The 248,410-nt window shown below is 34.6% G+C and overlaps 4 protein-coding genes and 1 long non-coding RNA gene across 6 annotated transcripts; 2 read left to right on the forward strand and 3 right to left on the reverse strand.

Annotated features, from left to right (window-relative positions):
• Positions 1-35,504: 35,504 nt before the first annotated feature.
• On the forward strand, positions 35,505-157,891 carry LOC119085909. 2 transcript variants are annotated; one of them, XM_037196459.1, is made up of 6 exons: positions 35,505-36,029; positions 120,478-121,031; positions 153,196-153,287; positions 153,353-153,463; positions 156,760-157,056; positions 157,311-157,891. In XM_037196459.1, the coding sequence occupies exons 2-6, from the start codon at positions 120,965-120,967 to the stop codon at positions 157,674-157,676; spliced, it is 933 nt and encodes a 310-aa protein (XP_037052354.1). In that variant the 5' UTR covers positions 35,505-36,029; positions 120,478-120,964; the 3' UTR covers positions 157,677-157,891. The 2 variants fall into 2 exon arrangements, with proteins under 2 accessions (XP_037052354.1, XP_037052362.1); XM_037196467.1 differs by lacking the exon at positions 35,505-36,029 and adding an exon at positions 97,431-97,644.
• LOC119086066 lies at positions 50,309-51,554 on the reverse strand. The gene is made up of 3 exons (XR_005089393.1): positions 51,492-51,554; positions 50,952-51,019; positions 50,309-50,426 (listed from the first exon to the last, which is right to left on the reverse strand). It is a non-coding gene; the product is annotated as an uncharacterized LOC119086066 (long non-coding RNA).
• Positions 157,892-181,377: 23,486 nt separating the features above from the next.
• Positions 181,378-183,045, reverse strand: LOC119080399 (putative gustatory receptor 2a). The gene is made up of 4 exons (XM_037188767.1): positions 182,038-183,045; positions 181,925-181,993; positions 181,611-181,700; positions 181,378-181,548 (listed from the first exon to the last, which is right to left on the reverse strand). Exons 1-4 carry the CDS (start codon positions 183,043-183,045, stop codon positions 181,378-181,380), a joined length of 1,338 nt encoding a protein of 445 aa, XP_037044662.1.
• An 18,873-nt stretch (positions 183,046-201,918) lies between these two features.
• Positions 201,919-202,946, forward strand: LOC119086013. Its single transcript, XM_037196591.1, has 2 exons — positions 201,919-202,247; positions 202,337-202,946. Exons 1-2 carry the CDS (start codon positions 202,233-202,235, stop codon positions 202,721-202,723), a joined length of 402 nt encoding a protein of 133 aa, XP_037052486.1. The 5' UTR covers positions 201,919-202,232; the 3' UTR covers positions 202,724-202,946.
• Positions 202,947-235,416: 32,470 nt separating this feature from the next.
• On the reverse strand, positions 235,417-239,278 carry LOC119085838 (3-hydroxyisobutyryl-CoA hydrolase, mitochondrial-like). The gene is made up of 2 exons (XM_037196345.1): positions 239,106-239,278; positions 235,417-238,829 (listed from the first exon to the last, which is right to left on the reverse strand). Exons 1-2 carry the CDS (start codon positions 239,204-239,206, stop codon positions 237,872-237,874), a joined length of 1,059 nt encoding a protein of 352 aa, XP_037052240.1. The 5' UTR covers positions 239,207-239,278; the 3' UTR covers positions 235,417-237,871.
• Positions 239,279-248,410: the final 9,132 nt, after the last annotated feature.

Here is a 248,410-nt window from a genome sequence, read left to right on the forward strand (position 1 = left end):
GTTGAACTTCTTGTTTATAATGCGACAGATAGTATGATAGTAAACGTAAATAATTAAAAGCGACGATAATGCAATATGATACGTAAACTTAAACAATGTTTTCGTAAAAATCACATGCTCCTAATTTTATATAATTAATCCTGAAGATCCGAATGGCTTGAATATTGCATCACTACCAGCATAGCACTCTAGTTCCAATGAAGCATGTAAGATGCCAACGGAGACTATGTAAAACATGCGAAAAAAATTGCATGTGGTATGTGTGTAAAGCCGTATTAAGACGTATGACCAGTTTTGTTTGTATAAGTCGTCAATATGTAAAACAGCTGTAGCAAATACATGTCTAAATTATACTGACGTTTACTGTAATTGCTCAAAATCCCAGAATTCCGCAGGAGGCAAAGGTTATTGGGGAAAACTTTTACTCGTTTGACCTCAGAAATGGAGCCACCTCAATAATCCCACAAATTCCGAAGTGAATCAAAAAAATATGAAAAATCACTAACTGTTCTAGAACTGGAAAGCTGGCGAACAATCGAATTAATAGAATCGTAGGATCCAGCCTATTACACCTCAATAATCCCGAAATTGTAGAAGAGTGTCCAAGAAACAGTCAACCGTCCTCAAAGTTCTAGAATCATACATGTGTGTCAGTGATTTCAATGTTTGAAATGCCAATGACTTTTGTCGCTTACATTCCCACTTGTAGGTCTTCAGGGTGATGACCAAGGAGCGTTTGTCAATTTTGTTCCATTCGATGAAGGAAGAAATCTATAATCGCTCCTATCCGACCAATGCTGAACAAACCATACGTGGGAATTGATCATGGTGAGAAGAATTTGAGCCTTTACTCCCTTATATCTTTGATTTTGAACAAAAATAAAATGTGCCTGACAACTGAAATAAACAAGGAAGAGAAGTTTTCACACGAGTGATATTTTCAAAAGACGAGTGGCAATGAAACCACCACAGCTAAAAAATTCATGTAACTTTCTGTCTGCTCATGATGTAGTATAAGTGGTCGTGGGAAATGATACAGCTTGTGTAATTGTAGAGCAGATCTGAAATCTCTAGATAAAAATAATTCAATCGTTTCTCTTATCTCATTTGGCAAATAATCATTTAAGCTAGCTGGTAGCCACCTCGCTCCTGAGCGTTGCTTGTATAGTATGTACCAGTTAGTCTCTAACAATGAATTAGTTGTGATCACAATCCTCTACATTTGCGTCTCACGTACTACACAATTTTAACATTATAATCATAGCCAAACTTCCTACATACAACAGCGAATAATCCGAATAAATCGCAAGCATCGAAAAGCCATAAATCTGAAGCCATATTAGTGTCACATTTTTACACACCTCATAAAGCATTATTTGGCTCTATAAATAACAAATGAACTTTTAAACGTAAGTAAATAAATACACAAACTGTGAATACCTACAGTATATTGTGAGTATAACAATTTTTTATATGAACGTAAAAAAGCGAAAGTGAAAAAAAAACGAAAGAATAGGTTACATTGGATGCTGCGGAAGCAATTCATAATGAATTTCATTCCATAAGGTAACAATTGTGTGATAAAAGCTTCGACAACTGTCCTTTCGACAAGTCTATAGTTGTCAAAACAAGTTGCTCAAACACACACTTAGTGAAGAAGAAGAATATTTATTGAAACAATAAATGTGCTGCCCACTTAAGGTAGGTTGCTTACATACACAGCATATCGATCGGTCATAAAGATATTAGAATTGCTAACAATAAGTCGAATTTAGATTTTTGGTTCTTTAAATTAATTATAAATGTGTTTATGGATTATATGAATCGTATTACTTAAAATTTCTTCGGTTATTGACTTTAATTTTGACTTGTTAAGTTTGAAATGGTCGAAAAATTGTAAAACACTCTTTCCAAACGTTCCTCTGCTACCGAACCATAATCCTTTCACGGTCCAGTCGTCATAATCATAATTGTCTTTGTATTTTTCCTTATAAAACGGAACACACTTTTCGTAAATCACACGCTTCTCTTCAACAATTTTTGAATCTTGATCTAGATCATTGATTTCGTATCGGATTGTTGGGTCGATGATATATGCTTTTCTCACAAAGATGTTTCCGAAGTAATAAAGTACGTAGCAGCGTCTAATGTATTTAATACTAGAAAATGAAAATAATGAACGCAAAAATGGATCACATGGAATGGATCATTTTCACAGCGGGCAAATTGCTATGTACTGGTCAACTTTCGCATGGGGCAGGTAGTAAAAATGTAAGAGCAGATAACATCGATACAAATATTTTTTGTTTACCGACGTCAGTGAAATTTAGGCAAAAATTTGTTTCAGCTGTTTTTCAACTGGCCCACTGATACACATGACGTAAATAGGTAGACACGTATGAGTCGTTTTGTTTGCATGAATGGACCGGTTGAAGGAAATTCTTTCCTAAATTTCACTGACTTTTGTTGTAGCTACTTGTTTGAAAATCATGTAGATGCTGCGAGCGAAAAAATGATAAGTTGGTACGTCTGTAACTGCGAGAGAAAAAAACTTACGAAAATTTTTGAAGTTTCAATATTTATTTATTTGTCAAATAAATCTTTAGTTGAATTTTAAAAAGTTCTACACTCACGGCATTTTGAGAACCGACACATTTTTTGTTTCTTTGTCTACTGGTTTCTTGTGAATTTTGCATTTGTTTTTATAAGGAGAAATCAGAAAATTAAGTAAAACGGAGAAATCAGAAACTCAAGTAAAACACAGAATTCCGTGTGTGTACCTTCAGTTTACTTTTTTTTCAAAATTAAAATTCCCAAAGCTGAGTACTGATACAATCGATCAATTTCAATAAATCCTAAACATTTGAGATCCTAGCACGAACATCGACTGTTCAAAATGGAAATTATATTCGACCATTATTTTGTTATAAATTAATAAATAATCGTTTTTTAATCACGCGAGACGTCAACTTGGGACACTTGGTATTTTTATATGAAAAATCTAACTTTACAAAACATACAAAATTTTTGTCAAGTTTGTTGGTTTGTTTGTCTTGTAAAAAACGAATTGTCTCAAAAAATTACAATTCTATGTAGACTTACACCCCATAAAATACTTTAAAAAATTCCTAAAATTCCTTAAAAAACCGGACGAACCGGAACGATGATTTTCTACGTTTCTATTATACGTTCTCAAGATCAATGCAACTGAACGCACACACATAAATTCATTCACAAATTGTACGATGCATGTAAGTTCTTTGATTCGATTCAACTCTGTATCCCTTCCCAGTGTGAAGTCCACACGCTGATAGTGCATACATTAGATTTATTGGTTTTTCACTCTAATAGCTTACACATCCAAACACACACTACTACAAAAAAAAAACTTTAGCTTTATTCTGAAAAATTTTCTGTGGTTTAATCCAAGGCTTAGAGAGAGTATGAAATATGAGAAAATGTACAAGACATATTTTGAGGCTGCAAAAAAAAAATTATACACAATCTGACATACATATGTCATGAGGGGTTAAAATATTTGCCAAGTTTGCAGTTAATGTTATGTTGTTGTCAGTTAAAAAATATATCCAACGGTTGGGTTATGTGGGAGAACTTAACTAGATTATTTAACGTTGTTATGTGTGGAACATTCTGTTTTTATTTTATTTTAACAGAATATTTCGTATGAACATTGTTCATAGTTGATGAGAAACTGTATCATTAAATGTAACTTTAACTGGCATTATATAGTTGGGTATATACACCCAGTTATTGTAACAGTCATACCTTGTTTTGAGGTCTTTGAATTAAATGAAAATGGGGGAATTAATATGTGTACAAGCAAAGCCACAATATATATGATATTCCCTCGTCACCAAGGCTATGCGGTATACGCTCACATGTTTTTCCTTACTTCTAGTTCGTCTTATTGATTCTTACTTGAATTTTATTAATCTATTCTACATAAATGTAAGTTAGAAAGCTTAAAATGACAGAACAACCTCCAAAATATTTTCGCTTCATTTGTTAAACGAAAATGTGGAAACAATTAAAAATTGCTACAACTCGCTGATCAGAAAATTTGTTCAATTTCTCTTTTACGGCACTTACGGCAAAGAAAGGCAACGCATTGGCTTAGTGGGATTCTGTCTTCAATGTATAGCATTAAAGTAACGTTCTAAAACGTACCCAAGCTTACCCAAGTTCTTGGTAGTTGGTGTGACCTAGTGCCCTCAATGAGTACACAGAAGAATGAAATGAATGTGTCTAACTTTAGGCGGATATGTAATTAGCATCAGATAAAAATCCTAAAGGATTGCTAACCAATGGACATGGGTCGGAATTCATGTTAAGAGGAATCTACACATGGCTAAATTGTTGCCTACATTTGGGGGTAAGATTATTATTATTTTCATAATAATTTTGGGCTACGAAAAAAATACGACCATCATTTGGTGTTAAAATTTGTTAGTTTTCAGCAAAAGTTTAAATTTTAGCCTAACTTCGTGAAATAATAGTTTTCTTGTACTGAGGTTACATCACCAGAAACATTTAAATCTTTACTGAAAGCTAACACTTTCACACCAAACAATTGTCGTACTTTTTTCCAAGAAGAATGCGAGTCCAAAGTTATCATCAAAATATTAATAATTTTCCCCCTAAATAGAGGCAACAATTTAGCCATGTGTAGATTCCTCTTAACATGAATTGGTGTAGATTTTCACTGTGCTATTTTTAATATATTTTGTAAGCACTGGTAGTGACGATATACGTTTAAATTGACTATATAGAACGATTGTTCATTTCATCGAAAACTTTCATTTAAAATTACTTTCTAATCTACTGCTGCAAAAAGAAATCACTTCACAAAACAGTACACATAATTACGTAAAGTTTTCCCAGCAAAATATAGTTATTTCAATATCCGATATTAATATATCAGGTAAAATTAAACGAGCTTATGTTCATTTATGCAGCAGTACATGCGATGCTCAAAAGTTCGATGCCAAAGTAAGTTATAAACTTTTCAAATTACTTGGTTATTGATGAGCAAAATAATTTATACTCTTATCTATTCCCCGTAAAAGGATTATTTCGTTGTAAATATATCGGAAAGTTTTGACTTTGTAACATCGCTGATACACTTGATGAATATTGAGGGATTCTTTTGAAAAACGACCTGCCGAATTCGGCCGCATTTTCCAGTGGACTTTTTTTTATATGTGCCGAGATAGGTATTGGTCCCTAGAAGCCCCACACAAGACTATTTATATGCAATTACCTCTCTAATGACACCTCACACGACCTTGTACGTTTCGTGTATTCAGAAAAATTCCATATACGAAAAGTGCATGTTTTCGATCACCTCTCGCGAGCCACACAATCATCGACGAACTTCTTTGAAGTCCACTGGAAAATGCGACCGATTTTAGCAGGTCGTTTTTCAAAAGAATCCCTCCATACCAGTTGGTATGTGGTAGTTCAAAGTGTATGTGACATATAAATGTAATCGTATATAAAATTAGTTATTGAAGGATAAATATGCAAATCAATTTAGTTGATAGGTGTTGCTACATCCAGTAAGTTTTTTTTGGGTGAACCAAGCCCAACCAAGATTGAGGAATTAATTCACAAAGTTCCCAAATATTCCCTAATAATTCCCAAAATTCCTAAAAATTCCCAAATTGATTCCCCAATCTTAGGGCCTCAGTTGAGTCCACAAAATTTGCCAGAAATTCATTGAATCTATTTCACCCTTTTCTATCTTAACGCAATTGCAAAACTATCTGACTTTCTACTCTCCATTTTCTCTCAATAAAAAATAATATGAAACTCTGGTAACACTCGAGAAACTTTCAACAATGATATCAATAACATACATTTATCGATAACTTCCGAAATATTCGACTAATTTTGTTTACCACCAACAAAATCAAATTCACCTATTACCGATATTTCGAGCAGGTCATGGCGAACATTAATACGTGAAAACAACAAGGTTTAATATTAATATTAATCGGCATTCCTCACCTCCTATTTCAATGCAATTGAATATCCTGAATAGTATACCACATTGGGAAGGTAGTTCATTAAGGGATCATTTGAAATGAGCTGAACTCGAGTGTGTTTTTGAATAACAAGCCCTCGACACGGGTATCACAGTTTCCAAAACAAGTGAAAAACGACGAGGAAATCTTATCCCACACAACTCCATTGGCGTCTATTGGCTTACTATTTTCTTCTATTGACGCACTATTTCTTCCATTGGCTTACTATTTCATTCTATAGCAAATACCACCTGTCCAGTATTTGCACGCGTAGTTCCCCCCCCCCCCCCAAAAAAAAAAAACCACAAATGTGTTCGGTTCGCTATCGCAAAATGTTCCGATTTAGTAATGAATTACTTCCTAGCATCCAGTGTTGTTGACTGTATTGCTTATTCGCTATTATTTATTGTGGAGCAGATGTACATGTACATGACAACGTTTTAGATGGGACAGCGAATAAAATGACTTTAGCCACTGCATCCGTAGGAAATAATAGTATTGTTACTGGGTCGAACGTTAATACTGAGGAAACCGAACTTTATTGTGAATGCGAAAGCAGAGCGAAAAGTGAACGCAACGACTGTTTAATGTCCGATACCATGAAAAAAAACATTAACGTTTTTAAAGCACGTACACTTTTATAAACGTTTATCAACAGTTACATATTTTCCTGACGCATGATAAAATGTTTTTAGCCCCGTACGAAGTACAAAGGGGCTTATAGGATTACGATGCCGTGTGTAATTGATGGAATTCGAAGCAGACGGTAAGGGCAAAGTGTTTGCCTATGTTCATAGATGACGAATCTGCAATAAAAATTTTGTCTGTCCGTCTGTCTGTCCGTCACGTCGATATCTTGAGTAAATCAAATCCGATTTCAAATTTTTTTTTTCCCTGAAAGATAGTCGAAATAGTGAGGCTAAGTTCGAAGATGGGCATATTCGGGTCGGCCCTTCGTGAGTTAGGGCCACCTAAGTGATTTAAGGTCTTTTGGTGATATTTATGGCAAAATAAACGATGGAAATGTAAATGACACGGCAAATGACAGGTATTGTCCGTGGACCGTGAGTTAGGGCCTTAGAAGTGAAATGCTACTAGGGCCCTATGTGTATTTTACATAGAACTCGAGTAAGTTTCATTCGTTTTTCGTAATTTTTGTTTGATTTGGAAGGTAATCGAAGGCCGAATAGAATGTTGTTGAAAAAAAATTAAATTTGGGTCCTTGGCCTAAGGCCGCTACTAGGGCCCTATGTGTATTTCACATATAACTCGAGTAAATTTCATCAGTTTTTCGTAATTTTTGTTTCATTTGGAAGGTAATCAAAGGCCGAATAGAATGTTGTTGAAAAAAATTAAATTTGGGTCCCTGGACTAAGGCCACTACTAGGGCCCTATGTGTATTTTACATATAACTCGAGCAAATTTCATCCGTTTTTCGTAATTTTTGTTTCATTTGGAAGGTAATCAAAGGCCGAATAGAATGTAGTTGAAAAAAATTTTAAATTTGGGTCCTCGGACTGAGGCCGATACTAGACCCTTCAAAAAAATAAAATTTTTAGGGCGATTTGAAATTTTTGTTTCATTTGAAAGTAACGTCGTACGGGGCTTCGTAATTGCGCTATGCGCAATTTATAAGATGTACACATTACATAATAATTTTACTTTAACTACATTAACCGGCGCAATAGGCTTACGGTCAAAGTAGGGTGATAGACGCACTAGGGTCACGTACGCAATAGATATACGGGTTTGTACGGGGCTCAGTCGCAGCAAACGCTCCGACTGTTCTGATGGCTCGTTTTTTAGTGAATCTAATTCGCTAAAAAAGCCATTTAGCATAAGTTAGTAACAACTTTTTTCTTCAACGATGCGGGAAATAAGCGACGAACTCGCGATATTTTAACACATAAAGGACCCAATCGACAAAATATGTTGAAACAATGTCATCACCTATTCCCATCGATGTAGGAGTGCAACAAGGTTCGAAACTAGCATTGGACTTATTCCTGATCTACTTACACGATATTAAAAGATGCCTTAACCACTGCCAAATCAAACTATTTGCGGACGACACACTTTTGTTCGTAGCCGAGAAGGACATCGAATCTGCAAAAATCAATCAGGACCTCGCAAATGTAAACAACTGGCTGTGTGCAAATAATCTGAAACTCAACATTGCATGGTGATCAGCAACTACTGCAACAACACCAACATGGAAGTAAGGATTGGGAACGATAACATCGAAATCGTCAAATCAATCAAATATCTTGGAGAGCAACGTCGATTACCTAAGTAAAAAAGCGGCCAAGCAGATTGGCTTTCTCGCCAGGATCAGCAAAAATATGAATTTCGAGAACAAAATCACGATCTTCAAAACAATAAAATCACACTACGACTCAACAAAAGAACAAAAATAATCGATATGCTAGCGGTACTCAACTGGATGAGCATAAAGCAAAGAATCTGGTACCAAATCCTTTTTTCATCTTTAAACTCAAACACGAAATGTTGACTAAGTACCTCGAGAAATATATGACGTTCACATCAGATCGACATCATTACCAGCTTCGAAACATGAACGATTTCAACATTGGACGAACGAAAAAAAACTCAACTCAACAATCGATTTTCTACAAAGGATTTATGCAGTTGAACTCGCTCCCGGACGAAATTAAAAATGAAGGAAGGACGAAAGTTAGCAGTTCACATTAAAAATAATTTCTAAACTCAATGTGCAAACAAGTAAATAAAAGGAAAGTAAACTGATAAAGAAAAAGAAAGAAACAAAAAACAAAAACAAAAAACAAGTGATCCGAAAACTGAACTGATTAATGTTAATAACAGAGAGTGTTTAAAAGATGAGAAATATAAAATTAGAGATAATAACCAAATTATTTGTAACGGTGATGTATATATCATATTTATGATCGTAAATAAATTAAACCTAAACCTACTAGTTAGGAAAATAGCTATTTACTAACTAGTGTTGAAAAAATTTAGGGAAAACGTTGTTTCCAACTTATGCTAAAATGTTTTTTTAAGGAATTTGATTCCAGCACTCGCGTCCGGCTCGAGCTGGAAACCTCTCAATCGCTAAAAAAATGCATTTTAGCATGCGTTAGGAAAACAACTGTTTCAAGGTTTTAAAAATACAACACTAAAACGAAAGTTTAAAACTTGAACCGAATTATAAACAAACCAATTCATTTATGTATATTGTAACTTACTCAGGAATTAAGAGGAATGACAAATAAACATTGATATTATAAAAAAAAACAATGGTTTGTAGACTGTTATTTTGATTTGTGTGGTTGCATCTCTCCTAGTGGCGACGCACTTCCATTAAATTTATATATTTTTTTAGTTTTATCGAAATATTGAGGACCACCCACCTAAAGAATTGGTAAACTAATTACGAAAATTAGTTGTGCACGATCCCCAGGGCGTTTCAGTACTCGTGAGATAAAGAAAAAGTTTTTTTTTTTTTTTTGTTAAAATGGTATTAAATTTATTTAATCCATTAAATCCAAAAGTGCGTCATCCCCAGCATCACTCGCTTTCGGCTCATAGTACACAATGAAATGCTTATCGAGTGTTTTTATTAAAAAAGATATTAAGTTAAAAGATTGGCAGAAATAAATTTTAAAATTCAAATCAATAAAGCTATGGTAATTCATGTTTAAGTCAATATCAAATTGTTCGTATCTTTCCGTCCCCATTCTCAAAATATAATTCTTTGATGTTATCAACACACTCCCCTGTAATACAAACGATATAATCAAATTAATTTTATCTAAATTTTCCATCTTAGTGCCGTTAACGCTGATGCATGTGTATTTATTTAGCAAAGACGATATACCCACACACAGTTTCAATTCCCATCTTCGATATTTCAATCTAGGTTTCGGTTGTTTGAATGTTGTTTTTTTTTCGTACTCATTGCTCCGCATATAAACTTTAAAAGCTTTCGAATACCATTTGCGCTATACTTCAAGATAATTTATTCAATATACTGTCAATAAATTTAAACTACAATTTCTGGGTTATAAAGCGTCGAAATGTATGTCCCGTATACAATTGGGATAAGATTTTGGGGCGGTGTATCGTATCATAGATTTATATTCATATGCACAAAACTCGGTTATATTCTTTTCAAAAGGAAAAAAAAAGACAACGAAACGAAAAGAAAATGTTTTGTTATATATCCTAATTCAATTTGCTGTGGCTTATCCGATTTGTGCCAAAACAATCGACAAATGCTTAAAATAAAATACAAAAAGGAAATATTAGATTTGATATGGCGGCGTGCGCCAAAAATATATATTTCAGATAAAATGAAAATTTCTGAAACACAAATCTTATTATTTGACATTTTTTTAGCTGGAATTGTATCTTTTGTACAGTAAATTTTGCGATTTGATCAGGTAATCTAGATCAGAGGCCAGGCAAACCGAAGATCCCACATATTTCCGAAACAATATCCTCCGAAACCTGCTAAAATGCAGGTCCGAGTTACATTTGACTAGTTTTACGTAAAACACAAATTAACGTTGCACTAATACGAAAAGTAGGAGGAATCGTACAGTTACTCCAACCCCACTCATACAACCTCACTCTCTTACGTGTTTATATGGTTTTACCGCTTAAACGCATGCATATGACTATGAAACTCGTAACACATATTAATCAGCGAAGTTTTATGAGTGGACCATCTGAAGTAAGTTGCATTTTGATTGGGGTTCTCATTGCAGCTTAAGAGGGCTCACCCCTTGGCAAAATTCTAGCCTACATTTGTGCGCAAAAATATTCGTTTTTTAATGATTTCTCTTGACGAAAATATTTGTGTTACTTTTAAAGCAAAAATTGGTTTGTAAGTCATAGCTTTACCCACTTGGAGAAACCCTTGCAAAATGTGTACACGGAAAACTCATATATGCACCCCAGACGAAGAAATCGGGAACAGCTTCACGATTATAGAACATTAGTTGTGTGCTGCATATTGATCTGAGGATCATACAATGCCCGCCTAATGAATATTGTTGTTGTGTGCTGGATATTATTTTTCAGCGTGCAGGTCTTAGCTGTATGCCTGTTTTATAATATAAAATGACGCCATTTTTTTCAATTCAATAAACAACCTAATTTATCGTTTAATAGAAGAAATTGATTTAATTAACTTAATCAATTTTATTTGCGTTAGCAAAAAAAAAAAACAAAAAAACTTTTTCAAATTTTTTATTTTTTTTATTTTCAATTTTATTATTATTATTTGTTATTAGCCGTAGATTTATATTTAAATTCATCATATTAAATTGCTAACAGAATTTTTTTTTTGTTTACGTTTTTTCCGGTCACCCACCCAAGTACGGACCGCGACCATCGATGCTTAACCTCAGTTTCTGACTGCCAACGACTTTACCACTGCTGCTATACTGCTTGCATATAGTGGCAGTCTTATTTCGAACCGTTGTTACTTTGCTTTATGCAGCACACAGGCATATTTATACCTGCATGCTGAATATTGACTAAATGAATAAAGTCGTCCGTATTTAGAATGGGTTATGCAACAACATTTAATTGAATTTATTTTCTATTCTAAATGTAGTACTTCTCCCCACTAAGCAATGTCATCGGATATTATTATTTTAATTCTGAGCCTGGTTCTGAATTAGAGGTTTTTTCAATCGTTCTACAAAAAAACTGTTCACATTAATAGTGAGCATCTATTACGCGAATTAATAAATTAAGATTGGCTCACCTAGTTTGTGTATATTACGTAGGTGGAAGCACGGGGTTTCAGGGGGTTTCGAACATTTAGTTTTTTCATGTTGCAGATATTGCAGTGTCAAATTCTGACCAAGATGTGACACATTTGCAGAATAATATTGTTGCCGGAACTATATTTTGAAAATATTCATATTACATGTTTATTGTAATACAACACACGGGAACATTATTCAGTCTGCAGCAAATATATGCAGCACACAACAAATGTCGAATTTGCCGAATTTTCCGTGTATCAAGTACTTCAGTGGATGCAACAAATAAAATGATAAATTCGACGAATTATGGTGAGTCTAGACTCTAGAGACATTGCTCTGGCCTGAACTTAACCACCGAAAATTCTAGTTTGGCTAACTCAATGTCAAACATTATAAATTCATTTTTACGACACCATGAAAGCGTACTCTGCATAGTGGTTAGAGTATTTTTAGATTTACCACCCCCAACACTTTCCACTTACAAAAACCCTATTCCGTTCACCCAAACCACGACTATTTTTTGTTGTTTACAAATAAAACGGAGTAGTTTTTTCATAAATAAAAATCTAGGCTTAATCCTTCTTCTGTTCTGGAATATTCCAGTTTTCAGCAGGAAGTCGAAAAACGTAGAGTACTCGTCACGCTGTGACGGGGCTAATAACGATTAAAATAATGCGAATTTGTCATATTATATAAAACTTGGGCAGCTGCTTTAAGCTGCTTTGAATTCCGTGCGTTAACACGGCTGTACCCAATACTTCGAGCAGCGCTAAAAATGTACATCAAATCATTTCAAATGCACAGTTTTCCACAAAAATGTGCCAGTCCTAAAATCGAATCAGAAACCTTGCTGAAATATGTGTACGTATATATGCCATTTAATAATGGAAGATATATCAACATAATGCACTGGTTTCGAAATGTTATTTCAAAATTAAATTTTCCTGTGGTTTTTTCCAACTTATTGTTCGGCTATACGGGCTGTAATATACGATGCAATATCTAGATCTACAGTTATGTACACGGAGCCAAAACAATCAAGAAAATGCATTTTAGACATGGAATACATAGTGCGATTTTATTTTGCTCGAATGAGTAACCATAAATATTGTAATCATATTACTGCAATGTAATAATGTAATATTGCAATGCAAAGATGTATATTTGCATAAATTGTTTAGCTATCGAAAGGAGGAATTTGGTTGATATTTGGATAATCTGAATTTCATTCAAAACGCATTTCATCTCATCTTCTGAGGGCTTTCTCTTCTAAATACATCGAATTTTCATTAATGTGCATAAGAATTCACCTTTACTGAAATTGTAGAACAGCTTGAGGAATGTTAGTAGCTTCAATAATAGCATAGCACTCTAGATCCAAGCATGAACGCCTCAAATGTGAAACATTAAATTTGAAGTCCATTTTGGTACGCACTCCAAGAACAAAGAACAGATTTTATTAGTTGTCATTTGGCCTCTTATTTTGTATGAAACGTCCGTAACTGAATTTATATAAGAATTTGGCACCACTGCGTCTTGGAGGCCTCTTATTTAAATTCTGCTCTTTTGCCTGTTCTTGGGGTGCGGAGATACATGGAAGCTTTAGTACTATGCAAGTAGTCAAAGCAACGCTCGCGTGTGCAAATAATGTTTTCTTCCCGGTATCCGAATCCGATTTCCCGATTTTTAACGGTATCCACTAAAATTCAACCAAATTTCCCGGTAATAATATTGGTATTTCCCGGTAAAATGCTAGGACTTCCCGGTAAATAATATTTATCTTCAATCTTACGGAAGCAACGTACCTATTTAGATAATTTTTAAGGCTCCTTTAAGGACACATATGACATTTTCATCATAATTTTTCGATAATACTGACAATGTTTTTCATCAGAAACACGGGAGTGGAGCGTACGAAAGATTTTGTGAATAAATTCTTTCGAATGAATGGAAACGTACTTACAAAAAAATAGCACGAGCGGATCGAGCGAATTTTTTTTACTAATCAATGTCCAGACGTTTGAGTTCTGTTCCTTTGAAATGACGCGAGTACAGAGGAAAACGTATATTGACTGAAGCAACATTTTCGAAATGAAGAAAACCAATTGAAACTGAAATTTCGAGCGAAGCGAGCGACGATCACTATTACAGTTCATTGAAAAGGTTTTTCTTCCTACAAAGGATCTATATTAGTTTCTTCTTGTAAGCTCACCTGCTATCTTCTAATCATTTTAACTCATAATTCCTGTTCGTTTCCCACTTATTTCGCTATTTTTACGATTTTCAAGTGTTTCAATCAATTCTCGTTCTCTATTGCAAGGACCCTGTTTTTGGTCAATTTTCGATTTCTGGCCATTTCTCGATTTCTGGTCATTTCCATATTTCTAGTCAATTCGATATTCCTAGTCATTTCCCGATTTCTGTTCATTTTCCGATTTCTAGTAATTTCCCTATTTCTGGTCATTTCCCGATATCTGGTAATTTCCCGATATCTGGTAATTTTCCGATATCTTGTCATGTCCCTCTTTGTAGTCATTTTATCGATTCTTTTGTCCTTGTCATTATTTCTTACCGCTGGGCCAGGTAGATTTCCCGGTATCCAGTTTTTCGGCAAAAAAAATTCCCGGTATCCCGGATACCAAGGATACACATTATTTGCACACGCGGCAACGCCTACGATGACTTATTGACATACCATCTTTCACAATTTTTTTTCGAGAACTTTCACAGTTTTGAAGAACTTTGGGAATTTTCAGATATTTCAGAAAGTTCAAGAATTTCAATAACCATAACTAAGAATTATCAAGAACTTCGAGAATTTCAAGAATCAATCTCACAAAAAAGGCTCTGCTTCAACAACGTAGCGATCACCAAGCCGCTGCGAACGAGAATTAAAGCTCCATATCAATGAAATAATTTGCAATTTGCCGTGTGTGCAATGCGTAATTTTTTTTTTAACAGAAATGTCTCAACAAGTTGTTGAAGTGTAAATCTCTAGGCTCTAGACAATTGTTGTTTATCGAAGTGGTTTCTCAAAAATTGACTTCAGGTTTAAAACGGGTTATAGGTGCGTCACCTAACACAGCCTCCAAATTGTCGCTGTGACTTAATATTGTAGATGGTGTTATTGCATGCACAACCTCTATTTATAGGAGAATGGAGTTTAGAAACTAAGGATAAAATCTAATACTTTTCTTCATAAAAAACTGCTGTCACTGAATTATTTTTTCTTGAACAAACTTCACTGCTGTGACATTTCATGGGTATGAATCAATGTGAAGTTGTTACACAAAAAATATTCCAGTGAGATTGAAGTACCATAAAAAAATGTGACGCCTCTACAGGCCAACCGACTCGGCGAATAAGTAGTACTGACATAGCTACAGTCCTCAAAATTCTAAGTATCACCAACAATTTCAAAACTGGATATCAAAACGATTAGATTGATTTTCGCCGTTTAGGTCCTTTTATTCGGAAAACCCAATTAAGTTTGATCATCTATACGAAAATCGTATACCTGAATATTAAATTAAATTTCGCTCTACGCCTTTAAGCACATACACATAAAACACATTTCTCGTCTGCAGAAGTCTAAACTATGGATATAAGCTTTCCTATATAGTTGATATACAATTATACATACATCAGGGAGTTCGTATAGACAATAATATGTGAAACGAGTGGTGTACATAAAATATTTTACACTTGACTTTGGGGCTTTGTTTCCAACATGAACACATCGTCCATATACGTAGTAATATCCAGCAGAAAGCAAGAATTCAACAAATAACAACCAGCATCAGCACTAGCAAAAGGATAGAGATTTTTGTTTTGAAAACTTGTTGTTGTGGAAATTATATTGATGTTTGCGCTGAATATTTGAATGAACTCTCTAAGCTCGTTGTTATTTATAGCTAAGATAAATATTTGATGAAAGTCCATCTATAATATCGTATCGGTTTAATGCTTATACGATGTTAGATACATTCATAGATTAATCGGGTTTAAAGGTTATAGAAAATCGGTTTATCTTCATTTGCACATCCTAACATCGGAATATGTTATACTACAAATATGTTCGTTCAACTTTCTCCTGACTAATCGAAAATCCAATTTACATCGTCAGAGTACATTTTGGAAATAATAATAAAAAAAAAGAAAATTCAATTTCCGATGTATAACCATATTCTAGACTTTATACGATTTTTTTTTATATTGGAATAACCATGTCCAGGAATCACATCCTTTCATCTACAAAGGGTTCAGGCTTTTTTTTTCTTCTGTTGAAACCGCAATGATTATGACATCGAATGATAACATCGCTCGAATAAGAAATGTATACGAGCTGGATTGTGATATCCAGAAATCTGGCCGGTTAGTTTATGCATACGAGTTTGTACAGTTTCTATGATTTGAATACATATGTTCACAGACAGAGAGTAAATTTTAAAATAATAATCTAATTTGATTGATGGCTTTTCCCATTATTTTTTACCTTCAAATAAACCTTTTAGTTGATAGCACAATGATGAGAAAAGTATTGGAATTCGTTGTATTAGAATGTCACAATTCTGTTTCGTAGAAATGGGGCTATTGTAGATTACCTGAAGACAAAGTTACCTGTCCCAGGTACGTTTATTAAATTTTTTGTTTTACTTTTTTTGAACCTTTTTTGATTTCACTGAGCAGTTGTCAACTTTATAACGAAGATATTTGGCTTCGGCGATAGTCAAAAATTAATTCTATATCGATGCAGAGGTGGAATGCGGCTTGTATATTAGGAACTTTTGGAAAAAGAGTTGATGATTTTTATTTACTCAAGTTTTAATTTTTAATTTTTGTTTTTTCGTAGACATACTAATGTTTTCTTTTTTTCTTTTCATGTTTTTCATTAACTCGAGCACAAGATATGAAAATTTAATGAAGAAATTTTATTCAATTCTTGTTTCTTTAGTTTTTAGTTTTTTTTTTGTTTATTTTAATTATTTTAATGAAATGAATTGTAATGAAACTTAATTGTAATATTTAAACATATTTTTTATCGGAGTTTTAGTGCGGGAGAGGACGCTTTCTCCGACAATAAATAAATGTTCAGCAAAAAAAAAAAAAAGTTGTTGGTGTTTCAGATTGCTTACACAAAAAATTCGTTTATTGGTAAGTTAGAAATGTTTCTACTCTGTGACAAATTCAAAAAGTACGACCCACGTTTACTCGTGCTTGTTACACTTCTAGGTACTAAATGACAAGGCCGTATACAGCCTTGCTGAAGGGAAATTTGGCATAGAAAACAGAAATCTAATACTTTGTGACCAAAAAATTTTATTGTGTGGATTATGTTTGTGGGTTGTGGAAATAGAAAGAAGAATTGAATAAATGTCTTTAAACTGTTGAATGAAATAGGGTGTACCGATACAAACCCCTTAACAGAAGCAGCGCAACGTGAAGTGGCTACATTTTTCACTATTTATCAAACTAGTACAAATTGTACAAGTACGAATTGGAAATAGTTTAGTGGATTCAAGGGGCTAGCTTGCTGGGCCAGACCATACTGGGCGATAGATCGAAGAACAGACCTGTTTTTGGTACCTAAAATTATTGATTTAGGCACCACCATTGATAGAAATAATTAATTTCGGTGCCCCGGCGAGGCGCGGTCAATGCTAGAACCGAAAGTTTCGTCTGTATTGAACAGTACGTCTGTTCCATCGTTCTGTAAAAACGATTTTTGACAAGCCAAAAACGAAGGAGAGCATCTACATTATCCCTACTCACGTTTAAAATTTTTTGGTTCAGATCCATAGGAGGAATGTCGATTTCGTTTCATTATCGGACACTAAACAATAGACATGTTGCATGATCGCGAAATCACATTGAAACATTTTTAAATTAAATTTGATATTAAAATGAACAACATTTACCACCATACCTTATCAAAATATTATTTAGGATTTTTTGAAATGAATGAATGCGTTTATATGTAATACATACACTAACACACCGACAAAGCAGCTCTGACGTCATTAGTTGTAAACAGCTACTCGTGAATGAGAATGGTGACGTAGACGAATTGAGAAAATTTAGATCGCGGATTTAAATTACTAATTGACTGAAGAGATGCGTAGAATTAATTTAGGGGTTTTAGGACAATAATAAAATATTTCCACCATAACGTGTAACATGTCTATTCTCTAGAACATCATAATTGGCAAAGAGTTGTTTCTGAGTCGCGCAACGCAATCGAAAATGCATACGTTTCTATGCGTTACCATGCGTTTCTATGCGTTTTCATGTAAACTTTAAATGTTTTTACAACAACGCTTTTGCGAACATTTCGTCAACAACAATTGTTAAACGAGAGAAACCAGGAAAAATGAGAATAATAGTTAGAACAGCTTAGATACGAAAGTGGCAGTATTTACGTGTGCAAGCAATGCGCTCGAGCATGAGTGGTACTCTAAAGAAAGCTTGAAGTGCGTTGGTGCACGCCGTAAGTGTGCCTAAAATTCGAATTTCAAGTGAACAAGTCGATGAAAATGTGAATCGAAATACATTTCATTTAGAAAGCCTTGCGTGAGAAAAATTTTGAATGTCGACCGCACTTACGGCGTGATCATGTTCATTTTTCATTATATTATGATTCTTATGCTCATAAAAAGGTAAATCAATAACGACTTATTCTGGCACCTAAATTTTAAAAGACATTTTATTCAGCATGACGTTGTGTTGCTGAGGGTAAAAGATAATTACGCGAGTAATCGTTTAATCATGATTGTTTGAAAACAGTCAATCTTCATAAGCCACATCCTCGATACGCTCTGAATTTATACCAATCGAAATTTTCTGTTCCCAATACGCACAACTTTCGGCGATTATTTGCAATAATCTACCCCTTTTCAATGTTGGCTAATTAAAAACTCTAATTCATGTCATCATTACGAAACAAACATTTGAACAATTTCAAAGTTCTATAATTACTTCACCATGGCTGTATTTTAATAACAACTCTTTCATGCGAGAATTTTGCGAACTTGAAAAGTCATTCCAATTAGTGCATATCAAATTTAATGTCAGAACATTTTAATTTTGCAGATTTTAAAATTAGCAAAGAGTTTAATTCATCATTCCTGATGAGGCTGCAATTATGGTGGTAGAGTGGTATAAACACAGAGACTCGAGGTAAAATAAATTAATTTTTATGGATCATGCTGACTATTGACTGTTAAAAGAATTTGTACTTCGTCGAAACACAAATACGGCTAACGAAATGGATTAATGAAATTCGATTGTTTCGTTTAAAATTCCGAAAAGTCAGATGTGACCTATTGCTTCGACAATACGACCATCCATTACAATTTTCGTATATAAATGGTGATGGTTAGAGAGTCTGTGGTGCCCTCGGTCGCATAAAACCTACAACACAACCATCGAACGCACTCATCCAATCATCAAATTAATTCCAATCACCAGCTGCGCCAGATGATTAACTGAATTGTCATTACGTTGTCAAACTCAATTTTGTTTTTGTTGTTAAAACAACTAAATTACGTTTTCTAGTTCAAACCAAACCGTGTATAAAATAGCTGGAATTAGTAAATAAATTATTCATTCTCCATTTGGATTCAATCCTAACCACAAGTCTTTCACTTGTAAAGTAGCAGGATCCCATATTGGTGACCCCAAAAACGAACACAAGTTCCTTCGGGTATTTAGTATAAGCAACGAGCTTTCGTACTACAACACAGAAATTCAGTCGACCATCGTCAACTTTACAATTTCTGCTCTCTTAATCACTACTAATTATGGCAAACGAAGACGAACTTCCTTTCCAAAACGCTCAAGATAACGTTCAGCAAAACGGTGAGGCTCAGCAAGATGCTCAGCAAAATGCCCAGCAAAATGTTCAGCCCAACGCTCAGCAAAACAACGCAGTCAATCGCATCCAGGTTAGAGTTCCTCCCTTCTGGAAGCAAAACCCCCAGCTGTGGTTCCGCCAGTTGGAAGCGCAATTTGCGAACTCTAATATAGTCAGTGATCTGACCAAATTTAATACGATTGTCGGCGTTGTTGAGAGCGACATTCTCACCTCGGTTAGCGATATAGTCCTCAACCCACCTGTTGGAAATCTCTACGAAACAATAAAACAGCGGTTGATAAAGGAATTCGAAGACACCGAAAATAAAAAGCTGAAAAATCTTTTCAGTGAAATTGCCATCGGTGAGATGAAACCGTCCAGCTTACTTCGTCGAATGAGGGAACTGTCTTGCGGAAAAGTGGGTGATGACCTATTGAAAACCCTCTGGTTACAAAGATTACCCGTCAATATACAAACAGTTCTTGCCACCAGTAGCGATAATCTAACGCAGTTGTCCGTAACTGCTGACATTATGTTTGATATAACTGAGGCAGCTTCCATTCAGGCCGTCAGTAATAATCAAGTTAATCAAATCAGCGATTTAGTAAACGTCGTTGATCGGCTAGAAGGTAAGATCGAAAGTCTGAAAGAAGAATTTCTCAAACCTGGTAAAAACAATCAACGATCAGCACGAAATCGCCAAACAACGCCCGTTCGGGCACCTTCTGAAGCGAACAAAGACTTTTGTTTCTACCACAAATCTTTCGGTAACAAAGCAAGGAAGTGCAAAGAACCTTGCTCGTATAACGATTCGAAAACAAACCAAGAATATAGGCCAAATTGCTCAGTGATTAGCCAGGCACCAAACATAAGTCGTTTGTTCGTTTCAGATAGGAACTCTGGGAGAGATTTCCTTATTGACACTGGGGCAGATTTAAGCGTCCTCCCTCCCACTTCTCGTGAAAAAGGTAACGTCCCTTGTCTCTTCAAGTTATATGCCGCAAACGGCTCGCTTATTAAGACATACGGAAGCAAAACAGTCACGTTGAACCTCGGCTTACGCCGCCCCATTCGTTGGGTTTTCATTATCGCAGACGTGCGATCGCCCATCATCGGTTCTGACTTGTTAAAAAAATACGACCTTTTAATCGACGTCAAAAACAACAAATTGGTTGATAACCTGACTAGCATCTCAATCCACGGAAAAATTCCTCAAAACAACTCTGGCACACAGATCAAATCTCTGTCAGGGGAAACTCAGTATCATCAGTTGATTCAGGAATTTCCCGATTTGTTAGATCAATCGGCTATTAAAAAAGTGTCGAAAAAACACAACGTCCAACACAGAATTATAACTAATTGCCAACCAATTTTCTCTAAACCAAGGCGTCTTAACGCCGAAAAACTTAAGCTAGCTAAAGCTGAGTTTGACAAAATGCTCGAACTGGGCATCTGTCGACCATCTGATAGTCCATGGGCTTCTCCTTTACACATAGCACCTAAGCCAAAGGGCGGCTGGAGACCCTGTGGCGACTACAGACGTCTAAACGCTAACACCTTACCAGACCGTTACCCGGTTTCTCACATTCAAGATTTTAACCATTTTTTGGAAGGTCAATCCATCTTCAGCGTGATCGACTTGGTAAGGGCGTATAATCAAATTCCAGTAGCGGAAGAGGACATTCAGAAAACGGCCATCATCACACCCTTCGGTTTATTCGAATTCCCTTCTATGACTTTTGGTTTATGCAACGCTGCACAATCATTCCAGCGTTTTGTTAACTCGATTATCCAGGGACTGGAGTTTTGTTTCGCCTACCTGGATGACATTTTGATAGCATCTAAAAACAAAGAGGAGCATATTGAACACCTTCGCATCCTATTGCAACGCTTGAACGACTACGGCGTCGTAATACAACCAAATAAATGCTCTTTTGGTAAGTCTCAAGTTGAATTTTTAGGCTATCAAATTTCGAAGGATGGCACGAAACCATTGGAATCCAAAGTCATTGCTATTAAGGAATTTAAAGTTCCCGAGACAGTTGACCAGTTAAAACGATTTTTGGGAATGATTAATTACTATCGTCGCTTCATGCCCCATGCAATCGAAACTCAAATTCCTTTGCTAGACTGTACTAAAGGCAACAAGAAGAAAGACAAGTCTCCAATAGATTGGACTCCAGAGAGACTTGATGCCTTTAACAAATGCAAAGAGGCACTGGCCAACGCAACTCTCTTGTCTCATCCATCAGACAACGCCAAAATCTGTCTCATGGTTGATGCGTCAGACACTGCAATAGGCGGAGTAGTTAATCAACTTAAAGATAACGCTTGGCAACCCTTAGCTTTCTTTTCAAAAAGATTATCTTCCGCCGAAAGCAAGTATTCGACATACGACAGGGAACTCTTGTCAATTTACGCTTCAATTAAACACTTCCGTCCGATGCTCGAAGCCAGAGATTTTACCATCTTTACGGATCACAAGCCTCTCGTTTTTGCTTTCAACCAAAAGAACGAAAAAGCTTCTCCTAGGCAACTCCGACATCTCGATTTTATAAGTCAATTTACCACAGATATTCAGCATATCTCTGGCATTGACAATGTAGTCGCTGATACACTATCTAGAATAAATAGTATTTCGCTCTCTAGCTCAGTTGACTATAATCTTATCGCTCAGTCTCAAAAGACGGATAAGGAACTTAAACAACTAAAAAAACAGCGAACAGGACTCAAACTAGTCGAAATAATGTTTCACGAAGTCCTAATAACGTGCGATGTCTCCACTGAAACACCACGACCATTCATTCCTTCGGAATTAAGGAAGACAATCTTTGAACAAGTTCACAATCTCGCTCATGCCGGAACAAAAGCTACGTCCAAACTCATTAAAAAGTCATTCGTTTGGCCCAGCATCGACAAAGACGTTCAGATATTTTGTAAAAGTTGCGTGCCATGCCAAAAAGCTAAAGTCTTCCGGCATAATAAATCCGCTTTCGAACAAATTAAGGCACCTAGTACGCGATTCGAACATGTTCACATAGATTTAGTTGGACCACTCCCAACCTCTGAAGGTTACACTTACTGCCTGACATGCATTGATAGGTTTACTCGCTGGCCTGAAGCCATTCCGATAACCGACATTAAAGCCGAAACAGTGGCAAAGGCATTCTTTCTTAACTGGATCGCTCGTTTTGGTCCAGCTATTCACCTGACGACCGACCAAGGTGTGCAATTCGAATCGGAACTCTTTACCGAACTAAACAAATTAATGGGAACCCGTAGGCTACGTACCACACCTTATCACCCTCAGGCAAATGGCATGATTGAACGTTGGCATCGAACTTTTAAAAATGCCATCAAAGCGCATGCCAACAACCGTTGGACAGAAACTCTTCCGTTAATTCTCCTCGGTTTAAGATCCATAATCTCGGACAACCTCAATGCTTCACCAGCAGAAATGGTGTACGGTACAAACCTACGTTTACCTTATCATTTCTTCAATGAATCTAAACCTAAGCGTAACCAAACCAATCCATCATCCTTCGTTGAACGATTAAAAGAAAACATGAACAAACTACTGCCAATCCCTGCATCTAACCATCACAAACAACAAATTTTCATTCATAAAGGATTAAATTCCTGTACACATGCTTTCGTGCGAACAGATGCCGTAAAAAAATCGCTTCAAAACCCATACGAAGGCCCGTTTGAAATCATTTCTAAACATAAAAAATACTTCACACTGAAAATAAAAGGAAAATTCAAGCAAATCTCAATCGACCGTTTGAAACCAATGTTTACAACCGTAAACGCTGGCAACACCGACGCTGCAATCAGCAAAACGAAAAAACAACTTCGTTTCGCTGAGCAAAAAAATCATTAAACTCATCCGACATGCTTCGTTCTCCATTTTGTTGAAACACCAAAATTCCCGGAATTTTTGCCTATTTAAGGAGAACTAAATGTCAACATCTTTCTTTCTAATCAACGAGTTCAAGCGTAAGCAAGCTCAACAAGAGTTTTTACATTTTCAATCAACCATTTTCTTATAAAAACAAAATGGCACCAAGATCTACGTTTCCAGTACAACCACCGGCATGGTTAGTTGAACTACTGCAGCAAGTGAACCGGATGCTTTCCGACTTAAACCAACAAGACGCAGCAATCCGGGAGCTACGCTCAATTTCACTGGAAACCCAGCATTTACTACGTTCACGATTGAATTCAACGGTAAACTGTTCGGCCGAATCGACAAACAATGTTTCGATCAGGCGTACGCAACACGCCGCATCAATGCCTACCGCACCAATTGCAACTCGACCGGCCAATACTATGCCAACGGCAACATTCACAACCTGTCCGGATAGAATTAATCAACCGCGTGCGCAAAATGGATTTAAAATCAATCGTATGTACAAATTGGCGTTAAACCAGGCTGTTCGAAATGCAGCAGTCCCGTTACCCAGACCAACATCATCAACCATCAATCGAATCTGTTGGTATCACCGCCAATTTGGCGTGACTTCGGCTAATTGCATCGCACCGTGTTCATTCTCTCCGCCACCGATTCTACAATCCACATCGTCTAATCACACGGTCAACATCAACGGCTCGGCAAACCCGGCAGCACGACGACAAAGAACTCCCGTTAGCCAATCTTCAAACAACCAACCGCTTGCAACAAACAGCTTGGCGGTATACCAAACAACTTCGGTTCCGGAATTGCTCAATCAACAAAACATCACACCGCAACGGGACATTGCTTCCAACCCTAAACCAATGGTCGAAGACTGGTCAGCAGAAGACGAACTGGACGTTCAATATCCGCAACTGTCAGATTCATCATCATCTTCTGGTTCGGACTCCGAAGACGAAAATCCAAACTGTAACACTTCATCAAAGGGGGAGTAATGTGGTGCCCTCGGTCGCATAAAACCTACAACACAACCATCGAACGCACTCATCCAATCATCAAATTAATTCCAATCACCAGCTGCGCCAGATGATTAACTGAATTGTCATTACGTTGTCAAACTCAATTTTGTTTTTGTTGTTAAAACAACTAAATTACGTTTTCTAGTTCAAACCAAACCGTGTATAAAATAGCTGGAATTAGTAAATAAATTATTCATTCTCCATTTGGATTCAATCCTAACCACAAGTCTTTCACTTGTAAAGTAGCAGGATCCCATAAGTCCAAGTATAATTAAATTGTGTACCATTGCTTTTCTAATTATGCAATCAAATTGTCGAATTTTTCATAGAAGTAGATCCCAACTTTCGGTATAACATTTTATTGTTTGGCATTCAATTTGAATATTTTAATTTGTTTATTTTTTCTCTCCGTATCTTAATTTGAAAGCCATTCGTGTGGAACGTGCCATAGGAGTTTTATTGCATAATAATTAACTGAAAAGTAATTTTACTGCCTTAAACCGAATGCCATCCAGTCCCAAACGAATCCAGATTGTGTAAATATTCATTTGCTAGAAAAGAAAACTCCAAAGAAAGGCAGGCAGGAGTAATAGATACATTCAAGGAAGGGGCATAAGTTTGGGAAAAGTATAATTTGTAAAAAGCATCACGAAACCAAAATTTAAGTCACTTCCGATTTGAATGACCAATGGCTCGATTGGATCGTTAGACTGTCATGATGAACTTGTGAAGCAACTTTTTCTGTTGTTTCTTTTATCATCGGCTTAGTCGTGGAAGTAAGTATACCATCCGAGTGAACATGCTATGAAATCAATAAACAGTTGATTCATTGGGAAACTTGATAGGTTGTGTTGGTTGCAATATATACTCGAAAAGTTCGAAGGATGTTCTGAACCAGAGCCTATTTTCAGGCGCTTTTCAGGAATAATGTGAATTTTAAATAATTTCGGGTACAGTCGTGAACGTTCGAAATTTGTTTGATTTCAGCATATTTAGCTTATCCTTCTGTCACATCTTTTGACAGCATTTACCGTTGTTTAGGAAAAATGTTGTTCCTAACTTATGCTGAAATGCTTTTTTACCGAATTCGATTCCAGCACTCGCCTCCGGCTCGAGCTGGAAACCTATCATTCGCTAAAAAAGCATTTTAGCATGCGTTAGGAAAATAACTATTATTTTAGCTTGTAGAGAGAGATTGTATGTCTATCTACAATAAAACACAAGATGTTGTCTCGACCGAAGCCGGAATATAATTGACTTTATTCACTGAACATACACAGTATATATATAGGGATTGTCAGAGGCAACTCGATGCGATCCAATTCATTGGCATACTGCGATCACCACAAGCTCAACTCTTAATAGAAGTTGAAAAAAAAACGTTTATTTTAGCTCGTTTGTAGAAAGAGTCGGTTCAGGATCTTCAGTAAATAAAATAAGGCAAATGAGCGTTGTGTTGTACTGTCTCGTCTGTGCTTTCCCTAATAAATTAATGAAAAAGAGCTTCTGTTTTGGTTCTTGAATAACTTTGTTGAAAGAGGTGTATTTTGTTTGTAGTTGTGTCAGTCCTATTAATTGATATTTGCCTATTAATAGACCTTTACATGGTCCTGTTAACTAAATTTAAGTGGGCGAATCAGGGCCTATTATTCGGGAACTTATTCCCAAATATTCACAAATATTCCCTAAAATTGAACTGAATTGAAGGACCTTCAATGAAGGTGTCGTCTATAGGCATGCTACTGCTACTGCCGTTTGAATAATTGAACGATCATCTGTGGATATTATTCTTATAGACGCTTCGCTCCTAAGGATAAATGCGTTTACATTGCCTAATTACGTCCGAGGTTCCAAATTTTTTACTTTGACTTCAAAAACCTTGTCATGTAAGTCCCTAAATTGATTTTTCATAATTTAATCTGGTTTTAGTCGGCGCTGATTCTAGAAAAGAGATGATCCAGTAGAATTGAGTTCTTAATCCACACTGGAGCGGTAGTACGGCAATCAATTTCCGTCATCTTCTCTTATTTGGTAGTATTTGGTAATTTTGGGAATATTTGGGAATTTTTGGGAAGTGGAAGATTGGAGAATTGTAGACGATATGCTATGTTTGACGGAAGAAGAGCTAAATTAAATTTACCTTAACAAAACGGAGTTATGTTGTCTCACTGACAGATTTTTCGTTTCTTTTCTTAAATAGTGAACAATCATGGAACCTACTGAACACGTTGAAAACGTTGTATATTTACATCACAAACAAAATTTAAAAAAAAATCCACCACGAGCAATTTGGAATTCGGTCCTGTTAGTAATTATTTATTTGGTTCTCCCAATGAAGATTTCGATGTTCCACTTTTTCGATCCATAGTATGAGCAAGTTCAATAATGTCTGATATGGGTCATGTGTTTAAGTTTTAATAGACATATATCCAGATGTAATATTCCAATATGTCAGTTTCAATGAGACTAACGCTCGAGTAGTTAGTAAACTAATAGATTGCCGATGGCGTTTTTCATCGTCACAGTGCAAATTTAAATGTTTAAAGTTCAATAGTTTCGCAATGTACGCTGTCATTTTTGCTTTTGACAGCTTATTTCCGTTTGAAAAGGACCCTTCCCATTTGCATTACTCCATCAGTGTACACTAGGGTGGGTCGTATTTTCATTTTGTTTTTATTTTAAAAGGCCTGACCCCAGGCTGTACTTAGAATTGACTAAGGAATTCGAAACAGCAAAAAAATAATTTTTCCCTTGCCTCTAGGCTGATTTTGATTTTCGGGGTAGTAGCATTCATTTGACTTTTTCATTCTATCAAAAAATTGACAAATTTGGGTTTCAAAAACAGAGCTCCTGTGAGTTTTTTCAAACCGTTTTCAACAAACTGCTCTGCAATGGATTCTCTATGAGATTACCTGTTCAGACTTACCTCACACGACGTATTATGTCATGATTTGTCGATTTTATTTGCAAATAAAGTTGAAATTTTTTGTCGAAAAGCCTTAGTCGGGAACACTGACAGAGTTACTCTGCTCGAGTGAAGGCGAAGGTCAACAACGTTCTTATGGTATTTCATAGCTGGGCTCCTCAGCTATTAACTACAGTTAGCAGTAATGCCTTCTGTTCACAAATGCCCAAGATATCAGTCAACAATGTGTGCAATTTCATGCTACTGCCCCGAAAATCAAAATCAGCCTAGAGGCAAGGGAAAAATTAATTTTTGAAATTTTTTTTTGCTGTTTCGAATTCCTTGGTCAATTCTAAGTACAGCCTGGGGTCAGGCCTTTTAAAATAAAAACAAAATGAAAATACGACCCACCCTAGTGTACAATGTCTGTGTGTCTACATTATGCATGTTACATAAAAGATTTTTTTTGCAGCCAATATTGGTTCACTCTCTAAACTAAACACGGTATAACTACTGTAGAGCTAGCTCAATTGTCAGTACTGCTCTTTTTTCATTAATCATACGCTTTTAAAGACTAAATGTAAAATCGATTCTGGATGTGTGTCGTAGTGTTCCCTGGTACCTAGAAAAGGGATTCATTGTGGATGAAAGGAAAATTGCACACACAAAAAAAGCCTTAACAGAAGCACGATTGTCAGAATTTTATTATTCTAAACATATACGATGTGCTCGTAGGTCAGCTATTATTTTGCGAACATTATTTTACAGTTTTATGCGATGAAAGCACTATTGAAATGTGGACTACAATCCAAAGAGGAGAATTAACGTGTCATGAACAAATTTTCTGTATATAAATAATTAAAAATCCATTTCTCCGTATTGGCACGGGGTACACAAACACAATAATATTGGTCTTAGAAGAATTTACTTTTAACTATGTCACTGATATAATAGGGAGCGTCAGATTTTTCGACGATAAATGTCCAATAATAACGCTAAATCGGTCTCATTAGATGAGAAATCCATCATACCCAACTACCCAAATCATTAAACTTGAGTGAACTTTAGAATCAATGCGACATACTCGCCAGAAAAATTTAATGTGAAAGGCCAGTACGTAACCACTGAGCCATACCGGCCGTTATTCTGAACTGTTTTCGAAGGAAATAATGACAAATGATTTTCACAAGTTCGATCGTCACAGTATCTTTCCCCTAAATATTGCTGAAAAGATTAGCTACCTGCTCATGACGTAAAAATTCCACCACGTTTCTTGTGAATTACAACCATATCTGTCACCAATTCCCCACTCTAGCAACCAAACTAGGAAAATTAAGGCGGTAAAACTGTACAGTGTATTCTGTCATAGAAAAGTTTACACTTTTAAAAATAAATTAAATGAAGTATGAGCAGCGATTTCATTTTTTCTGTTGAAAATATTACGTCTTGATTAACCATTTCGGTATTCGAAATGAATAATTTGTGATTGTGACGTGTTTTTTTGTGTATGTTGCTTCGTTATATTGGTGTGCAAAACTGAAATAAAGTTTAAAATTTGTCTTTTTCGTGTGACGTCAATATTGCTTTAAAAAAGAGCGCGGCACGGCAACTCTATTTCAAGAAGAAAAGTCAGTGTCACATTTGTCAAAATAAGGTGGTATTTTGACTGCGTCAAAACGAAGTTTGGTTGCTAGAGAGGTTATTGCTGTCACACATACATACCTATCTATCTATCTATCTATCTATCTAGTAAGTTCCAAGTCTGTTTTGAATGAATACGTCGCCGCTCCTCTCGTTCTACGAGCCAATAAAGGACGGACTAATCGATTTTTTTCGCGATTTTTTGTCAAATATCAGTAGAAATACGAAAAGTAAAAAACTCGCACATCGGACATTTCCAAAATATTGCCAAATTGGAAAGATTTTACAAAAAAAATCTATGAAATTGCATTTCCCTTCCCACTCAATTTCACACCCAAATCACATCCACCATGAACTTAGTCAAATATGGTTTAACGAAGAAAATCGCCGTTTATCGCGTTAATCGTAACATCAGTAGTTAAAATATTCGTCAAAAGCACCAAACTGACGAAAGATTTATTATGACCAATCATGTAAACAATAGTAGATTACATCCATAGTAGATTCCATTAAGCGCAATTACGGGCTTCGCTGCGCTCCGACCGCAAACTTTTGCGCTTAATGTAATCGGCCATTTACATGGTCTATGCTGTATTCTGCTTTAACGTGTACCACTCGGTTGTTGAAAACACCAAAACAACTGTTTAACATCAATTTTCTTTATGCATTCCAAAACTGAATGAATTTTCACTGTACAAATAGATCAAATTAAATTTCATCCACATCAGTAGGCCCTTTCTGGAATGAACTATCGTCGATATGTTGTTTTGAGAATTTCGACAACCATTGTGTGTTATTGCGAGTACGCAAATTGTTTTTTCTTAATTAAAAGTTTGTTTACTTGAGTGGATGATGTTATCAAATCAAAAGTGCTACTCTAGTGGTGATTATTGAATGTTTTATTTATGAAAAACAACTAAATTTCAGTGTGTGAAAACGATTTAATTTTCGAATAAGTTCCATTCAAAATCAACTGGCCGGTAATGATTACGGGCTAAAGTCCGTAATGTATGATCTGTCATTGATTATTTACATAGCGATGAATCAGTGATGTAAATTCAACGTACCGAGTGGTACACGTTAAACAACAATAATGGCGCTTGGTGTGATGTGAGTTGCAGAATAGACCCAGTAGAAACAAAATGACGACGACAATCGGAAAAATTACGTTTTAGCGGAAACGCTTTAGTTTAAATTAGTGCGAAATCTATCACTTTTGGTGAACTTTGCGATAACACCTTTAATTAGTAGTGGGTCGCATCCCTCATTGCAACAAATTCGCAGATGGCAAGTACAATCAACAAATTAATCAACTCCATTACTTTTTTGGTTCTAAGATTGACAAAAAATCTGTTACTTCATTAGTATTGTATTAACATTAATTATGATATATAAAACTACATCAGTCAATGCTCATCGCAATATTTGGCATTACCAAAGTTATGCTGTACAACGTATATAAACGTGCTCTAATGCTATTATTTCCCATATTTTCTTAAAATTTTCCTAGATTTTGCTTAATTTTGAAAATTTGGAAAAATAGGAAAATTCGGAAAACTGGTATAATTAAGGAAAATGTTGTCTATACGTATTCGCTACTTTTAACACATTTAAACTCAAAGTATCAAAACTGATGGTAATGCAAACCAGGGTTTTACATTATATGAGGAGGTTACGCCGATCGCCATTATCACACTGGGACCGTATCGAAAAAAAGCTACCACTAACTCTAACAGCATTTCAGTACAAAATTTCAAGTGAACTGAAGTGAAATTGTGTGAAAATTACAGCAAAGTTTAGTGGGTTTTTGTGATCAGCCCCAGTGATCGGCGTAACCTCATCACAACTTGCCTTCACCGGATCACGAAAAGGGAACTCAACTTTCTGGTGAATTTGGGTGCATCGTAATATTTTGATTGGTGTTGTGCTATCGATTGAAATAGAGTTGATGCAATGTGGTAGCATAAATGTTGAGAAAGTTTTCAACACTACGAAAATTCTTTTGAAATCAATGGTCATGCAATGTCTTTTGTGCCACCGAGAATTGAAATACGACGGATTTCAATATCGATAACTAGATTGAAATGTCCAAAATTACAACACCCGTTTTCATGGCTTATTACAACACTCAAACCAGTGTTGAAATGAAATTCGTATGAGTTATTACAGCCTTCGTTTAAAAAAAATGAAAAGCAACGTGATCGATCAAATTCGAAGAGTGATTGTTTGCAATGAAAATTCTGAATTTTTGTGCATTTGTCTATTTCAATTCTCGGTTGGCACAAAGCACGATGTGTTACACGTATTGTAATGAGATTTTTTCAGCACACGACCCAATTTTCCTTACTCGCTCCGCTCGTAAGGAAAACTTGGGTCTAGTGCTGAAAAACTCAACATTACAATACTTGTAACACAACATACTATTTTCGCATCATATCGAGATGTTTTGACGGCTATCTACAGTTTAGAGTGCGTATAGTAATGTCCAGTGAAGTTCACTGTGAAAATTTTGACAGGTATACACATACAAATTATATGGGTAGAGCTGTCAAAATTCGCCGGTTAAACTTAACGAAGAACTACTGCACTACTGCCCTTAAGAACTCGTTCAGGAACTAAAAATTCGATACCCAAAGTGAAGATTTTGACATATTTTATATGAAAGAAGTGTCAAAATCATCACCAGTGAAACTTAACGAAGAGTTTCTGAACGAGCTCTAATATGGGCCGCATAATTTGCAACACTTTTTGACAGTAATGCTGAAAACAAACGAAGCATTGGGAATCTGATTCGATCAAACTTTTCTTTGTTCTAATGTCACTTTTGACGCTTGACGAAACCAAAATAATGAAAAAATTGATCAAAACATATTTTCAGTGCTTATCGTCTGTTTTAAGCATAAGAGTTTTTCAACCAATCCATTCATTTATTCCATCCAAGTATACTTAATATTTGGAATTTTGATTCATCTATGTTAGCATAAAACTTTGTAATCATTTTGTAACGTTTCGTCAAATTGAAAGCCATATTGAGTGCTCATTAAATTCGACTATTTTGTATTCCATCATCATACGCAAACATAAGTGAATATTTAACGAAAAATTTAATTAAAAATGCGAACGGATGAGTTCATAACCCTATATGCGAGTAAAACTCTTGAGGGATAAGTGTATGTAGAGTTATCCATTAAATAAATTATATTTCCAAGCAAGTACGAACATAACTTTTAATAGCAATCTTAAATTGATTCATACTAATTAGGTCATAAGCAATATCATACACTTTGTACATGATATTACTAAATTGTAAATGACTGTGAACACAAAGTTTCATAATTTATATTAGACGAAGAAGAAGAAGAAGTAACGGCTGGAGAAAGCGTTATGTGTAATTTTCACATTTTAAATATATTGAACTCCGTCACATGTATCATTTTCAACTTTGACATCACTTATGTAACTTGTATAAAGCAGGATTATGACTTCGTTAAATTTTACCATGCCCATGGCATTGGAAGTTAATCCGATAAAACTTTTTTTTTAATAGAAATTCTCTGAATAAATGAAACGGTAGAGATCACAAAGAAAATTTAATGGATGGCTGTGATTAATAAACGCAATTACCATTATATTGTGTCTTGTGCGTTTCGGTAAGAAAAATAGTTATTTCTGTAACTGCGTTGCGAAAACTGATCTTTTTCATGCGTGATTTAGGAGGCGATCGAAGGGTCTTCTTTTCTCTGGTTTTCTATGTTTTACTTTTCATCACTAGTGGTGAAATGGATTTACTTTTAATCACTCCTTCTGAACATCTGATCCATTAACCGTAAATAAATATTCTGCACTGACCAAATTTCGAACCACCGACACCAAAACCCAATGCTTATCGAGCAACACCTCTAACCATTCGGCTATTGAGATATATAATCGCAGTGAATTAATTTTTGAAGCGTACGTAAATGCAGTCTACTTGATCGTCTTCATCGTTCATACAGTAGAATGTATGTTAAGAGCGTACTATGGTTTAGCTTCGGACAAAAACCAAATACTAGAGGGTCATCTCTTTTAAATTGAAATGAAACTCGTATTGTGTCTTCAATAACAATAGAAAATCGAACATCGAAGACACCCATCATAGAAATATAGTGAAAACAAAATGGCCGCCGTGATAGAAACAAAATTTTGATTAATTTCTTCAAAATAAAAACTTATTTCAAAAAATTGAAAACACAATTTCGTGGTTCGTGACATAAGAAACGGTTTTGATACAGCAACTTATGTGATTATTCTCGATGTACTGCCGAAAAAATGTACCTAAAGTGGACAAAAATTTTGCCTTGCAGACGTGTTTTAATTGTGAAAAATATTCGTGAAAATGAAACAATATTATAAATGTGAAAACACATTTTTGTTAAGTAAGGTTCAAATTAACCATTCGTGCATTTTTTGTTGTATTCCATCTCTTGCATCTTGAGAATTATATTCCTAAAGATGCCCTATTTTTCGCGCAATTTTGGTTCTTGTCCGAAGCTAAACCCTTGTACGCTCTTAAAGATAGAGTTATGCATTTCAAAAGTTCATTTCTCGCAGCTGGTTGTAGAAAACGTTGTATGCAACACGTTGCGAAAGTGATAGTTTTTTTTTTCACACGATGTGGTTATCAAATTCACTTTGCTCGTTTGATAACATCACAACTAGTTGCATAAATTACTATTTCCTATCTAGTGTTAAAATATCGCGACTTCGTAGTTGTTCCTAACTTAGGCTTTCTTACCGAATTCGGTTCCCTCTCTCGTTTTAGCATGCGTTAGCAAAATAACTATTACTCAACCAAGTGACATTTTTAGGCACTAGTTGTGTAATTGCAGTCAACATCTCATTTTACACATTAAGATCTGAGTTGGGGCATAGTTATTTGTGCAGCAAGTGTCGCAGGAAAATGATTGTAATAATTTAAAAGATAGGCTTGAAAATTGACTCGCGCTACAAACACTTGGTGACACCAATGCTTTTAAATTAGAATCAATTTGAAGCCCTATGAGGAATTGACATGCTCACAGGCTCTCGGTCTCCAAGAAGCAGATTTGACAGATACACTACTAGTAGAGGGGCGACTAAATTTGAAAATCATTTGTTTTAACCAAAAAAAATCCATTAAAATTTTCTGAGAAATAGAAAGTTCTTTAAAAAAATCCAAGAAAAGGAAATCCTCAAAAATCAATGGATATTAGGGTGCTAAATTTGACGATTTTGTAAAAATTTCTCAATCCCAACAAAAATATCTTCGAGAAACGTGTGACGCAGACTTTGAAGTACAATTTCTAAAATGAATGATATCGTTAGAGTTGACGCTTTCTGCTTCGTTACGCAAAAATTAAATTGTATTTTGTACACCCAATTAGTTCAAACAAGCTGGCTTAGTTTTTCTCATCATCTGCCAAATAATTTTTACAAAAAAAAAATTGACTCGAAACAACCAAAATTTTACCAAAAAAATCTGCGTCGCATGTGCCAGATAAATTTTCTTGCTGGTCTGTTACGTAACATCTGCCACTTTCAACGATATCATTCATTTTAGAAATTGTACTTCAAAGACTGCGTCACACTTTTCTCGAAGAGATTTTTGTTGGGATATCAGTCGTTTTAGAAGTGTAGTCAACACTGCTGACGGAATTTGAAAATTTGATGAAATTTGAAAATTTGACGAAATTTGCAATTCTCAATAAATATTTTCGCTTTAAAAAATCCAGCAAAATCGGTAAAGAAAATCTCAGAAAATCATTGAAAACCAAACATAAACATCCAATGCAAATAAGTTGTCTTATACTATAATGACGAGCTATTTTATGTTCCATTTGTACTGCCCACAAGCATAGTTGGACGAATTGCCATTGCGTGTCTCTTTGCACAGATAAATAACACGATGTACAATACACATTCGTATATAGCCAAACGCTTTCGAAGATTCATTGAATTCATTGACACACATTATATTCTCCGATTCATTCAACACTACAAAATCAGCTGGTTAAAAACCTAACACAATCATGTATTTATGCTTATTGCTACCATCCAAGTTACCAGTTATTCAAAAGCTTTTTCTCCTCAAACGCAAAAGCTCTTCTTTCAAGTTCCTGCGCACAAGGAAAAACCATGGAAATCCTCAATATTATTTACAATGCACCCTCGCTGCTATACCGCACGAATATGAAGTTAAACGTTTTGTATACGAAAATGCATTGAGTGAAACGAAAATTGGCAAAAACACATACATATTCCGGGAATGAAGTGGAGAACACTCTTGGTGTGTATGGGTATGTGTGCGGTATTTGGTTTCTATATGCGAAAAGCATCATTTCAGTGGTAGATCAGATGATAAGCGGAGAAAGTTTTTTAGTATCAATGTGGCGGTTGATATTGCCGAATGGGTTGTTGGTTGTGCAATTCAGTATTATAATCGTTGAATAGAATCAAAATTCAAATTTAAATCACAAAAAATTGGTTGGCTTTGATGATCAATTTTTGCTTGGAATATTGTCATTGGTAAAATTGGAAAATTTTGATTGGATTAAGTGATTGATTGGAGTGTAAATTTGCAGTTTATTTTTTTGAAGGCAATGACGTTGTAAGATTTTTAAATTACTTCAATTGATTGCAATATTTATGATGACCGTAACGGTATGTGAAATACAATCCGGACGAATTGGTGTAATTCATTGAATTGAAAAACTGTAAGTAGTGCAGAGTTTTCGGACTAAATATTTTATGCAAAAAATTCATAGCAGTGACTCAAAACCAATATTGAAACTGTATTATATCAAAAGGATCAAAGGGATTATTTCGAAACGCAAAATTAATTGAAAACGATCTCCCAGTACGCCCAAATGGTAAGAATACTTTTACACAAATATTTCATTTTACATTCAATGTTGAACCATTCACCCTTTTACATCTGAAAAGTTTACCCTTCAAACTTTATCACTATAAATAATTAATGAATTCCATTAAAATTTTGATTATACACGGAAATTGCTATGCGAATTCCGAATCAGACGAAAATTCATCATCTATTATTACGGCCACCCTGTAGTTCATTATGCAAAAACCGAATGCTTTTAACGTTTTCGTTTTAATTATTTATCTGTGTATCCTTCGCAAATTGATAAGTGCTCAATTTAATTGATTCAACATTTTTGGGCAATACGGAAAAAGTGTATAACCGTTAAAGCGACTTCAACATTGACCTGCTGATTAGTGAAAACGGAAATTGTTGGAATTGATTATACGCTTTTTGTGGAAGATAAATGAATGGTTTCATTGTTCAAAAAATCACGTTCAAAAACAACAAATTATAAAACTTCGTGGAGATTTGCCATGAGAGAGCTTAGAGACAGTAAAGGGAAATGACAGCAACTTTATGTATGTTAAGCAAGACTTTCGGTTCCATAGCAGGTAGTGCAATCGGAGGATCAATGGCACCTATAACTCCTATATGTCCCAGCGTCAACTGTGTTTGTTAGGGCCGCCCGAGACAGGTCAAATTCAGGGAATGCAAAATTATCTCAATTTCCTTCATTTCATTTATTTAATTCATCGTCAAGGTAGTACATACGAAAAATCTGCGTTGCTCAAAAATGCAAGTTACAATTCGAAAGAGCTACTTTAGTGTGATTTATAGTCAATCGCACTATAGCTTTCAGACGTATTTAACATTCAGGTAATCCTCAAATGCAACCTGTTTGGAGATTAAACTTTCAATGCACTTACTACTGCTGTGAACTCGAAATGTTCATCGGAAAACTAATGCGGCTGACTACCAACTATAGTATTGTCACTGTTATTGTGAGGCGATTGAATTAATTTTGCATGACCTGATTTGACCGATCAATAGCGTTTAAACGATTTTTCTAATCGTCTGATGGACTCAGCCACGGCAGAGTAAAAGTTAACCAGGCAGGAGCGCTGATTTGACTAGGGACCCGAATAATCTAGTAGCCTTATATTTTTTGCAAATTAAATTTTTCAACTTATGTCAGTGTTCATTTGAGTTCATTTTGATACAGTGTATTAGGTCCCTCATTTGACGTTTCAATAATGAACCGCTCCTGCCAGGTTTACTTTTACTCTGCCGTGACTCAGCACGTCAAATACACAATTTACAATTATTGCTACATTCAGGTAGATCACACGTTCGTCTCATTTAACGAATAAACTTTAGTCTACTATAACCGAAAGACTTCAAGAGAATTCACACCTTCCATCGCACTGTCTCTATATTGCCAATACGAGCCGCAGATTAGTTTAACAACACGTGTGCGTATAACACGTTTGACCTGACTCCTAAACTATTATTTCGGGTCTCGTACCTTCTCGTTCTCGGTCCTGAACCTGAAATGAAAAAGCCTGATAAGAGAAGTTGATCGGAGTCTTATTTCGATGCAAGCATAGCATCTGAACCAAGCAGTAGAACAGATTTTCCAAAAGGGGCCTGCGTATGCAACCCTACCATGTTGTCATTATAAACATTTTATCTGTCTAGAACGATAGTCTCGAGCTTATCCCTCTAGTGAGTTTTTGTTTATCTCGATATATCTGTTCTCGACTGATAAAATATGATATGCACCTATTGCCAGACTGTTATTTTGACGAGTAGGCATTATGGCCCACGCCTTCGGCTAGGGCAATAATGTCCTACACGTCAAAATACCAATCTTGGCAACAGGTGCATAATATATAATAATCAGAGTTGCCGGTGTGCTATATTTTGGACACACATGCTCTAGTTGTTGACAGTATTTTGGTTTCGATAAATAAATGTTTCATCTGATGGTTTATTGACCTATTTTCATTAAAGAACAATATTTGACAATTATTTGTGCGAATTTCTATAAATCTGTTTGAAATGACCTACTTAAACCGGTTTTAAAGTGAACTAAAAATTTTAGATTTGTCCCACTTTGGAGGCTCTCATTAAATTTATACTTGTGGCGGTTCAAAAAATGTTGTTTATTTTTGTTTACCGAACGTTTTGAAGATTTTTAGGGATCTTTAATCAGAATGAAATTATTTATGAGAGGTAAAGACCGTTCTAGTACCTCTTTCTACTAGGCCCCACCTTATGGGTGAGTCAGGTCCCTTGACTGACTGAATAAATATTCGTAACTTGACGGTTGCGTGTATAAAATCCTACAAGAACTGTCAAGTTACTAATTCTTTAAAGTTACGAAAATACGACAATCTGCACTCTGGGCGCCGATTCTCGTGAATTTAAGAATTCCAGTTGTCACCTTAATGCGAATGTCCATACGATTCGTAACTTTTAAGATGACAACTGTCAAGTTACACAGAGAGAAATCCTGGATTAGATTTAAATCTTTTTCGGATTACATATAGGACCAAATTTATTGGATTGAAATCTAATTTTTCGAAAGATTACTTGCATTTAATCTTTCGAAAATAATCTGTCAATGGATTAGATCGAAATCTTCTAAGAGATTACAATTTTTTTTTTATTTTGAAATTAAAAATTTGTTTTCAACATTTATTTGAATATTGAATCAGATTTACTTGTTTTATTTATTCTGAAATTGGGAATTTTATTTGTTTAGTTGAAATTAAATGTTTTTTTTTTACTTACTTTGATCAGGATTTGAACTCTTTCACCTCGGTACCTCCGTATCTCCAGTCCTGTACTTTACCATTGAGCTATTGGGTTCTTAATCTTAGCAAGATTAATTTCGAACCGTTGTTACGGAGATTTTAATCTTTCAAAGATTAAAAAATAATCTTCTGAACGAAACCTTTGTACCAACTGAGGTAGCCATCATAGTAAACGAGTTCAAATCCTAATCGAAGGCAACATTTTTTTTTCTTCATTTTTTTAATTATTCAATAAATGATTATTATATTTCATAAATCTGGATAATCAACGATAAGGAAGTTGAGCCTGGCAAAAGTATTGAAAAGTAGGAAAACATTATAATAAAACGATATTTTGCGCCCCATATTTAATTGTACAATTGATTAAGAAGTATAACGGACCAATTTGCATGGAAGAATTTATTTAATTTTTCAACGATTCAACTCAAAAATCAATATTCCTAAAGAAAAGCAAAAAAAAAGTCTCAAACATTTCTGTGCTGTGGTTTTTAGTTTTACTTTGAATCGCTAACATATGACAAAAAATTACACATCTACCATCTACTAGCTTCTAATCACAAACTCTAGATACCATAACAACGTTCTTTGAAAAAAAAAAAATTCGTGGCAAAAATTTCTATATTTAACTTCACTTCTCACTGCTACTATCAATTTTAGCCATTTTAATCCAAAACGTAATCTATTGAAAGATTTAATTTTTGTAATCTTTGAAAAAAGATTGAAATGAAATCTTTAGAGAAATTTAAAATGTTCGTAATCTTTCCAAAGATTAAATATTTAATCCAGCTTTTTTCTCTGTGTACGAAATCTTAAATTCACGAGAATCTGCGCGCTTCTTATTTTCTTATAAATTGCGCATTCGCTTTATTATATTCCTAATTTTTTTTTTTCAGAAAGTCACATTGTCTGCTATAAACGGTGGTGAAAAGATTTCTTGATTATGTATTGAACAAAAATGAAACTCGTGTGGATTACGGCCCTCGCTTCGCTCTGGCCGCAAAGTTCACACTCGTTGATTTTTTTTCTAGCATAGACAACAATAAATGACACATAAAAGTCTTTTCGGAATAAATAACAGATTATTAATTCAGTATTTTCCATTAACGAACTTAACCCGAGTTATTTCAGTACTTATCAAACAAAATTTTCTTGGAAAGTCGAAAATTACTCCGTATGATAAGAAGACTATTATTGAGATAGATAATCTGTTTTTTTTTTTTGGAAATCCGTTGAGGATTACTTAAGTTATCGTGTTATCAAGCGACAAGACAAAAATTCTTTTGGGAATATCTCAGAGATTACCCGTCCGTTATAACCCATCTTCGAACTTAACCTCAGGAATTTAATTACCCGTCAAATAAAAAAAAAGTTTTTGGAAATCCATTGAAAATTACTCGACCTATCGTGTTATCAAGGAATGAACAAAGTGTGACAAACATTTTCTATATTTAAGGTTTTTGGTCATACATTCATGTATTTTCAATCATAGTAGTGAACATTGTGTGACAAACATTTTAGAGTATTTATCATCCGTAAGACCCATGACTTTCAGTCAAGGGAGTAAAATAGTTTTTCTCGTCATCAAAATTACATTTGATAAGAATCAATCAATATATCATCCATCACCAATACAAAAACTATTGATAAGTTCAGATAGTCAAGGGATCCTACCTAGTTAATTGTTGGCCTCTATACAGTAATTTCAATCAAATTCTCATTTATAGTCTAATACTGTCGACATGAAATCGAAATATAGCTTCCAGTTATTATGAATTAAATTGCAGCATACGAATTCTGTATAACCCGTTCGGGAATAAAATTTCCTACAAATTTCTGTTCAAAATGCAACAAAGAGCTGGCTCCAGATTAAATAATGGAACTGCAACCAATCAAAGTCATTTAAACTATTCAGTCAATAGTAACTGTGCATTTGATTTTTGAATTAAATTAATATTGCTGCACGCTGTACGGCTCATATTATAATTTGCATTATTGATATTGTGGAATTTAATACAGATCTTAATTTGATATTCAGTAATTAGCAAGCAAATATAGAAGATATTTCGGATTTGGCAGCTAATGAATGATGGTATGTCGCTTTATCGTGTCGCTCGTGTCATACAGTCAACCAAGTTAGATTATTTGAAACGCTTTACTGTTCATTTAACCTACAAAGTACTAGATTTGGATGAATATTGTCGTCTGCTGTCTTGTGAAGGAACCGGTGGAACGACTGAAGATGTACAGTTCTATAATGACCTATGTCCCACCGAGTTCTGAAACCGAAAAAGATCGCTGTCCGATAGCCTAGTTTTCAAAGTTCACTCTACGTGATAATAGAGACTGTAGACTGTAGACTGTGTAGACTGGAAGAGTTTTTGACTCTGCTTTTCTAGAAAGTCTTATCTATGTTTAGTTTACATTTGTGAGGCATTTCAGGTACAGAAGAAGAAAGAAGAGAAACGTTCTTTAGAGCGATTAAACCCTCAACATTCTTCTTATGAGAATGTTAAGTGAATTCAAAATGTTTGGATAAATGTGCACTGCACATTCTGTTTAAATTAGAAATCTGGTACTTCAAAGTTCTTTCTAATAATTCGTCTAATAAATGATAAGTAGGTGTGACAGTTGAGAGATGGATACTACCAATACTCTCTCTAGCATCCAAACTCTCTCAAAAAATCGCTTTAGGGGGGAAAATAAGTTTGAGAAACGCTGATTTTTAATATGGCTTCAAAACAACAACAACAACACGAGCAAACAAAGTAGCAGTGATTCATAAACGTATTTACCACCTTAATAATTGTAGTTTGGTTGCTAGGGAGGGTATTGATACTACATATTGTTTTACATCAAAATCAGCTGTTTTTCTGTGGCGCCGCTGGCATACCAATCTATTTTGGATAGTGGTTGAACTTGTCGAAATATATATAAAATTCGCAATTTATCTGGGTGAACCCTTTCGCATTATCCTCGGCATCGTTCTTAACATATGTATTCGCATCTCTTTCTATCCCATGTGCAACCACATCTTCCATCTCTTTTGCAGCATACTGTGTGAACGATCCCTTAGGTCATGCTACGCTCTATGGCGTTCAATTTCGACGATTGAAGGGTCAACGTTATTGCAATTGTCGGTTTCCCTTCAGCATACTATATTTAACACTAGCACTGTTTCCCGGCCTTCGGCCGGGTCGTACTGTTCCCAGGGTTATTTATCAAAATAAAGTTTCCTTACTTGGTTATCAACCCTACATGTCGTATTTTAAAATTATCATTACAATTCTGGCTTCGCGTTCCGAAATTTAATTCTACGCTTATCGTGTTTCGATATTTAACTCTACACTTCCAGCTTTCCGGGATTCAACTCAAAGTTCTTGCATTCAGAAATTCAACTCTACGCTTCCAGTTTTCCAAACTTCGAATTTGAATTATACATTTTTAATGTAATCATAATCTCAATCCTTAATTTCATTTCTCTTTCAAAATCATAATTTTCATTAATTATCACTCTCTTACTTTCTTTTTTGCTCTTTTTAATCACACAAACGAAAATTATCAACAATCGTTTCTTTAAGTAAATTCTAGACTAAACAAAGTTTCATCGATTGCATTTGCCATAAAATGAAATAAAACTTTTTCCCTCACATCGGCTTTCCTTTTCACCTCTTATATCTGACAATTATCCGCATTACATCCTCTAGTTTCCCGGCCTTCGGCCGCGTCGTACTCCACTGTTTTCTCGCTTGGGATATGCACTGTTTCAACCGTATTTATTTTGATATAACTGAACTGGTATTTAAAATAGTACTAATACTTTAGGTAGCGTTAACATTCCGATTCCTATAATTACCAGTAATCGTTCTGTTATTCGTAATTTTACTGATACCAAAATCATCAATCAATGTCTACATGAAATTGTTCAAAAAATTGTACACTTTTTCTGAAAACTGATTTAGTTTACTTTTTCGTTTTTAAGTTATTTTTTCTTATGTAATAATTTGCAGAGATTGTTGGTTTTCTGCATAGAATGTTGCCTCAATAAAAGTTTTAAACAAAGATTTTTTAAGACGGGACGTGTATCTTTGAAGGTATCTTTGACATGATTTAAATCCTTCAATCGGGCGCTACAAATAAGCGCCATAATTTCATTTAAATATTCATACCTAAATGTGTCAAAGCTTAACCGAAAACAACGTTCAATTCAAGACAATCATTACATAAGGGGCCTTTACAGTTTGCGCACTATTTGAATGACCCCTTAAAATGCTTAAATATTTTTATTACTTATAGTAATATCTGACGTTGGACAAACATTTAGCAATAATTTCAGATTTTGTTTTGACGCGTGCGAGAATTACGTATGCTGTTTTTCGAACTTTACGTACCGAGGCGAAGCATATAAATCTGTTATAAAACTCATCGTAAGTTATTTTTTGATTTTTGACTTCGACTAATCCTCGGGTCAAGAAATTTTTCACGAAAAGACGACGTCCTTCATCTTACTTCTCCTCACTCTTTCAGACAAAATTTCCGAAAATTCTGTAATAAATTAATACTCAAGGGTAACACGGTGGGGCTGAACAACTTTATTTTGCGAAGGTCGTGAACATGGTATATTTTTATTGAAGATGATAGAGGGATATGCTACGAGTAATTAGCAAGCGAAATTGAAATCCTTTTGCAGGGATAGCATATAAAATTTCCAAGTATTAACTCTCTCATGGGACACATGGGATACAGAAACTAATCTAATGGATTTTTAAGAATCCAATTGGTGGTATTTGAATGAAAGAAGCTCCATTCATTCATTTGAGACCCAATACACAACCATTTGGTCAAACGAAATTCAATTTGAGAAGATTCGATATCACCTCGAGGCACTTTACATTTGTTCTTCAAAAATTCTAATTTTTCGTTCAAAAACATAAGAAAAACTTTTACGTCAAGGTTTAATTAATTCGTCAAACAAATTTGCAGAAAATATAATAAATCTTACGGTTTTTACAATGATCAGGCTATGGAGTCTATCCATCACGAGTTCAAATCGTACTGGAAAAACTGTCAGGTGGACCCTCCACACAAAGAATATTGAGACTGTTTATTAAAAGCTGTTTTTGATATAAATTCTTTTGATTCTTAAGAAAACTCAAATGATGAGCTGATCTCGGTTTATTATTTTTTTATTTAAAGAGAAAAATTATGGAAAAAACGTTAAATAAATGTAAATATTGCGGTTTTTTGGTTAATACTGAAATTGCTGCAAAAAAAGGAGGAAATTAAGTTCCAAACAAATTTTTTTTTTATTTTTCTTCGATGCAGAACATTATTATAAGATACTTTGCTTCGTATTATATGCCAAAAAAATGTTTAATTTTTTTTATAGAACACTTTGAACACGCAAAAAATCATGAAAATTCGAATCGGAATACACTCCGGAGTGTATTTCGTTTCGTCAATTCGTTTTTTTCGTTATTTTTTGGGTTTTCAAAATGGTTTATAAAAAAAAGTAAACATTTTTTGGCATATAATACGAAGCAAAGTATCTTATAATAATGTTCTGCATCGAAGAAAAATAAAAAAAAATTTGTTTGGAACTTAATTAGAATTTTAGAAGAACAAAACTAAAGTTTAGATCGATCGCTTCGAGGTGATATCGAATAATAATTATAATATAATAATATAATAATATAATAGTGATATCGAATCTTCTCAAATTGAATTTTGTTTGACCAAATGGTTGTGTATTGGGTCGTAAATGAATGAATGGAGCTTCTTTCATTCAAATACCACCAATTAAGTTCCAAACAAATTTTTTTTTTTTTTTTCTTCGATGCAGAACATTATTATAAGATACTTTGCTTCGTATTATATGCCAAAAAAATGTTTAATTTTTTTTTATAGAACACTTTGAACACGCAAAAAATCATGAAAATTCGAATCGGAATACACTCCGGAGTGTATTTCGTTTCGTCAATTCGTTTTTTTCGTTATTTTTTGGGTTTTCAAAATGGTTTATAAAAAAAAGTAAACATTTTTTTGGCATATAATACGAAGCAAAGTATCTTATAATAATGTTCTGCATCGAAGAAAAATAAAAAAAAATTTGTTTGGAACTTAATTGGATTCTTAAAAATCCATTAGATTAGTTTCTGTATCCCATGTGTCCTATGAAAGAGTTAATAGTTGGACAATTTATATGCTATCCCTGCAAAAGGATTTCAATTTTGCTTGCTACTTACTCGTAGCATATCCCTCTATCATTTTTAATAAAAATATCCCATGTTCACGACCTTCGCAAAATAAAGTTGTTCAGCCCCACCGTGGTAAGAGATGCACACAATGATTCACAGCTTAAGAATTTGATTTTTAAGGTTCGTTTTATTCAGTTACTTTGAATTGAATTTTAATGTTTGATAGAGTTTTAGTAATTTATCACTGTATGAAGAACACTTTGGAGAAAAGAAATTTATGTCCTGAAAACTTTTTGAAAAACGCATTCTGAGGTCTTGCCAGCTAATTTATTTGAGGTCAATTTTGACAAACCGAATGAGGTCCAGATGAGGTTCGAAAAATGGCATTGGAGAGCGTTTTTCAAAATCGTCCTCGACGGCGTCACAAGGTGTGCCCTCGGAGACCGTTTTTAAAAAACGGCTTCGGAGGGCTGACCGGTTGAATTCTCTGATTTTGGAAAACGGTCTCGGAGGGTTGATCGGTGATACATCGGAAGTCGATTTAAAAAAAACGGCCTTGGAAGGCTGACCGGCTGATCCGTCGGACGTCTATTTTGAAAAACGACCTCGTAGGGCTGTCCGGCTGGTCCGTCAGATGTCGATTTTAAAAAACGGCCTCGGAAGGCTGACCGGCTGATCCGTTGGACGTCTATTTTGAAAAAAGACCTCGTAGGGCTGACCGGCTGATCTGTCGGAGGTCGATTTTGAAAAACGACCTCGGAGGGCTGACCGGCCGACCCCTCAGAGGTCGATTTCAAAAAATGGCCTCGCAGGACTGACCGGCTGACTTCTCGGAGGCTGGGTGCCCCCAGGTGCTCCGAGGTGCTCCGAGGTGCGCCAAGGGGCGTCGTGGTGCGCCGATGTTCAGATTTATATGTATAGATAAAACAGGCCACAGCAGGAAAATTTCCAAATCTAATGCAACGTAAATAATTATGTGTGCTATACGTTACAACAGATAGATAAAACAAAAACTGTGTGTGAAATTATTATATTTCTGTTAGTGTTCGGTTGTCTGGCTGTTCGGTTGTAAAATATAATAATTTTAACAAATACCCGAAACCCATAAATAAACAAGAGGAAACATTTTTGACGCAAATGACTTCGAAATTTTGTTGGCTGCAAAAACATTTCGCAGAGACCGTGATAGAATGCGAAAATGTATGTATGTGAAAATGCACAACAAACCACACTATATGTGTTTGATATAACGGCAACATCAGTATAGTGGGTAACGTTTTTTTTTTGGAAAATAATGCAATTTTATGCAAACATTCTCGTTTGCCAGAAAATTTAAAATAATAAATTTTGATGTGAATCGTAATAGGTATGTGGATGTAGATTTGGTAGAATTATAAAAAATAAAAGGTGGAATGGTTTTATAACATTTTTTGTAATGTTTTTCGGCGAATGTTTTTTTTTTCTCTAGCATTATGGGAAGTTAATAAAAATTGAAAAATTTGTGCGTTCGACCATGTGCAACAAAAAAGAACCCATTAATGAATACGTTTTTATCTGATGTGTTTGTAATACAATTTTAATAACTAATAATTATTATGGCAGAGAATGGAGACAGAGATTTGGTCGAATGATGGGCACATTAAAATAGGGTATGTCTCTCATTTTTGTTCATATCGCCCCATAAGATACCATTTTCTTCTCAAAACTTTACGCTATTTTGTCAGTGACTATTTTCGGGAAAACATTCTCTCATGTTTTCTTGAATTATCCCTAATTTTCCTTAAAAAAAAAAAATCTGAAAAATGGTAGAAATATAGAAAGTTTTGGGTAAATTTTCCCAAAAAGAGTCCTATACTGTTGTATATACAATAGTACACACCAATAGTGGAAATTTATTTTAGTCTGAGTTTTGTTGATGCGAAAAAATCCAAAAAGTTAGTGAAATTTCAGGGTCAAATCAACCGATTTTCGTGATTCCTTTTTTTTGTAAGGAGGTGGGAGTATAAGGTAGAGGTACTAGAGGACCGTTTATGAATTTTATCGTGTTTATTATCAACGATATTTTCAAAAATATAGTATCGATGGGAATAGTAAAACTCCTAGCCGAGACTCCTAGCATTGACACTGAATTAACAAGCGTCAAATTTGGAGATTTTAGTGAAAATAGGTACCGCGAAGGAGTATTTGTACCCAAAGAGTGTTGCATTTATAATTCAAACACAGACACACCTTCAGGGTGGCAACTGTCAAAATCCAGGACAAAACGAACGTACGACTGTGTGGTAGTGCAAATCGTCAATAGGTTTGTTTTATTCAAGGTAAATATAGTGAGGAGGTAATGCCATTCAGACGCGCGGCCTAGCACATAAGTTCGATGCTAATGACATCTTTTTTTAAAATGGTTGACTACGATTTACTAGTATTTCACAAAAATATTTTCACTATCTCACAACAGATGGCCCGCCTTTCTATTCCATTTTTTGCTTTCAACTAAGGGATGAGTTGGCGTTTGTATCGAACTTTCGTGCCACCGCACATCTGATTCGGTTATATATGGCATAACCTCCTCACTATATTTACCTTGGTTTTATTCTGAATTTTGACAGTTGTCAACCCAAGAAGGTTTGTGTGTGTTTATGTCCGAATACAACGAAAACAAGCCATCGATCTTTGCAAGAGAAACATGAAGCATACTGTCATGTTACCTGCCTCCCAAATATTTTCTATGTTAACGGTAGGAGAAGTGAGCATGGGGTAAATATGAAAATGGTGCGTCTTGTGTGAAAGTTGCTGATTTGAGCCGATTTTTACTTCAACGGGTCATACTCACACCAAGAACTAGTCTCCTGTTTCAAAGAAAGGAATCCAGAGCCTCTTTTGATTGCATCAGCCTCCAAATATTTACTATCGCTTGTACGATAAAGTATTGACAATTGACATTTAAATGTCAATAATGTATATTAAGCCACACCTTTTGGGTGGGTCATGTCCCTTGACCGACTGATTTTCTGAATAGATTTTTGTAATTGTAACAAACTAATAAAATGGTCTTGCTCAAAGCAGCTCTTTATCTTGCTTTGTCATAAATTGTTCATTATTCAAAACTAATTTTTTACGTCTCTTAAAAGACGTTGGAAAGAGGTCGTATTTCTTGCTAACATCTTGAATAAAAATGAAACTCGCTTCGCTCCGCAAAGCCTTTTTGAAATTTTCTACATTGTAAGACTTTTTTCTAAGTTCAAACTTAACCTCAGCAATTCAATTCCTCGGGTTGATAGGAATATTGTGCCGTCGTGTCATTCACAATAATCAACATTTTGACACATTTTGTATAAGAAAGATGTCACTTTGTGCATGATTGTGAATGACGCAGCGCGAGATTCCTTAACACCGCGGAAAGTACTCTATTTTACATAAAAATGTTTTTACAGTGTGTTACAGTTATGTGGCACACTCTCAAGTCAAGTTTCAGTACCCCATAGACAAACATTTTAAATTGATTATCATACGTAAGACCCATGGTTTTCAGTAAAGATAATTATCCATATCTATACTCTTTGAGCAGTTGTGAAGGACAGGTGTGCACGAATATTTGATGTTAACGAACAATACCTGTGTCTATTGTGATTTCTGATAGAGATTTCTCGAACATTGAAACATGATTCTCCGGACCAGAATCACTTACCCCCTCAGGATAACTTTCATAGTTATAATTTAGAAATTTCGTTTCAATAGGTTACCGCCTGAACTAACTCAAATTTCAGCAAAAAAAACAATCATGAGGTTCACAAAATCATTTCAAGTTGGTTCAAATTAATCGTAAATCCCAAAGATTTGATGCACCACATTCAGTGGAAGATTTGAAAACTCCCAACGTGTGTATATGTATATGTACAAGAACAATTTCGAATTATAACTTCAAAGCTAAGCAAATGTGATATAACATCGAGCTATTCAATTTCATGGTGAAATTTGTGCGGAAATTTAACGGAAATTTGTGTGGTTCCATTTTAATAAGATGGATAATTGTGGGCTGCTCATGTTCGGTATGTAAGCATGAGGGAAAAACGTCTTTAAAGAGACACGTGCGTCTTCATTATTACTAAATGACTAAGTGGATTCACAGCAGTCAATGGGAACGTATTTACGATAAACGAGTTATTGAGTGCTGGATCGAATAGACTGGATGTTGTACGTGTTAAAATTTCAATTTATATTGAGTTGTTAAGCATTCTTTCGTCATTACAAGTTTATAATTAAACGTGGAATTGAGTGAAATTCAATACCGAGTGAGTGGGAAAAGAATTTCTTTTTGTTTTAAATTACTGGGAAACGATTATTATGTGGAACATTAGATTGCTTTTTATACATAGCAATTAACACCTCCAACAATAATATGGACTGGTAAATTGGATATAGTAAGAGTAGGCGACAAAGAAAGATTTTCTTTGCTTTTCCAAAGGTCTCTTGCTGAACTGGTTAAGTAAACTTTTGAATCGATATCGACGACAAAATCTTCAAAGGAAACTGTAGTATCGTTGTTCTCTTTCATCTCGTATGCCTCGCTGCCAACAAAGGCGACGATTCTAAATCTACATTAGCGATGCCGACTGAAAGCAATATAAAAATAGGAAGAAAATAAAATTACTGTCGCACACTGTGTGTGTATATTCCGTGGGTTTTTTTTTCCTTGCCGTATATATTTTCTCGCTAAGTCGAAAAACAAAGGGTGACAAATATGATTTATTCCAGAAAATGGAGAGTCTAACCACATATATAGTCAAAAGGCACAACACAAAAAAATAACATCAAACATAAAAAAATATATTTTATATTCATAACAAATGTAATAAATAAAATAAAATCGTTCACAACATCTTATACATGCAAAAGGTGATATGTTTGTCAGATTTTTTTTTCTTCTTTTTACTTCTTTCTGTTCGTAATAAAAATATTTCTTCCAGTTGTTCGACAATTTTTTTTTATTCATTTTTCGTTTAGATGGATTTATGGTTTTGACTTGTCTTTTCGATTTCGTTTCACTGTAATTGCAAGAGAAAATGTAATATGCCAGAAATTTGTTGTGGGTTTTTGGGAGACGTTCTCATTTATTCGAATCATCATAATGATTGAATGAATCTGGGGGATGGGCTAACGATTCAGAAAACTTATCTCAATTAGATTAATTACGATAGGAATACATATGAAGCAATTCATGACCTGTCCCATGGACTAACGAAACTTCAAACCTAAATCATCACTAATAACCTTTTTCGGCCAATAACTAGTTCTAATGTGACTGGAAGATCAACTTCTATATTTTATGAGCTGATCTAATTAATATTCAGGTTGTCGGATTAGCTCAAATAAAGACAATTTTTTAATGTATTGCCAATATAATTCGTTTTCCAATTGAAAACATAATTAGTGCTGTAAAAAAAATATTCATTGATAATAACACAAATTACAACATTCGAGAGAGAACAGTGTTACCACAGTGGGGCTGAACAACTTTTTTTCGACAAGTCAATGTACATGAAATTTTATTCATGATTATGAAAGGACGTCACCTCACGATTACTTTAAGCCCAAATTTAAAATATTTTATCGGGAGAGTTTCCAGAAAAATTTGTTTTCTTCCATAGCTGTATCTGTATCTGTACTTCGATGAGCTCTGGTGGGCGTCTATCTTCTCGTTCCAGCCTAGGTTCATTATTTCGTCATAGGCTGATCTGTAACCATTCAAAATATACCAAATTTGTCCCACCAGAGCTCATCGAAGTACAGATACAGATACAGCTATGGAAGAAAACAAATTTTTCTCGAAACTCTCCCGATAAAATATTTTAAATTTGGGCTTAAACTAATCGTGAGGTGACGTCCTTTCATAATCATGAATAAAATTTCATGTACATTGACTTGTCGAAAAAAAGTTGTTCAGCCCCACTGTGTTACCTATATATCTCTACATTCACATCAACATTCAAAAATAGCTCTCAACAAAAGGTTTGTGTACGTTCCACCTGTACGAACATTAAGAGGAATCTACACATGGCTGAATTGTTGCCTACATTTGGGGGCAAAATTATTATTATTTAGATGATAATTTTGGACTCGCATCCTTATTGGAAAAAGTACGACCATCGTTTGGTGTTAAAATGTGCTAGTTTTCAGCAAAAATTTAAATGTTTGTGGTGATGCAACCTTGCTCCGAGAAAACTCAAAATATGTGTCAATTTTCGTGAAATATTGAGTTTTCTCGAACTGAGGTTACATTGCCACAAACATTTAAATTTTTGCTGAAAACTAACACATTTTAACACTAAACGATGGTCGTACTTTTTCCAAAACGGATGCGAGTCCAAAATTATCATCGAAATAATAATAATTTTGCCCCCAAATGTAGGCAACAATTTAGCCATGTGTAGATTCCTCTTAAAATTAATCATAAAAAAATGTGACTAGAATTACGTTATAATCACAAAATCAACTTACAAAAACATACACTTCGTCAAAAATCAATCAGAATTTTTTTTTCTAAAACGTCTCTCACAACTGCAATCTATTTGAATACAAAAAGAACAACTTCCTAGAAAAAGCACTGACATCCGTTACATAATAAGCACGGCTAAACTAACTTCATTGGTCTACACATAGCGCGACAATTCGAATGATGTTAACGTAGCTCCTTAGAATTGTATATACACTGGAGCTACGCGGATCATTTGTAATCGATATATCTTTACGGAAAATAAATGAATTGAAATGTTATTGTACGCTGTTGATTGGAAAATTGATTCTTTTTGCTTGTTGATGCAATTCAGGTTCTTCCTGATATGTACCACCGTTTCTTCTTATTGTATTCGAAATCGAGGATTTCTACATCGTCCCACTTTGGTTCATGATTTAGTGTAACAGCATGTTCAGTAATAGCGCTATGATCGACGTTCTTGATCTTCGCGTTGTATTTATGCTGGTACATGGTACATACACTTTTTCAGTTTCTGTTTCGTTTGGCCAATATATATATATATATCACCACAAGAGCAAGTGACCTTGTAAATGACATTAGACTGTTCCATTTTAACGGTCTTGTCCTTCAGTCTACTAAAACGAAATTTCTTGATGTTGTTGTCTCCTTTTCCAACGACAGAGTACCGTTCTTTGCAAATAGACTTCACACTTTCGAACAAACCTCTGGTATATTGAGTAGCTACAGTTGGATTATCGTGTTGTAGTCCATGAACAGGAAGTTGATTATTACTTGATCGGCTGTCTTTTTCAGCAACTTTCAATTTCGTTTTCCTTATAATGTCTTCTGCCAACGTGCTAGGATATCCATTCGACTGCAACGTGTTCCTTAACAACTGGAAATTTTGCTCGTGAAATTCTGGATCGGATAACACTAAAATCTTTTCAGTCAATAGCGCTATTGTATTTTTCTTAAAGGTGTGATTCCAAATTCATGTATCTGCCAGACCATGACGGTGTATGATACCAGTCCAATTTCATACTGCAAGCGTCCCCTATGATGACCAATTCCAAAAAAGAAATTTTTTGATTGGATTCTGTTTCAATGGTGAATTGTACGTGTGGGTTGTAGTTATTGAACGCCTGCAATATCTGATTGGAAGAGTTTGCAAATCCTTGCGCAAGTCATACGAGTCATTCAGATTGTATGGTTGCAGTCATCAAACACACTACAGTTATACCCAAATTATGAAGCATGAGTGTACTTTAGGACTTTACTTACAAGCACGGAATTTTAGAAACCGACACATTTTCTGTTTTGTGGTTTACTGACTTTTTATGAATTTTCAATGTATTTTTACATGGAGAAATCAAAAACTGAAGTAAAACACAGAAACAGAAACTGTGTCGGTTTTCGAAATTCCGTGAGTGTATTTACTTAAGCGGACATTACAATACGAAATTTCGTTCAAAACGGGACGGGATTTTGAGTTCACAATGACTTTCTTTCGTTATATGAATTGAATCTGTCGCTTGTCAGACCAGTGAGTGTTAATGCTTGGAACTGCTATAACTACAGATATTAACATCACATGGAGCGAATGCACGAAATTCCTGAATCGAGAGAATTACTCTCCTTCGGTTCGAGCAAACACATTAATCCGTCAGTAAAACTCACACTGGGAAAATTTTACAAGTGTCATGATACGATAGACACGAAACAAAAAAAAAACAGCTTTGACATTGTAAGGACACACAGGCTCTCCGCATACAGATATAATTTCTATTTCGCTTCTCGACCGGAAATATTTAACTTTCTCCTCGATTGACTATTTCTGCAATAATTTTAAGCCACAGAGCTTTAATGGTACATCTTCTGAAATGATATTGCTCGTAACATTCTAATCAGAATAACGGAAATATTCAAGAAAGTTGAGAAGTTGTAATTATTCGAAAATATCAATCAACTGAATGTAATATTTCCTATCTCAAAAAGCCACTGTTCCCTCATTGATATATAGGTTTTAAGGAGTAATTACTGTTCCGCCAATAATTTGTCTACTGAATCTGGCCAATTACAAAGAAGAAATCCAAATTAAATTAGAATTTTACTATTCATGATAAAACAACCGCAGACTGTAACAAAATCCGACATTATTAAGTTCCAGTTCCAGCTCAACCACTTCAACTGCAACGAAGCCAGCAAAACACGAACATATACAGAAATATTAAACTCACAGAGTTGTCACTTTATATATTTCGTATAATAATAATAAGCTCCTAGAAAATTGCATACTATTATAAAATGTGATAATGTTTCTATGTCAATTAACTGTGCTTCGCATTCATAATAATAATAAAGTTGAGAAAATTTATTATGCATAGCATAAAGCACACTGGTTGACGCTAAATGTAGATACTCGTCTGATACTCCATTTGCTGTGGTAATGTGGAACTCCTATATATGTATCTATACGTACAACGCTCATTATAGTCATCCAGTAGTGTGTGCAGCCCCCGAGACAGTTTATATGTGTATGGTTACATCCTACTGAAATATATTTCTTTCCAGGATTTTCATTTTATATTATTAATATTATTATATATAAAATGAAGGCTATTTTGCATATAGATGACGTGAGTCGCTTTTTTTTGTTCTCTTATTTATGCAGAAACATGAGAGATTCAACCAAACAATATCACACAAAATTTTCTTTTCATTTTTTTTAACAGTGCCAGTATATTCGGTGCGCTAAATAAAAGAAGAATGATATGATAAGTGAATACAAAGCCGTAGTATTATGGCACAGGGTCGGGGAACGCTAATAATATTATGGCAGAAGGACTGTAATCGCTTAATTACAATCGAAGTGAATAAGTACATCATTCGTCAAGAATAACCCTTTGCTTTGTAGCTAACATTTAGGCGGAAAATATTCGTTTTTGATGATTTCTTTGAACCAAAATCTTTTTTTGAAATAGTACAACCATTAAAGTACTCAAAATTTTGTTATTTTCAAAGGAAACATTCCCTCTAAATATAGACTACAATTTTGCAAAGGGTACATTGCTCCCAAGGCCAGGTTAAGGCGGTTTGCAAAATGTTTACAGGCAATGTAAGGCGCCTGAACCCCTGACCTTAAGGTGAAACGCAGTCTCTTCGAAAATAGATTTCTGCTGCAAGGAAGTGGTAATACGTAAGAAGGTTGCACTGACCCTATGTCAACCGTCATCATTGATCCAATACCATCTATGTTTTGTATTCTTTTGTCATTCAACATCGATATTCTAGCTATTGGAACAGTACAACATCAGCCGCTATCCTTTCTCTAAGGCACAAAAATGATTAATTTGACGGTTTAAGATTATCTACAAAATTTTACTTTTGCGATCTCCGCAACACAATTCATGATTAAAAGTGAACATGGTCACTCAATTTATACTGCGGCGCTGTAAACAAGTTCGGAATTAAATTTCGTGGATTATCCAAAGTATATAAAACAAAAACACTGAAAATAATGCAAATCCGCAAATGACAAGTGTCGCGTGAGAGCAGCACAAGTGCGCACTTCTTCGTAGTACACTTACGATTGCAACAGATCTGATGTGATGAAGTACTTTTCCAACATTAATGTTATCATATTCACCGCATTCCATTAATTCCCTTGACTGAAAGTCAAGGGTCTTACGCCGGAAAATAGCCGAAAAATGTCCGAAAAATGTCTACACTATGATGATGATGATGTGAAAATGGAACTGTATGAAAAATGTTAGAAAAAACGTTTAAATATCTGTAAAATTTTCTGCTTGCGAGCAAGATAACTCGAGTAAAAATCAATCGATTTGGATGAAACTTTTTTTAAAATGTGTGGAATGAAAATCTTGAGGTCAAGTTCGAAGATGAGCTATATCTGACCAAGGATTCGGAAGTTATCCCAGAAAATGTATGAAAAAACGTTAAATGTCTGAAATTTTTTTTCTTGCGAGCAAGATAACTTGAGTAAAAATCAATCGATTTGGATGAAACTTTTTTTAAAATGTGTGGAATGAAAATCTTGAGGTCAAGTTCGAAGATGAGCTATATCTGACCAAGGATTCGGAAGTTATCCCAGAAAATGAGAGTGTTTGAAATGTTATGGTGATATTTGTTAATTGATGATAATTGATAATTGATAATTGAAATACAAAATACACTTCGTTCGGATCTAAAAATATTCATCAAAATGATCCCCACAATTTACTTTAAATTATATAGAAAAGTATTTTTAATCTTATAAAAAATCAAATTTCCTTCTTTCAATGGATTTTCATAATCGTGAAAATAAAAAAATGAAACTATAACGAATGATCAATACATGCGACAAAGTCGCAGCAATCGCAGTAATCACGTCCACTGGCATAAATCGAGACATAATCGCAGCAAGTCATGACGTAAGCATAACTACCATGACTGTTCATTCTTATAGTTACTACCGAAGATCTCGTATCTCTGTGCGACACAAATAAGTCTGTTGCCAGTCTGTGACATAATTCTAATTTTGAAAGTTGTGATTATATTCTGGGACATAAATATAATAATATAATAATAATAATAATCCTGGGATTATATTCTGTGAATTTTATTAAATTCGGATTTATATTCATTGTGCTAAAAATGCAATTAAGTGATTTTAAAGTAATTTCGTCGTTGGGTGAAGGGGGTTATGGGAAAGTTTATTTAGGAGTTAATGTGAAAGGACGTAATGGATTTAAAGAAAATGAATCCGTTGCGCTAAAGGCCATTCCGCGGAAGCATACCAAGAGCATTTCCCGGGAATTGAAGGTAAGTTTTCATGTGTTTCAGTGATTTGGTGTCCATATTTGAATATTTTTTTGATATTTGACCAGATGAAATATCAAGTTGATATTTGACGAAATCAAATATCAAGTTGATATTTGACGAAATCAAATATCAAATTGATATTTGACGAGATGAAATATCAAATTGATATTTGACGAGATGAAATATCAAGTTGATATTTGCCAGATGAAATGTCAAATATGGATCATTCCATGCACGTTGAGTTTTACAAATAAGGGTGAATGGTAATGACGTATGAGCGAATGAATAATTAATCTTTAATGTGTGGATTGCATTCTCGAGTCAGAATTAAACATTTAGAACCTAGTACTTCGCACTCGATATTGTATTGTTGATTTTCTCGAACTAATAATTGCTTATTCCCTTGACTGAAAGTCAAGGGTCTTATGCCAGAAAATACCCTAAAATGTTAGTAACCATACAGTGTATGAAAAATTATCAAAACTTTAAATGTTTGAAATATTTTTTTTTTGTCACGACGATAACTTGAGTAATTCTTAACCGATTTTGATGATTTTTTTTTAAATCGACGAGGAATGAAATTCCTGAGGTTAAGTTCGAAGATGAGCCATGTCGGGATAAGGTTCTGGAAACTATTCCAGAAAAACATGATTTTATTGATAATTTTAATTGTTGATAATTGTAATTGATAATACAGTGCTGATAATTGATATTTTGATAATTTAATGTGTTGTGGTGATATTATTATATAAAATGTAACTGTAATAACTGATAATTGGTAATAATAATATTGTTCCCTTGGCTGAAAGTCAAGGGTCTTACGCCAGAAAATGTTTGTAACCTAACAATGTATGAAATGTGAAGGAAAACGTAATTGTTTGTAGCCTAATTTTTTTTGTAATCACGATAACTTGATTAATTCATAACCGATTTTTATGATTTTTTTTAATCGACGAGGAATGGGATTCCTGAGGTTAATTTCAAAGATGGGCCATGTCGGGATAAGGTTCTGGAAACTATTCCAGAAAAACAGGATTTTACTCTGTTGATAATTGATAATACATGTTAATTGAAAATTAATATTGATAATTTAATGTGTTGTGACATTTTATGAAATGTTATGAGAAACGTAATTGTTTGTAATCTATTTGTCACGACTTGAGATGGCTTGAGTCATTCTTAACCGATTTTAATAAAATTTGTTTTAATCGACGAGGAATGGAATTCTAAGATGGGCCATGTCGGGCCTAAGGATCTGAAAGCTATTCCAGAAAAATTCATTTTACGCTGCTTATAATTGATAATTGATAATTATTGGTAATTGATAATTCCCTTCACTGAAATGTTTGTAACCACACAAAGATAGTTGGAAGATAGGTCATGTGGGCCTAAGTATCTGGAAACTATTCCAGAAAAACAGGATTTTACTCTGTTGACAATTGATAATTTAATGTCTTATTCCCTTGACTGGCAGAAAATAGTGAAAAATTTTGGTTCCTAAAATTATATATCTGACATTTGGAAGGTTAAGTTCGACGATAAGTTATGTGTGAACAACGCTTCGGAAGTTACCCCAAAAAATAGAAATGCAATGTAATAAATGAACAATATCATTGATATTGGATTATTGGTATTTGATAATTGATAGTTGATTTTTATATTTGATACAGTCGAAGAAATTTAGTTTTCGGGTTTTCCAAAGGTATTAATCTTATTTAACCCACACTTTATCCCACAACATTGGAATCCACAAATTTAAATTTAGTTAACTCAGCGGTCGCAATGACGGCGCTACAGTCACGATTTCAAAATGTGATATAGGGTGGATAAACTAAATTTTGGTTTTGGTTACATTTTCTCTTGGTTTTTAATTATTACATCCGGCTTCTAAATTAAGAGTACCTTTATGCAATATAAACCGTTTGAGTTTGAAAAAAGATGTTTTGTATCAGTGAACGATATAGGAAAGCGTTCAGTACGTCTCAACATACAAAAGAACGTAAAATATAATTGTACATTTAGCCACCCTACGTCCATCATCGCTTCTATTGTCTTCAAAAACATATTGTGTGCTTGTCATGATATGTATCAGACGTTTGTTTATTTATGTGTCTCATCTAAAATGCTGGCCAGCAAAATTTTGATCATTAAATTCAACGGCAAAATTGATCTAAATGTTAAAATAATTGTGAATAATAGTGAAGTTAATGTGGTTTTGGTTTCTCTTCATAAAGGAATTTGCATCAGTTCGATGTAAAGTGCGGAGCACCATTAGAAAAAAAAACTTGTCGCTGAAGAATGATCAAAAAGTTGCTGGACGCAGTAGCTACAATTAATGCTTTGCAGGATATAGAATAAAAATTAGAGAAACACCAAGAGCCATCCATTTGAAATCTTCACAATCATCATTTCAACTAAAGGCTTTTTTTTTAAACGAAACGCAGATTCGGAACATTCTTTTTCGCCAAATTACAATTTGGCATAGGAAATAAATTCAACTCTTTGTATAAGTGAAGCTCATGATTGAGCTCAATCATGAAAACAGAATCTGGTCAGGAATAAGATAAGAATATGAATATATGACGAACTTCAAAGTTCCTGATTTATAATCCTGAGATGCCTGCTCATGCAATTATGCGATTTACGATTTCCAAAGAATTTTAATATCAACTTTTAGACAAAATAACAATTTCCAAGTCTGTTTTCTATTTGATTTATTTGATGTATTTCCGACCTCGTTCTAGGGTAATAAAATTTTCTGTGGATTATTTGTAACTTCATGAAAATATTAAGATGGAAAACCTCAGAAACATTCACATAAAAATTATGCTTTCCTAACTAATGTTGAAATAGCCTTTTTGCACTCATTAGGAACTTAGGAAAATAACTACTGGGCAGTCGAGACAGTTTACTTGTAGTCCGAAATTATATTTTGGCTTCGTAGAACACTGATAAACACAAGAGAGAGGAATTATATGATAAGCAGTGCATACTGTCCCGTACAATCTTTTTCTAAATAAAAGTTATAGTCAAATCGACAATATTGTATTTGTCATATTTTGGAGTTTCTTCACACTTTGGCGATTTTTCTTGACAATTCATCATATTTAGTTGATTTGTTAAATCATCAAGAAAAGTCTCAGAAGTGTGAAGAAACGCCATAAAGACAAATTTTCAATTCTCTATGATCCTTGGAGTTTCTTTACTCTTTGGCGATATTTCTTGGTTTTTCTTCACATTATGGCGATTTTTCTTGTTGATTTAACAAATCAACCATAATGATGAATTGCCAAGAAAAATCGATAGAGTGTGAAGAGAAGAAGAGAAAAATCGCCAGAGTGTGAGGAAACGCCAAAGTGTAAAAATACGTTTTTGAAATGTCTCTACATTATCTTTCGTAAAATGATAGTGTCCTCGGGATCTTTCGTTAAAGTATGAATTCCCTAGGATCGAACAAGATGCCGTTACCTGACGTAAAATAAGAGTTTCCTTAGGATCAAACCAGGCAGCATTTCGTAACTTTTATAAAAGGATAGATTCACTAGCTTCGAACAAATAACGCCTTTTAGATAAATTTCGTAAAAGGATAAATTTCCAAGGATTTGTTTAATCACCACGAAGAATCGCCAAAGTGTGAAGAAACGCAACAAAGACAAATTTATCATTCTTTGTTTTTGCCGGCGTTTCTTCATCCCTTGCCAATTTTTTATTTTTGGCGATTCTTCATGGGAATCATGATTAATGACGGCTACGAGCTTTAGCGAAAACGAATGAGATGTTCCGATCCGAATCTGCGAGCGAACTTCTGTTTCGTTAAAAAAAAACCTTTAGTTGAAATGATGATTGTGAAGATTTCAAATGGACGGCTCTTGGTGTTTCTCTAATTTTGATTCTATATCCTGCAAAGCATTAGTTGAAGCTATTGCGTCCAGCAACTTTTTGATCATTCTTCAGCGACAAGTTTTTTTTCTAATGGTGCTCCGCACTTTACATCGAACTGATGCAAATTCCTTTATGAAGAGAAAACAAAACCACATTAACTTCACTATTATTCACAATTATTTTAACATTTAGATCAATTTTGCCGTTGAATTTAATGATCAAAATTTTGCTGGCCAGCATTTTAGATGAGACACATAAATAAACAAACGTCTGATACATATCATGACAAGCACACAATATGTTTTTGAAGACAATAGAAGCGATGACGGACGTAGGGTGGCTAAATGTACAATTATATTTTACGTTCTTTTGTATGTTGAGACGTACTGAACGCTTTCCTATATCGTTCACTGATACAAAACATCTTTTTTCAAACTCAAACGGTTTATATTGCATAAATTTACTCTTAATTTAGAAGCCTAATATAATAATTAAAAACCAAGAGAAAATGTAGCTAAAACCAAAATTTAATTAGCCACCCTATATCACATTTTGAAATCGTGACTGCAGCGCCGTCATTGTGACCGTTGTGTTAACTAAATTTAAATTTGTGGATTCCATTGTTGTGGGATAAAGTGTGGGTTAAATAAGATTAATACCTTTGGAAAACCCGAAATCTAAATTTCCTCGACTGTAACTAACAAGCAGCATATATCTATACAGTGAGTATATAGTATTACAAAAGTCAAGCAATTCTAACATTAGGCAACTTCGACGAGTGTGAAGCTTACGGCCCGAGCGAAGCGAGGGTCGTAATTCACACGAGTTGCGGTATCATATTGCAATATTAGACAGCTCGGCCTTGCGAGAAGTTTGCGATTAGACCAAACCTAATATTAGACAACTGACGAGTGTGAAGTTTGCGGCCCGAGCGAAGCGAGGGTCGTAATTCACACGAGTTTTGGTATCGTATTGCAATATTAGACAGCTCGGACAAGCGAGAAGTTTTCGATTAGACCAAACCTAATATTAGACAACTCTGACGAGTGTGAAGTTTGCGGCCCGAGCGAAGCGAGGGTCGTAATTCACACGAGTTGCGGTATCGTATTGCAATATTAGACAGCTCGGACGAGCGAGCAGTTTGCGGCAAAGTATCAAGCAGAGTAATAGAAAAAAATAAAGCAGTTAATTTTGGCGGTGTCAAATGTCATTTTGATTTGGTAAGATTTTTACACTCGTAAAATTGCGATGAGAGCCAACGTATATTTGAAAAATATGCACGAACGTTCTTTCAATGAAAATGTGATCACTGAAAAAGGCTTTAAAACACAATAGAATTTCATTGTGTCTTTATCGGATGCGCTTCTTTGTCACGTTGTAGACGATTAATCTGATATGAGATGAAAAAATCAGTTAAAATAAATTAAGATATTTATAATAGTGTAATATAATTGGTAAATTATTTTGGAAAAATTATCAGTCAAGGGACCCGACCCGCCCAACAGGTGGGACCTAGTTATTTAGAAACGATAAACTTAAATTCACCCTAAAATTGCGTATTGTTTATACAATGATCTGCTGAAGATTTATATTACCTCCATTTCCTTCAGTGTTTAACTAAGTACATATATACACCTCCTGCGTGAAGCGTAGTTTTCAACCAAATTTTTGGATCTAGTACGTTGAAGCAAAAAAAAATGACAGCAAATTTTCTGTCATTTCTTCGCTTTGCTGCAAGGTATACAGACTGTTTAAGTACGGGAAATATACTAGAAGACCTGCTGTTTGGAAACAAAATCTTAAAAGTAGTAGATTTTCTTATACCTCAAGGTCTCTATTTCATTTTGCCATAAATTTACTAATGCCACCGCTCAATTTTTTTGTGAACCATCTTCACATTTCTTGGATATTTTATCAGATTATATCAACTGAAAACAGAGCGCAAAGAATGAAGTACTCAAAAGTACTCAACAGAGGTTTCCTGTTTCCTGTGATACGTTTCCTAATCATAAACAGTCTGTACTAAGCCTTTATACTTTGATTGTAGTCAACTGTACAATACTTCAGTATATTCGAGTCTACCCTAATAGTACACCAAACACGAAAGTCGTCTACAATCCTAAGATTACTGTCCTAGTTCCAGTGGATTTTTAAGTGACAAATTATAGGTTCCAGTGAAGCAAATACAATTTTTCATTTGAATACATTGAATTATTCCAAAAATTTTGCGTGGCTTTGTTCCATTGTTGAATGATATACTGAAAGTACCATTGTTCTAGTGAAATTCAAAAGAACCTACCTAACCATCTGATACAATTCCCATTTCGGAACGCCCAATGAATTTGTCACCATTCACAATTATTACTTCTAGTGGCATTCATCAGTAACACAAAAAAAGAAATCTATTACAATCGTAACTTCGGTCGGCACACTCTCACCATGGTATTATAACACTATATAATATACATCTATCATTTTGCCGCATAATCGTATGTGAAATTGTGAGCTGTGAAACTGTGATCAAAATGTAGGAAGAGATTTTCATAATAAAATATTATTGTAGAAGAGGCACCATTCAACCTTCATATATCATATATCCTAACCATTTCGAATTTTCATTATTTATCATCATTCCTTCTTAACTCAATATTATGTATTCCGTACGAAAAAAAATGTATATTTATGCATACCATAATACCTTCTGAAAGCATTCGCAACTTAACTTCCACTCAACTTCTTGCTGCGGAAAATGTTCCCAACATTGAATGCTGTGTGTGTGTGTATGCTGAAGATTATTTGGCCCAAAGGCATTTTCGTATAACTGATGATTGATTCATTTTCGGGAATTTGAATATTATCAAATATTATTATATGTATAAGGGGATTTGCCGGCCAGTTTCCATGCAATTTACCCAAGAATTTAATAATAAAAAAACCTTATTTATACTCACATATCTATAGACAACTGTACGTATATATTCAGATCCATTTTGTGATGGCAAAAAAATTTCTAATAACGATATAAGAATATAATTCAGGGCTTTTCATGTAACTGCGTTCCGGGTATAAGGAAGAAACGAAGAAAAACAAACTTTTTATCCGATAAAAAGTGGAATAATGTTTTACGCTATGTTAAACATTTAGGGTAATGCATAAAATCTTTTTATTTCGTTTTAATTGCTTAAATGGTCATATCGATGTTAAATCTTTGTAACATAACATCAGCATCAACCAAAACGTACCATGTTCCTGTTATATTGGAATTTAATTCTTGAATAACAATCTTCAAACATCAGTTATCTGACATACCAAATGATCTTTTATAGAAAATCCGGGTTTTATCTCTATCTCTCTTCTTTTGGAATGGATCTTAATAACGGTAATGGCAACCAGTAGTGGATGTTTCAAATAATATCTTCTGACAACGGACTTCAAGTCCTACTAACCTCTAAATCGAGTACTGAAACTGGACAGTGTATCAAACAAATTTTGACAGTGTAAAAAAATTTGGAAAAAGTGTTTATACAAAATAGTACTCTATTTGGCAGCTGTCGCTCAAAAAATGATTTTGACTGATTCTTTAGAAAATCTGAACGATCGATTTTCCTCAGGAGTATTTTATATATAGGTCTTGATCTCGGTCTTGATTCGAAGGTTCTTCACAACATCTTAAGCCGCCGCGCCAGTGGCGTACTTTTAAAGGTTGAAAATGTCGATTCTTCTTACAAATTCTTACAACAAATTCTTACGACGCTGGTGGGAAGTGATATGGGTGACTACTAGTCACCGACTATCTCCTGTAAATTTGATACCATCAAATGGCTTCTTCAATTCAAGCACCATTTTTAACGTTGCAATTTGGCAACGGAGTAAATAGACTTATATGAAAGACCGAAATTTACAACATTAACAAAGGTTCACTCCTCTTCCCTTACCCCATCATTCACGTGAATTGACTTTGGTGAAATAAGTTATCGAAGCAATATAGGACTGTTCATCATTAGTCGTTGCTACCGGTCCTTTCACGAGACAGTCATGATTTTGTAACATTGAACTTGTAATTGACAAAATCACATATAAGAGCAGATGGAAAGCGGTCTAGTCATTAGTGCTAAGAAATTCCCGAACGTGCAGCACAACGAAACAGCAAACTCAAAAACTTTCAAAAATTAAATTAAAGAAAATTATAAAAGGAAACCAATCCTAACTTCCAGACGGATTCTAAACAACTTAGCCTATAAGTCCACTAACCTCTCAGCAAAGCGCACCACACTTGGCAAAGGTGACGCTAAGCGCTCGAATCGCAAACGGAAAATCGACAAACCGGGACGTTTCTGGACAACCGTACTAAGACGCGTGCAACGATCCTGTCGTAAGCAAAAAATTCTTTATCCTTGTAACTTTCTCCTGTTCAACCAGATAACCAAAAAGGAAGAAATTACTGGAACGAACCAGAACCACTTTTTGGTTAACAACCGACGTCTACAAGACAAAACGAAAATCCTTTTTGAAAACCGTTCATGAAAGAAAAACAAAGGCCACTGGATCATTGAAATCAATCATATTTTCCACTCAAAACTCCAATTAAAACTCAACCAGAAAACCGGAAAAATTTCCAAATCACCAGTATCGGAATGCCTCACAACATGTAAAATATTAATAAACATTAGGAGTTCGTCAACCGTAGAAGCGATGTTACATTTAAGCGAATTCATCTAGCATTTACAACGGGGAAGCAAACCTCAACACAGACCATTGAATCTTTAAAAACTTCTGCGGAAAATGTTTTTACGATAGATGTTGTTTGCTTACAAAACGACTATCGATATCCCACGACAATGTTACATTCGAACCAATTAACCGTCACTTCTGTATTACGAACACTCTAATTTATAATAATAATAATAATAATAATAAGCGTATGGTCCCGGCTCCTTGGAAGATCCACACCCACTAAAGAAGTAGAATACCGAGAACTCCCAACAATGTCTTGACCGACAAGCCGTGTGACAGCTCTACACACAACTACCACAGTTTTGAACCGATTCAGCCAGCTGTCTATTTGAGTTCACTACACATCTAACAACCGATTTTTTCTGCTACACGGTTGAATTTCGAATCCTTAGACTGGCAACTTAATCGAATATTGGAAAGCAAACTGGGTCCCTATTTTCAATCATGGGAGAATCTCTCTGGAATATGACGTCATTTTTTGTACAAAAGTGACGTTCTTCCAGGGAGATTCATCACCCATAATTGAAAATAGGGACCCTGTGGTTCCCAACGATCTTCTCAACCTCAACTTTCCAATGAAGTCAATATAATCACGCCACTGATGATCAAGACATATCTATGTATTTGTAAAACACTGAACCACTGGAAGGTGGTGCGAAATTTTAAAACACCTTGAAATTGTATATTCCATGTTATAAGTCGACTTGCTCTTGCCGAATGCTCAACTTACGAAAGTATACGTTGTGATCATTACTTTCAATTCAAAAAAGTTCCACTTTGACTCCGCACCATATACTCCCATAGAGTTATATATTATATACGTAGAGAGTCTATTGTACCATCAAAATAACATATAGGAACGGACCAACACCTCAATAAAGATAATGATAGATAATAGGAGATAATGTGTCTTATTTGCCCACAAATCAACCTTTTTCTCTTACAACACAATGAAAAATATCTCTTAAATCCGGGGTAGGTTTAGCACCTAGCAGACATCCTCTTCGAGCTATATAAATGAAATTTTAACATTCACAATTCATTTTTTTTACTCTCTTATGTATGCCTAGGCTACACTTACCTACCGTCAATCTATTTTCTTTTTGTTACATAAATAATTTTGGCATCATTTTTCAATATATTTGAAAGTTTTCTGTTTTTTTATTTTATTTTTCCATTGAAATTTATTTATCGCCTTTCATGAGCTCGTTCTGTGTGTTATGAATGAATGTTTATGTACACAATAAAAGGCCCAAAGGCATTCTTATGCCTGTGATGATTGATTCATTTTCAGCCGGGAGGAGAATATTTATTTATTTTACTTCTTCGTTTTTGTATGAAGTGAATAATACTTTGCTTCCTCATCCTCGGTTACCAATTTCACACATAATTATATATAGACTTTCCTTTTCGTCAACCACTAAGTAAAACGATGATTGAACTCTTTTTGTAACGATGGTGGTGGCTTGTTATATGTATTAACGACCTTATTATACGATATTAAAGTACAGTCTTTTATGCAACGTGAATCGTTGGATGATGTTTCAAAAAATTACTTTTTTTAAATAGAAGAGACGGGAAGGGTATTGGGTTTATACCGTTTATACTTAGTAGTTATGTTTGCGATACGAGCAAGTAAACGATTTTCACAAAATGTTTTGAATAATGTATTGGGCAATGTCCTTTTTAAAGTAACAACAGGCACTGTGAAGCAGAAGCTTTAGAGTGGGTGTAGTCCCACCCACTTCTAATTCAATGTATCGTAAATTGGAAAAAGAGATGTAGCAATTTCTTTTTGATTTGCTCGTTTTGACGTTGGAGTGTGATTTTTGAAGCCTGTTAAAATAGGGAAAAGCCGTTCGGAAACTACAGCTTAGATAGCAAGACATTCGTGTTTCGATCTGAGAGTAAGCTTAAATACGTCTTTCGACGTTTCGCATTAACATTCAAAAGTACCATTTCTCATCGGGCCAAGACGACAGTGGTACTCGATTCAGTGCACTATCGAACACCTTACCGATTTGCTCACGAAAAAGTCTAGCGAATCGTAGTTGAAATGTAATTTCAACTCATCACCAAACTTCCCAACTCGTGGCTGGTACTATGGTAAAGCGAACAAAGCAAGGTTTGCACATACGGATATGTGGACAGCTTAAATGCAATAAATGTACTAATGTCAACGCTCTATATTTTTGTGAATCAACATCATTGCTATACCATTTCATGAATATTTACCCACGGCTGTGTACGTTGGTTATGTAGAGCCTCTACAGTCTAACGGAGGCTATAAAGTACAGTTAATCATTTCAAAATTAAATCTAGTACAACGGTACTGTAGATCAACATATTTTCATAACGAAGGCGAGAAATAGGCATAACTCACAATTAGAATTCAGCGCTTCTCCATCCCGAACGACGTTCATCCGTTGATCGGCTACGGACTGAATAACGCAATGCTCTCCTCTGTCTTTTTCCTTTTTAATTATGATGTTGGTTTTCCAATTTTCTTCTTCTTCTTCTTTTCAAAATCTATAACTTTGACGACGACATTAAATGTTTATTCGTAGCAATTCATTCAATGTGAAAATTAATAAAATTTCTATAAAAATAACATAACGATAAAAGCCTGTCTGGCATCGTTCGTTGGCAATAATATTCATAAATAAATATTAATGTTAAATTGACATTATGATTAAAACGTTTCGTGTTTCGAAGCGTAAATAAAATATTGTTTCTAGAGCTGAAATATCACGCCTGCCGAATTAGATCAATCTAGTCGAATAATAAAACGGATAGAGTGCTTGGCGAGTGTTTTTCGTACGGGAGTTTATCTAATTTATTGGATTAAATAATTTTCGAACCTGTACAGCCGGGAGCTGTGCGTGAGTTAATGCTGATCAATTTGATTGAATGTGTTTATATTTTAGTTTATTAATAGTATGCTGAATTTTGAAATGCATCTAGTGCAAGTTGCCTCAACCGGGAGCGGTTTGTTGATGATGTTATCATCACCCAACCCCGGTCAAAATTTTGCATTTTGTTATGGTTCGTTTCGTTCGCTAATATGCTCGCAATCGAAAATAGAATTTAACGGCACTGCGAAAAGTTAACTTTTTCATGCGTTATTTCTGCCGTAATCGGTTTAAACCGTTGGTGTTACTTTTTGTAACTAGTGTCAAAAAATAACTGAGGTTAAACATTGATGGGTTGGCCCTAATCATAAAGCAACAACATAGAAAATATTTGGAAGCTGATGAAATTTTAATAGGCGCTGCGTTTCTCTCGTTACGACAAGATTGAAGCATTCTTGTTGGTGTGAGCTGAAACATGTTATTGTACACGGATATGTACACGCACATAAATATCAACAAAAAAATGAAAAAATTGAAGACTTGTTGACGTTTGACGTTACGAATGTTGATGCTAGGATCAGTGCTATGTTCTAATATTTAAATAGATCAATAAAATCAGGATTGTTTTGATAAACAAGTTTTTATTTTGGGAGTGAATGTGAACATTAATTTTATTTAAATTGTCGCATAAATAATTGAATTAATTAAATCAATTCGTGGTTGAAAAACCACAGCAATAGAATGAAATTTTGAATTGATATGAAAATGATATGAAGCAACGCACTTCAAGCAAAAGTGGTACTCTAAATAGGGTACTGAAACTTAACAGTGCTCCATACAAAATTTTACACTGTAAAAAGAGTGGGGATAAAATTTTATACAAAATAGTACTCTATTTGGCAGCTGTCATTAATAGCACTTTTGCTTTAAGTGCGTTGTATGAATTGATAAACGAATTATTTTTCTTTCTATTCAAATGAATTTTATGTTTAGCTGAAATCCGCGATTTATTTACAAAACCGACGCAAAGCTAAATTTTTCGATGTACACCGTGTGACGGTGAATGATTACTTAAAATGTTGGGATTGAAACAATTGAAAAAACTACAGGTGGAAATCTCATTTTCTAAATAGTGTTGAAATATCGCGACTTCGTCGTTTATTTCCCACATCGTTTAGGAAAAACGTTTTTCCTAACTTATGCTAAAAGGCTTTTTTTAGCGAATTAGATTCCAGCAATCGCCTCCGACTCTAGCGGTAAACCTCTCATTCGCTAAAAAACGCTTTTTAGCATGCGTTAGAAAGTAGTAATTTATGGCATCGAGTGCGAAGTACTTTATTAGGCTCTAGATGTGTAATTATGACACGATTATGACATCGTGAGCCTAATCAAGTACTTCGCACTCGAGTTTCATACAACGTTTTATGCAGCAGAGCGATCTAAAGTTCGTAATTTTCGAACATTATGATCTCGAGTTGCATAAATAACTTTTTCAGAGTAGCGCCTCATGTGACAATATCACATCTAACCACAACTTGACGTATTTGTACACTGATGATCACTTTGACATCAAAATGAACATTTTTTACGCACTAGTGCGTCAAAGTGATTTTGTCAAAATACTGCATTGGAAGTTCAAAAACCTTTGTCCCATCATTTCCGTTTGAAACTTGAATTCATGCATGCTGATTGCCAGTACCGGACTGGCTCAAAAAAGCCCTTCGGGCGTTGTATGGAGAAATTTTTCAAAAAGCCCTTCGTTGTCATTTATCCATACAAAAATCAAAAGGCCCTTCGGGAATCGCCCGAACGCCCATAGGGCCAGTCCGGCACTGCTGATTGCCCAGACCATCGCATCACCACGCCGTGGAAGCTCTTTTCTGTATATGTATATGTTCAATCAACACATTAATACTGTACAAAGTGGTCTGCTGGTTTGTGTATGCATTATGCATTGAAACTTTATTTTTTTGCCGGAGCCTCGTTGGTTTGTAGTAAAATTTTCAAGCGGATTGCAAACATTTTTTGACCGAACAGTTTTAATTACTATAATCAAGTGCATTGGAAATTGAAGTTTTTCTTTTCAAAGAAACTTTCGTAATACTTAGTAAGCAGTGAGCAGTGCTTATTCAATCAAATTTACCTCAAATTGTTTAGTTTCTTCAGAGTAAAGTTTTGATGGGTTTGTTCAATTGCTTTATGCTTCGTCTAAAAATCAAAAACTTCTGATATTCTTTCCAAGATGGTTATGGATGAAGTAACTTATAATTATTCAAACTTATTGCAAGAGAAACATGAAACTAAACTAAACTTATGTTCTGGTGTGTGCTTTTCGGAAACAATGCACTTTCTGCATATCAAATACAAAAAAAAAAGAGATTTGAGCTGATCTAACTGTTTTAACTGTAAATACATAATAAAATTACAGACACAACTGTTGTATAAGCATCTACTGCTTACAGCTATCCTATACTCATTTCGACACGTTTGCATAAATATTTTACAAAGAAAAATTTGCATTTTTTTTTTGGGGAAAAGTTGTTAGTTTGAAATTCGGAATTCTCGAGAAACTAGTTGTATGTGTGTGTGAATGTATGAAGGATCATATCTCAGCAATATGTGTGTAAATTATAACTTACATTCTTTCACAAAGATTTGTTTGTCAAGATAATGGAACTCTACGGAAAATTCGATAGCATTATAGCATTATAGCAGCGTCGAGAAGCAGAATATAATACGTACGTGATGGCGTATATGCAAATTTTTGGTTAATTATATGATGGTAACATTTTATAAATGGGGAAATTCTTGGTCTGAAAGTTTTCGACAAAACATCCTGCTGTGTATTGAATTTGGTATTAAATAAGGTGTATTATGCGAGAAAAGGCTTATGTTTTCTCTGTTCAACAAGATGTTAGAATTTATAATGAGAAGAAAGTTTACTTATTAATGATCGGGATTTGCGGTAGGTGCTCATAGTTAATGAATTTTACATCATATCGATTAAATGGAACAATGGAAAGGGACTGATACAGACGGCAGAGGAGTAGATGGTTGGATGTCGGTGTCAGTCGTTAAAGCAAAAATTTTGTTATTATATTCGTGGTACATGCCATCGCTGAAATAATAATCAAATGTTTCTCTACGAAATAGAAAGCTTTACTATCGGATCCCTTGCGATAATATCATTTGAACTGAAGTATAAAATAGTGATTTTAAATCTTTTACTTTAAAATTTTTAAACATTTTTTTTTTGCTATGCAAGACCGCATTCGTTCATTCATAAATTTGTTATCAATAACAGATGATAGCCGTCTGTAACAGAAAAAAAAACATTATCAACAACCTCCTTTCGTTGTATATTGCATAGCTGAACGGTGTTTCACGACAATGCAATGGTGCAATCCACACGTGTCTTGTGTCACGAAAATATTAAACTTTCTCACAAATGTTTATCTTAAACCAAGGCATTTAAATCAGTGATTGCATCACACAGCTTACAATTAGTCAACACTAAAAAACTAAACATTTTTCCCGGAAATGCACACACATTCAAATAAACGCAATTCCGTCGAAAAAACACATTTCCAAATTAACGATCGTAATTTGTTACGAATTTCATATGACTTGTAAGAACAACGAACTCCAAACAAGCACAAGACAGATTTTTATAAACCGTTATTATTGGCCTCTTATTTTGTATGAAATATCTGTAACGCAGTGTTCTATATAAAAAATGTATTTAAATTCTGTTCTTGGAGTGCGTTGCTTGTAATTAAGATTACTTCTAGTTGGCAACACTTAACGATTTTCAATGTTTGACGTTTGACGTTTGATAGACGATAATGAACGTCAACACAAGGTATGGTCGAATGTCAAACTTTGGAATCCCTGTATATGTACCGGTTTGTATGAATAGACCATACCTGGTTTATACTTTCATCGCGATAATCTTCTATGAAATCGTCAATTTAAAAGACAATGGGTTGTTGCAAACTTAATACTGTAACTAGGCCTCACCTTATGGGTGAGTCAGGTCCCTTGACTGACTGACTGATATTTTCTCAATAATTTCTGTAATTGTTACAAAAATATCATAATTGATCTTGATCAAAGTAGCTCTTTGTCTTGTTTTGTCATAAATTGTTCGCTCCTTTTATTTTATTGAAAATCAAATTTCAGAATAAACAATTTTCAAGGTTCTCTTAACCTTGCTTATTTCTACATTTTCAAATAAAATATGCTTCGATATTACTGTGTCGCTGTAGACGCTGTAATGAGGACGTATTTCTTGCTAAACTCTTGAATAAATTTAAACTCGTGTGAATACGGCCGCAAAGTTCACACTCGTTAAAATTTTCTAGATTATAAGACTTTTTTAGCAAATAATTCTAAGGGAATATTTTTGTTCGACAAAGTTGTCAATCGAATCAGCGTAGCTGAATGTTTCAAATGAAACGTCAAATGTTTTCGATGCTCTGCTGAAAATTGGCCCTATTTGCTTATGAATAAGGTATGCAACTCGTGTGATTACGGCCCTCGTTTCGCTCTGGCCGAAAAGTTCACACTCGTTCTTTTTTCTAGCATAGACAGCAAGTTTTTTTGGAATAAATCGCATGTTATTACTCCAGTATTTCGTTTAACGAACTTAGCCCGAGTAATTTCCGTACAAACGTTTTTGGAAAGCTGTCGAAAATTACTCCGTATGATAAGTTGACTATATATAGACAGATGATCTGGTTTCCCTCACGAATTTCATTCTTAGTCGAATAATATTTTTTTAAATCGGTTGAGGTTTTTAAATCAAGCCATCGTGCTATCAAGCGACGCTACAAAAATTCTTTTGGGAATATCTCTAAGATCAATCGTTCGTTATAGCCCATCCTCAAAATTAACCTGAGGAATATAATTCCCCTGCGAATAAAAAGAAGTTTTTGGAAATCCGTTAATAATTACTCGAGTATTCGTGTTATCAAGCGATAAATCAAAAATTCTTTTAAAAATATCTCTAAGATCACCCGTGTGTTATAGCCCATCTTCGAACTTAACTTCAGAAATTTGATTCCTCGTCGAACATTTTTTTTTTTTTGAAATCTGTCGAAACTACTTGAGTTATCGTGGAATCAAGCGACAAAACAAAAATTCTTTTGAGAATATCTCTAAGATCACCCGTCTCTGATAGTTCATCTTCGAACTTAGCCTGAGGGATTAAATTCCTCGTCGATTAAAAAAACTTTTTGGAAATCCATCGAAAACTACTCGAGTTATCATGGCATCAAGAGACGAGACAAAAATTCTTTTGGGAATATCTTTAAGATCATCGGTCCTTCATAGCCCATCTTCGAACTTGATCTGAGGAATTTAATTCCTCGTCGATTAAAAAACGTTTTAGGAAATCCGGTTAGAATTACTCAAGTTATCGTGGCATCAAGGAATAAACAAAGTGGGACAAACATTTTCTGTATTTAAGGTTTTTGGTTATACATTCCATGTATTTTCAATCATAGTAGTGAACATTGTGTGGCAAACATTTTAGAGTGTTTATCATTCGTAAGACACATGACTTTTAGTCAAGGGAATAATGTGGAATTGTGTGGAAAAAGAGCGGAAATCACATTTTTGGGTAATTTTTAGAATACTTTTCGATTTTAGATTTTTTCTCCAAACCAATTAATATGCATCTCTTTATTTTCTGTTATTATAACCACTTTATGCAAGAAAATTGAAGAAAAAATTTATTTAGGCACTACTGTACAAGGCGCTCGCTCCAAACCGAATTCGATGGCAACAATTTGTAGACTCTCTATGCTCCTTCGAGGAGTAAGAAGTCAGATGATGATGATGATGTATAAGAAGCACGCATGCTTTGCTGAAAAACATACATTTGGGCTTTTTTGAATACTGTAATTGAGATTATTTTGGATGATAGCTTTTCACCGGAAAACTTTTTGAAAAATGTTCTACCGCAATAACCACTACGAATGTGTTAGCTTTCAACAGAAATTAGATTTGGTTGCACCAGTTTAGCCAGCTCTGAGAAACCTGGTTTATAAAAATTTCGGTAAACTTTTGACTTTGTTCACAGTTGCGATCAAAAAGGATTCTGCTGAAAAGATTTAATCAAAAATAGGATATAATAGGAAACAAACAAATGTGGGCTCTAATTTTACCATGCATTGTATATAGATGTGCAGATATATTTACTATTTGTCAATATCATGTCGATGTTGTACCGGTAAATAACGCGGTCCTACCGAAAAACACTTTACCGTTTTTTCCGGTAAACATTTCATTCCGAATGTATCAAATAAACAAGATAATTAGCAAGTGTGCTGGCATTTAAACAAACAATTGTCCAAAGAAAACCGCATTATTTACTCCGAAAAGTGTTCATTTCTAACTAGCCATGCAATTGACTCAGTTTAAAGTTTTGTTTCAAAAAGAAAAAGTCTCATTTTTTATCATGTGTATAACTTCATTAACACTTTTATTTATATCGAACTAGAAAAGTTTTGTATAATTTCTGTAATTAATCTGGATTTCTGAGAAGAAAAAAAAGTTTCTCAAAACTTTTCCGCATCGCTTTTGGTCGCTTTCATTAACAATTTTATAGTTTTCACCCGTCTCAGTATATTTTCTCGGTTCTTTTTATATTTCTTTGCCTCGTAGATTTATCACAGAAGTTCGTTATATTTTAAAGAGTTTTTCTTTCTTTCTTTTTCTTCCTCTCTCACTCTTCTAAAGGATGAGGGATATACGGTTGAGAACGATTTTCTTAAAACTGCATTTCTACTTAATATTTTTCTTTAGTAACAATGGATGAAAAGTTTAATAATCCTATAGCTCTGTGTAACACAAGGGAAAAAGTTATACAGTTACAAGAAGATATCTCGCTTCCAAAGTAAGACCTACAAAGATTATATGAGAAAATTTTGCTTGAAAAGTGCTGGAATTTTCATATTAATCGTTTTTGGATTAACATTTATTAAAAATGTTTTCGTAAAAATATAATTTCAAGAAAATTTATATTCTTTGACGGCATTGCAGTCACGAATTATTTATACGACGCTCAATGTATACGACGTCGGTCATGGCTCGTTTTTCGTAACATCTGTACCAATCTGTACCAAAGATGAAATGTGTTTGATTGAGATTGAGTATTTGTGTAATTATATAAGATGTTTTACTGTGACTACGGAGGAAAAGCTCGTAGTGGCTTCAAACAATTATGTAATGGCTTTACTATTCAAACTATTACTTCGTTTGATCGAACATTTTTAGAGATTGATTTCAGAAATCTTTTACTTCATTTGTTTTGAACATGCTTTTTGCTATATAATACTGCATTAGTCAGAGCTTGTTATTCGTGCTGTCGTTGTGGATAACAGATGACAGCCGTCTGTAACAGGTTAAGTGACGTCAACACTGTTTCGACCTCAGTAGTACCGTAGTACTTCCGTAGTACCACATCATTTGACAATTTAGTAGTATTTGCTCAGTCTAACATGTAGTGAACAGCACGCAAGTTTGTGGTTTATGTGTGAGCATTGTAACATGAGAATGCGTATTTGGATCGAGGTTATTACAACTGGCTCCCCCGATTCTTGTTAACGTTCGTATATAAAAAGAGAAGTTGCTTAGTTCACTAAGTCTACTACATATGGTCGATTTGTGTCATACACATCACGGGGCTACATAAGTTTATTTCCGTAGGGTAACAATGTTCGCACTTTTCACCCCTAGTGATGAAATATTTTCTCTTCATTTTATGTACTTGATACCTAAGATACCTTAGAGTGAGTATACGTATAGTGGAAATTTCGAACAAAATTACTTAAGGCCAGTTCATGGTCGCATATATCGCAAAAATGTATGCGAGTATGAACTGGCCTTAATATAATGTGGTCCCAACATGAAATATGAAATGTTTGGTAGTATGTGTTTGCCCTCCTAGTTAAGTGGGCAAATTGAACTATCAAAAGCGTCAATGCGTACATGTATTGGTGTAAAATCGCACAAAATGTGTCTCTGATAGAAACTGATGTTGGGGACACATTTTATCGTACGATAAACCTGTCTAGGCATACTTAGTCTAAGCTTGAGGCGTAGCCGAGGTCAATAAACACGAGAAAGCGAGACTTTTCATTTTATTGAGTAGTGGATTTTACATGCTGAGGGAGTCGAAAGTAGTGCTTGAAATATGAAAAGTTTGGTTTTCGACTCATGTAATAGTGATTACTGTGCTGACGCCCTCACTAGTAAAGTAAATGTATTTGTTTTTCACAGGGAAATTATTTGATTTTCACGCAAATCATTTTCCGTTTTCAATTCAATCGATCGATAGATAGCAAAATCCTTAGAACACGAAATAATGAAGTCAATTAAACCCCGATTGACTAAAAACCACAAACGCCAAACTGGAGCGCAATGGTGTAATCTGTAATCATTTTATACCGATGTTGATTTACTGTATATCTGTTCAGTTCAATCAGTTTCAGCTAAAAGTTTTCCATTTCCTTCAACAAAAGAATAAAACATTTGTCGGGATGAAGCCACTTAATCAACTGTAAGCTCCTGGGTGGTCGGTAATTTAAAGAAAAACATAGATTTCTTAAACATTATACGTCTTTTTCTCTATTTCCAAACAACTTCAACAAGCATACACACAGAAGGACTGCTTGAAAATACGAAAACTTGGTAGTCATATCTGTATACACATAGATATTCTATCGCTTTCCATCGAATGAATGAGGCCAATCGGGGTGGCAAACCCAAAGAGAATATTTTTCTTTCTAAGCTTCGTATTTTTCATTGTAACATGCTCAATTTTTCAAATTTCCTTATTGACGTTCTATTTTTCTTATATATATAACATTACTTCGCTTGTCTTCTGTCCCTACGGCTTATTAAAGTGGAAAAGTTTTGTCTTTTATGTTTAATTTTCACTGGATTTGCCTTTCCTTTATTGATAAATTTATTATTTTTTTCTCTCATTTTTTTTTATTTGTCATGTCTGAACGAAGTTATAAAGATAATAATAATAATAATTTGTCTTTGTTGACGAATAAGACATCTTGATTATATCCAACAAAGTACAAAGTAAAGAGAAGAAAAAAAAACAAACAATAATTTGGAAACGAAGGTAAAAAAGGATACAAAAATTATGACTGTAACACCTTCTTATCACAACGCAGCTATTTAAAAAAATGAAACATTTTGCTTCTTCTTAAAATAATAAAAGACCTGTGAAAAAATGTAAAATATGCCAGCAGTAAATAAAGTGTACATGTACCCTTAGATTACCATTTATACACTGGAAATTATTTAAATTGAACAAAGCCAACAAAGAGTGTACTAATAATAAAAAACGATGGGTGGTAACGATTCCCATGAGCACTATTCGTATTTTCATTTCTGGCAAAACAATTTTCACATTTAATATTTCACTAATACGCGATTTTTTCGGAGTACTCTCTATGTAATAGTACGATGTGGGGATATACATGAAAATTGATAGAGTTTTATTGAAAGCATTCAAAATAGATGTTGAATTGAAAAACAAAATTGCAAAAAATTGGTGTAACCTTTTTAGTTGACCTGGATCGGTTTAAGCGTACGGTTTTTTCTACGTTTTTTTTAGGATGGGAAAAACAGTGAACAGTTGGATTTAAATGCTGTAATTTGAGTAGATAAATGAGATATTTGATTGCAATACTTTTTGTGCATTAAACACTTTGTCTGAAATGCATCCTGATTAAATTTGCAAATTGTAATCTTTGAATTTTAGCCAACGATAATCTGCATCTGGTCTTAAGGGAATTGAATTATCAAAAATTCTGAATTTTTCCATCACCTTCTGGTATATTTCTGGTAAAGAGACGATTAGGGAAGGGACTTCGGTAAAAACGGTTTCGATTACATTGGGATGATATTTCTTGGGGTTTCACCTATTTCACAGGAATTTCTGGATTTTAATTCCCTAAAACACATCTTGTATGGCCTTCATCATTTAATTGTCGGTAGAAATATCAGTAGCACAAAATATTTATTTTTGAACCGCTGCCTGGACTCCAGGCCCTGGAGGAATCCAGTTTGGCCTCACATAGTAAACCTCGTTTACATTGTCCATCATTTCTCTCGTTGATACGTAATATATTATTATCGCACATACACACGTGTGTGTGTTTGTTTTGGCATACGATTTGAATGTAGAAGAGAATAAGAGAGAATAGAAAATGTGAGAAAAAGCTCCAGGCTTTCGCTAATGATGAATTTAAAATATGAACAAAAGAGGAATTTTTAAAGTTTCGTCGTTTTCCACATACGATACCAGTGTTTTCAAACATCATTTCCCTTCTCCGAAACGAGCCAGTTGTTACTGACATGAAAATATTTTTACAAGCTAAATGGCGAAGCCATGCAAGAAAAGCCAAATATTATGCAAAATCAACAACTCCTAAAATGTGCAATGTATTTCTATAATTAAAAATGAAATGTTCGTTCGTTATATGAGCACGATAATATCACACATCTCGCATTAAACATTGCTAAATTTAAAAAAAAATGAAATTATCAAGCACAAATTTCCTAAAAATGGAATGTAAAATATACGAGCCAATGGTAGCTATGTACATTAAAGGGTAAACAATGGAAGGAAGGTCTACGAAAAGTACGTAAAAGAAATAATTTTCATTTGTTCTCCGTATATTATTCCATTCAAAATTAACCAGCTCCCATTGTTTATTATGAGGTGTATGATTGCAGCCACGAAAATCCCATATTTTTAATGATTTATTCATTTTGTTTTAGGAATTTTTGGTTCAAAATTTTATCAAAATTTATGGTTATCGCTGGTACGAGTGACCCAAATATTTTGGGGGTAAACATTTTTTTTTTATTAAAGTTTTCTTTACGACAAGTCCTGCTATCCGTGTTTCAACCTTTCAGATAAGTTGAAACAATGTGCTAAATTTAATTTGATCGCTAACTTTGCCGGGGAATAATTTCTTCGAAATGTGTATAATGTGACAGGTGTTTTCTTCGTGTTCTTATTTTTCTGGTTGATATTTTGGAAATTGAAATAAGAAAGCGACTGTGTTCGTTGAAACAGTCGTGTAGGTAATTAGAAAAGTTGGTTATTTACCAGAACTTCTTTTTTAAGTCTGACGTAACATCTTCGAAAAATACAATTTTCTGACAATGCCATTGTTCTCTTGCAAAATTATTCATTCCGTAAATAGATATGTATGTACAGTAAGAGCAAACTTGTAACGAAAATCATAACTCGAAGAAACACCAAAAGAGTTTATGGCGGAATTTTTCATTAATTACCTACATAACGTACCACTAGAAGTTTTTAGTCAAAATGTCACGGATGCGGCCTTTAAATGCCAGTTTACGTAACGCGCAACATATAATAGTTCGTTGGCATCTTTGAGAAAAAGGTTGTATGCAACTCGGTGATAGTAGTTATTTATGTATGTAACATATTGCGAAGTGGTGTCGTTTTTTGGCACTAGTTGCTCGCTTCGCTCTTTACCAAGACAAAAAACTTGTCTTCGAATTTTTCACATTCGCTCAAAATGTACAATTATTACCTGAGGCCCGTGTGTCATAATACACATCGTGAACATAGTAAAGTACTTTGCACTCGAACATCGAGTCTCGATGTCATAAATAACCTTTGTGCCACCGAGAATTGAAATACGACGGATTTCAATATCGAAAACTAGATTGAAATGTCCAAAATTACAACACCCGTTTTCATGGCTTATTACAACACTCAAACCAGTGTTGAAATGAAATTCGTATGAGTTATTACAGCATTCGTTTTAAAAAAATGCAAAGCAACGTGATCGATCAAATTCGAAGAGTGATTGTTTACAATGAAAATTCTGAATTTTTGTGCATTTGTCTATTTCAATTCTCGGTTGGCACAAAGCATGATGTGTTACACGTATTGTAATGAGATTTTTTCAGCACACGACCCAATTTTCCTTACTCGCTCCGCTCGTAAGGAAAACTTGGGTCTAGTGCTGAAAAAATCAACATTACAATACTTGTAACACAACATACTAGTATCACTCAGTAAACCAATGGTAAAAAGACTCTTCGTACCTAACCAAAATGATGTTCTGTTTTCGCATCGACGTTGCATTATCAATTTCTTGCGACTGACAACTTCAATATGGTAGATTGTGATGTCGATAAGTGACAACACCATTTTTTGACATTTTTTTAAATCGAAATGGTGATATACTTTTCCGCACTTGTATCGAAATGAATGCACATCATGATGCTGTTTGTTTGGAGCTAGTTCTTAATAGGGAATTAAATGAGAAATGCATATCGTACGCTCGTAGCATTAGGTCAAACAAAAATCGACAAATCACTCCGATTCATTAACATCAAAAGATCGACCTCACATTTCAGCTTTGAGTCAAAGGCAAAGGGTGAAGTAAATTGTATCCAATGAATTATTAAACAAAATACTTCGTTACATTTCATCGAACTCGCTGGAATAGAAAACAAAACCCGAAATAAATAAAACGGTGTACACAACACAACTCTCATATTATTAACTTGAAAATCCGACCAAACACCCTAAACTGTGTGTCTAACAAAACTTATTGTCTATCGACAAAGTACACTTTATTGGAAATTGTTCTTCTGTTCGTATGAGCGATAAAATGAAGCGTTTGTGTTCGCTGAAAAGCATAGAACGCCCCATCCTATAAATATAATATTGAACAATTTTCTTCGAGAAAAACCCTCACTCCAAAAGTAAACATTTTGTTCGTCGAAACCCATGGGTGATGCTAGCCTAAATGGTATGTTGTCCAGACGTACCCTTAACATCTACACACATGGTGAATGTGTAAACTTAGATCAAGCAGAATGTATAGTGTGTATGTATATAACAGCATCGAAACCATGAAAACTTTGTCCGATAACTCGATTGATTTTGGGACCAACAACAAAGGTTCATTTTATGCATGTTTAAAGACATTGTTGTGAACCTAATAAGAGCAAAATAAACTTACAGATTGCATATAACATATATTTTGGATAATGTGGTACATGATGTGGTTCAGATTGAATGAAAATTGCCAGAGTAAGCAAGAAATAAGCAAAAACACACTAAATTTGTGGAAGGAAGATATCTGTTTTTATTGCATAATTTTGTTAAACCTTCGTACACCACATAATATTCCTAATATCAAAGATACCTAAGACATTCTACTTTGAACCCATATATCCATGTATGGATAGAGAGAGAGAGCATTACATCCTAAGACGAAGAAAGTCATAAATTTTATTTTACGATTTTAGAGATAAACCATGTCACATGTTATGCTATATATGGATGTTAACGATCATTGTTAACAACAAGGGTGTAAGTTACGACTTTGCTTTTGTGTAAATTGAGAAATAAGCTGTGAATTGGAATATTAAGGCAGCCAGTTTATAGTTCGACATTTCTATCAACATTAAAACGGTTAATTGTAACACTAAACAACGGCAACACTGACAATAACTCAATTTAAATCAAATTCGTGACCAGATTAGATAAAGTTTCCGTTGACCATTTTTTTTTTCGATATGAGACACGGACTGTCTACAAAAGTTAACATGTCAGTAACTTTCCGAGTGGTTTTGGTTTTGAAATTGGATGGCTGTGATTACGATTGCGAGAATGAACCAGTGTGTCAAGGTCAGATTTTTTGGTTTTTTTATTGTTTGAATGAAGATCTTGCTTTGCTTGATTTTCCGCCGGGATTTTGATTCCGCACATGGTTGCGATTTTTTTTGCTGTATGTTCGGGTCCTTGAGTGTACTTTGGGAATTTTATGTAGAAGTAAACTAATGAGCTTTGATATCCACGGGATGAAACGGTGTCAGGTGTCTCTAAGGTGCTCTAGGGAAAGATGTGACTGGACAAATTTTCTTTTTATTTTTCTTACTATTTCGCACTCGAAAAACACTTTCGAAAGTTGTTCTAAGTTCTTCTTAGTGTGTCTGATTTTTATCATTTGCCATTAGCATACTAAATTAGTGAAATCAGATAGACGGAGGGGAACAGCTTGGATATGAAGATCGGAATTTTTACGTGGGCAAAGCAGTATCGATGACGCCTTAACACTAAACTAAGACGAAGGATCTAGTACTTCCTGTTGTTTTCCTATAATGTTCTGTTTGTGGACTGTGAAGTTATTGTAACTTTCAAACAGTCTCGAGCCGTGTGTGCATGGGACCGCACGAATATATTATCAATTCGTGGACGACAATTTTAAGCATTTGCCCATTACTTCTGACCTGTTGTTTCATACAATCGTTGACATTCTGCAACGTCAAAAATCGTTAGTAAATTTGACCTTTTATGGATAAATTTGGGACCGAGGTAACATAGATTATATACTGCAGCTGCATTCCTTGTATAAAAAGAAAATGCTTAAACGATTTTCCGGCATATTCTCTTAATTTCAGGAAGTTCCTTAGATTTAAAAAAAAATCTGTTTTTCCACGATTTTCTTAGAATTTAATGTTTTTTTAAAGGATGATTTTCAGCGAATTAAATTTTCTTAGTAAAGAATTTTCTATGTGCATCTGCCCCTCGGGGCAGCTATTGTGCAGACAAAGCTACCTGTTCAACTCTTTTTTTGTTCTGATGGCGGGATGTCATTTGTGTACGGTCCCTTTGATCAACCAATCTATCTGACTCTCTCTTTATCTCTCTCTCTCTCTCTCTCTCTGACGTAAGGCAAGTGGCATTTTGTTGATTGGCTTGATTTTTCTCGTTTACTCCTCCGCACTTTCCTTATAGTAACTTGAAAGATACATTTATATTTTGTAGTTGAAATACTGGTAATGCTACACTTGAGTTTAAATTGCTGTCTCAATTGATCGCATCTTATCGTTTCCAAAAAAAAAAAAAACTAAATATCTGGATCATCAAAGTGGATATAATAGCAGCCAGGTGTATTATTATCCGAGTCTGTAAGACGAATAAATTTCGAGGAGGATTAAATTGCTACCTCGTCTATTTGAAGTGGAATATACTAGATATTCTAGAATTTCATTGAATAACTTTAGCCCGATTACAAATTTATTAAATATTATTATCAATAATGATAGTTGAACATTGCAATGCAATACTTGAAAAAATAACAGACACTCCAGATACGTAATCAATAATCAGCTCAAACTATATGTACAGTAAAGCTAATTAAGTATCTCCTCACATTCTGTTCAATCCGACCGAATATTATGGTAACATTTGCATATTAAGTTAATATTATTAACTCCATCATAAAGTCCCTACCCACAACAAGGGAGCTAACTCAAATCGGACTTATAATATAATATAGCGAAAGTTGTTGCAATATTTTCTCTATCAACTTTGTGTATACACATCATCCACTCCTTATGCTTCAACGAAAAACTCTATTTTATTAGCAATAAATCATAAAAGCTTGTTTAATTGAAGTGGAACACATAAACTTTTTGAAAAGGTTATGCAAAGAGATTAAAAGCCATTACGCTCACAGGCTAGAGAAAAGGAGCAATAAACTTCTTGCATAATTTCATTGAACGTAATCGTAAAATTATCTGCTGTTTAGAATATGCTATGAACGGGAGCTGTATATGTGGGAAACGATGTAGATGGGAAAGTATAATGTTAATTTTCTTTCCGCATGCAATATTTTGAAGGGTGGATTTTAAAATGTTGCGGTACACGTTATGTGGAGGTTTATTTTAGTGCTTATTAGATTAATTAAATAAAATCATGAGTCAGTTTATGGTGGGTGTATTAAGGGAAATTTTTTTATCCGGGAGGATAGGCTCTGTTGGGTTCAAGATTTCACTTAATTAAAAGCGAAAAGTTTAGTACAGTCGCTGCGTATATACGTTGAACATATACATATTGTATATTTATAATGCAATGGATAACGGGAGTATACAATACATTCAATTTTCGGTGTAATTTTTCTTTCCACGAAATGGTGTTTTGTGATTTTCGTTTTACGTGGTCGTTTTGACATTCGAAAATGGGAAATTCTTGCAATGGAATGGCTCGTAAACGTATAAAAATGATAAACTATCCTGTGTGCTGTTACACATTGTATAGTCGTTTGGTTTTCGTTCATTGCTTTTTACAGCATTAAAAGTAACTATTGGAATTCTGTGGATCGAAACTGGAAATTTGTAGACATAAATAACCCATTCGGCATCGCATAAACCATTACGGAGTTGTTTGCTATGCAATTTACTCAGATAAAGTGACTATTTGCACCAGCCGGTGTGAATTATTTCGGATGCTCTTCGCACCGTATTTTTGTCAGTTAGCAGGGCTTAGTTGTCCTTCTGCACATAGCTAGGATAGCATAACCTTCATGGAATAATTTGCTAAACAACAATGATAATAATAAGCAATGAACGCTGGTTCTTGTGGCCTTATATTGCAAAATGCTCAAAAAATGAAGTAATAGATTTTTTAACAAATACTTTGAACAAAACAGCGGTGGATTTAACGACTATACTGTGAAATATAAACTAGCAGGAGCGGAATGAGTTATCGTTAATACAAAGCCTTCTCTTCTTCTATTCTACCGTCGCTTCGCTACTTCAAACAAGACGTATTTGCAATAGATCTATTCCAAGGTCGATTAAAAATGCCATTCGTCATTGTAAGGAAAATGGTTAAAAAAATGTACTGAAAGAATTTAATCTGAAGAAAACCAAATCATCTGCCACTTGTGACGCAAATTTCTTTTTGTAAAATTTTCTTTCACAAATTTTTTGGGTCAATTTTTTGGTGATAAAACTTTTGAGTACGGCGCACAATGCGTCACCCTCAGCGATATCAGTTATTTTGTAAGTAAGATAAAGGACTTGCGTCACATTTACCCTTTAAGGGTTTTTTGACTGATAGACCTATAACCCGGTGTCGGGTCCATAATCCATTTCGTCAAAATAAACATTAGGACATAGGTTCACATAATTTGTTGTGTTTCGACGCAAAGATAAACTCAAACTCCCTCTCCGAGCTGATGCATAATGTTAGTCATACCCCACAGACCCACAGAGGCATATGCAAATAATTAAATTTTTACTCGACGGATTTTGTGGAATATAATGTCATCGCATAGCTCATGCTGTGAGGAACAGTAATTAATATTTCATTACTCAGCTGTTGTATTTGTTTGATACAACCAATGTTGGAAAAATTTTCACCGTAAAAATGAAACGTGTTTCCGTTTACATTTTAAATGAAACGTTTTACCGTTTATGTTAACAATAGACGAATACAAGGACAAACAATGCTGATTTCCATGTATCATGTAATCATAAGTACCCAATTTTTTGGGGTTTTTATTTTTTATTTTTACAAGTTGGCACACATTCATTGGTACATTATATCCTTTAAAAATCCTTGCTAACACCTACGTAATAAACACAAACTCAGCGAGCTAACCTAAATCTATTACGGCAAGCTTTATCTATTCTTTACTCTATCAAAAATATTGGTTTGTGTACGAGTTACCAGTACGAGTTCAGAAGTAAAAACATAAACTGATTACCGTTTCTCGCTATGTTTTCGTTGTCTAATGAGACAAAACCGGAAACTAAGCATTAAACAATCAACCAACAAAAATGTGTACCGAAAACGAAGCAATTTGCGAAATTTGCACCATGAAGCATTAACTTTGCTAAAGTAAGCTTTTTAACATATCCACACCCACCCTGAAGTTCCCGAAAGTGATTTGTTCGAATGACTTCCATCGGTATCATCATAATATGTCGAAAAGTTTTGCGTTATCTTAAGAAGAAGAAGAAGATGAAGAAAAAAAAGTGATAGAAAACTTTATCACAAGGGATTATGTAAATCCACTCTTCTACTTAACCTCTTAACATAATTTCGTGAAATTTAAAAACAATTTCATTTCATTGTCTTAAAATAAACAAAACTTTCAGATCATAAACCTTTTTCGTAGGGGATAGCACGAAATTGTTAACATTCCGACTATATGATGCCCGATAGAAAATGTTTTTCAGTTGTTTGAAGTACAGCGGAATGGTAAACACACAAAAGCTCTATCACAAATATTGTGTGCACAAATTTTTACTAATAAAATATTTTATGTCTTGCATAAAAGAGAGTTTATGTACTTTCAAGAAGAATATGGCTGGTTGGTTAAAACTTTCTTGCCTTTGTTCATTGATGGAAATATTTTTTTTGTTAATTTAAGACAATTTAGTTAGAAGAATACTTCAATATAGTTCGAACACGTTCTCGAAGTCTTGTTAGGGGCGGTACTTATCTCACTGTAAAATTATTTTTTTTAAGTACAACAGAGTGCGAAGATCGCAGGAATTTCGTTCCACCCACTTCTAATATGCCACTAAACTACAACTTTTCGAGGAATTCGTTTGGGAATGACAAACCCTTTCACTGAGTTTCGTCGCTGTCAAGCTCAGAACCAACAGCGCGAAGGTGACCTTTCATAAATTTCAACAAAATTTCATTTTCTCAAGTGCGTGTTGCCCTCGCTACGCCCTGGCCACAAACGTTTTGCTGTGAAATATAAATTGAAAATGTTTTTATTTTGCTCTGAAATATGTCAACTGCAGATAACGGTCGCTATAAATAATCATAAAACATAAAACGAATCGTCAAATGTTCACTAAGTGTTGCTGAACGATTAAGTAAAGAACGAACAGTCTCTGCTTATCAATAAGAGTAGATAAGTAGATAAAAATTACGCTGAAAACAGACAAGCATCTTAGCGTTGATGAGATCAAATGTGCTTCCACATCACACGTTCAATCCCGACATTTGTTTTAGGGGTATGAAATTGTTGTGGGAAAATAGTTTCTATAGAACCATAACACCCCCTAGACACTTCGACAAAATATATGTGAATAGCGTTAACACCCCTGAACCAACAGCTCTTTGCCCGCGTTTTCCATTGCAATCAGATATTTGCCACAAGCTAAACAATTAAAAATGCAGCTGAACTGTCAATCTCAGTAAAGTAAAATTGCTCGTGTGTGTTCGGCTTTAAGAGTTAGAAAAAAGAGATGTAATTCCGCATCAGTGCGTAGTGAAATTAAAGTTTCAAATAATTGTGTGTAGAAACTGTCTATGCAGCGAACATATACTGACTATTTGACTGCTCCGGAACACGAAACAAATGCACTTAAGAATTTATATTTTCCAGCACTTCTATTCAATTCCATTGACTGTAAAAAAAAGAATGATGCGTGTGAAGAAAAAAAAAACATTAAAACTTTTCACATAAGTCTTTCCATACACTCCAACGTTCCAGAGACAAGAAGAAAGAAAGAAAAAAAAATCGGAAATAAATCCGTAAATTTCACTTTACACACAGAGGAAAAAAAAACTTTCTTCATATTCTTAATATACGAAACACCAAATTTCAAGTATATATTTTCTTGAGTAAAAAGTTTTATTTTTTCAATGTTTTATCCACCTTCACTTTGTATTGTTACCCACGGCTAGAAAATCACCCATTCCACCGAAAATGAAATTTATAGACACTAAGCAGCAACCAACCAAAAATAAAAGAGCATTACACCAAGAATACAATTTTTTTTCCTCTTCTTCTTTTAGTTTCTTAAATATAAATTTTGCAGAGTTCTTTCGTCCACAATATGTGTGTAACAAAAACTAAGTCAGTGCTGTACGGTTAGATAGAAAAGTGTCATTAAGTACACCTGTGAAGCGTTTATAAAAATACATTATCCCAAGCAGTTCACCTTTCCAGTGTTATATACCGATTTTGTTGGGTATATGGATAGGTATATGAGATTCGGCTGGAATTGCATGACAAACCACCTAACCAACAAAAAAACCTAATTCTTTTTTTTTTGTCGTATTATTCTTGCTACGTGATGGAATTCAATTTTCTCACTTGCGATAATTTTTAAATAAAGGTGACAAAAGGTCGGCTTCACGTAGAACTGACACGTTGTTGGTATAATGTTGGGGTTTGTTACGCTCATACATTTTGCGTTGTCCTTTTTGGATACGGTAGGAAAAATCACTTTTCAATCGAAAATTATTACACCCATTGATGGAAGGATGATAGATTGTAAAGTCGAAAAAAGGGTTTATCATCACCATTTTTTCCGTGAGGAATACGAAAAAGCTGAAGAGTCTTCAGACATATATTGCACACCTACGGGGTACATTGCCCAAACGTTAAAAATATACAGAGAAATAAGTCAAGTGGTAGCTGGTACCAGAGCTTTTAAACTGTATATTACCTGTAGCCGGGTGATTTATGAGCAAATTGTACACTTTATCGTGAACGATTCCCTGGTACACATAGCATATCGCCATTAAAATTTATGTTGAGACGTTATTAGGATGAACGACCGCAATAAATGTGTTTATAGTTAAATGTTTATGTTAAAAATTAATGTTCTATCTGGCTATTTATGTGTTTACTGGTGTAGTACCCGCAGGAAGTAAAAGTAAAATTTTCCCCAAAAACAATTTTTGAGCGTCAAAAGTAAAATATTTTCACGCGTCAAAAATATTTGCGCTTCAAAAAATTCCACGACCTAAAAATGGTCACGCGTCAAAAATATGCACATGTCAAAAATGTTCACGCGTCAAAAATGTTCACAAGTCAAAAAATTCCACGAGCTAAAAATTGTCACGTGTCAAAAATATGCACACGTCAAAAATGTTCACGCGTCAAAAATGTTCACGAGTCAAAAATGTTCACGCGTCAAAAATGTTCACTATGAATTTTCGTCTGTCCTCATATAGATGCAAACAATCCAACAAACATTAAAATTTATATTATTGATATGCTTTGGGCTGAAATATCTTAATTACCCTGGTTGCCTGCGCGCTGCGTAATGTGAGCATTCAAATTTATTTGCAATAAACAAAATTTTCCCATCTATTTTAATAACAGCATAACACACACCAACTGTAACCTATGTGCGTAAATAATTTTTATTGGTCGTCTGTAATTTACTTCTATTTAGATGTTGTTTACTTCATCTAATATTTAATTGGGTACATGTGGTCAATGGTACGGAAAATGACAGAAAAATCGAATTAACATCAGGTAAATCAATAAACCATCATGGGGATTTGTAAATATTGAGGGAACGAATATTTGTATCGAGGATAAAACCATATAGGATAAAAGTTAGAAAATGTTTTTCAGTTGGGTCCATTCAGTTATATCCAATGCGACAGTAAACAGATTGATTGAGGGGTGTAAAAGTTCTGCTGTGAAATCAATCGTTTCTCGATGTAATTGTCAATGTTTTTTGTGTGTTTGATATCAAATTTAATGGTACAAGATCTAACAGAAAGCTTTGTCAGTTTGTTGAGGTGGACAGGTGCCACTAACAAGTAAGTAAATAAAGCATCGTAATGGTATTGGAAAGTACAGGTGTATTCAGGGTATGAGATAATAACTGCCTGGAATTCAATCAAGTCATAATCAAGTCTTCGACTGTGGTGCCTGTAATAAATCGAAGACTGATACTTCTAAAGTTTGATAGCCATCGAGGAGTTACTCTAGAAGGTTCAATACACACCACTCGTGGATCTATGCAAAAGTCACTTGGACAGTCTACCGAGGAATTTGTTATTGCGGTAATGGTTAGGGTTACTATCAAAGCACCTAGTTTGGTAATAGTATATTACTTCCGAGGTTCCAAGTTGTGTATTTGATAAGTGGGGTGTTGCAGCCCTACCCGAAGGAGAGGGCTGTATTTCCCACTTGTCAAATAACAACTTGGAACCTCGGAAGTACGCTTCACGTGATTAGGCAATGAAAATGCAACTTGCCGTAACACGTAAAAGAATATTAATTTGTTGTGTCAAAATACTACTCTATTTGATAAGCATCATTCAAGGTACTGTTGTGCTAATGGTTTGAAAGAGTAGTATTTTGATACACCGAATATTCTGCTAAGAGCGTTGTGCTTTGTTACTATGGAAATTTTTGTATTCCGTTTCACAGAAAACCCCAGGTTTTCTTGATATCTAAATATAAAACTCTTTCAACCAGAAATCATAAGACGATGTTCGAATCATGGTGGAAAGAACGCCTAGACACTCGAATGAATTCTGGTCATCTTGGATTTAAAATGGGTCCAATTTCATAGATATCTTAGGCTAGCTGACAACGTTCAATGTAGCTATATATTCGGGTCTGTCGTCAAAGAATTATGTTTCCGAATCGACTTCCGTTCATTTCGAACAACCATAATTTACCGGAAAAACAATAAAACCGAAAATCTCAGCGATTTCGCTACACATTCAATTAACTTTTTCCACGGGAAAAGCCATTAAAAGTTTAAATGAAAAGCAACAAAACGAAAGCCGGGGAAAAAGCGAAACATTTCAGTTTTCCCTACACATCACCGGCTAAGATTATATTCCGTTTATATGCATCTCAAAACGTGAAATTCGACAATATCGTATTACATCGACACCACACACACATATACACACCGGAAGTAAAAAAATCTATTACAATAAAAGTGTCCTCAAATCAATCATTGGATTGAGTGGCTTTTTCTCATTTTCAATCCAGGATTTGTAGGTCAATAAACCAGGCAATAAAAACATCTTAAAAACAGATAAGAAAAAGCTATTAACATTTAGATAAAAAAAAATAGCGCTGAAGAAGACAAATATGTGATTTGATTAAATTACTACAACCCATATAAGGATGAATAAAGAATAAACCAACCCACGCCACCCACACTGGCCATGAGACACTTGGTATCATTCAAATGTATCGAATTGTGTTTTATGTATTTATGCGATGAGTAAAGTGATGTAAGAGGATGAATGTTACATAGACCTGATTACATTCAAATATATGTAGAGAGAATATACGAGAGTGAGAGAGATAGAGAAACAAAATATTTTCTTTGTGCATGTGAACTATAGAAGCTTTAGTTTTCAAATATTGATTGCATTTTCGTTTAACTTATATATCTAGTTTTACTGTTTCTGATGTATTGCTGAGTTTATTACAGAATTAAGTGGAAACAAAATGTATTTATGTGAAAGAGCCTCGGAAAGAGCTTACGTTTGTCGTAGACGATATAGAATATGTAGAAAAGATAATTTTGTTCTTACAGTATTATGTTCCTAACATGCAGATCGTATAAAAATATGAAATATAAATAAAGCAGAAAAAAAAACGAACGAACTTCTTTACGATTTTATTTTATTATAGAAAGCAAAATTGCTTTATCTCATCTGGATCGGTTGTTTGTAAAAGAAGTTCCCTTTTATTTTATTTATATTTTTTTTATTTTACTTTTTATTTTATATTGATTCGCCATCATATATAGTCGGGGTGGTATAGAAAGAAAGAAAGGGAAAAAAACTATAACTTAAACCAAATCATACGTTTTCGTATTCGAACAAGGAGTCATAAGTAAAGTTACAAAATTTCGATAAAATGAATAACATTATATAAAAGAGGGAACACAGAATTTTATTACACAGTAAATACCCTGGAGCATATAGAAAATTTTGTTGGCTTTATTAGGAAACCATATTTTTTAAAAAGACAAATAACATGACAGAATAAATATATATATACGGAATACAACACTCTCTCTATATATATACATATATAAATATACAGTACATTTGATTATGGGCGCCCGCTTTTCTATTTGTCTTATAACGTCGTTGGAATGGTGGGTTATAACTTTTATAATGTCGACTAGAGATTTAGGACAGAGTTTGTCATTTGAGAAAGAATAAAAAAAAAATGAAAACTGTCTCTGTTTCGCTGTAGATCCATGTTCTAAGGTAGAATTTTTCGTGTGGAATATTGTGTCACATTTCGTTTAAGATTAAACACATTTCACGTAATTTGAGTGCATTCAATATGGGTCGTTCAGAGGAAACAAATTTTGACAGGTGTCCTTTAAGGTAATTCTTTACAGGGAGAAAGTTTTCTTAAAAGATTTTGTCCCTAATATCGCAACATAAACGCCTCCGAGCCTTTTTCCCGTTAAAATCTAAGGCATAACATTTCATAACGAAGGTTGTATGTTGTATGGATGATGAATTTAAAAATGAGGTAATGTGTTCGCAACGGCAAAACGACGGTAGGGACTGTTGTGCTACGCCAAAACATCGAATCGCATTGGTGTCTTTGATTTTCGAGAGCTTTGAGAATCTTTTGAGTTCCACAGAAAAATTCCATCCACCACGGCAGAGTAAAATAAATCAAGCACTAGCGCTTGATTCGACAATACATCTGAATTATCTAGATGGCAAGACAATCAACAATTTAACTATCAAATTATTGTGCCACTAGTGATGCAATAGTCAAACTATTACTTCTGCTGGTTGAAGAAATTTCAATAGATGCATTCAAATCTTTTACTTCATTAGTTTAAGTTAAACTGTAAGTTAACTCTTAGGATAAATGAAATTTTTACAAAAATACAGGTACAGGTACATTTCTATCTTTTTTGTCTCCTCTTTGGACAGGTAAAGTCAACCAAATTTTTATGGAAATTTTCTTTCGCCCTTTACCACCTGGTCTACTCATACAAACAAACTGTCTTTGTGGATTTGGACGGTTTTGCCACTACCAAGCGTGTAGTAATTTCCGTATAAGCATAAAGCAGGAGCTGGTACCAGCTTTCGATGTAAATATGACTCTGATGATGACACAAATAAACTAAAATTCTTTTACACCAATTACCAACTGATGTGTACTGTGCATACATGTCTTCACCAATCAACCATTTTCCACTTTATATCGATCTGTGACCCTTTTCGAATAAAAATCAAGTCATTGACCCCTCCACACCGAAGACAGGTTGTAACATACAAAAGCATGACTCTAACTTCAACTAACAGCAATCCGACACATTGCCTGGTCACTGGTCACAACCTCGAAAACCAATTCGCAAATAGTTTTTATTAGACACAAATATTGCAATGGAATGGAAACGCTAAATGGCTTTATTTGCTGGGAGAAATGTTAGTTGTAGAGAGACTGAACGTAACGATCGTTTTTATTATATTTTTGTTTTTACATCCCATCCTTTGTGTGTGTGTTGTTTTCTGTTATTCCTCCGTGCTGTGTATTGTATGTTAAGTGCCGCAATAAAAGCATGGAATGTTTGTGTAAAAGGTAAAAACTAATAGATGTTCTACGGTTTTTTTTTTCTAGTCGAAAGAGGTTAAAAAACAACAATCAAATGCTGTAATCAAAAACGTAAACACATTCTGTCTACCGCCATTTAAATTAGTTTTGGTTTCTGAAGCAAAATTGCGGTTTACACGTTTATTAAACAGAATACGGAGATATGAGTCTCAAAATGATTGCGGCAAATATTCAAATATTGCTTTTCTAATTTTATTGCGGTAAACAGAGTGTACTCAGGATGATGTTGAATTAACTTATATTATGATTGTTTACAATCCAAACCATTTGCTTCGTTACGTTGAAGTAGGAGATTGTGGTATATTTTATGCATTCAAGGATGGCAGAGCAAAGCCACACTAAATTTAGTTTCGAATTTGAATTATGTATTTGAGAATGCAATGACTTTATATTTAAAACGGTGACTAACAACTCGGGGTGATTCGTTTTTTTTTTTCGTTAACAGTTGAGTGGTTGAGACAGAGCCTATGTTCAAGCAGTTCGATCAAGATTTTACAAGTTTCTCGAAAAAAGAAATATTTCAAGAAATTCGAGAAACTAATTACTCCAAATAAGTAGCAAGCACAGGTATCAGCTCTGACGTCGTACCGAATTTATGTCTTTGCTTTTGAAGAGCTTTCGAGAGCTATGAGAAACTTTTGTAGTCCACTGAAAAATTCCATCTTTTTATTTGAATCCAAAAGAAGCTCAGAAGACAGAAATAGATTAAATGTTGTAACAAATATGCATATTGGATGGGACGATAGTAAGTGAAGTCATAGTTATAGCCCCGGTCCCAATACTCATTTCATCAAAAAAAAAACTGTTTTCAAGCGACCTCTTTAGGGCCTTACGGCAATAAAAAGTTACAAAATGAACGATATGGGACGCTGAATATATACAAAAATCAGTTATTTTGGACGATACACTTCACACGTTTACAATTGGTTTACCTCTTAATGCATGTTGGTTTCATTATTAAATACTTCTCCTTACAAATCAACATTGTCGAAATGAACATTTCATTCGGTTTATATACTTCGACCTCATACACAATTTTTAAGATATAATATACCTCTACCTACAATCAATACGACACACTTGACAGACAAATCTATTCAACGGGCAACACAGTGAACATGAGCAATATATGGGAGTTTTTTTTCGCTCCACATAACTTAGTTAACACGTATACACAATACAATCTGATGGAAAAGCTGTAACATCAGACGTTTCTAGTTGCAGAGGCATCAGATTGAAAGCAATCAGTTTTATTAAAACATGTGTTGCCAACAGACTGAAAAAGAGTTTGTCATTATATAACAGTAGGATGATGGGTGTATTGATGAGTCTATCGAAACGAATTCGCGCAAGTTCATGTAAGGAAATTTTTAATCCCTTGACTGTAGGTAATGGGTCTTACAACAGAAAATACACGATAACTAAAGTAAATCTCAACCAATCAGTCTCGGCCTCGCCTCGGATCAACAAAACTTACACAAAAAGTCTACATCTTTTTGTCCCTTGTTATGGAAAAGACTATTGCAGACTATTGATGAAGCAAGTAAATGGTAAATGTGACTTTTAATTTTAATACGGAGCTGTGTACGACTACTGAACAAAATGTACATTTCGTACCAAGACAGGAAATGACGATTTTTTCAGAACCAGTATTAATCAGTATTATTTGATCAATCGTATAGTCATGGAAAAATTCACTTCGTCGTACTTTTTCTCCGTCCAATATGAAAAATACTATTCGTACCACGGACTAAAAGTCTTTTTTAGCGTATTCGATTCCAGACCTCGCCTTCGGCTCTGCCTGGAAACTTCTCACATGCTAAAAAAGACTTTTAGTCCTAGGTACGGAATGTACTACTTCCCGCACGATACATCGTTCGGGAAAACCTTACATTCCATAACAAAAAAATATGGCAGAATATGTCGTATTTCAATTCTCGGTGGCACAAATACTATTTCCTAATTAGTGTCAAAATATCGTGACGAACGTCGTTTAGGATAAACGTTTTTGCTTACTTATGTTCACCACTGGCTCGTATTGGAAACCTCTCATTTCGTTAGGAAAATAGCTATTACAACATCTGGTGTTGTAAAATATATAGGAAAGGTAATTACACCACTGAAGACACTCTAAGATACTAACTACATTTATTTTTCAATGAGTTTTGTGAATTTAATCATGGGCGTGCGTGAGCAGAGCGCATGTGACGCAAGTCATATTACTAGAAGAAGAAAAATTGTCATAGACAGCAAATATTGAAGTTCCCCAATTCCAAATGACTCCAAATTAGCTTTCTGAGCGTCTGTACGAGTTCAAAGAACTATCACACGTTATGGTGTTTTAAGATTTGGCCACGTATTACATCTTCCAAGAAGCTAGATTTCCATACAAAACTTTGCGTCACAAGTGGTAGCTGTTGAGGACTGTTAAAATAGGGAAAATAGAGGACCTGAAAGAATGTTTAAACGAAAAAAGCCGAATCATCTGCCACTTTATGACGCAAAATGTTTTTGGTTCAATTTTTTTCTAGAATTTTTTCGGTCACATTTTTGCGTACACCTACAGCGATATCAGTTGTTTCGGAAGTATGCACAGAGACTTGCGTCACTTTTACTCTTTTCAGTGTTTTGACTGGTTATATTTGCAGTCTTATTCAGAAAATAGAAGGAAAAACACACTCAGAAAATTGGAATAAAGTGATGCAGCAGGAAGAGATGCCCGTGTGAAATACAAAAAGGAAATTGATTAAAAATCACAGAAAAAGACTTGCTGAGAACATTAGATTGGTTTCTTCAATTATTGTGAATTGCGTATTTTTACAAGACACACAGCATCTACCTTGCTGGAAGTAGTCTTTTTGCTATAATGTTATTATACACGTTGGCGACAGAAGAATTGTTACAGAAATACTATGGCTTCAGTCTGGGACACAATCAAAATGTTTCGTTTTCATTTTTCTTTTTTATTTCTATACACTCTGGTCGGTGCACAATTTACAATCTGTTATATTATTGAGTTTCGAATGTTTGATAATATTATTTTCCATCGTCAAACATCATACACACACACCACACTTTTTCAGTTGGAACGCAAAATAAAGCAAAATAATTCAATCAAAACCATAGAAACTGCGACGTGGACAAATTTTATAAATTCGAGAAAAAGGAAAAATCATCAGAAAATAGCGTTACGTGAGAGTATAACGACAGAACGAAAAAAAACGCTCTCGACCAAATTGAATATTGTTTCAGAAAATGAAAAGCTAAGCGTATACTTTTGTCACCTAAGTTTCGCCACAAAGCAAATGGAATACTTTTTTTATGAACTGAAAATGTGAAAAAAAGCACAGGAACGACGGGACCGACAATTGTAAATGTAAAACTTTTTCGTTAACAATACCCTATATTACATTTCCGTTTGGTCGTCGTATATGAATTCGTCGAGTGTATGCAATGCAATATACGTATTACATCCAGTGTGTTTAATGGGAAACAAAAATAAATGTTGAAAGTCAACAAGCTAAGTAAGCATACGAATAATAGTCTATGCACTGGTTAATGTGTAAGCGAAACGTTTTGCATCCGTTTGTTAAATTCGTCAAAAGATTTCTTTTTAACCAGGCACTGGTTTAGTGGAACATTTGATTGTTCGGTCATCGGTCCCATATCATCCAACTCCCATAACGTTTGCAATTTTCTGTCATTTCATTTTCCATACTTTTCGCAACTATGCAAAAACTGTTGTCAGCATAAACATCAAGGCATTCTCTATGTTTTGTTGTGGTTTTACGCAAAAGCAAACAAGAGATTGTGGTTTTAATTACCATGTAGAAAAGTGGTTTCCTTTTTCTGCACAAATACTCGGAATCTGAAACATTTTTATTTGCGAGTTTTGTTTATGGAATAGGTTAGGTAATGGTCGTTCACATACTGTACGGGAATAATTAGCAACATGCTGGGGTCGGTTAGTGTCAGATTGTGAATTTTTGAAAATTATTTTATGCCTAACACGGTCATAGTTCAATACAAACTCTATGCTCAAGTGGTTTTTGTTAACGAATTTTTATTATATAATTTGGAGAGAACTTTTCATCAATTTTTTAACCAAGCACTATTCTGCAATGTACTGATGATGGCATAATACATTGAATACATTGCTGAGATAAAAACTGAAATAGCAGAGTGTTTAATGAGAATTTGATATCCCGGAATTTTTACAAAAATTTTCATGGAAAAAGTGATTGTACATCGAACCACATACCTTTTCTGAACATAGCTAAAAACATTTCTCAGTTACTGTTCTACTTTGCAAACTTCGTTAATTAATCGCCAGCTAAAACTCGCACGATCGCTGACACCGAATTTCACGATTTTTATATAGTCGGAGAAATTTTGATACGCAGACGCTCTGGAACAGACGGCTAAATTTAATCGGTGCGGTGGTAGGACCGGATTACAGTCGATTTAAAGTATTAACGGGTGGAACAACTCATCAATAGTGACACATGAACCATGATCGTGAAAGGTTAAGTGAAAAGAATTTTTATTGCAAATTACATTTAATTGTACGGGTCCTCAGGGATATGTCCATGAAAGGAAGAGGTTAAGTGAAAGTTGTGTGAGAATTTCGTGAAAGGAAAATGTAATTTGAAGATCAGTTCCTACATCAGTTTAAGGTTAGTGTTTTATGCATTCTAGGTAGAGTAGTGAATCGTTCATTTTATTGACGGCGGCTGATTGTTATTGTTAACAGCCATAACCCAGGGAGAATTTCTGGAGAAACATTTTTCCCATATTTTCTTGATCTTCTAAAATTTTCCTGGATCTTATCCAAAAAAATATTAACTTGGAAGAAGATACAGTCAAAGGCAGTCAATTTTCAGCATAAATTAGCTTAGCGTTTTTCAGCTGATCCATACAAACAATCACAACCGTTTTTCGTCTTTATACGGTTTTACCACTATCATGCGCGTGCGTGTAGCAGCTTCAACCGTATGAACAAGGAAAACCAGTTTTGATTGTATGTGTGGATCAGCTGAAAAACAGCTGAAGCAAATTGACGCCTTTGACTGTATAGACAAATTTAGGAACGTGTTGACAATTATTAAACGTAAAGCTTGTACAGAATCAGCAACAGCTGAACTTCACCAGCTGGTCAACAAACATACTCTACTTGTATAATATACAATCAAAACATTTTAAACAATGACCAGCTGGAGATGTTCAGCTGTTGCTGATTCTGCACAAGCTTTACGTTTAATAATTGTAGTTCCAGCTCCCATATTTTCTTCAATATTACAACATTTTCCCATATTTACCTTATAATTCCCTTGACTGTAAGTCAGGGTCTTATGCCGGAAAATACCCTATAATGTTTGTCCCAAAGGTCCCAATATTTTTCTTGAAAACGCGATAACTTGAGAAATTATTAACCAGTTACTAACTCTTTTTTTAATCGACGCATAATTGAATTCCTTAAGTTCGAAGATGGGCTATGTGGGATTAAGGATCTGGAAGTTATTCCAGAAAAACAGTATTTTCCACTGTTGGAAATTCAATCAATCGAAAAAGATTACTTTGATGGAATTTGATTTTTTCGGTTAGTTATATCCATCTATCACTCATGATAGTCAACTATAACGCATGATAGTTTTCTATAACAATGATAGTCAGCTATCACGGGTAAAAGTAGCAGATTTCACACCATGACATAAAATATTTATAAGATTTTATGAAAAACCATTTTCTGAACCGTTATTCAAATGTATGGAATGATACTAAAAAAGCAATCAAACAGAAAACTTTAAACTCCCTCGAGTGTGAAGTTTGCGGCCAGAGCGAAGTGATGGCCGTAATTCGCACTAGTCGTGCTATTTTATTCATGATTAAAGATTTTGTGAATGTAGTAAGTACCGGGGGCTTCCTTTTTGTACATACGTGTAAGGGAAGAACGTCTGCCGTACTATTTTACATTGTACCAAAATGACAGAGTCCTCTAATCGTTCCACATTCGCAACTTTTACTTTTGATTAGCGTTAGCAATAAGACTATGAAACTGAATAATTGACAACTTACACGAGTGGGCAGAGCGGAGCGAGTGTCGTAATTAACACGAGTCCTTGTCTATTGACCTATTGTTGATTAAAAATCTAGCTGCAAATTTACAAGAAAATAGAGAACAGAAAAAGTACTTTTCCAAAGAATTTTTACTCAAGCGAAGGTTATCACATATCATATCAGTTATTTGTGAAATTTCGGAAGTTTAACAACGGAAAATAAAATGAAATTGATTAAAAATATATTGAAAAAATTGTCAGTCAAGGGACCTGACCCGCCCAAAAGGTGGGGCCTAGTTTAATAAAATTCAAGAAAACTAGGAAAAAATTTTACAATTCGGTAATATTCTTGTAACATATAATTTGCGAAAGGAATTTACTCGACGTTTTAAAGTCGAAATTGCCATATAGAAATGTCATTCTTTACGAGTAACTTTCAAAAGCAAATGATATGAAGATTACAAATCAGTTCGTTTCACTCATTATACACAACAGAATTCAGTCATATTTAGAGTAATGCATACAAAGCAATCAAAACTGTCGAGCATGCATCAAAACTTAAAGTTGAAAAATCTGCTTTCATTCAATTAAACAAACTTAAATTGGGGGAACAACCTTTCTGACATCAGCTTAAATATCGTAGATCCAATGTTAACTTTGCCACAATCAAATTTCTGAAAATTTCCAAATGTATCATGTTGTGTGTATTAGAATACACTTTGCGAACATGAAATTTCATCGGCCGAAAAACGTGTAAACTGAACGTATATATTCAGTCGAATTCATTGTATACTCGAAATAATTTTCGCATGTATTGCCGACGGAAACCCGGTTCTGTACGCGATACTTACAAAATATATTGTAGGTAATAGAAAATGAGTGAAGAGGAAAACATTTGCGAGCAAATACAAAAACCAACTCCAAGCACAAAGTGTGTGTTTGATGGGGGTGAAAATGAATTGGCAACGGAAATGGAATTGAATGGAAAATTAAATGGAATGGATGGGTTGGAATGAGTTTCTCATTGTTGCAATTATGGTGGACAATATATCTGTATTGTGTTGTGGATTGCCTTTCATTTAATGATTGTTTTTCTTTGTCAGCCTCGATGTTGTTGGGCTCACTTTGCTTGCTTTATTGTAGGATGTCTGTCGATAGATAGCGTATAAGTGTTTGCTAAGACTCTGTTGTGAAAGTAACTGGAATAATATGTTTTTGTTCAAGTATGAGCAAGTAGCTGTAAATGTTTGTTGGACAGCATTAACAGTTACAGTTGTAACGGAGATATTTCATCCTGAAAATCAATATAACGATCGCTTTCGCCAGTAAGATTTGATCACAAATTAATTCACTCTGAACTCATTTTGACTGAATATCAGATGTATGATGGTCAGACCCATTAAGTAGCTTTGTGAGTAATAGTCGAAGTTTGAGAATTTCGCACAGATGATATAACCATTCACTTAGGGTCTTCTATACTGTGCTTTAATGTGTATGTGTAGATTCACCACACGGTTTGTTGTAGAAACAAATATATAAAAACTAGCACACCAATAATCACATCGCTTGCCAAAAATTGCCAAAAAGTAGAAATGAGAGTAGTTCGCAGCATGTAACTGAATTGCATACGTACTGTCCAATTTCGATCAAGTGTAACGACGAGGCTTAGCATTTACATTTTCGTCAATATCACAGCAATGCTTTGTTAACATGGCGATAAAAAAACAATGTAAATCATCATGCTACACATTGATAGTTATTTGTTCACCGAGGGAAGAAAAATTGGAAATTTCATTTCGATGGTGTTGTTAGCGGAATGGAATCTCCCCTTTTGTCCTGAGGTCAACACAACGTTTTTCACAACAAAGGCACCAGAAGTTTCAGCTGAGATTTTGTGAAAAATGATTACGTACTTGTTCGGACATTGTTATTATGACTAGTGGGACTATATAGCTAGCCCTTGCCTTCGACGTGGATTACAAAACTTTCCACTCGTCAAAACAAAAATGTGCAAACAAGGGCTAGTACTTTTATTCACGTGAATACGCTAAACTATGGAAGATATGAGTTGACTCAATACTAAATTAGTAGACATCCGCATTAGCAGCACATCCATTTATTTAGGAACAAGTCTACTGTCTCTTAAGTTGTTATTTTCAACCTTTACTGTTTATTATTTATCTAAAACTCCATATCGGCCTCACATATTGCATTTTCATACACACCATACGGTAATGGGGTATGTGTAAAATGTACAATTGAAGTGAATGAAATCGTTTATTGCCATAGAATTTCGTATGCATGCAATAAATTACATTCATTTATAGATATAATAATGAGTTATGATACTTACAACTGGTGCCTTTATTTATTTGCGTACTCCAGTGTGATAATTTAAACAACATTGCTATGCTTAATGGTGCTGGAGAAAATGTACAATCATTTGTATGGTGAAAATGGAATTGACTTTATTTAATAATGTGCTATACTGCACTATAACTATAGATATTTTGGTCATTGTCTCGTGATAGTGTTTACACCAAGGAAGATTTCTAGACGCACAATACCACAATAGGTTGCTCTGTTGCAATATGGGAAATCGTGAGTTTCTAATTAGAAATGTTTTTCATGCTTGTTATGGGAACCGAAAGTAAAAATGTCAATTTCAAGTAAAATTTCGCCCCTCAAAATTGACATTTTTTCACTTTCGGTTCCGATAACAAGCATGAAAAACTTCATACGTCACGCGAAAGTAAACGGTCCTTGTGACGTAAATAACTAATTAGTTAACTCAGACTATACATGGTATCGGGTAATCTGGCACATGAAGCAAAAATATGACATTCTTAAAGTCCGTTTTTCACAACCTCGCTGATAAAAATTTAATGCTATAAATGTTTGTTAGCTCTGTTATCAACTTAATGGGACGTTGGACTTTTGATAATTTATGTATTTAGATTAAGAATGTTGCCGAATGTTCAAGTTTTATACTTTTAATTTATATTGCAATTACGACTCAAATTCAACCAAAAAGAAAAACATTTTTGTGATAGAATTAAGAAAAAATGACATGAGAAGAAAAGAGAGGCATATAGAGACGTACAGTCTGTTTTATGTTTGACTGATCTTTGAAAATTAGAAAACAATTAATTAAAAATGTAAATGTTTATAATAAATCTCCACCGATTTTCAAAAACTTTTTTTTTCATCGACGAAGTATTGAAATCCTCAGGTCAAGTTCGAAAATAGGCGGTACGGTTCAACCATCTGGGAGTAGTTCTCGAAAGAAGCTTTTTCTGCTTTTTGTTAACACGACAACTGGAGCAATTCTCAACCGATTTAAAAAAAAAATGTTTGGTGGAGAATGGAGGTTAGGTTCTAAGATAGATTATGTTGGTCTAACGAACAAGCTGATGTTGCTAACAGAATTTTTGTATCTCAGTAGTATTTTTCTTGTTATGTGGCTTTGTCTTGTAAACAAAACCGAATAAATAGAACAAAATTTACGAGTATGAAGTTTGCGGCCAGAGCGAAGCGAGGGCCGCAATTCACACGAGTTTAAATTTTATAAATTAAGATTGGCTCACCTAGTTTGTGTATATTACGTAGGTGGAAGCACGGGGTTTCAGGGGGTTTCGAACATTTAGTTTTTTCATGTTGCAGATATTGCAGTGTCAAATTCTGTCCAAGATGTGACATATTTGCAAGGTATTGGCCTTTTTCACAAAGTATAATCAGCGTAACCTTCGTAAAAAGAGTCTTGAATCTGACAAGAGCACGTGTGCCAACGTGTAAAAAACAAATGTTCAAAACCCCCTGCTGAACCGTGGCGATCCTCTTGTCAAACGGACAGTACATAAACAAATTCCATCATTTATTGAAAACATACGTCATTTTTTACCGGGACATTTTATATACAAAGTTTCAATATATAAAAGATTTTCAGTGAAACTAAACAGAATTAAATCATCAATAAGAGATTTATTCGACTGTTCTAGTAGTTCTTCTTCTAAATGCGTTTTTGTGGCCATCAGCTTACAAAATTACATTTCATTGAAATAAATCAATAAATCATTGCCAATAAAAATACTATTGAGAAGCTCAGACAAACAGTCAAGGGATCTGACCCACCCAACAGGTGGGACCTAGTTTTTTGCTTAAAATTATGTTGTCTATCGAAATTATTGAAACTTCAGTCCCCCATTATCCCTTGTACGAAATTTTAGTGAAGTAAAATTATGAGCGAGTTCACTTTTTACGCAGCTGAAAATTGCGTTTTTTTTTGCACCGTGTTTTAAATTACCCCACGCCCGTGTTAAATTTCAATGAAAATTAGATTAGCAGTTTGACGAGCTCTGAGAAAAGTCAGCAGTTTATGCAATTTCAGGCAAATTCTTGATCTATTTTTTATTAAGAAACGCTCAAATGTAGGCTATTTGTTCATTGGTTGCTGTTAATCCAATGAATGCTGCTCAGTCGAGACGATTTATATTCAACGCATTCATTATTTATCTCAAAGAAATATGAAAATGAGTGAGCTTGAGTCCACTTTCAAAATCTTTGTGTCCTCCTTGGTGACATTGGACTATAACTACTCCTAAAGTTAGACTCAGATATTCAAAGTGTCATTGTGAAAGTGAATGGATAGCGTCATTCTGTCTACGGTTCTTTGAGGCGCTAAATACCCCAACTACACAAGATTAAGAAGCTTGGATAAGCTTTGGAAAACTAATTTTATGCTACACATTGAAGAAAAATTCTGTACAGAGTTTTCCCTCACCATGATCGAGTCCAAGTTGTCTCGGAGCTTTCACGTAACCAACCACTGAGCCGACCCGTTCCTCATTAATAAATATTAATTGTAAATTCCACCAAAATCCAATTGAAAATAATAAAAACAAGGCATCAGAACAGTCGGAGCGTTTGCTTCGACTTAGCCCCGTACGACCCGTAATCCTATTTCGTCCGTAACCATAATACGTCCGTAGCCGTAATACGCCCGGAACCCTAATACGTCTACAACCCTCTAATGCGTCTGTTACCAAAATGCAAGTCAAGTTGGGCATGGTCAAATTTACTGAAAGTGTTCATTTTTAAAATTGCGCATAGCGCAATTACGAAAGCCCGTACGAAGTACCTCTCAAATAAAACCAACAATTTACGATATTATTTTAGAAACCCAAAATTGTTTGCCAACTTTCTATTGGGTATTCAATTATCTCTCAAATGAATCAAAAACTAGCAAAATCGGATGAGATTTACTCGATTTATGTGCAAAAAACACTTAGGGCCGAGTGGCGGCCTTAGTCCAAAGGCCCAAATTTGAAACTTTTTTGCCACGTTATTTTCGGTATTCAATTACCTTCCACAAAAAACTAAATCTAGCAAAATCGGATCAGATTTACTCGATTTATGTGCAAAAAACACTTAGAGCCGAGTAGCGGCCTTAGTCCAAGGGCCCAAATTTGAAACTTTTTTCGACACGTTCTTTTCGGTATTCAATTATCTCTCAAATGAAACAAAATCTAGCAAAATCGGATGAGATTTACTCGATTTATGTGCAAAAAACACTTAGGGCCGAGTAGCGGCCTTAGTCCAAGGGCCCAAATTTGAAACTTTTTTCGACACGTTCTTTTCGGTATTCAGTTACCTTCCATAAAAAACTAAATCTAGCAAAATCGGATGAGATTTACTCGATTTATGTGCAAAAAACACTTAGGGCCGAGTAACGACCTTTGAGCCCTCCCAACAAGCTCGCGTTGCATCTTACCCAAAAACAATGTTCAGCAACTTTGTTCTACTCGTCAATACCTTTCATTTGATATATCACAAGCAGCTATTGCGTGCGTATTTCGGTAGATATCGTCGAAAGACTGAAAAACACCTATAGGGCCCTAGCTCTGGAGGGGCCGACCCTACCATGCCCATTTTCGAACTTGACCTTACTTTTGTCGATACCAATCGGGGAAAAAAAGAATTTTGAAAAAAAGTTGTGATTTACTCTAGCTAGAGGGGTCACGGACGGACGGACGGACGGACGGACGGACGGACGGACGGACGGACGGACGGACGGACGGACGGACGGACGGACGGACGGACGGACGGACGGACATTTTTTTTATTGCGGATTCGTCATCTATGAACACAACCAAATGCTTTGCCCTTACTGTCTGCTTCCAATTCGACGTGTTACAAACGGCATATTAATCTTATAAGCCCCCAGTACTTCGTACGGGGCTAAAAACCACAGCTGTTTATCATGTCGGTCTTATGCAAAACACTGAATGTGGTGTACACATCATATGCCATTCGTATTATACCAATCGATGATTGGTATTGAACACACATGTTTGTGTCATCCGAGCGTCGTGTACCTAGTTATTGTAATTATAGCATGTAATTTTAATTTAAATTTGCATCGATTTTAACATTTAATTTTCGATGTTCTCTGTGAATTTTGCAAGTTCATACTGTTGAGGTAGATTTTGCAAAACCAAATGTGCAGCGGCTTTGGTCGCTATAGCAATAAAATTAATGTGACTATTATAAGGTATTATCCGCTTCGAGCATCGACACCTTGTTACATCGCATCATTTTAAAGCATATCGGCAGCAAAACAAAAATTGAGTTGGAATTTTTATATTTTCATTCACCACCTTTGTTACCTGTGTGAGAACGTATATTTTTAATATTTTCGTCCTGCCCAAAAATAATCGGCTATTTTACGAGGGTCAAACGCACTTCAAAAACTTTGTGACTTGATTCAAATTCATAGATATTTTGTCGATTCCAGAATGTTTCCGGGATTGAATGGATAGGGTAGGATTTCCAATGATTTTTGAGACTACCGATGATTCAGAGCTGCGCGGGTAGCCCGAAAAGTTAATATCGTTGGACTTTTTATATGCCGGATTTAAAAAACTAAAGTTGGGCTTCAGTGGTTATTGATGAAAAATTCTTGGGCATTCCGAAAAATAAAATTTACTTTCGCCTTATACAGTGTTCAAAGAGCGTAAAAGAGAGAAAAATTAACTGGTTCCGTTGGGTGATACGTCAAAATTTGTATGTAAAAGTCCAGTTAACTAGGAAAAAACCAGTTAATTTAACTGAGCTCGATGGGTGAACACTCTTTTTGACATTATCTTTGAACACTATATATCGAAACTACGACTTTTAATTGAATCGAGCAGATCGAACACTGGAAAGCGCCGTGTATACAGTGTTTAGAGAGCGATTTTTGACCACTTTGTTTAAACTGGTCTCGGGGTCACACGTCAAAATGAGAGAAATCACATACAAATTGAAACTGGGCTCAACTCTCAATTTCTTTTTTCATTGATGAATATTTCACAGCTGACCCCGAGACAAATTAAATTTAACTGGTTTTCGCTCTCCTTAAGAGGGCAGACTAGGTGTGAAGTAGGCTGGTAATCGTACAAAATCCGGAGAGTTAAAATCCGGAATTACAAAATCCAGACAAAAAAATCCGGAAACCTCAAAATCCGGAAGCCTCATAATCTGGAAACTTCAAAATCAGGAAGCTTCAAAATCCTGATCGATGTTAAACTTTACGGATTTCGTCCGGATTTTTTCCGGATAACTTTGACGAAGATGTTAGCTTGGCGAAGATGTTGGAACTTTGTAAAATTCTGAAAACTGCTATTAGTGATAGTATTGAAACTGCAGTTTCACATAATTGGCACAGTGGCAGTGTAAATTCAAAAGTCGTCGGAGGCAAATAATACACACTTTCCATAGGTTTGTTCCATCCTATAGTATAGTAAAAAAAAGAGTTTTAAAAAGACGAAAACGAACGAGAGTCAAACGTAAATGCGAGGTTGTGTTGTTTCTCTGTGGATGACGATTGACATTTTCAACGACCTTGTTCCTATTGTTGCAATTATTGCAATTTTTAAGAATCACATTTGTCAATGTACATAGGGATTTAATTCGGTGTATACTATAGACTTACGGATACCATTCAACAATCTTTTACAGAACTTTCACTCTTCCATCTTCACGAGAGAAAATTTTGATAGTATAACTGTTGAGCAAAGAGAGAGCTATTTCGACATCGGAAATTTTGCGAAAAAGTTCTAAAAAATGGCGTCCAAAACTGTAGATCCTCATCCACCTGAGTAGGACCCGTCATTTCTAGATATTTGTTTGATAAAAATTATAGATTGTTTTTGCTGAGATATGGTTTTCGCTGCAGGAAAAGAAAACGTAATGAAACGTGAAATGCTGTCAAAAGTTGACAGAAGGGATAAGCAAAATAAATACAGAAAAGACATAAAATATGGACGCTACCAACTGTAATTGACACAGTTGCATTGACAATTAAATATTGTAATTTCAAGTGTGAAAATATAAAAGGTTGCTTCTGGTTATTCTTGAAATATATTCTTTAATTGCTAGGTTTGGTTTAGTAGTTAATGGATGAAATCAGCGCCGCAGGCCCTGAAATAAATGGAAAAATAAAAAAGCGGGGTCGAGGGGCGGCAGCCCCCGCTGAGGGGGGTCAAGGGAGAAGAGTAATACGGGAGTTTTCATTTTTATCTGTCAAACTTTTATTACTTACATGATTTATTACTTTATTACTTTGATTAAAGGGTTGCCGCCTTTTATTGCTCATTAATTAATTTATTACTTTATATAAGCGGTAAATTTCCTTTATATCACCGCTTTATATTATAGGGTTGCCGCTTTTTATTGTCCCCTTAATTACTTTATATTACCGCTTTATATAAGTGGTAAAATTCCTTTATATCACCGCTTTATATACGCGGTCGATTTCCTTTATATACGGGAATACCGCGTCATATACGCGGTACATATACTTTTGTGTTATTTTCATTTATTCTAGGCGGCATAGTCAAAATACCTTTTACTATAGGCGGTGTATATCCTTTGCAAATACTATACACCGCACTATACGTACATATTCTTCATGCATAAGCGGTACGGTGTTTCTTCTATGTCCTTTGTATTCAACAGTCCGAGAGAATATCGTTTTTTTTTTCTTTTAAAGTCGGTGTATATTCTCAGATGTGTTCCTAGAAGGAAAAATTGGCTGTGGAATAGTTTCGTGTGAACATTGCTTTTTTCTCACATTTTTGGTGATATTTTCTGTATAAAAAGGACTCGGTGCAGAACGAACAGCACAGTCTATTTCTGGAGAGAGCTGCAATAGGTTGTACTTGTGTTTTGGTTTTTTTGGTTGTTATTATTATTTTTTGAATATTTTGCGAAGATAAAAAAGTAGTTGGTTTTGTCTTGCTGTCATCAAATTGTTTTTGTCTATATTTGAGTGACACCTTGTGTTGAGAGTTTCTGGTAGTTGAAAAAAGGTTTACGAAAATATAAAATCTAATTCGTTGAGAGAAAAAATCGGGTTAGAAAAACTAATTAGAAGACTAATTAGGGTGAGCAAAACAAAAATCCATCCAAGAAAAATTTTGGTGGAAAAAATCTCACAAAACGATTCTAACAAGAAAAGAAAAAATCGCATCAGAAAACTATTTAAACTAATTTGTGTTGAAACATCTGACTGTGTAAAAAATGGATGCACGGAACGATCATCCTATTTGTGAAGAGGTCGATGCGCCCACTGAGAGAGAAGACTGGTTCAATGAGTACTGATTCTTGGAGGTTGACTTGACTGAATGTTCGTCTATATCAGAATCTGACATGAGGGCCTATTATGAAGAAATGGGTCGTGTCATGAATGAACTTATCCTGTGGACGAAAATGGTGCTGTGCAGTGTATTGATGCTGAAAGTTGTACTGTAGGGGGTACTACCGCGTGTACTGGTATACAATAGATTCGAGTGGTGCGCGGTTGAGTAACCTTTACGATTGTGCACCTACTACTGGCCTATATATACCTGACAAGGAGTATTGAATATGCCTCATGAGAGAATGTCGGTTTTTTCTCTAAAAGTCGGTGCATATTCTCAGATGTGTCTTAGAAGGAAAAATTGCCTGTAGAATAGGTTCATGTGAGTGTTTGTTCTTTCTCATAGTCTTTGTGATATTTTCTGTATAAAAAAGACTCGGTGTGGTATGAAGAGTCTATTCAAAGCACCTAGCAGTGTAATAGAGGATTTTACACGTCAAATAGAGTAGTTTTTTGATACCAATAATACCATTAGCAGCCTTAATGGTAATTTTGCAATGACATTATGAAAAAAAGGTATGGAAATATTCGCATACTTCGATTAAAGTACTACTTTATTTTTTTCTATTACCCTGCTATGGGCTTTGGCCTATTTCTAGATGTGTTCTGTGAAGGAAAATTTGGTTTATGAATAGTTCCATGGGAACGATGGTCCCTTCTCACAGTTTTAATTATATTTTGTCTTAATAAGGCCTCTATGTTGAAGGATCAGCACAGTCTTTTTCAGTTGCGGCAATTTGTACTTGCCTTTTCGTTTGAGTTCATAAATGTTGTTGTATTGCTATGTTTTTTGTGACAAGTGGAGAGCCAATAAAAATTAGCTGACAAAGCTTGCGGAGAAGTGACATTTAGTTGGAAAAATTTTGTAGGATCAGTTTCTATTGTATTTTCCTACATCATTGTGACTCGTATGCAGCGCCGATATCGTCCATAGAACCATGGTTCTTTTTCTCAAACTGTGAGAAACTGTCTTTAAAATAAAAATGTTTGAATATAAAACGACTCTGTGTAGTGAGATCGGTACAGTTTTGTTCTGGGGCTCGTAGAGTCAGGCTGTTTGCATTTTCACCAAACTAAAAAAAAATCAGTGGTGAGAATAAGGCGTACGATTCTGACAATTTGGAAGGTAAGGACAAATTTTCTGATTGCAAAGACTATATAACTGCACTACTATACAGACGATCAGTGAAGATCCTGTTTTGCATAGCTGTGTTTCTTCAATATCTTTTGTATTGAATATAACTCTTGAGAGAATTTCAGTTTTTTTAATTCGGTATATATTCTCAGATAAAGAAAAAAATGCCTGTGAATGTTGGTTCTTTCTTAGATTTTTTGTGATATTTTCTGTATAAAAAGGAGACGGTCCAGTATGAACAGCACAGCCTATTTCTGTGTTCTGTGAAGCAAAATTGAGTTTATGAATACATTCATGGGAACGATGGTTCTTTCTCACAGTTTCGACAATATTTTGGCATAAAACGGACTCTATGTAGAAGGACAAGCACAGTCTCTGTTGTGGCATGCTGTCCTTGCCTTCTCGTTTGATTGTAGAATTGCTGTTGTCTTGTTATGATTTTGTGACAAGTGGCAGTGGAGGGTCAATAAAAATAGGTTGACAAGGTTTGCGAAGTGACATTTAGTTGCAAAATTTTTGTAGGATCAGTTTCTTTCGTAACTTTCCTACATCGTGACTCGTACACATCGCCGATATCGTCCATAGTTCCAAGTAAATAATGGTTCTTTTTTTTTGAACTGTGAGAAACTGTCTTTTAAATAGACATATTTGAATATGAAACGACTCTGTGTAGTGAGGTCAGTACAGTTTTGTTCTGGGGTTCGTAGAGTCAGGTTGTTTGCATTTTTACGAAACTAAAAATATCAGTGGTGAAAACAAGGTGACGATTTGGAAGGTAAGGAGAAATTTTCTGTTGTAAAACCTTATGAAGAACGGTAAAAAGGCGGTACTGATGAATGAACATCTTTCTAGACCTACACTTTGACCGTACTACAGCTGAGTCAACCACTGTAATCGCTTTGTTGAAATTGGTCAAAGATACAATGAATACCATTGTGCTGCAGCATTTCTTGGAAATCAATAATTCAGCAAAAAATCGGAAATTTAAAGTCTGCACAATGGACAAATTGGAGAATGTTATACTGTCGGAAAAGGATGAGTACGGCTTCATAATCAACCTTTCGTCATCGTATTCACCCGGTACTCACTGGGTAGGACTTTATGTGGATAAAAATCGTAAAGGTTCATTTTGCGACAGCTTTGGATTTCCCCCATACATCTATGACATGACAGATTTTTTTATTAGAAATTGTTCAACTTTTGAATCAAACGAGCAACAGCTCCATCAACTTGAATCAAAAGTTTGTGGTATGTATGCTGCGTGTTTTGTCCTACATATGTCAAACGGTGGTTCAATGAAATCATTTATCGATAAGTTTTCTTTAGATTTACATCTTAATGACATTTTCATTAATAAAAATTTCAATTATTATATACAAAACTGTGTTGTCAGAAACTTTTTGGCACAAAAAAAACGGATCAAGCAATTAAGAAAAAAAAACTTAAGGAAAAAGATGATGAAGTTTTGTCGTAAGCCAAAATATACCTTTTTAAGTTTTAAGTAGTAAAAAAATTTGATTCAAGAAATTTGATTGGTAAAACTGTGTCAATAAAAAATCGGATATTGATTTGCTGGTAAAATTGTACTTTATTAAAATGAAAACAAAGAAATTAATTGAAGAGCTTAACTGTTACATAATCACTGACAAGTAAATTATTTAAAAAAATCATTGTTGTAGTTGTTGGTGTTGTTCCAGATAAAATCTTAGTACTGCTACAACTTCGTCGTACGTGTATGTACCATCTTCATCGGCTGAGTCGGTAGCTTGACTCTCGATAGATTCTGGTTCTCCTGAGTTATTGTCTCCTTTGTCTTCTTCTTCTGCATCATCATCATCTTGATCACTTTCAGTACCAACATTGTCGCTTTCTTGATCATTATCGCATTCTTCAACGTCTTCGTCACTATCGTTTTGGATATATTCTGAATGTTTTCTACAAATATGCCTTTTTAAGTTGTAAGTGGTGGCAAGAGTGCTTGAGCAATGCGGACAGGTTACAGCCATTCTTTATCTTTACTCGTCACCGTTTGGAGTAGAACTGAGGTAGTATTATTCTGGAACTCCTTATTTATTAAAATGATGCTTATGAAACCGAAGAATTGCTTGAAGCTCTTTATATGTATAACTTTGGAGGTCTCTAAGAGTCCTATCGCGTAACATCCCGTTTCCAGTTGTCAAGTCTGTTTCGAACTGTTTTGTTTCATTTACTTTCAAAGTGTTATTCGCTGGATATACAATCAAAGGTGGTCTGCCCAGACGTCTAACATTGCGGGATGCTCGAGGTCTAGGATCGATCCATACGTTTTCAGGAGTACCGTACAAATATTGTACTTCAGGTTTGGTTACGTTTACGTGTTTCTCGTAGTGGTGAGAATATAAGTAGAAATGACTTATAAACACTTCACCGCATATTGGACACTTCATTTTTCTTCGTGGAGCGTTGTGCCAGGTACAAAACCCAAAGTCCTATAATCTTTACAATTATGTAAAGATTTTTATTTATATTAATATCCGTTCTCGCTACTGTGCCAACTGTACCATACCTTCTCATTGACTGAATCATATCTAGACGTAACATTTATAGTCAAATCTCCGCGATACTTGGTTTTTGCAGCCCTATTTAGTGTTACTCTGAGATTTCACTAGTTTAGGGTAAAATATTTTAGCACAGACTAGTTCAGTTAAATGTTTCAACCCCATGCCTATCACTCCGACGGCTGAATGCCAATTTTTGTTTCTTATCCAATCAATGAGAAACGCTAAGATGGCCTTTTTGTCGGCATTGTGTACGTCATCACTAGTACAGGCAGTTTTGTAAGCTAAATCGTGTTCTTTCGCAATTAAGTCGTCACTATCAACCGGAGCACCATTATTCAATTCATTGCCTGGACCAAGATATTTGTGCCCCGGAAACAAGAATATGTTACCAAATGTCATTCTCATCAGTCTTTAGTAGTTGAAGCTTTCATTATCTTTAACACTTTTTGGGTTAGAAAATTATTTTTCGAAACTTTTTTGTTAGAATTTTTTTTTTTCAACATTTTTTTTGACAGAAAATTATTTTGTCAATATTTTTTTTGTCAGAATTTTTTTTTTCAACAATTTTTTTGTCAGATTTTCTTTTTTCAATATTTTTGTGTTTATTTTTCAACTCTTTTATGTCAAGTGAGAAGATTGCACCGCAATGAATAAACTACGTGTGTGTTGAACACACACCGACGAATCACTCAGTAATGAGCTGCTAAATGATTGTAGCTCTTTATAAAATGAAACTTGTCCCCTTCCATCGTTGAAGAGGACAAAGACCAACCCCGTCCCCCGGCCACATGCCTGAAGTGTGTATATATTATTGGTCGGGGACGGGGTTGGTCTTTGTCCTCTTCAACGATGGAAGGGGACAAGTTTCATTTTATAAAGAGCTACAATCATTTAGCAGCTCATTACTGAGTGATTCGTCGGTGTGTGTACAACACACACGTAGTTTATTCATTGCGGTGCAATCTTCTCACTTGACATAAAAGAGTTGAAAAATAAACACAAAAATATTGAAAAAAGAAAATCTGACAAAAAAATTGTTGAAAAAAAAATTCTGACAAAAAAAATATTGACAAAATAATTTTCTGTCAAAAAAAATGTTGAAAAAAAAAATTCTAACAAAAAAGTTTCGAAAAATAATTTTCTAACCCAAAAAGTGTTAAAGATAATGAAAGCTTCAACTACTAAAGACTGATGAGAATGACATTTGGTAACATATTCTTGTTTCCGGGGCACAAATATCTTGGTCCAGGCAATGAATTGAATAATTGTGCTCCGGTTGATAGTGACGACTTAATTGCGAAAGAACACGATTTAGCTTACAAAACTGCCTGTACTAGTGATGACGTACACAATGCCGACAAAAAGGCCATCTTAGCGTTTCTCATTGATTGGATAAGAAACAAAAATTGGCATTCAGCCGTCGGAGTGATAGGCCTGGGGTTGAAACATTTAACTGAACTAGTCTGTGCTAAAATATTTTACCCTAAACTAGTGAAATCTCAGAGTAACACTAAATAGGGCTGCAAAAACCAAGTATCGCGGAGGTTTGACTATAAATGTTACGTCTAGATATGATTCAGTCAATGAGAAGGTATGGTACAGTTGGCACAGTAGCGAGAACGGATATTAATATAAATAAAAATCTTTACATAATTGTAAAGATTATAGGACTTTGGGTTTTGTACCTGGCACAACGCTCCACGAAGAAAAATGAAGTGTCCAATATGCGGTGAAGTGTTTATAAGTCATTTCTACTTATATTCTCACCACTACGAGAAACACGTAAACGTAACCAAACCTGAAGTACAATATTTGTACGGTACTCCTGAAAACGTATGGATCGATCCTAGACCTCGAGCATCCCGCAATGTTAGACGTCTGGGCAGACCACCTTTGATTGTATATCCAGCGAATAACACTTTGAAAGTAAATGAAACAAAACAGTTCGAAACAGACTTGACAACTGGAAACGGGATGTTACGCGATGGAACTCTTAGAGACCTCCAAAGTTATACATATAAAGAGCTTCGAGCAATTCTTCGGTTTCATAAGCATCATTGTAATAAATAAGGAGTTCCAGAATAATACTACCTCAGTTTTACTCCAAACGGTGACGAGTAAAGATAAATAATGGCTGTAACCTGTCCGCATTGCTCGAGCACTCTTGCCACCACTTACAACTTAAAAAGGCATATTTCTAGAAAACATTCAGAATATATCCAAAACGATAGTGAAGAAGAAGTTGAAGAATGCGATAGTGATCAAGAAAGCGACAATGTTGGTACTGATAGTGATCAAGATGATGAGGATGCAGAAGAAGAAGACAAAGGAGACAATAACTCAGGAGGACCAGAATCTACCGAAAGTCAAGCTACCGACTCAGCCGATGAAGATGGTACATACACATACGACGAAGTTGTAGCAGTACTAAGATTTTATCTGGAACAACACCAACAACTACAACAATGATTTTTTTAAATAATTTACTTGTCAGTGATTATGTAACAGTTAAGCTCTTCAATTAATTTCTTTGTTTTCATTTTAATAAAGTACAATTTTACCAGTAAATCAATATCCGATTTTTTATTGACACAGTTTTACCAATCAAATTTCTTGAATCAAATTTTTTTACTACTTAAAACTTAAAAAGGTATATTTTGGCTTACGACAAAACTTCATCATCTTTTTCCTTAAGTTTTTTTTTCTTAATTGCTTGATCCGTTTTTTTTGTGCCAAAAAGTTTCTGACAACACAGTTTTGTATATAATAATTGAAATTTTTATTAATGAAAATGTCATTAAGATGTAAATCTAAAGAAAACTTATCGATAAATGATTTCATTGAACCACCGTTTGACATATGTAGGACAAAACACGCAGCATACATACCACAAACTTTTGATTCAAGTTGATGGAGCTGTTGCTCGTTTGATTCAAAAGTTGAACAATTTCTAATAAAAAAATCTGTCATGTCATAGATGTATGGGGGAAATCCAAAGCTGTCGCAAAATGAACCTTTACGATTTTTATCCACATAAAGTCCTACCCAGTGAGTACCGGGTGAATACGATGACGAAAGGTTGATTATGAAGCCGTACTCATCCTTTTCCGACAGTATAACATTCTCCAATTTGTCCATTGTGCAGACTTTAAATTTCCGATTTTTTGCTGAATTATTGATTTCCAAGAAATGCTGCAGCACAATGGTATTCATTGTATCTTTGACCAATTTCAACAAAGCGATTACAGTGGTTGACTCAGCTGTAGTACGGTCAAAGTGTAGGTCTAGAAAGATGTTCATTCATCAGTACCGCCTTTTTACCGTTCTTCATAAGGTTTTACAACAGAAAATTTCTCCTTACCTTCCAAATCGTCACCTTGTTTTCACCACTGATATTTTTAGTTTCGTAAAAATGCAAACAACCTGACTCTACGAACCCCAGAACAAAACTGTACTGACCTCACTACACAGAGTCGTTTCATATTCAAATATGTCTATTTAAAAGACAGTTTCTCACAGTTCAAAAAAAAAGAACCATTATTTACTTGGAACTATGGACGATATCGGCGATGTGTACGAGTCACGATGTAGGAAAGTTACGAAAGAAACTGATCCTACAAAAATTTTGCAACTAAATGTCACTTCGCAAACCTTGTCAACCTATTTTTATTGACCCTCCACTGCCACTTGTCACAAAATCATAACAAGACAACAGCAATTCTACAATCAAACGAGAAGGCAAGGACAGCATGCCACAACAGAGACTGTGCTTGTCCTTCTACATAGAGTCCGTTTTATGCCAAAATATTGTCGAAACTGTGAGAAAGAACCATCGTTCCCATGAATGTATTCATAAACTCAATTTTGCTTCACAGAACACAGAAATAGGCTGTGCTGTTCATACTGGACCGTCTCCTTTTTATACAGAAAATATCACAAAAAATCTAAGAAAGAACCAACATTCACAGGCATTTTTTTCTTTATCTGAGAATATATACCGAATTAAAAAAACTGAAATTCTCTCAAGAGTTATATTCAATACAAAAGATATTGAAGAAACACAGCTATGCAAAACAGGATCTTCACTGATCGTCTGTATAGTAGTGCAGTTATATAGTCTTTGCAATCAGAAAATTTGTCCTTACCTTCCAAATTGTCAGAATCGTACGCCTTATTCTCACCACTGATTTTTTTTAGTTTGGTGAAAATGCAAACAGCCTGACTCTACGAGCCCCAGAACAAAACTGTACCGATCTCACTACACAGAGTCGTTTTATATTCAAACATTTTTATTTTAAAGACAGTTTCTCACAGTTTGAGAAAAAGAACCATGGTTCTATGGACGATATCGGCGCTGCATACGAGTCACAATGATGTAGGAAAATACAATAGAAACTGATCCTACAAAATTTTTCCAACTAAATGTCACTTCTCCGCAAGCTTTGTCAGCTAATTTTTATTGGCTCTCCACTTGTCACAAAAAACATAGCAATACAACAACATTTATGAACTCAAACGAAAAGGCAAGTACAAATTGCCGCAACTGAAAAAGACTGTGCTGATCCTTCAACATAGAGGCCTTATTAAGACAAAATATAATTAAAACTGTGAGAAGGGACCATCGTTCCCATGGAACTATTCATAAACCAAATTTTCCTTCACAGAACACATCTAGAAATAGGCCAAAGCCCATAGCAGGGTAATAGAAAAAAATAAAGTAGTACTTTAATCGAAGTATGCGAATATTTCCATACCTTTTTTTCATAATGTCATTGCAAAATTACCATTAAGGCTGCTAATGGTATTATTGGTATCAAAAAACTACTCTATTTGACGTGTAAAATCCTCTATTACACTGCTAGGTGCTTTGAATAGACTCTTCATACCACACCGAGTCTTTTTTATACAGAAAATATCACAAAGACTATGAGAAAGAACAAACACTCACATGAACCTATTCTACAGGCAATTTTTCCTTCTAAGACACATCTGAGAATATGCACCGACTTTTAGAGAAAAAACCGACATTCTCTCATGAGGCATATTCAATACTCCTTGTCAGGTATATATAGGCCAGTAGTAGGTGCACAATCGTAAAGGTTACTCAACCGCGCACCACTCGAATCTATTGTATACCAGTACACGCGGTAGTACCCCCTACAGTACAACTTTCAGCATCAATACACTGCACAGCACCATTTTCGTCCACAGGATAAGTTCATTCATGACACGACCCATTTCTTCATAATAGGCCCTCATGTCAGATTCTGATATAGACGAACATTCAGTCAAGTCAACCTCCAAGAATCAGTACTCATTGAACCAGTCTTCTCTCTCAGTGGGCGCATCGACCTCTTCACAAATAGGATGATCGTTCCGTGCATCCATTTTTTACACAGTCAGATGTTTCAACACAAATTAGTTTAAATAGTTTTCTGATGCGATTTTTTCTTTTCTTGTTAGAATCGTTTTGTGAGATTTTTTCCACCAAAATTTTTCTTGGATGGATTTTTGTTTTGCTCACCCTAATTAGTCTTCTAATTAGTTTTTCTAACCCGATTTTTTCTCTCAACGAATTAGATTTTATATTTTCGTAAACCTTTTTTCAACTACCAGAAACTCTCAACACAAGGTGTCACTCAAATATAGACAAAAACAATTTGATGACAGCAAGACAAAACCAACTACTTTTTTATCTTCGCAAAATATTCAAAAAATAATAATAACAACCAAAAAAACCAAAACACAAGTACAACCTATTGCAGCTCTCTCCAGAAATAGACTGTGCTGTTCGTTCTGCACCGAGTCCTTTTTATACAGAAAATATCACCAAAAATGTGAGAAAAAAGCAATGTTCACACGAAACTATTCCACAGCCAATTTTTCCTTCTAGGAACACATCTGAGAATATACACCGACTTTAAAAGAAAAAAAAAACGATATTCTCTCGGACTGTTGAATACAAAGGACATAGAAGAAACACCGTACCGCTTATGCATGAAGAATATGTACGTATAGTGCGGTGTATAGTATTTGCAAAGGATATACACCGCCTATAGTAAAAGGTATTTTGACTATGCCGCCTAGAATAAATGAAAATAACACAAAAGTATATGTACCGCGTATATGACGCGGTATTCCCGTATATAAAGGAAATCGACCGCGTATATAAAGCGGTGATATAAAGGAATTTTACCACTTATATAAAGCGGTAATATAAAGTAATTAAGGGGACAATAAAAAGCGGCAACCCTATAATATAAAGCGGTGATATAAAGGAAATTTACCGCTTATATAAAGTAATAAATTAATTAATGAGCAATAAAAGGCGGCAACCCTTTAATCAAAGTAATAAAGTAATAAATCATGTAAGTAATAAAAGTTTGACAGATAAAAATGAAAACTCCCGTATTACTCTTCTCAAGGGGGGAGAATCCCCCCTTGAAGGTTCAATGACACTTTGTCCGGGTGTTTTTGATGTGTCTGAAAAGTTAGCTTAGTACAGATTTTTTATGATGAATTAGGTACAACTTTTATACTTGTCACAACTATATGGACTTATTGTATTTCTATAAAGAAAAGAGTTGTACCTTCTAGATACAGCTTTTTCCTTCCATCCTGATTGTTGTACCTAGTTGGTACAGCTTTTATTTCTCTAAAGAAAGGAGTTGTACCACACGGTACAGCTTTTTCCTTCCATCTTGATTGTTGTCTAGTCGTTACAGCTGCCATTTCTTTTAAGAAAGGAGTATTACCTACTCGGTACAGCTTTTTCCTTCCATCCTGATCTTTGTACCGAGTCGGTGCAGGCACATGTGCTTTTGCACCAAATTTAACCTGGATTTTGTAATTCGGTATTTTGAAGCATCTAGATTTTGAGGTTTCAGGATGCTGAGGCTTCCGGATTCTGAGGCTTCCGGATTTTGAAGCCTTCGGATTTTTTTGTCTGGATTTTGTAATTCCGGATTTTAGTTCTCCGGATTTTGTAGGGGAGCCAAGTAGGCTATATATTGAAAAATTGGTTTTAAAATTAATGTAGACCATTTAATGAAAATCTGTTCCAGCAATTAGATGAGCAATATGTTTATCTATCTCTAAAAAATGAAAAACGATTTACAATAAGCAACAGTTGGAAGAAAACCGATTTCCAAAAAAATATTGCATAGCCTAACTTTAAGCGACGTTCATATTTTGGAAATCGGTTTTCTTCCAACTGTTGCTTATTGTAAATCGTTTTTCGTTTTTTAGAGATAGATAAACATATTGCTCATCTAATTGCTGGAACAGATTTTCATTAAATGGTCTACATTAATTTTAAAACCAATTTTTCAATTACAGCCTACTTCACACCTAGTCTGCCCTCTTAAACACTGTATATGATAAAAATTGATCACGAAGTGAACGCGGCCAAGTTGTCATATCGCTTGTGGTTGGTAGAGGAATAAAAATTACAATTTTATGTGTTCTTGTGCGCTGTATTTTTGCCAATGAAGTTAATTGTCAATATAATATTCATCAACGCTATACACATGAAGTTCAGTGTTTAGCTTGCTCAATTTCCAGTAAACCGAACACAAACAGCAGAAGAGGCTACTTAACCTCAACCACCACCACCGCAGCTATTATGATCGACTGTGGGGCTTTGTGTCAAATTCGAACACCGAACCCATCGCAAACTGTCAACATGGACCTGGTGGTGTGTACACTCAAAATGTGCGTCTCTTTAAGGCGTACCAGGCTATACAAAAAAGGTTTTTCCCAAAATTGTTTTACTCGACTAATCGCGAAAAAGCTTTATTGACAGGCCCTTGTTTCATGACCGCAATCGTCGACAACAAAATAAATTTCACCAAACGTTTTACTCTCAAAAGTTCAAGGAATCGAATGAGCTATATAACTCAATATTACCCACACTAAGAGATGGCGTAATAATATAATTACATTTACCAACTCCGATAAATTTACACATCCGCACAGTAATTTTTGAATAATGTTGACTTAGATACTACCAACTCTTCATTATTCGAAATTTGTACGATTTACATAAACATATAATTTTCTCAGGAAATTGTGCAATTAAATTTTCTATCTTTTTGCAGATTCCGCTAGCAACCATCAATACAGTTACCAACGCAACGTCCGTAATATAGGATATGAAAAATGAAAATATTCATTTAAAGTTTTAAACTCAAATAAAACGCTGAATTTAAATACAAATTGATCAAATAATGAACAGATAAAAACGAAACAATAGACATTCACGATTCGTTTAAAATCAAACCGTATAAATATTGTATACACAACGTGTGTATTATATAGCGTGCGTGTGAAACGAATATCAAATTAAAATTTTGTTTTTGAAACATTAAAATATAATTCAATATTTCATAATATTATACAACAAAAACATCTCCGAAAAGCATACCAATGAAGCATTTATATTGTCATTGTTCATTTATTCAATGTTGACACACGTTTCGTCCTGAAAACGACAAGTAAATATCAGTTACGGAAGCTTGGAGTGAAGTTAATTTTTTATCAAAATATTGTGAATCGAACGAAGCGTACATATTGCCAGTTATAAATATGAGGTGCTCCTGGACAAATACGACGAAATGGATGTTCATTATGCTGTTTCAGCTAGTTGCCAAAGGTAATTATGTGTTTTAGTGTGCATTTTATTAAACAAACTGTTTGCCAGAACGTGATATTTTATCAACAATAATATTGGAATACCCCGGATAATATTGGATAAAATGAGGATCTTACTGCTGAACAGAAAATCTTGCTGCTAACACGTTAGTAAATGGGGGTTTTGCACATACGATGTGTTCACATATCACATCTATTACGCAAAACAACCCATTTACTAACTAGTTAGCAAAATAGCTATTTTCTATCAAATACATGTCAACAACAACGTTAACATGAAAAAAATGAACGCGTCAAATAACGCATGAAAATGATTTTTTCTAGCGGGTTCGTCCTTAGTTGCAGAGATTAGATTAAATTCAGGGTCTATAAGTAGAGGCGGATAGTCAGATCTATGATCCTTTGTTTCCTACTACCAAACCTTACTCCTTCTGTCAGAGGAACTTCCCCCTTCAACATCAAGGCGATAATGCGCTTTCCATCTGAAGATGGGAAACCTTAAGAGGACAATCCCAAGGATGTGTACAGCAGTCAGGTGAAAGATCACAAGAACATATACTCAATAGTAGGTATACCAAGTTTCAAGTCTTTAGGACTTTTTGTCTGGCCGCCAGAGAGACAAACAAACCAGGGCCGCCATTACATTTTGAGAGCCACTGGAACTTTGAAAAATAATTAAATTCTGGGTCTTGTCAGTCTTCAGTCTTCAGTCTTGCCCAAAGTGCATAAGTCCATAAGAAAAAGGCTGAACCAATCAAGGCAAACCAATCAACCAAACAACCAAAAAACAAACTTTAAACTTTACATGGAGATTGGTAATTTAACCGAAACAAAGATGCACAAATACATGTACTGTACACATTACTTCAGTCAATCCCATTAATGCAACAACTTTGATGTTAATATATTAAGTTCAACAGAATTGAAACAAGATTATTGTATACGTGTTAGTGTAGAAATGATACACGTTATAATTATTGATGCAAATTGAATGTATTGAGAGCTTAACAAATCATGTCAAATCAAAGCTATAATCTCTAAGTTACGAATTTATACTGGCACAAGAGCAAAATTTATTTCAAGAGATTTGTTTAGAATTTGCTATTCATATCATGATACGATCTAGGATTTATACAAGAGGCTATTCAATCAACGCTGTTGAACTTAATTAATATAACTTTAGTTCACCTGAATGGAACGCAAAATCTGGGTGTTTTTCTAATACTGGATTTTTGTTTACCTTTGATACCTTTCCAACAGAATCCTGTATAGGAACACGAATGTATTAGCTCTCAATGGAAAATAGATTCGGTTGTAACAGCTTATGACCAGCTCTGAGAATACTGAGAAGTTTATGAAAATTTCGTAAAACTGCTGACTTTTCTCAGAGCTGGTCAAACGACTACAACCAAAACTAATTTTTATTTAAAGCATTCGTTGTCGTTATTTTGCGATCGTATATTTTTCAAAGAGGGAGTTTGTTGCCGCGCAAAACGGCTAAAAACAAAAGTTACATACTTACCAGTAGCTCGTGTGGCATAATAGTTATTATCCTATAGCATGCTAAAATGCTTTTTTAGCGAATGAGAGGTTTTCAGCTTTAGCTGGAGGCGAGTGCTGGAATTGAATTCGCTAAACAACGTTTTTCCTGAACGAATAGGGAAATAAGCTACAAAGTTGCGATATTTCTACACTAGTTAGGGAAAACACTTCATGTAAAGCAGTGCGATCAAAGTAGTACGTAAATAGATCTTCAATTAAATATTTGCGCACTAGTTCGTAAATCGACGTTTGTAAAATGAGGATCTGACTGCTTAGTGACTTTTTGCTAACATGTATACGATGTGTTGCCAAAGTGGTATGTAAATGGTTGTTCATATTATGCACTTGTGTGTAAGAGTGAGGATTCGTTTACTTAAAATCTTGTTGCAAACTTGTGACTTTGCGCGACACTTTTCACAACTCAACAATATTGTAAAGCTCACTTTTCGGTTAATTAAGTCGAATCAAAAGTAACTTCAGAATATAGAGCGGCTTTTGAGGCTGTAGTTCAACTGCTCGTTTATTATTTCATATCCATCCTGGCTTATGATAATCTCGAAATAAGCTTATTAATTATAACACAACACGAAAACAGTGGTGCAAATTCTATTTTTTTTCCTTTAAATAAAAAAAAAAAATTAAAACTCAACGCCACAACGAACGAACAAAATTTTAACAAGAGCTCTCTTTATTGTACCCAAGGGGATGACATAAATCCACTCATGAAATTGCTTGTTGACAAAATCCAAAAACTAGAACATTATGGTTGCATCTGGTGACTTAATGAGGTTGTCGCTCTTACAGAATTTATCATTGCAAAATTGTATTTATGTTTTAAATTGTACTTTTGGTGAGACACATATGTTTATTTCTTCGCATTATGCAATATAATATGTTACACGGAACCGGAATGGAGGCTTTCCCGACATGACCATGTATGCTGTGTTTCAGTTTCATGTTGTATAACCAGTTTTTGTGTCTAATTAAAATTGAAATGAACAAGTTGTTATAAGGCTGACATGTAAGGGAGCTTCAATGTGAAGCACTTGTCTGTAAATGTTGCTGCTATTTGATAAGTGGTAGCGTATATGGTGACAATTGAGACTGGTGCATATGTTACGGAGAATACACCAGACCATATTTGTGAGAATACGTTTCTCGTTGGGTAGTTGGTTTGGTTCTATTGTGAAGTAGTTACTTTAATCGTAAGCACCTAGGCCATTTTTTCACCTTTATTTTAGTTTTCTGTTCCAGAGCATGCACTTCACAGTTGTATTGGCACGCCAAATTAACCTCACCAGTTAACAATTTGTCCCACAAAATTCACATAAATTGCCATCGGAAAATTGGTGACATCACACCGAATGCGCCTTGATTTCCGAACATGTAATAGTCATTTTCATGTGTCGGGCCGAAAATGAGGGAGTTTCGATATTTTCTCAGGTTTTCGACCCCTTACATAAAAATGTTTTGAGTATCTGTTTTGGACGAATGATTTTAGGCACTTTCGCATGTAGCCCTCACTTCGTTCGGGCTACAACAAGCGAAATTGCCTAAAAACTATTGTGATACACTATTGTGTATCTGTTTTGGACGATTGATTTTAGGCAATTTTGAGAGTTGTAGCCCGAACGGAGTGAGGCTACATGCGAAAGTGTCTAAAGTCAATCGTCCAAAACAATTACACAAAAAAAATTCATGTAAGGGAGAAAAATCGAGAAAAATCTCAAAACTCCCTAATTTTCAATTTTCAATTTTCAATTAAACTACACTTTATAACTGGTCCTGAAAGTGATCCACACGTATCGTACAATAAGAGTACAATAAGTGTACATTAAATTGTCAACGATAAATCAACTAAATTCTTAAAAATATTTTTTCTTCCATTTTCTTTCTTATTTTTTTGACTACTTTTTAGTTGTAATGTGGTTTACTTAGTTTTCCTAGAAACTCGATTATTACTAAGTTTTTCGACGTGCTGTGTGTGTGCTGAAATTAGAGAACCATTTTTTTAAAAGAAAAATTTAACATGGCACGACCGTGATTTGAACCACAAATCTCTGGCTAATGAGCCAAATGCACTACCAACTAGGCCAAATGAGGCTTGCATAAAAGATGGTCCTAGTCCCAGATTCATGGGAATATATATAGTTTTTTACCATGTTTAATTTCGATCGAACGAAATATTGTGTTCGCTCAAACATTTACTTATAATGTGGGGTGGGGATTCTGATGTTCGGATATGCAGTTCTTCCATTTTTTTTAAACTCATGGTCGATGTTTCAGAATATCATTTTTACGTTATGTCAACGATATGCCGGGCGATGCTCGGCAGTCAACACTAGTGTGGTATAAGTCTATATCTAGAGAAGCATCATTTGAACATTTTTTATGGACATTTCATGCACTTGTCGGCATTATATTGTTCAATTCTTTAACATTTTTTTTTTTTTTTTTTTAAAAACATGGCATGAAACCATGTTTTGACACCTTTATTGGTATGCTATAGTACAATCTTAACTTATATGTTAATTTATTACTATTGATGACAAATGTTACCAACTGTCTCTCTGTTAGAGACAACCAGCCGAACGTGTGTGAGTTTTTCCATTCCATTGATTGGATCTCATTTTTGATGATGGTAGCATCGTTCACTGCGACATCTGTATTTCAGCAACCCAGACCTTGAGAACATTCTCTTCAACGACATAGCCAAGCACCTTACTATATCGCTTGCTTGATTGCTGATTGAAGAGCTTTTCCCATGATAATACCGACCAGAAATTCTATGAGAATGTCTTCTACGACGTAGCCAAGCACCTTACTAAATCGCTTGCTGACTGCTGACTGAAGAGCTTTTTGTTCCCACCATTTGCTGATAGATGGCGATTGGTGTCTGATGTATTCGCTCGTTGGATTCGTATATCACATAGCATTAATAATTTTTTTATTAATGTGTCAGCGATTTCGAACTTACGAACTTTCAGCACAATAATTCAGTGTGAGGCTAACGACTTACACACTGCGCTATTGAGTCGACAACATATGTAGCAAATAAAAAGAAACCAACCAATCTATGATATTTATGCAATTCAGTGAGCGAATTCGATACTTACGCTGCCTGTGTGCAGTGTCGTATTAGCCAAAATTATTTCATCCAAAATATGACGCGAAAAAAAATATTTATCGCACTAGTGCGAAAAAAAAAAAAATTCGCACTGAAAATACACTAATAAGAATCATCAACGAGGCATGTGCTCATAATATAGACCAATCAGAATCATCAACATAGCATGTATTCATAACATACATATCAATTGAGCGACACGTATATGCAGTTGTGGCTACTTGATCACCAATCAAATTTGTGTTTATTAAGAGAAACGAAACAAGTTGAATGTAGTGAACTATGATTGATTTTACATTGAATTAAAAACAAAAATTGGCCTTATTTGGGTTCAGTTGGTGTGCGCGTGGAATTCGCTCACAGAATTGCATAAAACGTTGTATGAAACACGAGTCGTATGCTGGTATATTATCGCACACGATATCTTGTCGACCTCGGCTTTGCCTCGACATCTAGTGCGATAATATACCCTCATACGATTCTTGTTTCATAAATAACTATTATGCAAATCAGTGATGATATTTGTAACTTACGGTGCCTGTGTATGAACGTATTTTATCGCACTAGTGCAATAAATAATTTGCAAGTGGTTTTATCGCACTAGTGCCAAGTGTTACTGAAGCCACACTAAGATTATCTTCGGTATTCCTTCAATTTTCTTCATAGCATAAAACGTTGTATGCAACACGAACCGTATGCTGGTATATTATCGCACTAGAAGTCTTGCAATCTGACATTTAGTGCGATAATATACCTTCATACTTTATAAATCTTGTACTTCCTAAGTTCTAACATGAATTTTGCTATACGAGACCAAAATATCCAGTCGCTGTCACCTTTTAGAACTTATTGTGAAAAAAGCTTAAGTACAATCGCTAAACCGAACTGGTGTGCATACGTTATTTTGCACCAGCTGGTCACATACAATTCCAAATGGGACCAGCTGGTGCAATACAATTCCAAATGGGACCAGCTGGTGCAAAATAACGTATGCACACTAGCCTTTTCTATTAGCGACGGAGATGATGGTGAGCATATGATAATGATGATAAGATATGATCAATGATGATGATATATGATCTATGATGGGATCTGATCTATGATGGGATATAATCTACGATGGGATATGTGCTATGATGGGATATGTACTATGAATGAAGGGATATGTGCTATGATGGGATATGTGCTATGATGGGATCTGTGCTATGATGGCATATGTGCTATGATGAGATATGATTGATAATGAGATAGGATTGATAATGAGATACGATTCATGATTAGTACAATACATAGACGATATCCGTCCACAGTAAAATATGCAAACAGAATGATCGAACCACAGTGGGAGACGGCGCTGAAGGCAGCAAAGCTGCCTTAAAAAACTGATCCTAGTTGCTGTCCGGGGGGAGTTGGGCTTCATAGTTGAGTGTTGCGTTCCGTTATTTTTTTTTTGAAAAAAGAAATAAAAAAAGGTTGTATAAGGAAAATTCTAACGGACCCTTTCATTAATTATTTTTAGTTCAATATAAAAAAGGAAAAACTCTTCGGTTAATTTTGTAAAAGGTACAATTCGTTGTGATCGTTCCATTTGACATTCTCCCCGCATTTTGTAAAAAAAAAATTAAATGAATTTGTTATATTAGCGATTTCCGGCTCATTTTGTAAAAGGAAAAATTTGATTTCTTCGGTAATTTAGAAATTTTTCCAACATTGTTCAATTAGCGATTTTTGAGCTCATTTTGTAAAAGGAAAAATTCGATGTGATAGATCCATTAGAAATTTTGCTCTCATTTTGAAAATTGTCTCTACATTTTGTAAAAGTGAATATCGCTTGGTTTTGGGTTATTAGCGACTTTTCGGTTCATTTAGTAAAAGGAAAAATTCGAAATTCTCCCCACATATTGTAGAAGGGAAAATTCAATGATTTTCCTGTTCATTTTGTGAAAGGAACAATTGGAAATTCTCTCCACATTCTGTAAAATGGAATATTCTTTAGCTTTGCTAAATTAGTGACTTTTCGGTTCGTTTCGTAAAAGGGAAAATTGGAAATTCTACCAACATTTTGTAGAAGGGAAAATTCAATGAATTTGTGGAATTAGCGTTTTGATTAGCGTTCCATGATTTTGGTCAATCAGAAATTCTCTTCATATTTTCTAAAATGGAATATTCTTTGGCTTTACTAAATTAGCGACTTTTCGGTTCAATTCGTAAAAGGGAAAATTGGAAATTCTCCCAACATTTTGTAGAAGGGAAACTTACATCAATTTGTTGAATTAGCGATTTTCCTGTTCAATTCAAAAATTGGAAAAAATTGGAAATTCTCACAATATTTTGTAAAATGGAATGTCTTTTGGCTTCGCTAAATTAGCGATTTTTCGCTTCATTTCGTAAAACCAATAATTCATTGTGATCACTGCATTAGAAATCTTGTCAATTTTTTCCATAGAAAAAAAATAGAAATTTCAGTGACGAAGTGAGTGGGGGTTCCACCACCACACCCCCGGGCCTCCGGCTATCAGATTTGCATTGACGAAAGTAACGTATTGAGGGAAAATGCAATTTTTCCATTCTCAATTAGCGATTTCCGGCTCATTTTGTAAAAAGAAAATTTGATGGCTTCGTTAAAAATAAAAATTTGAAAATTCTTTCTACGTTTTGTAAACGGGAATATTGCTTGGTTTTTGTTATTAGCGATTTTTCGGTTCATTTGGTAAAAGGTGAATATTCTCTGCCGATTTATTTGTTGAATTTGTGAAACGGAAAAATCGATGCGATCGATTCATTGGACATTTTGCTCATTTTTTTGTAAAAGGAAAAATTGGAAATTCTCTCCACATATTGTTGAAGGGAAAATTCAATGAATTTGTGGAATTAGCGATTTTTGAGCTCATTTTGTAATAGGGAAAATTCGTTGTGGTCGTTCCAATAGAAATTCTCATCACGCGTTGTGATTTTGGTCAATTAGAAATTCTCCCCATATTTTCTAAAATGGAATATTCTTTGGCTTTGCCAAATTAGCGACTTTCGGTTCGATTCGTAAAAGGTAAAATTGGAAATTCTCCCAACTGTTTGTAAAAGGGAAACTTCCATCAATTTGTTGAATTAACGACTTTTCGGTTTAATTCTTAAATGGAAAAATTCGAAATTCTTCCCACATATTGTAAAAGGGAAAATTCAATGATTTTGTTGAAATAGCGATTTTCCTGTTTAAGTAAAAAATCGGAAAAAATTGGAAATTCTCACAATATTTTGTAAAATGGAATATTCTTTGGCTTCGCTAAATTAGCGATTTTTCGCTTCATTTCGTAAAACCAATAATTCAATACATTAGAAATCTTGTCCACTTTTTGTAGAGAAAAAAAAATAGAAATTTCAGCGTAGAAAATGACGTAGTGAGTGGGGGGTCAGATTTGCATTGACGAAAGTAACGTATTCAGGGAAAGTTCAATTTTTCCCTTTTCCGATTGCCGATTCATTTTCAAATAGGAAAAATTCGATCCATTACTCTATATGTGATCTTGGATATAAGCGATTTTTTCAGCTTCGTTTTCGATTTTTCGCTTCATTTCGTAAAACCAATAATTCTATGTGATCAATACATTAGAGATCTTGTCCACTTTTTGTAGCGAAAAAAAAATTAGAAATTTCAGTGTAGAAAATGACGTAGTGAGTGGGGGTTCTACCCCCACACCCCCGGGCCTCCGGCTATCAGTTTTGCATTGACGAAAGTAACGTATTGAGGGAAAGTTCAATTTTTCCCTTTTCAATTAGCGAATTTCCGATTCATTTTCTAATAGGAAAAATTCGATCCATTACTCTATATGTGATCTTGGATATAAGCGATTTTTTCAGTTTCATAAATGTGGGCCCGAAAATGTGAAACGTACTGCCGTTACACAGCTGTTGACAGTGGCAACACAATAAAAAAGAAACGACCATTTCACAGTCCATGAGCGCACAAACATTTCATTAAAAGTAACCACACCGACAATTTTTCATTGTTTCCACAGCCGATATTCGTGCGAAATGCTCTTAATAAACGCTAATCAGCTTAAAAAGCGTTAATCCGCCGAAACAGATTGAAAAAATTGAATCCCCGTATCCAAATTATCAAAAAGGCAAAAAATTGCATTTTCGACCGCTGTGCCGGCAGTGGAGCGTCCACCACCAAAAATTTATATGCGTTCGAACGGGCTTGACCCACCCGTCAATATGAGCTATATATCAAAGAAATGCCATCAGAAATGGCCAACCGGCAAGCAAAAATATTTTTGCTTCACTGTGCTTTGGAGTAGCTTCGAAGTGACCCATTTGAAGAGTGTTTGTGCGGCGGAAAACATAACCACCACGGCGTGTGAGGCGTCTAATGAAAGCTCAGGACCTGCTCTATCGAATAGAGAAAGAATCCCGTGACCACAGTCCCCCTGATCCGCACAGCAAGTGCGAAAGTGTTCCCGACCCTAAGTTTCCATTTCACTTCCAAAGTGTTTTCACCCAAAATTGAAACTGTACCACAACGTGTTTGGTATCGTTGGATAGGTCTTGAACGTGCCGTCATTTTGAGCCCACACACACCGTGCACCGAGCGATGCACTGGCTGCAAATGGTCAAAAACTAAAACTCCGCCAAAAGTCAAAAAAAATTTTTTTTCACTTTTCTCAAAAATGTCCCTTATGGATTTATTGAGTCATATATGTATCGATCGGGCCGTTCCAGTCGAGGCTAAGTTGAAAATATGAAGAAAAAGTATGGAGTCATTTTTGAGCAAAAAAATTTTCACTAACGTAAAATGACCATTTTCAGTTTTTGAGTAATATCTCCTCGAAGACAAAGCCCAATGGGTCGATGTTTGGTATCTACGTGTCGCTCATGAAAATCTGCGTCGATCCGTGGCACCTCCAGGTGCCGACGCACCCATCATACCCCTACCAAAATTCGCAATGTAAGCTGTATTTCATTCATTTTCGCTCAAAAATCGTAAAAAATGATTTTTTTCAAATTTTTTTCACCACTATCATGTCGGGCGGTTCCCGCCCGACATTATGAGACATGGTTAAAAAAATGGGAAAAAAAAAATTCGAAAAAAATTTCATCCCGAAAGTGGTCTAAACACCTAGCCACCACCCCACAGATGAGCCCTATGTATGTCGCTCGGCCCTTGAGGCGCTCCGCGCCTCAAGTTCCTCGCAAGTGTGTGGTGGGCAACTTGTCTATTAAGAAAGATAACCAGTTCGGTTTAGCGATTGTATCACCTTCATCCACAACCAACTTTATTTTTGCTTAGTTGCATCGCTCATGAAATATACTTTTCTATATTATACATACAGTCTACATCAAAGAAAATTGTATTAACATTTACGAGCAGTTGCAGCTCAAAATTTTAAGTTTTAAACTTTAAAAGGAAACATTTCATATAAATGCTAGGTATAAACAAAACTTGACAAATCTCGTCTTACATCAGATTTCCGTTTAAACGTTCACCTCATAGCCTCTTTATATTTCATTCATTTTTCACGAGACCCTCTTAACCAAAGAATTCTTTCAGACAAATAAAGTTATAAATATTTCGAAAAAATAATCTAATAAAGCCACAACTTTGGTATTTGTATTCATAAACATAATACCACAGCATCATAAAATATTCCAGTCATAACGCTCATCATCAAAGGTAAATACCATTTCAAAATGCCTTTTTCCATTTCAAACAAATATATACCTAACACCTACACCATAATAAAATTCATATTCATGTATAGTCGCACAATGTGGGGCGCGTTTTAATTTTTTTTATGAACTTAGTTCTCTTTATGTCTATATATAGGCAATGTGCACCTCTCGAGCTATATAACAACATAATCCTATTTCTTGCGTAATTTTAAAAATGAGAAAAAATACTTAATTTTTCAACAAAAAGCCGCATGCCTTTATCCAACCGTTTTATTGTGCGACTTGGGGCTGTTACAAATACGTTGACGAACGAACTATTAACTTCATCACATGGTTGGATACGTTTGTGGCTTTAATGGCACTATTATGTTCATCATTTTGTTAGGATGGTATACAATGTCATTAGCGTCATATGTGGTTTGACAATGTTGACAATGTAGCAATATGGTAGCTAAATTCACCATAATCCGAAAACTCGAAAGAAGGTGCATGTAAAGTCAATCACTTCACTAACAGTATTTAAGCTAACTTGATAGGGTAGGCCAGAAAAGGGTTGTACGCCGATTTAAATACATGAGTAGTCTGGGGAAAAGTATACTTTATGAGAGTAGCCTAAATTATCTCTAGCTTTTTTTACCGCATCCGGAGAAAAATAAGAAGTCACAATGAGAACTCAAATTACCTTTGTCCATTCCACATGCGTTTCAGATGTTAAGACCATTAGATATATGTCAATAAATCAATAGGATTGTGACCGTTTAAAGTGTCTCCCACCGTACTCATGCACCAAAATTTCTTTTTTGAACAGCACAATGCAAAAAAATAGGTTATACAATCGTTTTTCGGGAGAATTCCAATCCATTAAAGCTGCTATTAGTTCTTCAGTCAAATTTTTTTCTTTACATATTTTTCGAGTAGTCGTGATGTGCAGTTGCCTTTCAAAAGCAGAATTTTGAAGTCACTGCAAAACCATATCATTAGAGAGGTGACGAGAAGTGCATCATCCAGCCCAGCGCATATAGCTTTAAGATCAAACGGCCGTGCGTATTCGTATTTAAAAAAAGGAATGATTGTCTTGGCAAGCTAGGAACCCCACAAGCCATCTCAACTTTAGTTGCCCCACCACATCGACTTTATCGTCTACATCAGGAATAGGAAACGTTCAGAAACATGTCCAGATTAATCACACTCGTTTTGACTTATCGAAAGTGTGATAAAGAACGTAAGTGAATGTCCCATCTGTACGAAAGACAAAGAAGCCGTTCAGAAATATTATTCTTAAGAACTTTGCTAGATTTTTAAGGCACATTGAGATTCCTTTAAAGAAGCCTATGATGATAAAGGACTTGCCAATTCCGATAAACCAGAAAATCTGCAGAACGAGCAAAAAAAAACGTCATTCAAATCTTCTTTTTCTGGAACATTTTCTATCGAAACTTTTTTAAGAAATTGACATTCGGAGCTTTTTTGTTGTTGTAGAAACGATATTGAAACTATGTCGGTCCGCATCTCTCTCTCTCTATCTATCTATCTATCTATCTCGGAACATATATTTGGGATATCTAGAAGGAACACTTATACGCTTATACTTAGACTAGTTTCTTTCATATCGAAAAACTTCTTTATTCCCGTAAAAGTAAACATTTATGAGTTCACAGATAAAAGTCTTCAGACTTTATTTCATTTTTTTTTGTAACCATTTTTCTATTGATGTTTCCTCATGTATGCGATGTGCATTTTAAAAAGGAATTTCCAGAAAAATGCATAAACTCGTAATTCCTTTTGAGTGTGTAATATACATTAGATAAATTTCGTGTATTCGTTCCGAGGATATTCTTAAATTTTGCCTGCTTTCCACTCGTTTCCACTATAATATGCACAAAAATGAATGCTGTTATTCACATTTTATTGAGCCATAAAAAGTTCACCATCCAGCATCCCTGTTTTATATTGTTTTAACAGATTCTTATTTAAGGATACATTATATCGCTTTCGTAAAAGTATAAAAATTTTCAAATATTGTTATTGAATGTAGAAGCCGTTGAATGTTATAAAATTATTCAATTCGTATGCATGGTTATTGGATATTCTTCCGTCATCGTGTGGTATGTTTTGCATATTTTTATTATGTTTCTGGCGAAAATTTATTCGAAAACTTAGTCGACAAGCATTTCCATTTATTTATGTTCTTACAAACGAAATTGAGAAATAATTTTATATTTACCGGTGTTTAAAACCGTTTTTACTATTTGCGTTGGGAATTATTTTGGTAGTTAGATAACGGAATATTGTCAATCCTTTCACACAAAGTCACTTCCATATATTTTTTCAGTCGAACATTTTGAACCGATTAGTACCAAATCTATTACTTCATTATTTTAACAGACGATATAGCAAAAGATTTTGAGAAAAATCGCAAATACAAAATCTTTAAACATATTCAGCATGAATCTGCTTCAGCTGTTTACCACTACCACGCGCTATTGCTGGGGTCAACAAATTAGTAGATTTGTGCTGCCTATAGGATGTAGGAGTGTGATCATAGTTTACCTCGCTGCACCGATAACTTTGTGAAGATCACTTCGGTTATTTAGAGTGAGATTTTAATACGAAATCTACTCACACAGGTGGTGGCAACGATCCATAGCGCTTTTGGCTCGGTACCAGTAGTATAACTAATATTACATATAACTTATATACTTATACATATAACTAAGACTCGATACTATGAAAGCCTGACCCCACATTGTAGAAACCTTAGAGTAATTATACCGTAACGTAAAAAAAGCTTGGATTCAACTTGGATTCAATTTACTTTGGTATAATTACTCTAAGGTAATGACTGACAAAAAAATGGTCTATAGGAGTGCCTCAGTGTATACTCATGGACTCCCATAAAGAAAATTATAATTTTCTTTATGGTAGTCCATGGGTATTAATAGACACACTCACTAGGCGTCATGGGATCATTACAATGAAAAATCACAACGTTGAAATTTTTGTCCTGCGGCTCACAGTTATTATCTCAGTCGGTGATAATTTTGTTTATTTAGATCCGAATGGTATCGTACACTGAAAAAAAGTTTTTTCGACAATTGCTGTGTGCCGGATATTGTAACTGTATGCCTTATAATATAGGTAACAGACTGACATTCGTGAACACCGTAGGGCACTAAGAATACATAAGATAACAAATCCTAGTCGGTTCCTAGCTTTTTTTGATAGCGCGGCTTTTGAAAATCATAATCTTTGGCTTCGTTGGAAATTCTTTTAATATTTCTTTTCAAACTTTTTTTTTGCGACTTGTTTACCGCTTCATTGTGATTGTGATTTTTTTATACTTGCGTATCAACATTTTCTTTAACCCAAATTTTTAAAATAGAAATGTGCTAGCTTGCTTTGCAAAAAACTGAAAACACTCGGTGTTCAACATTTCGATTTGGAAGCCCAGAAAAATGATGTCAAATTTTCGGTCGTTTTTCTTTCAATTTTTAATTTTTCGGTTTTCGGTTGTCCAAAAAAGACAATTTTGTTGGTTTTTCTGTCTTTCAAAACAATTAAGTTACCAACCATTTGGTTGTTTTTCACTATTTCGAAACAATTATGACAACCAAAATTGTTCCAAAAATGATTAAAAATGCTGATTACAGTCTTCGACATTTCAAATGTCTCACTGTCATTTTTTTCAAAGAATGTCATTGTGAATTCGCAATGACACAATGAAATTCTCAGAAAAATTTGACATGTGAGACATTTGAAATGTCGAAGACTGTAGTAAATGCTATCAAATGTAAAATATTTCATAAGTTTTGTTCAAAACTTCATTGTGATCGAATAATATAGCTACACAGTCCATATTGTAATAACAACGCTTCAAAATAAAAACATGTCGTAGCACAAGTAAAGTTAGCACATCAGTAGCATAGGTTTCAGTTAGTTTCTCGGGTTAAGCATCAATCGGCGCGGTTAGTACTTAGGTGGGTGACCGCAAAAAACATGCAAAATTATAAAAAAAAATTTATTTAAACGTCATAATATGAGTGGTGTACCCATATTATAAATCACACAGCTATATTATGTGTCTCAGGGCTATAAGAAGTAACGCTATAACATAAGTAGTACAGCCATGAATATCCGGCATACAGCCTTTTTCACTACAGTTTTTCCAATATGGGGGACACAGCCTTCGCCAAAATAAAGACCGTGCTATGTCCACTTATGGGTACCACAGCCACATTATTTTTTTCCGTAAATGGCACGTATTCCACTTTTCGTCTGGCGGCTTCCAAATGGCTGTATTGTGTCAGTCGATGGTGACTTTATTTATTAAGATCAGTCAGTATCAGCATCGGATTACACTAATTATGAGTGATGGGATCATAACCATGGATACAAATTGCCATAGAGGATAATCCGTGTCTTTATGAGGGACTGAAAAGTACTCGGATTCTTAGTCTATGGCCCGCCACTGTGGCAGAAGTCCCAACACTAGAATAAAGTGTTCTTTTTTAATTCTGTTTTATTTCTATTAACTTTTCGTTTTAGCAATCTTGCTGAACCATTCACCATAGGTGAATTGATGGGTTCATTTCAACTAAAATTATCCGAATAAAGTGTCGCTTCCTCCGAAAATTTCTACATTTTCGTTTTCAAGTCTCAAATGATATAAAATGTTCTTCATCCTATTTATATCCAACAATATTATATTTGTATTCACTAAATCGGGTATAATATATACATCAAACTCATCAGTCGATTTGATTGAGCGAGTTTTTTTACGTTCCTTTGTTTGCAATGATTTTGAATTTCAATTTAATTCAAAATTGAAAATCTGATTGTAAATAAACAATTTGATGGCGTATAATATGCCGCTTGTTCGTTTATTTATATTTGCATTAAAAACCAATCAAAAAATATATTTACGAGTGTGGTTTCGGTTCAGTTTTTTTTTTGTTTTGCATGCTTATGAACATTTGAAAATAAACCGATGATTTACGTTAATTGTCTTTTCAAAATTACTCTCCAGATTGGTATAATTATTACATGGAATCCAAGTAATTTTCGTTTGTACGACAAATTAGATAAACAAAATAAATTCTGAAATGCAAACAATTTTTTTACACAATTTTTGTTAAACGAATCACTCATTTTTTGCGGGCCGAGCCAAAGTTTTAAGTATATATAATCGTTGAAAAGGTATATAGGGCGATTTCGTTAAAAAGCAAACCACGTGAAACAAAATACAATTTAATAAAAATTCATTTTATTTGTTTACCGTGAAAATGTAAGCATTTTGTAGAGTAAGAGAGCAAAAGAAAATTGTGTAAAGAAAACGAATTCGTTTCAAAAACTTCCGTCTCCCTGCCATAAAACATAGCACATAAACATCTTCCACACACTCCAAACGGACAGCTACATGCAAAAGCTCTACAGAAATATGAATAGCTCTTCACTCACGTATTCAGGTCTTGTGGTCTCGTTAGTTTTATTTTCCTTGGAAATGTTTCTTTCGGTTTTATGATTTTTATGATAGGTCGAGGTTTTTCTTTATATTTTCTTTTTATGTATAAATGTGTATGGCACACACAAAAAAAAGTGGATGCTATACCGTGCTATGTATGTTTTTAACATAAATATGTTCTTCATGCAATATATAAATTTCGAACGAGGCTTTAACATAAACAAAGAGCACTTAAGCAAAGCTTTTTCAAATTGCATTACTTCAAATGTTTGAACATGTTTTTGTTATTTTGCTTTCACGTTTGAATGAATTCGTGAAAGTAGAAATTGTAATTTAGAAAACTAAGTTCAAATTGTATGCATTTACTTGTAGTGGCGCAATTAAATTCATATGAAATTTCTCACGTAAACCAATTAATCATTTGTCAGTGTTGTTCCCACACGGTAATTGGGGTCAATGATTGCGAAACATTAAAATCCAGCTTTTACAACCAAGTAAATTATGTTGTGTATACTTATGGAATATAAGGGGACGAAGCGAATGATCATGTCGCTGAAGTGAATGAATGAAATGTTCTTATTTGACACGAAGGCGAGGAAAATATCCTCACAAAAATTATTATTTTTTAAACCTCTTAGACGATAGTAATGCATATAAACATAAATGTCTCTATACACGTCGCATAAGACCGGTATGCCGAATATCAGTTTCCCGAGTTTCATTACCGTTTTTGAGAGAAATATGAAAATGTATAAAAATTGGCGCAGTCACATTAAAAATCTGGAAAACCCGCTGTTATAGGGTCCGATATTACCGATAACCGGTTTCGTCAACAGCTTCCGGTTTTAATTTCAGTTATACTTCTAAAGAGAAAAATTCAATTTACGTTACTAGTGAGGTAATAGGCTCACTCCCTAGGGAAAACCCGTAACCTCGCTCGTAAAGTAAAATAGCATACTGCACACGGGAATTAATTTGATATCTCGTATCACGATGAGTAAAAGTACCTCAGTCGAAGATGTCACGAAACACGAATACACTTTGTATGGGAATAACATTGGTATATTTTAACAATGTATGCATATGCATACGTACGGATAGTGCGCAACCCGATGCAAGTACACGACACACTGTGTGTATTTTTAGTTATTTTAAAATTTTTCATAATTTTTGAGAATATGTACACTAAAATCTTCCCGAGCTGCAGGCAAGTGTTTTATTACAGCCTGAAGGTAAACTTCAATTTCGCCCAAATAAAACTGTCCCTACGCATTCTACTTATTATCACACGATGTGAAAAATGTATATTTTTAACACTGGCAAATGAGTCATTGACACCAGCGTTAAAACTCATTTTCCCGGGGATAAATTTAATTATGTCGCAATACGCTTGTCGACTCTAAAGAGTTAAGAATATTTGTTCCTTGTATTACTGTATTTAGCAATGTTTGTTTGCATACATAAATCTTTCAGGCTCATCGGATAAGTTACATTCTTAATATTAAGTTCGAAATTAAGTTTACTCTTCCAACAACTTCGTGGTATTTTTCATTACCACCAATTTAAATCACTATCTTCTTACTGCTGTTGCTGAACGACAAACTTTTAAATTTATTCTGAAACATTCTACCAATATTTTCCTGCTTCAATTTATAATACGTTCGTATTGGTCACATCCGATCACATTCTGTATTAATATTCATGAACGATGTCATGCAACCACTTTTCTTTTTAAATATTTTGTCAAAGCTTATAAAATGTACTCATTGCGCTTAGTTTCACAGTTGACTATGCAGACTACACACACCGGATGCATAATAGGAGATAATGTAAATTAATTAAGACATTTTCCGGCGTCAAAGTAATTGCTCTTTAGAAGTTTTGATTTGACTTTTAACTCGAAACTTCAACTCGTTTATATTATAAATGAGATTTTTCCACTCATAAACTATGTGAGAAAATGTGAGAGAATAACTGTTAATGCGATTTTATCCACACACAAAATAAGCTGAGAAATAGCTACGAGCTCAGCCCCGTATGAAACATGAAACCATATAGTATACCAGGTGTACTATTACTTTACGTTCTGCATCAACGGATCAACTTAGTGTGAGATAATGCTATAAGCACATTATGCAATAAATATGTGAAACGAAATGTTTGCATAATTTCGATGTGTATACGTTTCGTCCACTGCGGTGAAATCTCAAGTATAAATGCGCCGCATCGTAGAACGACCGTACTGTGATTAAAAATCACACTTTGTGAAATTCGGAACATAGAAACGTTTCTTAGGAAACGGTTCTTGTGATAAAAGCTTTTTCTGCTCCTAAAAATCTATACGGTCCGTTTGGAACGTGTTCTCCATCTGTCATACTTCACAAAACAAGGCGCAAACCATAAAATTGGTTAAAACTTCTAGTAAAACCGATATGCAACAAGTGACGAAAAGTAGTACCTTCCGTTGCCTTTATTGCGAAAAACGTTGTATACAACTCGGTGATAAATGATTTTTGGGAACACGCTCGAGTGACAATCTACACATCTAGTGCATAAAAAAGCATTTATCACTCGGTTGTATAAATAACTATTTTACACCCGCTTGCAAATAGCCTGAAATACACTTTTTAGACCCGCGTGAAAATAGCCTAAAATACACTATTTGCACCAGAGAAAACAAGTAAAGTGTTGGACATTTAAATGGTTTTCTCTACTGAAGCCACTAAAATGTATGCCAAAAAATACAGTCAGAGGCAGTGCATTTTCAGCATGAATTTGCGTCAGCTGTTTTTCAGCTGATCCACACATACTACATACAACCAAAACTGTTTTTACTTGTTAATACGGTTGAAGCTGCTACACGCACGCATGTGGTAGTAGAAAAACCGTATAAAGACATATAAGCAGTTTTGACTGTATGTGTGAATCAGCTGAAAAACAGCTGTAGCAAATTCATACTGAAAATTCACTGCCTCCAACTGTAGCAAAAAAAAACGCTAACTGTATCTGAGTGCAAATAGTCTATGAAACACTAAAGAGAGTCGCTACTTCTACCCTAGAATCATACAAAATTTAACTTACCAGGCAAGTTGTTAACCGTTGTTAACAATAACCTATTTTCCTTTATATTCTGTTCCTTACTCCAATCGAAGAATTTATCAACTATTTTTCCAGTTGATCAATTTACATCAAACCACGCTACCTCGTTAATTAATGCAGCGTGTAGTATACTGAATATTTTGTAATCCACACAGAATATCTTCAATTTATACCATTTCATATCGTCGCGACTCACACAACTGAAAGGTATTCCTTTGTGAAAAATAAACCAAGTCTTCTCTACTCAACATCTTCTCTTGTAATAGACATAAGTCTAGCATATGCTGAACCAGACAATAATAATCGCTTTTTTGTCCGCTTATTATTAATTGTTTTTTCTCACCTAAAATGGCAACAGAATGACAACAAGACGCTATTTTCGCATCGCTATCATGAAAAAACGTTTGCTATCGTTTCATCATATCCTTTTTTAAGACTGTTATCGCCAAGCCGATAGGGCCCGGCCTTTTGAAAAACTAATTGTTCCAGAGTTCTGATGTCATTTGCTTTACGATGGCTGTTTATTTGACTAAAAACCGACGAGTAAAAAATTTAAAATTATTTTTCTGTTGACATTGGCTTTGTTGCAGCGACTTCTTTCAATGAAATAGTGAATCGTACCAATACTCTTTCTAGCAAACAAACTCTCAGCTCTCTGTGTCAAATTCACACCTTACTTCTTTATATTCTACATTTTGACTGACTACGCTGTAATTTACATATAAATTGACTACTTGTCACTTTCACCACCTTAATAAAAGTAGTTTGTTTGCTAGACAGAGTATTGATCGTACTCTATCTGAAGAGTTGTCATAAAATTGAGAAAACAGAACTGATTCCGTAATTCCTCTCCTGTTGAGAGAACGTGACATTTTTGGTCGGCCTAAATGAAATAGTACATTGAATGACAAGGGGCGAAAGTAAAAAAATTCAACCGTGTGCGAGAGTTGGAGCCCGCGCCGAAGGCAAGGGCTCTAATCGCACAGGTTGAATTTTTTACTTTTGCCCCGAGTCGTTCATACCATTTTTTTTGATACCAACATTGAAAAATGATACGTATAACAAACATCGCAACAAAATGTTGAAATAAAAAGGCATTTAGCCAGAAAATGCGGGGGTCCAGGGGGCGGCAGCCCCTGGTATATGAAAAATTTAATAATTTAGCCATCACAACAATAACACACACAAAAATTAAGATATAACTAACAAATCATTCAGTAACAAAAAGTATCAACTTTGTATGCTAATTTCAATAAGAACACTGGCGCACAGTGTTTTACAATTTTGATCAAAGTATTCTGCATAGTATGAGCGGATTTTGTTGACAACTCGACTCATTTCTCTCATTTTCTGTGACGTCAGTCACTTTCGCTGTTCGTTCAGTTGCGTTCGCTCTTCGTTAAGTACTTTCTCCCCGTGGGATGCATTTTTTTACTTTCGCCCCTCATATGCGGGGCGAAAGTATCATTTTTCAATGTTGGTATCAAAAAAAATATTTTATTGATTAAAAGTTTGTTTTCACCTTGTTTAGGAAGTATGTGCAAAGATTTACGACATGTTTCCATTTTTAATGATTTTTGTTTGATATCAGTAGTTTTGAAAGCATTCTTTGTAGAAATTGCTACATCTTAAGATACTGTCACTCATTGCATTATCATTGGATGCAATTGCTTTGTGGGAATCAACCTTCCATGCCACATGCCACCTCAATCATCCCAAAAGTTCCAGGCAAGTCTTTGTTTAAAAAAAAACAATTTCCCTTTATATTCTGTTCGGTACTTAATCGAAGAATTTCTTAAATATTTTTCCAGTTGATCAATTTACATCAAACGACGCTACCCCGTTAATTAATGCAGCGTTTAGTATATTGAATATTTGTAACCCACACGGAATATATTTAATTTATACCATTTCATATCGTCGTATCCCACACAACTGAGAAGTATTCCTTTGTAAAATTTAAAAAAAAACCGAACTGCCTTCTCTTTTGCTGGCACAAACATCTTCTCTTGTAATAGACATAAGTCTACCATACGCTGAACCAGACGATAAAAATATTTCGTCAACTGTATATTTTAGCAGTAAATTCCTGCAAAAGAGGGTTTTATTGTTCTATCCCTATTCTTAAAGATGACAACTCTGGTCTTTTCCCTCTATCTTGTACAGAACGATTTGTGTCAGAATTTACCAAATAGTTCAACCGACATGTTATTTTGCTGACAGAACACAAAAACAATGGTACAAATACACACTATCACCAACGACAGTCATCATTATCATCATATAGCCATTATATATCCTTGATAAATGTTTGCTAAGATGTTTCCGTGTTGATTTAATGAGAACGTCTTTTTGGTCCATAGAGTTTGTCATTTATCGCAGATGAATCGTATATAATCTGAAGTGACTGTGTGTGCCACACTGCCACATTTTGCGAAGCTATTAGAGCTTAATTTATAATATGATTTTGATTTGAGTTCTTTGATTTCATTGCTTGTAACGATGTAACAGAAATATGGGACGAGATGACACAGTTATTATTAATTTGATCTGCCATCATTAGCACAACGAACGATGTTTCGTCGAAATTTTTTGTTTTATAATTTCATTTGGTCTAATTGGAACGAAGGCAACAAATTGAATTTGAGTTTTTAATAGAAATTGTACGAAAAAATCATTTCATCGCTCAAGCTCGCTTGAAGCGATTTCTCGATGCGATATATAGACCATTCGAGTTAACCTGTTACAGACGGCTGTCATACTGTCAACGACAGTAAGAATAAACGACAAGCTCTAACTGATGAGGTTTAATATAGCAAAAATCATGTTCAAAACAAATGAAGTAAAAGATTTGTGAAATCAAACTCTGAAAATCTTCGATCAATTTTGAAGTAATAGTTTGAATAGTAAAACTGTTAACATGCTTGCCGTCTGTGACAGGTTTATAAGACTTCGGTGTTAATGTTAGTATTCTGTTATTAATCTCATGGATCACTGGATCACCCAAAATATGGCAACAAATTCTTCCCCGGTATGGGTGGTTTTTCTAGATCATCATCCTGAGGAGCCACTGCTGGGAATATGGCTAGTGACAAAAAACATTGGTATTGCAAGGGTTTTTTGTAGGAACTACACCCTTCAGGTCAATTGAAGAATATTGGCGAAAAAAAATCCTCCACCACCACTTCCCTTTGTAAAATTTTCTGGTTTTGAGTACTTTTGTTTTCCTTTTTGGGATTATTAAGGTGGTAGTAGGTTGGTTCATGTAATTTTTCACTCAGTTCGAGATTTTTAGAGTTTTGGTTGAATTTTCAGATTTTTTCTTACTATCTGAAATTTTGGGATTATTGAGGTGGTTTCCACATAGAAGTTTCCTCAAAAGGTAATGGCAATGAGTGAAAGTATCTTCGGATGTAGGAATTTATACGATAATGGTTTCAAAACTACTGAAATCATTCAAAAACCTTAAAAGGGGAATGTGACAAAAATCACTGTACATACTTCCAAAACTTATATCATTTTCCGTGAAAACAAACATTTTATCAAGAAAATGTATAAATAAACAAAAAAAAACTTTGGGTCAGAAGTAACAGATGTTGACTTTAACGGACCGCAGCTAAAGGCAGGAATTTCAGGGTGGGCTCAAAGCTGGAAAAAGTATTAGTTTATCTAGTGTCGAAATATTATAAACAAAACGTTGTTCCTAACTTATGCGAAGAGGCATGCTTTAGGAAAAATACCATTTTGTATGGGTAAATGAAGCAAAAAAGGTTATTTGGAATCCCAGGGTGGACCTGGCACTCCTTGGCTCATTAGCAGATATGGCACTGGACTTTTTAACGAAATTTTAAAAATAAGAAAAAATAAGAATTATCCGCTACTTTGTGCCGTAATTTCTGTTTACTAACATTTTCTTTAAAAAATATTTTCTTGGTACTGGTAACATGCTTGCGCTCAGCCGTAGAATGCATCATCAGTTGTTTTGGAACTAGTGACAAAATAGAAAGTTCCAAACAATGACGTAATCAACTACTCCTTAGAGTAGAAATACGAAAGTTCGTACTTATCTCTTGTCATTTTATCGCCTCTCCCTCCCATGTATGTTATATCTTCGAGTTTACGTTGATCGATAAAATTATATGCAATCGAAGTATTAGTGACAGAAAAATATTTCTATCACATTGTTTGTCTCGTTTATAAATAAAATTCAATTTCTTGGAAGATTTCATGTCTGGTTTTGAAAACATATTTTTCATGAAATGGTTTCTATACAATTTCAAATTCAAAAAATGTTGCATTCATTTTTAACTTTAATTTCGAGAGCCATCCACCAGACATGTCCAATGGAAATTAAATTAAGAAAATTCTGGATTTTATATGGAAAAAACGCTTTCGTTCGTGCCTCTATCATTGCTCGTACAGCTTATGCATTAAGCAAGGGAAAAAAAGTGGAAAAGAAACTCTGAATAAGAAATCGATTTGAATAATATGAATTGTGCGGAATATGCACATTAAAATATTCAACCGAAAGAAAAGCGAATATCGTGAATTTGAAATGAGAAAATTTCTTTTCGTACAAAAATCTAACTGATTTGTATTCATATTGGAATAGATCTGCCATAACGACACATCGGAGAATAATGTCTTTTCGATTCTTTATTTTTTCGCCTTCCTCTATACGCGATGTTGAGTGGTGTTGTAAACATTTTACGTGTATCTATATCAATTTTCAACATTATGTAATTCTTGTCGGATGCAAAATGTTGGAAACGTGGCTGTTATTATATTGGTACTTCGTGATAAGATATTTGTGGCCTGTAGACAGAAACTAATGCCAATGGATCAAATATTACATGCGGATGAATAGACGCGAGTCATCTCTTTTTATGTGGGCATCCAGTGTAAAGCGCTGATCGAGCACTATTTGTGGTGACGGGGATGATGACATACTTCGGAAAAGATACGTTTACCATAGAAAACGACGCCATTAAAATACTGATTTCCCGATGTCCGTATTTGTTACACTGTTTATTTAGTTCAGTTAGCAAGCGCTGTAACAGTCATTGCATAGCATGGAATATCAAATTAAACGGAACAAACGAAAATACTGGAGAAACATGTAAAGTGAATGGAAACGGTCGCAGTTTAAAAATGTAAATTGATTCAACGACGAGAAAAAAACCTATTAAAAAATTATTCCAACGAAAAACAAGCGGAGAGTGAACCATGAAAGCCAACAAAAGCAAATAACTTCATAGTAATTGAATTTGATTTGTTGGAAAATTGTAGAGGAACTAAGAAACAAATATAATTATAACCTTCAGTGCGGGCTGAACGTACACCGGCTGTGTATTATGTGAAATATATAAATAAATAAATAACAAAAAAGGAAAAAGTTATGAATGAAATGAGGTAAAAATAAGGTTTGCCACATTAAAATTGCTCGTTCATTCAATTAGAAAATTGAGAGACGATGCGAGCAGTTTCTGTAGTATATAAGCACTGGAAATTTCCAGGAAACTCGCTCATGCATTTTGTACTAGAAATAATGATGGTACTAACAACATAATCAACCGTTGAGGGAGATGAATCATTGAAGCTTAAATTTTGAATAAGTTGTTATTAACTCATAAGATACTATATTTCACGTGTTTGATTATCGAAATTTGAAACCATACGTTGGAATTACGCTAAGTTCCTAATTAATTTCATTACAGTTCACTTGATCTTTGTAACTTACCCTTAGCATTAGCTATGCATCGAATTGTGCTTTTTTTTACAGTAATGCTGCACATACATCGCATGGAATTATTTATATAAATGTTACTGTACTTTTGCTTATGATCTCTACATCATAAGATTCTTGAATGGTTTTATTTATTGACGCGTAACCCTTTTGTTAACAAGCAATTTTCGTAGTGTGACCTTCTACCCTTCCATTTGTTTGATTATTTACTTGACTTCAACAAGTTGCAAACCCAACTAAATAAATCATTACCAAAATAGCAGAAAAAAAAGTGAGGAGAAAACTGCCAATTTTTCAACCCATAGCGCTGATCCTGGAGCAGAGCTGTGCTCAAACTCATTTTTATCTGATCTCGACAAAGAAAATGTTGTCTCGTGTTGAAGGGAATTAAATATCCGGCAAATGTTATTTACTGATGAAGTTCCTGTACTTCCGTACGTTCCGTTGCATCTTCGGTTGTCCGTTGATTTTTAGTAATGAACAAAGAAATTGTTTTTGAACAGATTCAGTCCTTTTATTGTAAACATCATAGTTTCGGTTCCAAGCAATACTTTCATGTTCCAATGCAGATCGAACAATGCACACTTTTGAGCGCATATATAATAAAAATTCTCCGGCAGTTTCTCTTGATTAATCCTAAGACTGAATATGCTCTCGCTGTGATGTAATTCATTTCAGTAAAATAAAACATACTTTCACATAATAATGCATTCTCATATAAATGCATCCCGTGGACTGTAAATATTAGTCATTCGGAAGGGAACTAGCTGGCATCACTGAAGTAAAATTACCTCAGTGTTGCTACCCAAGTCCCTTTCAAATCACTGAGGTAAATCGTAAAATTACCTCAGTGATGCCAAATGATCGGACTCATAAAATCGGTACAATGGTAACTCGTTAAAAGATATATTCTTAATCTTGCGATGAGGGAGTGATGACATACTTATATTCACCTCGTTTATTTACTTTTCCATGTGATCACTATCCGGTCATCATTATTTTTATGACGCACCCCATTTTGTCATCTTCCAATGTCATTTCGTAAATATTTTAAACGAATTCAATTTATATTCATATCGAAAATTCATTTAGCATTATTCAAATGATATTTTTTGATCGAAAAAATAAAATAAAATCCAACCCCTGCTCCTGGTTCGTATTTTCCGATAAAAACATCACGCCGCATGCTTGACTGAACTTCAAACTAACTAAATTTGCCTGTTTACATTCCCATATTTTCCCACCAAATATATGTTCTATCTTAACGAAATACAATGTTTTTTAGACAGACAGATATAACGTATGTAACATCCATATACATTTGTATATAAACGATATACCTATAAAATAGCGGCGAAAGGAAAAATGCTGAACGCATTCATAGTATATATATGGCGAATTCTATATACCAATCGACAAAATGTAACGTGGTACCGGCAATAACACTCTCTAAAATCGAAATGCGGTATACCGATGTACCATTTTGAGAGAATTTTGTTTTTATCAAATTGATTTTACATATCAGAACCGTATGTGTACCGGTGTAGCGTTTAAATTAAATTAATTATGATATACCATACCAACATTCGCCAATATTCGCAATTTCAATTTCTTAATTTAACTTGAATTAAATTAATTTTTTCTGCAAAATGAATTAATTTAGATTAACTAAAAAATTATTCGTTGGGTGGTGTCCAGCCGAAATTAAAATTCAAAATAAATAAAGTGATTCGAACTGAACCGATTGTTTATTTATGTAACAAATTTCAAGAATTTGCTGAACGCAAAACGAGGTTTCTCCATTTCATGTAACAAATTTAAAGAGTTTGCTGAACGCCTTTAACATGGTTCACTATAGAATTACCGATATATTGATGAAATAGCGACACAGTTTCCGACTGGAAAAATAGAATTTTTGCACATATGGATGTGACAAAACATCGAAAGAAAAATAATATCCTTTATTGCTTACATAGGAGAATTTTACGTATTTTTCTCTCAAGATGCTGGTTGTTGTTGGTTGGTTAGTTGGTGAAATTCATTCTTTTACATGATCGAAGATCGTTGGATTTGTATAAAACAACTTCTTTTATCATTTACAAAATATAGGCGATGTTGAGTAGACAATATTGTGTATTTTATGTGTGTTTTGTTGAATGTTTTTTTTTTCTTCGCTCGTTTTTATTCCTTTCACTACTTTGTAGTAAGGTAAGTGAGGTAGTAGCTGACCGGCTAAGCAATTTTTCAACTTTGGTCATCTGTATCTCAGGATGATTTCGATGAAGCTAAGTTTTTCCTTCGTCAGAATTTAATTTGATCTGTTCCCATTCCGTAGAATATCAGAAACATTGACAATTAATTAATTTTTATTGTAAAAAACTGATTTTACTGAAGCACTGTTTTTGATGCAGTAGCTGACCACTAAAAAACGGATGTTTTTATACCTGACCAGTCTTGTTGCAGTAGTTGACCGCTACAAAATTAAGACATTTTTCACATTTTTCGCAATAATTTCGCATTATTCGACACATTTTCACTCTTAATTCACTGATATTAACCAATTTCAATGATAAAAACTCACAAAAACACAAAATATCAATGAATTTTAATCACATCATTTTGTACACAACAATGCACATGGAAGGTGAATTTGTCACATGAAGAAAAATGTACGGAATTTGGTGCGGTCAACGACACAAACATGGCATATTTTTGATGCAATGTTTTGACCACCATGTAATTAATCAAATATTAACTTTTAGACGCTATTTTTGTTAATCATATTAATTGTCGAACTATTTACTACCTAAAAACACCAAAACTTTGTCCATTAATAATTCTTTTGTCAATAAAAACCTTAAATTAGACCACACCGATCTTACGATTTTCTTAAGAAATGTGCAACTTTGTACTGAGATGGTGCACTGGTTTCATTTTATGGTTTTATCAAATAAGTAAACATAATAATCGCATTATTTTCATGAAAAAATTAATCTTTAGGCTCTAAAGATTAATTGTAACGTTAATTTGCGTATTTTCATTTGTAATTATTTTCCAAAACTGATAAATAATGTAGCTGGTCAGGTACACCTGCACGGTCAGCTATACCCTCGCTTACCTTATATGGAAATACACAGTCACCCGAGTAACATATATTTATGAGCAACATTTCTGATTATAAGGGGCGAATTTATAGCCTATTGTTGTTTTAATATATCCGATACTGTACCGATGGTAATAAGTTATAAACCAACAACCGCGACTAATTTATTTACGACCTTGCCAATTTCCATGTAACTTTGTAAAACAATATTTTTTTGCTCAATGTGTGTGATAGGGTGCATCGATCAAAATAATACAAGATAGAAGGAGGTTCATGTTGAGAGGACCTCGCTGACAGCACTGACATACACTAATGGAAATACTTGTCAGTGCTGCCAGTGTGGTCCTTTTCAAGTGATGTACACGCCTTGTGTAGTGTGATAAATAATTTTCAGATATAATTATATCGCTGGAGTTCTAGCGTTTACCTACGGCGAATGGAAGGTATCTTCCCTGATTGAAGGAATATAAGAAACTCATGTTAAAATTCGCTCAAGGACTCCCTATTATATACTAAAATTGTCTCGACAATCTACAAATACCTGAACAACTGTTGCCACTGTCTCAATCGTACTAGCATATGGACAAATGGTTTTAAAAAATTGAAGAAAAAAACAACGCCCAACTGGCTGAATGACATTACCAACGAAGTAAATTACATATAACACAAAGAGACGTTACTAAATCCAAGACACAACCTAACCGATTCAATTATATGCCATTATTGTGGACAACAACCTGATGAAGCGAATTATTTGTGTTGCAGTTGAGTTTCGAACCCACAACTGACAATTCAATAATTCAATGTAAAGTCTCGACTTAAACACTGCGCTATTGAGTTTAAACTTCGAAACGAACAGCCCCCCATAAAAAATTACGAAAATGGCGGATTTTACACATCGAGATACAAAGATCTACATATAGACTGTTATGATCAGAGCGAGAAAACCGAAGACTAGTTATTATAACTTGCCTTGGGGTACTTGTCAAAGTATTTGTTTCTCTTTCAACGTGGTACGTAGAGAGCGAGAAGACTTGTCAAAATATCTTCTTCTATACAGTGTTCAAAGAGCGTAAAAGAGAGAAAAATTAACTGGTTCCGTTGGGTGATACGTCAAAATTTGTATGTAAAAGTCCTGTTAACTAGGAAAAAACCAGTTAATTTAACTGAGCTCGATGGGTGAACACTCTTTTTGACATTCTCTTTGAACACTATATTTCATCATAACACTCTATTGACATGAGACATACTAGAGAGTAATACTGTTGAGTTGAGTAATAGATATTTCTTCATAAACTCACTGTTTCTCCAGAAAGTAGTCGATACTCATTATTTAATTTTCAGTGAAATAATGATGGTTCCACTTCGTGTGGAATGATCCTACCTAATTGGAAGGACTTCGTTGTTTGAAATTATACTTGGAACGTGACAAGGATGCGCTGTTGATCATCTTGAGTGTAAATCTTTGGTTCAAATAGTTTTGAATAATTTTTGATCGATCCATCCTAATAACTGATACCATGTTACAATTCGATAAAAAATGTGATTCATTTCGGAGAGACAATTCTAAAATTGATTGCGATTGGATCTGTGACACAGTTTCCGTAGAGTCCGTTTTAAAAGATAATAACGAACCTGAGACACTTACGAAACAGAGTGGAAATAAAATCAATAATTTTATTGGCCACCAACAAACATTTTATGGTAATTTTCTGAGATATTGGTTTTTTTTCTTCTTTGAACGAATGTTGAATGATGTAGCAGCAGATTTCTTTTTGCCACAGGTGTGGGTCGGTGACCATATAATGTGTGTCGGACTTTAGTTTGTTCTTACTACAATAATTTCGGTAAAACCATTTGTGTGCTTTAGAAGGCAGACAGTCATATAAAACCACTTACTCCTTCGTATTCGTTTAGTAATAATCTTGATAAACAAATCTGGACACAGTTGATATGGAATGAGAAAGTTATTTAACCTAGATCAAATTTACATCAACCGAAAGAGAACAACAACGTACAGATCTGTCATCTATTCCTATGACCATTCTTCAACAAAATGCATGTAAAAAGAAAGTTTCTTTTTATGAAAACGTGCAATGCTTACTGAAGAACATCGTGACCGGAATATTCAATTAGACTTCGGATAGCGTGAGCAATTTAAACAAAACAACAACAACAAAAAATTCACGGCGAAAAAAACGCAACACAAAAGGGAAACTAAAGAATACAAGGAAATATTTATTAGGAAAAACAACGCCTCAGATTTATTGTTTTTATGATCGGAGTCATAAAAAAATCTTTATATTTTCAATATTGTGCGAGAATGTTTATGATATCGAATCGTATATTATTTACTAACTGAAAAAAAAAAGAAAAACGTATCGAGAGACATTCGAAATGAAAACATTGATTGGACGTTCATTATATTATATTGTTGGATTGTTTTTTTTTTTCTTCCTTCTTTCTTTCGTCTTCACCCCCAAAAAAAAACTTTTCCTTTTACATTAGACTGGAAATGAAGAAAATGAAACAGGCAAAATCTACCATAAATTCTGTGTTTATTACTATCATAAATAAATGTGGCATTCGATTGAATTCAATGGGAATATAGCTGACAGTTTTTCCTGTAGCAATTCCATTTTTTAAATCGACATCGGTGTTACGATAATGTTAGGACCTTAATGTCAGTATTTTAAATTGATATTAAAAACGGATTTATTTATGGAATTCGGATTGTCTCCTTACTATTATGCTACACATCCTCAGACTACCACCATATATATATATATATATATATATATATATACGTTAAATGTAATTCAGTGAATTGGAAACCAACTCCTTGTAAACAGATGTGACTAACGTTAGGTGCTCACGAAAAATTAACAACATTTTCCTGTTGGAGGAAAATCTTCTTGGCGTCAGCGAACATGGATGAAATTAATAGAAAATACGGAATGATGATCACTCTGTGTGTAAAAGCGTTACACATGAACAATGTACAATTCTCACTTGGAACTACACCTACGAAATGTACTACATGCTGGTCACATATTAGAGAATGTCAGATTTTTGGACGTTAAATGCAAAGACGGGAACGCTAAAAGTTAAGGGTATAAATCTAAAATCATCTAAAATAATAAATTTTGACTTGACGGATTTTGATAATACATATTGCGCGTGTGTAGGGTATGATCTCAGGGCTCCGGTAAAGTAATTATTTGTTCATGCTATACTTGCCTCGAAAATCGTACTTTTCATGACTCGGCTACACCGCGGGTCAACACAATTTAGACAAAAACTCTACTTTTCATTTTTCCCCCTAGTCATGTAATAGTACTTTCATTCACGCGTTACATGCCAATATGCCATGAGAAAAGTGCATTTTCTTAATGACTGGTCGAATGACATTTCTAGTGAGAAACGTGCAGCACTTTCTTTCCCGTGAGGAGAAAAGAGAACTTTTCTCATTCGAGCTGTCACTTTGTTTAAGTTTTCGAAAATGGTATGGCAAATCGATGTTTTCGTTTCGTGGAGAATAACGGCAAAGCGATGTTTGTGTAATTTCGCTCGAGTTGGAATTTCTTATTTCTCCGAGAGGTGAACACAACGTTTTTCATGCGTGTATGTTGGTAAACAAATTACTATTTCAATCGGACGCATATCTGCTGAGCGATAAGGCTTTGAAATCATGACGCATAAAATGAGCAAAAAATGAAGTCTTATCGCACAGCAGATATAGGTTCCATAGAAAAACTACTTACTAAATTGGAGAGTTGATATGTTGCACTACACACTGACATTATGTTTGCTCAAAATTGGTGATGTCAAAATTTAATTATTTTTTAGATGACAGTCCACCTTTCATACATTTAGCGTTAGTGTTACCGTCTTTGCATTTAGTGGCGAAAGATCTGACGTTCTCTATTATGTTGCAATATGCTTTCGGTATTCACCACAATAAGATACACTAAATCCTAATATTTGGTATGTAACTAATTATTATGTTCGAGGTGCACCACATGTGAATTATCACGTATAGTGATACAAGGAATACCATTGCTGCAGCGTGCATACTGTGGTTATTTTTAGATTAAATTTGTGTACTGACTATCCAATTCGGCCATGAATGTTGAATGAGAGTGGTGAATGAAACTATCGGCACCACTGGTATTCGGTTTAGCGGTAGAGGAATGTAAATGATAACAGCTAGACGAAGGCATTCAGGTGGAATGTCCAGACCCTTAGAGAGAGATATATGGAGAGATATTCGAAATGGTTTCTGAAACTGCAATTAATTCTCTAACTTTATTTGGCAAAATTTGCAGACAAAAAGGTTTTGCAAAAAATGTTTTTCCAAAAATTGTCCCTTAATGCCTTAATGAATGACACTGTACATAAACTATTTCTCTATTTTCAGCAATGTCCCTGAAGGACCTGAAAATCAACGTACCCGAAGCGGTTGCCTCCGGTGATACAGTCATAATATCTTGCCATTACGACCTGGAAAATGTAAGTGAAAATCAATTTTAATCAATTACACCCACCGACAACCATAATCAATTCGATTAATATAGGCGGCTCTATATTCGGTGCGATGGTATTTCGATCAGGAGGAATTTTATCGCTATGTACCGAAAGAATCTCCACCATCACGTGTATTTCCGATATCTGGTGTTATAGTTGACGTAAGTGCTTTTTGTTTTTGTTTCGCTAAAAAGGTACTCACTTTTGAGCTAAGAAGTCCAGTGAATTTCAGCAAATACATCTTTGTAACTGCACTTCATATTTTCACATCAAGTAATTACATACAATAGGGGTAAACCAGAAATAGTACGTAAACTTCGTAAGTGAACGTTTGATCTTTCTCCCATATATTTTATGTCAATACGAAATCGCCACACTCACTAACTTTACTAACCATAAGGGGTAAGCCATTATGGTTCGAAAAGTTAGTAAGTAAGTCAATTTCGTAACATTTTGACATTTAATGTATGGGCGAAATGTCAAAAGTTTACGAAATTGAAACAGGAGATGGATTACGCCATCAGTTCTCTTTTCTCAATATACCTGATGGAGCGCGATTCACTTTTTCACTGACAAAGCCAATGTCATCAGAAAAATAATTAATTTTTTACTCGACGGATTTTAGTCAAATAAATTGCCATCGTATAGCACATAACCTCAGGACTGTGGAACAGTAATTAGTTTTTAAATTGGCCCTATATCGGCTTGGCGATGAGAGTCTTACGAAAGCAAGGCTGTATACTTTGGGGAGGTCACGCAGACCGCCATTTTATTAGATACGCGGGAACACACCACTTCTGATGATTTTACATGTAAAAAAATTCACCACATCATCAAGACGACGAGAATCATCAGAGTAGGTGAATTTTTGTATGAAATCGGCCATTTTATCATCAACTGTGGTGTAACCCGCGTATCTGTATCTGCGTGACCTCCCCAAAGTATACAGCCTTGTTACGAAAGGACATGATGAAGCAATAGCAAACGTTTTTTCAAACCCTCATCGCCAGGCGGATATATCGCCGATTAAAAAACTAATTACTGTTTCGGAATCTTGAGGTCCGTCGAGCAAAAAATTAATTATTTTTCTGTTGACACCGGCAGCGACATCTGTCAGTGAAGGAGTGAATCGTTCTGTATCGGTAGACTTGACATAGAATAAAGGAATTGATGCCGTAATCCTTCTCCAGGTTAACTTAACATAAATAACTTGAAATAACAGCAATTCGCGTACAAAACAGGTTATGGATTTAAAAAAAATTCTTTCCTATGATTTACTAATGATTTTCTGAAGTCGATACGCTGTTTAGAAATAATGATTTCAGTCGATTACTGTTTGAAATAATGATTCCAATCTCAAGTACAAAACTTTGATATGTTCGCGATTGTGTCTGTCATGTTCTACGAATGTAAATGATTCACGTACCCGAACAAAACTAACTCGTCAAAGTTGAATGAAGAATTCATACAATTTAAAAATCATGTTTATTCATCCTGCATTTATTAAAAAACTTCCTGTAATTAAATTCGCCATCCTGTGTACTGAATTTGCATAATTCACGACGACGGGGGAAAAAAAGTTGTAGTGCGGCGGAATGGTGACTTTGTGGCTTAAAAATAGAATAAAACTTCTAAAGAACAACAGACCGTATAGGTACCTACGAAAATTATTTTATTCAATTTTTGTTTAACAGAAAAAAAAACTTTCAATCCGAAAAAAAACTCTGGGTCTACTCATATAGACTAACTGGTCCATGTAGCATTCGTTAAAAAAAAAAGTTTTTTCATAATAATAATCTCTTTTGAGCTTTTTTTTTGGTTGTTTGTTGCTATAACAGCATTCCAAAGTTATTACATTGTATCGTTCACATTATATATATAAACCATGCACCAATTTTAAATGTAAAAAAAGAGAATCTCCTGACATTCTGACTCCCTTGTTGCTATTAAATTTTGGAGTCATTTGAATCGCATTTTATGAATATTCATAGAAAAGTTGTAGATACATTTCCCATTTTCATTAACAATGTGGAGCCCATAGAAAAGTGGAGTTCGTTGAGCTTCTTTCAACTTTGTTATCATGATTATAGTGCTCGAAAATACACGTATAATGTAACAACGAGAGAGTATCACATTCAATGATACGATTGCACTGTATGTAGTAGCGGATTGTAGTTTAAGTGGAACTGGAAAGTTTTAAAATAAGCGAACCATTACTGCTTTAACACCCGTTTTGTTTCGTAAATCTCTAATGGAAGAATATTTTGGATTATCTTCAATTCATCGTAAAGCAGCAACGAGGGCCGAATTGTTGGAACAAAAAAGCTTTTATTAACTAAAACGAGAAGGTATACAATTACAGTATTAGATGAATGGTAGCGGGATATTTATGGCAAACATTAAAAACACACACGGCGCGGCTGAATGATGAAATGTGAATGAATCCGAGCTCGAGCTGTTTAGTTTCGTTTATTGAAATGAAATAATCATTCTGTGTGTGTGCATTGTCAGGACAATTCAAAATTAAGAATAAAATCGGATAGTCCTGAACCATTGTAAGTGGACAACTCAATAACAATAGCCCGCTGATTTATAGATCAAATATTTCAGCCATAATTTGTGCTTTTGTTTAAAAAGTTCTTTCACAATCAAGGAACAGCATTATAGCATTTTCAATTTCCAATTTCGGACCCCCCCCATAAAGCATGATAGTAGAATATTGCTTGAGTCAAAGAGTAGTTAGTTACTCTAATCGCATGACCTTGTGACAGTGAAAAAAATATAAATTTTCATGAAACACTGTCAAAACGTACAACCTATTGTTATCCTATTACTATGCTTGGTGTGGTGCTTTGGCTCCACGCAACAATAAAGGGTTAATTCTGAAATCATATAAAGACCACTGGTCACTTCGAATCGCTCGTAGGCCACGGCAGTGCCATATTATTGCAATATTCGATACGAAAAATATGGTTGTCAAAATGAAGGTGTTGGTTAGTTGGTGCCAGAAGAATAAAATTTGGAAAAAAATAATTTTTTTATTGAAGAGCCTGTCGTGCCGGTGCCAGACAAGTAGAAAACCTAAAATTTGAGTTGACTCGGACGACAGGCTGTTACACATAAATTATTATTTTTTTAGTTTTATCACTTCCATTTGGCATCAATTTGGATTTTCTACGATTTGGGATCTGGTCTCATTTTAGTAAAAGTCGTAGAATCAGTAAATGAAAAGTAATTTTTGAGAAAATTAGGGAAAATCTGGAAAAACTGGGAAACTTTTATCTAAAAAACAGCCGTTGCTTAGAATAAATGCTTTTCGTATCATGTAGTGCAATAATAAAGCAAAGTTTTGAAACAGTGGGAACCGTGAATGAGGGAACCAAAGTGGAGTAGGACATTTATAACGACAGAATTTGGAATCGCAAAATTTTTTGCTCATTTACAATTATTGATTCAGCTTCTCAAATCTGGCGAAAACACTGTCACATTGAAATCAGTATCCCGAAGTCAATCCGGACATTATCAATGCGAGGTATCGGCAGACGCACCATTATTCCACACAGAAACACAAGGCGCAAATCTACTCGTCGCTGAACTACCCGATTCGGAGCCCGTGATGACCGTCTATGGAATGCCGGCACCAGATAGTAAACGCATCGTGGCATTCGGCGAAACATTCAAAACGAGCTGCGTATCGGGCCCATCATATCCGTCGGTCAATTTTACCTGGATTGTTAACGGAATTCGATACCCGGTAAGACATGTGGCATTTCGAAAATCATTTTAATTTGTCAATTCAATAACAATACCACCAGCTCAATCAGCGCACTTCAAGCATGAATAATTCTCAGTAATGAACATACAAATTTTGACATAAAAAAAGTACTCTATTTGACAGCTGTCAATTGAGGCACTTTTGCTTGAAGTACGCGTTGGCTCGATATTAACTTGCTCGAGCGGGGGGTTCTAAAAAGCTGTGGTCTAATAAAAATCCAAATCAATTTCCAGTCAACGCATTCGGGACTGCGCGACATTGGCCAAGGACATTCATGGGAATCGAAGGAAGCCTGGTCCGAGCTTATCATTCTAGTGGACAATCAAATTGTCTCGTCCAACCGAAAGTTGGTGGTACGATGCGAAACGAATATTTACACGGTTTATCGTGGAGCGGCCGAAGTGGAACTGCAAGTGATGGACGACAATTTTTGGATAAATGGCGGCAAAGTGAGTCCGACTATTGACCAGCGTGGCGGTTCGAAGCGTGGCGATCCCGAGTATTCCGGTTTAACAGGTAGCGCTATTTTTTTATTCAGCGTCAGATACTATTTATTTCGGTTAGCGATATTATGGTTTATTATATTCTTAGTGTCATAGGCGTGTTTTTGGTTGTATTTGTCAATCAATTACTGATTGTCTTACTGTAAATAAAAGTCATAAAAGAAAAGAAAGGAAAAAGTTTTTAGATTAAACATTATAAATGAAACAAGAAAATTAAAATATTAAAAATTCCGAATTAAATTGTTTATGAAGCGTAAAACGACTGTTGTAATTCCCATAACTGAAATTGCATCCATTATATATTCCCTATAATAAAAGAGAAACAACAGGCAGAAAAACAACGGAATGATAATAAAAAACGATTCGAATAATAATGAAAAGCCACTTTAATCACACAAAATCCATTAATCTGGATATAAGGATTTTGGTAGAGCTTGAAAAATTGATAATAAATTGTAAGCGCGACCGAAAGTATACATTTTTGTTTTTTATTTACGCCTTTTATTTGAGTGATATAAATGGATTAATTAATATGACAATTTAATGTGACGTAAATTGAAAAAAAAAAAATACAAACCCAAACGAAAATGAAATAAAAACACAAAAAATTGAATAATTAAAATGCTTTCATAAATAAATAAATATTTAAAAATCGTTGGTTGATATTAATGATAATAATAATGAACGTTAAACGAATTGTTATTTAAAAAAGACACACACAGCATGGATTGACATTAAAATTCTATTCCAATTAGAATGGAAAACCTGCATCATTGAAATATGTAATTGCGAAAATTACATCAAATTGTAACGGAATACAAAGTGAATTGTAGATTACATTGGATGCTGCGAAAGAAATCCATTACATGAAGTAACAATTTTGTGATAAAAGCAAATTTACAAGTGTGTTTTTTGAGCCGAACTCCTTAAAAAAACCCCGACCCGACCTGATTTAATTTTAACCGGTTTTGGGTTATCGTGTTGCAAAAATTTGATGCGGATTGGGTTCGGGTCGGTTCGGGTTTCAATAAAATTTTGAAGTAGGAAAACTGCGAAGAAACTACTTTTCTGGGAATGTGTCCCACAATTCCTAGCTTCACATATTTACCCAATCTGTAAGACCATCGTCTGGTTGGGTATTCTAACACAAAATTTAATCGGGTTTTAGGGCTCTCGGATGTCAAAAATGTAAGTCAGTTTGAGAGGGTTATTGGGTTTCCAAAATTTAACTCGGGCGCGATAAGAGTCGGGTACTGTTTCGAAAATCCCCGACCCGTATATTGTTAGATTCGGTAACTTTTTTGACAAGTGTAGATTTTGTATATTTTAGGCGAAAGCAAGGTATACAACTACACTCGTCGGAAAACAGTTACCGAAGCTTGTTGTTCAAAAAACCCACTTGTGAGTTTGCTTTTATCATCATTAAGTTGTTTCTGAATTAATGGTTTACGTAACAGCATCCAATGAATTCTGGTTTGTTGCATGCCCTATGTGAAAGTTGATTATAACAAACGAATTCTTGGAAAATGAACCAAAAGTATTCTTCATTTAATGGATCATTTTCACAGTACTGTCATGTAATGTTCAACTTTCGCATGGGGTAGGCAATAAAAATATTTTTTAAACAAATATTATGACATACCACCATTGCTGAAATGTCGGTAGGAGGAACATTATTATTTTTACCTGAGAATTGGATTGTTTGAGCTATGAAAAACAAAAACAAAATATTTAAAATTTCCCATTATCTCGGGCAAAAGTATTTTCCGACAGTAAAATATGTTCAGAATTTGTGAGCCTAACATTAATTATTGCCACAAGACAGCAAGCCGTCCAATATTGAAAAGGGGGTTGAATTTTAGAGTAAACAAAAATAAAATGATGTTACACGGACGATAAAATGCAGATCGCGCAACACACGGTGACGGAAAAGGTATCTCGGATACTTATTGATACATAAATTAGTCCATTGTTAGCCAGAGTAACATTGTAATTCATTCGTGGGGTGCGCAGTAAATGATCTAAAAAATACGTAGGAACGAAATTTGTGCTTGCTACAAAGGCCGAAAACGGAGATAGAAGGATCTAGGAGCAGTCGAGAACCCACTTCACAATTTCAAACACATGAAACATTCGCAAACTATCTCAAATGTTAAATGACAGAATCTAGATTCTCGGAATTCTGATGAGAAACTAGATTTTGTTCAACTCTGTCCTATAAATTATGTAATCTGCTTTCTCTTTCAACAATGCCACTGCCACACATAAAAACTCGGTCTCTTCTCACCAAAAACTTTTATTATTATCCGATTCAGCCAATATGACTAATTCACCGCTGACATCCTCTTAATGACCCATTTTAAACTAGAAACATAAAGGAAAAAAATGATTGTCGAATTGTGAACGGACGAAGTTACGTTGCTCGTTTGGAATAAAGATCTAAATAAATCTGATTAATGAGGATTAATGAGGAACGACAAAGTAACAAATTTAATAGGTACAGGCAATGTTCGCTCGAATAGAAAACATTGCCACAAGTTCAGTCAGCTCACAATTTTCTGAACACATACCTGTCATAACTGCTCATAGTCAGATCAGCTATTCGTAGAAGATGTAAAATACTGACGATTTTTAAGTGCCTCTAAAAATGTATTGATCTCTGTAATCCCAAAACCAATTTTAAAGAAAGTTCGGCTCATTTGCAGTGGTAGATGATGAAAGATAAGACTCGGAACATGTCAGGTATTCCTTGATCTGAGCCTAAATATCAGGTCGCCCTGAGAATGTTAGCTCACACAAGCCGAAACAATAATTCACAAGCAATTATGCAAGTGCACTTTACCGTGCATCATCATGGAAGAGGTTTTGAGTTCTAGTGATGAATACCTTTCTATGCATATAAAAATGTCTCTAATGAAAATTGGTCTGATTTCGATTGGCGTTATTTGAAAAGAATCCCTCCTGGGGCTCTGACAACGCGGATAGCTTTGATAAAAACGTATAATTAGAAACGAAAATATTTTTTAAATAAAATTCACAAAGACGTTAAAATAGACATTTAAGAAGTGGACATGACATATTTTACTTAACTTTTACTAGATGGATATTATGTGTTAACTGTGAAATAAACGTTAATCGATGTCTCGAATGAACGAATCAAACAATTTGTGAATTGAAATGGAAAACTAAGATTCTATTTTCATTTTTCCAGTTTCCAGTTTTTTTTTTTTTATGTTATGGAGCTGTGGTATACATACGCATCTGAGTTTGTTCAATTTGATCTCGGCTTTCGCTGTTGGATTAGCATTGTATTTTCTTTATAAGAAAATATATAATGACAACGAATGGCTAAAACGTTTAAAATTGTGCGGAAATTGCTAACGTTCTATTTCCACCAAGAAAGGTGCGACAATTTCCAAGAATTGAATTGCTCATTAAATTTGTCTTAAAGGCTATATGATATTTTTAAGATATCCAACAGAATTCTACAAGCTTTTTGGATTCCTACACATCATGCCACTTTTTCTACCTTTTAAGCAATCGATTCTTATAACATCTATGCTACAATTGTACTTATTCTGATTCAGTTTGCTGTCTATTTTTGATTAAAGCTATTTTTTTTTGAAAAATGGACTTGCGCAGCAGTGAATGTATAATTATGTGTAATGTTAAATGTTTAATAGGGGTGCTATTCATATCTATGAACAAGTTATTTTTGAGCGTGTTTATTACCTGCGGCACTTTCATTAAAATGTGTGCCACTTAATTTCATTATTTTCGAATAAAAATTAATTGAAAAACGCTTTTGTCCAAAATCGGTGAAAATTAGCTGGAAATGTTTAACATTTCGTAGAAATTGAAGGAAATTTTTTCACCAGTAATTCCGTGAAACATCAATTTATGAACATCTATTTCTGGATAGGACGTAAAAACTTTATGTGAAATTTTTCATTTATTCGCATTCATTAAAAGTCCGAAAATGATTTATATTGGACAATCGCAATGAATATGAAATTTAAAATAAAATGAAATCATTATAACGGATACTGAATTCCGTTCTCAAACAACACCATTTCATTTCGTTGGAATTGTATAAGTATTTGTAATGTTGATATTAAATGAGGAAAAACTAAATGCATTGAATTAAGCTTTTCCTTCGCCGTCGAAACGTTAATGTTCACTTTAAAGAGAAAAATTTGTTTAGTGCCAATTAAAATACGTATACACACATACACATAATAAAATGAAATGTACGTGTTCGTTCAATGCATAGATAAACTAAAATTAAAATTAATTCCAGAAAAAAAAAGAAAATGATGAAATTACATTTTATTATTAATAAAATAACATAAATTTAATGATGACATAGTTTATAGACTTTATAAATGTACCATAAAAATTATATTAAAATAAACCAAAAGTAAATTAATTAAAAATGAATCCAAACAACTTTTCTTGAACATAGCTTCCAACAAAAAAAATTGGCATAGATGAACGCCCACATCATCCACACAATACAATCCACACAAGTATATATTAATAGTTAAATGCAGAAAGGTGACATGTCGCATTGGCAAATTATAAAAAAATGTATATTTTTAAATTTGTTGCTTCTTTCTTAAACCTACCGCTTGGTTTTATTGATCGGAATGAAAACATGTACATGATCGCGACAGTCAGCGATTACAAAACAACCAATTTAATTTTTATTATAATACGCTAATGCAACGTCTTAAAATCTGAAGGTAAAGCGAATCTGCGACAGAGTCCACGTTGCGAATTGATTTAGGCGCAGCGTCATATTTCGTATAACGATTTCTATAGATATCTTCAAGATACTGTACTTTTAGACGTAACCACAATTAAGTTTCGTTCATTCAATCATTTGTATGATTTTTTTAACGTGGATGGCATTTACTAGAGTGGATAGCATTTCAAACATACGAATTGTCAAACTACTGTCAAATTTCTTACATATATATCTCTATAACCTCATCAATACACTATATGAAAACCGATCTCTGTGGATGAAATCGTGTTCGTTTGGCCAGTGAAACTTCGTGTTTACACTTATACTTGGAACGCACCTATAGAATTGATGGAATGCGATGAATTAACGGTGTAGTCAAACATAGATCAAAATGTGTATTGAAATCGACCAATTAGTGTTACAATGAGGTGAATTTGCACTGTATTCGAATTCATCCGAAACTCGGGTTCCGTATTGTTCCGGATTTGCAGTGTTTCAGTGGTTCATTTTGATAAGACCGGCATTTTGAAATCGATAATGAAGCTCAGAAATAGTTATTTATGACATCGAGTGCAAAGTACTTTATTATGCTCTAGATGTGTAATTATGACACGAGGCAGAGGGCCGTGTGTCATAATACACATCGTGAGCCTAATAAAGTACGTTGCACCGAGATTCATACAACGTTTTATATAACATAGGCATCTAAAGTTCGCAATTTTCGAACATTGTGATGCTGAGTTTAAGAGACACTTAGAGTAGAGTGGATCACAAGCATTTCCAACTCACGTACTTTAAAGAAGAAAAGAATTACGAACAAAAGGAGTCGATTTTCGAAAAAGTTTTAAAGTTAAAGCCGTACTACTACAGCTGCTGTTCCTCTAATCATTTGAAGATGAATTCCTCTAAATGGTAAGTGTGTTTATATTTCAATTTGTTTCTAAAAATATTGTCGCCGTAAGTGCTAACAAACGCAGTTTTGAATGAGGCGGCCTCATTGAGGCCCATGTACGATATTTAGAGTGCGTTATTTACGTATCTGTCTTGGACTATTGACTTTAGGCAATTTCTCAATTGGTTCCAAAATTCCATCAGTTCCGAAGATTCCTAAAGTACGAAGCGCACTACACTCCGTTCACTCACCGTTTTCACAATAACAATGAAAACTGTTCTCTCTTTCCATGGTATAGCGTAAAGGGCGACCGAAACGAAATGACTGCGAATGAGAGGTTTAAAGCACAAGTCGGAGGCGAAAAAGGGTTTTCAGCACATTTTTCAAATATTTCATTTCTATGAAGACGCACTCATATCGCATAATATATATTACACACTTGTCATGAAGAAGTCGAGACTTGCCGGCAACAGGTGGACATGGGTAAGTGGGTTATTTTACTTTGACGTGACGCTGCAGAATCTATAGCAGCTACGAAATATTCAGAGATATAAGTAACATGAGTTTTCTTCACCGAAAGTCGAGGTAGACATCTGATACTCTATTTGATAGGAAAAAAAAGAGTGCGGTGGGTAACTTAAAATGTTACGCTTAAATAGAATGCATGTGTTCACATGTGTTCAATTGAATATTAATTTCATGGCGGATTTGCTCTTAAATTGAAATGCGATATTATTGCGCCCAACACATGACGCAATTATATTTCGCGCGCAATAACAATAAATCTGATGTTCTTCTTCGAAAAACATAATTGACGAATATCAAAACTGATGTCAGTCACAGAAGAACTTGAAATGATACTTAAAATGCAAATAATCAGAATTTAATTGGAGATTTTCTTTAGAATCAGTCGTCTGGCTAGAACGGCAACCGAATGCCAATTATTAAAGTAAATTTGTTCACGGACTCAATAATCCTCGACAAATTAAAATGTTTCTGTTTCTGTTGTATTTTTATTTATTTATATATTACGTTCACCTTAATTCATTGCCCTGATGCTGATATATACGGGGAGAACTGGAAATTTCGGTATGTACGGTATACAGAAGCAATATATAATAGGATACACAATCTCTCGCAACGGCATATAATACATAAAATATACAATGTAATATGTTGTAAACGGCAAAAATTCTCATAAATAACCTTAATATCCCCTTCGTTTATCAAAGAATCGAACGTGTTCAATTATATGGAATTAATTTATTGACATATGCCAAAGTGTTCTCTAGCATAATGATGTTCGATTATATTCGAATGAAGTTTTGTATATTATTTTCCGTCTTTCGTCTCGCTCAGTATTTTGTTTTTTTATCATTCCGAATTCAGAGCACAAAATGGGGATATTCTTTCAAAAAATTTATCGTCTGAGAAACTGAGATGATAAGAAAATTATTTTAAAAATTTATTTTGCGTTAAGTTCAATGTGTAACGATGAAAACACTCGTTGTACATTCGGAGATGTTTGGTGTGCGATAATGCCAATTTCGTTTTCCGTTTGAATTATTGATTGACTGATGATGACAAAAGTGTGTACATAACAATCTGAAATTCCATCAAAGCGTTCATAATGCTGCCAGTGGGATAGAATTAATTTTATCCACGGTAAATCTGATTCAATGTAGTAAACATAATACCTTATTGCTTACTGTACCATTTAAAAAAAAATCCTTCATTCCAATCCTTTGCATACACACGTTGATCGGGTGCAGAAAACTCATGAATCGAATAGAGTCGTTTGTTGATTTCGATTTTCTTTATTAAGTTTTTTTTTAACAACAAAATATATTATTGTACTGCTCTGCTCCGCTCAAGTAAGAAATCCCGCTTTTGTATCCAGGCTGTGTCACTGTTGCTATTCCAAATTACAAATGAGGGAAATCAGAGAAACCAATAAGTACAGCTTTGTGGGGTTTTTTACGTGTGCAAAACAGTATATGAACAATTCCAACTAAAATGAGGAAATTGTTATTATATCAACGTTACATGCACTTTACCAGGTTTTTCTTGGTTCCCTCGCTTCCTGGAACTTTTTGATGTTCTAAGATGTTGTTTAGACCTAAAGATATAAAGATATAAAAGTTTTAATAATAAGGTAATGTTGATGGTAAATGGTGGAAATTGCCATATTACACAGAGAGAGATTTCTTAATCCACACGAACAATCAAAAATATTTCTACGGTTTTACCACCTTCACGCACTGCGTGTAACAGCTTCTACCGTATAAACAGTTTTGATTGTATGTGTGGATCAGCTGAGAAACAGGTGAAACAAATTCATGCAGAAATTTCACTGCCTCTGACTGTATCACATAATTTATTGAGAAAATTACGAATTCCTTAATAAATTATCCGATAGGTGGAGATTAAATTGTGAGATCTCTTTCAGTGTATGGCTAACATTCCACTGATGAATGAGGTTTTACAGTAATTTACCCAAAGTTTGACTACAGTTGGAGGGAGCTCTGCACTTTTCTTCTTCTTTTTTAAACTTCATATTTGTTTGATTTGAGAACTTACTAACAGTCTTTTGCGGCCAATAACAATTTCAGTTTATTTCAGTTTGGATCCACATCTGATTAACGTAACTTCCTAATCTGAACCATTATTCGGAAGTATGCGAATGCAACTCTCTGTAGAACGTCAGGCGGGTAACTGTGGCTAGTCGTAGACTTGTATTTCACATCACTTCGGATCAATTATATAATTGTTCATTTTATGTAATCTCTTAAAGTATTTGGATTCCGTCATACGACGTCGTCGAGTGTGTACGTCGTTGCAGCCATCATACTCACTGCAACTATTCAAATTACACTAGCAGAATTCTGAAAACCGACACATTTTCAGTTTTGTGTTTTTTCAGTGTTTTGTGATTTTTGCATGTATTTTTAAAGGGAGAAATCAAGAACTCGTGTAAAACACAAAAACAGAAAATATGTCGGTTTTCAGAATTCCGCGTGTGTATGAAGCTTGAATAAATTTAAGCACGTTATACCCGATGTAACTAGATAAAGTAAAAAAAATGAGGCAGCGAAATTTCTATATGCACATTCTAGTTCAGTGGCTATGCCCAGCATCACACAAAATGTTATTTTTAGCCGCGATTCATCGCGGTGGTTATGTCTACGTGTGAATTGAAATCAAATTTCAACCCACAAGTATAGTTTGTCTGCGAGGGATTCATAATATCAGGCACGGCATGAAACCCGTGTATAATTATTGCAAACAAAATACAAATAACCCGTGCAAATATATATACCGAATTAAGTACTCAAATATAGATTCTATAATGACAACAAAAACTTCAAAGCTCCACATGCGAACTTAGTTAAAATAGATTTTAAACCCGAACCAATTAATTTGAAATTAATTTTGGTTATATCAACTGGCTTATAAATCGATAAATGTAGATTGATGTTAACTAATTTTGTGGCGCTATATTTGGAAATTAAACATCAAAATTTACCAACACGTACTAGAAATATGGTCCAATTAATATTGAAAATGGTTGGAAATTTATTGGTGTTCCGACGGGAAGCTCGTCAATATACACATACCACCTTGGGTGGATCATGTCCCTTGACTGGAATAGTAGGCTACCGTGCATATACTGCAAATTCCTTACATGAGGCAACCATCTTTAGATAAAGTGTGTTGTTGAGCAACAAGCTTCAGTAACTGTTATAGTTTCGACATGTGTAAAGTTGGCATATCCGACACAGAGAAAAGAAAATGAGATATTTAAATGTATGTAGTCGACACAAAATGGAAAGACTCCACTTGTAATGGATGGTTCGCAGGTGATATGATTTAACTGATTGAACAGCGAGTAACACTATTATTGTAATAGATCAAAATCAAACATTTTCAGAACTTAACACGAAAGAGACCACAAACTGTGACTTCTGTCTGTTTCATTCGCGCTATTTGTCACACACATATCAAAGAGGCTCCTTACATTTATTCCATTCCACTCTATTTTCTGCAAAACCCTAGCGTGAAACTTAACATTCACCCAGACATGTTTAAAAATGACAGCGCCACCATGCCATCTCTCGAGTGTAACTCTGTGTCTTTACCATTGTAGAACATTGTCAAAAAATCATAATGATCGGGCCTGACATTTCATTCAATTCAAGGGAATTACCAAATCTGCTCTCGATTTATGCGGTTGCTAAAGAGCTGCCCTGGATTTAGAATTAGAATTAAAAGGCCATAAGAAAATGAAATTTTGTTGACAACTTGTATCATGACATTGACAGTTCGGGGGAGAAAATGTCTATTTTCCCGCCTTTTCTTTTGACAGAGTAGGAAATGGAACATTTTCAGTTTCTAAATGTCAACTTTGGGTTTGTTTTGAAAATATATAATAATTTAATATTTTTGTATTGTGAAGAAAAACGGGTAATCAATTAAAAACGTAGTGTTTACCTCAACCTATGTAAATAAGTATTGTTCTGCTATTCTCATGCCAAACGTAATTCAAATTTTCTTTGTGATCGGATTTTATTGACAAATTTAATAAATAGTCCGAGAAATTTTTATTCGAAAGACCTTCTGTCTTAGACGAACTATATCTAGACTGGAAATTACAAACAAAATTACGTAAAAATTGTGTCTCTGACATGAAAAATGAAATATTTGGTGGTGTGAGAATTGGTGGGCAAAATTGGTGGGCAAAGTAGCGCGAAGAATTTAAATTTGTTTCGAATTCACATCTTTTGAATTTAAAAAAAAAACATTTAAACAAGGGAATGATTAGCATGAGTTTAAAGGTGGAAATTGAGACCATTATAAATTGCTCCAAGAACGATGATTGATTGCAATGGATCAATATAAATATTTCCGAAAACACTCACTTACACTTTCGACATAACTCATAAAAAGCACTTCAAAATTCAGACTCCTAATCTTAAACTAACTCTCACTTTGAAAAACACGTTTGCTGCACCATATTTTTAGAGAGTAAACAAGCTAAAAATTGTCCACAATTTTAAAACCAAAATTACATTCCTGATACTGGATTTTGAAGATACTAAATTGACAACTTTAAAAAATGTCAACGCCTACATGTATTAAGATAAGATAAGATAAGATAATCATTTATTTAGCAACTAGCTATTATAAATACAATTTACAAATTCACAGAAAAAGGACTACAATACAGCACAAGTCATACTTCAAATCAATTTATAACCAACTTTCGTCTCCGAATAAATAAAAATCACAAATTTATGCTGACGTCCTTTAAAAAACTTCTCAATTTACTTTTAAAAACTCCACTCCAGCGAATCGTTCCTTACATAACTCGGCAATGAATTGAATTCAATGAGCCCTTTATGGAAAACAGAATTACGTGCCTTCGCGCTCCTTTTGCAAGTGAACCAGAAGTTGCGGTTTGACCTCGTTGGGAAGTGATGGATATCGCTGTTGAATGTAACCATATTGCACAGATAAGTGGGTAGGACCTTAGAGTAATTATACCTAGAGAGGAAATTATGAACAAAATTACGTAAAAAAAGTGGCCCCTACATCACATACGAATTATTTGATAGTGTGAGTTTTTTCCTACTAATTTGCCCACCAAAATTAGCGCGTAGAATTTGAATGTGCCTACTAAAATGATTATATTAGTTGGACATTGAATTACATCGAAATTAGATTATTAACCGATTAACCGACTATGAACTGAACATTGGTAAGGCCGTAAATACGCTAATTAAGGTCCACAATTTATAATTTTGTTGAATATACCTGTCGTCACACAAATAATTCGGAAAAACGATCTCTGCGCACAAAATTATACCGGAAAAATGAACATTTGTTGCCTCTTACGCTCCTACTTCGGCAGTCCTTAATAAAACATATTTCCACATGGTACAGTGCACCGTATTTTAAATTGAATGATTGAATTGAATCGAATATTTAAATTGTTTAAACAAAATTAAAAATCACAACGTCGCGACGCGAAAAACAACAACATGGAAAATTGACAACTGTTGGTGTAAAGTCATACGAAATATGAATATTATACAAACTGATGTAGGGGCCACTTTTCGCCGTACGTAATTCCTGTCTAGGTATGATTAGTCTAAGGGTAGGACACCAAATTTGAGCTTGTGGATGAATGTCAGTTTTTTGCACATTAAATTTTTTGCACGAAATGTGGGGCGATTATTGATTTGTAAATACTGATTCTGGCACCCATGGTGATAAACTTAGCCAGCCGTGACAGTACTCCCACCTTCTTCGACACTTTTTTGCACACATAATCGACATTAGCCTTGAATGTCTGTTGTCTATAATCACTCAGGGCCTATTTTTGGAAATTTATTTGGAAATTTTTACCAAAATTTCCAAAAAATTTCTACAAAATTTCCAAAAATTGCGAAAGTTCAAAAGTCGAATATTTTCATAATTTTGAACGGTTTTGGTATTTTCTGAGCTCAACCTTGCGTTTTAGTCGGTTTTCAATGTTTTTGTTTCTTCGAAATATAATGACATCGAGCATGATTAATTTGAGCAAGAATCATATAAAAACTTCGAGAACCGGCTAAAATGCAAGACTAAACTCAGCAATTGCCTAAACCGTTCAAAATTATAAAAATATTCGACTTTTGAACTTTCGCAATTTTTGGAAATTTTTTAGAAATTTTTTGGAAATTTTGGTAAAAATTTCCAAATAAATTTCCAAAAATAGGCCCTGTAATCACTCCCAGATATTTGAATTCTTGAACCACTTCGATTACTTCATCATCCACCATGATTGAGTTCATAGCTGTACGTGTCGATGATCCTCTGATCAACATCATTTTCGTCTTGCTGACGTTGAGCTTAAGTTTATTCAGTCGTTTATTCTTTGTAATTCACTGTTCATTTGACGCATCACATCCAAATTCTTGCCATGAATGTAGATCAGAGTGTCATCTGCGAACAAGTTTATAAAGGCACTGCGTAGCTGTGATGGTGATGGCATATCGTTGATGTATAAAATAAACAAAATGGCTCCCAGAACCGATCCTTGTGGTACTCCAAGGTCATTTTGCATTTTACTCGAAGTGTAGCCGTTCACTCTGGTTTGTTGACTACGCTCCTTCAGATAACCTTCAAACCATTTGATTACTGAGCGTGAAAAACCGAACGAACTCAATTTTTAATAAAAATTGTTGTATTGCTCGGTCAGTAATTCAACATTGACAAAGTGTTGTATTGCTTTGACTTGACCAAAAGAAATTTTTTCAACAATTTTGGTCAGGTCAAAGCAATACAACACTTTGTTAATGAACTCAATTTAGCAAGCAATCTCTTCCTGTCTATGGTTTCAAATGCACGTTTTAGGTCTAGGAATACCGCCAAAATGTCATCTCCATCCCCTCGTATATCACTCCACTTAGTGAGAACTGAGAACTGAATGTTGGTGCAACATTCTACGTAAAATCGTACGAAATATACATCTTATACAAACTGATGTTGGGGACACATTTTGCCGTACGAAATTCCGGTCTAGTAATGATTAGTCTGGCCTTCTGTAACAAACGAATTAGTGAATTCTCTTTAAATTTTACAAATTTTGCAAAGGGGAGTTCATAGTGGAACGCAATCTGTAGAATTCAGTTTCCGACAATAAAATTACAGCAAAAGTATGATAATCATTTAAGAATGCCGGCCGTCAGTAGCTTTTTTTCCTCCGTTACATCGAACCTTTTGCATATATAAAGAAAGTTCGTAAATTATTGCAGACAGCAGCATCATACTTTTTTTGTGTCTCGAAAAGTCCAACGTAGTATACGAGCAAACAAATTTCGCGAAATAATTCGTTGTTTCGTTCAATTTTAATTTTCGTGTAATAAATTCTCTTCGTGCTCTGGCATCATTCCAAATCGATAAATATTCCCGAGATTTTTATGTTCGTATAATACTATATGTGAGAAATTTCGATAGTAAGAAAAAGGAAAATTAAGCGAACTGTGAATGTTGACGAGTGCACAGCACATACACTGTGAATTAGATTCAATATAAATTTCCGCTTTTAGAAGTAAAATGCAAATCCATGAAAGGGCGATGATGAATGGTTTAGGGCATATATTATGCACTGGCCTAATGAATGAAAATTGACAACAGGGAAGTTTTGAGTTCTCGTTGTAAGACAAAACTGTAAACCCATTTATGCGATTTGCATTACAAGCTAAGGGCAGATACTTATTTGTAATAAAACTAACATTCCACTCATTTGAAAGGAAATTTTACGCTCCCTTCAGTATACTCATTTTAAACGTAACAGTGCCGCTTCTTGTCATTACAAGCTAATTCATTAAGTTTAATTTCCCAAATTCACATTAAGTGTGATAAGAACACACAATATTCAGAAACATTGCTGTTAATGGAACAAAAACTTAAAATAAAATTTGATTAATCCCAAAATGTTACTATACGAAACAGGAGCGCGTACAAGAATCCCATTTCATTCACTGACTTTTGTCGCTCAGTTAATCCTGTCAAAGCTAAGTGCGAGGTTATATTCTCACAGCTCGATGCCCAAAAATATATTGCTCCCGCCCATTGTCAATGCGTCAAACTTTGCTTACAAAAATTTTCGTGGTTATGTTCCAAGGCCACATGAACTGTCAATGTCAAATTGCATTTGGTTTTTTGACTTCTTCGTCACAATTCATAGACCATAGGCCGAAATTCTATCCTATTGCTTCAATGCTTATGACTTCAGCTTACGGAATCAGTTCTCTTTTCTCAATTCTACCTGATAGAGTACGGTTCACCATTTTTCGATAGAAGTCGCTGCAACAAACCCGGTGTCAACAGAAAAATAATTAATATTTTACTCAACGGTCAAATAAAATAACATCCTATATCACATGACAACAGGACTCAACAGAAATTATTTTTTAAATCGGCCCTATATCGGCTTGTCGATAAGAGTCTTCAAAAGGGATTTATCATGCATGAACCCTTATCTCTAAAAAAATATGTGGGCAAACAGAGATGAACATAACCTAAACGTTAACCAATCCCTTTGTAAATTTTTCGTTGAAATTTTCGTCAGCCTGAAAGTCGAGGTTAAGTTGCCTCCTGTGGATGAAATTGGACATTTCGAAATGACCTTGGAACAAACCTATATCGGTAGAATTGATTAGAATAGAGAAAGGAGACGAACTACCGCATGCTTTCTCTATTCTCTACTCTATCAAAATTACTATGGAAATGTGTCATTCAAGTTGAAACATTTTCATAGTAATTTTGGTAGAGTATAGTAGAGAAAGCATTCTGTAATTCTTACAGTATAAAAGTCGCAAATCACTTTTTAAACAAAGAAAAATTTATTGCATGTTGTATAGTATAAACAGCGTTTATGCAATTACCCTTGTACATGCGGGTGTACTGATTCAGAGACCGAAATTCCTTTGAGTGATTTAGGTTTCCTCAAATAATTACTTACGAATATAGTAATTCTATTGTGACAGTTATTATACCATATGATGTAATATAAGGAATAATATGACGGTTTTATATGATGTGATATTAAATGTTTCGTTTCATATTACATAGCAAAAATGTACCATATCCGTAACGAGATTAAATGTTATATAGGCATGAAGAAACAGGAGTATACTGTTTGATGGCATTTTAGTTATGTGTACGTACTGACAGCATTATTTGTTGATAAACATTAAACTATTTGTTTATGCAAAAGGATTGTGTGTTCAAAATAATTGCTGGGAAAATATTTGAGTTTATGTTTCAATCATTTGAGAGCATTTAATGGTTTTCACCTGAGAAGTTTTGTTTAAATCTACTTTGTGTCTAGCCTGTAAAGCATTAGCTAAATAAATAGTAATAATTTCGGAAAGGTGTTTGTTTATTTTCCTTAACCTCGTTCCGTAGACGCTGGAATTAAATGCAATATTACACATCACTTTCATTATGCGGTACTCGTCAACGTAGCCCCACTTTAGTCTCGTAAAGTTGGCATTAACCTAATCAACTGACGTTAACTGCAAATCGGTCTAAATTCATGCAACATGTCTGACAGCTTACGATCCCAGCTGTCTGACGATTACAAGGTCATGAAAATTATGTATATACACGTCAAACGCCTAACATGCCTAATTGGGAATTGAGTCGCGTATTTGACGCAAAGGGTACCATTGAATGGTAAATATGACTGGGCCTATTTTCGGATAATTAGTTTTATAAATTTCCCAAAATTTGCTAAAACTTTTCAAAACTTACCAAATTTTAGGAAAATTGAAAAAGTTTTATGAAATTTTGGTCGTAATTGCTGCACCCGAAAAACTATACTCATCCATAAAATTTTTTTTTAAAGAATTTAAAAAACTTTAAATTGTTGAAAGCAAATGATTGGTCGGTTTTTACGATGTCAAAGGGTTTCGTCGGTCTTTTTCCAAACACAAACCGAAATAAGCTATAAAAACTAAATAACCGTCGCCCTATCCAGAAAAATGATAAGCTCTTGGCTGGGAGGTGCCGCTTATCCAACGGGATATGCGGAAGTATTTTGGTTCTCTCACAGTACAGCAACGAAGACACGTTCTGCGAACAACAGTATAGCAATTATCATTTTCAGTTAACAACAGTTAACATTGTCATATATAGTTCATTAATGTAATCGGATGCTGCGAGAGTAATTAATTACATGAGGTAACATTTTTGTGAACTCACTCGTGTGTTTTTCGATCAACCAGCTTCGATAACTATCTATTTAAGCCGAATGTATGTTGTAACTTCTCGAAAAACTGTTACCAAAGCAAGTTGCTCTGAAATACACAAGTGAGTTTGCAAAAGTTGTTTCCGGATTTATGAACTACGTATTCTGTTTTATTGCCCGCCCATGGTAAAAGTTGATTATCACAAAGAAATTTACGTAAATTGAATCGAAAACATTTGGGTAATGGATGATTTTCACCTCCATGTAATGCTCAACTTTCGCATGGAGCAGATAATAAAATTCATTAATATATTAACGTACTTCTTAGAGTTCAGTAAGCAAAAATAGCAATATGAAATAATTCAACCTTGCGATTGCCACCTTTGCCTTTGGTTATGAAAGAACAGGTTAAGACACTTTCGAGTTTATCACGAAGGCGGTGAAATCAAAACTTTATTTGACGATTTTAACTTAACAAAAAAAATTGTTTTTATGTTGACTTTTTACGCTTTTCACCCTTTTCACATAATATATGTCTAAATTGTCAAATTTTGTGATTCACCCGCCCTTGTAAGTGTCTTAACCTATTATTTTAGAACCTTGTTCGGCCCGATCTGCACAAAGTTGATTTTTTAATACTTTCGTCATACAACTATTTTTCTATGCTGAGTGTAATACCCGTTTTCGTACCTGGAAGGGGAGTCCATCGACACTGAAACTTATCAATAAAACTTTTGCTTTACCTTTATATTTGTCGAAATTGTTACTATTGAAATAGCATGTGACAAGAGAACGGTTGCGGTTATTGAATTTCAAATGAGGGTGGGAAAAAGGTATAAATGGTTATTGTTAAATATTGTGGAAAATATTTTTCTCAACTTTTTTTTTGAAGGTGACATCTCATATGTGCAAGAGTAGTTAACGGTGTAGTAGAGTTTGAACATGTAGAATCTGGAATTGTTTCGTTATGAGCTAACCCCTTTAAAAAAGTTTTTAAAGTGCCACCAAATGTCTTAAAAGCGAAGAATTAGTTGAAGTGCAAGTTTATTAGGTATCATGAAAATCACTTTCAGTTTTATAATAAATGCTTCTGGTCGGTAAATGCGAAAAATTTACTCAAAAAATTGCGTTCCCTGGCCAGAAGCACTTAAAATTGTAAAGCAAAATCATTCATAATCCCAGCTAATCCAAAAACGATTCTGACATTCCCTTGCCCAGTAACGAAATAACATCAACTTTTTTCATAAATTCGCATTTTCGCTTCAAAACCGAATCTTTTTCAAAGCATAAAAATATCCATTTCAGACTATAACGTTCATGTACACAGAATTAAACGAGTTTTTCTTCATTAAGATAGCTGATTAACATTTCGTTTCTTTCGTTTCCTCTTTTCACATCATAATTATAAAAAAGAAAAACTTTTAGCATTAGCGAAACCAAGCTAATGCAACTTGAGTTGTGAATGAATATTTTACTATGGTTTGGTGTACCTGGCTAATTATCAATATAATGAGAGACTTCTTGTGGAATTTTGTTTGCAACCTTTGGGGTAATTATTTTGTTAAATGTGTAATTGAAATGAGAAGTTTGAAGTTTTAAATGTTGGGGAGTTGCTGTTGAGTTGGAATGGCTTCATGTCGAATAGGCAAACGATATGACATCTATTGGCCTCTATGCTCTGAGGGCTTGCAATTGTATTTATTGATGCTATTGGAAAAATAGAGTGACGGCATTAGTCTTCGGACATGTACCAAAAGTCGGACACCTTTTGTTCTTTCATTGATAAACCACCCTAAGCTAAGAGAAGAACGAGTGTTTGTTTACCAAGTTTGCTCAATTCGATCGAGTTAGGATTTTCTATTTTCTCAGTGAACACATAACGTTTTCGTCCGGAAGACGATAGATGAGAAAATAGACTTTTTTTAGCGTATTCTAAAGACTTTTAGTTATAGGTACGAAATATACTATTTCTCCTATTCGTCAACTATTTTATTCTATTGGCCTACTGTGTCTTTGTGTTAGCAAACTACTTCCAAATAGTTGAGGTCTTGATTGGCTATTTTAGTCTATTTAGCATACAGACTTAACCTCATTTTCTATTCATAGATTCCTTGAATGTTGACGAAATCCACTCTTGAAAATTTCTTTTCAAATTCCTGTGGTCATAATACAATTAACATCCGATTCCCATCAGTGGATTGCGTTACAATACAATTCCACAGTAAACACTCCCAATGAAACGTCGCACGGAAAGATACGTTTCCTCCATTATCTCTGTCATTCATTTCTAATTCAACAAATTCATCTGAGCAAATTTTGCGTACACTACCCGAAGCGTTTCACATCCCATGTCATAATAATTAAACCAAACAAAATCTAGTAAATCCAGGACCTTCAAAGCAAATCCCTTCGATAACAAATCTCTTTAATCGTCCCCACATCATTCCCGAGCAGCAACTACAACCGAAAAAAAAATCGCAATTTCACTGGGAATATGAGCGATACAATACACGTTCGAGTATGTATAATCAAATTGAAGATAATACAAAGATATTAATGGTCATAAATTCATTTAATATGTCGCAGCAATTAATTTAATGGGCCGGTATATAGTCTGTGAGAAGACCCATAGATATGTTTCGCTACATTAACACATCATTTAGCCACAATTAGTTGATTCAAGTGTGAAGTATTTAGATTTATTACAGTCTAACCGTTCATGGAAAATATTGTAGTAACGAGAGGAAATTGCTGAGGGATGTAAATTGCTTCATGGCCGAACACGTTTCGTTAGTTTTTTTGGTTCGGCAAAGTTTTTCTTCGATAAAGCTTTAGAGAGATAAAGCTCAAAGGTTTTGTTTTCGACGTATAGGTAGTCGCTTTTTCTTCTTCTTGCTGTTCTATAAGCGCAAAAAACGTTGAGAAAATTGTGGAGCATCCTAAAAGTTAGGAAAACGCTTTTCAAGAGCATATTTAAAGGTGTGTGCGAAGTGATTTTCAGGGATTCCACGGAGAATTTAAAGAAAACAAGTGGAAAAGTGAGTAAAAGTGACGAAAATAGTTGCTAAAAATAGTTGATTTTCTGATGAAAAAGTTGGTGAAAAAGTGAGTTTTTAGAAACTTTGGACTGTTACCTGTTTTACGCGAGGTGAGACGTTATTCTATGAGTAAGTTTCTTGGGTTTGAAGCCACAAATAATTAGAAACGCAGATAACTTTAAAATGGCTAATCCAAATAGTTTTTAGAAAATTAGCAAAATATTTTCATGTCAAGGAAAAACTTCACCGAATGAACTTTACATATGTTTATCAAAAGTAGGAAGCAAAGGATCCGTTCAACTCATATGCTTACACATTACATATGCTTACACATTGTAGCAGAAAGCTTCGTTACTTCAAGGCTGCAAATTTACGTTTAAGATAAATCGTTAGCTAGAATTGACTGCTTAACAGTGCTTTAACAGTACCAAAATAAGTAGTAGGTAAAAATTTCTGGCCAACATTAGTAGAAAAATTATTTTCTTTACGGGAGAAGTTAGGTCGACGAATTTTTGTTTCAACGTTTAAGTAAACAGTTAAAAAATTTTAATGCAATTTTTACGTGCCAGGAACTTTTTAAGGATCATACCTCTCGGACGGGTTTTTTTTCTGTAAATATTTGTGTTTCAATTCAATTCAATGAAGTTAGCACGCTTTCAAAGCACTTTGAAATGCTGACTGCAAACCACAGCCTTCAATACTACAGGTCGATATATACTGAAGACTTAGGTTCTTTAGGTTAAATCGGTTAAATAGAAGTATTGCGCAAATGACTTGGGGTGGAACATATACGTTTTAAGTCAGCTTGGAAGATATAAGTAAGTAAATATTCAAAAATATAAAATATTTTTTAAACTCTTGATTTTGTGCATGAACTCCTAATTTAATATTCATTTGAATTTTATCAAACTTTATTCAGTCTGACAAGACCTAGAAGATTGTATGGATTTTTTGTCAACCTGAAACTTGACCTGACGGGTTTCAGGTTTTTCCTAGAACAACCTATACAGACTTGAAATTTCAGGTCGTACTACATTTGAGCCGATCTATTCAGAGCTTCTTTTTTGCGAATTTGAGTAAACGCCACTCAAAACAAAAAAGTCCAAACCATTATTAAAAATAATAACAATGTTCCAATTGTGCACATTCTTAGTGGACTTCCGTATACATTCATCTCATATCTCTACTAAAGTGTACAAACATAAGAAGTTGATCAGATCTCCATTTTAATAGATTGCGGGCCGACGCAAAGTTTCTGTGTACTCTAGAGAAAGGTATATTATCTCTGGTATATTGTTATTGTAAGGTACTAAACAGTAGCAAAAAAGGAAGGTTTAAAGCGCCGCAATTACAATTTGAACGTGATTTCCAATCTATTTCCATTGATTTTAAAAAAATTGAGTGTAAGGTCTAAAAATAGTTGAAAAAAGTGAGAAATCGAGCGAATAGTTCCTCACTTTTTCAGATGTTGGAAATAGTTGGAAAAAGTGAGTGCGTGGAATCCCTGGATTTTTCATGCAAAGGGAGCTCGTAAAAAATTATAATCAAAAATTGACCCCATTCTCGTCCCAAGGTATAAAAATGACCATTGTCACCTTCAACAAAAAAAAATTCTCCATCGTCTCTAGAGTGTTCACGGAGACAGGTTACAGACCAGTTAAGCATGAATCGCACTGCGTTTACTCACCGTTTACGAAAAAAATGAACAATGTTCAATTTTTGTTCTGTTTTATCGATATATTAGGGAATGCATACTGTTCGAACAGAAACGGAATGTCCAACACAAACGGAAACACAAACAATTTTTCTTCAGGACAATGCCAAGCTTTACCTAAGAAAAATCGTTTTTGTTTCCGGATGTTTTAGACACTCCGTTTCTGTTCGAACAATCTGACGTTCTCTAATATAGGGTCAGATAAGCAAACAGAAAAACGTTTGTGCGGATATAATACCTATATGAATTTTCTAAGAAAGCGCGCGTAATTGATCCATACAAATATTTGAAAATTTTGATGTCCTTTCCTTTTTAATGTCGAATTTTCGTTACTCGTGTGTGTCAATCGACCCTATATTATGTCAACGTTCCGTTTACTGAACAGCTCTCTCTCAAATGGGCGAAAAAGAGGCAAAACAGACCTACTGATATTCGTCCTTTAAGCACGAAACGCACTACATTCCGTTTACTCCTTTAAGGCCGATTCGCCGTCACTCCGGTTTTGTAGCCGTTTTCAAAATAACGATGAAAACTGTTCTCTTTTTAATAGTTACAGCGTAATCGGTGACTTCAATTTTATTTTAACTAATCTGTGCGTCAAAATGAGATGATTTTATATTGGACCTACTATCAATGCTTTAAGTAATTTTTGACTCTTTTGATCCGAATGCTGAATAGTGCGAAGGCGAAGTTATTTTAACTCCAGATGCGGCGTTGATAAAAATCGGCAGAGTACAATTTAGCAAAAGTAATGCGAAAAAGCATAATCGACCCTGTTGAATGAAGACTGATTTTTCTTTTGTTTTTCCAATACTTTTATCAGCATTGTATAACAATCCACAAAGCGCTTTCCACGACAGTAAATTGCTAGTCTAATGAACGTCTCTGTTGTTCAAAATCACAGACAACAAAATCTTTGTTCTCATTTTTCTTTAATTAAAAAATGTAAACGATTCCGGTTTCCTATTTAAAAAAAAAGAGAGTCATTCCGATGTAGTATTCAAAAATATATAAACAATTGCTGTAACGACAAGTTCGAAATGTACAACATTCCTATATTAACTTACATAACTCCACGTAACAGTCACTTCAAGCAAGAAAAGCACTCTGTTCACCTTTTTTGTATGAAAATTACATATAAAAAAACCAACCAATTTGCAAGCTTTAAACGTCGTAAAATCGTTTCTCTTAACGTTGTTTTCGCTCTTTGTTAGTTGCGTACTGTATAAAATATAGAATTGTTGTAACAACTTCGCTAGATGGTTTTAAATTGTTTGAAGAATTCACTTAAAATAATTGAGTTTTTATCGATCCTGTAGAATAATATACAGCAACTTTCAATGTAAGTTCTGTCTTTGTGCATAATTACGTTATTTAACCACATATCTACTTTGAAAGTATTCTGAATTTAGCAATAAATAAAGATTGTTACGGAAGATTTCTGAGTTCAAAGTTATACCTTTCCCAACCTTGCCTTAAAAGGTTTTTTCATTACTTTAGGGAACCTAAAAAATATACTGCCATGGAATGCGGAACGAAATTTAAGTAACAAGAAAATTGTATTGCAATCTCGTTTAATTTACTTGAACGACAATGATTCCATTATTGGTAGGACACATGTTCCAACGTTTTTAATTTGCCGAATATTTCATACAATTTTCTAAATTCCATCTACTTGTTCCTACTGACAAAAAAAAAGATTAGCTACCGCTGGTGCAATTGTTGTACACGTGCCACACAATATGAGTGCTGGCTGTATGATATTAAGGATCATTCAAATAGTACTCATGGCTCAGAAGGGTATAGGGAGTTCATGTAAAAAGCGTGTAATGGGGTAACAACAATAATTCAAAATAATTTAAATTTATATTTTCAAAGGTAACTCTTGCTTCCGCTTTTGGAAATCGGGTTTCGGCGAACCTTGACCTTAAATTTTTTATGTGTGTGTTTACTCTTTAGCTGCAGCTGCAGAAAGAAATCTTTGCAGAAGCATGAGAGCTCGAGAGCTCGGTTTGCACTCTGCGAAAAGCATTCATTACATGAAGAATATTTTCTGTTACTTTTACGTGAATTCTTTTGCGATGACCAACTTTTGTTAGGGGCAGGGGCAGGCAATAAACCAGAATATATTGGAAACAAGTGAAGTTGTCTACCTACCTCTACTACACTTGTCGAAAAGACAGTAACTAACCCTTGTTACTAAAGAAACATCGTACAAAATATGTTAATCAATGGTGATAACTTTTCGAACGATATTATCGCCCAAAAAACGATATTATCGTTCAAAAAAAGATATTATCGTCTACATGACAATATTATCATTTTTGAAAGATAAAATCGTTCTTGAAGTTATTGGCTGTGTGGAAATGACACATCTCCAACGTGTTCGTATTTAGATGAATGAATTCTAATCCATTCGGGTATTGGCTCCAGGAAAAGTCAAGATTTTTTCTGCTTTAAAAATCATCGGTGTTCTAATGTTCAGGCTGGATTTATTTACCAAAAAAATAAAATTATTGGAATAACGTCAAAGAATTTTCAATTTCTCGATGTATTACGATGACGTAGCAGAGAGTACGTAATGCACAACTGTTTCAATTGCCTCAACTTTATAAAAACTTTCTCAATGCCTTGGTAGCCGCTCCTTTTTTTGTAAGTAGACTCAATTTTGAAAACCGTTAATTAAATCGTTCCTTGTTGGTAGACTTGACACATTTTCTCTGTAATCTGTAGCTGTAACGTATCCAATTCCAGTATTCTTATCTGTGAATGTTTCTTCTTGCTGTTTAAATTGAATTAGAATTAGAACATAGCTGGTGAGGGCTCCTATCACCTAGAAGGATGATTCATGCATGTCATATTTGAAAGAAAATGACGACTACGTGATTAACTCACGGCATACAACAGATTCAAATCAATCTTGAAAAAATTGTTGGCGCTAAATTCGATTTTATGATGTAGCAACCATAAGTCAAAACTGTCCAACTGAAAGTATTTTCATTTATTACATTTTTCATTTTGCCGAGTGTAGGGTTGCAGACCGAGACAAAAGCAAGGACTGCAATCTTACAAGGCAAAAATCAAAGTTCTGAACAATTTCGTAAGTTAATTTACTCACTGTGGCCCCGTTAAATGAGTTTCCATGTCAATGAAATAATGACTCATTTTCCAGGGGTGCAGTGAGTAAAAGTGCTTTTTTTCAGACATACCATGCACCGAACATCCTCATCTTCACTGTTTTTATTACCCTTATTCAAAGTATAGCTACAAGCCTTTGCCTGTAAATGAATTTCCATTATATCAACCGTCGTAACTGAATTTAGTTGTTGCACACCTCATCAACAGTAATATCGGTAAAAAATGTGGTAAGACCCATTTTGACCAGATTCGGAAACATCCATAAAAATACTGCAAAAGCTAATTCAAATTTATCTTCCCCATAATTGTCCATAATGATCCAACTGATGAGATACACTTGCGACGTTGTCAATGTGAAATCATGTGCAATCATCAATATTAGAATAGATCCGCTCAGATTATTCAGCACATCGATACACGAACATAGTTCCTTGTAGCTCATCAGTAATGTGGACAATAACGAAACATTTTCCGTGTATTTGACTCCGGTTTTCAGCAGCATTTTCTTTTCCTTCGACAAATCCTCCTGCCGTTTTCTGATCAAAATAAATCGATTCCATACCAGAGTAACGTAATTTACGTATGTCCACGTTGTGATTGCTGTTGCCGATTGTTGGAACTGGTACAGAGTTGCCATGAAAGCCACGCCCGGAGTCAAGGAATTGAATGCGTGCAGTTTATAGAACAGATAACAGTTCAATGCTGCGAAATAAATGAAAATTGCGATGTATGCCGAATAGCACATCCCTCTCAAGCGCTGGTAGTTGATGTCCATTTTAAGCTCATCCATTATCACCAGATCAATGTCGTACAATTTTTGTAAGAATCGAATTTGACTATTTTGTTTGATATGCGAAAACAGAACGATGACCAAAATTGCAACATTATTGAAAACCAATTCAAAAATCACGATCAAAATCATCAAGTAGCTGTTGGACAGACGTTTTTCGGATTCCACCGGTTGAACATTTTTCGTTGTCTGTTCAGTTCTTAGCACATAAACTGCTAATGTTAACACATTAATGTAAACGATCATCGAAACGATGGAATAGCATGTTGCGAATGGTGAGGGAACAATTTGATTCCCTTGCCTGCTCAGCGGGAAAGTGCAAAAGAATCTCTGAACGTTAAATGTAACGTTTAATGCATCCCACAAATTATATTTATTTTTCTTTGACTCTTGCCCAGCCATCGTGTTGAAGTTCTAATTGGTCTGACGGTGGGTCTTTGAATAAAAATGAAACCAATTTGCTCGAACATCGGAGGTGCATTTCAATCAAATTAGTTAATTGACGAATTGAATGTTTGTAATAAATTATGCACTGCCTTATCAGCTTGTAGATGGTAATGTTTATTGTTTTTGTTGATTACACTGGGTGCCGGATGCCGACAGTCCTTTCATAACTCAAAAAGAATTTGCGCTGTCTCGTCCTTACAAGTTTCGGTTCACAAACGAAAACCGTTTCGTATTAAAATGACGATAAAACGCGACGTTAGAAGAAAGCGAATTAGATAATTTAACCGGTAAAATTTGTATTGGGTAACAATCGGTTAAATTTGTAACGTTTTATTTACCGGTAGTCCATCGGTAAAAGTTTCGTTACATAACCTAACTAGTGTAGTACCCACCACTTTGCCCGTTAGAATTCGACAAAGTATATCGGAGTGAACAGCTGTACGTGGAAATCCATCTATAATTTGCAATATTAACACAACCTAATAAATTAATAGTAATACTACTACGATAGGATATGTCATACGATCCATATATTCAGTCCAGAACTGTCTATAGTGAGCAGATGTTGAAGAAAGTACAGTTAAGTAAACTTTTAAAATACAGAAAAACATGTTCTGAAAAAAAGACATTTAGAAGGAAGAAGACCGAATCATCGGGCACTTTGTAGAGGAGAGATATGGATAGTGAACTTTGACAGTTGTCACCGTTGTCACTTAACGAAAAACAATTGCTGTTCTAAAATTTTAAGAATCAAATTTTTGTTGTTCAAATTTCTGAGAACAAAGGTAAAATGCGTCACCTACAACAATATCAGTTGTTTTGTAAGTAAGCACAAGGACTTGCGTCACCCTTTACTCCTTTAAGGGGTTTTGACTGATAGCCAATACCAAATTTTGTTCCAGAACTAATAACGCAATGCCTCAGAATATTATTATACAAAAAGTTATCAGGCTTTCGTCTACAAACTCGTCCTTTTTATTTGTTTCAGTCGTTTGACTAATATGTAAATTCCAAATCCAATTTTCTTCATTTTTCAAAGTGAATGAACACTGAAAATCTTCCTGAATTCAAACGATATGATTTTGATGAAAGCTCTTTTTCTCTTTAAAGCGATCCAAGCAAAAAAAAGTAATGGAAATTTTCTTGAACTCGAAACGCCGCGTTGTTGGCGCTAAAATGCCGGTTAATACGAAAACAAATAAAAATGTGCCTCCACTTCACCATTTCAATATTAACGCTGCAAATAGGTATCTTACACATCAATATAAAAATGAAATATATTATATGTGTTCGGGATATATGGAAATAGTAACACACACCACTGCAATATTTATATCCCAGAGTCACAGCTTTCGATGTAATATACAAACGGTTACTTACCTTTTCACAGACGATGAAACCGATTGTAGCGTCTGTAACATGGTTCACAAACTATATGTCGGAAAATACACTCCAGACCTGTTATAAATGACCCAAATGAAACTGGATACCAAGAGGATAAAAGACTTTTTCGGGTTTAGAATTTGAATTGATATTATTTTTTGAGTTCATCCATACCCTCCATATCCATCTATATATAAGCGATGATTTTCATCCCTCCGTACATTTTGAGAGAGATCTATGTATATACTAAACATTGTGCGGCGAAAGATAGACAAAGAGACGGAGAAACGTGACAATTGAAGAGTAAGTAATTATTTAAATTGTTGGTTAGAATTTGAAACGGTGAAAATATATTCATCAAAGGGAAAGTCAATAACATTGAGATGGATAAAAAAGGTGACTGCTTTAGCAAAAGGTAAGATGGAAAGATAATTAAATTTAGTGAAAGATAATTATATTTTGCTATTTGGCGGAGCTCAGACAAAATATTTTTAGATTTCAACGAAATTTAAACCTTTTTCTATGCAAATTAATTTGAGATTTTTGCAAAATGAAAAGAAACGGCTCGTGTATGATACAGAGCACGTCTTATGGTATACCAACGATAATTCGTTAATGCCGATGGAATTCTGTAGAAAGAATGGATTTCGTAGAATTGTTATTCGTAATATAGCCGATTTGTGTAGAGATTGAGGTTATTTTGTTGTTTGACTTTTTTACTCTGAACATAACTGCACGGAATATCGCAGGAAGGTAGCACACAACAAAAAAAAAATCGATATTTTAAACCCATCTTTGTACCTTTGAAAGTGAAAAGGGCCGTGACGCAAGTCCGTTCACACTGAAAAATTTGACAAAAAATTTTTCCATAGGACTGAGGAACATATATACACGAACTTTTTGACTTTTCCCGCCTTGCTTCTACTACCCCAAAGTATTTTATTCGTAATCTGGGCGTCCAGACGAGTTCAACGAGCTATCACACGCCCCATAAGGTTAAGTTTTGGCCGAGATATTAAATTTGAAAACTTGGAAATTTGTATGAAGAAATGGATTTTCATACATTTTGAAATTGATGAATTTTACTAACCTTTGTTACTCTATTTTTTTGTCACTTTGTTACTTTGTTACAACGAAACTTTTGAATTTACCGGTGGATTTGGCTGAAATTTTCAGGGTATTTTAAGGACGTAATTATGGGTATGAAGAAAGTACGCAAAAGTTTTATCAACAAAAATTTTACCAGAAAATTTTAGGAAGAAAATTATAATAAAAAAGTTTAAAAATTTTTTTAAATTGTGAAATATATTCCTTTAACTAATGGAATTCAAACGGAAGAAAGCCGAATCATCTGCCACTTTTTGACGCAAACTTTTTTATTATAATTTTCTTCCTAAAATTTTTCTGGTAAGATTTTTCTTGATAAAACTTTCGCGTACTTTCCTCATCAGCTGCCATTTGTGACGCATATCGTTTTGCGTGTCGAATCTGTAAGCGTCACCTACACCGATATCAGTTCTTTTGTAAGTCGATAACAGGACTTGCGTCACACCTCCACTGTAAATGGTTTTGGGCGATACAAATGTAAAAGAAACAAATCAATCGAAGTCTTGGATTGGGAGACAATATCGCAGGAATTTAGCAAACAGCCAAAAATAATCGATATTTTTAACCCATCTTTGTACCTTCAAAAGTGAAAAAACTAAAAATTTTAAGCCTGCATAAGACACATAAACGCGCTACGCGTATTACAAAACATATGTGAAAGAGACAATTCAATCGAAGTCCCTCGCTCTGTTCACCACACACCGGTCACAGTTAACAAGTTTAGAGAAGAGTTGAAATTTCATTTCAACTATGAATCGCTTGAATTGTTCGTGTGTAAAATGTGTAAAATGGAGTGTTCATTACACCGGTACGACTGTCGCCATGGCCTGATGAGAATTGGTGTTGGTATTTTCGAACTGCATGCATAAGAATATACAAGGTATCGAAAGACGTATTTAATTTTCTCTCAGACCTCATTCTCTTCCAGCCTTGAAGTCTTTGGCGGTCAGGTCCTAGATAAAAATAGGACGGTTGAAGGAAAAACACTAAATTCGTGATAACGTATTCCAACTCGCTCTAGACGTTCGTTTTAAAAATATTCAAAATATTTTATTGCTCCATTAATTTTACACTACAATTTCCACGATTAAAAAAATGTTTATGAAAATTCCAATTAAAATTGGTTAACTACGCCAAAAGGGTTATCAGCGAACACAAAGCAGTTCAAAAAAAAGCAAATAAAGAATAATCGTCTGGTTATAAATGATAAAGGGATTCCTGCATTTTTTAAATGTTTCCTTTCATACTTAAAGGTTATCGTGCAGAGTTATCGTCGTTTTTAAATTTTTTATTAATATTACACCCCTTCTTGTGTGTGTGGTGAACACGACTTCGATTGCAAATAATGTAAACAAGTAAAATATTGTTTACATGGCTTACGGATATTAGGAGGAAAACGGGATATCATAAAACTTAGTATTAAACACAGCAAAATCGTATGAATAGAGTGGATGGTATAAAATTGAAATGGAAGTGAGGTGTTCGCACAAACCTAAGAATTAGATACTATTTATATGAATTAACTGCCTACTTTAAGAATTGCGTTAACGACACGTCCATATTTTTAGTCAGAGAAAGGATCATCTAGACTTGAAAGATCGACTATTTGCACGGCTTCGAGCCATCCTACCGTGTATTTCCTTTCTGTATAATGCAGAATGTTTACGGTTTATGTATCAACATTGCATACACGATATATTTTTCATCGTTTCTGTTGAATTTGGTTATTAGAGAGTGGAAGGAGCTTTAGCAATCAGTGGACCGCCTGAGGATACCGCTTTTATGTTGCCATGTATATTCGAATATTATAAATGATGCCATTCATTGACTCATACACCGATATGCTTTTTTCTGTTTCTTTTGAATACGTCAGTCGGGAGTTCCATTCAAAAAGGTCGTATGTAGTTGGCAATGGATATAAGAGGAATCATTTTTTTTTTTAAATTGGGAAACGTTGTTGCTGACAATTAAACATTTGGGATTGTACAGGTGTACGGAGTGTAAAACCACTGAATAAAACCAGGTTAAGGCGCTTTATGTGTATGACGTGGCAATGTAATGTAAACATTTAGCCATGGGTTACGTCTTAACCTGACAGTCCATAACCTTCTATCTAACCATACTCAAGACTTTTCAGGGAATCTTACACATTTTAACAAATATTGACGGACTACCACTACCACTACTAACATTTCTTTTTTGTGTCACATTATAGGACTGCTCCTAGCATCATCACTCGTAAGTCAGACGTCAAATAAGCCTTCAATCAACGAACTACAAGCAAAAGTGGTACTCTAAATAGGGTACTGAAACTTGACAGTGCTCCATACAAAATAGTACTCTATTTGGCAGCAATCATTTATAGTAGTTTTGCATGAAGTGCGTTGCTTCAATGTTTGATACATGCATATTCGTGTACACTTCCATGTGTTGTGTATTTTTAACTCATACCAAGAATGCTTGACTAATGTCTTCACATATTTTCTTTGTTTATATGTTAACGCTATGAGCAGTGCCTAATCAGCTGATTGCCGTAAAATTTTGGTTTCTTATAAATCTATAAACAACGTCGATATGGATCAATAAACTGGATATAAGCAACCCCATGAAGTCATTAGTTCATAATTGACGTATGTCCAGTGAAAGGAAAATTGGCAAAACACGTGAGAACATCGGTGAAATTAGACAATGAAATATCATCTAAATTCAACTATAGAATGCAAAAGAGAGGAAAAGAGAAGAGAAGAGCTTTGGAAAAGAAGCACAGAGGTGAAGTCATTAGTTCATAAGATCAGACAAGTTTATTGAGGACTCTCTCACAACCATTTGCCATGGTAAAGTTGTTGTTTTTTTTCCTCTTTTATCATGGAGTGGTATCACCCAGCTAACGTACAATCATCACATATCTATACATGTATAACACATATCGTTCTGACTGGCAAACACTGATTGATTATAACAGCTTTCAATTTATCACTTCATTATCTTTAGTAGCAGAAATCCAATCATCCTGTCATGAGCATAAAGCGAACTCATCAGTTAGCTTATATAGAGGTGGTGTACATTATATTGAGTTGTTTTAGAACACAAAAATATGTTGAATGCATGGAAAAGTATCATCGTTTTTAATTAATTCCGCTCTCCAAACATTTTCACAAAAGAATTATAAAAAAAACGTGTGGAAGGGAGCAATTTGATGTATAATTAGATATTACTTCGGTGTAAAAAAAAGGGAATACGACACGAATTGTGTGGCAGTTAAATATTACCGCAATATATTAGCATATTTCTTGTGAAATTACATAATGTCAAATTCTAACATACCGCTATGTGACAACAGGATAAACTGAGAATTATGATAGTTTTGAAATATAATCCATTGTGTGTCTCCTCGGTATTTTCCATTTGCTGCACATTTACGCCAGTAGAATATTATACTTGGCAACAAAACCCATTTAATGAAGATGAATGAATGTTGCTAACATTTCCTCATTTTCTCGTGTTATACAAATTGCAAAAAGGTAAATCAGTTTTTTATACACAATTATTCGCTAATTAATTTGGAAGGATTACAAGGGCAAGCTGATGTGATTAGTCATTTAATTACAGAGTGGAAGTGGAAGTTCGTTTTTTTTCGTCTTCTTCGTCTGCTAATGAATAATTAGATTGGAATGAAGAATAAAAATATTTTGTTGTTGATAAGACTTTTGAATTATATTTTCAAATATGAAAAATACGGGAGTAATGCTGAAAAGAAACGAGGCATTCAAAACATGTTTTGGTCCTTGTTTTCATGACGAAATTGTCGCAACTGTCAAATAAAGTTAGAAATTTCTCTATCGAAAATTACGATTGCTGCATTTGTCGATGAAAACTAGAACCAAAACGCGTTTTCAATGTCTCGTTTGTTTTCAGCATAAAGACCTTGGTCCCACCACTTAAGTGACTGAAACGATAGGGTATTTTCTCTAATTTAAAAAAATTCGTGTGAATTCACACCCGACAATTCTTGCTGAAGTTATCATGTTATCGAAAAAAGAGAAAACATTTCTTTCGGGAAATACCTTCAGATGGCTCGCCTTCATCGAGTTCGCTTACTATTATTGAAGTAGCAAATGAATATTTTGACGAGAACTTTATTACTGAATTTCATCTCTTTCAATGAATACGTTGACACGTTTCAAATATACCACATTATGCCAATACATTTACTACAGATAACAACTCAACAAGGACATCTGCATCTGAATTCTAACACTTTGTGGCAAGTAGAATTCTAAACAGTTTTCTGTAGAGTATCGAATTTCAATTGCTCAGCAAATTGAACAATTTTATACGAGAAAGAAATGAATTCACACGAAACATCTGTTAACTTATCCGAATATATTTGCAGTGCTTAGCAAATAAACATTTAACAACAGTAACAATTGAAATCTACAATTTTCCTTGCTGAGCTACTCACGATTGTCGTAAAGTATTATGTTATGCAAACAATAGATTTAGTTCTTACGAAAATCCCTTTTTTCAACATATATGCGATTTTAGCTGCATTAAAGGACGAGATAACTTGCCATTGAGAAAACAACAAACACGGGAAATAGAAAGTACCAATATCGTATGTTTGATTAGTCGCGTACATTCGTACAACCAACATCTCAATCGAATATATTGTTTACACACAATGGTCTCTTTAGAAAGAAAGCCTAAAATAGAGGCCAAAATCAAATAGACCGAGCATTGGTACATACCAACCTAATCGCGATTAATCATTAAATCTGTTACTTAAATGGTTTGAAGATTCACGTTATTTTTGGTGCAAATTCATTTACTTCCTTTCTGGTCAGACACATCAGATGGAACATAACCTTTACACCGTTCTGAACCTATACAAAGCTCTTAAGTTAGGTTTCAATACAATTTTTCAGGTAGACCTTACCTTACCCTTTCGGGCTTACACTCCACCAATTAATTACTTATCCAGAATCCTCCAGCATATTTGTGCAATTTTTATATTCAAATTTTGACCATTTGTCCACTTACATCACATGAAATCACTGCGCAAAACGTATTTTTCCTGTCTGGTGATTTCGAATTTAATTTCCAGCTGTAGCTTCTCATAGATCATCTTCAAGTTACGGTACTTTCAGACGAAGCCTCACTTAAGTTGTGTTAAATGTTTCGTTAATTCATCCATTTGTACGAATTTTCTTTCACGTGAAATGAATTTCTTAACGTGGATGACATTTCAAACATCCTTGAAGATGATCTATAGCGACGCGATAGAGACCTATCATTCAAAAAAAAATTGTTCTCCTGACAGTATAATAAAAGAAAAATTTGGTGATGTGCCAACGAATTATTTTTGCAAACTTCATTTGGATCCAATCCTATCTAGTGAAAAAATATCGGATCTTCGTCGTTCATTTCCGACACTAGTCAGATAATAGTACATTACTGCTATAAGGCTGTATATAAGAGACGTGTACGTGTACGAGCGCTTGCGCAAGCGCATGAGTATTCAAACCGTAGCCTTATGATGAACTGATATGTGGGCTTATTTTGAAACAATTTGATTGTTGAGACGGTCTATTTTCAAGGGATAAAATAAGATTGCTTGTAAATCACTTGACTTTCCCCTCTGTCTAAATCATTCTATTTTTAGAAACAAAATTTAAATTTCTTATTATACTTCCGGAGCTCTTCTATCTGCGTAATCTGCGTATATTCGTTAACATTTCGCTGCGATTTAATCATAAAATTTTCAACAACATTATCATAACACGCATCTAACTAATATGTGAGATGAATATTCAAAAGTGATTTATGAACAATTTCCTCAATTATTAATGTCGATAGAAAAGATTTATTTGGATTTTTAATTAAAATTAATTAAATAATTTCAAATTATATGACTTTTATGATGTCATAATGAGCGGTGCTGAAGAATCGATAACAATTAACCAGTTTTGTTGATTCCGGCAGTGAATATTTTACATTCAAAACATTCAATAAAAATTTTCATTATTTGCTTTATCACTTGTGTACATAAAGTGAATCTTTGTATAAATTCGTGTACAAAAAAAAACACTTCACGTAAATGTTTAGGCTTAGGTTGTTGTACATGTACACACAATTTTTTTTTCATCTTCTCTATCTTTCTAAACTACGGATCTTGTAATTGATTTTTTTTTTTGTATATTGAATGAACGATTTTGATGTAACCGGCTTCTAATAATAATTATTTAAAAATTAAATTTGTTCTCGTTGATCGTTGCATACGATCATGTTTGCGTTAATTCAAATCGGGCGTTTTATGAGATAACCGCAGAAATTGAAAGTGATTTTATGACAACAGTTGTCGTAGCAACGAAGGTCATCACGTGAAAAAACTGAGGTGTCTTGGTAATTGGAAAAAATATTAAATTATTGAATTCATTTATGATTTATTGGTTAATTATTAAATTATTCCACGGTATTCCACATCACCACATCAGAAATAAAATATTTATTAAACTAATTATCGATTCGTTCATGAGACAGACATTACAGCCGATGGATTCTTTTCCGCCACTTCGACTACTCGATCAGCAGTTTGAGCTATACACTCACAGAAAAGCGATTTTCAATAATAGTGTAATCAATACCAATTTTCAGTCTCATTTTAAGGCCACAAATTGCTATACTGCACGGTGGCGCCACCATTTCTGATAAAAGAGCAGAGAGATGCTAATATGATGTGACGAATGACAGCTGGTTTTTGAGAGAGAATTCAATTCATTTTCTATCGACCAAATTCAAAAACACTCGACATTTTCCCTCTATCCGCCGAAACATCGCAGTCGTCATATTAGCATCTCTTTGTAAAAAAGAGGAAAGTGCATAAGTCTGTTACATGGCCATACGAATCGTCAAATTTCATCCATAGAGACATAACCTCATCAATACTTAAATAAAAACCAACCGATCTCTGTGGATGAAATCGTGTTCGTTCGGTCAGTGAAAATTTGTGTGAAAAGTTACTTGGAAAAAAACCGTAGAGTTGTAATTTACTAGAAACCACAAGTATAGTACTGAGTTTATCCACTATGACGTTACTTTTCCTTATGGCCAGACGTTATGCGTGGCTACATGTTTACATTGCTATGTAAGGTGCCTTTACCTGGCCTAATGTCCCATTGGTATGTTCCGAAACAGTCAATTCCAAAATGTGAATGTGAAGTTGAACATAATTAGGCCTATTGTTTGGTTTTCGTCTGTTTAACATAATAAGAATGAACGTTTTAAAGTTCTAATTGATTCGATGAATAGTTCCTTTTTCATAGTAGGGCTCACTAGCTGTATTTTGGTGCATTTTGGTATAAAAATGTGAATTTTTTACCAATGATAAATATGCTTTTGGAGATTCCAAAACGATTAGGAGACTTTGAAAAAGTGACCTCTTAGATGGCGCTACTGTTGAAGTTTTAGATGTAGAGGTAACTTTGATGAATTTCTGTGTAGCGGCTATCGAAGCTACACAGGTGATATTGGGCTCAAACGAAAGGTAAAGGTTCAAAGTTTTTTTTTAGTGCAGACAATAGCCCGAATTTTCCGTTTTTCCTGCAGTTTTTCTCAATTTTCTTAAAAATGATATTTTAAAACTGAGGTGAAAGTAATTTTTAAAATTGGTCCAAAAAAGTAGATGTCGCTAGAGGTCACTTTTTTAAACCATTTTGGAATCTCCAAATACATATTTATCAATGGTGAAAAATTAACGCTTTTATACCAAAATGCACCAAAAAATGTATTTTGTTCAGCTAGTGGGCCCTACTATCAGGTTTTTCACACCCCCCCCCCTGAACCAAAATAAAGTTTTACCGAAAATACACCCAAAAATTGATTGCTGTTCTAAATAGAGGGACCCTAGGGGAGTTCAAAACGATGGTCCGTTAAGCTGGACCAGATGCTACCCTAACCCCATACAACTAAGAAAAAAAATATATGGGATGGGGAAGCAAATAAATTCCCAAAGATTCCTGAATTCTAAAAACGAAAAGAGGCAATAAAAAAAGAGTTAAACTGTGTCAAGTGTTTTTTCAAAGCAAAATTCAATTACTTGTGCTGCACAATCAGACCTCGTTGTCATGATACTGTCTTTGTAACTTGGCTGAAGAAGGTATGTTTTCATAAAAGTTACTTTGTTGCTTTATACTCATCAACAAACACCGTCGTTGCGATGTCTATATTACACTATCTTTTGTCACTAGCTTCCTTTCGAAAAGCAAACAATTCCAGGAATGTTAACGAAACAGTGAAGCTTCCGTCATTACATAATTTGATAGAAGTAAATATTTCCTTAACTTAGTAGATCAAGTCGGATAACTGTACGGGTGGCAATTCGAAACAGTTTATGCCTCAATAAATTCTACCACACACTTTGGTAAAACTAATATAATGACAAGACGATTGGCTGTAATGTCTATGTTTATAATTTATTGGCAATGAAATCCAGGTGTATTCATCATCATTCGCTGGTATGACGGTTTTTTTTGTATTTACTCAAAATTAGCATAAAATGGATTTGAAATATTCATAATCTAGCAAAATAAACAGCAGCAAAACACCAATTTTCAAATTAATTAACAAGGTCACTGAGCAAACTTTTTAATCATTTCCATATGATGAGATTGTTCGAATTTACCTCCAGTGCCGATTATATTGCAAATTATATTTCGTGGAAATTCATTATCAATAGTGATGATTTTAATGCGGCGCTGTTATACCATTCATTCTAATTGAGTTATTTGATCAATTCAATTGGTTTCTAGAGCCTATTATATGTATGGGTCGGGTTTGAGGCATTGAACGGTGGAATTACATGCAATGCCCTTTATATATCCTGCAGTTGGTCATTAGGAAAACGATTCAAAGAAATTATGAATTACGTCTATCTTTAGTGCTTAACGACGGGCTGACCACCTCTAAAATGTGTTGAAGAATTAAATTCATCAAATTCCATTTCAAAATTATTTCGAGAAGTTTGCTATTCATTTCAACTCCAATAGTTGAAAGCCTCAATTTAAGCTCAACGAATTATTGAAACGAATTATACATTATTCCGGAAGTACGTACATGGCAGAAAACCAGAAAACGTCCCGAGATAAATCCAAAAACTGATAGTGACCAAATTTTTCCAGTTTTTGCACATAGGGCCATATTCTACTCCCAAAACTCTGAGACTTTGCCGAATAAACGAACGCACCGTACGCAGGTCCCAAAAAAAACGAAAAATCGATATAATTAAAAATTTTCCCATTGATATATTTTGGGAATAGTCATTTCGTTATCCTGGGAGGCCCCTTAGCACATTCCCATAAAAATATCCCATGTCCACGAGAGGTCGAATAATTTTTTTTTTAAGCTCACCGTGACCGTTTTATCTGCCATAGTTCCTGAGATAAATCTAAAAACTGATAGTGCCCAAATTTTTCCAGTTTTTGTACATAATGCCCTCTCAAAACTCTTAGACTTTGCCGAAGAAACGAACGTTCCATCTGCCATAGTTCCTGAGATAAATCTAAGAACTGATAGTGAACAAATTTTTCCAGTTTTTGTACATACTGCCCTATTCTACTCTCAAAACTCTTAGACTTTGCCGAAGAAACCAACCTTCCATCTGCCACAGTTCCCGAGATAAGTCTAAAGACTGATAGTGACCAATTTTTTCCACTTTTTGTACATACTGTCCTATTCTACTCTAGAAAATCTAAGACTTTGCCGAAGAAACCAACCCTCCATCTGCCATAGTTCCTGAGATAAATCTAAAAACTGATAGTGCCCAAATTTTTCCAGTTTTCGCACGAACGGCCATATTCTACTGCAAAACTGAAAGTAAAAAACATTCCAATTTCATCTCAAAACAGCCTTCATATCATAACATATCGAGAAACACATACAAATACTTACACACACACACATAAAACTTCATTTTACATGTAAATATATGAGGCTTGTATGGGAACTTCCGAAAGCCCTATAGCTCCTAAACGAGATCATGTCGACCCAAATTTTTTTTTTGCAAAAAGTCTTAGAATCATGCCCAGAAACTACTCCCAAAATTTCAGCAAAATCGTAGGCGCCGTTCTCGAGATAGATTCCACAAGCAAGCAAGCAAAGGTTGGTAAAATTCATCATTTCAGAATGGGTCAAATCTGACCTTTCCCATAGAAAAATCTAGACTTTGAAATGCAATATCTCGGCCAATTTTAAACCTTATGAGACGTGCGATAGCTCGTTGAACTCGTATTGACGCCCAGAATACGATTATCATACTTTAAGAGTCGTGGTAGCCAAGGGGAAAAAGTCAAAAAGTTGCTGTATATATGTCCCTTAGTCACTAAAAAATTTTATTTTAATTTTTCGTAGTGTGGACTTGCGTCACGCCTGCTTACTAACGTGCAGGCATGATATTATCATCGAATGTGGTGTGTCCCGTGCATCCTGAGCTTTTAATAGCAACGAATTTTTACAGACTCACTAAACTCTTATTGTTAGAACAAAGGATGGAAAAGATAAAATATTGTCGACCAACCGCGTATATGACAAAACAATTTGCAAGAAAGTGCGCAAATTGTTCACGTTTTTGTTGATCAATATCGGAATAAACGAGACGCTTCTTGAATAAATTACTCAATTGTATTATTATGGTCATAATTCACTAATGTCTAAGATTCGACTTTACATGGACATTATAATCAAACACTTACAGATGAGAGAGTAACTCTATAATCGACAAACAATATAATGTTTCGTCGTCTTGTAAATCATTATTCCCTTGACTGAAAGTCAAGGGTCTTATGCCAGAAAATACCCTAAAATGTTAGTAACCATACAGTGTATGAAAAATTATCAAAACTTTAAATGTTTGAAATATTTTTTTTTTGTCACGACGATAACTTGAGTAATTCTTAACCGATTTTGATGATTTTTTTTTAAATCGACGAGGAATGAAATTCCTGAGGTTAAGTTCGAAGATGAGCCATGTCGGGATAAGGTTCTGGAAACTATTCCAGAAAAACATGATTTTATTGATAATTTTAATTGTTGATAATTGTAATTGATAATACAGTGCTGATAATTGATATTTTGATAATTTAATGTGTTGTGGTGATATTATTATATAAAATGTAACTGTAATAACTGATAATTGGTAATAATAATATTGCTCCCTTGGCTGAAAGTCAAGGGTCTTACGCCAGAAAATACCATAAAATGTTTGTAACCTAACAATGTATGAAATGTGAAGGAAAACGTAATTGTTTGTAACCTATTTTTTTGTAATCACGATAACTTGATTAATTCATAACCGATTTTTATGATTTTTTTTTAATCGACGAGGAATGGGATTCCTGAGGTTAATTTCAAAGATGGGCCATGTCGCGATATGGTTCTGGAAACTATTCCAGAAAAACAGGATTTTACTCTGTTGATAATTGATAATACATGTTAATTGAAAATTAATATTGATAATTTAATGTGTTGTGACATTTTATGAAATGTTATGAGAAACGTAATTGTTTGTAATCTATTTGTCACGACTTGAGATGACTTGAGTCATTCTTAACCGATTTTAATAAAATTTGTTTTAATCGACGAGGAATGGAATTCAAAGATGGGCCATGTCGGGCCTAAGGATCTGAAAGCTATTCCAGAAAAATTCATTTTACGCTGCTTATAATTGATAATTGATAATTATTGGTAATTGATAATTCCCTTCACTGAAATGTTTGTAACCACACAAAGATAGTTGGAAGATAGGTCATGTGGGCCTAAGTATCTGGAAACTATTCCAGAAAAACAGGATTTTACTCTGTTGACAATTGATAATTTAATGTCTTATTCCCTTGACTGGCAGAAAATAGTGAAAAATTTTGGTTCCTAAAATTATACATCTGACATTTGGAAGTTTAAGTTCGACGATAAGCTATGTGTGATCAACGCTTCGGAAGTTACCCCAAAAAATAGAAATGCAATGTAATAAATGAACAATATCATTGATATTGGATTATTGGTATTTGATAATTGATAGTTGATTTTTATATTTGATAATTAACAAGCAGCATATATCTATACAGTGAGTATATAGTATTACAAAACAGTCAAGCAGAACAGTCAAGCAATTCTAACATTAGGCAACTTCGACGAGTGTGAAGCTTACGGCCCGAGCGAAGCGAGGGTCGTAATTCACACGAGTTGCGGTATCATATTGCAATATTAGACAGCTCGGCCTTGCGAGAAGTTTGCGATTAGACCAAACCTAATATTAGACAACTGACGAGTGTGAAGTTTGCGGCCCGAGCGAAGCGAGGGTCGTAATTCACACGAGTTTCGGTATCGTATTGCAATATTAGACAGCTCGGACAAGCGAGAAGTTTGCGATTAGAGCAAACCTAATATTAGACAACTCTGACGAGTGTGAAGTTTGCGGCCCGAGCGAAGCGAGGGTCGTAATTCACACGAGTTGCGGTATCGTTTTTTTTGTATTTACTCAAAATTAGCATAAAATGGATTTGAAATATTCATAATCTAGCAAAATAAACAGCAGCAAAACACCAATTTTCAAATTAATTAACAAGGTCACTGAGCAAACTTTTTAATCATTTCCATATGATGAGATTGTTCGAATTTACCTCCAGTGCCGATTATATTGCAAATTATATTTCGTGGAAATTCATTATCAATAGTGATGATTTTAATGCGGCGCTGTTATACCATTCATTCTAATTGAGTTATTTGATCAATTCAATTGGTTTCTAGAGCCTATTATATGTATGGGTCGGGTTTGAGGCATTGAACGGTGGAATTACATGCAATGCCCTTTATATATCCTGCAGTTGGTCATTAGGAAAACGATTCAAAGAAATTATGAATTACGTCTATCTTTAGTGCTTAACGACGGGCTGACCACCTCTAAAATGTGTTGAAGAATTAAATTCATCAAATTCCATTTCAAAATTATTTCGAGAAGTTTGCTATTCATTTCAACTCCAATAGTTGAAAGCCTCAATTTAAGCTCAACGAATTATTGAAACGAATTATACATTATTCCGGAAGTACGTACATGGCAGAAAACCAGAAAACGTCCCGAGATAAATCCAAAAACTGATAGTGACCAAATTTTTCCAGTTTTTGCACATAGGGCCATATTCTACTCCCAAAACTCTGAGACTTTGCCGAATAAACGAACGCACCGTACGCAGGTCCCAAAAAAAACGAAAAATCGATATAATTAAAAATTTTCCCATTGATATATTTTGGGAATAGTCATTTCGTTATCCTGGGAGGCCCTTAGCACATTCCCATAAAAATATCCCATGTCCACGAGAGGTCGAATAATTTTTTTTTTAAGCTCACCGTGACCGTTTTATCTGCCATAGTTCCTGAGATAAATCTAAAAACTGATAGTGCCCAAATTTTTCCAGTTTTTGTACATAATGCCCTCTCAAAACTCTTAGACTTTGCCGAAGAAACGAACGTTCCATCTGCCATAGTTCCTGAGATAAATCTAAGAACTGATAGTGAACAAATTTTTCCAGTTTTTGTACATACTGCCCTATTCTACTCTCAAAACTCTTAGACTTTGCCGAAGAAACCAACCTTCCATCTGCCACAGTTCCCGAGATAAGTCTAAAGACTGATAGTGACCAATTTTTTCCACTTTTTGTACATACTGTCCTATTCTACTCTAGAAAATCTAAGACTTTGCCGAAGAAACCAACCCTCCATCTGCCATAGTTCCTGAGATAAATCTAAAAACTGATAGTGCCCAAATTTTTCCAGTTTTCGCACGAACGGCCATATTCTACTGCAAAACTGAAAGTAAAAAACATTCCAATTTCATCTCAAAACAGCCTTCATATCATAACATATCGAGAAACACATACAAATACTTACACACACACACATAAAACTTCATTTTACATGTAAATATATGAGGCTTGTATGGGAACTTCCGAAAGCCCTATAGCTCCTAAACGAGATCATGTCGACCCAAATTTTTTTTTTGCAAAAAGTCTTAGAATCATGCCCAGAAACTACTCCCAAAATTTCAGCAAAATCGTAGGCGCCGTTCTCGAGATAGATTCCACAAGCAAGCAAGCAAAGGTTGGTAAAATTCATCATTTCAGAATGGGTCAAATCTGACCTTTCCCATAGAAAAATCTAGACTTTGAAATGCAATATCTCGGCCAATTTTAAACCTTATGAGACGTGCGATAGCTCGTTGAACTCGTATTGACGCCCAGAATACGATTATCATACTTTAAGAGTCGTGGTAGCCAAGGGGAAAAAGTCAAAAAGCTGCTGTATATATGTCCCTTAGTCACTAAAAAATTTTATTTTAATTTTTCGTAGTGTGGACTTGCGTCACGCCTGCTTACTAACGTGCAGGCATGATATTATCATCGAATGTGGTGTGTCCCGTGCATCCTGAGCTTTTAATAGCAACGAATCTTTACAGACTCACTAAACTCTTATTGTTAGAACAAAGGATGGAAAAGATAAAATATTGTCGACCAACCGCGTATATGACAAAACAATTTGCAAGAAAGTGCGCAAATTGTTCACGTTTTTGTTGATCAATATCGGAATAAACGAGACGCTTCTTGAATAAATTACTCAATTGTATTATTATGGTCATAATTCACTAATGTCTAAGATTCGACTTTACATGGACATTATAATCAAACACTTACAGATGAGAGAGTAACTCTATAATCGACAAACAATATAATGTTTCGTCGTCTTGTAAATCATTATTCCCTTGACTGAAAGTCAAGGGTCTTATGCCAGAAAATACCCTAAAATGTTAGTAACCATACAGTGTATGAAAAATTATCAAAACTTTAAATGTTTGAAATATTTTTTTTTTGTCACGACGATAACTTGAGTAATTCTTAACCGATTTTGATGATTTTTTTTTAAATCGACGAGGAATGAAATTCCTGAGGTTAAGTTCGAAGATGAGCCATGTCGGGATAAGGTTCTGGAAACTATTCCAGAAAAACATGATTTTATTGATAATTTTAATTGTTGATAATTGTAATTGATAATACAGTGCTGATAATTGATATTTTGATAATTTAATGTGTTGTGGTGATATTATTATATAAAATGTAACTGTAATAACTGATAATTGGTAATAATAATATTGCTCCCTTGGCTGAAAGTCAAGGGTCTTACGCCAGAAAATACCATAAAATGTTTGTAACCTAACAATGTATGAAATGTGAAGGAAAACGTAATTGTTTGTAACCTATTTTTTTGTAATCACGATAACTTGATTAATTCATAACCGATTTTTATGATTTTTTTTTAATCGACGAGGAATGGGATTCCTGAGGTTAATTTCAAAGATGGGCCATGTCGCGATATGGTTCTGGAAACTATTCCAGAAAAACAGGATTTTACTCTGTTGATAATTGATAATACATGTTAATTGAAAATTAATATTGATAATTTAATGTGTTGTGACATTTTATGAAATGTTATGAGAAACGTAATTGTTTGTAATCTATTTGTCACGACTTGAGATGACTTGAGTCATTCTTAACCGATTTTAATAAAATTTGTTTTAATCGACGAGGAATGGAATTCAAAGATGGGCCATGTCGGCATGTTGCAATATTAGACAGCTCGGCCTTGCGAGAAGTTTGCGATTAGACCAAACCTAATATTAGACAACTGACGAGTGTGAAGTTTGCGGCCCGAGCGAAGCGAGGGTCGTAATTCACACGAGTTTCGGTATCGTATTGCAATATTAGACAGCTCGGACAAGCGAGAAGTTTGCGATTAGAGCAAACCTAATATTAGACAACTCTGACGAGTGTGAAGTTTGCGGCCCGAGCGAAGCGAGGGTCGTAATTCACACGAGTTGCGGTATCGTATTGCAATATTAGACAGCTCGGACGAGCGAGCAGTTTGCGGCAAAGTATCAAGCAGAGTAATAGAAAAAAATAAAGCAGTTAATTTTGGCGGTGTCAAATGTCATTTTGATTTGGTAAGATTTTTACACTCGTAAAATTGCGATGAGAGCCAACGTATATTTGAAAAATAGGCACGAACGTTCTTTCAATGAAAATATGATCACTGAAAAAGGCTTTAAAACACAATAGAATTTCATTGTGTCTTTGTCGGATGCGCTTCTTTGTCACGTTGTAGACGATTAATCTGATATGAGATGAAAAAATCAGTTAAAATAAATTAAGATATTTATAATAGTGTAATATAATTGGTTAATTATTTTGGAAAAATTATCAGTCAAGGGACCCGACCCGCCCAACAGGTGGGACCTAGTAGTTAAAGCTGTATCTAAAGTGGTATTGTGATATTGTACACGCGATTTTCGATTGAGAAAATAAACTGACCATGGCTATTGGCTAAGACAATAATGTATACCTGCGATCGATGTATAGTAACGTGAAATATTGGTTTGAATTCTCAGTCATCTAAACAAGGTGATCATTTCGTGACTACCGATTATTAGAATAAGACAAATATTTAACTGATTGATCTGTGCGACCACTTTAAATTTGGTTATCTGGTTAGAGTGTTAATAAATCAGAAAAAGGCCGTAGATAGAAATTGAACGATCTGATATTCGTACAACGACAAAAATGTTTATTAAATTGGTAAGCACAGCAATATCTATACAAACCAAATAGGAAAATTCTCGAGCTAAATTACAACCATGTTGATTGAAACAAAAACAAAATTGCAGATATTTGCTGTGACGGTGATTGCATCTACAATGGCCAGTTATCAAAGTCACGAAAATTCCCCCATACAAATCATTTCGATTCGACCATCGACTGGTGCACGTATGCTGCCCACACGACGCGATGGTAGATACAATAAAAACATAAACAATAGCATGCAACGCGAACGATATGATGGACCAACGAGTCCCATAATCAAAATCGTACAAATCCAACGGAATCCAAAGCAAACAAAGTATCAGCGACAATTTCAACTGGGATTGGATAATGGACACGGTTTGCCATTGCATATCGCTCCAGGTGCTTATCCTGTTTTTACAATAATTGCCAGAGCAAACGGCCTATTTAACGGGAACGAAATACGTTCGTTTAAATTAAAACAGTTTTAACATGCTTGCATTGCATATATATGCATGTCTGGTTTGTGTTATTTGCTGTTGTGTTGTTGCTGTTGTTTTTTTTTACTGGAACATTTTGATGATGCTATAAAATGCCTGATGATATGCCTGGAATGAAGCTGTTAATTTTGATTAACAGTTCTCATTAAATTGTGATTTTTGTGCCTATTTTTTTTTTGTAAAAAAAAGTGAATAAAATGTGAAGCTAACGAAATGGAAAGTGCGTTTTAACGACGAAAGACACAAATCTTTAAATTTTGTCTACTTTGTATTCGTAGTGTTCGTAATGCACTCTTACCGTCTTAAGACTCAACAAATTGGTGCCCATCAAGGATATCCATCTTTTGAAAAATTATGTTGAACAGAAAAGCAAGAATGTTAAGCCACAGCAGCATAAAGTAAACCAGGCAGGATCGGTTCATTTGTCAAGTAGTAGACAACCTAATACACTGTAATAATATGAACTCGAATGAACACTGAGGCTACTAGATAATTCAGGTCCCTAGTCAAATCAAGCGCTCCTGCCTGGTTTTACTCATCGTAATATCTTGTCCAGTATATTGCAAGCGAAGCGATTAAAATATTTCTTTGTACGCATATTTTATGAGCCAAATGTTCAAATTGTCGGATTGATTACTCGTTTTCGTTTTCGCAATTTTTATTTAGAACCTATTGGACCCTTTAATCCAAGGCTGATGCTATTCGCACGCGCGTGCGAATAGCCATTACTTATTGTAATTGACTATTCGCACGCGCGTGCGAATAGCCATTCCACACTGTAGAAGACTATTCGAACGCGCGTGCGAATAGCCATTTCACATTGGATTTAACTATTCGCACGCGCGTGCGAATAGCTAAACCTACGAGTACTAGCTATTCGCACGCGAGATCGAGCGCCCATGAAAAATACGAATATGATTTTCGCGCGAAAATCATATTCGTATTTTTCATGGGCGCTCGATTTCGCGTGCGAATAGCCAGTACTCGTAAAACTGATAGATCAACAAACGGAAATGTCAGAATGTCTTCATTTATACACAGACAAGTGTCGAAACAGTAATTCATGCAACAAGTTGCGAAAAGAGGTTTCGCAACGTGTTAGATACAAGGTTGTTTGAAAACACAGAACTACATTCGCCATACATTTAACCATATGTACGGAAAATTACGTGATGGTTAGAGTTGTTGCTTCATGAGCAATTGGTTTTAGTGTCATGTCATGTGTTCAAAATTTGTTCAGAACAGAATTATTATTTACCATTAATGGCTCAAAAGGAGTGATAAAAAGTGTGCGATTAAAACTAAACTTGAGCATTAAAAAGATTCTTCAGTCACCACCCAAAACAATCGTCCAGATAATCATATTGATAATGCCAAGCCAATGCAAAATGGACTTTATAGAACTTTGTCCGATTTTAATGATTTTTTTTTTTAATACTGAACTTTAAGCCATTTCGATATTGTCAGCATTAAAATGTTCCCATAAAAATAATTGTAAATTCAAATGTTCCAAAACGTTTTTCGGTTTATTCTACCAAAAAATGGTTTGTTCCAAAGTGGAACAATGAATGTGCCAATATGAAAAATAATGTATACATACCAACTTGTGTTAAATTTCGTAGGAGGCTAAATTAGTTAGTATCAACAGACGCGTTTACATTTTCTCGATGTAAAAATTCCCAAAGATCGAACGAAACGCTTTGTCGTTACATTAAGTCGTTAAAAGGAAAAATTCCCTAGGAATTTTTATTGTGACCCCTTTCGATATTTTTACTTTACTTATATTGAATTAATTAAAAAAAAATCCATCTTTAATGCAACGTAAGTTTTGGATATTTCGTGTTAATTCTGATCTCAAAATATTTTTATATGTATTTTGAATGAATTTACACTAAAGACATATTAAATTGAAGTTTTCAGCCAATAAATAATGCTATAACGACAAAATGGAATCGTTTTGATTTGAGATTAAATGTGGATGCGTGCGAATAGTCAAACCCAATGAGGCGAATAGTCAAACACGCGCGTGCGAATAGTCAGGCCCATGAGCCTAAACCTACAGAAGTTTAGTGATGAAATAAAAGTTGACATTCAATTATGATTCGCTAGAGTTACTCGTGTGTAAAATAATAATATTCTTGGAGCATTGATCTAATAATTGGATAAGAATGTCTAAGTTCTGCTTCAAAATTGTGTGAGACGAAGGTGTAGCAGAGAAATGATAAGTGGATAGATAGAAGGAACATGTGAATGACAGTTGGTACTTATGGGAGAGAATCATATATGAATTAGAGATACATACGCCACGTCGAAGAAAACCGTGGGCTGGTTTCTTGTGTGTTTGACACACTGAAATAGGCTCGTAAGATGTAAAATTGTATGAGACGGTGAAGCGCTACAGCGCAACGCTGCAGTTCTGTTCATACAATTTTGACCTTTTACTAGTTCAATTTCAGTGTTACCAACAGAGTTTTTTTTGTCCCACGAATTTTTGACTGTGTCGTATATATCACTCTCTCAAAGGAGCCAACTGTCATTCACATGTTCCTTCTATCTCGCACTCTCCACAGGCGTACCAATTTATCATTTATCTGTGGTGTAGCGTTGTGCTACTAGCTCAAAATCAGTGTTATCCCACGTTTTTCTTCTACATTTTACTTTCGCTTCATTAGTTTCAGCGTACATCTGGCAATACAAAAGAACTCAAACTTAGCTCATCTGTTTTCAGCCGATGATCCCCTAAGACTTGAAAGGTAACATAATACGGAAATTACAGAAATAAATCCATTACAGGCGAAAAGTTCTCTAAGTTTACTTACCTGGCGGTTATAATATGACAATCTCTGCAAAAGCATCAACTCGAGCTTTGAGGTTAGGAAAATGAAATTTGACATCTCAAATGACATTGACAATGATCTATTATCAAAATATTTTTGTAATTCTTACAATCAGGATAATACCGAAATAAATGCACCAAAGGATCGATATTACGTCACCAATAATGTATAATACGTGGCGTTTGAACATATTGCACTTATTAATTTAGCCTGACGGCAAGTATATGACCAGTATTATTATGGGGTCTATTACTTCCATCTATCAAACTATTTTTAAGTGGTTGATTTAAAATCTTGTACTTCAATTTTTTTAACATATATTTTAGATCAAAATTTTGACAACTGGCAGTGCCATTGCATGCCAAATTTTGTGTGCTAACTAACTAACAGCAAACTTCACGAAACGGTGTAATATTTGAATTCTTTGTTTCTTTGTTGGAAAAACGAATAAACTGAAAATTCTTACTAAAAAGTTAATTAAACAATTTAAAGTAACCAAGAAATGTTGAGCACAATGAAATCCGAAAAATGATAAATTTTATGTTGAATTTCTCAGAATTAAAAGAATATTCCGCTTTTGTGAGGTTGGCTGTAATTTAGTTAGCACACAAAATAGTCAAAGGGAACTAGGTATATTGTCATTAGTTTCGTCAACTGAAGAGATCTATAAAGGACTATACTGCCCAGAGCTTGTCATTATTTTTGTCGTCGTTATCGATAATAGAAGCCGTATGTGACAGGTTAAAAACAATTGAATCAATTATATTGACGGTTATCTTTGCACATCTATTAGCAGAAAATGTATTTCAACTGACTTGCACTCTCAAATTTGACACAAAATAAAGTCGACTTGTATTGGTTTTAGTTTAATATTTTGTAGAAGCCAAATAAACAACAATTCAGTTGGCATGTCGTCGTATGAGTTAAATTTGATTTAAATCGAATTCAAATATTTACCACATCGTGTTTAGCGTTCAAAAAACAGTAAACTGTTCGATTGAATTATAATTTTGTGCAGTATGACCATTTTTCGTAATTATTTTGGACAAAACAATGCATTGAAGAAGAATAGAGAGATTGCGGAAATTTTTCAAGTCTAAGTAAAAATTTTGATTTTTAAGTCGATTCCCTCTTGATATTACTACAATTGTTAAAAGTTTCCTATGTGCAGAATGAGCACTAGCTGAAAAGCACCAGCTGGATCCTCTAACACACACTTATTGTATGATAAACAATCAAAACACATTCTTAACAATTCTCTACTTCATTCATACGTGTTATGTGCGCACATAGATGACGTTAACGTAGAAATGCACTGTGTTTAGGTGGCTTTGAATTGTTTACAAAACAAAGTGTTTTTGTTTGTACACCAGCTGGTGATATTCAGCTGGTGCTCATTCTACACATAGTAAACTTTTAGCAGTTGTATTGGATTGAGCACTTATAGGTTGCAAGGTTTACGACGACTCCCAAGTATGGTGTTATCTCTCTAATGTATAATGCCAATATTTTCCTGACAAATTTTCCACTTGTACCGAAGTAATCGAATAAAAATTTTCATTTTTTTACAGTAGAGACGAAGAAATAGTCTAAAAAATTCGAAAGCCTTTGTTCTGCCCAACACGTGTATCACGAAATTACGTGCGTTCGAAATGCCCATTTACGTAGCATGCTGTACGTACGTAATCACTGATGGCGTGAAGACTCCGAAACTTTAAAATGGCATTATTACCACAATTCTCACACATTCTTACGAGAGGTTATTTTGAAGGTCCTTCAATGATACGTTCAGACGAGAAAGGACTAAAATCCAGTTTACAGTATACGTTATAATTAGAGATATTACCGGTTATAAAAGGAAATGGAAGAGGATGGTGACAATGCCTGACCGGTTGCTAGGAATCTCACGCCGCGTCATTCACAATAATTATCATTTTGACACATTTTGTATAAGGAAGATGTCAATTTGTGAATTATTTTGAATGACGCGGCGCGAGATTCCTCAACACCGCCTGACCATCTCACAATTTGATGGAAACGACGCATATGAGTACAAGATTCACTACCTAAATTTCGCTACGTCCCAGCCTTGCAGTCAAAACTAAACTGTGATTGTAATTCTCACAATCGGAATAGAATCCTACAGAAGTGTTAACAGGCGTAACTCGTTTCGTTTTATCATCTTTTCAATTTCCTCGTATTTCCTCAATTTTGAAACATAATCTGCTACCAATGTAATATCATACCAATGACCCTTAAAATTAAGTTCACATTTTACGTCAAAAAATCCATTTTTGGGGTAGACAGTGCTGAATGTCAATATTTGGCTTTTAATGTTTCATTTTTCGAAGTCTGAATAGATCATCTTCAAGATACGGTACTTGCAGACGTAACGTCACTTAAGTATCGTTAAATGTTTCATTCATTCATTTATTCATTTGAATGAGACTCATCTAACGTGAATGGCATTTCAAACGTTGCGGCTGCAGTGCATTTTACATTTGGATGGTTTTCTTTGCTTTACTTATTATAATGTAATTTAATGTAATTATTTCTACGAAACGTTATCAACCGACAAAAAGAAATCATAGCAACTTTCGCAGCATAATAGCATTTCTAACGACATAACATTGTGCTTAATTCTTTGTTTAATTTATCCATTTCAGTCATCTGGAACTTCTTTTTTTTGCATCACGACAACATTTTACGACAAAAAAATGTTTAACAAGAAATAAAAAATAACATCCCCCCATAAGTCATTTGTTTAATCTTGTAGCATAAGACTTAATATGGTCGGTATTTTTCGCTTTGCATATTTTAAAGGAAATTTTTCTTTTTCTCTCTCCCTCTTTTAACCGCTCACGTTTATTATCATTTATAAATCATATCGACTTAAATTCCTCCATTGAGTTTTTTTTCCGCAAACGGAAATTGGTCATTTTCTATTCGTTTTCTTTCCTTTATTTGGATATAATTGCTGCTTATCAATTTAATAGGGCGAAATAGAGAAAGACAGCGACAGAGCATCAGGCTGTTTTAAAGTTTCCGTACTGCTGTAATGTACAAACGAAATCAGGGATTTTTTTTTAGACTAGGCCCCATCTTTTGGATGGGTCAGATCCCTTGACTGACTGACTACTTTTCTCAAGAAGATTTTTGTAATCCGAGCAAAAAAAAATCACTCTATAAGTATATAAACGTATACCAGGGTATGCGTACCCTACTTTCGATACAAAACACGTATATGAGAAATTCCAGCACTTGATCATATACTGGCTCATACGTATTTTCAGTACTTAAGAGGCATCGATGATTTGCTGAAAAGTATACATTTGGGTGATTTTAAAATTATCATTTTTCAAGTATGTACGACCGCAATAACGACCACGAATGTGTTAGCTTTCAACATAAAATAGATTTGGTTGTAGCAGTTTGACCAACCCTGAGAAAACTGAGCAGTTTATGAAAATTTCGGTACACTGGTCACTTTTTTCAGAACTGGTCAAGTGACTACAACCAAATCTACTTTCTGTTGAAAGCTAATACATTCGTGGTCGTGTGTTTTGAAAAAAGGATTCTGATGAAAAGATACCATCAAAAAGGCAGCACGAGATACAGACCCTGGAAAGAGGCGAATTTCTTGCTTACATATTGAATAAAAATGAAACTCGTGTGATTACGGCCCTCGCTTCGCTCTGGCCGCAAAGTTCACACTCGTCCAAACTTTAATTTTTTTCTTATCATCGATATAAAGATATTACACACACAAAATTTTGGAACGAATCCTAGAATATTACTCCAGTATATTCCATTAACGAGCTTAACCCAAAAATGTCTTTCTTAGTGGGATAATTGTCTTTTGTGGACCATTAAGAATTACTCAACTAATAACACGATAATGTCACGGGACGATACAAAAATTCTTTTAGGAATATCTCTGAGATCCCCCGACCGTCATAGCCCAACTTTGAACTTATCATCGGGAATGGAATTCCCCGTCGAATAAAAAAAGTTTTTGAAATCCGTTGAGGATTACGTCAAGCTATCGTGTTATCTAGGAACGAGACAAAAATTCTTTTGGGAATATCTCTAAGATCACCAGCCCGTTACGACCCATCTTCGAACGTAGCCTTCGTAATTTTATTCCCTGTCGATTAAAAAAAAGTTTTTGGAAATCCGTTGAGGATTACGTCAAGTTATCGTGTTATTAAGGAACGAGACAAAAATTCTTTTGGGAATATCTGTAAGATCACCAGCCCGTTACGACCCATCTTCAAACTTAGCCTCAGCAATTTAATTCCCCGTCGATTAAAAAAAAGTTTTTGGAAATTCGTCGAAAACTACTCGAGTTATCGTGGAATCAAGCGACCAGACAAAAATTCTCTTGAGAATATCTCTAAGATCACCCGTCCGTTATAACCCATCTTCGAACGTAACCTGAGGAATTTAATTCCCCGTCAAATAAAAAAAAGTTTTTGGAAATCCGTCGAAAACTACTCGAGTTATCGTGGAATCAAGGGACGAGACAAAAATTCTTTTGGGAATATCTCTAAGAACACCCGACTGTAATAGCCCATCTTCGAACTTAACCTGAGGAATTTAATTCCCCGTCGATTAAAAAAAAGTTTTTGAAAATCCGTTGAAAATTACTCAAGTTATCGTGTTATCAACGAATCATCAAAGTGTGACAAACATTTTCTGTATTTAAGGTTTTTGGTCATACATTCATGCATTTTCAATCATAATAGTGATCATTGTGTGACAAACATTTTAGGGTGTTTATCATCCGTAAGACCCATGACTTTCAGTCAAGGGAATAATACACAGCAAATATCAATATTGAAAATCAATGATGTATCAACTAATTTTGATCTATTTAACCAACATGAGTGGTACTCTTATTGTGTGATATAATTTTTTAATGAATTTCGGTCATAATTCCTCTAGGTAGTCTACCTCTATGCTCTTAATAGGGTACTGAAACTTGACAGTGTGTTACACAACTGCAAAATCCATTTTACAAAATAGTACTCTTATTGACATCTGTCTATTATGCTCACTTTTGCTTGAAGTGAGTCGGTTTAACCAATACAACCAGAGCCCCAGAGCTTTATCGTAACTCATCGGGTCGTGGATGGCTATTAGCGTGATATTATTAGATTATTGTTAAGTGAAGAACATACGACTTGTTTTTGAGCCCCAGATGTTCCCTAACGAGTTCACATCTACCATCACACGTTGAACAAATAGTTATTTGTTTACCAGGGGAAGAAAATATGAAATTCTAACAAGATGGAAGTTTTGCGACTAGAGCGGTGCGAGTGCCACCAATCGAATTTAGTTCGAATTTACTGTATTCTTCCAGAGGTTAACACAACGTTCTTCATTATGTGCGAGATGTGATTAACTGTTTTATTCACCAAACAAAAATATCATTATGTTATGTCATTTTTTAAAACAAAAGAAAATGTGACAGTTCAGTTGAGAAAATGTCTAAAAAAACCCGCAAAGTGACGTTTTTCTTATACAAAATGTGTCATTTTGTCAATTATTGTGAATGACGCGGCACCGAACTGTCATCATACGAAGGTGTCAACTATATTTATTTATGTATGTTTCACTTCGTTCGAGCTGCAACTCTCGAAACTGCCTAAAATAAATCAATCGTCCCCGAAGCATGAAAAACATCTTTTTTTTTGTCTTTTGAGTGTAGAAAATAGGTTTAATCACACCGCACATATGAAAATTTAATTTATCCCTAGTCATGTAAACTACTCTGCGCTTACAATGCTAGTTACAAAAAGAGATTATTATGCGCTAGTATAATCTGATTTCTTTGTATTGAGGTGAAGAATGGACGATTCATAGATGCTTTGATTTAGACTCTCGACTTAGACAAATATTCGGCTGACAGCCTTAACCGTTAACCCTTGTACGATATAAACATGCTTTTTGTAATCAAAATCAATTAATATTTACGAATCTGCCTCCAGACCAAATCCTTGGTTCACTTAAGATGATACGCACTTTATGTTTCCTGCTGATGCATCAAACCACGGCAGAGTAAAAGTACTGTTACTCTGCCGTGATCAAACGAAATTGAATAAAATCGAAGACAACTTGTATCAGTCCGTTCGCAATACTACAAAACATTCACATATTGAATATGACCAATATTTGTTCTCGATAAGTACCTACAAACAGAGCTTTCATCTTCGACAGAAGAACCAAACACGTATTGAAGATTGATACTCGTCTGATACCGCATTGAAACACAGTGTACAAATAGCCCAAAGAACGTATATAGGTACCGATGGACCAATTACTTCGATTGCATTTCTATTTTCCAGTTTTGAAATGCAACATCTACATATCCAGATCCACTGGTATTTTCAAATGCTTTTGAATAGAGAACCATGTTCTGCAGGATGTTTTGCTAATTGCTATAATTTAGACTTACACCGAAGAATCTCATTGGATTTTAATGCTTGTGTGTATCGATTTAGGTTTGATATGTTGTTCGAATGATAATTGCTATTTTGGTCGATGTATGCATTGAGCGTCTAGAATTACGTAATTACGTCCCATCACAGTAAATATACAATTGTGTTGTTGAATTCACAGAAAATGAAGTAGTAATGGGTCATCGAAATGCATTGAATAATCTTTCTGTTAGCCTCGACATTGAAGCATTGGCTTTCAACAGCTTTGGTGCACCATTTTTATGAAACTGGTCATGTACCAGACACCGACAATGTTTCAATATTAAAAGTTGAGCATAACTATGCGAAACGAAAGGTGCTTGAGCTCCATATTCCGAATCCAATCCGGCTAGGAATTTTAGAAAAGACACGGAAAACATCATCTCAGTGTATAGATCATCTTCAAGATACGGTACTTTCACACTTAAGTTTCGTTAAATGTTTCGTTCATTCATTCATTTGTATGAGATTTTTGTGATGTGGATGGCATTTCTTATTGTGGATGGCATTTCAAACGGCCTATTAGAGCTTAATAAATGATGTGATAGCTCAATCAATTTAACTTGATAGTTAACTTTGATTAAGCTCGGTACTTGACAATCTTGTTTATGTTTACTAACTGGATCAGGAAAATTTGTATCAGTTTGTTGACGATGCAGAATTGTGATTAGATAATAAGTGTTTGAAAAGTTAGTTTTTGATATTGTAATTGGCTGAAGAAATTTTTGGACTTTTTAAACCAAAAGATGAACCGATCATCATTAAATTGGTTAACATCGAATGCTAAATATATTCATCACATCAACAACGAATCCATGCCGTTAGACAGGCAGCAATGTCGTACGAAATTAAGGTTACGTTTGACCCCTGTTTCGATCTGTGAGAAAATTAAATATGTCTTTCGACATGTTGCATATTAATATGCAGTTCAAAATAGCTATTTTCATAATAAGGTAGTAAATGGGAGTGTTTTGCGCTCTAGATGTGAGATACGAGCGAAGCGAGTTCGGCAACACATCGTGTGCGCAAAACCCCCATTTACTAGAATAATTCGACGTTTTTTTAAAATCGAAGTTTGTGTGGCTGGTGAAAGGTGATCAAACACCGAAAACTTGCACACAAAAATTTATCCAGTTACACGAGCTGTACAGGGTCTTGTGGGGTGTCATTAGAAAGGTAATTACATGTACTACTGAGCCGAATAGGGACTTACTTGGTTTAAGATTCATCCACACTGAAATATGTGGTTTGGATGCATCTATACGATGAAATAGAAGTTGAAATGTTTAAGTTTACATATTTCAAAGTAGATGAATTTTACCAATAAGTCCCTATTCGGCTCAATAGTACATGTGATTACCTTTCTAATGACACCCCATGCGACCCTGTACGGCTCGTGTAGCTGGAGAAATTTTTGTAAGAAAAGTACAAGTTTTCGGTTTTTGATCACCTTTCACCAACCACACAAGCTTCGAAGAATTTTTTTGAAAGTGGTTTCGGCTTTTAGGGTCGAAGTCCTGTCTAGGCAAATATAAAAATTCCACTAGAAAATGCGTCCGATTTCGGTAGGCTGTTTTTCAAAAGAATTCCTCTTAATTTCATTCTAAAATAAATTAATTCTGGATTGCATTGAGTCATGTGGAATTTGAAATTCCCAAAAAAAAAACAATTTTCTCCTAACAAAGGTTGCATTTTATCCTGAATTTAAGTCAAGTTTGAAGTTTGATGAACTAAATCCATGCCATATAAAGACGCGAAACGTCTTAAGGATTTGTGTTTAATTCTTGCCGAAAATCCGCAAAAATCTAGGAAGACTTTGAATAATATTAAAACAAAGTGAAAAGTTCATCACAAACGAGGCCTTCACTAATAACTCACTTTGTATGGAAGTAATAAGATTTCGTTCTGAAAGCAATGTTTGGTTCTCCACGACTCGTTGTTCGAGAAAGACATTAGTTATTGAAGTATTGCATTATGTATACCACTCAAAGTTTTTGTTTTATTTATTCGTCTTTCCACAAACTTACACAGCATATCAAACCAAAATCAATTACTTAATTGAGCTCAAAGTTCTTAAAGTCACAGAAATATGTATAGACGTTTTATACACACAGCAAGCAATCAACAAACTAAGTTGTGCACGATTATATGTACCAATCTGTGATCGGTATGGGGTTGATATATATACAGACATAGATACGTTGCGAAAAGGTATACATGGATCTACTCAATATGTCTGCATTCAGAAAAAGTTTGACCAGAACAGTAAGTAAGGCACTTCAATTAATCACTCGCATAGAAAGTTTGATATAAAGAAAATGGTACATTGGCTCAGAAACGACATTCGATTGAATGATAGACATTTATATAGTTAACATTTAAACAAATTGCTGATACACATTGCGATGCCATGTATGTTGTTTAAACACATCCCATCATACCGACAATAATACCGAAAATAATTCACATAATTTCTGGAGATAAATACTAACGTTTCTGCACATTGACTGTTAAGACAGGATTATTGTTCAATGTTTTGTGGATACCAATCGCATAAAACTCTACATCCGATTGCAGGTTTTCAATGTTTTAGTTTATATACGTTTGCCTCAACAAAACGCTTTCAACATGATGATGATGATAACATAGGTAGAGAGAACAAAACAAAAAAAAAATGAGAAACATAAAAGAAACGACCGAAAACAAAAGAAGCCAATTTGTGATACTATTTTTCAGCTGAATTGGTTTCCTTGTTCGTTCAGTTTGTATTTTTGTGTTGTATCGTTTGGGATGGGTAAAATCTAGAAGTTATTATGTTCACAATATATTGTTCACCGAATTGTTGCATTGCACTTTTACGTAATTGAAGTGTTTTTGTACATTCTCTCTCTTTTTTTGGTGAATGCTTTCGTGCAACTTATGTCTGCACTTTGTGTTTGTCGAAATGTATTCATTTATATATACGGATAGTGTTTCAGTGCAATTTGAAAATATTACTTTACAAAATCAGATGTGGCGTACATTGCACAGTAATATATATATATATACATGGGGAGGATACAGATATTCTATAAAGCTGTGGTGTTTCGGAGGGTCACAACCGTCTGTGCTCGACATTCACAATTCTGTGTATCATATCTGTTTCATCCGATTCGTAAGAAAAAAAAAAGTTGACTGGATAAGTCATTATCCGTGCAATAGTCTTTATATTTACATGTACAATCTACGGTCTGACATTTAGCTTTTAGTCAATACTAATTCGTTATTACCGTTTCTTTTTGCTGTCTGGGATAGCTGCGCCACCGCTTAACTAACATCAAAGCCACTAGCAAAGCAGCAACTAAAACTCTGTTAGATGATCTTACTTAGATCTGACAGTCTGAACAAGTGTCTCAATTTTTTCTACCAAGAATTAACTGGTTGTCTGCCGACGGATGTACCAGTGTTAACCATATATAACATTTCATCTTCGCTGTTGGCATGGTGATTCTTCGTCGGTTATGCTTTTATCATGTGATATGTTTTTCCGTCTGATCTTCGTCATGTCACTTTCACCTGTTTTATCATCTCGTTACATTTTTTGTGAACTTTATTTCTGTTTCCCGGCACATAAAAGCCGGTAAGAAGTCCACTAGTGCCACTAGTATAATTTTCGAGTCTAGTACCTCTCTTGATCTAAGTATTTCCAGCAGATTGAAAGAAAATCTTTTACTTCATATAAGATGCACGGTAGTGTAAATGTAACCAGGCAATAGCAGTCGATTTGATGAGGAACCTAATCCAATTGATTTTGTACGAATGCATCGAATACGGAAACGATAGTAACTTGATTTAAGTCACTTCTTTCAATGTATCTGCGTAGTCTGCTCCTGATTGGCTTACTTTGCTCTACCGTGATAAGATCACATAAGTGAAACATTGTTTATTTTTGTCGTGGTTGTCGACAACTGATGATATAGCCATTACAATAAATTGAGTAGATTCTCAAATTCTTTTTGATTGTAAAAGAGGTGGCTAAGACTTGGAACTGGTCCGATCTGAACCTGTATATTTGAATTTCAACTGACTTTACGTGAATTTACCTCAAATCTGAAAATTTGTAAAAGTTCAGGTAAGTCAGTTCAGGTTACAGGTAAACATTTTTAGTTCAATTCTAATCTGATTCATTCAGATAATCTGAGCTTCAGGTTTCAGGTCGACCTGACCTGTTCTGAGCCTTAGCAGTTGGCCAATACATCATATTATCATAAGCTTGATAACTTTATACCAAGGATATGGGGTAATAGTAAAAGCGTCACAGCAACCACATTCCTAACGTTATCACAGCTTTGTATTGGCAATGTGAACCTCTGTTCACCTAGTGAAAACAGGGAAATTTAACTACAAAGCCACCAGGAAAAACACCGTCAACGAATGGTGGAGAGGGTTGAGAATCATCAACAACAAATTTTTTTTATCATCTCAACGTTATCTTGAACATACTTCAAGTAGATTCTGTATTAGAAATCGTCGAATAAAGTCTCAAAATGTTCCACCCGTTCCCGATAAATTTCCGTTATTTATTCACAAAGTGCCATAATTATGGGTTATAATTCACATCAACTGTGGTTCAATTTTGTAACCCATTCCCAACATCATTAACAACGAAGTTTCTTATATTTGTAATGCGAAACAGAAAGGAAGTCGTTTAATGAAATTTCGACTATTTCAATGATAAGAACAAGAAAGATTTCCTTTAGGGTGATGTTTCAATAATCAACCTTCGCAACCCGAAAATTATTTCCAAACTTTTTATGACGACATTCGCATACACATGTACACACCGATCTCAATCCCAAAGTTATGCTATTTTACGCACAGACCCCTTTAATCACTTTCATACACATCGCTCGTCTTTCCACAAACAATCTACAACTTTGAACATTTGATGACAGATTCAACAACCTGATCATCTCATCCACCGTTGCGATAAGCATCGCCTCTTGTATATACGTATCTGTACATGTAATATCTTACAAGATGTAGAAATTTGTATAAAATGTTTACATAGGATGGTGTTAAATATTACATAGAATTTACGTCCCATTCTTCATTCCAATCATCCCGAAAATAATCTCAACCTCCCCATCTCACTTCTCAAGCATTTTGTTGTTATTTCATGCCTATGGCGATATGTCTGGAATGAATTATGAGACTCAACCATTTTACGTAATCACTTTGTATTGTATTATAAGTTTGAATGAGAGTGTTGTTATACGGCCGTGGGTAGTATATAGGTACCACCGCCATACACACATATATATATTATATAACAAATAATCTCAATGTGAGATTAAGGTAAAATGGTAAAAAGATAAAGTTACACGCAACGAAGAGGAAAACGTGTGCGGTAACTATAAGCGTCCCCATCCGTTGAAGTCGGTAGATAATGTTATATACGCAAAGGGTCTATGCATGATATGGTCGCCGCCAGCTAGGTTCATCGAGTGTCAAAATCGTTTTGCATTAATTTCGATGAAGGATGGGAAAACATTTAAGGACATTGTTATTTGACGTGGAAAAAGTTTTTCGTATTCTTTTGGCATATTTTTTTTATTCTGCGATGGAAAAATGTTCCGGGGGAACGTACTTTGTCAAGATGTATTACAACGCGATGACGGTTTAAGATTTTTGTTTTTTGTGTCTTTAAATTACCGTAAACAGAATTTTTATTAGTCGTGAATTTTCTTATGGCATGTCATGTCATGGTATGGCAAAAATGTAAATGAAATGAAAATTCGTTGTGAAGTGAAGCTTTCAACGGTTATACATTTGAACGTTTTCCATCTTGACACTGAAAAAAAATGTTTTTTAATTTGCACGCAAAGGATTGCCTAACCCCGATAATATTTTCGAAAGTCTTTATTGGTAAGATTAGCGCGATACTTTCTGGTTAAAAACCTAAAGCCAAGTATTCAACCAGTCGGTGAAATGAAATTTTGACAGAAAATGTATGGTTCATCTGTCAAAGTGTTCAGTTCGAGTGAAAAAAATTTATGACAACTTCATTCCACCGGGCTGGTGGAAAATATTTGACAGATGGCTCAAGTTTAAACATTTTTCATGAACTGTGTACGAATAGAAAAATCTTTGTACCGTTAATGAGCTCCATCAAAAATACGGGCCCTTTGTTGTGTACTTTGTTGTTGTGTTGGAACTAATTTTTTATGACAAGCAACAATTTCAAGCGGAGACATTTTATCAATTTACAGTTCAAATACGACCTTGAATACGATTTGTCTAATAAAGCACTCCTAGCAATAAAATGTAGTGACATATATGTCAAAATTAGTGACTACTGGATCTGCTGCATTAAAGATGAGTACAATTTGTGAATAATGTCTGTGAAATGCGTGGAAAATAGACCCATGCAAAATGATTGAAAAGTATTTACAGGGTTGAGTGTTATTCCAGCTATCTGTCAAATTTTGTTCGTTCAAAAACTTGAAGAAAACGCTAATTTTACGTGCCTCGGTTTGTCTCACGGAATGTGTACTAGACATAGTGCTTTGACAGTACGTTTTTTGTCTCTAAAATTTGTTTCTCACATTTACAAATCTATGCAAAGTGGACTGATTCACCTTTATTCAACCCAGCAGTCATTCACATTCGTGTTCTGTCGGAATACGGATTTGATGACAACATATTATCGCTATTATTTTCTAGTGGTCAACGTTTATAAAAATATCATTTTACGCGTGCTTGTCTTTAAATTACTCTCTCCGGTATCTTAAAGTCTTCCCGAATCCTGGCAATCTAACATGAGCGTGAGCTGTCGTTATGATTTCTCTGTCTCAAATTCAACCAGCTAACAAATCATTATACTCGATTGATACAGTAATGAGTACATTCCAAGAATCCAAGCTCACACGTCGTCACAGAATTCTTCAAGTCACATACACAAACCTTTTAGGTAATACGAGTACAATGCGATTCATGTCCTATATTAACCATAATACTGATCTGACAACAGAGAAAAGCAAAACTTACACTACACAACTTCATAACCACTAAACCGAACAACATTCTTTTTCGGGCCATAAGAACTAAGTAGGTATTGTAATAACCGCAAAAAAAGCAGAAGAAAATTCTCAACATTAAACTCTTAAGAACTCAATTTGCCCATTTCTTACCATATAAAGGAAGAGTAACACAATGGGAAGGATTAATTAAGATAATTGAAAGAAATTGTTACAGCTGCTAGATTTTCCACTCTTGGGCAAACGCTTTAAGTATAACACAAAAGGCAGAAACAATATACGAACGTTGGGTGGTGATTTTTCGTCATTTTTTCCTTTTTCTTTTGGTGTGTATTATAAACGTACACATTATTATAGCTTTCGGTTTTTTTCTTCTCTTTGTACGGCATCTATGGCATCTACTTAAATATTGTTGTTTTTTAATTCGCGTTTATTAAAGGAAAATGATACAGAGCAAAATTTTCATTTTCTTAAGGGAAATGGAATGATAATTTATGTTGAGTTTGTGTGATGTTTCATTATTGTGCAAAATCAATTGACAGGGTACCGCTGGTAAATGTTTGTACTCAGTCATTTAGATAGATTTCCCCTTATATTCATCAAACTCTACGAACAAACTCGACATCTTATTCAGATGGGAGATATCAATTTCAAATGAGTGCGATATATTTGTAATCGAATTTTCAACGTGATTTGCGATAAATAGGTGTGGGTGTGAATTCATGGAAAATTAGTGTCGCTCCGCAGTTGTAGCAACGATTATTTTTATTTGTATTATCGTCCGCGTTGTTTGTAAACGACCTATTTATTTGATTTATGTAATTTGGCTGTTTAATTAAGTGATACAAAGAAAAAATCAGTCAAAAACACTCAAAGAGTAAAAATGACGCAAGTCCCTGGGCATACTTCCAAAATAACTGATATCGCTGTAGGTGACGCATTCTGCGATTGTACGCAAAAATTGTCAAAGCAAAAATTAGGCCAAAAAAAATCTAGATGAAAAATTTTACCACAAAAATTTTGCGTCACAAAGTGGCAGATGATTCGGCTACTTTTTATTTGTACATTCTTTCAGGACGTATTTTTCCCTATTTTAACAATTTTCTTAATAGTACCTTCCTCAACATCTGATGTATCAGTTGTTTTGGAAGTATGCCCAGTAGCGTGATTCTTACTTGTATGGAAAAATTTTTTTGTCGATATTTGGAAATTACATATGATACAAAATATTGTGTTGGTATATGAAACATTTTTCTGTATGGACGCGATTTTTTAAAAAAATTTTTAGTGGTCACGAAAAATCACCGAAGTTTGTATGGCCTACTATGGGGGAAAAAATTTTCCATACAAACTTCGACGATTTTTCGTGACCACTAGAAATTTTTTTAAAAAATCGCGTCCATAGAGAAAAATGTTCCATATACCAACACAATATTTTGTATGGTATGTAATTTTCAAATATCGACAAAAAATTTTTTTCCCAGGGCCCAGGGCCTTGCGTCACTTTTACTCTTTGAGTGTTTTTGACTGATATCAGTTGTTTTGGAAGTTTGGTTTGATTTTCTGTTATGTTATTTGGTCGCAATTTATAACCTCCATCTTCCATCCGAAAACGCAAAACCGCGAAATTTCGCGAACACACTTTTTCCCAAAAAGCACACTTTATTAATTACAAAAGTACTCATGAATACCTAAAAAATGAATAAAAAACGATATAATAAATCCGTCCAAAATATATGAAGGTTGTGACGATATAATAACCTTCATATATTTTGGTCGGATTTATTTTATCGGCACAAGCTTCATATATTTTGGTCGGATTTGTTAAATCGTCACAACCTTTATACATTTTCGTCGGATTTATTATCACAACCTTCCAAATATTTTAAAGTCGTCTTAGTGCTGTTCAGCGGATTTCGATCGCCTATTTTTCATAAATTATTACGTACTACCCCGTAAAAATGAGTTAATTACGTTTGTTTTATGAATTAGGATTGTTACCCACCCCTAACTAATGGTGTTATCGTAAAACTCCTCAAAAGTGATTGCTTTCGCACTAATTTATTTTACCGGAAACGTGCACACATTTAAACGAAAGCGTTTCCGCTAAAACGCAATTTTTTAGATCACCGCCGACATTTCATTTCTACTAGGTCACCTCTTCTGCAACTCCAATCACACCAAACGACAATATTGTTGTTTGTTTACATGATTGGTTAAAATAAATTTTTCATTAATTTGGTGGCTTTGACGAATATTTAAGGTCAACCGCTAAGTGATCTGTTAAAAGCACACAAGAAACACATTAACGCACAACATATGTATTAAATCACATCAAAATCACAGAAATTATTATATTTTTCACAACCGACACTAAATTTTTGTGTTGGTGATTTGGCGTTTCAAAAACAATACTCATGTTACGATTAACGACTTTAACGACGATTTTCTTCGTTAAACCATATTCGACTAAGTTCAAGGTGGATATGATTTACAGCTTTTTACGAAATGGGACTACAATTATGAAAAATTAGGAATTATCACAATTCTGTTTTATGTAGCATCTGATATTCCTAGTCCCACTGACTCTGGCAGCTGTTATATTGAATGGCATTTTTTCCCAGTCGAAATTTTTGTCGCACACGCATAACGCAAGGTAAATATAGTGAGGAGGTAGTGTCATTCAGACGCGCGGAAATATTTTCGCTATCTCACAACAGATGGCCCGACTTTCTATTCGATTTTTTGCTTTCAACGAAGGGATGAGATGGCGTTTGTATCGAACTTTCGTGCTTTCGTGATTCGGTTATATATGGCATTACCTCCTCACTATATTTACCTTGGCATAACGCCACTTTACTGGTATAAAAACCAAAAAACCATTCAATATCAAGACGATCAACGATCAAGACTGTCAAATTTGTGGACCTAGAAATTATGTAGAATCTGTTGAAAGCGAAAAGGTCTAATTATCACTATTACCATTAAAATTGATCTCCATTTAAATTGCGAACAGAAAGACTTGAGAGGCTTTTGAATTCATCTAAATCATGAATCTGAATGATACTTCAGCCTAATCGACTTAACCAATAGTACATTATAATTAGACGACGAATATTGATATTGGTATTACTGCTAACGAATTTTTGAAGTGAAACAGTTATCAAGTACCGCGTAAGAGGCTTACAGCTTACAGAAACATGTACAATACATCATTTAACTGTATGATAAATATGTACATCATAATAAAGCTGTGTTCGGATTTCAGCAGACTAAAAATTAACAAAAAACGGAAATTCCATTCATTAATGTACACTGTGTCTGTAATTGATTTTGTTCAGACGCTGCTTTGGATCGAGAGGTTCAATGATCGTTTACCATTCCAGTTTGTAGATTGCACTATGGAGAAATTAACATGACGGGATGTTGTTTTAGTTTTCACTATATAAAACTCCTTGCACCATCATAATTATTCCCTTTAGGGTTACAGCAACGTACAAGTTATATTTTGTGCTACATATAAATAGAACTCTCTTCGAACATGACGCTTCTGTATAAATTCAAATTGTTGAAGACGAACACCTTAAATACCCGGCTGTCATGGTTGAACGTTAAATTATCGCTACGAACGAAAATTTAAAATGATTTTTTTTTTCAGGTAAAGTAAATCCCTACGGATTTTCTTGTGTTACATGATAAGTACGTTTACCACTCCTCCTCCCTTAAAGCGATTAGTAATTGTACAGGATTTGATTAGAAAATTTATTTATTTCCTTATAAATACCAAATAATTAGAAACTGTTGATTGACGACTGATTGATCAAATTATTTTAAATTTATTTCGACGTTTAAATATGCTCGCCATCGCTTATACTACCGACAAAAAAAGAAAAAAAAATCAGAAAATTTAACCCCCGAAAATTTTCTTTTTCCCATAGATATAATTTAAATTACATCTCGAGCTGTTGCCTATTCAAACAAGTAATTTTATCCATCAATCAAACAAAAAAGTGAAGGAGAAAAACTCTCGAAAATAATATGCAAATATTTTCCACTTTAGTACCATTGTATTAAACGTGCACAATATTTTTTTGTTTTGCTTCCTCCTCCATTTCTAAACGTGAATTTCACATTTTCTAACAAACTTATCCCTGTAGCGAAATTTACTTGTTTGCATAAATTCTATGATGGATGCTGGTTGATGGTTCTTACACCACATATACATTATATACCATTTATACGCCATGCACCATGTAGTTTCACTGTCTTTGATGTTTTGCGTGACGTTACTCTGTTTGTTGCTAAAATTGTTTCTCCCGAAGCGGAATCTGACTGTAGATGATTCGAAAATTCATCTTCTCATAGCGGCAATCATTCATATTTACTGCTCGATTGCGAACTTCGCTTACACCGTTTGTAGTACAAACGTTATTCCTCGAATTTCATCGAAGGTGAACGTTTTAATGTTCCTATTTCGGAGTGCACAAACTAAAATTCCATTAAACAAATTGTTTCTTGTTTGGATTGTGAGTGACCTCCACGCTCGGTTCAACTAATTTCATACTTGTAGGTAAATTGCACTTGGAGATATTTTGAACGATATTTGATTCATATAAAATTTGGTAATTACTGAACTGAGGTTTTGTTATTAATAACATAAATGATGGTAAATTATTTTCATTGGGCGAGCTGGATGATGGAAAACACGTTCGAAATGCACAGAAATGCAAAATTACCGAATTTTTTGTTCCATCAAAATAATCATGGCCCTACATAAGAGAAGGGCCGTGACGCAAGTTCGTTCACACTAAAAATTTGGAAACTTTTTTTTTCGCATGACTGAGGAACATATACACAGCTTTTTTGACTTTTCTTCCTCCGCTCCAACTTCCCCCACTTATTTTATTCGTAATTTGGGCGTCCAAACGAGTTCAACGAGCTATCACACGCCTCATAAGGTTAAGATTTGGCCGAGATATTAAATTTCAAAACTTGATTTGTATGAAGAAATGGATTTTCATACATTTTGAAATTGATGAATTTTACCAACCTTTGTTACAACGAAACTTTTGAATTTACCGGTGGATTTGGCTGCAATTGGCTGGGTATGTCAAGGACGTAATTCTAAGAAACTAATTTGAAGAAATTTACATAAAAGCTTATAATTTCGGAGCTATGAGCGTTTTAAACTATTGAGCTATAGGACCCATAACTCAGAAAATATAGCATATAGAAAGTTCGTTTAAAAGACAAATTTATGAGTTTCAGATTCTAGTCGATCCGTGTTTCATGGTTTCACTAAAACGTCGCTCATTTGGGAGCTGAGAGCGTTTTAAGTGCGAGCTATGTCAGCCATAATTCGGAAAATACGGCAGATAGAAACCTCGTGTAAACGACAAAGTTATAGAGTTTCAGATTCTAGTCGATCCGTGTTTCATGGTTTCACAAAATAGTCGCTCATTTGGGGGCTGAGAGCATTTTATTTTTTTTTAATTGTAAAATATATTCCTTTAAATAATGGAATTCAAACAAAACAAAGCCAAATCATCTGCCACTTTTCGACGAAATTTTTTTGTTATAATTTTCTTTCTAAAATTTTTCGTGTAAAATTTTTGTTGATTAAACTTTCGCGTGCTTTCCTCATCAGCTGCCATTTGTGACGCGTATCTTTTTGCGTATCGAATCTGTAAGCGTCACCTACACCGATATCAGTTCTTTTGTAAGTGGATCATAACAGGTTACCAGGTAGGATAATACTACGGCTGGAACTAAATTGACATATAAAATGGATACTGATTGTATCTGGAAAGGCTCTGCCTTTCTTTTGTTAAGACCGGAGTTGTGATTTCTTTGTATGGTTCAAACACACAACACGTGCAAGTGTACACGCATACATGTATCAAAATGTAAATGCTTTTTGCCATTTGAATAGTAATTCTATCGTAAGTGCTATGCTGGTATTCATTTTTTGCAATGTTTACATGATGAGGATGAGTTTGTCAATCGAGAGAAAAAAGCGACGTAGAAAGATTCAGATGAATTATTTTAAAGACTATACTGTGACATGCATTTTTGCATTTTCCCGCAGCTTCCCGCTGGATGTGACATAACTCCTCCGTTTGGTATATGTCGGTAAAATTGAATGGATGACGGTTAAGTTAGCTCAAACGTTTTCTCAAAATTTTAGCGATATCGCTAACCTTGAACGATTTTGCGCTACGAAATCAGTTAGCGCTATTTCGTAGCGCTAAATCAATTTTGAGAAATCTTCAGACATTTGGAAAACTTTCAGATTTTGGGATAACTTCAGTCGTACTAAATTTTGAGAAATCTATAAAATCTTGGGATATCCACGGTCGTCCCATATTTTGAGAAAACTTTCAGATTTTGGGATATCTTCGGTCATACGGAATTTTGAGAAAACTATATAATCTTGGGATAACTTCGGTCGTCCCGTATTCTGAGAAAACTGTCAGATTTTGGGATAACTTCGGTCGTCCCGTATTCTGAGAAAACTTTCAGATTTTGGGATAACTTCGGTCGTACCGAATTTTGAGAAAACTTTCAGATTTTGGGATAACTTCGGTCGTACGAAATTCTGAGAAAACTTTCAGATTTTGGGATAATTTCAGTCGTACCGAATTTCGAGAAAACTTTCAGATTTTGGGATAACTTTCTCAGAATTCCGTACGACTGAAGTTATCCCAAAATCTGAAAGTTTTCTCAAAATTCCAAATGTCTGAAGATTTCTCAAAATTGATTTAGCGCTACGAAATAGCGCTAACTGATTGTGTAGCGCAAAATCGTTCAAGGTTAGCGATATCGCTAAGATTTTGAGAAAACTTTTGAGCTAACTTAACCGTCATTTGAATGGTACCATCAACATCGGCATGAGATGACCGGCACATATGCGATCCAGGTCGTTAGCAGTTTCATTTTGCAGTAGGAAAACGTTGAAAAATTATTTTTTTTGCTACCATGTCTGTGAGACTTGAACGAGTAACAACTCCTCCGTTTGGTATATGTCGGTGAAATAGAATGATACCACCAGAATCAGCATGAAGTGCCCGATCCGGTGATACCCTACACATGTGCGATACAGGTCATTAACAATTTCATTTCGAGACTTTTGCATCCCAACAGATTTCCGATTTAATGCTGAATTGCGAAAATAAACTGAACCAGTTTAAATGCAATTGTTGAAAATTCTGACAACCATTCTAGTGAAATTTCACTTTTGAAATAGTCTTGCATGACAAGATATAAAAAAATGTCCAGTTTCCGTGTGAATTGAGTTAATCCGAGGCGAGGAGGCCGAGGTTAATAATGTAGAGATTTTTCAAGAATATATGAATATAGAAGAGAAACTATTGAATTGATGAACAGAAGAGAATTTAGATGTTTATTCAGTGAATAATATTCACGAACAATCAGAAACCGAATGAACAAACTACTAAGTTAAAATAGTAAATTGCATGAATTTACAAGATTACTTCGATACTTCCAACAAATAAACACACGAAAGTGACTATTCTCTTTTATCCAGAGTTTTGTAACATATTTTACACTAGGCCCCACCTCTTGGGTGGGTCAGGTCCCTTGACTGGCTTTTTTTTCTTTCTATAATTCCAGTCTTAGTTTTCCAGCCATTTTTAAATAAGGTGGTGTTTTTGAGATAACAAAACTAAAGTCACATGAAAATGTGATGTCTCTTTTATTTAGAAAACAGCAGATTCACATGCTTCATTTTACTCATATTTATTTAATTTCCTGAAGAAACAAAAAGAGCTATGAGTTGTAGGTCCAGCGAGCGATGTCTTACTCCTAATATGAGTCTCCTATATAGTCTACTAAAAGCGCTGAACAGGTGGCGCATTTTTTGCCTGTGAAAAAAACTCATGTGAATTACGGCCCTCGCTTCGCTCTGGCAAAGTTCACACTCGTGCAAACACTTTAGGAACGAAAAAAAATTGTCGTATATCGCAGATTACCAGTCCAATAAAGTCCAATGTTCGAATTTAACCTCAGGAATTACGATACTAGTCGAAAACACTTCATATTTTCAAATCTGCAATTTTTGAAGCCTCTGAGAATTACTCGAGTTATCGTGTTATCAAGCAAGCAAGATTGTTTTAGACTTCTAGATTGTTCGACCAGAAATCCAGATTCACTTACTCGTCGAATAAGAAATTTTTCTGGAAATCCGTTGCAAAAATGTCGTAACAAGTTGTGTTTACAATTCCAATTACTCCAACCTCACTACTCCAATATTAACCATCTACAAAAATTACTTAAGTTATCACGATAACAAGGAAAAGCGTCTGAGTATAATTTCTCCCATATCTTGTAAAAACGATCACAAAATTATAGTTTTACTCTTTTACTCCATTACGAGTCGTTTATATTGTCTTCTAAAAAGCACTATGAATGGAAGGTCCAGCGAGGTATACGTTTAACTCCTAATATGAGTCTACTAAAAGCGCTGAAAAGGCGGCGTATTTCTTGCCTACCTCTTGAAAAAATAAAACTCGTGTGAATTACGGCCCTCGCTTCGCTCTGGCCGCAAAGTTCACACTCGTTCAAACATTTTAGGAACGAAAAAAATTCTTTTAAGAATACGATTTCACCCAAAAATTGTCGTATATCCCAGATTATTAGTCCAATTAAATTGCAATGTTCGAGTTTAACCACATGAATTTCGCTACTGGTCGAAATTGATTTTTGAAGCCTCTGAGAATTACACGATCTATCGGTTTCTCAAGCAAGCAAGCAAAAACTCTTTTGGGAAGTACTTCTAAACTGTTAGACCAGAAAACCATCATTTCACTACTCGTCAAATAAGAAATTTTTCTGGAAATCCGTTGCAAAAATGTCGTGGTATAACAAGTTATCTTAACAATTACTCCAAACTCACTACTCCAATATGTCATTCTCTGTCAATTAAAACAAAAAATTTGAAAATCGGGTAAAAATTACTCAAGTTATCGCGCGGTAACAAGAAAAAGCGTCTGTGTAGAATATCTCCCATCTCGTTGTTCGAATATTATCCATCAGCAAACTCAGCCTCAAGAGTTTCAATCTTCGTCGATTAAGACAAAATCTTTGAAAATCGGATAAGAATTATGGACGTTATCGCGGTAACAAGTAAAAAACTCTCTTGAGAATTACTCCCAACTCATTACTCCAATATTGCCCATCCACGAACTTAACCTCATGATTTTCATTCTCCGTCGATTAAAACCAAAATTTTGAAAATTGGTAAAGAATTACTCGAGTTATCGAGTCCACAAGGAAAAGCGTCTGTGAAGAATTTCTCCCATCTCGTTGTTCTAACATTATCCATCTGCAAACTCAACCTCAAGAATTTCAATCTTCGTCGAATTACACAAAAAATTTGAAAATCTGATAAGAATTACGGAAGTTATCGCGGTAACAAGGAATAAAATTCTCTTGAGAATTACTCCCATCTCATTACCCCAATATTGCCCATCTACGAACTTAACCTCATGATTTTCATTCTCCATCGATTAAAACCAAAATTTTGCAAATCGGTAAAGAATTACTCGAGTTATCAAGTCCACAAGTGTACGGACGTTTTCTGTATTTAACGTTTTTTGCCAATGTAGAACATTTTCAAAATATCAAAGTGAACTTAGCGTTACGGACATTTAAGGGTATTTTCTTTCATAAGTCCCTGACTTTCAGTCAAGGGAATAATAGGGTATTCGAAAGTTGATAAAAAGAACGATTATCTTGCAGGCATGTAGATAGTTTGTGGTCAACATCACCAAAGGAATATAGTTACATGGTGTTTTTTCTCCCGTGTAATCAGTCATTCTTTTATGACATTTCATATCACAAAATGTCATTTATATGCGCATCCCTTTACAACCTATACTAACCCCGGACAATCCCTAAATAGCCTCCCACATCGCATTTTTTCCAACGATTGCACATTTTCAATGTTATGTGTATGGGACACTACAAAGTGTATTGTGTTTGATGTTCAAAATGTAGAGATGGCTTTTTCTCATGTGTGCCTGGTGAACAGAATATTTATATTCAAATACGTCAAATGCATTTTGTCGCTTGCATGAAGATTGTTAACTTACATAACAAAATATTTGTGCTTGTTTGCTGTGCAAAGTTATGAAAACGGATTTGAAGAAGTGCAAAACGAACCCAGAATATTAATACCACTGGCATGGAATTTGTTTTGTCATTTCTTTTTCGAGAATTACATTGGCTTTATATCGCATTATGTATTTAGATGTGTGCGCTTTTTATTGAATGTTCAATATTCGTTCATTTTATATGCATTCAATTGCACAGAATGAGAGATTGCACATACAGCAGACACGATGGGTAATACAATTTATGCATACGTACAGTACAGGTACCATTCTAACTATAAAATTGAATTCTTTTCTAGCGATCAAAGGGTTGGTACCAGAGACTATTTTTGGGAAAACGTTTTCCCAATTTTTCTATATTTTCCCAAATTTTCTCAAAGAATATTTTTGGGAAAATTTGAGAAAGCGTAGGAAAATTTAGAAAAATGTTGGAGACTTCGGTAGAATGTTTTCCCAAAAATAGTCCATACCGTGTTTGTACAGTGAACGACTTTTAATGTTGTGCACTATTTCGATTTAATACAATGTCAACTAACAATAATAAGCAAACCGCTTTTGACATTTTTATCTACTTCTGATTATAAAATTAACTGACTTTGTTCACGTTGTACCTGTTCAAACAGCTGAATCGAAATAGTGCACAGAATTGAAAGTTGGCCACAGTACCAATTTTCTATCAATAAAAGTTGAAGATTTGATTCCAACTTTGTTGTTAAGATCTACCATCTACATCGGTAATAAGCATACACGAAACACATTCCAAAAAGATTTAAATCGAAAAAAAAGAGAAAATAAAAAGAAAAGTAAAAAAAAACATTGGATCTTCCCCCGTCCGAACTATAGAAACAAGATTGAGTCCCCTAATTTCGCAACATTTCATTTTAAAATCCTTCAATCTATTAAGAGGATAAAAGAAAAATTATCCAACAGAAAGAAAATGTGAAATACTTTCTGCGAGTCCGGTTGTTGGTATCATTTTGCCAACTTTTACTCAATATTAATTGGACTGAATGATACAAAAATTAGTATTTACATCAAACATTCTCACGGGAAATTAATTTTCATTTACTTTTTTCCCCGTTTCGTAATGTACATTCACGCTGGTGCGGCGGTGAAATGAAAAATGAATAAAGAAAATTATTTAGAAATTTATTCTCATTCTTTAAATGAAGAAAATGTAAAGTACACCTTAAGCTCATACCTAAAATGTATGTGGGCATGGTGCGGTTGCTGGGTATACGAAAGTTTAATGTATATCAAAATATATACCGAGGTGAATTATTGTTGTTTTATTTAAATGGAACGAAAAATTCTAAACATTTTATACAGGTACTTCTACAATGTTGAAACGAATAAACATTCTCCTCATTTTTACTTGATGTGGAAATAATTTAATTTAAAATCACGATGGAAATAATTATGTTCGTTTGCACAGTCATTTTTTTTTTATTTAATTGCCTTCACTCTCAACATTTTCACATCGTGTCGAGTGCACAGAAACGACTACCGATATTACCGTTCGAAAGTAGATCCCAATAGTACTGTACGTTAGACATGTAAGACACCGTAAAATTCCAAACAACGAGGAATGGATAAATGTACAGGTTTATTATGCACCAGTAAGTCCACAAGTACACACTTTGTGTAGTAATTATACAGTGCGAAGTTAATCTCAATGTTAACGTGTTTTTGACACGTTGCTTACACGTTTGTGCACAAATGACAAAACTCGTTTCAGTGCAGCAAATACACTGTTTGGGTGACGTCATGCGTGCATACGTGCCACTCTTATTTTCCCGAGGGGAGAAAATAGAAATTTTTGTCCCTCGAACTGTCTCCTTCTTTTTGTAACAAGTTGAATTGTTCGTTTCGCAGACAGAAACAGTTATTCACATCGTACTCGCTTGAAAATCATGTCCGGAGCGATAGCGGAGGACTTGACGCAGTCTAACTTCCAAAAAAAGAACGAAGACGCGGCAACTATATAGGTATAGGCGAGAATTTAAGTTTCTTTCCTTTGGTCTGTATCACCACAAATCCTATTCTATCTTATTCTCGCTTCAAATACGAGCAAAACGAGCTATCACTCGACTATGTAGCTTTAAAATTACCGGAGATACATCGTTTTGAAATTGACACTTTTCATAGAAAATGCACCAAATTAACGTTTTCCAAACAATCAAAATCTTTCAACTGTATGTTTCTATCTATCTGTCTATCTGTCTATCTATCGACGGTCGATCTCGGAAACTAGTCAGCCAATCTCCATGAAATTTTGCAGGAACCTCAGGGTGGGCATAAAAATGAAAATGTGATACGCCATTACCCCAGGAAAAACCAGAATTTTGTTTTATTGGCCTCGAAGTGGTTTCTGAGTGTGGTTTTCGAGGGTCGGGAATGCGTTTTCGGCTGTAGGTTAGCTGTATTGAAACCTACAGAGGCGTGCGACCCATCAAATGAAAGGTATTCGTAACACGTTTCGTTTGAGCTAGAGTGATTAGAGTGACCAAATTTTGAGCTACTCGAGCGTAGGATGAAAGGACTAATATTTTTTTGGGTTATGAGAGATAGAGAATTACTTTCTTCGGCAAAGTCTCAGAGTTTTACGAGTAGAACAGAGGGGCATATGTGAAAAATGTCGAAAGTTGGAAATGGGTGGGTCAATTATGTTTTTAGAGGTATTTCTTGAATGGTGACAGATAGAGAGTTACTTTCTTCGGCAAAGTCTCAGAGTTTTACGAGTAGAACAGAGGGGCATATGTGAAAAATGTCGAAAGTTGGAAATGGGTGGGTCAATTGGGGTTTTGGAGATATTTCTTGAATGGTGGCAGATAGAGAATTACTTTCGTCAAATTTTCGAATTTCGTCAAATTTTGTCAAATTTTCGAATTTCGTCAAATTTTCGAATTTCGTCAAATTTCGTCAAATTTCGTCAAATTTTCGAATTTCGTCAAATTTCGTCAAATTTTCGAATTTCGTCAAATTTTCGAATTTAGTCAAATTTTCGATTTTCGTAAATTTTTTGAATTAAAACTGTAAACTGTTTATAAAAAGCAGTGTTGACTACACTTCTAAAACGACTGATATCCCAACAAAAATCTCTTCGAGAAAAGTGTGACGCAGTCTTTGAAATACAATTTCTAAAATGAATGATATCGCTAGAGTTGACGCTTTCAGCTTCGTTACGCAAAAATTAAATTTTACACCCAATTTTAGTTCAAACAAGCTGACTTAGTTTTTCTCATCATCTGCCAAATAATTTTTACCAAAAAAAAATTTGACTGGAATTTTCCAAAAAAAATCTGCGTCGTATGCGGCAGATAAATTTTCTTGCTGATCTGTTCCTGAACATTTGCCACCTTGCGACGCAGATTTTTTTGGTAAATTCCAGTCAATTTTTTTTTTGTAGAAATATCGTTGCTCCAAAATTAAACTACTTCTGTCGGGAAAATCTGCGCCTGACCTGAGTTACTACAGTCTGTAAACCAAAGGCTTATGCAGAATCAGCAACAGTTGATCAAAAATACTTGTATAATATACAATCAAAACACATTCTAAACAACGAGTTTATTATAGTCATACGTGTTTGCGGGCGCACAAAGCAGGGGCGCCGACTACGGTCTTGCTCAGAGGCTCGGGCAATACTATGACTAAAATCATCGAGGCTGAGCAACACTATGAACCGAAGACACAATAAAAACGATAAAACGCTAAAAACGATTATAAGAAATTGAATTTATCAGAACTTAGTTGCGTAAAGGCCAAAATTACGATGTGAATTTTGAAAAAAAAAATATGGAATAGTGAAATGAAAAGACTGCAATACAAATTGTAAAGATTGTATTTAATGTACTAGACTTGACTCCTCTTGTAAATACAACGTTCGGTGACTTCGATTTCTATCAGAATAAATTGTTCGGAATACGAATCTACAATGTGAAATGTTAAACTTCTAAACTTTTAATATAAATAGAGGATAGGGTTTTCTGTTGTTACTCATTCGCTATGCGACGTTATAGCATAGCAGGCCAGAAAAGGGCAATACTATGCGAAAATTGAAATCGGCGCACCTGGCACAAAGATGACCTTAACGTATGTATACACTGTGTGTAGTTTGACTTTGAATTGTTTTGGATAGAAAGGTATTGTCTTTGTTGACCAGCTGGAGACGTTCAGCTGTTGCTGATTCTGCATAAGCCTTTCGTTACTGACTGTAAATCATTGTGCGTCTTTCTAAGACGAAGCGGATTATATGGAAAGATATATTTTAATTGCACCCTGTTAAAAATTATGTTTTTTGTCTGTGATCAAGAACTCATCATCAATTATCAGATAATAAACTCTGAAAACTAAATGCTACAAGTGATACCGGACAAGACACAATGCATAATATAAAAAAAAAACCAAAAAAATATCGACAATAAAATAAAAATAATGAGGATATTTACTTGCATGCAAGTATCTACTGTACCACCATACATAGAACAACCATCGACTCGACAATATACCACAAAAATAAAATCTATGTGGCATACCGAGAGATATTATTACACCCAGGAATATTTATTGAGTCGATAAATTTTAACAAAATCTCTGCATGGACACAGTTAGTGTATAATTCTTAAAATTTATGACTATTATTCAATGAATATCAATTCTGTGAAGCATTTTCCATGTAAAAATTCCATAATAAACGTAAATCATTGCACATGTTTGATTTTATAAGTTTAGTTGAGAGTTTGGAAAATAAGTTAAGAATATGGCATGTATGCTTCGACAATCTCATGGATTTCCTTTAACATTTCTTCCATCACTGCACGACAATATTTTTGTACTTTCAACTTTCGACGTCAACTACACAAGTGAATTGTGAATTCTCTAATAAGATGGCAATCAAAACTTTACTTTATTAGCAAAAAAAATCTTATTCCTTATTTATAACTCAGCTACCAGCTCATTGGCTTAGTCGATGTAATTCAAAGAAGAAAAAATAATTATCTACACTCCTTTTGCTATTGATGCACATTTTCAAAGTAAGTTTGACCTTTGATGTAAATAAAGAATTTCTTTTAAATTTCTCTAAGCATACCAGACATGCTACCGTTCGCAACGCCAAATCCATTAAATTAATAAGAAAGAATATCTCGATAAATCTGTGTATATTACGTGGATACCTACCTTTAGTTGCAAATAACCACAATTTATAGGTGGGAACGTGAACAAATGTTTAGATTGGGATCACAATTTCATATTGGTTCCACTGATTCTCCATAGGCCTGGCCTATTCGGCCATATTGTTATACTACTGTATGAGCCCCCACCAATGTCGAAAAAGGTTTGTTTTGTTAGTTTTACGAGATTATTATTTTAGAGCGTTAATAGGCACAGAATGGCCTGGTTTCAATGATTCTAAAATAACAGGTACGAACGAGATTTTTTTCATTTAAAATTTTTAGTACGGAAAAAGTTCTCCTCTAAGTAGATGGAGGAGCCACTACAGACCAGAGAGCCGCCGATTTTCAGCCGGCCGAAAACGGCGGCTGACGGCTAAAACGCCCGCCGCCGCCGCCGGTGTTTTTGGTCGGCTAAATGCGGCTAGCCGCCGACAGCCGCCGCCATTGCTTTAAGTCGGCTGACTCGGCGGCTGTTATCTTTTTGTTTGTATATAAATTAAAATTTTTGAATTTTTGAATTGAAAATTATAACAACCTATTTAAATTACTACATCTGTTTAACATTTTAACTTTAATAAACTTTCGAAAGAGAAGTCTTTATCACCACTCGGTAGACGCGCCGTTACGATACTTTTGGACAACTTTGATAAACGGTTCAAATTGGACGATGATATGGTCTTTTCGGCATTTTTAGATCCGTCGATGCAGCACTTAGGGCAAATTAAAGACTATTTTACTAAAAATGATATTGACGTTGCTGAAATTTTGCTTGATAAGTGGCAGAAGTACGAATTATCGCTAAGCGAAGGTAAATCACAGTCTTCACAGTCGGATGAGAAACAAGGACGCAAAAGAGAATCAACACAGCAAATGGGAAATGATGTCAAACGAATTCGATTAGAATTAATCGAAAAGCATTGTGCAGCTAGTGCAGCAGTTTCAGATTCTCCTATCAATTGTATTAGGAGGGAATTGAGCAAATACACCTCGGTGATAGGTGTTTTGGAGGACCCATTAATATGGTGGGCGACAAATCAAAAACAGTATCCGTACATGAGTACAATCTCAAAAGTAATTTTATCTTTTATGGCAACCTCTGCTATCGTTGAGAGATTCTTTTCGGTAGCAGGAATTCTGATGACAAAACACAAATCTAACTTAAATCCATTTACGATGCAAAAAATTTTATTCATTCATGAAAACTTTGATCTCGTCAAGGAGCACTTCGAGTTTTAGTTCTCTATTTTTAGTATTTTTAGTATTAACTTTAACTTTATAATCGAACCTATGAATGTGTTCAATCGTTCTTCGAATAAATCTTAAATTTTTTGTAATAATTGTTGCTGTTGTTATTGTAAGACAAATAATACTACAGCCGCCGCCAGCCGACTTTTTAACCGGCGGCTAGGCCCAGTCGCCGCCTCCTCTTTTAGAACGGCTGAGCCGACTCAGCCGCCGGCCGCCAGCTCTTTTGGGACGGCTAGACGCCGCCGACGATTTTTGATCGGCTCTCTGGTCTGAGCCACTATAACGTTGAGTTAGGTTACATTATAGACGAACTGGTTTGGTGCTAAAATTGATGCTATTAATGTGACCAAAGGACAAAGTATAGTAATAGAAACTATTCTCATTGACATAGACAAATTTCTACGACTGTACTAGGAGGTGCTTTGGTTTTGCAATTAATTGAACAGAGTTGTGGTGTGGACTAACTCTTAACTTAGGAGTCCTAAGAATTAATGTAATGCTCTTTATTTAGTGATTAACTACGATCATGCAGGAGTTAATAGCCCTCCTAGTGCTCAAAAACAATAGCAACAGAACAATCAATCATCGTCCTGGTTTAGAGTTTTAACAAAGGTTTCCATGTTCGCAAGTAAATCGATCCTTTTGTTTAGCAACCTGAACTACTAAACTTTGAAGAATCAATGACGACCTTGACAAAAATTGACACCAGTAGAGAACACCTTTCCAAACAATTCGAACTCATGAACTGTGTGGTAAATTTGGACTGTCGACAACAGGTGGTTATCCGAACAAAGAAGTTGCCTATTACACGCTGTAAGTTTACAATTTGACATTCGAAAGCTCCCCCTTATGCAATGCATTTCAAACGAAGGGGTACGGTTGAAATGTAAGTGGGGCTCTCGCCCTTTAATCGTTCTATTGGAACAGACTATAGTGAGATGTCAAGGTGTCTCTGTGGAAATTTATGTTGACTATATGTCATATAGTATGTGACGGTTGAAATAAACCGGAAAACTGTTTTGTTCCATTAATAACCGTTAAATATTCAACTGAAAAGTTCAAAAACTTTCATCTGCAACATTCCATAAAACAATCCATAAAAGCGACATGTATAATGCACAGAATGTTTTTTTTATATAACCACTTGATGTATCATCTATGAAACGGTGGTATCTGTCATCCTGTCGGTGTGATATATCCGACCATCTTGTCACCACTGTGTATTAGCATAGAAACTATGCAATTTTTTTCCCGCTAAATCTTGGCATAATATTTTACTATATTAAACATCAATCACACCACCTCATGCTATATCCTATTTCCTATCGACGGTACAGTCATATTCTGCATAACTTGGTTTATTTGCAATGCTTTGCGCCGGAAAAAGTGATGGTATACCTGTTTATAGTTCAGGCTGGTGTTGCAAACAACACTTCAATAGAGTCAAAGGAAAAGACATGTTTTGGATTTTTCATTGAATAAATCGAATAAACCGATAAATCCTAGAATTACATAATTATTCCTTTGCCGTAGAATTATAACTAAATTTGAACTCTAGCCAGGGATTATTTCTACAAAATTTATTTAAGAGGTTTTAGGAATATTTTTTCACACATTTTTAACATAACATGCTGTTTGGGAAAGTCTTCATATTTTACTACCAATTTTTCATAGATTTTCCCGCTTTTCCTCAAAATTTTCCTTACAACAATAAAATTTACTTCGAGTGCTGGTACACCCATACAACCTGACTACATTTTACGTGTTTATACGAGTTAATAGAGGTACATGTCGTTGGCACCACCACCATTTAGTGCTGTTTTAGAATTAGGCCTATCATTTAGTGCTCGTTTAGTGCTGTCGAATGAGCCCTCGCTCGAGTTTGGTACTTTTCAGGGACTAAAGAAAATGACATGACATTTTTGACGTTTGGCCCTGGATTTTTGTGCTGCCTGTTGAGAGTTATCAAACTATTTCTTAAAAAAGCGGGTCGTCTTAGTGCTGGCGATGAGCCTTCACTCGCGCGCTTGGTATGCTAAAACTGTATTGAGGTAGTATGGGTGATTCACCCATTGGGTGAACCAGTTTTAAGAAACAAATTACGTCAAAAATGTATGAAAAATGGAAAAAAAATTCTTAGAAATAGTCAAAAACTTTTACAACTATAATTGGAGTCGTAAAAATTGCCATCATTGTTATAAGTCGCTAGAAATTTCTAAAGAATTACCCTTTCCAACTCTATCATATTATAAGCGGCTGGCAACACGATTCCTGAATCTAAGCTCATATAATTCTGGTATCGACTTAAAGAATCTGTCAACATCTTCTTTTGTGACTTCATAAATAGAATTTTTGCTCCATTGCGGTTTGAAATCCTTGTCAACTAATATCGCCCGGACACCCTCCCTAAAGTCACCGACACCGACGAAATTGACAGAAATACGCAATTCCATTTTCAAGCAATCTCGCATCGAAAGATTTCTTCCCGTGGTGATAGCACGATGCGCAACTTTCAACGATGTTGGTGAGTTTTTCTTTAAAGTGTTCAGAGTTTTGATCGCCCAATCGCTGCCATCAGATTGAAGATTGGCGAAAATTTCTTCGACTGTCGCACCATCAAAGCATTTGTTGATTCTCGGAAGAATTTCGTCAAGTGCATTGGGGCGGGTTTCAACGTCAGATGAGAAGTGACTCAAAGCTGTGTCCACATCCTTGCGATCTTTACATTTAATTAAAGTTTTCTCCAGTTCCGCCAATTTGTGACTTTCGACAAAATGCGAAGCCAAGCCAACAGTTTTCAGATCGTATCCCTTTACCTTTATTCCCGTCATACCCATGTAAATGCCAAAATGGTTGCCCAATCGAGACAGAAAATGGCTCGACCCAACGTCATTATAATATCCAATTGTTGTTTCTGGCATGAACATTACGGTTTTTTCCGTGACTATTCTGTATTCTGCCGGCTGGGAGTAGATTGAAGCACCTCCTATTGCTAGTCCATCGATTAGAGCAACAAAGTGCTTAGGGGAATTCGCAATCAGATCATAGATGCCATAAATATCTGTGTAGACACTGCTTGTCTCTGCTACTGGCAGGTAAGGCAGTTCCTTAAGATCTCCACCAACACAGAAGACTTTCCGTGTGCCCTTAATAATGATTATTTCATTTCGATTCTCCGTCTTTGAGAGCAACTCATACGAATTCCTTTGGATTGAACTTGGACTTAGAACAGTCGTTTATTTTCGTTTATTTAATCACGACAGAGTAAAGTTAACCAGGCAGTAGCGCTGATTTGACTAGGGACCTGAATAATCTAGTAGCCCTATATTTTTTGCGAACAAAATTTTTCAATTTATGTCAGTGTTCATTTGAGTTCATTTGAGTTCATTTTCATACAGTGTATTAGGTCCCTTATTTGACATTTCGAAAATGAACCGCTCCTGCCTGGTTTATTTTACTCTGCCGTGATTTAACCCTTACCTTAGCATCTCCCCATTGAAGGCATTCATTGCCTCTGGTCGATTTAGTTGAATCACTCCGGCCGATCCATAGTCGAAATAATTTAAAAATTTCACCGACATTTTCTTTCACTCTGCACCGAAAGTCAACTGAATAGCAGGCAAATTCAAAACACTACTAACTCAATTCGGAATGAACGATAAAATCGGTTGACAAACGTCTGTGTATAAGCCAAAGCCTTTGTGCGATAACATGTAAAAGCAAACATTAAAGTGAAATGAGTGTTTGCATTGAATGCCATTCATAGTCAAGTATGGCAGGTCAAGTTTTAGCGTTGATAAGATATCTTATTGCACTTGACAGTTACTTATTGTAAACCGTCTCGCGAACCATCATAGCACGATGCATTGTTTAAGCAAATATACTTAAACGAATGAGACGAGCTTTCAAATGTGTATTTTTTGTCGATAATGTGAGTCCATAAGCACGAAATTAGGAATGGTAAATGAAGGTGCCTAACATGATATATTGTGTAATACGAGAATTGAATTTTTTGACATTTTGTTGAATTTAATATATAGACACCACTGTGCGCTTCTTATAAAGACACTGCGCTTCGTCTTCACATTTGTGCGTGGACAGCATTCGAGCATCATTGCTTCATCGTTTTTACAGCCTCTATGTATGACTAATTTGGAGTAGTGGAAACGTCTCGGAGGTTGGTGGATCGCATCTCGGTCGGGGCAACTGACAATTTTTATTTTGAATTATTAGGGTGTCCAGGGAATGCGTACATTCACGGCGTGTAATTCGACTCAAAATTGACAAATTTTCGAAACTAAAGTCTATAAAGAAAACACAACGTATCATCGATCTCGAGCATGACAAAATCCATTACATATATCGGGAGAAAAATGAAACTTTTCGTTTTAGTGTGTTTATTGACCTCGGCTTCGCCTCGGATCAACAAAATTCTCACGAAAATTCTACTTTTTATCTTTTTATCCCTAGTCATGTAAAATGAAAGCAAAATAAATGATCGAATCTGGTTTTTGACAATTGAATTTCAATTGTCAAAAACCAGACTCGATCATTTTATTTTGCTTTTACCTTAAATAACTATTGCTCAATCGATGTAATTTTGTCATCTGCCCAAAATTTATCTAAAACGTTATTGTAATTTCATCATGAGCTGCTTTGTTCCGAACTATAAAAAAAAATCGGAACATTAAAGAAATAACGTAGACTAAGTTTTTCTGATAGCCTTATGGGTTGTGATTTTCGCCATTTTAAGAAGAAGAATGACGTTTCAGGTCTATGACGCTCAGTAAATACACAATTTGTGAAACTATGTATGTTTCAGGCATGTAGTTAAGTATAGTTTCCACTTAAAAAGAGCACTCCGTTTAGTCTCCGTTTACATGACAGTTGTAAAATATAACAAAGGAACTGTCACGTAAACGGAGTAAAAAATTGAAATAAGTTCAATTTCCACTCCGTTTGCGTGACAGTTCTTTTGTTCTATTTTACAACTGTCATGTAAACGGAGGCTAAACGGAGTGCTCTTTTTAAGTGGAAACTATACTTTAGTATACGTTGAATAAATTGGTTTATTGAGTCTATATCTCAATTTCAATAGATCAGTTTGATGTGAAAAATCAAAAAAGAGAATGTTGACATTGGCGCTGGCGATCAGTTTCGACGGTCAAACCATGAACTTTCATCACAACCCATTCACACGTCTATTAAAAATAATTTGTCAAAACTTTTATCCCCCATTCGTTTAAATAGTTTCAGTCAGACTATTCTCATCCTACAAGATAGTATTAAAAGGAAATAAAGTCGGCTGATGATGATATTTCTGCGGTACAATATAGTTATCGTATCGTACAAATCCGTTTCTAATTTGAAAGATTGGTCTGCTTTACAAATAAATACTCCAAGGAAAACTTAGAAATATTTCCTATCAATTCATTCTTTCATCTTGTTGTGTACACTCTTGACAGAAAAATTTGTCAGGACGGGTAATTTTACAGCGAGTTATTTAGTCTCGTGATAAATCTTTTCCAACGCAAAAAAGTAAAAGATGAAGGATTATTGTGGTGCGCACAGGATGGGAGTTGCACCACACAAATTAATAATATTTTTGTTTGGTTTGTTTTTCAAAATAATTCAGAGAAACACTACCTGAAATTGAGTGAGTGGGTATAGATACGTTTAGAGATATAGATAGGATACCAACAAAATCTCTACGAGAAAAGTGTGACGCAGTCTTTGAAGTACAATTTCTAAAATGAATGATATCGCTCGAATTGACGCTATCAGCTTCGTAACGTAAAAATTAAATCGTACAATTAGTTCAAACAAGCTAGCTTAGTTTTCCTCATCATCTGCCAAATAATTTTTACCAAAGAAAATTTGGCTGAAAACAACTAAAATGTTACCAAAAAAATATGCGTCGCATGTGGCAGATAAATTTTCTTGTAGCTCTGTTTCTGAACATCTGCCACTTTACGACGCAGGTTTTTCTTGGGTAAAATTTTTGTTGTTTTCAGTCACATTTGTTTTGGTAAAAATTATTTGGCAGATGATGAGGCAAATTTAGCCAGTTTGTTTGAACTAATTGGGTGTAAAATTTAATTTTTACTTAAGACTGCGTCCACTTTTCTCGAAGAGATTTTGTTGAGAAATCAATTAGTTTTGGAAGTTTTCGGTAAAAAATTTGACGAAAATCGAAAATTTGACGAAATTTCACAAAACATGACGAAATTTCACAAAACTTGGCAAAATTTCACGAATTTTGAGGAAATTTAAAATTTGACGAAAATCGAAAATTTGACGAAAACCGAAAATTTGACAAAAATCGAAAATTTGGTGAAAATCAGCTACACCGAAAGTGACCAAATTTTTCCAGTTGCCCAACATACCACATACCCCGAAAGTGACCAATTTCGACCAGCTGACCAACATACCCTGAAAGTGACCAAACATTTCCAGCTACCCAACATAGACAGAAAGTGACCAAATTTTTCTAACTGCTCACAATGTAAACCATAATATCAAAAACTTTGAATTTTGAAATTTCGACCGAATTACAACCAACTTCACAACAATCATCACAAAATGGCTGCACATTTTTATATGAGAGAAATTGTTCCGAAAATTAATTAATTAATTCCACAAAATTCTGATTTTCCCTGGAATAATGATGAATGAAACTTAAGTTCTAATGGCCTGACTAAGGTTCCTGCAAAGTTTCATGGAAATTGGCTGCGGATTTTCCGAGATCGACTATCGAAGAAAGATTTTGATTGTTTGGAGAATGCCATTTTTCATGTAGTTGTACTGAAAATGACGAATTGGAAAACGCAATATCTCCGGTTCTTGAGTTGGTAGGCGTGTGATAGCTCATTTTATTTGTATTTCAAGTGAGAATATTCAAAAAATAATTTGTCTACGATATTGGACATTTTGGCGAAAGTAGAATTCTCGCCTATATACATAGTTGCCGCGTACCAAAAAATTTTCTTCGTTATTTTTTTGGGGGTTAGACTGCGTCAAGTCCTCCACTATCGCTCCGGACATGATTCACAACCAAGTTTATGTTGGACTGTTTTCAACTTCTAATCGATAAATGCAGAAACACAATAAACACAAAAGTGAATAGACTTACGGTTAGGAGAACGAAAATCAATCCATTAAAGTTCTCTTCAACAAAATTCGAAATGGAAAATCACTTGAGCTGAACAACATTCCTCTTCACATTTTCGGTCGGCGAAATCCACATAAACAACAATTTAATATAAACATTCAGCCGTTCTCACTGATACACAAAGTACCAAACACACAGCACAGAGAATTATTTCAATAAGAAAAACATTTTATCACAAAAGGGATGATCCTTCTAAAAACAATTTCCAACAACAGAATTCAATGTTTTCAAGTAATTACAGGACATCTAAATGCAAATGTTTGGTTTTGTTTTCAATCGAAATTGCTGGTGAGACTAGGGGATATTTTATAAAATAATGTTTAAATTGTAAATAAATTGCTTTGTATTTTACCATATGTTCGTTGAGAGGGTGGCTGAAAAGTCAGAGGTGGTATTTGAATTGTTAATTAGGGGTATTGTTTGCATTGATATAAAATAAAAAAAGGAACTTTGGAAACTCATTTATTTCAATGGATGCTTGGTCCACATTGCTTCAATCATTGTGAATGAGAACATCAAGGTTGTAATATAATATTCGAAAACGTCGTATTAGAAATACTTTTTAATTGGATATATCATCACCAACTGATGACCCAACTCCACGTGGGTGCAAAGGTGCAAATTGTCTCCACCGGACTCGATGTCGTCGTCGGGTCTGCGAAGAGTGAATCCGCTGATGGAAAAACCGATTTTCTTCCCGGTAGCAAAATAGGTAAAAACTTCCCGATTTCGATTAAAATAAAAATCTTTATGGAACCGAATGGGAAAAGTTTCCCGGTAGCAATGCTCCCGTGCTCTCTATGATTTTCCATCAGCGAGTGAATCCGATCCAGTTCAATTCTCTTCTCTTAATCATTGTATACGTTGCGTTGTTGGTGTATGAGGTTCCACAAATTTTCGTTTGATATCACATTCTGCCAAAATGTCTTTGAAATACGTCTGAGACAATTGCCACGAACAATCGAATCTGGGTTCTTAGCGCATTCGTAACTTTCCTTCCACATCCGTAACTTTCCTTTCATATCCGTATAGAAGCATACATATTACATTAGCACAGAAAGTTTCGATCTTTTAGGTTCCTTGGAATCAGATACTATTTTCAAATGACTGTGGGTGTACTTTCGAGGTATTTGTAGTATTTAACTTCTGATGTTTGCAGTGACTATTTTCGGAAACCGTTTTTCCATATTTTCCTGAATTTTCAACAAGCAAAATTTACTGGGAAAATGTGCGAAAATGTAGGAAAATTCAGGAAAAATGTTTTTCCAAAAATAGTCACTGGATATTTGTTTGTCATTGCCATTCGATTGAAAGGACACAGCGACCTGGCGCGTACACTCTACTTGAAGCAATTTTTGTCCTTTCGCAGCTTAGGTTTAAACTGACTTGAATATTTTAGAACAAATTAAATCTCTCCATTTTATGTCTCATTCACAATTCCATTTTACTGAATAAATTCAATCATCTACCCGGTAGTAATACAACTGCTCTTGTCGGTCCACTTTAAACGAACTTTCTTTTTACAGAAGATTTTCAAATGCAAAAAAAAAACTCCTTACGACTAAATTGCAAGTATACCAAGGGAATGAATAATCCGAAAAATTTTACATAAAAAAAATGTTCAAAGCTCGAACAGAAAATACGTTCAGTTATTCTACTTAATCAGCTGGAGAGTAACTTATCTATCTCGATTCGTTTGTATTTATTCACAACGACACTCCAATTAGAATTTTAGCACTTAAATTGCAGAAAAATCTTGAATCAATCCGGTATAAATTTTCGCTTCTTCCATACTTTTTCAATAGATGAGTAAAATGTATATGGATGGTTATCTCACGCTAACGATAAAATCCGAAATCATTGAATTGTTTTAACTTTTCATTGACATAAAATCAATGTTTGTCTTTCAACTCTATTCTCCGTATGATTCGAAAGAGTTTAGGTGGAAAATTGAACTGAAAGGAACGTGATTCGTGATTCTGTTTGTGTATACGCCGTATATAAACGGAAAATATATTCGCTGAACGTACTGGTGAATGTTGACTTATTTTAGTTTTACGTTGTGTATGTTCAAGTGATTTCCAAAAAAGTTTTCACAATTTTTAAATGAAATGTAAATCCAATGGAGAAATAATTACAATGACTATTTACATGCAATTCATTTGCATTTCTATGCATAGTTCTTGAGTGATATGCAAAATAGCCGTAGATCATAAAATAGCAGGGCAAAAAATGTTGAACGGAATGTAAAAAAAAAATTCCGACAAAAAAACTTTTAATTTGCATTCATTTTAATGAGTTGGAGATTTTACAATAGAAACGAAAATCTCCATGAATGTGTGGAATTTGCACACTGAACTTGCAGTAATGCCACAATTTAGAAATGTGTGCTTCATTTATTAACTCGTATTTCAAGCTTACCGCTTGACTTATGGTACCAAACTTCGAAAAGTACGTCAAACAAGACTTTAAGTAATCAAATTTCAATTAGCCATGTTAAACAAACCAGCTACATCGTGTTAAATTTCCTAACAAGACACAACTTTAATATTGCAACTAAGTTAAAGGATAAGGACCTGCATCTTTGTAATATCGTCTGGTATTACTGAGAAGTAGCCTAGTCGAAAATTTTTTCCTGATTTTCACAAATTTTCTTAAGTTTATAGACATTTTACCTAATTTTCTCAAATCTCTAATATTTGTGAAAACTTGGGAATAGCATTCTCGCATATATTACAGGATTAAAGGGGATATTTCATGTGCATCATTCAGTCTCTCTATTTTCCCGACACTTTTTGAACCAAAAAATGTTTACAAAGTTTTAATAGTAATCCACTCGAAAGTGTTGTTGGTTCCAGAAAGGCATTTTCCTTGCCATCTTAGCCATCCAATGTTACCACCTGATCTGACCTGACCTGACCTGACACATTCAAGCCTAGTGTCTTTGCACACGACGAGAAGGATATGAACGTTGGAACTTTGGGAGAAAGTGTTACTACCGACAGAACCACCTTTTGATCCTTCAAGTTATATAATGAACGTGAGTCCAAAAATAACAGCGCTGGCCCGGATCTTGAAATGTACAACTTAAAACTAACAACAACCACCGTCGCTCGACTTGTGGGTGAACTAGCTACTAAATTTGTCTCAATATAGTTGAATACAGTCTTCATTGAAATTACATGTAATCAGAGAACCTGATTTACCTGAGTCAGTTACAAATTCGTGAGTTTGTCTCACCATCTTCGCGTTTCAATAATAATGAAATTCTAGTACCAACCACAAAACATTTTCTTAACCGAAATCATTTTGTATCGTTCTTCTTCGGCGAAGTCATCTTGATTTCTTTATGGTTGTCCTCCACCTTGGAATGTCCAACTTCTTTATCGTTTCCAATGTTACCAGGAGACAAAACATCCTTCGCCGGTTTTCAGTTCTTGAGTGAGAACTGGATTGACAGAGTATGTTGCCAGGAAGACTTTGTAATTTTTTCACGTATCTTCGAATCTATAAACTTCTTATAGGGTTTCCATTTCGGAAATAACTAAAGCTCAATCCTTAATATCTTTCAGAAAAGCACACTTCTCTTAATGCATTAGCAGAAGTTTTTTTTGCGAGAGATTGAAACGTTTCTATGAAAAATGACATTCATAACTCACCGACACTCCCAACAATCCTGACACTCCGAAAACTCCGAAAAGTTTAAAAAAAAGTTCCTAAAAATAAAATTAAAAAATATCTTTTTACATGACGACCGCACGAAGCCAGATCAAAGTTCAATGAATAAATAAAATTTTAATTTTGCGCTTCATTGCTGTAAAAACGTTCCAACAAATCAAATGTTCAATTAAACCATCGATCTAAACCCAACTTTACAACCAAATGTACAAACGATCCGATTTACCTCTAAAAATTTCATGAATTTTGATAAATTCTAGGAATTTTTGTAAGACAACATTTTGAATTTAGTGTGAAAATGCACAAAACCAACAAAACCAATTACACCACAATCTGAAATGTATTTTTCGGTTCACTTTTTCATCGAATCGTTCACTTAAAATTCAAATTTTAGGCACCCTTACGGTGTGAGTTTTGCTTAAAATAAATTGATTATGGATACTCGGTTAATTTCTGAGAATAAACCAAATCATTTAATTTACAGCTAACTGTCATGCCAACCTTTGTGGATCTTCTTTTCTTTTCTGTCGTTGAATGGAATGTTTGTAAATAATAGAACGCGATGCCACATTAAATTGTACAATTAATAATGAGATGATCTCACTGTCAAGACAGTTACATTTTATACAAGACATTCAACGATCAACTTCATCCACTTCCTTACAGCATTATGTTATAGTACTCCATTGACAATCACAATCACACGAAGAAAATCATTTCAAATTTTAAAACTGTTATTGCTAAAATGTAATTGGCGTAATCTTTATCCCATTCACAATGGTCTCCCCTCTATCGCATTCGTATTATATCGTTCAACAAAATATTGTACGAAATGGTATAAGGTTTTAATGAAGGCTGTACAGTCTCATATATACAATCGCAATCTAGATAATTGCTTCAAATGATGTTCTGTTGTTAGCTCTCTTCACGGTATATACTTCGTTTTGTCCTCTGCAGCCAGATATGTTACTGAATTAAAACAAAAGAAAATTAATTTTCCTACATATAGGCTTATCGTTTATGACAGGTATAATGTGTGTCGTCTGTTGCTATTTATACTTTATTGTATTACGAAACACAAATGGTGTTCTTTGTACTGTTCCATTTGTATTGGATCATTCAGTCGGCTTAAATATAAATCAATATTAAATGGAATGTTCTCTTGTTCTCTTGTTGGAACCATGAAAAGGTCAATGGGTTTATATGATTCTCGGATATGATTAAACGGTTTGTCTAGGATTTACATTTTTCTTGAAAATTGAAGAAAATGCAGGTGACCTAAGAATATCACTAGAGTTACCTAGATCTCACTCAGGCACAGTACAGTATACCTATTGAAAGATCATCATTTTAAAATGATAACTACTTTAAAATAGCGTATAATCAGCGCAGAAAGTGTTCCTAGAATACATTTTCTCTCCATTAAATGTAATATCGTAGCTTAAAACGTCAGGACATCAAATACTCGATGCTCTGACTTCTTGGGAGCAATTAGGCAAATTAAATATTTCAATTCAGTTTAATCAAACCTAACTTTCCTGCCAAGAAATATAAACACTACATCACCTCACCCTAGCAACTATAATTAAAATGTCCATACCACAACGTCCATTCAATCACTTCTACCTTCTGTATAGTCGTTTTGAATTCAGTTTGTAGAAATTAGTTTAAATCTTTGTACCAAATTAACTGACGAATTTAGCCTGAAAATGCGAATTATGCTGAATTATTCTACCTGAGGAGTGGCTTATGGGATTATTGATACAAAGAGAAAAGTAGATCGGATTGCGAAAACTACAGTCAAATATATCTACTGGATGTATTCCACGAAATACTAGCGCTGATTCTATCGGATCGTCTAGAAGTTTACACAGAAAGCATAATAGGAGACCACCAGGGTGGTTTCAGGATAGGAAGATCAGCCACGGATCAACTA

Source organism: Bradysia coprophila, chromosome II (assembly GCF_014529535.1).
Source record: "Bradysia coprophila strain Holo2 chromosome II, BU_Bcop_v1, whole genome shotgun sequence".
Classification (NCBI taxonomy): domain Eukaryota; kingdom Metazoa; phylum Arthropoda; class Insecta; order Diptera; family Sciaridae; genus Bradysia; species Bradysia coprophila.

What these genes read in the sequence shown, in the direction of transcription:
- LOC119085909 (XM_037196459.1), top strand. Translation starts at nt 120,965, where the DNA reads ATGAGGTGCTCCTGGACAAATACGACGAAATGGATGTTCATTATGCTG. An exon ending in GTTTCAGCTAGTTGCCAAAG is followed by an intron (nt 121,032 to 153,195) that starts GTAATTATGTGT and finishes CTCTATTTTCAG; the next exon opens with CAATGTCCCTGAAGGACCTG. An exon ending in GCCATTACGACCTGGAAAAT is followed by an intron (nt 153,288 to 153,352) that starts GTAAGTGAAAAT and finishes CGATTAATATAG; the next exon opens with GCGGCTCTATATTCGGTGCG.
- LOC119080399 (XM_037188767.1), bottom strand. Translation starts at nt 183,045, where the DNA reads ATGGCTGGGCAAGAGTCAAAGAAAAATAAATATAATTTGTGGGATGCA. An exon ending in TTGATGAGGTGTGCAACAAC is followed by an intron (nt 181,994 to 182,037) that starts TAAATTCAGTTA and finishes ATTCATTTACAG; the next exon opens with GCAAAGGCTTGTAGCTATAC. An exon ending in ATGAGGATGTTCGGTGCATG is followed by an intron (nt 181,701 to 181,924) that starts GTATGTCTGAAA and finishes AAATACTTTCAG; the next exon opens with TTGGACAGTTTTGACTTATG.
- LOC119085838 (XM_037196345.1), bottom strand. Translation starts at nt 239,206, where the DNA reads ATGTCGGTGAAATTTTTAAATTATTTCGACTATGGATCGGCCGGAGTG. An exon ending in TTCAATGGGGAGATGCTAAG is followed by an intron (nt 238,830 to 239,105) that starts GTAAGGGTTAAA and finishes TTCAATCCAAAG; the next exon opens with GAATTCGTATGAGTTGCTCT.